General features: G+C 47.1%; 2 protein-coding genes across 12 annotated transcripts; both read right to left on the bottom strand.

Annotated features, from left to right (window-relative positions):
- Positions 1-42,150: 42,150 nt before the first annotated feature.
- tmem198ab (transmembrane protein 198ab) lies at positions 42,151-175,154 on the bottom strand. Of its 11 annotated transcripts, none has more exons than XM_072261022.1 (9): positions 174,806-174,988; positions 137,980-138,121; positions 136,784-136,829; positions 129,115-129,218; positions 86,232-86,469; positions 83,246-83,482; positions 65,248-65,823; positions 59,269-59,426; positions 42,151-47,806 (listed from the first exon to the last, which is right to left on the bottom strand). In XM_072261022.1, the coding sequence occupies exons 6-9, from the start codon at positions 83,406-83,408 to the stop codon at positions 47,672-47,674; spliced, it is 1,032 nt and encodes a 343-aa protein (XP_072117123.1). In that variant the 5' UTR covers positions 83,409-83,482; positions 86,232-86,469; positions 129,115-129,218; positions 136,784-136,829; positions 137,980-138,121; positions 174,806-174,988; the 3' UTR covers positions 42,151-47,671. The 11 variants fall into 11 exon arrangements, with proteins under 11 accessions (XP_072117123.1, XP_072117122.1, XP_072117119.1 ...); XM_072261021.1 differs by having other exon boundaries at positions 86,255-86,469; XM_072261018.1 differs by lacking the exon at positions 86,232-86,469.
- An 18,961-nt stretch (positions 175,155-194,115) lies between these two features.
- Positions 194,116-225,662, bottom strand: desmb (desmin b). The gene is made up of 9 exons (XM_072261012.1): positions 225,010-225,662; positions 210,574-210,634; positions 207,255-207,350; positions 206,752-206,913; positions 202,546-202,671; positions 201,235-201,455; positions 200,343-200,386; positions 200,164-200,249; positions 194,116-199,343 (listed from the first exon to the last, which is right to left on the bottom strand). Exons 1-9 carry the CDS (start codon positions 225,534-225,536, stop codon positions 199,302-199,304), a joined length of 1,365 nt encoding a protein of 454 aa, XP_072117113.1. The 5' UTR covers positions 225,537-225,662; the 3' UTR covers positions 194,116-199,301.
- Positions 225,663-276,318: the final 50,656 nt, after the last annotated feature.

The raw sequence follows: 276,318 nt of genomic DNA, 5'->3' as shown, positions 1-276,318 counted from the left end.
AGTCTAAGGGGAGGAAAAAAAATAATACTGATGAAGAATTTTAACGGGTGATTCATGAGGAAGTAATAAATAAGGATAAAATCCAACTCCCACTCTAGTATACGTAGAACAACTAAAGAGGTTATATATTTTGGTTGGAAAAATTAGACCTGGATAAAATCATTTTCACAAATCTGAGCAACACACACAAAAAATGCTGGTGAACGCAGCAGGCCAGGCAGCATCTATAGGAAGAGGTACAGCTGACGTTTCGGGCCGAGACCCTTCATCAGGACTAACTTAAAGAAGAGACAGTAAGCTGACGAAGGGTCTCGGCCCAAAACGTCAACTTTACCTCTTCCTATTGATGCTGCCTGGCCTGCTGTGTTCACCAGCATTTTTTGTGAGAACCGCACAGATCTGTATAAAGACGAGACAAAACAAACACTTTGCAAACAGATAGCCCAGTATAGGAGGGCTAACACCTCAAGTCAAGACCCGGCTGTATAGCTACACCTAAAGGACAAGGGACACTCCTTTGACAATAACAATGTCCACATTTTGGATGGGTGGTTTGAAAGAGGAGTTAAAGAAGCCATCTTTGTCAAACTGGAAAGCCCATCCCTGTATGAAGAGAGTGGAATATGACACCACCTATCAGCTACTTTCAATACAGTCCTTCCATCACTACCCTGGTATCTCCACAACAGTTCACACCTTCATTCATGCAAAGATAAGACTAATGACTCTCTCATTACCTCTACAACTCTCATGTGATTGCTATACCTTTAAACAACTCACAGAGTTTATAAACTGGAAAACTACCCATCAGGAATTAGAATTGAAGAAGTGTCTCAGATGAGTAATGGAGTGTCCGTGTTTCAGATAACACAGCAAGTCCAGCTGCCTTGATTTACTACTGCTTGACGTACAATGAAAAACTTGCTTACAGCAGATTCACAGACACATACAGTAGGTACAGAAAACACAGATTATAAATATTACACAAGAGGGAAAAAAAAGTAAAGGACTCTGCCAAACTGAACATTAGTGTAAAGAGGGACAGTATGGTTGCATAGCAGTTAGTGTAATGCTTTACGGTGCCAGTGATCAGGGTTCAATTCCTGCCACTGTCTGTAAGGAGTCTGTACGTTCTCCCTGTGATTGCATATGTTTCCTCCCGGTGCTCGGTTTCCTCCCACTTTCCAAAGACGCTACGTTAGGGCTAGTGAGTTGTGGGAATGTTATGTTGCACTGGAACTACGGCAACACTTGTGGGCTTGGACTCTGTTGGCCATTGACGTGAAGGACACATTTCACTGAATATTTCAATGTTCATGTGACAAGTAAAGCTAATCATTTTTAAAATCTTTAGAAAAGAGATAATCAGTGACATCTAGGCCTAATTACAGTTAAGGGCAGACCAGATGGGCCAAATGGCCTGTCTGTGCTGCAGTTTTCTATGGCTAGTGATCCGCAGCTGAGGTACGATTAGGGTTAAGCAGATCAGATGGTTGAAGGGAAGTCGCTGATCCAGAACCTGGTGGTGTGGGACTTGGGCTTCTGCAGCTCCTGTACAATAGTGGCAATAAGAAGATGATTGGGACCTGTGATGATAGAGGTCGCCTCATATAGATGCTGTGATGGTGGGAGGGTTGTGCCCATGATGGACTGGGCTAGAGTGACGAGTAATTGTAACCAGTATATTCTCGTTAAGGGAAGTTTGAAGGAGTGAAGTGTATTGACACGAGCAGTTCATTTGTTTCACTGCCGTTGTGTTGCTACTGGATAACCAAAGTTTACCAGCAAGTGGAGACTGGGGAAGAAGGAAAAATAAAATGCTGCGCTGTGCACTTCGCATGCATTTTCAATTATATTTTGTTAACTTATTTGTGGTAGTGTTTTGTTTCATGTGCTGTCTGTGATATATGTATTGTGGGTACACTGTGGTCCGGAGGAACATTGTTTCATTTGGTTGTAGATATTTACAATCAAATGACAATAAACTTGAACTTGAACTGAAGTTGCCTGTGCCTGGATTAACACAGTCCATGGTATGGGCTCCCTCTCCCTGTCCAACTAAATTATTACAATCTTCACTTCCTCAAGGTCATAGCAGAACAAGGACACAAAGCTGATTATCAATACACCTGTGATTGGAGAAAATACACCTACATCAAAATTCAAGGTAAATTTAATATCGAAGTATATATACCATATAGAATTGATTTTAAAGTTCTTATACTTGTTTTTAAAACCCCCAATGGTCTGGGACTGGAATCGCTTTTGTTTTATAATTCTGCTCAAGCTGTCAGGTGTTCTCCACCAGTCTTTTAAGTATAAACAATCTTTCTGAAAAGACAATTGGTAGGTCAGCATTTTTGAACTACGCTCCTAAACTGTGGAATTCCATCCATAAAACTATAAGGGATGCAGACTCAGTTGATGTTTTTAAATGCCATCTGAAAACCGATTTATTTAACCTTGCTCTTAACTGATATCTATTTGTCTTTTACTTTGATGTTTGCACTTTATCCCATTGTAAAGCACTTTGAACTATATCATCTGTATGAAAAGTCCTCTATAAAAAAGTTACTATTGTTGTTATTATATAAACCTTGAGATTCATTTTCTTGCAGGCACCCACAGGAAAATAAAGGAATGCAATAGAATCCATGAGAAACCAGACATAACCAGCCCAGATCCCCTGGAAGTGAGTCTCCAGGCTGTGGAGTTAGTTCAGCACTGAGGTGAGTGAAGTTATCCACACCAGTCCAGACACCCGATGGTTGTAGGGTAACAATTGTTCAATGACTGGTTGCTTGGGACCCAAGACTCCTGCACTTCCCACCCAATGGAAGTAGCAAGAAGTGAGGGAGGCAGGTCAAACACAGGCAGACAGGACCTGCTCAGGTGGGGGATCTTGGCCAGCATGGAATAGTGGGGCTGAACCTCGGATCTTGAAGCTTTAATGCGGTTGAATTCCGACTCGGTGCTTTCTCTCCTGGCAATGGCCGACCTTCATCTACTTTGATGTGCCATTGAGAGTCAAGTTCGCTGAATCCTCAGAAGATTGAAAAATCCCTGTTTTGTACAGATGGTTCAAAAGTACGTTTCTTAAATGGAAATTACAGGCTGCGGATTGTAGCGATCGTAGTTCAGAAGTATACCTCGTAGAATATTTAGTAGTTTTTGTGAGCTGTCTGCAAATCATCACTGTATATCTCCAGCACCGTCTTGAAACATACCATATCAGAACATACCAGAAATTGGTAAAATTCCATCTTCCCCATAACGTACAGGTGCAATTCTACTCTGTACAGCAATATACAAAAACTACAGCGAACTGTCAGGTCATCAAAAAAGGTTATTGGCTGCAGTCTACCATCACTATAGGACTTGAGCATGTCCAGGACAAAGAAGTGGGGGAAGGAAAAATCATTGCAGACACTACCCATCTGTGAATTGCCTTTTCCAAAAGTTCTCTTCTGGAAAGTACTATGGAGTTATTAAAATAAAAACTTCAATCCATCTTAAAGGTTGCTTCACCCAGGCAATTAATCTCATAAACCATTCCAGTTAGCCCCCTCCCCTATCCATTACCACCATCACTGCACTGCTCTGTAAACACTTTAAACCACTTTTTATAATGTTGTTTACATTGTAAATACATGCTGGTATTTATGCATTTATGTACATTTTATTCCATATCCATTCTTTAACCTCTAACTTTATTTTTATATAATTATTTATTGTTGAATGTTGTTGTTCTTTGTTGTATGTCGCTCTCTGACCTACAGACCTCAGTAAATTCCTAATACATGTAAATGTATATGGTGACTAACGTTGATCCTTGATCTTGAAATGCTTGTTCAAGTTTGTTCAGTGTTGGCATGTGCATACCTCCACTTGGTATGTACAGAAATCTGAAAGCACCAGTCTCAAGGACAGCTTCTGGCCCTGTCCTACTGTTATAAAGCTATTCAATGGTTCGCTTGTAAAATAAGATACACTTGTTGGACTAGGCTGTAGAATTGTTCATTTTCTTGTATTTTTTGTAGTTCAACTTTCTTATAATTTGTATATAATCACCTATATACATGTTATTGTGCCATAAATTTTCTGGCAGTGAGGCTGACTCTATATTCTCTGGAAGCTTGTCAGTTTTACTTCAGCAGTATCACACCACTTGAATCTGGCTATTTCATAAATTACATCTTATCAATGGAATGTGCTTTTTATCTCTAGTCTGAGTATGAGATAACAACAATTATTTTCCTTTCTCTTTCCTTTGTTTGTTCTTGTAACTCTTAATAAACTGGCCATAACCATTAAGTTTTATGCCTTATTCTTGGCTTCTGAAGAACCTTTGGAATAATATCACCAAACCTCGCACTCTCTTAAGCTCACAGTCTATGCCATCGTGGCCCTGACACCTTATAGTCCACCAAAACTGCACTTTCTCTGAAACTGTAACACTTTATTCAGCATTCTATTATTGTTTTCCCTTGTACTACCTCAATGCAGTGATGTGACAAAATGATCTATATGGATGGTGTTATGTATTTAATATTTCAGCAATATTGTAACTACATTGTTGACTTTGTTTAAAAAAATCATTATGGGTCATATGTAAAGTACATGAATGGCATAGGTCATTATATCACGATGTGTCTCGCTAAAGTAAAAATGAAGTCTACACACATCACTTGGGGCTCCCATGTTTTTCTTTCAATTAGTTTTATGTTTTGGGGTTACAAATCGTAACAGTGGCGATGAGGAAGTTTTAAACGAGCACGAGATGACTACCTACCTGTTGAAGTACAGCAAGGCATTTGAGTTAAAGAGAAGTGCAACAAAAGCTTCTTTAGGAAGGAACAAGTTAAAAAAAGACAGAAAATGGACAAAATGCATGGGTTCAGACAAAGTGAGTACCGGTTGATAATAATCATAGATTTTTAAAAAAGCAGAAATGGCTGACTACATCAGAAAGATTGACACATCCAATTGCACAAGAGGTAACTGGATGATGTATGCTGAGTGAATGGGCCAGTATTTTGAAGCAAATGAAATAGCCAAGGAAAAGCTAGTGCCAGTTTTCCTGAGTGCATTGCATGGAAAGGCATACAGTTTGCCTAAGAGTTTGACTCCTCCAACCGGACCAACCAAACCAACCAAAATGAGCTTTGCTGATATCGTGAAAGTAATGCAGGAACATTTAGAACTGAAACCATTACTAATTGCAGGTGCCTTAGGTTTCATAAGTGGTGTCAAGAGGAAGGGGAGTCTATTTCAGCATACATGGCTAGACGGAAGAAGTTGTCTAAACATTGTCAGTTCAGTATTGGGCTTAATGATGCACTGAGAGCTCATTTAGTTTGTGGGATCATACAATAAAGCATTTAAAAACAGCTCCTAACTGAAGCATAACTCACATTTAAAGCAGCAGTTAAAATCACTGTATCAAGTCAAGTCACATTTTATTGTCATTTCAACCATAACTGCTGGTACAGAACATAGTAAAAATGAGACGACGTTTTCCAGGACCATGGTGCTACATGAAACAATACAAAAACTACACTGAACTACGTAAGAAAAAACACAAAAACTACACTAGACTACATTCCTATCCAGGACTTCATAAAGTGCACAAAACAGTGCAGACATTACAATAAATAATAAATGGGACAGTAGGCACAGTAGATGGTATAGTAGGTTGGTGTCAAGCCAGGCTCTGGGTATTGAGGAGTCTGATGACTTGGGGAAAGAAATTGTTACATAGTCTGGTCGTGACAGCCGGAATGCTTCAGTGCCTTTTTCCAGATGGCAGGAGGGAGAAGAGTTTGTATGAGGGGTGCGTGGGGTCCTTCATAATGCTGTTTGCTTTGCGGATGCAGCGTGTGGTATAGATGTCTGTGATGGTGGGAAGAGAGACCCTGATGATCTTCTCAGCTGACCTCACTAACTGCTGCAGGGTCTTGCGATCCAAGATATATATATATATTAATGACTTAGACGAGGGAATTAAATGCAGCATCTCCAAGTTTGCGGATGACACGAAGCTGGGCGGCAGTGTTAGCTGTGAGGAGGATGCTAAGAGGATGCAGGGTGACTTGGATAGGTTAGGTGAGTGGGAAGATTCATGGCAGATGCAATTTAATGTGGATAAATGTGAGGTTATCCACTTTGGTGGCAAGAACAGGAAAACAGATTATTATCTGAATGGTGGCCGATTAGGAAAAGGGGAGGTGCAACGAGACCTGGGTGTCATTGAAAGTGGGCATGCAGGTACAGCAGGCGGTGAAAAAGGCGGATGGTATGCTGGCATTCATAGCGAGAGGATTCGAGTACAGGAGCAGGGAGGTTCTACTGCAGTTGTACAAGGCCTTGGTGAGACCACACTTGGAGTATTGTGTGCAGTTTTGGTCCCCTAATCTGAGGAAAGACATTCTTGCCATAGAGGGAGTACAAAGAAGGTTCACCAGATTGATTCCTGGGATGGCAGGACTTTCATATGAAGAAAGACTGGATCGACTAGGCTTATACTCGCTGGAATTTAGAAGATTGAGGGGGGATCTTATTGAAACGTATAAAATTCTAAAGAGGTTGGACAGGCTAGATGCAGGAAGATTGTTCCCGATGTTGGGGAAGTCCAAAACGAGGGGTCACAGTTTGAGGATAAAGGGGAAGCCTTTTAGGACCAAGATGAGGAAAAACTTCTTCACACAGAGAGTGGTGAATCTGTGGAATTCTGTGCCACAGGAAACAGTTGAGGCCGTTCATTGGCTATATTTAAGAGGGAGTTAGATATGGCCCTTGTGGCTACGGGGATCGGGGGTATGGAGAGAAGGCAGGTACAGGGTACTGAGTTGGATGATCAGCCATGATCATATTGAATGGCGGTGCAGGCTCGAAGGGCTGAATGGCCTACTCCTGCACCTATTTTCTATGTTTCTATGTTTCTATGAGATGGAAACAGCAGAGACGCAACTGAGTTGCAGTCAGGAATAAGATTCAGCATAACAAAATTGCAATATCTGAACAAGAACCTGCCTGGCCGAACAAATTTGTGTCACTCTTGCAGCAGGTGCTCACATGCACCAGACTAATGCAGGTTTAAAGGAGAAACCTGCAGAAAGTACAACAAAGTAGGGCACGCACATAGTGTATGTCAAGCAGACAAAAATACATGGATTGCACAGATTGCAACTTCAAAAGTCAAGCTGAAGTTTCAAAAAGAGCACTAGTCTGTGTGCTATTGATGAAAAATATGATAATGATAAGAGTGATACAGGATTAGGTAGCCTTGGGATTTACAATGTGAAAATTAACAATAAAGCAACGTGGCTTACAGCAGAAGTGAACGGCAAATTAATTAAAATGTAATTGGATGATGACTTGACTGTTTCAGTCATTCTATAAAATGATTTAGAACGGCATTTCAAAGATACTGAACTGAAGTCTGCAGATATCCAACTAAGAACTTATGCCGGTGAAAAGATAATTCCTGTGGAAATGATGTTTGTAGCAGTGAGATACAACAACCAACGAGCCACATTAGGCTTGTACGTAGTAAAAACAGGAGGGCCAGAATTGTGGGGTCATGAGTGGCTGAGACAACTACAGCTTGATTGGAGATCCATCCACCATTTGCATGTCACACCCCCTGTAACAGAGTCAACTGAAAGTGCATTAAAAAAGGTACTGGATGATGCCACAGTAGTGTTCAAGGATGGCATTAGAAAACTCAAACATACCAAGGGTAAAATAGTGTTAAGTGAAATTCTCACACCCAAGTTTTACAAAACCTGTGCTGTTCCTTATACCATCTGTGATAAAATAGCCAGTGAGCTAGATCACTTGGAGGCCGACGGAATTCTTTCCAAGGTTGAGTTACCTGGGGCCTACCTCCAGTTGGAGTTTATAGATAAGGAGGGAGGAGTGTTGTGTAATTAATATTTCATTAATATTCATGTGATATTGTAAGTATACTATTTGATTAAGCATTCTTTGTTTGCTTAAATAATTTGTGTTATATGTAAAGTACATGAGTGGCATATGTCATTATGTCACCATGTCAGAAGTGCACACGTTGCTACAGTGAAAACAAAGTCTACACTTATATCCTGGGGCTCCCGTGTTTTTCTTTCAATTAGTTTTGTGTTTTGGAGGTACAAAACGTAACAGAAGGCATGCAAAACAAATATTTTCACTCAGGATCAGAGGGACCTTGGGGTCAGAGTCCATAGAACACTCAAAGCTGCTACGCAGGTTGACTCTGTGGTTAAGAAGGCGTACAGTGCGTTGGCCTTCATCAATTGTGGGATTGAGTTTAGGAGCCGAGAGGTAATGTTACAGCTCTATAGGACCCTGGTCAGACCCCACTTGGAGTACTGTGCTCAGTTCTGGTCGCCTTACTACAGGAAGGATGTGGAAACCATAGAAAGGGTGCAGAGGAGATTTACAAGGATGTTGCCTGGATTGAGGAGCATGCCTTATGAGAATAGGTTGAGTGAACTCGGCCTTTTTTCCTTGAAGCGATGGAGGATGAGAGGTGACCTGACAGATGTGTACAAGATAATGAGAGACATTGATCGTGTGGATAGTCATAGGCTTTTTCCCAGGGCTGAAATGGCTAGCATGAGAGAGCATAGTATTAAGGTGCCTGGAAGTAGGTACAGAGGAGATGTCAGGGGTAAGTTTTTTACACAGAGAGTGGTGAGTGCGTGGAATGGACTGCCGGCAGCGGTGGTGGAGATGGAAATGATAGGGTGTTTTAAGAGACTCCTGGATGGATACATGGAGCTTAGAAAATAGAGGGCTATGTGTAAGCGTAAGGTAGTTCTAAGGTAAGGACATGTTCGGCACAGCTTTGTGGGCCGAAGGGTCTGTATTATGCTGTAGGTTTTCTATGTTTTTATGTTCTATGTTCTACCTTAGTAGAAATTAATCTGAGTTATACATAACTCGCTTGTGTACAAAAAAATCAATAAATCAATAAAAACATTGGTGCAAGATTGAAATAGAAAAAAACAGTCTGGTATAGTGTTAAGGTTTTTCAAGTCAGTCCAAGAACCTGATGGCAGTGGGGAAGGAGCTGCTGTTGAACCTTGAGGTATGGGTATTTAGGCTCCTGTACCTCCTGCCAAATGGCAACATTGAGACGAGGGCATGGTCCAGATTGGTGAGGGTCCCTGATGATGGACGTTGTCTTCCTGAGACATTGTGTCTTGTAGATGTTCTTGATGGTGGGGGCAGGAAGGGCATGGAATGGTCATAAAGATACATGAATGAAATGAGAGGAGAGAGACAGAGAGAGGGCAAGAGAGAGAGAGAAAAAGAAGAGAGAATGTGCAGAGAGAGAAAGAGAAAGTAGTGGGGAGAAGGGGAGAGGCAGAGAGGAATATAGATAGAGAGGGAAAGAGATAGGGTGTAGGGGTGAACCCCAATGCCTTTGAGTGAAAAATCCTGCAAAAGGTACTGGATTTGGCCCAGTACATCACTGGTAAAAGCCCTCCCAATCATTGAGCACATCCACATGAAATATTGCCATAGAAAAACAGCATCCTCACCACCCAGGTACAGTAATGCTCTTTTCTTGCTGCTGCCATCGGGCAGAAGGTACAGGTGTCTCAGGACTCACACCACCAGGTTCAGGAATAGTTACTACCCCTCAACCATCAGGCTCTTGAACAACAGGGGATGACTGCACTCACTTAACAGCTCTGTTATATTAATATTTCATGCTGGTTATTTATTGCTACTTATTTATACAGTTTGTTTACGGTTTACAGTTACTGTGCTATAGATTTGCTAAGTATGCCCGCAGGAAAAGTATCTCGAGGTTGTATGTGGTGACATGCTTGTACTCCGATAATAGATTTTATTTTGAACTTTGAATTCCACAATTAATTCCTTGGTCTTGCTGATGTTAAATGCAAGATTGTTGTTGTTACACCTCTCAGGTTAAACTAATCGGGTTTAATATCACTGATATATGTTGTCAAGTTTATTGTTTTGTGGCAACAGTACAGTGCAATATATAAACATTATTGTAAGCTACAAAAATAAATAAATAATGCAAAAAGACAAATAATAAGATAGTGTTCACTGACAATTCAGAAATATGATACAGAAAGGGAAGAAACAGTTTCTGAATTATTGAGTGTGTGTCTTTAGGCTCCTGTACCACCTTCTTGATTGAAGTAATAAGAAGAAGGCATCCTCTAGATGGTGAGGCTCCTTAATGACAGGTACCGCCTGCTGGAGGCATCACCTCGTAGCTAGGGAGGAGAGTTGTGAAAATGAGGTTGATGGACCTGTCAGAGAGAGTAAGTTAGAGGGAAACAAGATGAGAATGAAAGAGACTAATTTTATCGCATTGCTAGGAGATAGCATACATCTGATGGGCCAAATGGCTTTTTTGGTGCTGTGAATATTAAGTCATATCATATCGTGAATAAATAACAAAGAGTATAAAAACTGTGGTGTCACATTGAAGTTGTACAAGATGTTGGTGGGGCCACATTTGGAATATAGTGTTCAATTTTGGTACAACAAATAGGCATCCGTTAGTCTCGTGAGACCATGGATTTGCGCCTTGGAAGGTTTCCAGGGCGCAGGCCTGGGCAAGGTTGTATGGAAGACCGGCAGTTACCCATGCTGCAAGTCTCCCCTCTCCACGCCATCGATGTTGTCCAAAGGAAGGGCACTAGGGCCGATACAGCTTGGCACCAGTGTCGTCGCAGAGCAATGTGTGGTTAAGTGCCTTGCTCAAGAACACAACATGCTGCCTCAGCTGAGGCTCGAATTAGCGACCTTCAGATCACTAGACCGATGCCTTAACCACTTGGCCACGCGCCAACACTAACAACAAAGATGCCATTGAAATTGAAAGATTACAGTGGTGATTTATAAGGATGTTGTCAGTAATTGAGGTCTGAATTATGAAGAAAGGTTGCACAGGTTAGGTGTTTATTTATTGGATAAAATCATGAGGGGTGTAGTTAAGGTCCAGAGACACCTTCCTTTTCCCAGGGTCAGGGAATCAAGAACCAGGAATCAAAAAGACAGAGATTTAAGGTGAGAGGGAAGAGTTTTAATAGGTACCTGAGGGTGGTGAGTATATGGAATGAGCTGTTGGAGGAAGTGGCTGAGGCAGGTATATTAACTACATTTAAAAGAGTTAGACACATAAAATGCTGGAGGAACTTAGCAGATCAGACAGCATGTATGGAGAGGAATAAATAGTCAATGTTTCGGACCGATGAAATGTCATCAAGGTCTGATGAGTAGTCTGGGTCCAAAGCGTCAACAGCTTCATCTTGGCAGTTTATTCCCCTGCACGGATGCTGCCCAATTTGCTGTGTTCTTCCAGTGTTTTGTGTGTTTTGTTCTGAATTTCCAGCATCTGCAGCATCCCTTGTGTTTAATATTTTAAAGATATGTGGACAGGTATATGGATAGGAAATGCAATAGGAGTCAAATACAGATAAAAGGGATTAGTTCCATTGGGAATCCTGATCAGCATGGACCAGATAAGCCGAAGGGCCTGCTTCCGTACAGTATGAATCGAAGAAAGGTCAGTTGTCCACCAAAATGGATGCTCCTGTTCATTACCAGCTGTCCCACGACGAGCTTTTGATTTCTGTGATGAATTATGCAAACTTGCTGTTGGCACACCCAAGGTGTAAAGTTTAAAGTTCAAAGTAAATTCATTATCAAAGTACGTATACGTTGCCATATACAATCCTGTGATTCATTTTCTTGCAGGCATTCACAGTAGAACAAAGAAGTTTAGATTAGATTATGAGAACACTCAGTCCTCTTTTTATTGTCATTTAGAAATGCATACATGCATTAAGAAATGATACAATGTTTCTCCAGAGTGATATCACAGAAAACAGGACAAACCAAAGACTAGCAACACACATAAAAGTTGCTGGTAAACGCAGCAGGCCAGGCAGCATCTCTAGGAAGAGGTGCAGTCGACGTTTCAGGCCGAGACCCTTCGTCAGGACTAACTGAAGGAAGAGTGAGTAAGGGATGTGAAACCAAAGACTAACCCTGACAGAACCACATAATTATAACATATAGTTACAGCAGTGCAAAGCAATACCATAATTTTTTTTATTATTAATTTTTTATTGCAACACCAACAAATTACATTCAATACCACCTTTTGCCAATTACATTTTGACTGTTTAACCCAGCCACCCCCCAACCTTCATCACCATCACCCCCATCCCTCTCTCCCTCCCATTCCTCTCCCCTCCACCAATCAACTGAATAGTAGTACATACACAGACAAAGCATTCCTATTTTAACAAAAGATCTTTTAAGTTAGATATCAAATTTGTCCACATTAAGATTGTGTTTGGTCGTGCATCATTTACTCTTGCTGATGAAAGTTCCAGGTAAGAAATGTCCACAAAGCTCCGAAGCCAGTGAGTATTTGAAATATCATGGGGAGGTTTCCAACACTGGACTACAATCTTCATAGCTGGAGTCAGGTCTGCTAGCCAGATTTTGCGTGTTTTTTTCCGTAAGGGAAAGGTGGGAGTCATCATTTAGAAGATGTACACTGGAGCCCGTTGGTAATTGTACCCCCGTTAGTTCTGTAAGAGTACTGATAACCTAACCCTACAAACCAAAAACCCCTGGACATTCCCATACAACATGTATAAAAGAGCCAATGGCTCCATGGGGGCAAAATGAGCAATATGGGTCAGGAACCAGTCCCATTTGATGTCTAATTCTCGGTGTTAAATATGCTCTATGACAAAATTTCAAGTGTATGTACCGATGATTTGGGTTTTTCGAAGCACTGGCAGTGTTATCCCAAATCGCATCCCAGTCTAAGTCTTGTCCCAATTCAGATATGTCCCTATCCCAAGCTTTCATTCCCGATGTGGGCATATAATTCTGGGAGTTTAATTTATCATAGATATATGACACTATGTGTTCTGGAGCACTCTGTATCCAAATTAAAATGGGATGGTCCTTTAAATTTGACCCCCAGGGAATGCCGTAGGCTTTACAAGCTGATCTTACTCAAAAGTAGAAGAAAAGAGAATGTTTATCAATATTATATCGAGATATCAGCTCTTGAAAGCCAAGGATAGTACTTGCCCCATTAATATCTTGAAGAGTAGTAATACCAAGTTCTGTTAGTGAATGGTTTCCCCCCCAGACAGAAAACGATTATTGTTCCATAATGGAGATGATTTGCACCATACGCTTTTAAATTTTAGGAATTTTCCTGCTGCTCTAAACACTTGTAGCATATGGGTTAAAATTGGACCGTAATACAAATCACATTTTATGGTAGACATACCTATAAGGAGAAAGTCCTTCAACCTTATTGGTGCTATTAGCTCTTGTTCTATATTTTTCCATGATGAAACTTTACCCTCCTCCATCCAATAGCTAAGACCTTTTGATACAAACACCCAGTGATACAATTTAAGATTTGGACATGCCAATCCATCTGATTTTTTGAATTGTAGAGCTGACCATTTTATATTGGGTCGTTTACCATTCCAAACATAGCATCGTAGTAAGGAGTCCAGTTTTTGCCAATATCCTGCTGGAGGTGCAAGTGGGATCATTGAGCTGATAAAATCAATGCGGGGTAAGATGTTCATTTTAATGACCGAAATACGGGCCGGGACTGATGCTGGCAGGTGTCTCCATCTATTAATATCCTCTTCTATTTTTTTTAGAATTAAAGAGTAATTTGTTTTAGCCACAGATGATAGGGAAGTATTCTTTAATACCCAAGTAGAGGACTTCATTTGTAACTTTAATCTGGGGAGGGAGGAACACCTTACTTTTATCCGTATTAATCAGCATCAGCGCTGTTTTTGACAAATTAACTTTGTATCCTGAAAGAAATCCAAATTGCTCCAGTGTTTTTAAAACATAGGGGAGAGTTTGTTGAACATTTGCCATATAAACTAGCGTGTCGTCCGGGTAAAGTGATATTGAATGCGATGTTGTACCTATTGTAATAGGGAAGATCTGAGGAGAGTTTCTAATTTAATGTGCAAGCGGTTCAATAGATATAGTAAAAATTAAAGGAGACAAAGGGTCCCCTTGTCGTGTGCCCCGTCCTATGTCAAATAACACTGCGAAACCTCCTCCCACACATACCCAGGCTGAAGGATTAGCATACAGTGTTTGAATCATATTGACAAATTTATCGCCAAACTTAAATTCTTTTAGAACTCTCCAAAGGTATGGCCATTCAAGGCGATCGAACACTTTTTCAGCATCTAGACATAGCAGGCCACAGGCAGGCGGGATTTTATGTGTTGCACTCAGTACGTGTAAGAGCCGGCGAATATTATCAAATGCGAGACGCCCCTTGATAAAGCCCGTTTGATCTGGGCTAATTATTTTCCCAACTACTGTCTCAAGTCTACTGGCTAAGACTTTGGAAAATATCTTGAGGTCGGCATTTATCAAGGAGATTGGACGGTAATTGGCACACTCCAAGGGGTCCTTACTGGACTTAGGCATAACTGTGATCAGGGCTGTGTTTAGATCTCTATGGAAAGCACCATTTCCAAAAGCATAGTTTAATGTTTCTAACCATACTAGTCCAAGAATATCCCAAAGTGCTAGGTAAAGTTCCACAGGTATGCCATCTATGCCTGGCGTACAGCCCTTATTTGTAGCTTTGACTGCTTTGAGTAGCTCATCCGGTGTAATAGGAGAGTCTAGAGTTTTGGTGTCCTCTAATGACAATGTAGGGAGGTCTAATCCACTAAAAAAATCTGTGAAGTCATTCTCAGAAGGAACTGAGCCACTTGTATACAATTCTTTAAAGTAATTCTTGAATGTCTCGTTTATTTCCTCTGTTGAAGATACTACTCCACTTTTAGCACATGTAATTGCTTGTATAGACCTTTTAGTTTCCTGTTGTTTGAGCGTTAGAGCTAAAAGATGGCTCGGTCTGCTGCCTTCTGTGTAATACTTATGTTCGATTATATGGATCATATATTCTGCCCTGCTTCTTAATAAATTATTTAATTCTGCTTGTTTTGTTTTGAGCTCATTTTCTTTTGTTATGCTGTATATCCTTTTGAGATCATTTTCCAAAACCTTACATTCTTCTTCTAAGGTGGAGCAAAACCATAATTTGATGAAGAACAAACCATGGACACGGTAAATAAAGTCTCAAAAGTCCCTGAGTCGATCGACTCCTAAGTCCCCAATAGCAGGCTGCAAAAGGGAGAAACTCCCTACCGTAAACCTCCAGGCACCGTCAACTTGCCGATGCCTTGGAAGCAGCCAACCACAGCCGACGCTGAGTCCATCCGTCCGAAAACTTCGAGCTTCTGACCAGCTTCTCCGATATAGCCTCCCGAGCACCATCCTCTGCCGAGCGCCTTCGACTTCGCCCCGGCCGCTGAAACACGCAAAGCCGAGGATTTCGGGGCCTTCTGCTCCGGAGATTCCGGTTACCAAACAGTAGCAGCGGCAGCGAGGCAGGCATTTCAGAAGTTTTCCTGATGTTCCTCCGTACTCTCATGTCTGTCTCCATCAAATCAGAATTGTGCATGGTCCCCTACTCGACAGATAACAGACATCACCACCGGTGGCCGCACGTGCTGCCGTAGCACCGCCATCTTCTCCTCCCTCAAAAGTACAAAAGAATCTATGGAAAAACTACACACAGATTGACAAACAACTAAGGTGCAAAATAAGACAAACTGCAAATGCAAAACAAGCAAATAAATAAATAATACTGACAAAATGAGTTGTGGAGTCCTTGAACTTGAGCCTATAGGTTGTAGAATCAGTTCAGTGTTGAGGTGAGTGAAGTTATCCACACCAGCTCAGGAGCCTGATGATTATGGGGTAATAACAGTTACTGAACTTGATGGTGTGGGACCTGCGGCTTCTATGCCTCCTTCTCAATAGCAGCGGCAAGAAGGGATCATTACCTGTGCGGTTTCTGGGTTGTTCAAAAGAATAGAACCGCTGTACCCTGCCATGCATGTCGTAAAAGGCGACTAAGGAGTGTTGGACGTAGGGTTAGCAGCCCTATCCTGTAAAAATAATTATTGCTATAGAGACATCAGCAGTGGGTTCCAGTGATGTCATCGTTCAGAATGGCAGCTTGAAACAATAGCTCCTCTGGAAAAACGCATATTTTGCCCCGTTAATCCATCAAGTATAAGATCTTTCGAAAGTATCTGAATTGATAAGGGGGGGCAAGAATGGGAAAAAAATGGAGATAAAAAAAGCACCACTGCGGAGCCTATGGAAGAGAGAGGTACAACGCGCTGCTCTCCTACGCGTGCACGTGGCAGCGAAGCTGGTGCTGGGCCTCGTGCAAGCGAAGCAGCAAATACGATAAGGATTTTGGAAGAGATAAGGGAAGTCCAAAAAGATATAAAACAGCAACTCAATTATATAAAGTCAGAGCTCGCCAACGTCAATCAGGAAATAGCGGTGGCAGACACTCCAATTGAGAAGGTGGAAGATGGCATGCAAAATGTAGAACAGATACTAAGTAAGAGGATGAAAATATTAAATCAACAGGAAAGTAAATTACTTGACCAGGAGGGAAGATCACGATGGAAAAATATCAGGATTTATAATGTTGCCGAAGGAGCGGAGGAATTGTCGATGATAGACTTTGTAGAAAAGTTACTGCGGGACGTGCTGGAGATTCCCCCGGCTATGGAGATTGAAATTGAGAGGGCGCATCGTTCGCTCGTCCCGCGGCCTCCCGGAGACAGAGAAAGTAAGCTGCGCTCAACAGTACTTAAATTCCTTCGGTTAAGCTCACCCTCCGCCACCTCCAGTTTCAATTCCACGCGGAATATTTTGGAGGATCAAGAACCAAGAACCAAGAGCAAGGCGCAGATTCTACGAAGGGCCTGGGATAAGAAGAGGGTTTTTTGGAACGGGAAGTTAATATACTTCGATCATGATTACCTCCCGGCGGTCCTACAGAAACGGAAGGAGTATTCAGAAGCAAAATGAATATTAAAGCAAGAAAAGATTAAATTCCAAACCCCGTACCCTGCTAAACTGAGGGTATTTTACCAAGAAGGGATGCGACTGTACCAGACAGTGGAAGAGGCAACTACAGACATGAACAGCAGAGGACTGTCCATTAGCGTGGTCAAACCAAGGGAAAGTGTGGCTGAGCGGTTATCCCAATCTGCTTGGGAAATAGTAAGAGAACTGAGAGAGCGGGACGAGAGAAGGATATTAGGAAGAGACTATGAGTTCTCCGAGGACAGCCCTCACCTCCTCCAGAAGAGCCATAAGGTTTCGCTAACTTTAAAAGTGCTGCTAAACTAAATGGAAGCAAAAATAGATGGTGATATACCTATCTCGAGAAATACGTATTATAATGTGGATTTTATAGTACACAATTTTTAAAAAATGATTCATTCATTCCTTTTTCCCCACCTAAATGAAAATATATACATGGGAGGAATACACAGGAAAATCATTTCTGTGTAATGGACATAGATTTTTTTACTTACTTTTATAGGTACTGCAGCAGGGACCCTCAACTCACAGGTAGGGGGGCTATCCCCCACGGCTAGACGTTTCTTCCAGCTCAGCCCAGGGTCATCTAGAGACCCCACCCTTGCAACCACACCTTCATTACCTTTTTTTTTATTATTCACGTTTCTTGGCACTTATTTTTTCAGGGAATAGATCAAGTAAGTTATATTCTGCAAATTTCAATGATATACTAACAGATAAATACACATAGCTAAGGACAAAGTAAAATTCATTTCTTTTAATATCAATGGGCTGGAGTCCAGCCAAGCGTAGTAAAATTCTATCAAAAATGAAAAAAGAACAAGCCCATGTAGTATATTTACAGGAAGCTCACTTAAGTGATAATGAGCATGGAAAATTAAAGAGAATGGGCTTCTCTGATTTGTTTTTCTCCTCGTATAAATCAGGATATAGAAGAGGAATTGCTATTCAAATCTCAAGCAAGCTAAATTTTGAAAAAGTATTTGAAATGGGAGATAAGGAGGGCAGATATATTCTGGTAAGGGGGAATTTTGATGGAAATCCAGTTACTTTATTGAATATATACGCACCCCCAAGAAGTGATATTAGTTTCTTCCAGAAAATTACTAATATTATGGTAACAGAAACAGGAGGTCTCTTGATATGTGGGGGAGACTTAAATTTACAATTACAACCAAAGTTAGACTCTTTTTGAGGATGTTGGTCTAATTGATTTTTGGAGGGACCTTTTCCCCAACAGAAGGGATTACATTCATTACTCCTCCCCCCCATTCCGTATATACAAGAATATTTGCTATTTCATAACATTTGGAAAAGATAGAGACAAAATTTGCTATTTCATAACATTTGGAAAAGATAGAGACAAAATAATCACCAGTGGAATTGGGACATAGATGTAAGTGACCATGCACTATACATATATATATAAAAACACTCCAGCCAGACATGGTCCTGTGGTCCACAACAGCCAAGCTGGCATATGTTGTGGAATTGACAGTACCATGGGAAGATGGTGTTGAAGAAGCTTATGAGAGGAAAAAGACCAAGTACCCTGGCAACTGAAGCTGCCCAGAATGGCTGGAAGACCAAGATTTTCCTTGTAGAAGTGGGATGCACGGGATTCGTTGCTACATCTATGACCAGTCTATTGAAGAAGGTGGGGATGAGGAGTCACTCCCTGCAACAAGCAATCAAGTCCTTGTCAAATGCAGCAGAAGAAAGCAACAACTGGATTTGGATTAAAAGGAAAGACAACAACTGGGCTGCAAGATGAAGACAGGAGTGTATGGAACTGAGGGGGGTGTATCTGGGACACCAGGTAGCACCACTGAGCCCTCTGGAGATGTTGTGGGCTCATCAACAAAACGTCAAAGAAGGAGGGTGCCCACCTGATGACCCCGATGACGTACCTACCCTCCCTCCTTATCACCACTCCAAGCCCACTGCCAACATCGAGAGTGCCAACTTACCATAAGGATTGAAACAGCAAGTTCTAGTAGCTCTACTATCTGTTGATTTTGACCTACAACCAAAGAATACTATTTGGAAACTAAATTCAAGTCTACTCAATGATCCCTATTTTAAGGAACAAATTAAAAAAGAAATTGGTCTTTACTTAGAATTCAATGATAATGGAGAGGTTTCGCCTCCCATTCTATGGGATACTCTGAAGGCTGTCTTAAGAGGGAAAATTATAGTGATATCTTCATATAAGAAAAAAAATAAGGAATAGAACATTAGAGGAATTACAAAATAAACTGAAGGAACTAGAAAAAAAACACAAATTGAGTTTGGCACAGGATACACTAGAGGAAATTTTAAAAATTAGGAATGAAATTAATAGTCTGGCTACACAAGAAATTAGAAAAAATTTAATGTTTCTGAAACAGAGACACTATGAAAGTGGATCTAAATATATGAAAATACTGGTGTGGAAAAGAGAGCAGAAAATACAATTCATAGAAAAAGGGATCCAAGAACAAAAGTGATAAAAAAATAAGCTAAGTGAAATTCAAGAAGGTTTTGAAATGTTTTACAAAACTCTATATTCCAAAGTTCCAGGGGGAAGCATAACCCAAATTGACACCTTACTGAATTCTATAGAGTTACCGACTTTAAGCAAAGAACAAAATAGAACGATGACTGCTGACATAACTGAAGCCGAACTAAAAACTGCAATTAGTAGGCTTAAATTAAGCAAGTCACCAGGTTCAGATGGATATACGGCAGAGTGGTATAGAGGTGAGTTAATTCCTGTTTTACTCCCCACACTGAACTGGGCTCTAAGAAAGACACAAATGCCACCCAGCTGGAAGGAGGCGATAATCTCAGCTATACCGAAAGAAGGCAAGGATAAAATGGAATGTGGGTCATTCAGACCAATATCTGTTCTTAATGTGGATTATAGATTAATTACCTCCATCATGGCCAAATGATTAGAACAGTTTCTACCCACACTGATACATAATGATCAGACAGGTTTTATACAACGACGCCAAACACAAGACAATATACGAAGGACGCTTCACATTATGGATCATATCAAAAAAAAGAAATTGAAGCAATAGTGATAAGCGTGGACACTGAAAAGGCATTTGATTCGGTTAATTGAAATTTTCTTTACAGAGTTCTACACAGATTCGGTCTACAAACGTACATGACACAATTATTAAAACTATACAGGCACTATACGACAATCCTACTGCCAGGATTAAAATCAATGGATATTTTTCTAATAGTTTTACCCTAGAAAGGGGCACGAGACAGGTTTGTGCATGGTCACCGCTACTCTTCGCATTATATCTGGAATCATTAGCTCAATACATCAGACAAAATGAAGATATCAGGGGAATTACTATTAAAGGGACAGAGCATAAATTGGCCTGTTACGCAGACGATATTTTGATCTATCTAGGGCAACCAACATACTCTTTATCTAAATTGATGCAATCCTTTGAACTATATGGCCAATTATCAGGATACAAGATCAACATAGATAAAACCCAACTACTTTCATTTAACTATAGCCCACCAAGAGAAATTGAAAGTAGATATCCTTGGGCATGGCAAACAGAGTCCATCAAATATTTGGGCATCATTATGCCAAAAGATTTGGCAAAATTATCAGAATGCAATTATCAGCCTATATATAAAAAAATTAAGGAAGATATAACACGATGGAACCTAATTCCTTTTCTTGGTCTCAGTTCAAGGATTGAATCTATTAAAATGAATATACTGCCCAGACTACTATATCTCTTTCAGACCCTACCAATAGAGATTAACCAAAATCAATTCAATGAATGGAACAAGATGCTATCAATATATATATGGCAAGGTAAAAGGCCTAGGGTTCATCTCAAAACTTGGCAATTAGCCAAGGAAAGGGGGGGGATGGGGCCTACCTTCTCTTAGAGGTTATTATTTTGCAGCACAGTTGAGAGCGGTGATATGCTGGTGCAACCCATCATATGATGCTCAATGAAAAAACATTGAGGAGAGGATACTTTCCATCCCCATACAGGCAATTTTGGCTGATAACAACCTACAAAGTTACATAAATAATATTGACAACCTGTGGGTGAAATGGACTCTTAAAGTATGGAAAACTATTATAAAAGAATACGAACTAGAGAGAGACATTGCAATTCTTAAATGGTGTGCATATGACTCGGATTTTACGCCAAATAAACTGGATGCTAGATTTAAGGACTGGACAGCTAAAGGAATAACAGCTATTGGCAATATAATGAAAGAAGGAACACTGTTCAGTTTTGAAATGCTCAAAGAGAAGCACTTAGTAGAAAAACAAGACTTTTACCAGTATTTACAGATGCGACAGTATGTTAATAGGACGGTTAAAAATGTAACCAAGGCAAGTACATGTCTGATAGGGCTATTTAGAAAAATATATAATTCAGACAACGGTAGTAGAATAATTTCAAGCATGTATAAGGGTTTGTCAAATCTTAAGACACATTTGACCATACATTAGTTCAAAATGGGAGGAGGAAGGAGGGATAATAATATCTGAGGAAGAACAGACAATGATATGGAGGTATCAATGGAAGTGTACCAGCTCACAGAAATGGAGGGAGTTCGGGTGGAAAAACTTGATAAGATATTTTATTACACCCTCTCAGAAATCCCATTATGATAGTAACCTCCCTGTTTGCTGGAGAAATTGTGGAAATCAAAATGCAAACCATTATCATATTTTCTGGGAATGCCCCGTTATCAAAGACTATTGGAGTGGGATACATAATGCCCTACAAGACATCTTTAAATGTGAAATACTCTTAAAGAGTAAGACCATATATTTTGGGTATATACCTCAAGAATGGTTGAAAAGAGATAAATATTTAATGAATGTACTGCTGGTGGCTGGTAAAAAGACCCTTACCAGGAAATGGAGAGCCCAACTTTAAATGTATGGATGAAAATTACAATGGACATTTACAAAATGGAGAAGATTACAGCATCTGTTAATCATAAGTTGGAACAATTTTATCCATACTGGAAAAATTGGTTTAACTATATAACACCTCATAGGCCTGATTTTATTCTCACAAGTCAATGAATATGTTGTAAAAAAAAATCACTCCTTACTCTGTATATAGTTTTCTTCTTTCGATTGTTCTTTCTTTCCTCTCTTTTCTATAAGTGTATACCTCAGATAAATATTATGTGGAGATTTGTGACAAATATGATTATATGATATATAGGTACAGTATCTGAAATGCATCTTATGGAAATGTTCGTTTGATGATGAAATTCAATAAAAAAAAATAAATTACAAAACAAAAGAAACATCAGCAGCAAATTGTTGATGGCCGATGCTCACTAGTGAGTCAAAAGGCAGAAGAAGAAGAAGAGATCATGGCTTGGATGTTGGTGATCTTTGATGATGGATGTTGCTTTCTTGTGACAGCACTCCGTGCTCAGGGGTAGGAGGGTGCTGCCTGTGATGGAATGGGCCATATCCACTATTTTTTTTGCAGGCTTTTCCATTCTTTGGCATTGGTTTTTCCACAAAGATACAATGTGGGACAAACATTACACAGCTTTTGAAAGAGAAAGTAAACCACACTACTTTCTTAGAAAGGAAATATGCTTCGATAATGTGATAACATCATAAAGCTCCAGCTTAATAAAAGGTACCATTCTAAATTGGTGTTCTGTCAACAGTTTTGGGCTGTGTTTAAGGAAGCTGGGCCTGGAGAGGGGCTAGAGGAGGTTCACAAGAACGATCCGAGGAATAAAAGGCTTAATGTATGAGGAACACTTGATGTTTCTCAGCCTGTACTCAGTGGATATCAGAAGGATGGGGGGTGGGGGTCTCATTGAAACCTCCTGGATACTGAAAGGTCTGGACAAAGTGGACGTGGAGTAAGTGCTTCCATTATTTCTTGATGTATTTGTTGAGACACAGAGTGGAACAGGCCCTTACGGTCCTTCAAGCTGTGCCACAGATTTAACCCTTGCCTGACTACAGGACAATTTACAATGGCCAATTAACCACTAATTGGTACACCCTGTCAGAGAAAACAAAAGACATATAAAAAATAAACAAGTAGTCCAAAAAGAGAGCAAAATAGTAAAGTTCATGGTAATACTAGCGGGCTGCCATTCTACCGCGAGTGTCGTTGGCACAGATGGCGCATTTCACCATATGTTTTGATGTACTGAATTGAATTGACTTTATTTCTTACATCCTTCACATACATGAGGAGTAAAAATCTTTACATTACATCTCCGTGTAAATGTGCAATATGCAATCATAGTAATTTATAATTTATACTAAATAGAACAGTCAATGTAATATAGAGTACACTCAAATCAGCGTGAGTTCATCATTCTGATGACCTGGTGGCTTTTATGCTGCGGTACCGCTTCCCGGATGGTAGTAGCTGGAAAAGATTGTGGTTGGGATGGCTTGGGTCCTCAATGATCCTACGGGCCCTTTTTACACACCTGTCCTTGTAGATGTCCTGAGTCATGGGAAGTTCACAACTACAGATGTGCTGGACTGTCTGCACCATTCTCTGCAGAATCCTGCGATTAAGGGGGGTACAGTTCCCATACCAGGCAGTGGTGCAGCCAGTCAGGATGCTCTCAATTGTGCCCCTGGTTTCGGTTTCATACCAAACTTCCTCAACCATTTGAGGTGAAAGAGGCGCTGTTGTGCCTTTTTCACCACACAGCTGGTGTGTACAGACCACGTGAGGTCCTCAGTGATGCGAATGCTGAGGAATTTAAAGCTGTTTACCCTCTCAACCCCAGATCCATTGATGTCAATAGTGGTTAGACTGTCTCCACTCCTCCTGTAATCCACAACCAGCTCCTTTGTTTTTGCAACATTGAGGAAGAGGTTGTTTACTTGACACCACTTTGTCAGAGAGATGACTTCTTCCCTGTAGGCCATCTCGTTATTGTTTGAGATTAAGCCAATCAATGTAGTGTTGTCAGCAAACTTAATTAGCAGATGGGAGCTGTGGGTGGCGATACAGTCACGGGTGTACGGAGAGTAAAGGAGGGGACTCAGTACACAGCCCTGAGGGGCTCCTGTATTGAGAGTCAGAGGGTTGGAGGAGAGGGAGCCCACTCTTACAACCTGCTGGCGATCTGACAGGAAATCCAGGATCCAGCTGCACAAGGCAGGTTCAAGGCCGAGGTCTCTGAGCTTCTTGTCGAGCCTGGATGGAACTGTGGTGTTGAATGTGACAAATACGCCTAATCTTTATCTTTTTAAACCTCTCCTCTCATCTTAATCCTACACCCTCTCGTACATGATTCCCTACCCTCTGGGAAAGGTCGTGTGCATTCACCCTACCTACACTCCTCATGATTTGATAAACCTCTATAAGATCACCTCGCAGTCTCCTACACTCCAAGGAATAAAGTCCTAGACTATTCAACCTCTCCCTATAAATCAGACACTTCATTTCCAGCTCCATCGAGGTCTCATCACTAGGACAGTTAGCTGTTTACTGTTTACCTGTGCTGTGCACTGCATGCATTTTGAATTATATTTTATTAACTTATTTGTGGTAATACTTTGTTTGATGTGCCGTGTGTGATACATGTTTTGTGGGTGTTCCATGGTCCAGAGGAGTGTTGTTTTGTGTGGTTGTATATATGTACAGTCAATAAACTTGAACTTCAGCTAATTCTTCTTTGCACTCCTTCCTGTTTGAGGGTGAGGGACAGAGGGAAATGAGGAGATTGTGGTTCTGTTGGAGTGGTCTGGACAAGGAGGTGAGGGGAGTGAGGAGGTTGTGGTCTGGGTGAGGAGGCGAGGGGAGTGAGGAGGTTGTGGTCTGGGTGAGGAGGCGAGGGGAGTGAGGAGGTTGTGGTCTGGGTGAGGAGGCGAGGGGAGTGAGGAGGTTGTGGTCTGGGTGAGGAGGCGAGGGGAGTGAGGAGGTTGTGGTCTGGGTGAGGAGGCGAGGGGAGTGAGGAGGTTGTGGTCTGGACGAGGAGGCGAGGGGATTGAGGAGGTTGTGGTCTGGACGAGGAGGCGAGGGGAGTGAGGAGGTTGTGGTCTGGGTGAGGAGGTGAGGGGAATGAGGAGGTTGTGGTCTGGGTGAGGAGGCGAGGGGAGTGAGGAGGTTGTGGTCTGGGTGAGGAGGCGAGGGGAGTGAGGAGGTTGTGGTCTGGGTGAGGAGGCGAGGGGAGTGAGGAGGTTGTGGTCTGGGTGAGGAGGCGAGGGGATTGAGGAGGTTGTGGTCTGGGTGAGGAGGCGAGGGGAATGGGGGGATGAGGAGGTTGTGGTTCTGTTGGAGTGGTCTGGGCGAGGAGGCGAGGGGAGTGAGGAGCTGGCGGTTCTGTGCGCCAGTGGTACTTCACGACAGCTCGGGGCGTCTGAGTTTGGGGTTCAATCCGGGTGCCGTCTGTAAGCACGTTTGTATGTTCCTTCCTGCTTACGCACTGGGGGTGCTCCAGTTTCCTCCACAGTCCAAACACACACCATGTTAATTGGTCATTGTGAATTGCCCCGTGTCTTGGCTGGGGTTCAGTCAATGGGTTGGTGGGCAACGTGGCTGGAAGGGTCCATTGCGCGCTGGATCTAAACAACTGACTAAATAAGCCTCAAATTCTATCTTTTTATGACTTTGCACCTTATGGTCTGCCTGCACTGCACATTCTTTGTAACACTTTATTCTGCATCCTATTATCCTTTTGCGCTCCCTCGATGAACTGATGTAGGATCTGTCGGCATGGCATGGAAACAAAAGCTTGTCTCCGTGTCTCAGTACGGGTGACAAGAACAAGACAATTAGCATTGAGGACAGAGTAACAGGCATGAATGGGATGGGTGAGGAAGTTGTCTCTGGGAAAGTTCCCTTTGATAATGAATGTTGGATCTGGCTCAAAGAACCAAATGTTTTCCTGGTGTCGTTTAAGTTCCCCAATACCAGGGTTTCTCTACCGGGGTTCTGTGAGAGGTCGCTAGGGGTTCCATGGGAAATTGTAATCAACAAAAATAAACATCGATTTTGGAACTTGGAGTAAAGCGCGTTGCTGACGCTCGCGGTGACCGAGCAGCCCCGTTTGCAATCTCGGCCCAATGTGGCCGTGCCCAGTAGGACCCTGTTTATTTTCAGTTTTTAACATGGGATTGGCGAGCGCTGTATTACACAGAGGGAGGACGGTAGGCTGATAATTGGTGAGTGTTGTATTTCACGGAGGGGAGGACAGTAGGCTGATAATTGGTGAGTGTTGTATTACACAGAGGGAGGACAGTAGGCTGATAATTGGAGAGCTCTGTATTGCCCAGAGGGGAGGACTATAGGCTGATAATTGGCGAGCGCTGTATTACACGGAGGGGAGGATGGTAGGCTGATAATTGGTGAGTGTTGTATTTCACGGAGGGGAGGATGGTAGGCTGATAATTGGAGAGCGCTGTATTACACGGAGGGAGGACGATAGGCTGATAATTGGAGAGCGCTGTATTTCACAGAGGTAGGACGATAGGCTGATAATTGGTGAGTGTTGCATTTTATGGAGGGGAGGACAGGAGACTGATAATTGGAGAGCGCTGTATTGCCCAGAGGGGAGGACGGTAGGCTGATAATTGGTGAGCGCTGTATTTCACGGAGGGAGGACGGTAGACTGGTGAGGGGCGTGAAGCGTGTTTTCCGAGCATTGAATTGACTCACCCAACTTGGGCTGTGAAGTCAGCCTCTCCCTCTCAAATTATCTCTCCAAACTTCCCCTTAAGTGCCGCTGACTGGCTTACGGGAGCGAACAAACTCTACCAGTGTAGTAGTAAATTAGCGGGAAATTTTCATTCTAAGGACAGTCCAGCGCGGCAGCTTTTGAAGAGGAGGTGTGAGTTGGAAGAGGAGGACTCTAGGGCTAGGCTATGGGCAAATTTGATAAGGTTAATGATGAAGAATTACAATCTTCTGAGTCATTTCACTGCACTAGTGCAACAATGGACATGAAAATATCCTTTTTTTTACAAAACTATAAAAGCTTATCTACACAACAAATACACAAAGTACAAACATTAAGTATTTACAAGACTGAACACATTCAAATAAAATATGATTATTACCAGATATCCCACCTCTCCTGAAAGTTCCGGGAGTCTCCCGCATATGAATAGTGGCTCCCTGATGCCTGCAAATTATATACAATGTCACGGAAATCAATTTTTTTGAGAGCAAGCGAGCCAGAGAAAGCAAGAGAGAGCTCGAGAGCAACCACGAGAGAGAGCGCGCGTGCGCGCGCGAGCGAGAGGGAGATCTAAGAGAGAAAGCAAGCAAGGGCGCTTGAGAGCGTGCGAGCGACCACGAGAGAGCGAGAGCGCGCCATGGCAGAGTGTTCCAAAAAAAAACGTACGTCACCCCAGACTACACTAAAGTGTACCCCTGCTTTATAGGGGTCAAAATAATGACAGTGTTGCTCCCTGCACTGTTTGCAACAACGACTTTTCTGTTGCCCATGGTGGCTTAAGACTGTAAAAGACATATTGAGGTGAGTTTAACAGGTGTCATTCATTCATTAGCATATGTATTTAAACTAGCTGGCTGGCTGCTAAGGAGCTACTCTATTGCAGACATCCCACCTCTCCCGGAAGTTCCGGGAGTCTCCCGTAAATTGATGGTGCTACCTCCCTGAAATGAGTTTTTGCAGGATGGGATGCCTGATTATTACTGTCTATAAAACAGTCAATTCCGGGGGTGATGGGTTCCGCACCACACTTGGAAATCCCTCTCTGTATCCATTAGGACCGCCGGGCACGGACGTATTCTCGGAATGGAGGCAGGCAGTAGACTTTCCGCCGCCTGTACCCGCGAGTGGGCATAACGGCCAGGCCCAGGAACCCACCCCTGCTGTACTTGGTGCTAGTTTATAAGGAGCGCGGCCCTGAAGTGCAGCCAGAAGCTGAGCCTCAGCCCCATTCAAATACTCGAGCGGGCTGCAACCTCTCACACTCCTTATAAGCGAGGTGCAGTGCCTCCTCCCGGACACAGAAAGGACAGGTGGGCGGGCGGAATGTCAGTACCTGTTGCACGGTACTGCCCTATGCAACACTTTCCACCCCAGGTCCCCAGTGTACAGGGGAAAGACCTCCGCATGAAGAGATTTCCACCGGGGACCTCCTCCGCCGCCGGACGGTAACACGGACAGTCAAGGCGAGTCCGGTCGGCAGACGAAGGCGAGGAAGTGAAAGAAGTGCAGGAGTAGCCTGGACAAGAAACGCTCTGGAGGGTCACGGGAGGGCAGGTTGGGTATCCCTGCGAGACGGCTCCCGTTATTCGGGACCCGCTCCCGTGTCGTAGCCCGAGGTCCGAGTCCGACAAGCAATTCCAGCCCATCAGGTGGCGGTGCAGCCGGAACCCCTCCGCTTCCCCAAGCCCCCTCGACACCCACCGTGATAGGATGGGGATCGGTCCCTCTCGCAGCTATAACACCGTCCCCCACCGGCTCAAGAGCACCCTGTCTGGGTGAGACTAGACCCCATGTTCTCATCAGCTCTCGGTAAAAGCGAGGCAGTCCCCTCAAGGCGGTGCGGCTGATGCTGTTTGCCGGAAGCGCTGTGTCCTTCTGCGGGCAGTGTCCCCGGCGGAGAAGGTGTGTCGCCAGCCCATGCCATCTCGGACATACCTATACAGGTATCTCTGCAGAGTCCCGAGGCGCAGAGCCGCCATGCTCACACACCAATGACTGACTGTCCTCTGCAATCGGAAGACCCGGGACCGCAGCTGAGACCCAATGCCCCCTGTTGCCCCAGAAGTCCACCAGCCTCTTGTGGGTCCTGGAGACAAAAGCAGTGGGTGGGACTAATGTAATCAGCCGGTACCCTATCTTTATAATGAAAGCTTCTCATCGATGGGTGATCCAAGATATCACATTCCATTGTGCCTACTCTGTGGCAAACAACTTACAACTGTAGCAATGGCTCCAGCAAAATTGAAAAGAAACTACAAATCACAGCCAAAAGACACGTAAAAGTGCTGATTATTTTAAAGGACTATTGGAATCTTAAAACAGATTAAAGCTTTTGAAAATAAAGTCACCATCAGTAAAGAAACACCAGGAAGCAAATTATTTAGTAGCTTTAAGACCAGTTCACTCGAGAATGTTTAAAAAAGTGTGTGAAAACCTGGAAAAAGAGCACACCAATCTCCTGCTACATACAGAAATCTGGTGGCTTGGCAGAGGAAGAGTTCTCAACCGGGTGTTTCAGCTGAAAGGTGAATTGCAGGAGTATGTTTAAGAAAATAGTAGGCCAGATTTTGCTGAGTGCTTTGAAGATGAAGAATGGCTGCAGAAATTAGCCTACTTAGCAGACATTTTTCATGATATTTTCAGTTGAACAAGTCTCTGCAAGGCCCTGGAGAAAATATTTTGACTTCAAGTGACAAGATTCTTGGATTTAAAAGGAAAATGAATCTTTGGAAAAATAATGTTGCTAAAGGAAGTCTTGAAATTTTCCACTGGGCTTGAGAGTGAGGAAGGACATCAGAAAGTCTGGAGTCTTACTAAAAACCACCTTGAAGAACTTCGGAACAAAATTGAACAATATTTTTCCTCCCTTTCAACAGAAGTGTATGACTGGGTGAGGGACTCCTTTTCTGAATCTTCTGCTCAGCCTGAGAGAAGAGGGAGACCTTTGTGAGCTGCACTTTAATCATGCACTCAAGATGAGATTTACAGAGCTGCCCCTAGACAAGATCTGAAATTCTGTGAAAGGAGAGTTTTTTTTATCTTCTTACATGTGTGAGCAAGCTTTTTCTTGTTTAACAATCATAATGAGCAAGAATAGAAATTGTCTCATTTCAGTTGATGGTGAAATCCATGTGTGCTTATCTCAAGTTCAACCCAGAATTGATAAATTTATTATGTTTGCTTTTTTAAATTTTATGAATGAGAAAAAGAGTAATTTCAAGAAAGGTTAGCTAAGCTTAACTATCTGTTTTTTTTCCCAAGAAAGATTGGCTAAAAATTCATTCTCTACTCAAAAGAATATTGACAATTAATTTTCAGATTATTATATCTACAATTTACTGATCACAGCGAGTACTGTGAGCTCTAATTATAATAATTTTTATGTAGGGGTTCCCTGAGACCTGAAAGTTATTTCAAGAGTTCCTGCAGGGCAAAAAGGTTGAGAAAGGCTGCTCTGTACTATAGAGTCTATAACATTGGTTACCCCAGACATTTCCTCTTCTTCCCTCTACCTTCGGGTAGAAGATATAAAATCCTGAAAGCATGTAGTTTCGGGCTCAAGGACAGCTCCTATCCCACTGTTACAAGACTATTGAATTGTTTATAGTATGATAAAATAGACTCTCAATCTCACAATCTAACACAGTATGATACTGTACCTCACTGTCTGCACCGCAATTTCTTGGTAGCTGTTACACGTTACGTCGCATTCTGCTATTGTTTTCCCTAGTTCTGTCTCAATGCACTGTGTACTGATCTGATCTGTATGAACAGTAAGCAAGACAAATTTTTCACTGTAAGTCGGTAAAATTGACAGTAAGAAATCCAATTTTCCCTCAATGCACTGCTGTAATAAGATCATAAAACATAAAGCAGAATTAGAGTATTCGGCCCATCAAGTCTGCCCCAGCATTCCATCAGGGCTGATTTATTATCCTTCTCAACCCCATTTTCTTGCCTTCACTTTTTTAAACATTCTTGAGTGAACTGGTCTTAAAGCTGCTAAATAATTTGCTTCCTGGGTTAATAACTCATCTCCTTCTACCTTAGGCCACGAACTTATCAATCACCCATCGTATGTGATAATAAATGATTGGTTGTCGGGCATACCCGACAATGATAGATTTGTGCAGTTCACCAAGAGACTCGTGGGGGAGAGTTTTTAAAGTGGAAAAGTGGTTACACTGGGGCATTTCCAGTACCTTGACCACACAAGTCTGGGTCCAGTGTTGCAAGTAGTTGTCACAACTAGGGTCTTCCTTGGTTGCCATGGGTGACCATGACTTCCTGTGCCTTGTCATGTCCTTCGTTCTCCACAAAGCTTGGTAGAACCGTCTTCCTGGCCATCGGATCCCAAGATTGATCTCATCCAATCAATCTGCCAGAGCTGACTTCATATGCTAGGTCGAGCATGTCTCTGTAACACCTGGGCATGAGGTCCGCCAGTTACCGTTTCCTCACCTAGCCCGCCTGTCGAAGAGGTGTACACGGGTGTGCCCACTGTCACATGTAAACAGCAACTTGGAGCCACAGGTGAGAGCTGACTATCCAGTGGGGACTAAAGGTGAGTGAGCTGCCCCAGAATGGACACGCTAAGCCACGTCACCAGAGGTGCTACCCCTCCCTGGACATCCCATACACGTGACAATCCAAGTTCTGTTTGCAAGGGCAGACCCATCTGGATATGCATGCAGTTCTTTGTGCCTGCACCAGATGGCAGTGCTGACCCTAAACTCAGAGTTGACCAAGCCAATGGCTTTGAACATCGGAAGCAGAAATGTGACTGACGCTCGGCAGGTCAGGCAGCATCAATGGAGAGCAATAAACAATTGACATTTCAGGCCAAGACCCTTCAACAGGACTAGAAATGAAGCAGACAGAAGCCACAGTAAGAAGGTGGGGTGGGGGAGATGTACAAGCCTCCAGGTGACAGGTGAGGGGAAAGGTGGATAGGTGACTGGGGGTGAAGAAAGAAGTTGGGAGGTGATAGGTGGAACAAGTAAAGTGGTGAAGGAGGAGGAATCTGATAGGAAAGCAGAGTGGAACTTGGGAGAGAGGGAAGCTGGAGGGGAACCAGAGGGGGGTGGTGGGCAGGTAAGGAGAAGGGAAAGAGTGAGAGGGAAACCAGAATAGGGAATGGTAAAAGAGAAGGGGGGGGTGAAAAATTACCAGAAGGTGATGATTGTTCCACTGGGTTGGAGGCTACCCAGACAAAATAAATACAAGGTGTTGCTCCTGCAATCTCAGCTGGTCAGGCCACATTGATCTGGTGCTCTGCAATGTATTTTTTAACTTCCAAGTCAAAGCAGCAAGAAGATATTCAGCCCTTCATTACTGTACGGTCATTCATGAAGATCATGGCTAAGCTTTCACCTCAGCCCCCTTCCCTGAGCCAACCCTATATATGCAGAAAGATGCCGGAAAAGAGCCAGTACAATCATGAAGGATCCCATACTCTCTGCTCATGGACTGTTTGTCCCAATCCCATCAGGAAGAAGGCTATGTAGCTTCCACATTGCCTGGACTACCAGACTCAGAAACACTTGCTTTCCCCAAGGGGTAAAAGTGATCAATACCTCCACCCACTAACCCACCCCAACTTTATCATTTCCTATCAATCATCTTTTGTACAGACACTCCTGAGCCTATTGTCATTTTGTGTACATTAGCCCTCCCATGTGGTTATATTTATTCTATTCTTTTATTATTGAGTTCTTTATCTTGTATTTTCTTTCATGTTGTATCAGAATCAAAGTAACAACTGTTTCATTCTGTTTTACATTTGTGTACTGGAAATGGCATTCAACAATCTTGAAACACTTTTAGCATTTAAAGTCTATTCCTCAATGCCCTTAGGGCAGCTAGCTCGGCGTTCCGGGTTCACCTCTGAAGTTGCCAGTAAGGAGTTTGTACATCCTCCCTGTGAGCGTGGGAGTTTCCTCTGGGTGCTCCAGTCTCCTCACAAAGATGTACTGGCCAGTGGGTTAATTGGGTCCTTGTAAATTTTCATGTAGTTAGACTAGTGTTAAACTCAGTGGGTTGTTGGGTGGCGTGGCTCATAGGGCCAGGAGGGCCAGTTCTAAGTAATTAGATCGATTAAGTTCCCTTCAGGCCCTCCACAGGCCCCTTGGGGCTGAGAATTCCAAACTTTCCCCATCCACTGACTGAAGGAATTACTGGTAACACACACCAGAACATGAGGAAATCAGCTGGCCGGGAGGGAGATAAACAGTTAACGTTCTGGGACTAAAATTTCTTATCTTAGTCCTGCATAGCCTCTTAACTTGGATGGTGGCCACCCCCCCCCACCTCCCAGACACACTAGCCAGAGAAAATGTCATTCTCACCTCTAAAGACCAAACTCTGAAAATCAAAAGCCTGAAAGCACATGCCACCAGGCTCAAGGACAGCTTCCACCCCACTTTTGTCAGATAGACACTTAGCCTCACAATCTACCTCATTATGATTTTGCACATTATCATTTACCGGCACTGCACTCTTTTTTTTGGGCAGCTTTTACACTTTATTCTGCATTATTATTGTTTTACCTTATTCTGGCTCAATGCAGTGATTTGATCTGTATAAACAGTATACTGTACAAGACAAGCTTTTCACTGTATCTTGGTACATGTGACCAGAATGACCCAAAAGCAATACAGTTAAGAGATCCTTAGATCGACACGCGAATGAAGGGAAGGTGGAGGGTTCTGGGCTGTGTGGGAAGGAAGGAAGGGTTAGATTTATCATGGACTAAGTTAAAAGGTTGGCACAGAGGGCCTGTGCTGTAATGTTCTGTGTTCTAACGTTGGTCAGATCTCAGCTGGAGTTCTGGTAACAACACAGCATAATGTGACTACACTGGAGAAGGTGCAAAGAAATCACCAGGATGTTAGCAAGTCAGGAGGGGAATAAACAGTTGACATTTCAGACCAAGACCCTTCATCAGAACTGATGAATGAATGAATAAATGACAGAACAGTCCTGATGAAGGGTCTTGGCCCAAAACATCCAACTATTTGTTCCTCTCCATAGATGCTGCCTGACCTGCTGAATTCCTCCAGTATATTTTGTGTGTGTGTGTGTGTGTGTGTGTGTGTGTGTGCGTGTGTGTTGCTGCTCTAGATTTCCAGCATCTGCAGAAGTTACCATTGGCACCGGAGGCGGGGCAACACTTGCGGGCTGCCCCCAGCATATCCTCGGACTGTGTTGGTCGTGACCACGAATGACGCATTCCACTGTATGTTTTGATGTACATGTGACAAATGAAGCTTATCTTGAGTTTATCACCAGGATGTTGCCTGGGATGGGGTGTTTCAGTTATGAAGAGAATGGATAGACCAGGATTGTTTACCCCAGAGTTAAAAGCACTGTTCCCTCTAAGCTGTGTGGGTGTGCAATAACTAAAATATTCCTGCACTCATAGCCTTTGTTGTCAGGCAGCTGGAATTTTCTTTTACATAAATGCTATTAATATGTTGAAATGATGCCAATATAATTTTGAAATCTAAGTTAATAGAATTGTGAAACATCCAGTAATTGTGTTAATGAATATAATCCATATTTTTTTTTAAATAGTAAATGTACCACAACCTTTACTTTGAAACATCTTAGAGCTTCAATGTATTTATATTGTGTTTCACGTTCCAACACTGTTACAAATTGTAACAATAAACACAGAATGGAAGTCAGTAGCTCATTGTTAGTAAACCACCGGCCCACTGAACCCCAGCGCCATCTAGTCAGAACATTTTACTTTTGCCAATGCAGTTGTTTCAACTGCCTGACATACTTGTGCCTGGCATACTTGAGTTGTGGTTTGTGTTTGTTTGATGTGAAAAAGTTTATATTCTGACTTTGTTGTTAAATAATCTTTCAAAAAAATCATAATCTAATAAGAATTTTTAAATTAAAAATTGTTAGAACAAGGTAAAATTCATTTGTATAAAATTGTTTGCATAATTACATTTATAAAATTTTTGACATACCTTCTTAAATTTATCTAATGATTATTTTTAGTATTCTCAAATAATAATAATTACTATATTTAGTATCCCAAGTATGTCAAAACAAAAAGCAGAAGAGTAAAATGTTTTGAAGAACAAAGCTTGTACAAAATTTAAGGTAGAATGGCTTTTCCAACTCATGCTGAACCATCGTCTTCGCATCAAAAAGAAAAATTAAAAATTGACGGTATTTTTACATATCAAGATACTGGCGACGTTGTATACACCATTTGTGTGGAAGTGGAAGTTGGGGGCGAGTTCAGTAGTGAGGAGAGAAATGGAAGTTAGATTACTTAAAATGACATCTTAACCAGAGAATTCATATAGATGCAGTGACCAAATTAGGCAACCAGAAGAAGTGTAGATTTTGTGCATGTTAACTGAAACTCCAAAAGAATGTGAAGCAAGATGAAACAAGAAGTGTGAAAGAAGTTCAACTCTGATATAGTCAATGTGGTAATTGATAACATTATCTTAGCAATTAAAATTAATGCTTCTATGCAGGAAATTCACATACACGTGGCCGGAGAGTTGCCACAGCAAGAACTTGAATTTGTTGATTGCACCAGGTTTGTGCTTCAGAAACAGATAATGGAAGAATTGTGGAAATCTGCTTTCCAAACACTAATTTCTGTACAGAAAATGTTAGCTTTGTATTTTAAGTTCCAAGTGGAAAATGAAGCTTCCTTTCAGACTGTGTTTGTGGATATTTTGAAGCTAACTGCATATGACAGTATCAATATTGTTGAAGCAATGAAAAAGTTCTATATCAACAACAATCTTGATATTCAAAAGACAGTGATGTTTACATCTGACAGGGGAAATGTTGTGCTCGGGAAGAATAATGGTGTGGCAGCAATTCCTCGATGAGAAAGAAAGCATCTGTCTGAGCAACAATGCGTTGCACACAGAGGAGATCTGGGATTGGACGATGAATGGAAAGAAGTATCAATTATTCAAGATATAGAAACACTGCTACGGACAATGTATACACCATTCAGCAGGTCGTTGGTTAAAAAAAGGAAAGCTAGAATAGTTAGCTAATGTCACAGAATATAATTTTGTGTCATTTAGACCATAAAACATAGGAGTAGAATTAGGATTTTCAGCCTCTTAAGTCTGCTCCATCCTTTCTTCATGGCTGAACTACTTTCCTTCTCAGCCCTATTCTCCTGCTTTCTCCCTGTAACCTGTAAGAACTTTGACCACTAAATTAAGTAAAATGGCTGTCAAGACATTTTACCATTACTGCTTTACTAAGGAATTATGATGTTTTGATCCAGTATTGCAAAGAGCAAGTTTGATGAATGTAACGATCCAATCAGCAATATGGCCTGAAGAGTTTGACCAGTCTACAATATTGATGAGCATTAACTGTCCTTAATGATATTTTAGAAGATCTGGCATCCCCTTTGCAAGTTCCTTCAAAAAAGCTGTTATTTCTTCTGCAGTTCAATCGGGGCACGACTGCACGAGCACATGGACATCAGCCGGTGAGAACAGCGAGAAGAGTTTAAATGGAGACAGATTTATAGAGCAGGTGATAGAGTAGGAAGGCTTTGGCAATACAGGTTCAAGGCGAGGTAAGTTGCCTGTGTAAAATACAGACAGGAAGAATGTGCGAGAGGCTGGTTGTTCTGTGCTTGGTGTCAGATATGGGAAGTCCAGGAGACGCCCAGGCTCCTGGACAGGACATCGAGCTGCAGCTCCTTAGGGACCATGTCAGGGAACTGGAGATGAAGCTCGATGACCTTCCTCTGGTCAGGGAGAGTGAGGAGGTGATAGAGATGAGCTATATGCAAGTAGTCACACCGGGGCCTCAGGAGACAGATAAGTGAGTAACAGTCAGGAGAGGGAAGGGCAAGAGGCAGATACTAGAGAGTACCCAGTGGCTGTCCCCCTTAACAATAAGTACTCCTGTTTGAGTACTGTTGAGGGAGACGGCCTACCTGGGGGAAGCAACAGTGGTTGTGCCTCTGGCACAGAGTCTGGCCCTGAGGCTCAGAAGGGTAGGGAAAGGAAGAGGATGGCAGCAGTAATAGGGGACTCCATAGTCATGGGGTCAGACAGGTAAATCTGTGGATGCAGGAAAGAAACACGGATGGTAGTTTGCCTCCCAGGTGCCAGGGTCCAGGATGTTTCTGATCGTGTCCACGATATCTTGAAGTGGGAAGGAGAACAGCCAGAGGTCGTGGTACATGTTGGTACCAACGACATAGGGAGGAAAAGGGAGGAGGTCCTGAAAACAGACTACAGGGAGTTCGGAAGGAAATTGAGAAGCAGGACATCAAAGGTAGTAATCTCAGGATGACTGGCTGTGCCACGTGACGGTGAATATAGGAATAGAATGAGGTGGATGACAAATGTGTGGCTGGGGGATTGGAGCAGGGGCAGAGATTCAGCTTTCTGGATCATTGGGACCTCTTTTGGAGCAGGTGTGACCTCTATAAAAAGGATGGGATGCACTTGAATTGCAAGGGGACCAATATCCTGGCGGGGAGGTTTGCTAACGCTATTGGGGAGAATTTAAACTAGAATTGTTGGGGGGTGGGAACCGAACTGAAGAGATGGAGGAAGAGGCGGTTGGATCACAAATAGAGAAAGCTTGGAGACAGTGCGAGAGGGAGGATAGGCAGGTGATAGAGAAGGGGCGTGTTCAGACCGATGGTTTGAGATGTGTCTATTTTAATGCAAGCAGTATTATGAACAAAGTGGATGAGCTTAGAGCGTGGATCAGTACTTGGAGCTATGATGTCGTGGCCATTACAGAGACTTGGATGGCTCAGGGGCAGGAATGGCTACTTCAAGTGCCAGGCTTTAGATTTTTCAGAAAGGACAGGGAGGGAGGCAAAAGAGGTGGGGGCGTGGCACTGTTGATCAGAGATAGTGTCATGGCTGCAGAAAAGGAGGAAGACATGGAGGGATTGTCTACGGAGTCTCTGTGGGTGGAAGTTAGGAACAGGAAGGGGTCAACAACTCTACTGGGTGTTTTTTATAGACCACCCAATTGTAACAGGGACATCGAGGAGCAGATAGGGAGACAGATTCTGGAAAGATGTAATAATAACAGGGTTGTCAAGGTGGGAGATTTTAATTTCCCAGATATCGATTGGCATGTCCCTAGAGCAAGGGGTTTAGATGGGGTGGAGTTAGTTAGGTGTGTTCAAGAAGGTTTCTTGACACAATATGTAGATAAGTCTACAAGAGGAGAGGTTGTACTTGATCTGGTATTGGGAAATGAACCTGGTCAGGTGCCAGATCTCTTAGTGGGAGAGCATTTTGGAGATAGTGATCACAATTCTATCTTCATTATCATAGCATTGGAGAGGGACAGGAACAGACAAGTTAAGATAATGTTTAATTGGAGTAGGGGGAAATATGAGACTATCAGGCAGGAATTTGGAAGCGTAAATTGGGAATAGGTGTTCTCAGGGAAATGTACAGAAGAAATGTGGCAAATGTTCAGGGGATATTTGCATGGAGTTCTGCATAGGTACGTTCCAATGAGACAGGGAAAGGATGGTAGGGTACAGGAATTGTGTACAAAGGCTATTGTAAATCAGGTCAAGAAGAAAAGAAGAACTTATGAAAGGTTCAAAAAACTAGGTAATGATGGAGATCTAGAAGATTATAAGGCTAGCAGGAAGGAGCTTAAGAAAGAAATTAGGGGAGCGAGAAGGGCCATGAGAAGAGCAAGAAGAAAAGACATGGGAGAATAGGACCAATCGAGTGTGACAGTGGAAAAGTGTGTATGGAACCGGAGGAAATACCAGAGGTAATTAATGAGTACTTTGTTTCAGTATTCACTACAGAAAAGGATCTTGGTGATTGTAGGGATGACTTACAGTGGACTGAAAAGCTTGAGCATGTAGACATTAAGAAAGATGATGCACAGGAGTTTTGGGAAAGCATCAAGTTGGATAAGTCATCGGGACCAGACGATCTGTACCCCAGGCTACCGTGGGAGGTGAGGGAAGATATTACTGAGCCTCTGGTGATGATCTTTGCATCATCAATGAGGACGGGAGAGGTTCCGGAGGACTGGAGGGTTGCGGAGGTTGTTCCCTTATTCAAGAAAGGGAGTAGAGATAGCCCAATAAATTATAGACCAATGAGTCTTATTTCAGTGGTTGGTAAGTTGATGGAGAAGATCCTGATAGGCAGAATTTATGAACATTTGGAGAGGCATAATATGATTAGTAATATTCAGCATGGCTGTGTCAAAGGCAGGTCATGCCTTATGAGCCTAATTGAATTTTTTGAGGATGTGACTAAACACATTGATGCAGGTAGAGCAGTAGATGTAGCGTATATGGATTTCAGCAAGGCATTTGATAAGGTACCCCATGCAAGGAATATTGAGAAAGTAAGGAGGCATAGGATTCTAGAGGACATTGCTTTGTGGATCCAGAGCTGGCTTGCCCACAAAAGGCAGAGAGTGGTTGTAGATGGGTCATGTTCTGCATGGAGGTTGGTCACCAGTGGTGTGCCTCAGGGATCTGTTCTGGGACCCCTACTCTTCGTGATTTTTATAAATGACCTGGATGAAGAAGTTGAAGGATGGGTTAGTAAATTTGCTGAAGACAGAAAAGTTGGAGATGTTGTGGATAGTGTGAAGGGCAGTCAGAGGTTACAGGGGGACATTGATAAGATGCAAAACTGGGCTGAGAAGTGGCAGATGAAGTTCAATCCAGTTAAGTGTGAGGTGGTTCATTTTGGTAGGTCAAATATGGTGACAGAATATAGCATTAATGATAAGATTCTTGGCAGTGTGGAGGACCAGAGGGATCTTGGGGCCCAGAGTCCATTGGACACTCAAAGCTGCTGCACAGGTTGACGCTGTGGTTAAGAAAGCATACGGTGCATTGGACTTCATCAATAATGGGTTTGAGTTTTGGAGCCGAGAGGTAATGTGGCAGCTATATAGGACACTGGTCAGACCGCTCTTGGAGTACTGTGCTCAGCTCTGGTAGTCTCACTATAAGAAGGATGTGGAAACCATAGAAAGGGTGCAGAGGAGATTTACAAGGATGTTGCTGGATTGGGGACCATGCCTTATGAGAGTAGGTTGAGTGAACTCGGCCTTTTTTCCTTGGAGCGACAGAGGTGACCTGATAGGGGTGTACAAGATAATGGGAGGCATTGATCGTGTGGATAGTCAGAGGCTTTTTCCCAGGGCTGGAATGGCTAGCACGAGAGGGCACAGTTTTAAGGTGCTTGGAAGTAGGTAAAGAGGAGATGTCGGGGTAAGTTTTTTACGCAGAGTGGTGAGTGCGTGGAATGGGCTGCCGGTGACGGTGGTGGAGGCAGATATGATAGGGTCTTTTAAGAGACTCCTGGACAGGTACATGGAGCTCAGAAAAATAGAGTGCTATGTGTAACCCTAAGTAATTTAGAAACATAGAAAACCTACAGCACAATACAGGCCCTTCGACCCACAAAGTTGTGCCAAACATGTCTCTACCTTGGAAATTACTAGGGTAATTTCTAACATAAGGAAATGTTCGGCACAGTTTTGTGGGCCGAAGGGCCTGTATTGTGCTGTAGGTTTTCTGTGTTCCATGTTCTATGAATATAATTGAAGTACCGCAGTAAGCAAAATCAAAAATTAACCAGTTACGGTCACAGTATCTTGGCAATACCGCTTATTGGAGTGACAAAGTAAAAGATCTGCTTGCATTTTTAAGTTCTGACGTCAATACTGTGCTATTATTTGATTCAGTTCAACATGTGTGTAACCTCTTGGATAATAGATTTCTTCATGTTGACCCTGTTACTATTGAAAATGTAACCAATTTTGAATTTGGAAAAGAGAATGTTGTACAACTGACAAAAAAATATTCAGCTATTACAAACTACCATGTCAGAATTGCCTCAAAAATGTCGCATCAATACTGTGATTTCAAATTTGTTATTTCTGAGAAAGTTAAGACTGGCTTAATTAAGATGTTCACTGATATGGTGAACTATCTGCTTAGAAATGAGGTATTTGAAGAACTGTCCCTTCTTGTTGACATTATTAGAACATTTCAAGCTTCATGTGATGACTGTGAACAAACACATATTCAATTTTATGAATGCAATCAAGTGTAAATCCAGAAAAACTAGAAGTGGAACATTTGGACGGTCTAATGAGGATCAAGACAGATACGTTAGGGATGTTCAAGAGACTCTTAGGTAAGTCCATGGATGATAGAAAAATGGAGGGCTATGTGGGAGGGAAGAGTTAGATTGACCTTAGAGTAGCTTAAAAGGTTGGCAGAACATCATGGGCTGAAGGGCCTGTACTGTGCTGTAATGGTTTTGTTCTTCCTCCAGATAATGGCTCCCTGAAAGTGACAACACAAGTGGATAGGATGGTTAAGGTGGCATGTGGCTTGCTTGCCTTCACATCAAGGGGCGTTGAGTATAAAAGCCAGACAGTCAGGTTCCAGCTGCAGAAGACTTGGAGTATTACATTCATTTCTGGTTGCCCCATTACAGGAAGGATGCAGGGGCTTTGAAAAGCTGTGGCACAGTGGTAAACATTATCCTGTTACAGCGCTAACAACCCATCTTCAATTCTGTAAGGAGTTTGTCCGTTCTCCCCGTGATTGTGTGGGTTTCCTCCGGGTGCTCCAATTTCCTCCCACATTCTAAAGACGGGCAGGTTAGGAAGTTAATTGGTCACGTGGGTGTAATTGGGTGCGGCAGGCTCATTGGTTTGGAAGGGCCTGTTATTGTGGTGCACCTCGAAATAAATCAATAATGAAGTTTACCACAATGCTACCTGGCTTAAGAGATGTCTGAGCTATAACGAGAGGCTAGACAAACTCCGGTTGTTTTCTTTGCAGAGGCGGAGGCTGAGGGGAGACCTGTTCAAATTTCATAAGGTTATGAGAGGCACACAGTCTTTTTCCCCAGGTAGAAATGGCAAATTGTCAGGAATGTGAATTTAAGGTGAGAGGGGGGAGTTTAAAGGAGATTTATCAGCAAAATTTTTCTTTCTTTTACACAGAGAGTGGTGAATGTCTGGGAACGCACTGCCGGGGTGGTGTTGGAGGTAGATACATTAGTGATGTGTAAGAGGCATTTGGACAACGCGTAGATGTGCAGGGGATTGAGGGATATGGATTGTGCACAGGCAGCAGAGATTTTGTTGAATTCAGTTTTGTTACATGGTGGGCTGAAAGGTTTTGTTCCTGTCCTGTGTTCTATTATATGGAAACAGTATAGATAGGATGGCGAGATGATGGGCTGAAGAGCCTTATGAGCCTCAATTCCCTGCTTATAGTCTCTCATCAACCTTGTCTGCAGGGATGGCTTATTTATTGAAACATATTCCCTCTGGGAGACTCTGGAAAATGGTGAGGAGATGGAGGAGTTAAGCCTCCACCTCAGGGGGTTAGGGTGGGGGGGCCGTCTCACCATTCGTGATGTCACCCCTCACCCTAAACCCCCCCCAACCATGGTCCCCACACCCTCCCCAAATTACCACCACGAACTTCAGACTTGAGACAAGGAGGCAACAGAGTTCAAATAAATATTTAGTATTTCTCAAACGAACACGCAGCTAACGTTTTGCACCAGTTCCAATGTTTTGGCACATCGAAAAAGAGAAAGGATTCGAACACGGTTGACGGGAAAATGAGAGCGTGCAAAAACCAGAACGGCACGGCACGCCCTCAACATGGAACATGCTGCTCTCGCTATCGAAGTACCAGAGAGGTGGCAACTGGACAGCTGGTCTCTGCACTGAGTGGGGGGAGAGAGTGGAGAGGCAGCGGGTCTATTGTCAGTGGAAGGGGTGCACAGAACCACAGGGGCTCCCTCTCTCTCACACAGACACACACAACCTCATAATCTACCTTGTCATGATCTTGCAGCTTTTTGTCTACCTGCACCGCACTTTCTCTGGAGCTGTTACACTTTATTCTGCATTGTTATTGTTCTACCTCAGTGCAATGTTCTGATCTGCATGAACCGTTTTTACTGTGTGTCAGAACCTGAGAGAATAATAAACCAATTCCAATACACATACAGAATGAGGGAGAGACACAGGGGTGTGGACAGGGTGGCAGTGGAGGGAGGGGGTTGGAGGAAAGTCAATACACATAGAGTCCAAAGGGAGACCCACACAGACGTAGACACTCACAAGTATACACATAGATGCACACACATATACAGACACCCATACGTGCACGCGCGCGCGCGCACACACACACACACACACACACACACACACACGTCCAACGGCCATGTGACTAGCAGAGACACAGGAGGCTGCAGATGCTGAATCTGGAGCAGAAAACTAATTGCTGGAGGAATTCAGTGTCTCTGGAGCCGGAGGGGTGGTGGTGGTCGACGTTTGAGGTTGCGACCTCGCTCCAGCGCTGAGCACGTGGGGGGGGGGGGTGAAAAGAGGTGGATGGGCGGGGTGAAGACAGGGGCTGGCAGATGATCGGTGGAACCAGGTGAGGAGGGAGATGATGGGCAGATGGAGGCAGGTAGGTGGAAAGGAAGGATGAGGGGAATAGTTCAGAGATAGGAGCCTGGTGGGAAACAGGTGGACACAGACAAGGGGAGAAAAGGTGCTTAGACCAACAGAGCCAGTTGTACACACACACTCTGGTTAAGAAATAAAAGGTTGAGCAGAGCAAGTAGGAACAAATAAAGGGCTTATGGAGAACAAGAATGCAAGAGAACACTTAAAGCAATCAGGAGGGCTAAAAGAAGGTGAAGGAGAATCCTAAGGGATTCTACAGATATTTAAAGAGCAAGAGACAATGTTGGTTTTCTGGAAATCCACGTGTAGAGCCAAAAGAGATGGGGGAGATCTGAAATAAACTTTTGCATCTCTATTTACTCGGGAAACAGACAGAATCTACAGAAGTGAGGCAAAATGGCATCAACTTCACGGACACTATACAGATTAGAGGAGGAGGTGTTTGCTACCCTGAGGCAAATCACGGTGGATAAATCCCCAGGGCCTGACAAGGTTTTCCCTTGGACCCTACTGGAGGTAATTGCAGAATTTGCCAGGGCCATAGCAGATATTTAAAACATCCTGAGGGAAGGTACCGAGGATTGGAGGATAGCCAATGTTGTTTCACTGTTGAAAAAAGGCTCTAAACAGAAACCAGGAAATTATAGGGCCAGTGAGTCTGACATCAGTTTTGGGAAAGTTACTGGAAGGTATTCTAAGGGACTGGAGATATAAGTATTTGAATAGACAAGGACTGATTAAGGATAGTCAGCAGGGCATCATGTGTGGGAGGTTATGTCTAACCAATTTTATAGAGTTTTCTGAGGAAGTTACGAGGAAAGTGAATGAAGGCAAGGCAGTGGATGTTGTCTACATGGACCTTAGCAAGGCATTTGACAAGGTCCCATATGGGAGGTAGTAAATTGGATTAGACATTGGCTTTGTGGGAGAAGGCAAAGAGTGGTAGTAGATCTCTGACTGGAGGCCTGTGACTAGTGGAGTGCCACAGGGATTTGTGCTGGGTTTGTTGTTGTTTGTCATCTATATCAATGACCTGGATGATGGCATGGTTAACTGGATCTGCAAATTTGCAGATAACACCCTAATTGGGAGTGTAGTGGACAGCAAGGAAGACTATCATGGCTTGCAGAGGGATCTGGATCAGCTGGAAAAGAGGGCTGGAAAATGGCAGATGGAATTTAATGCAGACAAGTGTGAGGTGTTGCGCTTTGGTAGGACCAACCAGGGTAGGTCTTACACTGTGAGTGGTATTGCACTGAGGAGTGTGGTAGAACAAAGGGACCTGGGAACACAGGTCTGTAATTCGCTGTAAGTGGTGTTACAGGTAGCTAGGGTCATAAAGAAAGCTTATGGCACATTCTCTCGTAAATCATTGTATTGAGTACAGGAGATGGGGTGTTATGTTGAAGTTGTACAGGACATTGGTGAGGCCTAATTTGGAATCTTGTGTGCAGTTTTGGTCACCTACCCAAAGGAAAGATGTAAGTAAGGTTGAAAGAGTGCAGAGAAAATTCACAAGGTTGTTGCCAGGTCTGGAGGACCTGAGTTATAAGGAAATGATTAAATAGGTTAGGACTTTATTCCTCAGAATGTAGAAGATTGAGGGGAAATTTGAAAGAAGTATACACATTTATGAGGGGTATAGATAGGGAAAATGCAAGCAGCCTTTTTCCACTGGGGTTGGATGGGACTACAACTTGAGGTCATTGTTAAGGATGAAAGGTGAGAAGTTTAAGGGGAAAGTTAGGGGAAACTTCTTCACTCAGAGGATGGTGAGAGTGTGGAACGAGCTGCCAGCACAACTGGTGCATGTGAGCTCGATTTCAACGTCTAAGAGAAGTCAGGATAGGTACATGGATAGTAGGGCATGAAAGGCTATAGTCCTGGTGCAGGTCGATGGGAGTAGGCTGTTTAAATGGTTTTGGCATGGACTAGATGGGCCAAAGCACCTGTTTCTGTGCCTCTATGACTGTGATCTCACACATTAGCAATGTGGGTGTACAATATACAGACAATAAGCACACAGGCATGTACAGAATACATACCATGGCACGTCTATGCATGGAATACATTCAGCACAAGTACGTGTGTAATATCCACACTACAATCATGTGCATGAGCTTACACACAGAATTATATGCACTGTCTCTCTCTCTCTCTCTCTCTCACACACACACACACACACACACACACACACAGCCACGTGTTTGTTCATACAGCAGTCACACGCAACAACAATAATGTACCATGTGCACACAGCAGGGATGTGTGTGCAGTATAACAGAACGGACTAATGCATCCCACACACACAAAATGCTGGAGGAACTCAGCAGGTCAGGCAGCGTCCATGGAGGGGAACAAACAGTCGACATTTCATCAAACTGTCAACGGAGGAGGAGGAGGAAAACAAAATAAGAAGGTGGAGGGAGGGCAGGCAAGGAATACAAGCTGGCAGGTGATAGGTGAAACCAGGTGAGGGGGAAGGTGGGTGGGTGAGGGAGGGAGGGATGATGAAATAAAAAGCTAGAAGGTAATAAGTGAAGGAGGTAAAAGGCAGAAGAGAAAGGAATCCGATAGGAGAGAAGAGTGGACCATGGGAGAAAGGAACTGAGCAGAGGGACCAGAAGGAGGTGATAGGCAGATGAAGAGAAGAGAAGGGATGAGGGAGGTACCAGAATGGGGAATGGAAAGAGAGAGAATGAGGGGGCGGTGGGTGGCAATGGCGGAGAAATGATCAGAAGTTAGAGATATTGATACTCATACCATCACGTTGGAGGCTACCCAGAGTGACTATGAGGTGTTGCTCCTCAACCTGAGCTTTGCCTCATCGTGGCAGAAGAGGTGCAGTGAAATTTGCCTCCCCCCTCATTATGCACTTCACAGTTGGGCTAGTCAAGTTTAAGGATATTCATCCCGTCATCTCATATCAACCCACTCAATGCCAGTGGTCACTAAGCAGTCCCCCACCCAACAGGAAACACAACAGAGTATCTCTCTCTGGCTTGTTGCCGACCTCTCCATCAGACAACTCTACACTGTGATCAACCTTCAACTTCTTTCCAACTATTGACTGAAGTTCTCCAGGTCAAATGAAGAGTAAACCTGCTTCCCCCATTATGATAAATCTTCCCATTAAGTTTCTTCAAAAGCAAGAGAGGACAGCAGTCTCCAATTCTGAACAAAAACTGAGGTCTATCCAACCCTCAACCAAGGACATCTCTCCACTTCAGTCACAAGGTTAACATACACACTCAACCTGTGGACAGTGACTGACACATTAGGGTTAGGACTCTGGGGTTCTGATCAGTGTTCTAGTGTTAGAGTCAGGGTTATGGTTAGGGTTCTGTGGTTCTTGGTAGGATTAGGGTTCTGATTCAGATTTAGGGTTAGGATTGTAGGGTTGTGTGTAGGTTAGCATTCCCGTTAGGATTATGACCTCGGGTTCTGGTAAGGGCTTGGTTTGTAGGGATAGGGTTAGGGTTATGGTTCGGCTAAAGTTCTTGGGTGTGAATTGGGGTTAGGGGTCTGGTTAGGGTCATTGTTGTAGGGTTGTGCATAGGTTTAGGATTGGAGGGTTGTGTGTAAGGTTAGGATTCCTGTTAGGAGTATGATTTTGGATTCTGGTTAGAGTTAGGAGTGTAGGATTAGGCTTAGGGTTCTGGTTCGGGTAAGGTTCTTGGGTTCTCAGGTTAAGTTCAGGAGTAGGAGTGACAGGTGAAGGTTGCGTCCTCTCCCTGTGCGAGACCAGCATCATGGCTAAAGAGGAATACATTCAGCAGTTTCTATGTAACGGTACGCGCTGCTCTTTGCACGCACACACACACAGCTCAGAAACATGCACAATATCGGCCAAAGGAAGGTTCACATTTCCTTCGAGACACCACGGTGGGCAGCTGGTGTCTCTGGCTCGGTGAAGCAATGGTTCTAAGAGGAAGGTGGCATTGTCCCAAGGAAAGCTCTCTCCTGGTGTAGAGCAGATGGCGACTGCAACATCTCCGGGGAGGTGTGAAGCATTTGAGAGGATTATGTATGGAGGAAAGTGGATGTCTTAGGCGCCATTTCCCCTCCCTCATCCAGCGCTCCCTCCCCTCCCTCCCTCTATGAGTTTTTAACCCATTCTTGCTCGAGTTAGGGTTAAAGTGGCCTTCATCCGCACTGAGTCCTAGGTCAGTTCCTGTGTAGATGTAGTCGCTGAGAGTCCTGATCTCCTTCCCCAATCACAGGATACAAGAGACAGTGGAATGAAATGTCCCCTGGAAATCCATGTCTCCAATCTGGGAGCCTCGATTTGAAGGTTGGAAAAGGGCGTGGTTGCAACAGGGCCAGACCCAGTTCAGGCATAAATATATTAAATATCTTCCGTAAATACAAGTCCCACATCGACGGCAGGCCCTTCCCTGGGACACTGGGCTTAGGGAGACTCCCCTTCCCGCAGGTCTCCTCTTCCTCTGCTGCCCAGCACACTGAGAGCCTCCACTTTGCTCCAAAGGCCTCTGTGGTTGCCTCACACTCGGACGGCCGGGGTGGAGGAGGTGAGGGGCACTGTGGAGCTGCAGTCATAGTCCACGTCAATCATGGTCTGTGCGTTGGCGCCTGGCGACGTTCCAGCTTGGCGCTCCCGGAAGTTCTGGATGTAGCTCTGTGAGAGAAAGGAGAGCAGAGGAAGTTGACACAGGGGAGTTATTCCATTCCTGGACTTCTCCCACCAGTCCTGGGATCTCCTGTAAACACCAACACACTCCCCCGAATCCCTTGTAAACACCAGCACCTTCCCCTGGATCCTCATTAAATACTGATACACGCCTGGGGAACTCCGTAATTACAAACACTCACTGAGATCCCCTTTAAGTAAAAGCACATTCCCCGAGACCCTTTGTAAATACCAACATCTTCCCCGGGATCCCTTGTAAATATCAACCTAATACCTGGCACCCCCGCCCCCCGCCCCCAGTAAATACCGACACACTCCCGGGACCCCCCGTAAATACCGACACACTCCCCAGGACCCCCATAAATACCGACACACTCCCCGGGACCCCCGTAAACACCGACACACTCCCCGGGACCCCCCATAAACACCGACACACTCCCCGGGACCCCCGTAAACACCGACACACTCCCCGGGACCCCCCGTAAATACCAACACACTCCCCGGGACCCCCGTAAATACCGACACACTCCCCGGGACCCCCATAAACACCGACACACTCCCCGGGACCCCACGTAAACACCGACACACTCCCCGGGACCCCCATAAACACCGACACACTCCCGGGACCCCCCGTAAATATTGACACACTCGTGAGACCCCCCGTAAATACCGACACACTCCCGGGACCCCCGTAAATACCGACACACTCCCCAGGACCCCCGTAAACACCGACACACTCCCCGGGACCCCCATAAACACCGACACACTCCCCGGGACCCCCATAAATACCGACACACTCCCCGGGACCCCCCGTAAACACCGACACACTCCCCGGGACCCCCATAAATACCGACACACTCCCCGGGACCCCCATTAACACCGACACACTCTCCGGGACCCCCATAAACACCGACACACTCCCCGGGACCCCCCATAAATACCGACACACTCCCTGGGACCCCCATAAATACCGACACACTCCCCAGGACCCCCATAAACACCGACACACTCCCCGGGACCCCACGTAAACACCGACACACTCCCCGGGACCCCCATAAACACCGACACACTCCCGGGACCCCCCGTAAATATTGACACACTCGTGAGACCCCCCGTAAATACCGACACACTCCCGGGACCCCCGTAAATACCGACACACTCCCCAGGACCCCCGTAAACACCGACACACTCCCCGGGACCCCCATAAACACCGACACACTCCCCGGGACCCCCATAAATACCGACACACTCCCCGGGACCCCCCGTAAACACCGACACACTCCCCGGGACCCCCATAAATACCGACACACTCCCCGGGACCCCCATAAACACCGACACACTCTCCGGGACCCCCATAAACACCGACACACTCCCCGGGACCCCCCATAAATACCGACACACTCCCTGGGACCCCCATAAATACCGACACACTCCCCGGGACCCCCATAAACACTGACACACTCTCCGGGACCCCCATAAACACCGACACACTCCCCGGGACCCCCCATAAATACCGACACACTCCCCGGGACCCCCATAAACACCGACACACTCCCCGGGACCCCCATAAATACCGACACACTCCCCGGGACCCCCGTAAACACCGACACACTCCCCGGGACCCCCCGTAAATACCGACGCACTCCCCGGAACCCCCCGTAAATACCGACACACTCCCCAGGACCCCCGTAAACACCGACACACTCCCCGGGACCCCCATAAATACCGACAGACTCCCCGGAACCCCCGTAAATACCGACACACTCCCCGGGACCCCCATAAACACCGACACACTCCCCGGGACCCCCATAAATACCGACATACTCCCTGGGACCCCCCTTAAACACCGACACACTCGTGAGACCCCCCGTAAATACCGACACACTCCCGGGACCCCCGTAAACACCGACACACTCCCCGGGACCCCCCTTAAACACCGACACACTCGTGAGACCCCCGTAAACACTGACACACTCCCCGGGACCCCCCGTAAATACCGACACACTCGTGAGACCCCCCGTAAACACCGACACACTCCCCGGGACCCCCGTAAATACCGACACACTCCCCGGGACCCCCCGTAAATATCGACATACTCGTGAGACCCCCCGTAAACACCGACACACTCCCTGGGACCCTCATAAACACCGACACACTCCCCGGGACCCCCCCGTAAACACCGACACACTCCCCGGGACCCCCCGTAAATACCGACACACTCCCCAGGACCCCCGTAAACACCGACACACTCCCGGGACCCCCCGTAAATACCGACACACTCCCCGGGACCCCCGTAAACACCGACACACTCCCCGGGACCCCCGTAAACACCGACACACTCCCCGGGACCCCCCGTAAACACCGACACACTCGTGAGACCCCCCCCCGTAAACACTGGCACACTCCCCGAGACCCCCGTAAACACCGACACACTCCCCGGGACCCCCATAAACACCGACACACTCCCCGGGACCCCCATAAATACCGACACACTCCCCGGGACCCCCATAAACACTGACACACTCTCCGGGACCCCCACAAACACCGACACACTCCCCGGGACCCCCCATAAATACCGACACACTCCCCGGGACCCCCATAAACACCGACACACTCCCCGGGACCCCCATAAATACCGACACACTCCCCGGGACCCCCGTAAACACTGACACACTCCCCGGGACCCCCCGTAAATACCGACGCACTCCCCGGGGCCCCCCGTAAATACCGACACACTCCCCAGGACCCCCGTAAACACCGACACACTCCCCGGGACCCCCATAAATACCGACATACTCCCCGGAACCCCCGTAAATACCGACACACTCCCCGGGACCCCCATAAACACCGACACACTCCCCGGGACCCCCATAAATACCGACATACTCCCTGGGACCCCCCTTAAACACCGACACACTCGTGAGACCCCCCGTAAATACCGACACACTCCCGGGACCCCCGTAAACACCGACACACTCCCCGGGACCCCCCTTAAACACCGACACACTCGTGAGACCCCCGTAAACACTGACACACTCCCCGGGACCCCCCGTAAATACCGACACACTCGTGAGACCCCCCGTAAACACCGACACACTCCCCGGGACCCCCGTAAATACCGACACACTCCCCGGGACCCCCCGTAAATATCGACATACTCGTGAGACCCCCCGTAAACACCGACACACTCCCTGGGACCCTCATAAACACCGACACACTCCCCGGGACCCCCGTAAATACCGACACACTCCCCGGGACCCCCCCGTAAACACCGACACACTCCCCGGGACCCCCCGTAAATACCGACACACTCCCCAGGACCCCCGTAAACACCGACACACTCCCGGGACCCCCCGTAAATACCGACACACTCCCCGGGACCCCCCGTAAACACCGACACACTCGTGAGACCCCCCCGTAAACACTGGCACACTCCCCGAGACCCCCGTAAACACCGACACACTCCCCGGGACCCCCATAAACACCAACACACTCCCTGGGACCCCCCGTAAATACCGACACACTCCCCGGGACCCCCGTAAATACCGACACACTCCCCGGGACCACCCGTAAACACCGACACACTCCCTGGGACCCCCCCGTAAACACCGACACACTCCCCGGGACCCCCATAAATACCGACACACTCCCCGGGACCCCCGTAAACACCGACACACTCCCCGGGACCCCCATAAACACCGACACACTCCCTGGGACCCCTGTACATACTGACACACTATCTGGGACACCCTTTAAATATCAATACGTAGCTTGGGAACCCCACCCCCCATAAATAATGACAGTCCCTTGGACCCCTGTATTTTCTGACACACTCTATGAGACCACTGTATACACCAACACACTCCCTGGGACGCCCTGTAAATACTGACACACTCCCCAATTTCTACAGGAAAACACTGTAGATCTCTACAAATCTACTCGTGTAGATACCGATAGTATTATCTTGTTTCTTACATCAGGTAACTTCGCAGTTAATGTTTACAGGGAAGTATAAGTCTGACTCCTGGAGCACGTGATGGGACAGTGTAGAGGGAGCTTCACTCTGTCTGACCCTGGGAGTATGTGATGGGATGGTGTACAGGAAGCTTCACTCTTTGTCTGACCCCAGGAGTGTGTGATGGGACGGTGTTGAGAGAGCTTTCTCTGTGTCTGACCCCAGGAGTGTGTGATGGGACGGTGTAGAGGGAGCTTCATTCTGTGTCTGACCCTGGGAGTGTGTGATGGGATGGTGTGGAGGGAGCTTCACTCTGTGCCTGACCTTGGGAGTGTGTGATGGGACAGTGTAGAGGGAGCTTCACTCTGCGTCTGACCCTTTTTTTTTTACAAAATTCTTTATTACAACTGTCGGTGCTATACAATATTTACAAAACCAGTGACTAACATATTTACTACACTACAAACAGACGATACATGTTAAACCAATATATTGCCATCCTCATCAATGATGGCATTTACACCCCGCGGAGCCCAACGGTCCCAGAACACCTCTACGGTCACCGTGGACTGTGCGTATTCCTTTTCAATGTTCACCCGGGCACGAACATACCCCCTAAACATAGCCAGGCAGTCTGCCCGGGGAGAACCTCCTGCCACCCTTTTCCAGGAGCCACGAATGGCAATTTTCGCCAGCCCCAGGAGCAAGTTGACAAGGACATCCTCATCCCTCTGTGCCCCCCTCCTTACTGGATGACCATATATGAATAGGGTGGGACTGAAATGCAACCAGAAGGCGAGAAGCAGCCCACGCAAAAACGCGAAAAGGGGCTGCAGCCTCACACGCTCCACGTACATATGGTACACGGTCTCCTCCAGCCCGCAGAAGTGACACGCGGCTGGGAGATCCGTGTACAAACTAAAGAACTTATTGCAGGGCACCGCTTTGTGCAGCACCCTCCAGCCGAGATCCCCAAGGTGCATGGGAAGGACTCCCTTGTAAAGGGACTTCCACTGGGGACCCCCCTCACCTCCAGGTGGGAAGACCGACCGCCATGGCGTGTCGGGACGGTGGACAAGGGCTAGGAAGTGGAGGGTGTGGAGCAACAGCCCATAAAGGTACCTCCTGCCTGCATCCCTGAATGGGATTGTGGGTGTTGATGAAAGACGGCTCAAGTTGTGTGGATTCGTCTCTCGGGTAAGGCTGCGGGGCCTGGGCCCGACGAGCAGCTCAGCCCGAGTCGTTCCACACACCTGAGCTGCACTGACATCCGTTGAGACAGGGCAAGGGTCGGTCAGGACCCCGCCCTCTGCCAGAGGAGGGGATTCCCGGCCTGAGGCAACCATGTTCCAGACTCTCAGTAGGTCCTGATAGAAGCCGGGCAGCCTCTGCAAAGCAGCACGGCTGACGCCCGCCGGTGGTAGCTGAATATCTTCGGCAAGACAGCAGCCCCTCCGGAGGAAGAAAGTCGCCAACACGTGCCACCTGGGAGGGTGCTCGGCGTACACGAATCTCTGCAGAGTCCTGAGGTGGAGAGCCGCCAGTCGTGTGCATACACACACCAGCGACTGTCCGCCCTCTCCTACTGGGAGACTCAGAACCGCTGCAGAGACCCAGTGTTTCCTATTACCCCAGAAGAAGTCCACTAGCTTCCTCTGCAATCTCGCGACAAAAGGGACAGGGGGGGGGCCGAGGTGACCATCCGGTACCACAACATGGAGGCCACCAGCTGGTTTATGACCACCACCCTGCCTCGATAGGAAAGCACCCTGAGAAGGCCTGACCAGCGCCCTAGCCGGGCCATGACCTTTGTCTCCAGGTCCTGCCAGTTCGCCAGCCAGGTCTCCCCAGAAGGACTCAGGTAGACTCCCAGATAGAGAAGACGTCTGGTGCTCCATTCAAAAGCTCTCATCTCCTCCGGCAGGGAGTCAAACCTGCCACTGGCCTACTAAGAGTCCGGAACATTTCGCCCAGTTGATCCTGGCGGAGGATGCCGCCGAGAAAACATTTTGGCACTCGCGCATCCTCCGCAGGTCACAGGGGTCTGTCATCATGAGGAGTACGTCATCGGCGTAGGCCGAGAGGACGACCCCCATGTCCGGTTCGCGCAGAACCAGACCTGTCAGCCCTTCGCCGAAGAAGGCCGAGGAATGGCTCGACACAGATCGCACACAGTTGACCGGACATGGGGCAGCCTTGACGCACTCCTCTTCAGAAGTGGATAGGTCCTGTCAATGATCCGTTAATCTTAACTAGGCACTCTGCGGCAGAGTACAGGAGCCGAACTCGGGCCACAAAGTGTGGTCCGAGCCCAAAAGCCTGCAGGGTGCCCACCAGGAAACTGTGGTCCACCCGGTCAAAAGCCTTCTCCTGGTCAAGAGAAAGAAACGCTGCCGGGGTCCCAGTCTCCTGGAGTAGGTGGATCAGGTCCCATACTAGGTGGACATTGTCCTGGATGGAGCGGCCCGGGACTGTGTAAGATTGGTCAGGATGGACCACCTGTCCAATTACCGAACCCAGACGGTTGGCCATTGCCCGGGCGAAGATCTTGTAGTCCACGCACAAGAGGGAGACCGGCCGCCAGTTCTTTAGCAGGCGGAGGTCTCCCTTCTTGGGCAGTAGGACCACAACAGCTCTTCGCCATGAGAGGGGCATTTCTCCGGTGGCTAGGCTCTCCCCTAGGACAAGGCTGTAATCATCCCCCAGGACATCCCAAAAAGCCTGATAAAACTCAACACTCAGTCCATCCAAACCAGGGGACTTGCCCCTTCGGAGTTGCCGAAGGGCAGTGGACAGCTCCTCCCGAGTCAGGGGGGCATCCAGACACACTGCGTCCTCTGGGCTGACCTTAGGCAAATCCTTCCAGACCTCATTACATGCCTCCGCATTTGACGGATCAGGCGAGAATAAGGACCGATAGAATGAACGGACCTCGTTGTTAATTCCATCAGGGTCCGTGATGGAGGAGCCATCGGCAGCCAGCAGCTCCACTAGCTGCTTTTGAACTCCCCGCCACCTTTCCAACAAGTAGAAGAAGGGTGAGCCACGGTCCAAATCCTGCAGCATTTGGATCCGTGACCTCACGTACGCACCTCGGGACTGCTGGAGCTGCAGGTTCCTTAGTGCGTCCTTCTTCTCCTGGTATCCTGCCACAGCTGCTGATCTCCAGCAGTCGGACCGAGGCGGGACTCCAGGTCAAGCAACGCTCTCTCAAGCCGCTCAACCTCAGAGCTCCGCCTCTTTGTCGACCCCCTAGTGTACTCCCGACATAAAAACCGGATGTGGGCTTTGCCCACATCCCACCATAGCCGTAGGGAGCAGAACTCTCTCCACCTCTCCTTCCAGGAGACCCAGAAAGCTCGGAACGAATCCCGGAATCGGCTGTCCTCCAGCAGCTGGTTGTTAAAATGCCAATACCCGGATCCCACCCGAGGGTGTAGTGGAATAAATTCCATCCACACAAGGTGATGATCCGAGCACGACACCGGCCGCATGGAGGACGCCGACACGCGGGAGACGTAGGCCCGAGAGATGTAAATGCGGTCTATCCTGGAACCTCCTTCTCTAGACCTTCTCGAGAAGGCGCTAGAGTTGGGGTGAAGATTCCGCCAGATGTCCACCAAGTCAAAGGAGCCGACTAGCTCCTTTAACTTTTTTGCCGATGCTGGGTCGCGTTGGAGGCCCGAACGGTCCTCCGCCTCGAGGGTACAATTGAAATCTCCCCCGAGGATGACGCAATCCCCAGGATCGATGGAGCTCAGCAGGGTGGACAGCTGGCAGAATAGGCGCATCTGCATCACACCGCGCCTGGGAGCATACACATTGATAAAATGCAATGGTACGCCATCCAGGGGCACAACCAGGTGGAGCAGACGGCCGGGCACAACGTCCTGGACTCTTTCAATTACTGGCTGGAAGGTCGGGGCCAACAGGATCGCCACCCCGCTAGAAATGGAGCTGAGGTGGCTCATGTAGACCCCGCCCCGCCACTCCAGGAGCCAAGCAGACTCGTCCCCAGGGATGGTATGGGTTTCCTGCAGGAAACTCACCGTGTACCGCCCATCCCTGAGGGCTGAGAGATTGTTATGCCTGCGAAGAGGACCCCTGCTGCCGTTTACATTGAGACTAGCTATGGTAAGCTTCATGGCGGGAGCACACTAGGGCTCAGCAGCTGTGCCCATTCCGGTGAGAGCGGAGGCGCCCTCCACCACACTGTCCGGAAAGAAAGCAAGGATACTTTTTGCCTTCCGGGCTCGAGCGGTACCAGCGACACCCTGTGACCCACCATCCCCCGTAGGAGCGAGGCTGCTTCTCCCTCTGATGTCCCTTACTAGGTCATCTAGGAAAGACTTTAGTTGCCGTCTGTCGTTCCCCGCCACCGCATTCCTCTTTCCCTTTCCCTTTCGTCCGAGGATGACTCGCAGGGACCTCACCAGCCTCGGCATGCTGGGCCAGCGAAGCGAGGCTAGTTGAGGCCGGTGCTTGGCACCCTCAGAGGTGAGAATAAAATGCTTAATTTCCTCTACAGGTATCAGTGGGGATTTCTCAGGAGGGGTGAGGATGTCCATTGTTTCACTATCGAAAGAGTCCCCCTCCAACCCGTCACTGCAGACAGAATCCCCATCGGCCTCCCCGCATGTTCCAAAAGATGGCTGCGCTTGTGACCCATACCGCGCAGCGGGCACCTCGCTCTTACCTGCCCGCTCCACCGTCGCATCAGCCTCATCCACATTTGCGACAGTGGAGGGACAATCCCCAGGGACTCCCTGCAAGTCATTAATTGCTGGGGTCGACGTGCACAGAATATCGCCCTCCCCAGGGGGCAGGCATAGAGGGGAACCCGGCACCTTTGGTCCAAGGGACTCACAAGCAGCCTGGTGCTGAGAATGAGAGAGCTTTGTCTCGTCTCCTCTTACATTATTCGGTACACTGGCCTCCAGAGAGGCGCTGACTTGTAGGTCCTGGGTGGAGGCCTCCAGGGCTGCCTCATTTGTGCAAACAGGGCTATCACAAGCTTTTTGCACAACCACACCATCTACCCCAGGACTGGTGGCTACATCTGGGGACTCAGGTTTAGAACCAACCCCTACCCGGATTCCCACCCCTTCCTGGGACTCCCCCGCATCTACATCCTCTGCCCTCTTGCGGGAACGTTCCCTTCTCCTCTTCACGCCGGAGGAGCACACAGGTGCAGGCTTCACCGATGGGGCGGCGCTTTCTGTTTCCATCGCCCCGTCTGCTTGCGCACCTCCCCGAGCCCCACGCTCCACTTCAGGCGAAATGGGCGTGAGCTCTGCAGCCTCAAAGGCCCGCTTCTTACTGTGTTTGGATTTCCCCTTTGCCTTCTTACTCCGCACAGACTCCACCCCGTCCCCCACCTGAACCACAGGGAGAGGAGCAGGGACCGACCCAACCGTAGGAGTAGGGACAGGGGTAGGGGTAGGGGTAGGGGCAGGGTGAGGCGCTGGGGCAGGGTCAGATGCAGGCGCAGACGCACGCGCAGGAGTAGGATAGGGGCAGAGGTAGCTGGGGCACTGGTGCCCGAAATGGGCTCCCTCAGGTTCCGGGCGGCAGGACAGTCCCTCCGAAAGTGCCCCACCTCCCTGCACGCATGGCACCGCGGTCGCTCGGAGCTCCAGTACACCTGAGAATCTACTCCCTCGTGCCGGACAGTAAACCGGCCCTCAACATCGTCCTCCCTTTCCAGCTGCATGAATACCTGACGCCGGAAAGAGATTACGGTGCGGAGGGTGCGTCTCTTAAATTTGTGTCGGATGGCAGTGATCTCCGACCTTACTTGCCCTAAACGGGCCAGTGGGGGAAGCAAGTCCTCATTTGGAATGAAAGGCTTAACATGCCCAAGCACGATACGTTGCGTGGGGGCCATCACCAGCTCCATAGGTAAAAAGATGTTGTCTACCGTGACTCCCCTGCTTAGGGCCCGGTGCACTAGCTCTTCATTCGCCAGATAAAACACCGCCTTTCCGAACTCCTTCTCGGTGGCCAGAATACCACCTTTCCCAACAAGGTCCTCCATTGCTTCCGCACACTTTTCTAGTGTCATTCCAGGGCGCAAAATACATTGCACCCCACGTTCCACCTTCACCGACCGAAACAGGGCGTTGTCCGAGGCCGGGGAGGCAGCCGCTCTTGCGTAACTCCCCGAAGGCCCGCGACTCCCTGGAGACCGGTCCGGCATGCTGGCGCTCTCTCCAGTCCGAGAATCCTACAGCAGTGCCGGTTAGAAGTCCTGGAACGAGTCGAATAACTGGCCGGGAAAGTTTGCAGTCGACAGTTCCTCGCTGGCTCGACGCCAGGAAAGGCTCCGTCGGACTTGCAGAGACCCAGCCCAGGAGAGGCCGAAACGTCCTTCCAGATGCTCCGGCACCAACACCGGACGAAAATCAGGAAAACAATGGAGGAGGAACATTGCCCCGATGTCAATGGGAGGGAACGACGGCGTTTGCCTCTGGTTTTGGAGCGAACCGGCTTCCTGGCGAGTTGCCAGCGGCCGCAGCTGGGAGCTACGCAGTTAGCAGCTGCCAGCAAACCCAGCCCAAACCGGCAGTAAAACTCCACACCGAGTTTCCACACCAGCGCCGTCACTCACTCAGTTGTCCAAGAGACTTTTAGCGCCACCTCCAAAGTATTCCACGAACTTTATCCAGTAGTTTTGCCTCGATTTCTCCCAGCTCAGTCAGCACAGCTCCTCTCTGTGTCTGACCCTGGGAGTGTGTGATGGGACAGTGTAGAGGGATCTTCACTCTGTGTCTGACTCTGGGAGTGTGTGATGGGACAGTGTAGAGGAAGCTTCACTCTGTGCCTGACCCTGGGAGTGTGTGATGGGACAGTATAGAGGGAGCTTCACTCTGTGTCTGACCGTGGGAGTGTGTGATGGGACAGTGTAGAGGGAGATTCACTCTGTGTCTGACCCCGGGAGTGTGTGATGGGACAGCGTAGAAGGAGCTTCACTCTGTGTCTGACCCCGAGTGGATGATGGGACAGTGTAGAGAAAACTTCACTCTGTGTCTGACCCCGAGTGTGTGATGGGACAGTATAGAGGGAGCTTCACTCTGTGTCTGACCGTGGGAGTGTGTGATGGGACAGCGTAGAAGGAGCTTCACTCTGTGTCTGACCCCGAGTGTGTGATGGGACAGTGTAGAGGAAGCTTCACTCTGCGTTTAACTTGTCCTGTTCCTGCCCTGTGAGCGTTGGCTTGTATGATCTAACCCTTATGAACATATGCAGTCTCTGCAGAAGGTGGGATGGGAGAGGTGAACATTGAAAGATAAATCAGCATAGACAGGAGATTATGTATAAGTCAGAGTCATACAGGCCCTTCAGCCTAACTCATCCTTGCTGGCTAAGATGCCCATTTAAATTGGTCCAATTAGCCAGCATTTAATCCACATCCCTCTCAACCTTTTCTGTCCATGTACCCGCCCTTTGTTCCTTCGACGTGGTGAACGAGTGAAGCCTGGAGAGGCTGACTCACCGGGGAAAGCACGTCTCCATCGTAGCGGCGGACAGGGTTGGGTTTCCTGCGATACGCCTGCTCCTGGTATGTCCTCCGCTGTCTCCTCTGCTTTCTCTTGGCCTCCCTCTGTCGTATTCTCATCAGCTGTACCCGCCTCTGTCTCCTGTTAATAATGACTGGTGTGTCGTGGGGTGGGACAGGAAAAGAAAGGTGTGGTGAGTTAGTGTCTGGTGCATTGCACCCATCATAGAAGTCAGTATTTAACTAGGGTCACACCCTCAGGGAGATAAATCCCACCAAAAATATGACCACGTGTTAAAGTGGGATCCCACATATTTAGAACATAGAACATTACAGCACAGGAAATGGCCTTCTAACCCTTAATGTTGTACTGAGCTTATGCGAGGAAAAAGGCCAAATACTTTGAACTGGCAACTGAAGCTGCCCAGAGCGGCTGGAAGACCAAGATTTTCCCCGTAGAAGTGGGACGCAGGGGATTCGTTGCTACATCTACGACCAGTCTACTGAAGAAGATGGGGGTGGGGGTCACTCCCTGCAACAAGTCCTTGTCAAACGCAGCAGAAGAAAGCAGCAATTGGATTTGGATTAAAAAGAAAGACAATAACTGGGCTGCAAGATGAAGACAGGAGGGTATGGAACTGGGGGGGGCGGGGGTGTATCTGGGACACCAGGTAGCACCGTTGAGGCCTCTGGAGACGTTGTGGGCTCATCAACAAAACGTCAAAGAAGGAGGGTGCCCACCTGATGACCCCGATGACGTACCTACCCTCCCTCCTTATCACCACTCCAAGCCCACTGCCAACATCGAGAGTGCCAACTTACCATAGGGATTGAAAGATCAAGTCCTGGTAGCTCTAATGATCTACTGAACTAACTAAACCAGTTATTAAGCACCTAACTAAACTGATCCCTTCTGTCTACACATCTAAATCCCTCCATAAAGATGGATCATAAACGCAAGAAATTCCGCAGATGTGGGAAATCTAAAGCAAAGCATACCAAATGCTGGAGGAATCAGCAAGTTGGGCAGCACCCATAGAAGTGGACAAACAGTTCTGGACCGAGACCCTTCTTCACGACTGGGAAGGGAGGAGGAGAAAGGAGGCAGAATAAAAAGGTGGGGGGAGGGGACAAGGATAGTGAGAAGGTGATGGGTGAAGTCAGGTGACTGGGAAAGGTAAAGGCCTAGAGAGGAGAGTGGACCAGAGGAGGAGGGGCCCCAGGGGGAAGTGATAGGCAGGTGAGAAGAGGTAAGAGGCCAGAGTGGGAAATAGAAGACAGAAAGGGAAGGGAATTTGTTTTTAAACCAGAAGGAGAAATTGATATTCATGCCATCAGGTTGGAGGCTAACAGACAGAATACAAGGTGTTGCTCCTCCACCCTGAGGGTGGCCTCATCGTGGACCGACATGACAGAATGGAAATTGGAATTGGAATTAATACGTTTGACCACTGGGAAGTTCCACTTTTGGCAGATAGAGTGGAGGTGCTCAACAAAGCAGTCCCCCAATTGAAGGCTGAATTGGGAGCGCCTGATACAACAGATGACCCAAGTAAATTCACAAGTGAAGTGTTGCCTCACCTGGAAAGACTCTTTGGTTCCTAAATGGAGGTGAGGGAGGAGGTGTATGGGCAGGTGTAGCACTTTGGCCGCTGGCAGGGATAAGTGCCGGGAGGGAGATTAGTAGGGAGGGGTGAATGGACAAGGAAATCACGGAAGGAGCAATCCCTGCAGAACGCAATGAGTGGGGGAGGGGCAAGGCAGAGAGGTAAAGTGTGTTTGGTGGTAGGATCCCTTTGAAAATGGCAGCGGCTGTGGAAAATGATATGTTGGATGTGGAGGCACATGGGGTGGTAGGTAAGGACAAGAGGAACTCTATCACTGTTAAGGCGGTGGGAAGATGGTGTGAGGGCGGATATCTTGGAAATGGAGATGCAGTTGAGGGCAGCACCGATGGAGGAGGAAGGGAAACCTCGTTCTTTGAAGGAGGAGAACATCACTGGCGTCCTGGACAGGAGAGTCCCATCCTGGGAACAAATGCAGCAAAGACGAAGGAACTGAGAAATGAGAATGGCATTTTTACAGGAGACAGGGTAGGAAGAGGTACAGTCGAGGTATACAGGGGACAGGGTAGGAAGAGGTATAGTCGAGGTATACAGGGGACAGGGTAGGAAAAGGTATAGTCGAGGTATACAGGGGACAGGGTAGGAAGAGGTATAGTCGAGGTATACAGGAGACAGGGTGGGAAGGGGTATAGTCGAGGTATACAGGGGACAAGGTAGGAAGAGGTATAGTCGAGGTATACCTGAGACAGGGTAGGAAGAGGTATAGTCGAGGTATACAGGGGACAGGGTAGGAAGAGGTATAGTCGAGGTATACAGGGGACAGGATGGGAAGAGGTATAGTCGAGGTATACAGGGGACAGAGTGGGAAGAGGTATAGTCGAGGTATACAGGGGACAGGGTAAGAAGAGGTATAGTCGATTTATACAGGGGACAGGGTAGGAAGAGGTATAGTCGAGGTATACAGGGGACAGGGTAGGAAGAGGTATAGTCGAGGTATACAGGGGACAGGGTGGGAAGAGCTATAGTCGAGGTATACAGGGGACAGGGTGGGAAGAGGTATAGTCGAGGTATACCTGAGACAGGGTGGGAAGAGGTATAGTCGAGGTATACAGGGGACAGAGTGGGAAGAGGTATAGTCGATTTATACAGGGGACAGGGTAGGAAGAGGTATAGTCGATTTATACAGGGGACAGGGTAAGAAGAGGTATAATCGAGGTATACAGGGGACAGGGTGGGAAGAGGTATAGTCGAGGTATACAGGGGACAGAGTGGGAAGGGGTATAGTCGAGGTATACCTGAGACAGGGTGGGAAGAGGTATAGTCGAGGTATACCTGAGACAGGGTAGGAAGAGGTATAGTCGAGGTATACAGGGGACAGGGTAGGAAGAGGTATAGTCGAGGTATACAGGGGACAGGGTAGGAAGAGGTATAGTCGAGGTATACAGGGGACAGGGTAGGAAGAGGTATAGTCGAGGTATACAGGGGACAGGGTGGATCAAAGGTATAGTCGAGGTATACAGGGGACAGGGTGGGAAGAGGTATAGTCGAGGTATACAGGGGACAGGGTGGGAAGAGGTATAGTCGAGGTATACAGGGGACAGGGTGGGAAGAGGTATAGTCGAGGTATACAGGGGACAGGGTGGATCAGAGGTATAGTCGAGGTATGCAGGGGACAGGGTAGGAAGAGGTATAGTCGAGGTATACAGGGGACAGGGTGGGAAGAGGTATAGTCGAGATATACAGGGGACAGGGTGGGAAGAGGTATACCGGGGACAGGGTGGGAAGAGGTATAGTCGAGGTATACAGGGGACAGGGTAGGAAGAGGTATAGTCGAGGTATACAGGGGACAGGGTGGGAAGAGGAGATCATTTGCTCGAGTGGTGTTGCAGCAAAAGTCTTGCACTGAACGTCACTAAAAACCAAGAAATAGATTGTGACTTCAGGAAAGGGAAGTCAAGGGAACACGTACCAATCTTCTTTGAGGGATCGGAAATGGAAAGGGAAAGGGTGAGCAGTTTCAAGTTCCTGGGTGTCAAGATCTCTGAGAACCTATCCTGAGCACAATATTCTGGTGCAATTACAACGAAGGCACAATGGTAGCTATATTTCATTAGGAGCTTGAGGAGAATTGGTATGTTTACCAAGGACACTTGCAAATTCCTTTAGATGTATTGTGGAGAGCATTCTAACTGATAGCATCAGTGTCTGGTATGGAGGGGCAACTGCACAGGGTTAGGAAAGGTTGCAGAAAGTTGTAAGCTGAGCCAGCTCCATCATAAGCACTACCCTCCCAAGCATCTAGGACACCTTCAAGAGCTGATGCCTTAAAAAGGTGGCGCCCATCATTAAGGAATCCCATCACCCAGAACACGCCCTCTTCTCATTGCTACCATCAAGAAGGTGGGACAGGAGCCTGAAGACACACACTTCATCATTTTAGGTACAGCTTCTTCCTCTCCACCATCAAATTTCTGATTGGACGATGAGCACTCCCTCAATATTATTTTTTGCACTACTTATTTATTTTATTTTAATATACTATATATGCTTCTTATTGTAATGTATAATTGTCATTACTGTGTATTGCAATGTACTGCTGCCGCAAAACAACAAATTTCACGATGTATGCCACTGATATTAAACATAATTCTGATTATAGTGATTTTTTTAATGTCCTGTACTGTAATGCTGCCACCAAACAATGAATTTGTACATTGTTTGTACAAGGCAGCAGTACAGTGCAAGAAGTAGAGGAGCTTCAAGTTCTGGGGTGCTGCGTGGCCTTGGTTGTGGCATGGACCAGGCCTCATGCATGCCTCGGGGTTGCCTATTGTGGCCTCCAAGGACTGAGAGGCCAGAGCTGGCTGTGTGCCGCTGGATTCCGTGCTGGATCGGAGGCTGGCCCTTTCCATCGGTGCAGTCCTCCAGTGTTCACTCAGTGGGAGACAAGCTGGACTGCGTGCACCTGTGGCTATACTGCGTGCATGCTGCAGGCTGTCCCTGCAGAAACGTGTCACCAGGACAACATCCCATGCACCATCAAACCACAAGCCATAACGCTCAGAGACTTGGGTTATATATTTTTTTTGTCACTATGTTTTTATGCTATTGTAATTACACATGCTGTATATGCTGTGTGTGACTGTTGGTTCTGTGTTCTGCACTCTAGCCCCAGTTGAATGCTATTTCATTTGGCTGTATTCATGGGTATGGTTGAATGACAGTGAATAAACACAAGAGAACGTGCAAATACTGGAAATCTAGAGCAAACCACACAAAATGCTGGAGGAACTCAGCAGGTCAGGCAGCATCTATGGAAATGAATAAACAGTTGATGTTTTGGGCCAAGACCTTTCATCAGGGCTGGGAAGGAAGGGGGAAGATGCAAGAATGAAAAAGTGGGGGACAGGAAGGAGGATTAGCTAGAAGGTGCAGGTGAGGGCAGCTGGGTGGGAAAGCTGAGACCCTACGTAAATTGGGGGACCACTTTGTCAGGCACCTCCATTCCAATCCGTCCACCAAAAGCAGAACTTCCCAGTGACCAACCATTTTCATTTCTAGCTCCATTCCTGTTCCAATTTGTTAGTCCTTGCCCCCCTCTTTTGCCTCAATGAGGTCACACTCAGCGCAGAGGAGCAACACTTCATATTCCATCTGGGTAGCCTTCTAGGCCACTACTCTGTGAGCACACAAAACTGCAGAGATTTGTGGACATGGCTCAGCACATCACAAGAATCAGCCCCCCACCCCCCCACTCCATGGACTCCATCTACCCTTCTCGCTGCCTCAGTAAAGCAGCCAACACAAACAAACCCACCCACCTGTCCGGGAAGGATGTGCTGGGCCTGGAGAGGGTCCACAGGAGGTTCACAAGAATAACAGTTGCCTGTAGGAAAGTCCACCTTGACAATGAAGGTTAGATCCGACTCAAAGAACCAAATGTTGTCCTGCTGTCGTTAAGTTCCCCTATACTATAGAGTGAAAGCCGTGATTACCCCAGACACTTTCTCTTCTCCCCTCTCCCATGAGGCAGAAGATACAAAAGCCTGAAAGTACATACTAACAGGCTCAAGGGCAGATTCTATCCCATTCGCGAGCAACAAGGTGGACTCTTGGCTTCACAATCTACTCTGTTATGATTTTGCACTTTATCGTTTCCCTGCATTGCATTTTTTAGGAAGCTTTTACACTTTATTCTGCATTCTGTTATCATTTTACTTTATCCCATCAGTACACGGTGTCATGATTTTATCTACACGAAGAGTTTTTCACTTTATTTGATATATGTGCCAATAATTAACCAATACCAAAACAATTTCATGACATACTGTATGCCAGTGATAATAAATCTAATTCTGATGCCTGGCTTAGTTGGTTTGTGTAGGTCAGTAACTCGGGTTACAGGGCCTACCTTCTGTGTGTGAGTAGCCCTCTGCCGTGACCTTGAACTGCACCAGGACGCCAAGCGCTGTCAAGACGGGCCACGTGCCCAGGATCACCCAGCTATACCAGCACATGGGCTGCAGGGGGGCCACCTTGATCCTCTCATAGATGTACTGGACCAGGAGGAAGATCTCGATGAAGTAGTCCACAGTCACGGTAATGACGGCGGAACCAAACACAGACGTGGAGAGGACTGTGAAGAACCGCTGCCACTGGAGGGTCAGCACGGCGAAGAACATCCCGGCCCCCAGCAACAGTCCGATGGGCACCCAGACTGTGCGGGGGTGGTAGAACTGCTCCAGTACCACAAGGGTTGCCACGGCGACCAGCAGGCCCAGCAGCAGTCCCACCATGAACAGGCCGACGCTCCGCACCAGCATGGTGACCAGGCCGCATAGCACGCCGATGCCCAAGCCAATTCCAACGCTGGCCTCCATACTAAGCTGGGTGTCCAGGACCCTCTCCTTGTAACACAGCATAAAGATGATGATAGAGCCGAACATCAATCCGGTGAGGAACATGATGGCCTTGAAACACCGATAGCCTTGGACAAAGAAGAGAGATGGCAACAGAGTTAGAGTGGTACAAAAGAGAAACAGGTCCACCACCACAATTGCTCCTTGCCAACCAAAACGTCCAACCCATCTGGTCCCACCTGCCAACATTTAGCCCACGTTCCTCTGTGTGCAGAGAAAAATATAAAAATGTTGCCAGCACTTAAGGACCTGAGTTATAGGGAAAGGTTGAGTAGAGTAGTACATTTTCACTTGGAATGTAGGAGAATGAGGGGAGATTTGATAGCGGTATGCAAAATTATGAGGGGTATGGACAGGGATGAAGCAAGTAGGCTTTTTCCACTGAGGTTAGGTGAGACTAGAACTAGAGGTCAGAGGTTAAGGGTGAAATATTCAAGGGGAACCTGAGGGCGAACTTCTTCACTCAGAGGGGGTGAGAGTGTGAAACGAGTTGCCAGCAGAAGTGCTGGATTCAGGTGTGATTGCAACACTTAAGATAAGTCTGGATAATTACATGGATGGGAGAGGTATGGGGAGCCATGGTCCAGGTCCGGGTTGATGGGACATGACAGAATAACAGTTTGGCATGGACTAGATGAGCCAAAGGACCTGTTTCTGTGCTGTACTGCCCTTTCACCCCAAACCTCCCTGTCAATGCATCCTTTAAATGTTGCCATTCTACCCACCTCAACCACTTCCTCTGGCAGCTCATTTCATATGCCAACCACCCTCTGGGCAAAGTCATTGCCCCCTGGGTCCCTCTTAAATCTCTCCCCTCTCCTCTTAAATCTTAGTTTTTGATCCCCTTTCCATGAGAAAAGACTGCAGTTGCCCAATCTGCCTCTCATGAGTTCATACACTCTAACATCTCCCAAAAACTCAGTCTCTCCAGTCCTGGCAGCAGTCTCGTAAATCCTCTTTGTATTCTTTCCAGCTTAACAAAGTCTTTACAACACGGTGACCAAAACTACCCATAATACTCCAGATGCAGCCTCACCAACATCTTGTACAACTGCAACGTAACACCTCAACTTCTATACTCTGTGCCTTGACTAATGAAGACCAACATGCCAAATATTTCTCCAACTACCCTATATACTTTCAGGAAACCATGGTACTTGCTCAATCCTGGTTTAGTTATGCATGTAATGTGGGAAAATGTGAAATAGTCCACTTTTGGAAGAAAAAAAAGAGAACTACATTGTCTATCTGGTGAGAGACTGCAGAGCACCAAGATACATAGAACATAGAACACAGATACAGCAGAGCACAGGCCCTTCGGCCCACAATGCTGTGCTGACCTTCTAACCTGCTCTAAGATCAATAAAACCCTTTTCTCCCACATAGGCCACAATTTCTCTTTCTTCCATGTGCCTAAGAGTCTATTAAATGCCCACAATTTATCTTCCTCTACCACACACCCACCACTCCGTGTAAAAAAAATCTACCTCTGACATCCCCCCTATACTTTACTCCAATCACCTTAAAGTTATGCTCTCATGAATTAGTCATTTCCACCCCGGGAAAGTGTCTGCCTGTTCACTCTGTCTGTGCCTCTTAACATGTTATACACCTCTATCAAGTCACCTCTCATCCTCCTCCACTGCAAGGAGAAAAGCTCTAGCTCGTTCAACCTATAAAACATGCTCTCTAATCTAGGCATCCACTCTGCACCCTCTCTAAAACTTTCACATCCTTCCTATAATGAGGTGACCAGAACTGAACACAATACTCCAAGTGTGGTCTAACCAGGGCTTTAAAGAGCTGCAATATTACTTGCGGCTCTTGAATTTAATCTCCTGACAAGCGTGTATAGTCCTTGATCCCTGGTGCCACGACACAGAGGCTCAGAGTGTTAGTCTACCCTTTAAATGGACCCACGTGTTAAAGCTGACCACAATGTTTGTTCTGCTGTTTGCTCACTCTGCTTGTGTTTACACTCTCAGTTGACATTACCACAGCTCTGCGCTGGGGCAAGAGGGGCAACCTGCTCTCAGCTCAGCTACAACCGGTGTTTCCCACCGGGAATTCGGGACCGCATTGCCGGGGTGGTTCCAATTAACAGCCGCAGCACTGACATCTGGTGTCAGTGACACCTTCTCAACCATGCACCTGCCAGGAAATGATAGCAGACACACGACAACATCCTCACTGACAAATTCCCAATCTTTGACATGAAGGATTGGATATCAGAGAAAATAATCCAGGTTTACAGCATAGAAAAAAGGCTCTTCAGCCCATTTAGTCTATCCCTACCTGAGCTTCTGCCTAGTCCCATCTCCATCCATACCCATTCCATCTATGTATCTATCCAAACTTCACTTAAAACTTAGAAACTAACCTACATCTACCACTTCCACTGGGCAGCTTGTTCCACACTTGCACCTCCCTCTGAGTGAAGAGGTTTGTCCAGCCTGCTCTCTGATCCACACAACATCCCAGTGAACCCTTTGTGCACCTTCTCCAAAGCAGTCACATCTTTCACGCACAAGGAAACGCAAATGCAGCTGAACCACACAGTTTTATGCAGCCGCACATTACACAGACAAAGAAGCTTAACTGTCTACTCAGTTCACCCTGTAGTAATCGCTCCCCAAGTTCAACCCATTTCCCTTTCCAAACTTCAAATCATGATGTTGAACCAACCTATATAAACATAGTACACAATCAAACTAACCCTTCCCTTCTTCAGAGTCCATGACCTTCGTTTTCATCATTTATCCATGTGCCTACCCAAGAGATTTTTTAAATGCCGCTAATGTACCTGTCCCTACCACCACACCTAGTGGCATGTTCCACACAGCCACCACTCTCTGTATTAAAAAACCTACCTCTGGCATCCACCCTCATACTTTCCAACACTCACCTTAAGATCACCTCCTTTTATACTCTATCTATCTATGCCTCTCGTAATCTTGTATACCTCTACTAAGTTGCCTCCCTATCCTCTGCCACTCCAAAGATAAAAGCCTTTCTCTGTCACTTCGTCCAGCTTGCTTTCTCCCTCTCCCAGTTCTGAGAGAGGGTCTTTTCCTGAAACATGAACTGTTTCTCTTTTCACAGATACTGCCCGACTTGCAAAGGAAGCACAAATTTGAATAGTGTCTCTGTCCTACAACTGTATGGTGGAATATTGCAGAGCGAACTTTACAGCATCTAACTTGACCCCGGGAGTGTTCGATGGGATGGCATGGAGGGAGCATCACTCTGTGTCTGACCACGGGAATGTGTAGAGGGAGCTTCACAGTGCCTGACTGTGGGAGTATGATGGGATGATGTTGAGGGAGCTTCACTCTGCGTCTGACCCCAGGAGTGTGTGATGGAACGGTGTAGAGGGAGCTTCACTCTGTGACTGACCCCAGGAGTGTGTGATTGGACAGTGTAGAGGGAGCATCACTCTGTGTCTGACCCCTATTTTCCTTTTGAAAATTTTTTTTTTTACAAAATTCTTTATTACAAATGTCGGTGCTATACAATATTTACAAACCCAGTGACTAACACATTTACTACACTACAAACAGACAATACATGTTAAACCAATATATTGCCATCCTCATCAATGATGGCATTTACACCCCGCGGAGCCCAACGGTCCCGGAACACCTCTACGGTCGCCGTGGACTGCGCGTATTCCTTTTCAATGTTCACCCGGGCTCGAACATACCCCCTAAACATAGCCAGGCAGTCCGCCCGGGGAGAACCTCCTGCCACCCTTTTCCAGGAGCCACGGATGGCAATTTTCGCCAGCCCCAGGAGCAAGTTGACAAGGACATCCTCATCCCTCTGTGCCCCCCTCCTTACTGGATGACCATATATGAATAGGGTGGGACTGAAATGCAACCAGAAGGCGAGAAGCAGCCCACGCAAATACGCGAAAAGGGGCTGCAGCCTCACACACTCCACGTACATATGGTACACGGTCTCCTCCAGCCCGCAGAAGTGACACGCGGCTGGGAGATCCGTGTACAAACTAAAGAACTTATTGCAGGGCACCGCTTTATGCAGCACCCTCCAGCCGAGATCCCCAAGGTGCATGGGAAGGACTCCCTTGTAGAGGGACTTCCACTGGGGACCCCCCTCACCTCCAGGTGGAAAGACCGACCGCCATGGCGTGTCGGGACGGTGGACAAATGCTAGGAAGTGGAGGGTGTGGAGCAGCAGCCCATAAAGGTACCTCCTGCCTGCATCCCTAAATGGGATTGTGGGTGTTGATGAAAGACGGCTCAAGTTGTGTGGATTCGTCTCTCGGGCAAGGCTGCGGGGCCTGGGCCCGACGAGCAGCTCAGCCCGAGTCGTTCCACACACCTGAGCCGCACTGACATCCGTTGAGACAGGGCAAGGGTCGGCCAGGACCCCGCCCTCTGCCAGAGGAGGGGATTCCCGGCCTGAGGCAACCATGTTCCAGACTCTCAGTAGGTCCTGATAGAAGCCGGGCAGCCTCTGCAAAGCAGCACGGCTGACGCCCGCCGGTGGTAGCTGCATATCTTCGGCAAGACAGCAGCCCCTCCGGAGGAAGAAAGTCGCCAACACGTGCCACCTGGGAGGGTGCTCGGCGTACAGGAATCTCTGCAGCGTCCTGAGGCGGAGAGCCGCCAGTCGTGTGCGTACACACACCAGCGACTGTCCGCCCTCTCCTTCTGGGAGACTCAGAACCGCTGCAGAGACCCAGTGTTTCCTGTTTCCCCAGAAGAAGTCCACTAGCTTCCTCTGCATTCTCGCAACAAAAGGGGCAGGGGGGGCCAAGGTGACCATCCGGTACCACAACATGGAGGCCACCAGCTGGTTTATGACCACCACCCTGCCTCGATAGGAAAGCACCCTGAGAAGGCCTGACCAGCGCCCTAGCCGGGCCATGACCTTTGTCTCCAGGTCCTGCCAGTTCGCCAGCCAGGTCTCCCCAGAAGGACTCAGGTAGACTCCCAGATAGAGAAGACGTCTGGTGCTCCACTCAAAAGCTCTCATCTCCTCCGGCAGGGAGTCCACCTGCCACTGGCCTACTAAGAGTCCGGAACATTTCGCCCAGTTGATCCTGGCGGAGGATGCCGCCGAGAAAACATCTTGGCACTCGCGCATCCTCCGCAGGTCACAGGGGTCTGTCATCATGAGGAGTACGTCATCGGCGTAGGCCGAGAGGACGACCCCCATGTCCGGTTCGCGCAGAACCAGACCTGTCAGCCTTCGCCGAAGAAGGCCGAGGAATGGCTCGACACAGATCGCATACAGTTGACCGGACATGGGGCACCCTTGACGCACTCCTCTTCGGAAGTGGATAGGTCCTGTCAATGATCCATTAATTTTAACTAGGCACTCTGCGGCAGAGTACCGGAGCCGAACTCGGGCCACAAAGTGTGGTCCGAGCCCAAAAGCCTGCAGGGTGCCCACCAGGAAACTGTGGTCCACCCGGTCAAAAGCCTTCTCCTGGTCAAGAGAAAGAAACGCTGCCGGGGTCCCAGTCTCCTGGAGTAGGTGGATCAGCTCCCGTACTAGGTGGACATTGTCCTGGATGGAGCGGCCCGGGACTGTATAAGATTGGTCAGGATGGACCACCTGTCCAATTACCGAACCCAGACGGTTGGCCATTGCCCGGGCGAAGATCTTGTAGTCCACGCACAAGAGGGAGACCGGCCGCCAGTTCTTTAGCAGGCGGAGGTCTCCCTTCTTGGGCAGTAGGACCACAACAGCTCTCTGCCATGAGAGGGGCATTTCTCCGGTGGCTAGACTCTCCCCTAGGACAAGGCTGTAATCATCCCCCAGGACATCCCAAAAAGCCTGATAAAACTCAACACTCAGTCCATCCAAACCAGGGGACTTGCCCCTCCGGAGTTGCCGAAGGGCAGTGGACAGCTCCTCCCGAGTCAGGGGGGCATCCAGACGCACTGCGTCCTCTGGGCTGACCTTCGGCAAATCCTCCCAGACCTCATTACACGCCTCCGCATTTGACGGATCAGGCGAGAATAAGGACCGACAGAATGAACGGACCTCGTTGTTAATTCCATCAGGGTCCGTGATGGAGGAACCATCGGCAGCCAGCAGCTCCACTAGCTGCTTTTGAACTCCCCGCCACCTTTCCAACGAGTAGAAGAAGGGTGAGCCACGGTCCAAATCCTGCAGCATTTGGATCCGTGACCTCACGTACGCACCTCGGGACTGCTGGAGCTGCAGGTTCCTTAGTGCGTCCTTCTTCTCCTGGTATTCCTGCCACAGCTGTTGGTCTCCAGCGGTCGGACCGAGGCAGGACTCCAGGTCAAGCAACGCTCTCTCAAGCCGCTCAACGTCAGAGCTCCGCCTCTTTGTCGACCCCCTAGTGTACTCCCGACATAAAAACCGGATGTGGGCTTTGCCCACATCCCACCATAGCCGTAGGGAGCAGAACTCTCTCTGCCTCTCCTTCCAGGAGACCCAGAAAGCTCGGAACGAATCCCGGAATCGGCTGTCCTCCAGCAGCCGGTTGTTAAAATGCCAATACCCGGATCCCACCCGAGGGTGTAGTGGAATAAATTCCATCCACACAAGGTGATGATCCGAGCACGACACCGGCCGCATGGAGGACGCCGACACGCGGGAGACGTAGACCCGAGAGATGTAAATGCGGTCTATCCTGGAACCTCCTTCTCTAGACCTTCTCAAGAAGGCGCTAGAGTTGGGGTGAAGATTCCGCCAGTTGTCCACCAAGTCAAAGGAGCCGACCAGCTCCTTTAACTTTTTTGCCGATGCTGGGTCGCGTTGGAGGCCCGAACGGTCCTCCGCCTCGAGGGTACAATTGAAATCTTCCCCGAGGATGACGCAATCCCCAGGATCGATGGAGCTCAGCAGGGTGGACAGCTGGCAGAATAGGCGCGTCTGCATCACACCGCGCCTGGGAGCATACACATTGATAAAATGCAATGGTACGCCATCCAGGCGCACAACCAGGTGGAGCAGACGGCCGGGCACAACGTCCTGGACTCTTTCAATTACTGGCTGAAAGGTCGGCGCCAACAGGATCTCCACCCCGCTAGAAATGGAGCTGAGGTGGCTCATGTAGACCCCGCCCCGCCACTCCAGGAGCCAAGCAGACTCGTCCCCAGGAATGGTATGGGTTTCCTGCAGGAAACTCACCGTATACCGCCCATCCCTGAGGGCTGAGAGATTGTTATGCCTGCGAAGAGGACCCCTGCTGCCGTTTACATTGAGACTAGCTACGGTAAGCTTCATGGCGGGAGCACACTAGGTCTCAGCAGCTGTGCCCATTTCGGTGAGAGCGGAGGCGCCCTCCACCACACTGTCCGGAAAGCAAGCAAGGATACTTTTTGCCTTCCGGGCTCGAGCGGTACCAGCGACACCCTGTGACCCACCATCCCCCGTAGGAGCGAGGCTGCTTCTCCCTCTAATGTCCCTTACTAGGTCATCTAGGAAAGATATTAGTTGCCGTCTGTCGTTCCCCGCCACCGCATTCCTCTTTCCCTTTCCCTTTCGTCCGAGGATGACTCGCAGGGACCTCACCAGCCTCGGCATGCTGGGCCAGCGTAGCGAGGCTAGTTGAGACCGGTGCTTGGCACCCTCAGAGGTGAGAATAAAATGCTTAATTTCCTCTACAGGTATCAATGGGGACTTCTCAGGAGGGGTGAGGATGTCCATTATTTCACTATCGAAAGAGTCCCCCTCCAACCCGTCACTGCAGACAGAAACCCCATCGGCCTCCCCGCATGTTCCAAAAGATGGCTGCGCTTGTGACCCATACCGCGCAGCGGGCACCTCGCTCTTACCTGCCCGCTCCACCGTCGCATCAGCCTCATCCACATTTGCGACAGTGGAGGGACAATCCCCAGGGACTCCCTGCAAGTCATTAATTGCTGGGGTCAACGTGCACAGAAAAACGCCCTCCCCAGGGGGCAGGCATAGAGGGGAACCCGGCACCTTTGGTCCAAGGGATTCACAAGCAGCCTGGTGCTGAGAATGAGAGAGCTCTGTCTCGTCTCCTCTTACATTATTCGGTACACTGGCCTCCAGAGAGGCGCTGACTTGTAGGTCCTGGGTGGAGGCCTCCAGGGCTGCCTCATTTGTGCAAACAGGGCTATCACAAGCTTTTTGCACAACCACACCATCTTCCCCAGGACTGGTGGCTACATCTGGGGACTCAGGTTTAGAACCAACCCCTACCCGGATTCCCACCCCTTCCTGGGACTCCCCCGCATCTACATCCCCTGCCCTCTTGCGGGAACGTTCCCTTCTCCTCTTCACGCCGGAGGAGCACACAGGTGCAGGCTTCACCGATGGGGCGGCGCTTTCTGTTTCCATCGCCCCGTCTGCTTGCGCACCTCCCCGAGCCCCACGCTCCACTTCAGGCGAAATGGGCGTGAGCTCTGCAGCCTCAAAGGCCCGCTTCTTACTGTGTTTGGATTTCCCCTTTGTCTTCTTACTCCGCACAGACTCCATCCCGTCCCCCACCTGAACCACAGGGAGAGGAGCAGGGACCGACCCAACCGTAGGAGTAGGGGTAGGGGTAGGGGCAGGGGCAGGGTGAGGGGCTGGGGCAGGATCACGGGCGGGGGCAGGGTCAGATGCAGGCGCAGACGCACGCGCAGGAGTAGGATCAGGGGCAGAGGTAGCTGGGGCACTGGTGCCCGAAATGGGCTCCCTCGGGTTCCGGGCGGCAGGACAGTCCCTCCGAAAGTGCCCCACCCCCCTGCACGCATGGCACCGCGGGCGCTCGGAGCTCCAGTACACCTGAGAATCTACTCCCTCGTGCCGGACAGTAAACCGGCCCTCAACATCGTCCTCCCTTTCCAGCTGCATGAATACCTGACGCCAGAAAGAGATTACGGTGCGGAGGGTGCGTCTCTTAAATTTGTGTCGGATGGCAGTGATCTCCGACCTTACTTGCCCTAAACGGGCCAGTGGGGGTAGCAAGTCCTCATTTGGAATGAAAGGCTTAACATGCCCAAGCACGATACGTTGCGTGGGGGCCGTCACCAGCTCCATAGGTAAAAAGATGTTGTCTACCGTGACTCCCCTGCTTAGGGCCCGGTGCACTAGCTCTTCATTCGCCAGATAAAACACCGCCTTTCCGAACTCCTTCTCGGTGGCCAGAATACCACCTTTCCCAACAAGGTCCTCCATTGCCTCCGTACACTTTTCTAGTGTCATTCCAGGGCGCAAAATACATTGCACCCCACGTTCCACCTTCACCGACCGAAACAGGGCGTTGTCCGAGGCCGGGGAGGCAGCCGCCCTTGCGTAACTCCCCGAAGGCCCGCGACTCCCTGGAGACCGGTCCGGCATGCTGGCGCTCTTTCCAGTCCGAGAATCCTACAGCGGTGCCGGTTAGAAGTCCTGGAACGAGTCGAATAACTGGCCGGGAAAGATTGCAGTCGACAGTTCCTCGCTGGCTCGACGCCAGGAAAGGCTCCGTCGGACTTGCAGAGACCCAGGCCGGGAGAGGCCGAAACGTCCTTCCAGATGCTTCGGCACCAACACCGGACGAAAATCAGGAAAAACAATGGAGGAGGAACGTTACCCCGCTGTCAATTTTTTTTTTTTTTTTTTTTTTTTTTAAACAAAATTCTTTATTACAAATGTCGGTGCCATACAATATTTACAAACCCAGTGAATAACACATTTACTACACTACAAACAGACAATACATGTTAAACCAATATATTGCCATCCTCGTCAATGATGGCATTTACACCCCGCGGAGCCCAACGGTCCCGGAACATCTCGACGGTCGCCGTGGACTGTGCGTATTCCTTTTCAATGTTCACCCGGGCTCGAACATACCCCCTAAACATAGCCAGGCAGTCCGCCCGGGGAGAACCTCCTGCCACCCTTTTCCAGGAGCCACGGATGGCAATTTTCGCCAGCCCCAGGAGCAAGTTGACAAGGACATCCTCATCCCTCTGTGCCCCCCTCCTTACTGGATGACCATATATGAATAGGGTGGGACTGAAATGCAACCAGAAGGCGAGAAGCAGCCCACGCAAATACGCGAAAAGGGGCTGCAGCCTCACACACTCCACGTACATATGGTACACGGTCTCCTCCAGCCCGCAGAAGTGACACGCGGCTGGGAGATCCGTGTACAAACTAAAGAACTTATTGCAGGGCACCGCTTTATGCAGCACCCTCCAGCCGAGATCCCCAAGGTGCATGGGAAGGACTCCCTTGTAGAGGGACTTCCACTGGGGACCCCCCTCACCTCCAGGTGGAAAGACCGACCGCCATGGCGTGTCGGGACGGTGGACAAATGCTAGGAAGTGGAGGGTGTGGAGCAGCAGCCCATAAAGGTACCTCCTGCCTGCATCCCTAAATGGGATTGTGGGTGTTGATGAAAGACGGCTCAAGTTGTGTGGATTCGTCTCTCGGGCAAGGCTGCGGGGCCTGGGCCCGACGAGCAGCTCAGCCCGAGTCGTTCCACACACCTGAGCCGCACTGACATCCGTTGAGACAGGGCAAGGGTCGGCCAGGACCCCGCCCTCTGCCAGAGGAGGGGATTCCCGGCCTGAGGCAACCATGTTCCAGACTCTCAGTAGGTCCTGATAGAAGCCGGGCAGCCTCTGCAAAGCAGCACGGCTGACGCCCGCCAGTGGTAGCTGCATATCTTCGGCAAGACAGCAGCCCCTCCGGAGGAAGAAAGTCGCCAACACGTGCCACCTGGGAGGGTGCTCGGCGTACAGGAATCTCTGCAGCGTCCTGAGGCGGAGAGCCGCCAGTCGTGTGCGTACACACACCAGCGACTGTCCGCCCTCTCCTTCTGGGAGACTCAGAACCGCTGCAGAGACCCAGTGCTTCCTGTTTCCCCAGAAGAAGTCCACTAGCTTCCTCTGCATTCTTGCGACAAAAGGGGCAGGGGGGGCCAAGGTGACCATCCGGTACCACAACATGGAGGCCACCAGCTGGTTTATGACCACCACCCTGCCTCGATAGGAAAGCACCCTGAGAAGGCCTGACCAGCGCCCTAGCCGGGCCATGACCTTTGTCTCCAGGTCCTGCCAGTTCGCCAGCCAGGTCTCCCCAGAAGGACTCAGGTAGACTCCCAGATAGAGAAGACGTCTGGTGCTCCACTCAAAAGCTCTCATCTCCTCCGGCAGAGAGTCCACCTGCCACTGGCCTACTAAGAGTCCGGAACATTTCGCCCAGTTGATCCTGGCGGAGGATGCCGCCGAGAAAACATCTTGGCACTCGCGCATCCTCCGCAGGTCACAGGGGTCTGTCATCATGAGGAGTACGTCATCGGCGTAGGCCGAGAGGACGACCCCCATGTCCGGTTCGCGCAGAACCAGACCTGTCAGCCTTCGCCGAAGAAGGCCGAGGAATGGCTCGACACAGATCGCATACAGTTGACCGGACATGGGGCACCCTTGACGCACTCCTCTTCGGAAGTGGATAGGTCCTGTCAATGATCCATTAATTTTAACTAGGCATTCTGCGGCAGAGTACAGGAGCCGAACTCGGGCCACAAAGTGTGGTCCGAGCCCAAAAGCCTGCAGGGTGCCCACCAGGAAACTGTGGTCCACCCGGTCAAAAGCCTTCTCCTGGTCAAGAGAAAGAAACGCTGCCGGGGTCCCAGTCTCCTGGAGTAGGTGGATCAGGTCCCGTACTAGGTGGACATTGTCCTGGATGGAGCGGCCCGGGACTGTATAAGATTGGTCAGGATGGACCACCTGTCCAATTACCGAACCCAGACGGTTGGCCATTGCCCGGGCGAAGATCTTGTAGTCCACGCACAAGAGGGAGACCGGCCGCCAGTTCTTTAGCAGGCGGAGGTCTCCCTTCTTGGGCAGTAGGACCACAACAGCTCTCCGCCATGAGAGGGGCATTTCTCCAGTGGCTAGGCTCTCCCCTAGGACAAGGCTGTAATCATCCCCCAGGACATCCCAAAAAGCCTGATAAAACTCAACACTCAGTCCATCCAAACCAGGGGACTTGCCCCTCCGGAGTTGCCGAAGGGCAGTGGACAGCTCCTCCCGAGTCAGGGGGGCATCCAGACGCACTGCGTCCTCTGGGCTGACCTTCGGCAAATCCTCCCAGACCTCATTACACGCCTCCGCATTTGACGGATCAGGCGAGAATAAGGACCGATAGAAAGAACGGACCTCGTTGTTAATTCCATCAGGGTCCGTGATGGAGGAGCCATCGGCAGCCAGCAGCTCCACTAGCTGCTTTTGAACTCCCCGCCACCTTTCCAACGAGTAGAAGAAGGGTGAGCCACGGTCCAAATCCTGCAGCATTTGGATCCGTGACCTCACGTACGCACCTCGGGACTGCTGAAGCTGCAGGTTCCTTAGTGCGTCCTTCTTCTCCTGGTATTCCTGCCACAGCTGTTGGTCTCCAGCGGTTGGACCGAGGCGGGACTCCAGGTCAAGCAACGCTCTCTCAAGCCGCTCAACCTCAGAGCTCCGCCTCTTTGTCGACCCCCTAGTGTACTCCCGACATAAAAACCGGATGTGGGCTTTGCCCACATCCCACCATAGCCGTAGGGAGCAGAAATCTCTTCGCCTCTCCTTCCAGGAGACCCAGAAAGCTCGGAACGAATCCCGGAATCGGCTGTCCTCCAGCAGCCGGTTGTTAAAATGCCAGTACCCGGATCCCACCCGAGGGTGTAGTGGAATAAATTCCATCCACACAAGGTGATGATCCGAGCACGACACCGGCTGCATGGAGGACGCCGACACGCGGGAGACGTAGGCCCGAGAGATGTAAATGCGGTCTATCCTGGAACCTCCTTCTCTAGACCTTCTCGAGAAGGCGCTAGAGTTGGGGTGAAGATTCCGCCAGCTGTCCACCAAGTCAAAGGAGCCGACTAGCTCCTTTAACTTTTTTGCCGATGCTGGGTCGCGTTGGAGGCCCGAACGGTCCTCCGCCTCGAGGGTACAATTGAAATCTCCCCCGAGGATGACGCAATCCCCAGGATCGATGGAGCTCAGCAGGGTGGACAGCTGGCAGAATAGGCGCGTCTGCATCACACCGCGCCTGGGAGCATACACATTGATAAAATGCAATGGTACGCCATCCAGGCGCACAACCAGGTGGAGCAGACGGCCGGGCACAACGTCCTGGACTCTTTCAATTACTGGCTGGAAGGTCGGGGCCAACAGGATCGCCACCCCGCTAGAAATGGAGCTGAGGTGACTCATGTAGACCCCGCCCCGCCACTCCAGGAGCCAAGCAGACTCGTCCCCAGGGATGGTATGGGTTTCCTGCAGGAAACTCACCGTATACCGCCCATCCCTGAGGGCTGAGAGATTGTTATGCCTGCGAAGAGGACCCCTGCTGCCGTTTACGTTGAGACTAGCTATGGTAAGCTTCATGGCGGGAGCACACTAGGTCTCAGCAGCTGTGCCCATTTCGGTGAGAGCGGAGGCGCCCTCCACCACACTGTCCGGAAAGAAAGCAAGGTTACTTTTTGCCTTCCGGGCTCGAGCGGTACCAGCGACACCCTGTGACCCACCATCCCCCGTAGGAGCGAGGCTGCTTCTCCCTCTAATGTCCCTTACTAGGTCATCTAGGAAGGATTTTAGTTGCCGTCTGTCGTTCCCCGCCACCGCATTCCTCTTTCCCTTTCCCTTTCGTCCGAGGATGACTCGCAGGGACCTCACCAGCCTCGGCATGCTGGGCCAGCGTAGCGAGGCTAGTTGAGGCCGGTGCTTGGCACCCTCAGAGGTAAGAATAAAATGCTTAATTTCCTCTACAGGTATCAATGGGGACTTCTCAGGAGGGGTGAGGATGTCCATTATTTCACTATCGAAAGAGTCCCCCTCCAACCCGTCACTGCAGACAGAATCCCCATCGGCCTCCCCGCATGTTCCAAAAGATGGCTGCGCTTGTGACCCATACCGCGCAGCGGGCACCTCGCTCTTACCTGCCCGCTCCACCGTCGCATCAGCCTCATCCACATTTGCGACAGTGGAGGGACAATCCCCAGGGACTCCCTGCAAGTCATTAATTGCTGGGGTCGACGTGCACAGAAAAACGCCCTCCCCAGGGGGCAGGCATAGAGGGGAACCCGGCACCTTTGGTCCAAGGGATTCACAAGCAGCCTGGTGCTGAGAATGAGAGCGCTTTGTCTCGTCTCCTCTTACATTATTCGGTACACTGGCCTCCAGAGAGGCGCTGACTTGTAGGTCCTGGGTGGAGGCCTCCAGGGCTGCCTCATTGGTGCAAACAGGGCTATCACAAGCTATTTGCACAACCACACCATCTTCCCCAGGACTGGTGGCTACATCTGGGGACTCAGGTTTAGAACCAACCCCTACCCGGATTCCCACCCCTTCCTGGGACTCCTCCGCATCTACATCCCCTGCCCTCTTGCGGGAACGTTCCCTTCTCCTCTTCACACCGGAGGAGCACACAGGTGCAGGCTTCACCGATGGGGCGGCGCTCTCTGTTTCCATCGCCCCGTCTGCTAGCGCACCTCCCCGAGCCCCACGCTCCACTTCAGGCGAAATGGGCGTGAGCTCTGCAGCCTCAAAGGCCCGCTTCTTACTGTGTTTGGATTTCCCCTTTGCCTTCTTACTCCGCACAGACTCCACCCCGTCCCCCACCCGAACCACAGGGAGAGGAGCAGGGACCGACCCAACCGTAGGAGTAGAGGTAGGGGTAGGGGCAGGGGCAGGGTGAGGAGCTGGGGCAGGATTACGGGCGGGGGCAGGGTCAGATGCAGGCGCAGATGCACGTGCAGGAGTAGGATCAGGGGCAGAGGTAGCTGGGGCACTGGTGCCCGAAATGGGCTCCCTCGGGTTCCGGCCGGCAGGACAGTCCCTCCGAAAGTGCCCCACCCCCCTGCACGCATGGCACCGCGGGCGCTCGGAGCTCCAGTACACCTGATAATCCACTCCCTCATGCCGGACAGTAAACCGGCCCTCAACATCGTCCTCCCTTTCCAGCTGCATGAATACCTGACGCCGGAAAGAGATTACGGTGCGGAGGGTGCGTCTCTTAAATTTGTGTCGGATGGCAGTGATCTCCGACCTTACTTGCCCTAAACGGGCCAGTGGGGGAAGCAAGTCCTCATTTGGAATGAAAGGCTTAACATGCCCAAGCACGATACGTTGCGTGGGGGCCGTCACCAGCTCCATAGGTAAAAAGATGTTGTCTACCGTGACTCCCCTGCTTAGGGCCCGGTGCACTAGCTCTTCATTCACCAGATAAAACACCGCCTTTCCAAACTCCTTCTCGGTGGCCAGAATACCACCTTTCCCAACAAGGTCCTCCATTGCCTCCGTACACTTTTCTAGTGTCATTCCAGGGCGCAAAATACATTGCACCCCACGTTCCACCTTCACCGACCGAAAAAGGGCGTTGTCCGAGGCCGGGGAGGCAGCCGCCCTTGCGTAACTCCCCGAAGGCCCGCGACTCCCTGGAGACCGGTCCGGCATGCTGGCGCTCTTTCCAGTCCGAGAATCCTACAGCGGTGCCGGTTAGAAGTCCTGGAACGAGTCGAATAACTGGCCGGGAAAGTTTGCAGTCGACAGTTCCTCGCTGGCTCGACGCCAGGAAAGGCTCCGTCGGACTTGCAGAGACCCAGGCCGGGAGAGGCCGAAACGTCCTTCCAGATGCTTCGGCACCAACACCGGACGAAAATCAGGAAAAACAATGGAGGAGGAACGTTACCCCGCTGTCAATGGGGGGAACGACGGCGTTTGCCTCCGGTTTTGGAGCGAACCGGCTTCCTGGCGAGTTGCCAGCGGCCGCAGCTGGGAGCTATGCAGTTAGCAGCCGCCAACAAACCCAGCCCAAACCGGCAGTAAAACTGCACACCGAGTTTCTTCACCAGCGCCGTCACTCACTCGATTGTTCAAGAGACTTTTAGAGCCACCTCCAAAGTATTCCACGAACTTTATCCAGTAGTTTTGCCTCGATTTCTCCCAGCTCAGTCAGCACAGCTCCTCTCTGTGTCTGACCCCGGGAGTGTGTGATGGGACAGTGTAGAGGGAGCTTCACTCTGTGTCTGACCCTGGGAGTGTGTGATGGGACAGTGTAGAGGGAGCTTCACTCTGTGTCTGACCCTGGGAGTGTGTGATGGGACAGTGTCTGTGTCTGACCCTGGGAGTATGTGATGGGACAGTCTCTGGACAGTCTCTGGAGTATGTGATGGGACAGTGTGGAGGGAGCTTCACTCTGTGTCTGACCCTGGGAGTGTGTGATGGGACAGTGTGGAGGGAGCTTCACTCTGTGTCTGACCCTGGGAGTGTGTGATGGGACGGTGTAGAGGGAGATTCACTCTGTGTCTGCAATCATCAATGGGACTGCAGTCGAGAGGGTGAGTAGTTTCAAATTCCTCGATATACACATCACCAAAGATCTCACCTGGACAGTACACACCGGCAGTGTGGCAAAAAAAAAAGCAAAACAGCATCTCTTCCACCTCAGGTGACTGAAGTAGTTCGGCATGGGCCCCCAAATCTTCCAGACCTTGTACAGGGCACCATTGAGAGCATCCTGACTGACTGTATCACCGCCTGGTGTGGGAACTGCACCAACCTTGACCGCTGGGAACTGCAGAGAGTGGTACAGACAGCCCAGTGGATCTGTGGACATGAACTTCCCTCCATTGAGGACATTTACAGCAGCAGGTGCAGAAAGAGGCCTGGAAGATCATCAGGGCCACTCGTCACCCCGACCATAAACTGTTTCAGCTGCTTCCGTCTGGCAAACTGCAACATTAAAACCAGGACCAACAGGCTACGGGACAACTTCTTTCTTCAAGCCATCAGAGTTAAAATTGACATATCTGTACATTGTGACAGAGTCATAACACAAAGACTTTTATTTCTCCACATTGTGGGATGGATGTAAGATTTAAATAAATTCAAATAAATTCAAATTCAACCACAGGATTGTGTAATGGGGTGGTGTGGAGTGAGCTTCACTCTGTGTCTGACCCCGGGGGTGTGGTCCGACCGGGGCTGGGGTTGGGGGTGGGAGGTTTTATGTGATGGGACAGTGTAGAGGGAGCTTCACTCTGTGTCTGACCCCGGGGGTGTGGTCCAACCGGGGCTGGGGTTGGGGGTGGGAGGTTTTATGTGATGGGACAGTGTAGAGGGAGCTTCACTCTGTGTCTGACCCCAGGGGTGTGGTCCGACCGGGGCTGGGGTTGGGGGTGGGAGGTTTTATGTGATGGGACAGTGTAGAGGGAGCTTCACTCTGTGTCTGACCCCGGGGGTGTGGTCCGACCGGGGCTGGGGTTGGGGGTGGGAGGTTTTATGTGATGGGACAGTGTAGAGGGAGCTTCACTCTGTGTCTGACCCCGGGGGTGTGGTCCGACCGGGGTTGGGGTTGGGGGTGGGAGGTTTTATGTGATGGGACAGTATAGAGGGAGCCCATAGTGATGCTTCAGGAGGAGAAAACAAGAAAAGTAAAAGTTCTAAGCCTCAGGTCCTTGCAGAGTCATCAAGAAATACAACACAGAACCCGGCCCTTTGGGCCAATTCTTCCATGCTGACCCAGGTAGACCTAACTCAGCCCACTTACCAAAGAAGCAGTAGATGACTCCGAAGAGGCAACACATGGAGCAGAGTACAGAGGGCACGATATCATACTTCCGGTCGATCTCCTGGTCACACGTACGGAGTGCGCTCTGTCCTGCATCGTGCGTCAGGAGCTGGAAGGGCAGGGTCTGCAGTGTGGACGTCATGGTTCCAAGTTGCCCGTAACAGCGTCCGTCAGAAGAGAGGTCACAGGACAGTTTCCATACAGAGCCAGGAGGAGCTGAAAAAGCAAAGCAAACTGTGATCAGAGTACAGAAACAGGCCCTTCGGCTCATCTGGCTCACTCGAATCAGTGTAGATAGTAGATTAAAGAAGTCGTCACATTGCACTGAAACTTTGAAACATACAGTCAAACGTGTCATTTCCGTTAACGACCAACACAGTTCAAGAATGTGCCGCGGAGCAGCCCACGAGTGCAGATAACATGTTAACACACTGATTATTGTAAAATTAGGGACATTTAAGAAACTCTTAGATAGAAACATGAATTTTAAAAAATGATGCAGAAGGGAAGGGTTAGATTGATGTTAGAGTCATTAAAAATTTGGCACAACATCATGGGCCGAAGGGCTCTAGTGTTCTATGTCCGAGCTAACACTTTATGGCGTTGCTGTCTGTAAGAAGTTCTCCCTGTGCCGCATGGGTTTCCTCCAGGTGCTCCAGTTTCCTCCCACATTCCAAAGTTGTACTGTTTGGGTTATGAGTAGTGGGCATGCTGGATTGGCACCGGAAGCATGGCAAAGCTTGCAGGCTGCCCCCAGCTCATCCTCGGACTGTATGGTTTGCGCAAATGATGCATTTCACTGCATGTTTGATTTGCATGTGACAGATAAAACTAACATCTTTAATTTCCCATCTTCACTGGTCCCAGTGGCTTGGACACAGAGGGAGACCATAAAACCATAAGACAAAGAGACAAAGGAACAGAATTAGGCCAATTGGCCCATCGGGTCTGCTCTGCCATTCAATCAGGGCTGATTTATTATCCCTCTCAACCTTTATTTTCCTGCTTTCTCTCTCCTCCTCGATAAGCCTAAAGGAGCATACACTCACACAGTACAGAAACAGACCTTTCGGCCCATTGGGTCCATACTGACTCACGGGTCCGGCAAGAACAATGGATTCCAGATTTTGGATCCTTTGGTGGAGGGGTGGGGGTGGTTTAAGGTATGGCCATTAATGGTGTAGAATGAAGATCAAAGGTTCAGTTCCTGCCACTGCCTGTGAGGGAATCGTATGTTCTCCCCGTGACCGTCTGTGTTTCTTGTGGGTGCTCCAGCTTCCTCCCACACGCCAAAGACACGAGAGTTAGTAGGTGAATTGGTCACTTGGGTGTAAATGGGTGGCGTGGGCTCGTTGGGCTGCAAGGGTCTGTACCTCCAAGTAAAATAAGATGTGTTGGGGACATCCAGGTACTGGGCCTTCTGGTCTATGTCTTTATGCTCTCGTCTGATGCTGACCAGCTTTCCCTCCATTTCTCTTCCAGACAAGGAACACTACAGCACAGAAGCAGGCCCTTTGGCCCATCTAGTCCATGCCGAACTATTATTCTGCCTTGCCCCATCAACCTGAACTTGGACCATAGCCCTCCACACCCCTCCCATCCATGTTCTGATCCAAACTTCTCTTAAATGCTGTAATCAAACCTGAATCCAGCACTTCCACTGGCAGCTCATTCACCCTCTGAGTGAAGAGGTTGTCCCTCAGGTTCCCCTGAAATATTTCACCTTTCACACTTAACCTGTGACCTCTACTTCTAGTCTCAACCAACCTCAGTGGAAAAAGTTTGGTTGCATCTATCTATATCCCTCATGATTTTGTATACACTTGGCCCTCCTTATCCGCGAGGGATTGGTTCTGGGACCTCTCGCAGATACCAAAAAACGCGGATGCTCAAGTTCCTTATTCAACCTGTCTAAATACGGTGGATCTTAGGACCCAGCAGAACCCCAGACCTTATTTAACCTGTCTCAGTGTGGTGGGCATTAGGACCCAGCGGCGGAGCTCTGAATCCGCAGTGTTTCTGTTCACGAAAATAATCACGATCATGATTGAAAATAAAGTGGAAATAATAAAGCGATCAGAAAGAGGTGAAACGCCATCGGTCATTGGAAAAACGTTATGCTACAGTCGGTCAACGATTGGAACAATTTTAAAGGATAAAGTGAGAAAGGCCTTGCCCCAATGAAAGCTACAATTATTACTAAGCAACGCAGTGGTTTAATTATTGGGTTTTGGGGTTTTGATCCTCCACATCAACCCAACATGGATGGAGAGCACGCTCAGGAGCGGTCTGTCACTGGATCAAATTCGGGAATTTCCGTTCCCAAGCCCGGCGCTGAAACATATGTTTCTTAAGTGTTTTATTTGCATAGTAAGGTAAAATATATACTATATACTAAGACAAACGTTTGACTAACTGACGCTAAATAATACCAGATGTACCTGTTCCGACTTACTTAGTAAGAGAACTTCCATTTTTTTTCCGATCCCGATCCACGATAACCTACGCACATCCTCTCGTATACTTTAAATCATCTCTAGGTTACTTATAATACCTAATACAATGTAAATGCTGTGTAAAATAGTTGTTATACTGCATTGTTTAGGGAATAATGGCAAGAAAAAAAAGTCTGTACATGTTCGAACAACAAGTGCTGGAAGAGCACTTCCGGGTTTCCTCGATTCGCGGTTGGTTGAATTCGCGCATGCGGAACTCGCAGATAAGGAGGGCTGACTGTACCTCTGAAGTCTCTCCTTATTCTATGACCTTAACCTTTGACCTCTAGTTCCGAGGGTCTGAATATCTAGAACAGTAAACTCTCCGAGAGGAGAAGTGGGTCAAAGAGTTGGCAGTGCGGAGACGGAATGAACAGCCTTCTGTACGATGCCACTGCTACATCTCGAGAACGAGTCTGACAGGAAACATCAGCCGGGACAAGTGAGCGGCCAAGACAGAAAAGAGTTACCAGCAGTGTCCACGTGCACGCACTTGTTCCGTGTCTCCACCGGTCTGCAGCTGGTCCTGTCCTAGCCAGATGGCACTGCCCACTCTCACTAGACCACTGGCACAGGTCAATAGGCCAGATCCATGTCTGCCCCCTCCGTGGCCTGGGATGTCACATCAAGTGACTGGGGGGGAGGGGGGGGGGGTCAAAGGTCCTACCAGCTGACAGATGTAATGGAAGATCTCAGCTCAGTCCGTCCCTGGAAAACAGATTCAACAATTAGCCAGTCAATCTAACATAAGATATAACAGCACAGGCTCTTCAGCCCATGACTTGCCAACCTTTAAAACTACCCCAAGATCAGTCTAGCCCTTCCCTCCTACACAGCCCTCCATTTTTCTGTTATCCATGTGCTCTTAAATGTCCCCAATGTACCCGCCTCTACCACCACCCCTGGCAGCGCGCACCCTCCAATCTGTGTAAAAAACCCACATTTGACAGCCCTCTATACTTCACTCCAATCACTTGAAAATTATGCACCCTCGTATTAGCCATTTGCGCCATGGGAAAAAGTCCCTGGATATTCACTCGATCTATGCCTTATATCATCTTGTAGAGCTCTATCAAGTTACCTCTCATCCTCCTTCACTCCAAAGAGAAAAGCCCTAGGTCACTCAAACTGTCCTCAAAAGACATGCTCTCTAGTCTAGGTAGCACTATGGTAAATCCCCTGGGCAGCCTCTCTAAAGCTTCCTCATCCTTCCTCCTGTGGCAACCAGAACCGAACACAACGTTCCAAGTGTGGTCTTGTCGGGTATTGTAATTGGGACAAATGTACATAATTCACAACTATGGACATTGAGTTGTGGTTTCACTTTAAGAGGCTGGTCTGAAATGATGATATAATTATGTACCGCGCTTTGTCTTCAGTTTTTTTGGAGTTCAATAAATCAGTTGTTATGGTTTTTCTTAAACATAAAATGCCCCACATCTTGTTATCTGCGAAAACCTACATTGGTGACACCAATGCTCTAGGATGGTTGCAGGGTTATTGAACATGTCGGCCAACGCAGTCGCCTTGAAGCTGCTGGAGTTTTTGGGGCAAAATGCTGCTACTTGGACCGTACAGGCCAAGGCCTAATTTGCGCTGCGAGAAATCTCCGCTGATGACACCAAGTTTTACTACGTAGTAGCATCACTCAGCACTCCACGTTACAGGAATCCAGTAAAGGCCAGTCATCCTAACTCCAAGGTCACCTTTGACCTGCAAAAGCTGTGATTTGAGCTTCCTTGTAGGTTTGTGGATGTGGAGCAGCAAATGTTGGCCAGACAGGATGCACGGTGGAAACCTGCATCAAGGAGAACAAGAAGTGTATCCGCTTGGGTTACCTGGAGAAATCGTCAGTAGCAGAATATTGTATTCACAATGGCCTTAAGATTGACTTCGATGCCACAAAACTACTGTGCCTCACCAATAGCTTTTGAGGCAGCCTGGTGAAGGAAGCCATTGAAATAAAACTAGAGGAAAGAATTTTAACAAAGATGAAGGTTTCGCTGTAAGTAAGAACTTGAATTCAATTGTAAGTAAGTGGGACAGCGGAAACCCAATTGGACGAGGACTAACCAATCAGGAGAGACGGACGGTTGGGGTATAAATAGTACCGGACTAGACGTGCCCGGGCATCATCCCTGATTAAGATGGCAGAGTTTGTCATCGTAACATCGGTTAAAATCGGTAACCGTACCCGGCTGGAAGCCCTAGACGAGTTTATTCATCTGTTGGAATTCTTTGAGGAGAAACAGCAGAATAGCCAAAGGAGGATCAATAGACGTTCTTTCCTTGTACCTTCAAGGCTTTTGACAAGGTGCCACACATGAGGCTGCTAAACAAGGTAAGAGCCCATGGGATTACAGGAAAGACATTAGCATAGACAGAAGCTTGGCTGACTGACAGGAGACAAAAAGAATCTAAGGACAATCCTTTAGAAGAGAGATGAGGAGGAATTTCTTTAGCCAGAAGGTGATGAATCTGTGGAATTCATTGCCATGGATGGCTGTAGGGACCAAATCATTGGGTATATTTAAAGAGCGAGTTGAAGATCAAAGATTACAGGAAGAAGACAAGAGAATAGGGTTGAGATAAATCAGCCATGGTTGAATGGAGCAGACCCATTGGGCTGAATGCCTTAATTCTGCTCCTATGCCTCATGGTCTAACAAAGTTGAAAAACTGCTCAATGCATTGAGCAGGGTTTTTACAACAGTGTTAAATGGATCAGCAGCTAATTTTAGAAGGATGTACTGCTACTCGATGCCTGAATATCCAATTATCATGGACAGCACAGGAGAGAGGGAAATTTACTTACTATTTTCTTTCCAAAATGAGAGGTTTATTTATAAACACAAATTGCAGGAGGAACTCAACAGGCCAGAGAGCATCTGTGCAGGGGAACAAACAGTCAACATCTTGGGTTGATATATTTGCAATCTGTACATTCCCTCAGATTCAAACTTAATATCCAGCCACCCTTGTCAAGGATACACTCTACCCTTCAGTCTCTCTCCAAGGATATCCTTCTTATAAACACTGCATAATTTATGTTCTTCTTGTGAATGCTGTCTGTATAATGCGGTGTCTGTGACACTGCTGCAAGGAAGGTTTTCATTTGCACTTGTGCACGTCACAATAAATAACACAGACTTTGAGACATTGATCCAGGTATAAAGATTTCTTCGGAAAAAGCAGCTGTCACCTTAGGTAGAGCCCTCGACGGCCCATTTTCTAGCTCTGTCAATGGTTGTCCCAATTCTTCCTCCCCAAAAATAAGTTTATTACATGATAAAATGATCACATTTTTATAGCACTGTACTGTCCTAAATCCAGAGTCTGCAAGCAATCTATCTAGAAATTAAAACAAAGCCATTCTCATCCAGGATTCATTCAGGACCCTCTGCAGAGGCTGGACGGAATCAATTGTGATAAGGAGTTTGCTCATTCTCTCTGTTCTGTGTTACTGTGTGGGTTTCCTCCCATACTCAAGTCAGAGTGATTGAACTGTGGGCACGCTATGTTAGTGCCAGAATCATGGCAATACTTGCGGGCTGCCCCCTGCACGTTCTCAGCCTGTGCTGGTCATTGATGCAAATGATGCATTTCACTGTAAGCTTCAATGTCGTGATGTCCACATGACAAATAAAGCTAATGTCATCTAATCTAATCTGGCATCTACAGTCTCAGAAGGTGCCAAAGGGATACCTGGATACAGAAGTATCTCAGGAAGAGGGGGCAGGGAGACAGTTTGAGCGGATCCCTCAGTGTGACTGCTGTCTCCACATGTGAATGACCATTCCTTGCTCTGGAAGTGTGTGATGGGACAGTGTAGAGTGAAGGTAACTCTCTATCTAACTGGTCCTGTTCCTGTCCTGGGAGTACAGTACAGTGTGTGTATGTGTATATGTATATATAATCTCTATATCGCTCTCTCTCAAACCAGTCCTCACTGCACCTTGAGGAGTACCCAATTACCTCAACGGCCACATCTTGGGTGGCATTCTTCAGGTGCTCCCATTTCTTTCCCGCGTCGGAGTCTGCACTTGGGGTGCCTTTACTGTCCAGTTTCTTCCTTAGCTTGATCTGGACGTTGAAATCTGGAACCTGCTCCAGAAGAAACGACCTCCCATCAGTTGGTGCTGTCTAGACCCGATGACCATGGGGCCGAGGCTGAATGCAGAGCTGCACGCAGCAGCCTCCAAGCCAAACTGAAACAGACGCAAAACTACTGGTGGACTGCCCTAGCAGAATGAACGCAGGACTACACAGACACCGGGGCAACGCTCGAGCCTTCTACAACTTGCTGCACATAGTGTAGGGTCCCACTTGTCAGATTCAAGCCCTTCTATCCCCATCCCTTCTCCATGGATTGTCACCTTGTCGTGGTGGAGAAGCTTGTGTGGTCCTGTGATCCCGAGAGCAATGCTGTCTGGAGCTATGCTCCTGGTAGGGTCACCCATGGCAGTAAGGTCAAGGGTAAGGTCCCTGACAAAGAACAATCCAACCAAGACCTCAACGGTGGAACAGGTGGACGAAGTTACTTCGAACTCAGCAGCTGTGAAGGCGGATGAAGGCTGCAACAAATCCATCAGCTCCAATCGTAGTGGTTTCCATGCCATTGGAATCAGTTGGTTGATTTGTGAAGTATCGTGTGCTTCTTGGAGTGCGACATCAAGTACACGTTAAACAAATACACGCACAGGCGTCTTCACTCTGTGGGCCACTTCTTCAGAGTGAAGACCATCATCCTCGACCTCGAGGGATAGGCACGATGATGTTCATCCAATGGCTCCAGCCTGCTGACAGACAAGGAAGCCATCATGAGGTGACGGACAGAGCACCACGAGGGCTTTTTCAAGGATAATCGTCAAGTAGGAAGCTTCCATTGAAATGATACCCCAGCACGAGGTCAGGATTACGTTTGACGACCCGCCAACTCTGGACGTGGTCAAAGCCGCTGTTTCCAAGTTTAAATGCCAGAAAGCTCCAGGCGTTAATGGGATCCCAGCAGAGATGTACAAAATGGGATTAGAGATATTTTCCTGAGCAGACTCACAAACCTGTTCACACTCTGTTGGGAGAAAAGTTCAGTCCCAAATGACCTTCGCAGCACTGTAGTTTTCTCCCTGTACAAGACCAAAGGGAGAAATCTGATTGCTCAAACTACAGAGGCATTACCCTGCTGTCCACCGTTGGGAAGATCCTCTTCAGAATTCTCATGGACAGAATCATTGCCGATGGCAACCTCACAGAGAGTCAGCATGGATTCAAAGCGAACAGAGGCACACCTGATGTGATCTTCATCCTGCACCAGATACAGGAGTGTTGAGAACAGAACATGTACGTGGCGTTCACTGACCTGACCAAGGCCTTTGATACAGTCAGCTGCCATGGTCTCTGGAAGATTCTGTCAAAGCTTGGCTGTCCCCCAAAATTCCTCACAATCCTGCAGCAGCTCCATGAAGGCCAAAGTGGTCAGGTTAAACACAACGGCGACCTATCTGACCCTTTCCCCATCAGTACCAGCATGAAGCAAGGCTGTATTTTGGCACCAGTGCTCTTTGCCATTTTTTCAGCATGATGTTATGGGAAGCGAAAGAGACCACCTCAGAGAGCATCTGCTTTTGGTTCTGCACTGACGGAAATATCTTCAACCTCCGCCGCCTTCTCACCCAAACATAAATCATTCTCGAGCCAGTATTTGTGGCTGACTGTGCTACTCTCACGCACACAGAAGGTGCTCTACAGGCTACAGTCACTCAGTTCGCCAAGGCTGCAAGGGCTTTCGGGTTCATGGTCAGTCTGAAGAAAGCAATGATCCTCCATCAGAAGCCCCCTCGTGGCATTTACAACCCACCTCGGATCACCATTGACGGCCACCCTCTCACCACCGTTAAGTAGTCAACCTACCTGGGCAGTGTCATCTCCAATGTCACTACAGGAGTAAGGGACGTTGACAATCGACTCGCCAGAGCCAGCAGTGCCTTCGGGCGCCTCCAGAAACACGTGTGGAAGAACCACAGCTGTGTCTGTCCACAAAAATCCAAGTGTATGGGGCTGCCGATGTCACAACACCGCTCTACGGCTCCGAAGCCTGGGTCTTGTACCGCCAGCGAATCCGGTTGCTCGAGCATTTCCATCCGCACTGCCTCCACTCCATCATAGGTATCAGATGGCAGGATCATGTCCCCAACAATGGGGTCAACTTCCAAGCGTTGAAACCACTTTGCTGCTCAGGCAGCTCCGCTGGCCAGGCCACGTGCCTCACATGGACAACTCCGGGTTACCGAAAGCAGTTCTCCACGGAGAACTTTCTCAGGGCAAGAGAGCTCGTGGTGCCCCACGCAAGAGGTGCAAAGGCCAATTTAAATGGCAGCTCCCTCAGGCAAATAGAGCTCAATGAGTGGCAGCAGCCCACTTGTGACAGAGACTGCTGGAGAACACTGATCCATAGAGCAGCCGAGAATGCTGAGGAATCCAGAAGAGCGGCTGCTGAAGAGAAGAACAGATGCAGGAAGGATCTGACCACCCAAGTGTCCGCATCCCAGCTGTTCCTGTGTCCCTACTCCCAGAGTCTGCAGATCCACAATTGGCCTCTACAGTCACCAACCATCGTGCCGTCGCTGAGAGCAAAGGATGTTGGGAATGTCGAGGGTAGAGAGCCGCGAGAAGGGTGTGGGACAGGTGGAAGGAGTGCCAGGGTGGAGAGCTGGCGCATATGCAGACACACCCAGCCTGAGGCACCAGGTAAGGTCAATTGATTCCAAACAATTAGTTTATTGATCATTACAGAATGTCTCTCCAGTGCTTCCTGCTCTCTCTCTCCCCTCTCCCTCCCCCTTTTCTCAACTTCTCCCTGCCTCCTTCCCACTCTCAGTCTACAATAGAGACTGATATCAGAATCAGGGTTATCACCACATCATGAAATTTGTTTCTTTTGTGGCACGGTATAGTGGAAGACATAAAATTATTACCGTACTGTGCAAAAGTCTCAGGGACCCGACCTATATATATGTGCCTAAGACTTTTGCTTACCACTGTATGTGATGGAATGTTGTAGAGGGGAGCTTCACTCTGTCTCTGACCCCAGGAGTGTGTGATGCGACAGTGTAGAGGGAGTTTCACTCTGTGTCTGACCCAGGAGTGTGTGATGGGACAGTGCAGAGGGAGCTTCACTCTGTGTCTGACCCTTTTTTTTTCTTAACAAAATTTTTTATTACCAATATCGGTGCTATACAATATTTACAAAACCAGTGACTAACACATTTACTACACTACAAACAGACCCAATACATGTTACACCAATATATTGCCATCCTCATCAATGATGGCATTTACACCCCACGGAGCCCAACGGTCCCGGAACACCTCTACGGTCGCCGTGGACTGTGCGTATTCCTTTTCAATGTTCACCTGGGCATGAACATACCCCCTAAACATAGCCAGGCAGTCCGCCCGGGGAGAACCTCCTGCCACCCTTTTCCAGGAGCCACGGATGGCAATTTTCGCCAGCCCCAGGAGCAAGTTGACAAGGACATCCTCATCCCTCTGTGCCCCCCTCCTTACTGGATGACCATATATGAATAGGGTGGGACTGAAATGCAACCAGAAGGCGAGAAGCAGCCCACGCAAATACGCGAAAAGGGGCTGCAGCCTCACACGCTCCACGTACATATGGTACACGGTCTCCTCCAGCCCGCAGAAGTGACACGTGGCTGGGAGATCCGTGTACAAACTAAAGAACTTATTGCAGGGCACCGCTTTATGCAGCACCCTCCAGCCGAGATCCCCAAGGTGCATGGGAAGGACTCCCTTGTAAAGGGACTTCCACTGGGGACCCCCCCTCACCTCCAGGTGGGAAGACCGACTGCCATGGTGTGTCAGGATGGTGGACAAGGGCTAGGAAGTGGAGGGTGTGGAGCAACAGCCCATAAAGGTACCTCCTGCCTGCATCCCTGAATGGGATTGTGGGTGTCAATGGAAGACGGCTCAAGTTGTGTGGATTCGTCTCTCGGGTAAGGCTGCGGGACCTGGGCCCGACGAGCAGCTCAGCTTGAGTCGTTCCACACACCTGAGCCGCACCGACATCCGTTGAGACGGGGCAAGGGTCGGCCAGGACCCCGCCCTCTGCCAGAGGAGGGGATTCCTGGCCTTGAGGCAACCATGTTCCAGACTCTCAGTAGGTCCTGATAGAAGCCGGGCAGCCTCTGCAAAGCAGCACGGCTAACGCCCGCCGGCGGTAGCTGCATATCTTCGGCAAGACAGCAGCCCCTCCGGAGGAAGAAAGTCGCCAACACGTGCCACCTGGGAGGGTGCTAAGCGTACAGGAATCTCTGCAGAGTCCTGAGGCAGAGAGCCGCCAGTCGTGTGCGTACACACACCAGCGACTGTCCGTCCTCTCCCACTGGGAGACTCAGAACCACTGCAGAGACCCAGTGCTTCCTGTTTCCCCAGAAGAAGTCCACTAGCTTCCTCTGCATTCTTGCGACAAAAGGGGCAGGGGGGGCCAAGGTGACCATCCGGTACCACAACATGGAGACCACCAGCTGGTTTATGACCACCACCCTGCCTCGATAGGAAAGCACCCTGAGAAGGCCTGACCAGCGCCCTAGCCGGGCCATGACCTTTGTCTCCAGGTCCTGCCAGTTCGCCAGCCAGGTCTCCCCAGAAGGACTCAGGTAAACTCCCAGATAGAGAAGGCGTCTGGTGCTCCACTCAAAAGCTCTCATCTCCTCTGGCAGGGACTCCACCTGCCACTGGCCTACTAAGAGTCCGGAACATTTCGCCCAGTTGATCCTCGCGGAGGATGCCGCCGAGAAAACATCTTGGCACTCGCGCATCCTCCGCAGGTCACAGGGGTCTGTCATCATGAGGAGTACGTCATCGGCGTAGGCCGAGAGGACAACCCCCATGTCCGGTTCGCGCAGAACCAGACCTGTCAGCCTTCGCCGAAGAAGGCTGAGGAATGGCTCGACACAGATCGCATACAGTTGACCAGACTTGGGGCACCCCTGACGCACTCCTCTTCGGAAGGGAATAGGTCCTGTCAATGATCCATTAATCTTAACTAGGCACTCTGCAGCAGAGTACAGGAGCCGAACTCGGGCCACAAAGTGTGGTCCGAGCCCAAAAGCCTGCAGGGTGCCCACCAGGAAACTGTGGTCCACCCGGTCAAACGCCTTCTCCTGGTCAAGAGAAAGAAACGCTGCCGGGGTCCCAGTCTCCTGGAGTAGGTGGATCAGGTCCCGTACTAAGTGGACATTGTCCTGGATGGAGCGCCCCGGGACTGTGTAAGATTGGTCAGGATGGACCACCTGTCCAATTACCAAACCCAGACGGTTGGCCATTGCCCGGGCGAAGATCTTGTAGTCCGCGCACAAGAGGGAGACCGGCCGCCAGTTCTTTAGCAGGCGGAGGTCTCCCTTCTTGGGCAGTAGGACCACAACAGCTCTCCGCCATGAGAGGGGCGTTTCTCCGGTGGCTAGGCTCTCCCCTAGGACAAGGCTGTAATCATCCCCCAGGACATCCCAAAAAGCCTGATAAAACTCAACACTCAGTCCATCCAAGCCAGGGGACTTGCCCCTCCGGAGTTGCCGAAGGGCAGTGGACAGCTCCTCCCGAGTCAGGGGGGCGTCCAGACGCACTGCGTCCTCTGGACTGACCTTAGGCAAATCCTTCCAGACCTCACTACACGCCTCCGCATTTGACGGATCAGGCGAGAATAAGGACCGATAGAATGAACGGACTTCGTTGTTAATTCCATCAGGGTTCGTGATGGAAGAGCCATCGGCAGCCAGCAGCTCCACTAGCTGCTTTTGAACTCCCCGCCACCTCTCCAACAGTTAGAAGAAGGGTGAGCCACGGTCCAAATCCTGCAGCATTTGGATCCGTGACCTCACGTATGCACCTCGGGACTGCTGAAGCTGCAGGTTCCTTAGTGCATCCTTCTTCTCCTGGTATTCCTGCCACAGCTGTTGGTCTCCAGCGGTCGGACCGAGGTGGGACTCCAGGTCAAGCAACGCTCTCTCAAGCCGCTCAACCTCAGAGCTCCGCCTCTTTGTCGACCCCCTAGTGTACTCCCGACATAAAAACCGGATGTGGGCTTTGCCCACATCCCACCATAGCCGTAGGGAGCAGAACTCTCTCCGCCTCTCCTTCCAGGAGACCCAGAACGCTCGGAACGAATCCCAGAATCGGCTGTCCTCCAGCAGCCGGTTGTTAAAATGCCAATACCCGGATCCCACCCGAGGGTGTAGTGGAATAAATTCCATCCACACAAGGTGATGATCCGAGCACGACACTGGCCGCATGGAGGACGCCGACACGCGGGAGATGTAGACCCGAGAGATGTACATGCGGTCTATCCTGGAACCTCCTTCTCTAGACCTTCTCGAGAAGGTGCTAGAGTTGGGGTGAAGATTCCGCCAGATGTCCACCAAGTCAAAGGAGCCGACTAGCTCCTTTAACTTTTTTGCTGATGCTGGGTCGCGTTGGAGGCCCGAGCGGTCCTCCGCCTCGAGGGTACAATTGAAATCTCCCCCGAGGATGACGCAATCCCCAGGATCGATGGAGCTCAGCAGGGTGGACAGCTGGCAGAATAGGCGCATCTGCATCACACCGCGCCTGGGAGCATACACATTGATAAAATGCAATGGTACGCCATTCAGGAGCACAACCAGGTGGAGCAGACGGCTGGGCACAACGTCCTGGACTCTTTCAATTACTGGCTGGAAGGTCGGGGCCAACAGGATCGCCACCCAGCTAGAAATGGAGCTGAGGTGGCTCATGCAGACCCTGCCCTGCCACTCCAGGAGCCAAGCAGACTCGTCCCCAGGGATGGTATGGGTTTCCTGCAGGAAACTCACCGTATACCGCCCATCCCTGAGGGCTGAGAGATTGTTATGCCTGCGAAGAGGACCCCTGCTGCCGTTTACATTGAGACTAGCTATGGTAAGCTTCATGTCGGGAGTACACTAGGCCTCAGCAGCTGTGTCCATTCCGGTGAGAGCGGAGGCGCCCTCCACCACACTGTCCCGAAAGAAAGCAAGGATACTTTTTGCCTTCTGGGCTTCAGTGGTACCAGCGACACCCTGTGACCCGCCATCCCCCGTTGGAGCGAGGCTGCTTCTCCCTCTGATGTCCCTTACTAGGTCATCTAGGAAAGATTTTAGTTGCCGTCTGTCGTTCCCCGACACCGCATTCCCCTTTCCCTTTCCCTTCCGTCTGAGGATGACTCTCAGGGACTTCACCAGCCTCGGCATGCTGGGCCAGCGAAGCGAGGCCAGTTGAGGCCGGTGCTTGGCACCCTCACAGGTGAGAATGAAATGCTTAATTTCCTCTACAGGTATCAATGGGGACTTCTCAGGAGGGGTGAGGATGTCCATTGTTTCACTATCGAAAGAGTCCCCCTCCAACCCGTCACTGCAGACAGAATCCCCATCGGCCTCCCCGCATGTTCCAAAAGATGGCTGCGCTTGTGACCCATACCGCGCAGCGGGCACCTCGCTCTTACCTGCCCGCTCCACCGTCGCATCAGCCTCATCCACATTTGCGACAGTGGAGGGACAATCCCCAGGGACTCCCTGCAAGTCATTAATTGCTGGGGTCGACGTGCATAGAATATCATCCTCCCCAGGGGGCAGGCATAGAGGGGAACCCGGCACCTTTGGTCCAAGGGACTCACAAGCAGCCTGGTGCTGAGAATGAGAGAGCTCTGTCTCGTCTCCTCTTACATTATTCGGTTCGCTTGCCTCCAGGGAGGCACTGACTAGTAAGTCCTGGGTGGAGGCCTCCAGAGCTGCCTCATTTGTGCAAACAGGGCTGTCACAAGCTTTTTGCACAACCACAGCAGCTACCCCAGGACTGGTGGCTACATCTGGGGACTCAGGTTTCGAACTAACATCCGCCCGGTCTCCCACCTCTTCCTGGGACTCCCCCGCATCTACATCCCCTGCCCTCTTGCGGGAACATTCCCTTCTCCTCTTCACACCGGAGGAGCACACAGGTGCAGGCTTCACCGATGGGGCGGTGCTTTCTGTTTCCATCACCCCATCTACTTGCGCACCTCCCCGAGCCCCACGCTCCACTTCAGGGCAAATGGGCGTGAGCTCTGCGGCCTCAGAGGCCGACTTCTTAGGGTATTTGGATTTCTTCTTTGCCTTCTTACTCAGCACAGACTCCACCCCATCCCCCATCTGAACCACAGGGAGAGGAGCAGGGACCGACACAACCGTAGGAGTAGGGACAGGGGTAGGGGCAGGGTGAGGGGCCGGGGCAGGATCAGGGGCGGGGGCAGGGTCAGATGCAGGCGCAGACGCACGCGCAGGAGTAGGATCAGGGGCAGAGGTAGCTGGGGCACTGGTGCCCGATGTGGGCTCCCTCGGGTTCCGGGTGGTAGGACAGTCCCTCCGAAAGTGCCCCACCTCCCTGCATGCATGGCACCGTGGGCACTCGGAGCTCCAGTACACCTGATAATCTACTCCCTCGTGCCAGACAGTAAACCAGCCCTCAACATCGTCCTCCCTTTCCAGCTGCATGAATACCTGACGCCGGAAAGAGAGTACGGTGCGGAGGGTGCGTCTCTTAAATTTGTGTCGGATGGCAGTGGTCTCCGACCTTACTTGCCCTAAACGGGCCAGTGGGGGAAGCAGGTCCTCATTTGGAATGAAAGGCTTAACATGCCCAAGCACGATACGTTGCGTGGGGGCCATCACCAGCTCCATCGGTAAAAAGATGTTGTCTACCATGACTCCCCTGCTTGGTGCACTAGCTCTTCATTCGCCAGATAAAACACCGCCTTTCCGAACTCCTTTTCGGTGGCCAGAATACCACCTTTCCCCACAAGGTCCTCCATTGCCTCCGCACACTTTTCTAGTGTCATTCCAGGGTGCAAAATACATTGCACCCCACGTTCCACCTTCACCGACCGGAACAGGGCGTTATCCGAGTCCGGGGAGGCAGCCGCTCTTGCGTAACTCCCCGCAGGTGTGCGACTCCCTGGAGACCGGTCCGGCATGCTGGCACTGTTTCCAGTCCGCGAATTTTACAGCGGTGCCGGTTAGAAGTCCTGGAGCGAACAAATAACTGGACGGGAAAGTTTGCAGTCGACAGTTCCTCGCTGGCTTGGCGCCAGGAAAGGCTCCGTCGGACTTGCAGAAACCCAGGCCGGGAGAGGCCGAAACGTCTTTTCAGATGCTCCGGCTCCGACACCGGATGAAAATCAGGAAGATAAAGGAGGAGGAACGTTGCCCCAATGTCAATGGGGGGAACGACGGCGTTTGCCTCTGGTTTTGGAGCAAACCAGCTTCCTGGCGAGTTGCCAGCGGCCGCAGCTGGGAGCTACGCAGTTAGCAGCCGCTGACAAACCCAGTCCAAACCGGCAGTAAAACTCCACACCGAGCTTCCACACCAGCGCCGTCACTCACTCAGTTGTCCAAGAGGGTTTTGGAGTCACCTCCAAAGTATTCCACGAACCTTATCCAGTAGTTTTGCCTCAATTTCTCCCAGCTCAGTCAGCACAGCTCCTCTCTGTGTCTGACCCCGGGAGTGTGTAATGGGACAGTGTAGAGGGAGATTCATTCTGTGTCTGACCCACGAGTGTGTGATGGGACAGTGTGGAGGGAGCTTCACTCTGTGTCTGACCCTGGGAGTTTGTGATGGAACGGTGTAGAGAGAGATTCACTCTGTGTCTGACCCTGGGAGTGTGTGATGGGATGGTGTAGAGGGAGATTCACTCTGTGTCTGACCCAGGAGTGTGTTGTGGGACAGTGTGGATGGAGATTCACTCTGTGTCTGACCCAGGAGTGTGTGATGGGGCAGTGTGGAGGGAGCTTCACTCTGTCTGACCCCGGAGAGTGTGATCAGTCAGCGTTGAGGGAGCTTCACTCGGTGGTTGAACCTAGGAGAAAGTGATAGGAGTGTAGAGGGAGCTTCACTCTGTGTCTGACCCTACCTTTTTTCCCCGCTCCCCGACCTGGCCCCATCTGCCCTTCATCCCCCCTCCACACCTGGCTCCACTTATCACCTGCCAGCCCTGGCCTCACCCTCTCTTCCACCACCTGTTACGCCTCTACGCTCTCAACCAGAAACGTCGATCATCCCTCTGCCTCCATAGAGACTGCCTGACCTTGAGTTTCTTCAGCAGTTTGTGGATTACATAGAGGATTTTTCATACAACTTTGGGTGTGCCTCCACATTAAAGCTTCTATATAAATGCAAGTTGTGGCTATAGTGGTCAATACATTCCCGTATCTAGACCAGCTGGGCTCAGGACCATTATAAGGAAATTCAGCCAAGGTTGGAGATCACCGGTGTGGGAGTGCTGACCACAGAAATTCTCAGTTTCTCACTAATGATAAACCTGAGTTCCCCACCACCAGAGACATCTTCAAAAGGTGATGCCTCAAGGCGGCATCCATCGTAAGAACCCTCACATTCCGGGACATGCCCTCTTCCCGTTACCCCTATCACGGAGGAAGTACAGGAGCCTGAAGACCCATATTCAATGTTTTAGGAATAGATTCTTCCCCTCTGCTGTCAGATTTTGGAATGGTCTGTGAGCCCCATGGATACAACCTCACTGCTCTTCTTTCACACTACTTATTTAATTTTTTTTAATTGTAACTAGTAGTAGTTTATTATACTTGTATTGTACTCCTGCCACAAAACAACAAGTTTCATGACTGATGTCAGTGACAATAGACTGATTCTGCCTCCCCACCATTATCTCCATAAAATTGGGCACATTGTTGCACCTTATGGATTAGATTTCCCTCTCACCTTGCCATAGGGTCATAAAGCTTGCAAATAGGCCCTTTGACCCAACTCACCCATGCCAACCAACCAATAAACTTACCTGAGCTGCTCCAAATTGTCCATGTCTGGCCCATATCCTTCTAAACTAGGGGTTCCAACCTTTTGTATGCCATGGACCTATGTCATTAAGCAAAGGGTCCACAGACACCCATTTGGGAGCCTGTACTCTAAACCTTCCTATCCATGTACCTATCCAAATACCCCGTCAATGTAACTGCCTCAACCACTTTCTCTGGCAGCTCATTCAATATACTGACCATTCACTGGATGAAGTTTTTTTTAACAAAGAGAACTTGGCATTTTTTGTCACAGGTACATTGAAAATGGAAGTATGCAGTGAAATCAGTTGTTTGTGTCAATGACCAACGCAGTCCGAGTGGCAGCCCTCGTAGGCATTGCCATAGCATGCCCACGTGGTTGTCACTCAGGTTCCTGTTAAACCTCTCCCCTGTCACCTTAAACCTATGCCTTCTACTTCTTTATTCCCCAACTCTGAGAAAAAAACGACTGTGTGCAGTGCAAGGAATTCAGGTCACAGTGTGCACAATGCAACCTCTGGGAAGATAAGTAATTCATAAAGATTTGCATAAATCTGCACAGGTTAATTAGGTACCATAATTATCCAGTCAGAGTGTTTCCTGTGAAACTGCAATAGAGATTAGCTTCCATCCACTTAATCCACACTCTTTTCCAAGAGTAATCTTCTTGAACTCTATTTTCCTAATTCCTTGTCAGTACTTTGCTTCAGTGCTCGGGGTTCAGTTCCTGCTGCTGTCTGTGGGGGATCTTGTAGGTTCTCCCTGTGACCCAATGGGTTTCTCCCATTCTCCAAAAATGTACGGGTTAGAGATTCATTGGTCACAAGGGTGCAATTGGGCAGTGTGAGCCCGTTGGGCTGGAAGGGCTGGAATCATGCTGTATCTCTGAATGTAAAACAAAATAATTTCTGAAGAAGATTGGGGTTGCATCTCCGGTCAAAACTCATGCAAATTAGGAGCACGACTAGGCCATTCGGCCTCTCGAGCCTGTTCCACCATACGATACAATCATGGTAAAACCTCAGCATTACATTCCCGTCCACACCCTGTAAACTTTCAAAAGTTCCATCTAACTTTGCCTTGGAGATCTGCCTCCCTACCACCCTTTTTGAAAAGCCAGCACTGAGGGAAAACCTTCATATCTGTCTTTAAAGGGGTCATCCTTTATCTTTATAAACAGTGGCCCTTAGTCCCAGATTTTTTCACAAAACTTCAAAATTCAAAGAAAATTTCTTATTAAAATACACCTATGTTACCATATACTACCTGGAGATTTATTTCTTATAGGCATTCACTATAGAACAGAGAAATGAAACACTACACACAAAGACTGAAGCAACCACTGTGCAAAAAATTAAATAAACTTAAACAGATAAACAAATAATTCTGAGAACATGAGTTGTAGAGTCCTTGAAAGTGAGTCTATAGGTCTTGGAGGCAGTTCAGAGTTAAGATGAGTGAAGTTATCCATGCTGGCTCATAAGCCTGATAGTTGAAGGGTAATAACTGTTCCCGAGCCTGGTGGTGTGGGACCCAAGGCTCCTGTACCTCCTTCCTGATGGCTGCAGTGAGAAGAGAGCATGGCCTGGATGGTGGAGGTCCTTGATGATGGATGTTGCATTTTTGTGGCAATGTTTCTTGTTGATGTGCTCAATGGTGGAAGAGAAAACATCCCCTTCACATCTGCCCCTTCCACATCCCTTAGGACCTTATGTTTCAAGTCTCAAATAAGAATGAGTCAGAGTACGAGGAGCAGATAGAGGGCCTACTGACATGGTGTCAAGAAAACAACCTGTCCCTCATTGTTAACAAAACAAAAGAGCAGATCATTGACTTCAGAAAGGGGGGAGTTCTACAACAATGGTGTTGAGGTTGGAGCTTCAAGTCCCTAGAAATGTACATCACCAAGTCTGTTCTGGTCCAACCATGTTGATGTCGCCTCCAAGCAAGCTCACCAACACCTCTACTTCCTCAGGAAGCTGAAGGAATTTGGCATGTCCCCATTTACTCTTACCAATTTTTATCAAGAAACCACAGGAAGCAATCCATTTGGACACACGAAGGTTTGTATGGCAACTGTTCTGCTCGTGAGTGACGTGGCCACAAAAAGCTGCAGAGCTGAGAACACAGCTCAGCAAATCTCGAAAATTCCAAAATCAGTGGCGCAAAAGGGCTTGAAAATCCTCATGCCAGATTCCCTGAAGGTTCATTCGCAGGGCAAGTCGGCAGTAAGGAAGGCAAATGTAATGTTAGCATTCATTTCAAGAGGACTAGAATATAAAAGCAAGGATGCAATGCTGAAGCTTTATAAGCCATTGGTCAGATCGCACTTGGAGTATTGTGAGCAATTTGGGGCCCCTTATCTAAGAAAAGATGCTCTGGCATTGGAGAGGGTCCAGAGGAGGTTCACAAAAATGATTCTGGGAATGAAAGGGTTAATGTATGGGGACCATTTGATAGTTCTGGGCCTGTACACTCTGGAGTTTAGAAGAAAGAGGGAATTGAATTGAAACCTATTGAATACTAAAAGGCCTAGATAGAGTGGACTTGGAGAGGATGTTTCCTATAGTGGGAGACTCTAGGCCCAGAGGCACATCCTCAGAATAGAGGGACGTTCATTTGGAACAGAGATGAGGAGAAATTGCTTTTGCCAGAGGGTGGTGAATCTGTGGATTTCATTGGCACAGACAGCTGTGGAGGCAAATTCATTGGGTATATGTAAAGCAGAGGCCAATAGTTTCTTGAACAGTAAGGGTATCAAATGCTACTGAGAGAAGACAGAAGAACCTGGTTGAGAGGCATAATAAATCAGCCATGATGGAATGGCCGAGCAGACTCGATGGACTGAATGACTTAAATTTGCTCCTAACTGTATGTTTCATTGAAACTAGCCTTCCCTCCATGAACTCTGTCTACACTTTTCACTGCCTCAGTAAAAGAGCCAGCATAATCGAAGACCCACCCCGGACATTCTCTCTTCTCCCATCGGGCAGAAGATTCAACAGCCTGAAAGCACGTACTGTACCTCCAGGCTCAAGAACAGCTTCTGTCCTGCTGTTATGCGACTCTTGAATGGGCCTCGTATGATAAGATTGACTCTTGGCCTCACATATTGGCCTAAACTTGGCCTACTTCATTATGATGTTGCACTTTATCATTCACCTGCATTGCACTTTCTCTGCAGCTGTTACACTTTATTCTGCAGTGTTATTGCTCTACCTTGTTCTAGCTCAAAGCACTCTGTAATGATCTGATCTGTATGAATACTATGCAGGACATATTTTTCCACTGCATCTCAGTACATGTGACAATAATAAGCCAATTCCGACACTCAGTTTACAGATCACATTGTGCGATTGGTTTCTTGTCCAGTCTAGGTAAGGCTGGCCAAAAAGCTATTTTCATTGGCACAGACAGGAATGTCCTTCATTGACTACGTCTACACCATCCTCTATACCAGGATGCTGCCTGGATTAGAGAACATGTCTTATGAGGATAGGGCTTTTCTTTTTGGAGCACAGGGGGATGAGAGGTGGCTTGACAAAAGTGTACCATGATGAGGCATAGATTGAGTTGATAGTTGGAGGTGTTTTCCCAGGGCAGAAATGGTTGGTATGGGGCGGGGGGCACAATTTTAAGGTGATTGATGGAAAGTAATGAGGAGAACGTCAGAGGTAAGTTTTATTTTTACACAGAGAGTGGTGGGTGCGTGCAACATGCTGTCAGGGATGGTATTTCAGGCAGATATATTAGGAACACATAAGATACTCTTAGATAAACACATGAATGACAGAAAAATAGAGGGTTACGTAGGAAGGAATAGTTAGATTGATCTTAGAGTGGGCTAAAAGATCGGCACTACATCGTGGGCTGAAGGGGTTGTAATGTGCTATAGTATTCTAAGTTCTATGGTCTATGTAATGTTTTGATCTGCATGAATAGTACACAAGACAAGATTTTCACTGTATCAAAGCAATGGCAAACCAGTTCTAATACAGTACTCAGTTTACAGAGCATGGTGTGAGATTGGCTGTTTGTCTAGACCAGACAAGACAGGCCTAATAGCCTTTCTCTTGGCGATAATATCTCAACTGACTGTGGCACCTGCCCGAAGTTGATTTTAGTGTGCCACTGACCTTGGACAGGCAGGTCCAACAAGTTCAGGCAGCTCCCCATTGCCAGATCGAACCCGGGAGCCCCAGGCATTGTTAAATTATTGGAATACTGCAATTTGCTAAAGGCCATTTAGACTTTGTTTTATTCCCATCAATTCAAACAAGCCACTTTGTAAATTGCTGCTGTGGAACATTAATCAGACTCTTCCGGTCTGACACATGATAGATCAATAAGATATATTCCTTTTTAAACAAGATGTACTTTGAAAGGTCTTGTCATCTATGCCTCATTTATCTCCACCTCCTGTGTTCACGAACGTACATTTGAACAATGTCTCGATTTTTAAAATTTGTTTTCTTGGATTTACCTCCTCCTACCCCGACGACATCCTCCATGCCCACAACTCAACGGAAAGAGGAAGCTGCAAAGTCTTTACTTTCTTCAGAGGTTACGTAGGTCTGGCTCATCACCAAATACTTAAAGAAACTTTTGCAGATGTACTGTTGAAAGTATCCTGGCTGTGGTTGTATCACAACTGGTATGGCAATTTGAATGCACAGAAGTATACAGCAAGAAGCTGCAGAGAGCAGTGGACTCAGCCCAATACATTATGGGCACATCCCACCCCATGAGTGGTCATATCTACGGGAGGAGCTGCTTCAAGAATGCAAAATCCATTATCAAATAACTCCATCCTCTCACAGTTACCATCAGTGAATACAGTACAGAAATTTAAAGTCCCACACCACCAGTTTCAAAAACAACTACTTCCCTTCAACCATTCAGTTTTTGAACTAACCAGCACAACCCTAATCACTACCTCAGTTTAGCAACACTTTGATCACTTTCTAATAAAATGAATCAGAATTAGGTTTTATAAAATTTGTTGTTTTGAAGCAGCAGTACAGGCCTGTGACAATGCTACACGTTTTTCAGTACACCTGTGCACACACGTACTTGTGCATTTGACAATAAACTTGAATTTGACACTTCACGACTCCACCAACCTTCACGTCAGCTGCCAGCTTACTAACTCACACTTCCACTTTCTCGTCTAAGTTATTTATAAAAATTACAGAGAGCAGAGGTTGCAGAACAGATTCCTGCGGTCACTAACCTCCAGACAGAAAATGCTCCATCAACAATGACTCTCTGCCTTCTGTGGGCAAGCTAATTCTGGATCCACACAGCAAGGTTTCCCTGGACCGGTGCCTCCTTTGTGAATGAGCCTACCATTGGGAACCGTATCAAACTCCTTTCTAGAATCCAGATATACCACGTCCATTACTCTACCTTTGTCACTCCTTCAAAGATTCAATCAGGCCTGTGAGACATGACGGGTCCCTCACAAAGCCATGCTGACTGTCCCTAATCAGACTGTGCTTCTCCAAATGCTCCTGAGTCCTGTCTTTAAGAATCTTCTCCAATAATTTGCCCACCACTGAAGACTCACTGGTCTATAATTCCCAGGGTTATCCCTATTTTCTTTGTTGTTGCTGTTGTTACTTGTATTGTTCTGCTGAGCACCATGGACACGTTATGTTGGCGCTGGAATGTGTGGCGACACGTGGCTGCTCCCAGCACATCCTTGGTTGTTAATGTAAATGATGCATTTCACTGTATGGCCAGAAGATGATTCAGGAGCAGAATTAGGACATTCGGCCCATCGAGTCTGCTCTGCCATATCATGGCTGATCCAATTTTCCTTTCAGCTCCAATCTCCTGCCTTCTCCCTGTATCCCTTCACGCCCTGACCAATCAAAAATCTATCAACCTCTGGCTTAAAGATACATAAAGACTTGGCCTCCACAGCTGCCTGTGGCAAAGAATTCCACAGATTCACCATTCTCTGACTGAAGATATTTCTCCACATCTCCGTTCTAAAAGAACGTTGGTAGTGGGTAAGTTATTGGAGGGAGTACTAAGAGACAGAATCTACAAGCATTTGGATAGACAGGGACTTACTAGGGAGAGTCAACATGGCTTTGTGCGTGGTAGGTCATGTTTGACCAATCTATTGGAGTTTTTCGAGGAGGTTACCAGGAAAGTGGATGAAGGGAAGGCAGTGGATGTTGTCTACATGGACTTCAGTAAGGCCTTTGACAAGGTCCCGCATGGGAGGTTAGTTAGGAAAATTCAGTTGCTCGGTATACATGGAGAGGTGAAAATTGGATTAGACATTGGCTCAATGGAAGAAGCCAAAGAGTGGTAGCAGAGGATTGCTTCTCAGAGTTGAGGCCTGTGACTAGTGGTGTGCCACAGGGATCAGTGCTGGGTCCATTGTTATTTGTCATCTATATCAATGATCTGGATGATAATGTGGTAAATTGGATCAGCAAATTTGCTGATGATACAAAGATTGGAGGTGTAGTGGACAGTGAGGAAGGATTTCAAAGCTTGCAGAGGGATTTGGACCAGCTGGAAAAATGGGCTGAAAAATGGCAGATGGAGTTTAATACAGACAAGTGTGAGGTATTGCATGTTGGAAGGACAAACCAAGGTAGAACATACAGGGTAAATGGTAAGGCACTGAGGAGTGCAGTAGAACAGAGGCATCTGGGAATACAGATACAAAATTCCCTAAAAGTGGCGTCACAGGTAGATAGGGTCATAAAGAGAGCTTTTGGTACATTGGCCTTTATTAATCAAAGTATTGAGTATAAGAGCTGGAATGTTATGATGAGGTTGTATAAGGCATTTGTGAGGCTGAATCTGGAGTATTGTGTTCAGTTTTGGTCACCAAATTACAGGAAGGATATTAATAAGGTTGAAAGAGTGCAGAGAAGGTTTACAAGGATGTTGCCAGGACTTGAGAAACTCAGTTACAGAGAAAGGTTGAATAGGTTAGGACTTTATTCCCTGGAGCGTAGAAAAATGAGGGGAGATTTGATAGAGGTATATAAAATTATGATAGGTATAGATAGAGTGAATGCAAACAGGCTTTTTCCACTGAGGCAAGGGGAGAAAAAAAACCAGAGGACATGGGTTAAGGGTGAGGGGGGAAGAGTTTAAAGGGAACACGGGGGGGGGGGTTTCTTCAAACAGAGAGTGGTGGGAGTGTGGAATGAGCTGCCAGACGAGGTGGTAAATGTGGGTTCTTTTTTAACATTTAAGAATAAATTGGACAGATACATGGATGGGAGGTGTATGGAGGGATATGGTCCGTGTGCAGGTCAGTGGGACTAGGCAGAAAATGGCTCGGCACAGCCAAGAAGGGCCAAAAGGCCTGTTTCTATGCTGTAGTTTTTCTATGGTTTCTATGGTTTTCTAATACCCGTCTATTCTGAAGCTGTGTCCCCGGTCTTAAACTATCCCACCATAGGAAACATTCTCTCCACGTCCACTCTGTCAAGGCCTTTCACCATTCGATAGGGTTCAATGAAGTCACCACTCATTTTTCTGAATTCTGGTGAATACAGGCCCAGAGCCATCAAACACTCTTCATATGACAAGCCATTCAATCCTGGAATCATTTTCGTATGTTTCAAGTTCATATGATAAATAATCTGAATAAGAAACATTGACTGTCCATTTCCCACAGACATTACCTGACCTGACGATTCCTCGGTTCAAAGTAAGTTCATTACCAAACTACATATGTCACCATATGTGAGATTTATTTTCTTGCAGGCATTCACAGTAGAAGAAAGAAATACAATAGAATGAAAAACTACACACAAAGTCTGACAAACAACCAATGTGCAAAAGACAAACTACAAATACAAAATAATAATAATAATAAATAAATAAATGATTAAGTAATATTCAGACCTTGAGTTGTAGGGCCCTTGAAAGTGAGTCCGTAGGTTGTGGACTAAGTTCAGAGTTGTGCTGAGTGAAATTATCTCAGCCAGTTCAGGAGCCTGATGGTTGAAGAGTAACAACTGGTCCCACGCCTGGTGGTGTGGGACCCAAGGCTCCTGCAACTCCTTTCCAAAGGAAGCACTGAGAAGAGAGCACTGCCTGGATCATGGGCACTGCTTTCCTGTAGATGGCAATCCAGTCCCTCCAAGTTCCCCATTCCACTAACCCACCTCTGCACTCTCCCCACTATATAATCTTCATTTCTTTTTATCAAGTCTCCAATTAAAAAAAATTGGCAAATGATGCAGAAAAGGCTTGGAAAATGTCAGAGTCTGATGGTTGTCATAGAAACTGGCATCTTTTGCCTTTCCTGAATAACTATATTTTTCCACAGAATTAGTCACGACCAATCCAGTGACTCACGTACCCTTTCTCTGACCTATACTCTCTCACAGACAACTCAAACCCAAATCGTTGGCCCCAAGATTGGGAAGTTCATAAATCCCTGTTCTTCTCCTCTCTTTTTCAATATTTTTATTGATTTCTTACATAAAAGAATACAGAGTACAGTAGGATATATAACATATATTGATTACAATATATCAGAATCACAAATATAGTCTCAGTACCCCATGCCCATATACATTAAATTTAAACATAATATTGAAGAAAGATAATTTTATCATACAAAAAAAATCTAAACCCACTACCAGAAAAAAACAGCTGCTTGGTTGAAAAAAAGAAAAGGAAAAAATTATTATCATATAATAAAACATATTGTTAGCCAACATCTGTGCTCTTCTCCTCTCAAAATGAATATTCATACTGTTTAAAATCCAGTAACTTCTGCAGGACAGCAAAGCTCTCTCAACATGCAATGATGGAGCACCACACTGTGGGATGGGCTGTACTGAGACAGCATCACACTGTGGGAGGGGGTACTGTGTTGTGCTGACCTTTTAACCTACTCTAAGATCAATCTAACACTTCCTCCCACGTAGCGCTCCATGCTTCTTTCATCCGTGTCTCCTAAATGTCCCTAATTTATCCTCCTCTACTAGCGCGTAGTGAGTTGGGGGCATGCTATGTTGGCATGGAAACATGCTGACTCTTGTGGGCTGGCCACAGCACAGTCAGACTGTGTTGCTATTGATGCAAAGTGACGCGTTTTCTTGTATGTTTCAATGTACATGTGACAAACAAAGCTAATAAGACCATAAGACTGATATATCAACCCCCTCAACCCCATTGTCCTGCTTTCTCCCCATAACCTTTGACACCCTTATTAATCAAGATCCTATCAACATCCACCTTAAATATACCCAAAGACTTGGCCTTTGCACTGTCCATGACAATGAATCCACAGATTCACCACCCTCTGGCTTAAGAAATTCCTCCTCATCTCTGTTCTATTCCGAGGCTGTGCCCTTGGGTTCTAAACTTTAATCTTCATCTTTAAACAGTGAAAAGCTCGTCTTGCATAGAGTTCATACAGATCAGTTCAATGAGGTAGAATAAAGGGAAAACAATACCAGAATCTAGAATCACATGGATCACATGTCAGCCAGACCAGGTAAGAATGGTGATATCACAAACATGAGGAAATCTGCAGTTGCTGGAAATTCAAGCAGCACACACAAAATGCTGGTGAATGCAGTGGACTAGGCAGCATCTATAGGAAGAGGTACAGTCGATGTTTCGGGCCGAGACCCTTCAGCAGTCCTGACGAAGGGTCTCGGACTGAAACGTCGACTGTACTTCTTCCCAAGAATGGTGACATACTCCCTGAAGGGTGTTGGTGAACTGGACAGATGTTTACAACACACAGGTAGTCATCATTCCTAATGACTAGTTTATTTTTTTTTTAAGTATCCAAATTCCTAATCTTGTAAGCCCTGGTTTAAGATGGCACTACTGAAGGTAAGCAACAGCTTGAAAGGTTTGAAAGGCAAAAAATTATTAATAACACCTTTTCCGAAGTAAATTGTGGTAAACCATCACAGCAAACAATGAAGAGGCAAGCAAATGCAAAGCTGATTGGAGGGAAGAGCCGTGCTGGTACACTGCAAAACCTAAGCATAACGTGTTCGATACGGGGTTGCAGGTAGGAGCTGGAGTGAGTGACTGGGAGAGGACGAGTCAAAGCTGAGGTACACGGTTGTATTGCTCTCAGTGCTGAGCTGATTTGGAGGGATCGAGGTGGCTTCCGGCTGGGCAGCAAGGCCTGGGCCCAGAGTATATTCCTGGTCAGCAAGGCCTAGGACCAGAGCATGTCACTGTGCCCTAACGTGAGGCATGATCCACCCTTTGGACAATTTAAATGCCCGTCCATGTGGACTGTTAAGCCAGAGTGTCAGGACTGGAGGTGAGGGTCAGGCCGAGGCTGAGAGACTGCTTCGTGGCGATTTACCCCAGTAATACGATGAACTGAGACCGAGGCTTTGGGCCTACTTTAGGGATTTGGATCCAATCTGGTTCAGAATGCTGTTGCTTGCTTCTATTATTTGCGTGATTTGTGCTTTTTTTCCTCTTTCTCTATGCATTGGGTGCCAGTCTTTATTTATTTTTAATTGGGTTCTTTCTGGTTTCTTGCTTTGTGGCTGCCCGTAAACAGACAAATCTCAAGGTTGTATAGTTTATACATTCTTTGACAATAAACGTACTTTGAATCTTTGATTGCTCACTGAATTATTAATTGAATTTAAATTCTGTATCTGCCATGGGAGAATTATTTTATTTTTTATTTAGGGATACACACAGTAACAGGCCCTTCCGGCCCAATGAGCCCTCACCACCCAATTACACCCATGTGACCAATTACCAACCCATACACGTTTGGAATGTGGGAGGAAACCGGAACACCCAGAGACAGTGAGGTCGCGTCCACGTGTTCATCGTCCGTTCAGAAATCTGATGGCGGAGGGGAAGGCACTGTTCCTGAAACGCTGACTGTGCGTTTTCAGGCTTCTGTACCTGCTCATTAATGATGGTATCCAGAGTGACTGGTGATTGCTTTTGCAAATAAGGAATCTGAACATTCATAAGGTTAATAACTGGTTAGTATCTGTATCCAACTAGTCAACGTCTGTATAAATATTACATTTCTTTTTCCCAGCTTCAGATCAGTATGGTGACAGGCCAGGCTTGTGCACAAAGTAAAGTGTGATTGAGGAATGAATGTGTGTGTGTGTGTTTTCTCAGAGTCCAGGTAATACTTGACAACAATCAATGAGAAGACTTTGTTTGCATGCCATCCAGAGATCATCTCATATGCACTCCCATGGAGGCAATACAATACAGTACAGAATACAGTGAGCCACAAGAGACTGCAGATGGTGGAGTCTGGAGCATCAAACAATCTCCTCGAGGAACTCAGCAGGTCGAGCAGCATCTGTGGGGATTATACTGATGCAGGGTTTTGACCTGAAACACCTACAATCCCAGGGTGCCATGGTACCGGAGTGGTTAGCACGACCCTATTACAGCTCGGGGTGGGAGATTCGGGAGTTCGATCCTGGCACCCTCCGTAAGAAAGCTTGCATGTTCTCCCTGTGACCTTGTGGGTTTCTTCTGGGTGCTCTAGTGTCCTCACACAGTCCAAAGATGTACCAGTTAGTAAGTAAACTGTCCTATGATTAGGCTGGTGTAAATTGGTGGATTGCTGGGTGGCAAGGCTCAGTGGGCCTGTTCTGCAGTATACCTCTATATAGATAGATGCTGCTCGATCTGTGGAGTCCCTCCAACAGACTATCTGTTGTTGCAGAATAAAGTGTCACAGTTACAGAGGAGATGCAGTCCAGTGCAATGCTACATTTAAAGCAGAGGTCAATACCTACCAAATATTGAAAGACCTAGATAGTGTGGACATGGAGAGGATGTTTCCTATAGTGGGAGAGTCGAAGACCAGAGGGCACAGCCTCAGAATACAAGGACAGACTTTGAGAACAGGGATGAGGGAGAGTTTCTTTAGCCAGAGAGTAGTGGATTTGTGGAATTTATTGCTGCAGACAGATGTGGAGGCCAAGTCATTGGGTATGTTTACATAGAACATAGAACATAGAATAGTACAGCACAGTACAGGCCCTTCGGCCCACAATGTTGTGCCGACCCTCAAACCCTGCCTCCCATATAAGCCCCCACCTTAAATTCCTCTATATACCTGTCTAGTAGTCTCTTAAACTTCACTAGTGTATCTGCCTCCACCACTAACTCACGCAGTAAATTCCACGAACCAACCACTCTCTGAGTAAAAACCTTCCTCTAATATCCCCCTTGAACTTCCCACCCCTTACCTTAAAGCCATGTCCTCTTGTATTGAGCAGTGGTGCCCTGGGGAAGAGGTGCTGTCTATCCACTCTATCTATTCCTCTTATTATCCTGTACACCTGTATCAAGTCTCCTCTCATCCTCCTTCTCTCCAAAGAGTAAAGCCCTAGCTCCCTTAATCTCTGATCATAATGCATACTTTCTAAACCAGGCAGCATCCTGGTAAATCTCTTCTGTACCCTTTCCAATGCTTCCACATCCTTCCTATAGTGAGGTGACCAGAACTGGACACAGTACTCCAAGTGTGGCTTAACCAGAGTTTTATAGAGCTGCATCATTACATCGCGACTCTTAAACTCTATCCCTCGACTTATGAAAGCTAACACCCCATAAGCTTTCTTAACTACCCTATCCACCTGTGAGGCAACTTTCAGGGATCTGTGGACATGTACCCCGAGATCCCTCTGCTCCTCCACACTACCAAGTATCCTGCCATTTACTTTGTACTCTGCCTTGGAGTTTGTCCTTCCAAAGTGTACCACCTCACACTTCTCTGGGTTGAACTCCATCTGCCACTTCTCAGCCCACTTCTGCATCCTATCAATGTCCCTCTGCAATCTTTGACAATCCTCTACACTATCTACAACACCACCAACCTTTGTGTCGTCTGCAAACTTGCCAACCCACCCTCCTACCCCCACATCCAGGTCGTTAATAAAAATCACGAAAAGTAGAGGTCCCAGAACAGATCCTTGTGGGACACCACTAGTCACAATCCTCTAATCTGAATGTACTCCCTCCACCACCACCCTCTGCCTTCTGCAGGCAAGCCAATTCTGAATCCACCTGGCCAAACTTCCCTGGATCCCATGCCTTCTAACTTTCTGAATAAGCCTACCGTGTGGAACCTTGTCAAATGCCTTACTAAAATCCATATAGATCACATCCACTGCACTACCCTCATCTACATGCCTGGTCACCTCCTCAAAGGACTCTTATCAGGTTTGTTAGACACGATCTGCCCTTCACAAAGCCGTGCTGACTGTCTCTGATCAGACCATGATTCTCTAAATGCCTATAGATCCTATCTCTAAGAATCTTTTCCAACAGCTTTCCCACCACAGACGTAAGACTCACTGGTCTATAATTACCCAGACTATCCCTACTACCTTTTTTGAACAAGGGAACAACATTCGCCTCCCTCCAATCCTCTGGTACCATTCCCGTGGACAACAAGGACATAAAGACCCTAGCCAGAGGCTCAGCAATCTCTTCTCTCGCCTTGTGGAGCAGCCTGGGGAATATTCCGTCAGGCCATGGGGACTTACCTGTCCTAATGTATTTTAACAACTCCAACACCTCCTCTCCCTTAATATCAACATGCTCCAGAACATCAACCTCACTCATATTGTCCTCACCATCATCAAGTTCCCTCTCATTGGTGAATACCGAAGAGAAGTATTCATTGAGGACCTCGCTCACTTCCACAGCCTCCAGGCACATTTATCCTTTATCTCTAATCGGTCCTACCTTCACTCCTGTCATCCTTTTTTCTTCACATAATTGAAGAATGCCTTGGGGTTTTCCTTTACCCTACTTGCCAAGGTCTTCTCATGCCCCCTTCTTGCTCTTTTCAGCCCCTTCTTAAGCTCCTTTCTTGCTTCCCTGTATTCCTCAATAGACCCATCTGATCCTTGCTTCCTAAACCTCATGTATGCTGCCTTCTTCCACCTGACTAGATTTTCCACCTCACTTGTCACCCATGGTTCCTTCACCCTACCATTCTTTATCTTCCTCACTGGGACAAATTTATCCCTAACATCCCGCAAGAGATCTCTAAACATTGACCACATGTCCATGGTACATTTCCCTGCAAAAACATCATCCCAATTCACACCCACAAGTTCTAGCCTTATAGCCTCATAATTTGCCTTTCCCCAATTAAAAATTTTCCTGTCCTCTCTGATTCTATCCTTTTCCATGATAATGCTAAAGGCCAGGGAGCAGTGGTCACTGTCCCCCAGATGCTCACCCACTGAGAGATCTGTGACCTGACCCAGTTCATTACCTAGTACTAGATCTAGTATGGCATTCCCCCTGCTCGGCCTGTCCACATACTGTGACAGGAATCCGTCCTGGACACACTTAACAAACTCTGCCCCATCTAAACCCTTGGAACTAATCAGGTGCCAAACAATATTAGGGAAGTTAAAGTCACCCATGATAACAACCCTGTTATTTTTGCACCTTTCCAAAATCTGCCTCCCCATCTGCTCCTCTGTATCTCTTCTGCTACCAGGGGGCCTATAGAATACCCCTAATAAAGTAACTGCTCCCTTCTTGTTCCTGACTCCCCATCTGCTCCTCTGTATCTCTTCTGCTACCAGGGGGCCTATAGAATACCCCTAATAAAGTAACTGCTCCCTTCTTGTTCCTGACTTCCACCCATATTGACTCAAAAGAGGATCCTGCTATATTACCCACCCTTTCTGTAGCTGTAATAGTATCCCTGACCAGTAATGCCACCCCTCCTCCCCTTTTTCCACCCTCCCTATCCCTTTTAAAGCACTGAAATCCAGGAATATTGAGAATCCATTCCTGCCCTGGTGCCAGCCAAGTCCCTGTAATGGCCACTACATCATAATTCCATGTATGTATCCAAGCTCTCAGTTCATCACCTTTGTTCCTGATGCTTCTTGCATTGAGGTACACACATTTCAGCCCTTCTACCTTACTGTCTTTACACCGTTTATTCTGCTTCTCTTTCCTCAAAGCCTCTCTGTATGTTAGATCTGTCTTTACTCCATGCACTTCTTCCACTGCTCTATCGCTCTGGGTCCTATCCCCCTTGCAAATTAGTTTAAACCTAAAGTGGATGTTGACAGGTTCTTGATTAAGTATTAAAGTTTAGCTTTATTTATCACATGTATGTCCAAACATAGAAACATAGAAAACCTACAGCGCAATACAGGCCCTTCGGCCCACAATGCTGTGCTGAACATGTACTTACTTTAGAAATTACCTAGAGTTACCCATAGTCCTCTATTTTTCTAAGCTCCATGTATCTATCCAGGAGTCTCTTAAAAGACCCTATCATATCTGCCTCCACCACTGTCGCTGGCAGCCCATTCAACACACTCACCACTCTGAGTAAAAAAAAAACTTACCCCTGACATTTCCTCTGTATGTTCTTCCAAGCACCTTAAAACTGTGCCCTCTCATGTTAGCCATTTCAGCCCTGGGAGAAAGCCTATGACTATCCACACGATCAATGCCTCTCATTACCTTTTACACCTCTATCAGGTCACCTCTCATTCTCCGTCGCTCCAAGGAGAAAAGGCCGAGTTCACTCAACTCATTCTCATGAAGCATGCTCCCCTATCCAGGCAACATCCTTGTAAATCTCCTCTGTACCCTTTATATAGTTTCCACATTGAAAGATACAGTGAAATGTATCTTTTGTGTCAAATCAAATCAGTAAGGATTGTGCAAGTGAAGTGTTGGTGCACTTCTGGCTCTAACAGAGCATGCCCACAACTCACCTACCCTAACCCATTAACCCATTCATCTTTGGAACGCAGAGGGAACCACAGCATCCAGAGCCATGGGGAGAACATCAGCAAATGGCATCAAAGATGGCAGAGAATGGGGGTTGAGAGGGAAAATAAATCAGCCATGATGGGTCACATGGCCTAATTCTGTTCCTAGAGTAGGTCTCATGGCTATGACGAGGTACACAGAGATCAGAAGTTCAGTTTTAGCATGTCCGAGTCCATTCAAGAGTCTTGTAACAGTGGCACAGGAGCTGTCCTTGAGTGAGGTAGTGCGTGCCTCACTGTTCACCTCAGAACCAGAGAGGAACCATTTCATACTCAATGGACCATTGAAGGAACAGAAGAATTGCCCTTTACTCAGACTGGTTCGCGTAGTACATGTACGTGTACATACACACACACACTTACACTTCCCCTTGTTGCAATCTAGATACTTTCCTCTCTAATTTGAAATGAGCCAGCTCCCAATTAGCACATCAATGCTTTCTGTGTGATTAATTCTTTTTATAGAGATTGCAGGAGCTTCTTGACACTCACATAAACATCGAGAAATCATGTCCTGATTAATTGTTCAACAGCTCCACAGGACACCGAGTGCAACACTGGAGCACAGCAAGGTCTTAACCAAACACTGCACAATGGTAAAGAGGGTGGCACGGTGCCATAGCAGTCAATGTAACACTATTACATCAGGGTTCGATTTCTACTTCTCTCTCTGTAAAGAGTTCATACGTTTTTCCCCATGACCATGTGGGTTTCCTCCGGGTACTCTGGTTTCCGCCTACATTGCAAAGATGTACAGGTTAGGGTTCGTAAGTTGTGGGCATGCTATGTTGGCACCAGAAGCGTGGCAACACTTATCAGCTGCCAAGCACAACCTTTGATAACTTGGTTTGATGTAAATGACACATTTCACTGTCTTTACCTGCCCCTTTCATTAGGTACATAGAACATGCCTGCCTTTTTGTTAGCTACGTAGAACAGTCCATGTTCGAAGCCTTTCCTAGTAATGCTCTCCAACTTTCCCTCCGCTACATTCACAACTCCATTGGTGCTGCTTCCTGCACCCACGCCAGGCTTGTCAATTTCATCAACTTTGCCTCCAACCTCTGCCCTGCCCTTTAATTCACTTGGTCCATTTCTCAGACCTCTCTCCCATTCCTCGTTCCCTCTGTCTCCATTGCTGGAGACAAACTATTGACCGAGATCTTTTATGAACCTACCGATCCCCACAGCTAACTTGACTATACCTCTTCCCACCCTGTCTCCTGTAAAAATGCTATTCCCTTTTCACAGCTCCTTTGTCTCTGCCACATCTGTTCCATTATGCAGTTTTCCATTCAAGAACATCTGAGATGTCCTCCTTCAAAGAATGGGTCTTCCCTTCCTCCGCCGGTGATGCTGCCCTCATCCGCATCTCCTCCATTCCCAAACATCCGCACCCACCTCACCTTCCCGCCACCTGTTCCTCAACATTACCTACCACCCCACGAGCTTCCACATCCAATACATCATTCTCCACAACCTCCACCACCTCCAGAAGGATCCTACCACCAAACATATTATTAGCTCCCCCACCCTGCCCGCTTTCCACAGGAATCACTCCCTCCATGATTCCCTTCTACAGTCGTTCCTCCTGGCACTTACCCCTGCATGTGGCCAAAGTGCTACACCCACCCATTTACCTCCTCCCTCACCTCTATTCTGAGCCCCAAACAGTCCTTCCAGGTGAGGCAACACTTCACCTGTAAATCAGCTGGGGCCATCTATTGTGTCCAGTGCTCCCGATGTAGCCTCCTCTACACTGGTGAGACCTGTTGTAAATTGAGGGGCCGCTTTGTCAAGCACCTCTGCTCCATCTGCCAAAAATGGAACTTCCTGCTGGCCAAATATTTTAATTCCAGTTCCCATTCTGACATGTCGATCCATGGCCTCCCGTTGTGCCATGATGAGGTCACCCTCATGTGGAAGAGAAACACCTTGTATTCTGTCCGGGTAGCCGACATGTTGATGGCATGAATATCGATTTCTCTTTCCCCTACCTCCTTCTATTCCCCATTGTGTCCTATTACCTTTTCTCACCTGCCCATCACCTCCCCCTGGGTCCCCTTCTCCTGTGGCCCATTCTCCTCTACTATCAGAGTTTTCCCTTTCCAGCCCTTTATTTTTCCTGTCCACCTGGCTTTACCCATCACCTTCCAGATATCCTCCTTCCTCCTCCCCCCACCATTTTATTCCACCATCTTGCCCCTTTCCAGAAGGTTTCGGACCAAATCCTCAACTCTTTGTTCCTCTCCATAGATGCTACCTGACCTGTTGAGTTCCTCCAGAACTTTGTGTCCCTTACTTCACATCTCATTGCATGTTTTGATGTACATGTCACAGATAACGCTAAATTTTATAAGGCATTTGTCAGTCCACATTTGGAGTATTGTACTTTCTCTAGAAACAGTAACCCAAACATTGTATTAGGCACAGGAATGCAGCAGTCAGTAAGTGTGCACATGCAGTGTTGGTGACATTTGCATGCTTTACCCAGCACGATTCTTGCTGATTTGTTTTGACATAAATAACACATTTCACTGCACGTTTTAATGTAAACGTGACAAATAAAGCTAATCTCTGAAACAAAATTCCAAAGATAGACCACTAAACTTACTTTGACAAGTATGGCCTTAAAAAGGTGACTTCCATCATTAAGGATGCCATCACGCAGGACATACTCTCATTCTCAAGGAGGTGGTACAGGAGCCGGAAGACACACACTCAGCTTCTTCCCCACCATAATCAGAAGTCTGAATGGACAATGAGCCCATGTACTCTACCTCAGTCTTTTTGCGCTAGTTACTGAATTTAATTCAACTCTTATTGTAATTTATAGTTTTTATCATCCATTGCACTGTGCTAATTGCCACAAAACAACTAATTTCATGACATAGATCAATGATACTAAACATGATTCTGTTTCAGCTCCAGGAATAGAGATACAGTCACCAAAAACTGCCCCAGTTCACGCCCAAACCTCCACTGCTTTTTGTTCCCGTTGTAGGGAATCCTAATGAAGCAGCTACTTTGCAGTCAATCACTCTTTTCCTGCTTAATAACCATATCCCAAATATCTCATAAATAACTGAGTTATCTCATAACCCTCAAATCACCCATAAACGACATCTGAAAGTGTTCATAATTCTCATCCCAAATCACCCATAGAAAATATCACACAGTAATCTGCACCTCGGAATAGATATGCAGCTGCTTATTAGACCATAAGAGACAGGAGCAGAATTGGGCCATTCGGCCCATCGTGGCTGATTTATTATCCCTCTCAACCCCAATCTTATGCCTTCTCCCCGTAACCTTTGCCACCTTTAGTAATCAAGAACCTATCAACCTCCACCTTAAAAATACCCCATGACCTGGCCTCCACAGACATCTGTGGCAATAAATTACACAGACTCACCACCCTCTGGCAAAAGAAATTCCTCCTCATCCCTGTTCCAAAGGGACATCCTTGTAATTTGAGTCTTGTGCCCTCTGGTCCTAGACTCCCCCACTATTAGAAACATCCTTTACATAGTCACTCTATCTAGCTCTTTCATATTTGGCAGGCATCAACCTCTGCTTTAAATATACCCTTGCACCTGGACTCTGTAACTGTAACACTTTATTCTGCAGCAACAGTCTGTTGGAGGAACTCAGCAGCCTTGATATGTTTCAATGAGATCCCTCTTCTTTCATTCCAAATTTAGTGAGTACACACCTAGAGCCATCAAACACTCTTTATGTGTTAACCCTTTCTTTCCCAGGATCATCCTCAGGAACTGCCTCTGAACCCTCTCCACTACTAGCACATCATTTCGTAGATAAGAGACCCAAAACCGGTCACAATGCTGCAAGTGTGATGTAACTAATGCCTTTTTAAGCCTCAGCATTACATACTTGCTTTTACATTCCAGTTTATAAATGGTATCTGTTGTTCTCCCTACCAGCCAGTGTATCAGAGACAGTATTATACAGCACAATTGTGAATTGATTTGCTGGGGGCTGAATGCTTTCAGATGTGACCTCAAGCCATTGTTAAATATCTGATTAAATGACTCTCGGAATCCTTCAAACCAAGGGAGTTTCTTGTTATCAGAATCTCTTTTAAATGTCGTTCCAGGACATTTAAGCCGCAGAGGAATCTAAACTCAGCCAGTTCCATCAAGGGCACAATCCTCCCCAGCATCGAGAACATCTTCAAAAGGTGACAACTGAAAGAAGGCAGCTTTCATCATTAAAGATTCCCACCAGAAGAACATGGCCTCTTCTCATTACTACAGTCAGGGAGGTGGTACAGGAGCCTGAAGGCTCACACTCAATTTAGGAACAGCTTCTTGCTTGGCACCATCAGATTTCTGAATGGACATGCTGTCTCTCTTTCTGCACCATGTATTTATTGCTGCAATTTGTAGCCATTCAATGTCTTTACGGTGTACTGCTGCCACAAAAGCCTCACATTTTCCACGTCACTGATAATAAACCTGTTTCTCAGGCAGTAAAACAACTTGAGGTGTTTTATGTTCAAGAAAAAAAATAACGACTCATTTATTGAGCTCTGCGGGAACAGAACTTCACTTAATTATGTTGTCATGTCAGACCCGGCCTCTTAAAGTGAACCCCAACTCAACGTCAGTGATTGGGAGTTATGTATGCTTCCACCAATTACATTGCCTTACACAGGCCCCACCCCCCCACTAAAATCAGCATTGTGAGCCTGTCCGGAGCTCGGGTGAGCCCTACGTTCCTGTATAGGATCAGGTCATATGTCCCATAGGTGGAGGAACAGGAAGTGCCTCTGGCTTGTCCAGAGATGTGTGGACACGCCCAGGTCATGTCGTGGTAGCAGAATCCTCCAAGTCTTGGTGGGCTGGTTTAAGGCAACCTACGGAAACACATTCAGGTTTACCCCACTTGTATATGATAAACGTCTTTTCTCTCTGTTCCAAAATGCATAAGGGGACCTAAAGCGATGTTTGGCATACATCATGGCGGCCAAACCAAGCAACCTAGGTGCTGATGAATGCCCAAGCCGTGTCCGCGGCCGTCGTCGATGCTAAAGGAACCAACTCTGGCCACCTGGTGGTACGATCCACCATGGTAAGGAGGTGCATGAAACCACGGGAGGGGGGAGAAGGACCAACAGGTCAAACTGTCACTTAGGGACCTGAAAAGGTGCCAATGGGGCCGGACATGATGGTTAGTTTTTCTTCGCGGGCACTCCCCACAGGCTGCACTCCAATCACACGCGTCCTTTTCTGAGACCGCGCCACTTAAACTTTAGCACAACCGGTTTCTGTAAGGCCTTCTGGCCCGGATGCGAGAGGCCATGTGTGGAGTCAGAAACAGTCCATTTCCAGTTTGTGGGCACTTTTGGGGGGCGGGCAACTGTTTGAGACGTCGCACAGGAGAGAAACCCCAGCTTTCCCAAACTTAATGTCAGCCAACCACAGGCCCGTGACTGCTGTTCAGTCAGCCTGGACCTCTGGGTCAGTAGTTTGGTCGGCTGCCATGCCAGCAGACTCAACCTCTTTGTGTATGGCCCTAACGGCTGGCTGTGAGAGGCAATCAGCCATGGCATTATTATCCCCTTGATGTGTTGTATATCAGTTGTGAACTCTGATAGCTGGGGTGGCTGCCATGCAGTCAACAGGTCTGATATTTCGGCCATCGCATGCTTCAGGGGTTTGTGGTCAATGAATGCTGTGAAATGGTGACCCTCTAGAAGAAAACAGAAATGGCGGACACCCAGATAGCGACCAAGAAGCTCACGATCAAACATGCTGTACTTCCATTCAAGGACACAGAGCAGCTGAAGAAAACAAGCGGCTGCCACACACCTCCGAACAACTGTTTGTGCCCAGCACCCACAGCATAGTCTGAGGCATCAGCAGTAATGGCTGTGGGTGCCTTGGGGAGCGGGTGTGCCAGTAGAGTCATTTGATATCATCAACCGCTCTGGTCATGTCTGCTGACCAGTGAAGCACGTGATTAGGGGTTTTGCCTTTAAGCGCACTATACAGGGGGAGCAGAACTTCAGCAGCTCGCCGAATGAAGCGGTGAGACAAATTCACCATGCCTGAAAACTCCTGAAGTTTTTTTGTGTAGTGGGGGGGCCGTGGGAAATCCATAATAGTGGCTACATTTGATGGGAGGGGTTTCGCACCTTCTGTGGAGATGCGATTGCTGAGAAGGTTGTGGGGAACTGACTGGGGGAGCTGAGTAATGATCCAAAGTCCTTGACATCCACAAGCCGGCAGTTCTTAAGATTGACTAACAGTCCTTGGGCTCACAGGAAACCTGCATGAAGCAGAGGGCTAGCCACTTTAGCCAGGACGAAGTCCCATGTGTAACGTTGCCAACTGAAGCAGAGTGTCACCCATCGTGTCCTCCAGTGAGGTTTCATCACTCTCTGCCTTCTCATCAACAGGTGAATCTGGCAGCACACTCACTTGAGCACCCGCGTCACACAGGAAATGTCGCCCTGCAAGGGTGTCCATAATGAACTGTAGACAACCTGGGCAGCTAAAACCCATGGTGTTCACAGACCTCTGATGTCCCGATGCACTGGCACTGTCAAAGCTGCAAGGCGGTCGGCAAAGTGAGCGCAGTAAAAACACAGGCCCGGCATAGACTGTTTTGCAGCATCAGTTAGCAAGTTCCCTACAGTCCTTCAAGGGTACGTTAGCAAGGGCTATGCGAACTTGATCAGGCATTTGCTGCATGAAGAGATCTTTTAAAAACAAAACAGGGATGGTGATTTCCCAGAAGGTACAGCATGTAGTCCATTAGTCTGACGGCTTAGCATTGCCGAGACCGGGCAAGGTGAGCAACTGTTTGGCACGCCCAGACTCCAATAGTCCAAAGGTCTGTACAAGGTGAGTTTTCAGCGATTGGTATTTATCGTGTCCGGGCGGGTGTTCTAATAGACTCACCACTCTCACAGCCGTGGAGTTGCTGAGCGACAGTACCACATTAAAAAATTTGGTGTCCTTGGCAGAGACTTCTCACAGAGTTAACTCTGGAATCACCCTGGAGTATTGAGGTTACCAATGTAGGCCAATGTTCAAGGAAAACCATAACAACTCATTTAATGAACTCCAAATACTGAACACGAAGCATAGGAACAGAACTTCATGTAATTATGTCATCACATCAGACCAGCCTCTTGCAGTGAACCACAACTCATTGTCGGTGGTTGTGAATTCTGCACATTTCCACCAATTACGTTACCCTACAGACCTGGGTGGATCCCTCGATGGTCAGACTCAGATCTGGGAACAGCTCTCCTTGGCCAGGTGTGAGAGCAGACAGACAAGGAGGATTCCCTGACTCACTCATAGCACAGTACACGCCTATGGCCCGCGATGTTGTGCCAAACTTTTAACCTACTCTTAATCAATCAAACCCTTGCTTCTCACATTGCCCTCCATTTTCCAATCATCCATGATTGACATCTAAGAGTCTCTTAAATGGCCCTAAAGTATCTGTATCAGCCACCACCCCTGGCAGCTCATTCCATGCACCCACCTCTCTCTGTGTACAGTGGGAACTTGTTCCACGCTGCACAGACCTGAGCTCACAACAGCAGGATGTCTGCAACCAGAAGATGGGGTGTACTTAGAGAGAAGAGAGCTGATGCAAAATGTCACTACTTAAGCTGGAAGTGGCCGTAGGGAAATGGATTCTGGTCTGATACAGGAGACACCCCTCACCCACCACAACCTTGGACCGTTTCATCAAGAGCCTCTGCTCCACCTGCTGTGTCAGCCCGGATCTCCCAGTGGCCAGCAGGAAGCATCATCGCTGAAATAAGTGGGGGAGGCTCCATGCGTGGGAAGGGGGGGGAGAGCGGGCTTTGGGGTTCTAACATTTTTTGTCATTCATTCTTTGGGGTTCTCCGTCTGAGAAAAGTAAGAATTTCAGGTTGCATACTGTATACATTCTCTGATATTAAACGGAACCACTGAACTGCCCGTGGATGGCCTTTACTACAGCCAGGCCGAGGCCGAGGCCAAGTGGAAAGTAGAGCAACAACACCTCGTATTCCACATGAGCAGTCTCCACACTGATGACATGATCACTGCACTCCCCACTCTCCCTTTGTCCCTTTATCCAACTGGTCCCCATCACATCCATCTCTTTTTCCACACCCACACTCTCCTCCCTGTAACCCCCCCACTTCCCTCCTCCCATTCCATGCTCTTCCGTCCTACCATATTCCATCGTTCGTAGCCCTTTGTCGCTTGCCAGCTCTTGCTCTAATCCTTCACCGCCCACTCCAGCCACTTTATACTGGCTGTCTCCCCTCTTTCTGCCAGTCCTGATGAAGGGTCTTGCCTTGAAACATCAACTCATCATCTGTCTCTACAGATGCAATGAGGCTCTAAGCAGAATTAGGCCATTCAGCCCATCAAGTCTGCTCAGTCATTCGATCACAGCTGATTTATTATCCCTTTCAACCTCATGCTCCTCCCTTCTCCCTATAACCTTTGATGCCCTTACTTTGTATCTGCTCCTATGTCTTATGGTCTTATCTTGTCCCTGTGCCTTCTAGTTTTGGACTCCCCAGTACTGGGGATATATGAAGGTATTCCAGAATCAGATATAGGGAGAGGTTACCCAGACCAGGACTTCATTCCTTACAGCACAGGAGACTGATGTGATCTTTTAAAGGTGTATAAAATCATGACGGGCACATATTTTCCCAGGGTTGGGGAATCCAGAAGTAGGGGGCATAGGTTTAAGGTGAGGGGAAAGTTTTCAAAGGAGCTTGAGAGGCATCTTCTTTTTTTAAACATAGAGGGTGGTATGCATGTGGACCGAGCTGCCGGAGGAAGTGGCTGAGGCAGGTACAAAAACTTTTAAGACAGTTGAACAGTCGATGTTGTCGTTTAAAGTTAAATTGGACAGCTATATGGACAGGAAAGGAATGGAGGGTTATGGGCTGAGTGCGGTTCAGTGCGGCTAGGTGAGAGTAAGAGTTCGGCACGGACTAGAAGGGCCGAGATGGCCTGCTTCCGTGCTGTAATTGTTATATGGTTATATAGGGATAGAAAGGCTATGGGTCAAATGCTGGCGAATCGGACTAGCTTGGATGGGCATCTTGACTGGCATGGACCAGTTGGGCCGAAGGGCCTGTTTCTGTGTGGTCTGATTCTATGACACGAACATGAGAATGATAAATGAAAGCTGGCCCAAAGAGCAATGAAACATAGACTATTACAGCAAAGAAATGGGCCTTTCAGCCCACAGTGTGAACTAGTCCCCACAGGGAGGAGGTACATGAGCCTGAAGGTACACACTCAACACTTTAGGTACCACTTCTTCCCCTCTGCCATCAGATCCTTAAATATATTTATGTATTTATTTATTTATTTATTTTTGTACAATTTATTTTTGTGTATTGCATTGTACTGCTGCCGCAAAACAACAAATTTTACTGGCGATGTCAGTGATGTTAAACCTGATTCTGATTCAACGTTGTGTCAAGCTAATTAAACTAATCACTTCTGCCTTTTTGTGGTTCACATCTCTCCATTCTCTGCACACTCATGTGCCCTGCCACCCGAGAGTCTCTGAAACACCTCTGTTATCTGCCTTTACCACCACTCTGGCAGCCTGTTCCAAACACCCACCCCTCTCTCCGTAAAGGTAGCTTGCCTCACTCATCTTCTTTCAACTTTGTCGTGCGAGGCCCCTTGGGTAAGAGTGACCACAATATGGGGGAATTCTTCATTAAGATGGAGAGTGACATAGTTAATTCAGTAACAAAGGTTCTGAACTTAAAGAGGGGTAACTTTGAAGGTATGAGACGTGAATTAGTTAAGATAGACTGGCAAATGACACTTAAAGGATTGACGGTGGATATGTAATGGCAAGCATTTAAAAATCACATGGATGAACTGCAACAATTGTTCATCCCATTTTGGCAAAAGAATAAACCAGGGAAGATAGTGCACGCGTGGCTGACAGGGGAAATTAGGGATAGTATCAATTCCAAAGAAGAAACATACAAATTAGCCAGAAAAAGTGGCACACCTGAGGACTGGGAGAAATTCAGAGTCCAGCAGAGGAGGACAAAGGGCTTAATTAGGAAAGGGAAAGAAGATTATGAGAGAAAGCTGGCAGGGAACATAAAAACTGACTGCAAAAGCTTTTATAGATATGTGAAAAGAAAAAGATTGGTTAAGACAAATGTAGGTCCCTTACAGTCAGAAACAGGTGAATTGATCATGGGGAACAAGGACATGGCAGACCAACTGAATAACTACTTTGGTTCTGTCTTCACTAAGGAGGACATAAATAATCTTCCGGAAATAGTCGGGGACCGAGGGTCCAGTGAGATGGAGGAACTGAGGGAAATACATGTTAGTAGGGAAGTGGTGTTAGGTAAATTGAAGGGATTAAAGGCAGATAAATCCCCAGGGCCAGATGGTCTGCATCCCAGAGTGCTTAAGGAAGTAGCCCAAGAAATAGTGGATGCGTTAGTGATAATTTTTCAAAACTCTTTAGATTCTGGATTAGTTCCTGAGGATTGGAGGGTGGCTAATGTAACCCTGCTTTTCAAAAAAGGAGTGAGAGAGAAACCGGGGAATTATAGACCGGTTAAGCCTGACATCGGTGATGGGGAAAATGCTAGAGTCAGTTATCAAAGATGTGATAACAGCACACTGGGAAAGTGGTGAAATCATCAGACAAAGTCAGCATGGATTTGTGAAAGGAAAATCATGTCTGACGAATCTCATAGAATTTTTTGAGGATGTAACTAGTAGAGTGGATAGGGGAGAACCAGTGGATGTGGTATATTTGGATTTTCAAAAGGCTTTTGACAAGGTCCCACACAGGAGATTAGTGTGCAAACTTAAAGCACACGGTATTGGGGGTATGGTATTGATGTGGATAGAGAATTGGTTGGCATACAGGAAGCAAAGAGTGGGAATAAACAGGACCTTTTCAGAATGGCGGCCAGGGACTAGTGGGGTACCGCAAGGCTCAGTGCTGGGACCCCAGATGTTTACAATATATATTAATGACTTAGACGGGGTAATTAAATGCAGCATCTCCAAGTTTGCGGATGACACAAAGCTGGGTGGCAGTGTTAGCTGTGAGGAGGATGCTAAGAGGATGCAGGGTCACTTGGACAGATTAGGTGAGTGGGCAAATTCATGGCAGATGCAATTTAATGTGGATAAATGTGAGGTTATCCACTTTGGTGGCAAGAACAGGAAAACAGATTATTATCTGAATGGTGGTCGATTAGGAAAAGGGGAGGTGCAACGAGACCTGGGTGTCATTGTACACCAGTCATTGAAAGTGGGCATGCAGGTACAGCAGGTGGTGAAAAAGGCGAATGGTATGCTGGCATTCATAGCAAGAGGATTCGAGTACAGGAGCAGGGAGGTTCTACTGCAGTTGTACAAGGCCTTGGTGAGACCACACCTAGAGTATTGTGTGCAGTTTTGGTCCCCTAATCTGAGAAAAGACAATCTTGCCATAGAGGGAGTACAAAGAAGGTTCACCAGATTGATTCCTGGGATGGCAGGACTTTCATATGATGAAGGATTGGATCAACTAGGCTTATACTCCCTGGAATTTAGAAGATTGAGGGGGGATCTTATTGAAACGTATAAAATTTTAAAGGGATTGGACAGGCTAGATGCAGGAAGATTGTTCCCAATGTTGGGGAAGTCCAGAACAAGGAGTTACAGTTTAAGGATAAAGGGGAAGCCTTTTAGGAACGAGATGAGGAAAAACTTCTTCACACAGAGAGTGGTGAATCTGTGGAATTCTCTACCACAGGAAACAGTTGAGGCCAGTTCATTGGCTATATTTAAGAGGGAGTTAGATATGGCCTTTGTGGCTAAAGGGATCGGGGGTATGGAGAGAAGGCAGGTACAGGGTTCTGAGTTGGATGATGGTGCAGGCTCGAAGGGCCGAATGGCCTACTCTTGCACTTATTTTCTATGTTTTCTATGTTTCTATCTTTCCTCCCCTCACTTTAAATGCACGCCCTCTGGTATTAGAAATTTTGATCCTGGGGAAGAGACAGTGGCTGTCTACTCTATCTGGCTGGGAGAATGGGTGACTACAGTGCTCCCTTTGATACAGGAAGGTTGCAAATTCAGCCAGCTCCATCATGGGCCCAACTCAACCCAACCCAACCCACCCCATCATCGAGGACATCTTCAAAAGGCAATGCCACAGGGAGGTAGCATCCATCATGGAGGACCTTCTCCATCCACAACATGCTCATTCCTACCATCAGGGGCCTGAAGACACAAATGACACATTTCACCGTGTGCTTCGATGTACCGTGCATGTGACAAACAAATCTGAATGAGTACAACAATCAATATCTGTTGAGAGAAAGGACAGATTTTGCTTACAACTAGTTAGCTAAAATTAACTAGTTAGTTTTAAGGAGCCATGCTACCCAGAACATGCCCTCTTCTCATTTCCATCAGGAAGGAGGTACATGAGCCTGAAGACACACACTCAACACTTTCGGAACCATTTCTTCCCCGCTGTCATCAGATTTCTGAATGGATAATGAACCCATGAACACTACCTCATTAATTTTGGCTCTCTTTTTGCACTACTTATTTAAATTTTGTTCACATATTTCTTATTATAATTTGTAGAGTATTTTATGTATTGCACCATACTGCTGATGCTAAACAACAAGTTTCGTGACATAATAAACCTGATTCTGATACTCACCTCCCATCAAAGGGTTAACACCGCCGATTCAGCTCAGAACTTCCCATGACCCTGTGTCGGACAGCATCCAAGCCAATTTCCTTTGAATTACAATGGACGGAGGCCTGTTGAGAAAAAAAGAACTAAGCCCAATTGTTTCTGAGGTTGGAGCCAAGATCAAACCACCCACTCTCCTATTTCTGCACCGTACCTTGGTCATCTCCTACCCCCGATGTTTGTAGATACTCCCCAACAACATCAGCCTTTCTCCTCAGCAGTTCACAGCTCATGTCAATGATAAATATTCACTGTGACCTCCACCTCCCACTGTCACACTCAGCTCCAGCGACCACTCTTTCAACTCAGCCCCAACTGACAAACCACAAAGAGCTTATTGACAAACTTCTCGTGATCAAGCTTGGGTCATGAGAGAGGCTCTGGGACAGACAAAACCATCCTCTATCTGGGCCTACGCTCTGAAAAAAAAAATCCCCCACAGTGTCAACTTTTGCTTAACTGTGTCATTCAGATTCCTCCGGATCAGTTTATCTACATCGGGATGTCTCTCTCATTTTTTTTGTTTTCTTCTCTCTCTCTCCCTCCCTCCTCCATTTCATTCTTTGTCCACCACCCCACACAGTATATTTTCAGCCAAGTACAACAGATCAGGAATTACACAAAGAGACTGCCAGTCAAATTATCAACAACATTCAGAAGTCACTTGGACAAGTATATGGATGGAACATAGAACAGTAGAGCCCTTCGGCTCACGATGTTGTGCCAGCCTTTTAACCTACAAGATCAATCTAACTCTTCCCTCCCACATAGTCCTCCATTTCTGTTTCATCCACTTGCCTCTCTGATAATCTTGTAAATGTCCCTAATGTATCTGCCTCTACCACCACCTCTGGCAGCAAATACCATGCGCCCTCACTCTCTGTTAAATAAAACCTACCTCTGATATTCCCCTATACTTTCCTCCAACCACCTTAAAATTATATCCTCTTGTATTAGTCGTTCCTCCCCACCCCACCAGGAAAAAAAATCTCTAACTGCCCAGAGGTCTATGCCTTCTATCATCTTGTACACTTCTATTAAGTAGTCTCTCATCCTCTTTCGCTCCAGAGAGAAAACCCCTAGCTCATTCAACCTATCCTCATTAAACATGCTGTCAAATCCAGGCAAATCTCCTCTGCACCTTCTCTAAAGCTTCCACGTCCTTCCTATAATAAGCTAACCAGAACTGAGCACAATACTCCACATGTGGTCTAACCAGGGTTTTACAGAACAGCAACATTACATCTTTAACTCAATCCTCTAATAAAGGCCAACACACCATACTCTTTCTTAACTAGACTAAATTTTACATGAAAGAATATTCCTTTATTTGCTTCAGTGCAGTCAAATATGAATACAATCTTCCTGCTAGCCACAGCTGTTCTGGTGGTTGTGTTGGCTGGGGGCGGGGAGGGGTGAGTTTACGGTACAGGTAACATCTCTGATTTACCCAACAGCAGTTGACTACTTACAAACAGTTCACAGGTTCATTGGAACACAAGGCAGCGGACAACCTACTTAGGTGTACTACATGGTACAGGGACAGATCCTTCGGCCACGATGGCTCAGCAGGGTAGCATCCTGTAGTATCTTGTGCAAGCTTTTCACTGCCAGCTCTTAAGATCAGGGTTCGATGCCCACCGCTGCCTGTAATTTGCTTGTATGTTCTCCCAGTGACTGCAAGGGCTTCCTCAGGGTGCTCCAGTTTCCTCCAGCATTCCACAACACCAAGATTTTTACTCCCCCACGTTGTGGGATGGATGCAAGATTTCAACAAATTCTAACTCAGAGATGCACAGGTTAGGGTGAGTGAGTTGTGGGCATGCTACATTGGGGCCGGAAGCGTAGTGATACTTGCGGGCTGCACAGCATAATCCTTGCTAATTTGATTTGACACATTTTGATGTACGGTACATGTGATAAATAAAAACTAATCTTTATGTTGTGCTGAACAAATTAAGCTGATGACACCCAACCCCTCTGCTTCCACAATGTCCAGGTCCCTCCATTCTCTGCATATTCATGTGTCTTTCAAAGAACCTCTCTTAACTGCCCCCATCATACCTGCCTGCACCACCACCCCTGGCACTGCACTCCAGGCACCCACATACTCATATTAGAAAGTTCACCCACTTTCGAACCTCCCCCTCCCCTCCAATATTGGACACTTTGATCCTGAGCAAAAGATATTGGCCATCTACTCTAATTAGGCCTCGTGTAAACTTGCATCAGATCTCCTGTCCCCCTCCGCTGCTCCAAAGAAAACAACCCTAGTTTGTCCAACTTTCCCTTTTCACACATGGCCTCTAATCTAAACAGCATGTATTGCAAGAAAAAACTATTCATGCAACACAGAGCAGCCACTAGTCTACTTAAACTAGCATAATGTCTAACAGACTATGGAGTTTAGTTAAATAATGCACTATACTCAACCATATACAGAGTATTTATGCTGTGCATGTTATCTAAAAGACTACAGAATTTTAGTTAAACAGTGCACTGTAGCCAACAATCTACCGAGTGTATGTAAATGAGCATAATATCTAACAGGCTAGAGTTTGGTTAAATGGGGCACTATAGCAAACAGTCTACAGAGTCTGTTTGGTCAAAGAATCACACAGCATAGAACAGACCCCTTTGCCCTACAAATCCACATCACCTATCAAAAATTGATTTGCACCTATTGCACACTAATCTCATTTTAGCCTCTCCACGCGCCCTTCAACTCCTTCCAGCCTGTCATGGTACACAGTCAGTAGTTGTCGCGCCGTCAGGTAAGATGGTTTCCTAAGGGATTGTCTATTGGCGGGTCCTTAGGTGGCTGTAGAGGCCAATCCGGATCCAGCAGGAGGAGTCTGTGGGTGATGAGCAAAATGGAGCAGGAAAGAAACAGAGTCACAAACACAAGAGATTGTGTGGATGCAGTATATCCTGAGCAAAACAGACACACACAAGATTCTGGAGGAATTCAGCAAGTCAGTCAGCATAAACAGAGAGGAGTACATAGTCAATGTTTCCAGCTCAGACGCTTCAGATAAAGGAAGAACTCGGAAAACCAGGAGGCAAAGGGGCAGGGGGAGTAGGTTCCTTGAAGTTGAAGAATTCAACGTTCATGCCATCGGGTTGCAGACTATCCAAGCTGAATACAAAGTGTTGTCCCTCTAGTTTTCATTTGGCCTCACCCTGGCAGTGGGGATGGTTGAGGACAGACAGGTTGGCGTGGGAATGTGGTGGGGAATTAAAATGGCTATATCAAACGGTCTACAGAGTCTAGTTAAAAAGTAGATTACAGAAATGGTGTCTACTTAAGTAACGTGCCCAGTCTATCTAAAACACTGCAAACAGAACCAAAGAACATAAGAAAAGCAGGGTGAGCAGCTTCAATGGCTATCAACCGATAGTACTCACACATACCACAATGAAGTGCTTCGCGGGTTTGGTCATGGCTAGAATTAACTCCTGCCTGAGTAAGGACCTGGTCTACAGCAGATGCACTATCTCACTGGATCTATCCTGGGCCCAACACACCAAGGGGATCATGAAGGTATACTTTGCAATACTTTGTGAAGGGTTTGAGGAGATTTGGTATGTCACCAAATACAGTTGCAAATTTCTATACAGAAACTTTAGTGAGGGTGCAGAGGAGATTTACCAGGATGTTGTTTGGATTAAAGAGCATGTCTTATGAGGATAATTTGATTGCGCTCAGGCTTTACACTTTGGAACAAAAGTGACTTGATAGAAGTGTACAAGACAGGAGAAATGATAGAATAGACAGACAATTTTCTGAGGGAGAAAATGACTAATATGAGAGGGCATAATTTTAAGGTGATTAAGAGGAAATTATAGGGAGAATGTCAGAGGCAAGTTTCTTATTTTTCCTTCACAGAGAGTGGTGGGTAGGTAGAGCATGCTGCCAAGGGTGATGGTAGGACAGATACATTGGGGACATTGCAAAGACTCTTAGATTAGTCAGTCGTCCCTGTCCTGCCTGCATCCGGTCCAGAACGCCACAGCCAGGCTCCTGACAGGTGCCCGGAAGAAGGACCATATTATTTCTATCCTGGCCTCTCTCCACTGGCTACCAGTACGGTTTAGAATTGATTTTAAGGTTCTCCTTTTTGTTTATAAAGCCCCAAATGGGCTGCCCCCCCCTCCTATATCGCAGACATTCTAACCCCTTATTCTACTTCCAGGTCCCTCAGGTCAGATGACTTGGGGCTCCTGGCTGTCCCGCGATCTAAATTTAAGTTCAGGGGTGACCGCGCCTTTGCTGTTGTAGCCCCTAGACTGTGGAACAGCATTCCCCTCCCTATCAGATCTGCCCCCTCCGTTGACTCTTTTAAGTCCAGGCTCAAAACTTACCTTTATTCACTAGCATTTGAATTTTCCTGATGTGGCTGATTTTTGGCGTGTACCTAGGCTCATGTGTTGTTTATTTTGTGTCTATAAGCTGTGTGCCTTGTTGTTTATATCTGTGTTTCTTGTATTTGTGATTTTAGCTACCTGTTATGGTTTGTACAGCACTTTGGTCAACATGGGTTGTTTTTAAAATGTGCTTTATAAATAAATTTGACTTGACTTGACATGGAAAGATAAATTGAGGGCTATGTGGGAGGGAAGAGTTAGGTTGATCTTAAAGTAGATTAAAAGGCTGGCACATCATTGTGGTCTGAAGGCCCACGTTCTGTGTACAGTGGAGAGCATTGTGACTGGTCGCATCAGCACCTGCTGTGGTGGTTCCAGTGCACAGGATCACAAGAGTCTGCGGAGTCGTACACCCAGCCAGCCATGACCCTTCCTGCCATCGAGGCATCTTCAAGAGGCAGTGCCTCAAGGTGGTAGCATCTGACTTCTGGCCCCTCACCGTTCAGGATGTGCCCTTTGTCATTACTATAATCGAGTGGAGGTACAGGATCCTGAAGACCCACACTCAACAATTCAGAAACAGCTTCTACCCCTCCACCATCGTACTTCTGAACATCCATGAACACTACCTTGTTACTCCTTTTTATTTAATTTTATTTAATTTAATTTAATAAATCAAATTCTGATTGTGAAGAAAACTCCTGTAAATTCTTCCAATAAAAGTTGCATCATTTCTTCTGTGATATAAAGTGAGCAGAAGATAGATAATGAAACATTTTTCTGGCCAATCCCATTTACTGAAGGGTTTCAAGTAAAACGGCCTCAGTGTCGGAGTTATGGCTGCACGTCACTGTCTGGTACAGAGGGGCCACTGCACAGATTTGGAAAAAGCTGCTGAAGGTTGCAGACTAAGCCGGGTCCATCATGGGCACTAGGTTCCCCAGCACTGAGGACATCTTCAAAAGGCAATGCCTCAAAAAGGCTGCATCCAATACTAAGGACCCCAATCACCCAGGGCCTGCCCTCTTCTCATTGCTACCATCAAGGTGGTGCGCTGGAGCCCAAAGTCACACACTCAAATGTTTTAGAAGCAGCTTCTTCCCTCCACCTCTGAATGGACAATGAAATGTACACTACCTCACTAGTTTTGCACTACTTATTTAATTTTTAAAATATATTTCTTATTGTAATTTATAGTTCTTCTATCATGCACTGTACTGCGCTGTACTGCAGACACAAAACAACAACTTTCACGGCATATGGCAGTGATAATAAACTTGATTTTTGATCCAGAAATCAAAGACTGGCTCTGTGCGGACAGCTTGCAAAGGGAAACAGAAATTCTCTATTTCTTTTCCCTTCCTGGAGATCGGATCAGTTTTAAACATAATTATGCTGCCAAACGTGGGCAAGGTGCTGAGGAGGAATCCACTCGTGAGATTCAAGTGTCAGTAGAATCTGATTTACTGGACAGATGGAGGGAAGGGTTGGGGGGCCGGGGGGAGGGGGGGCTGACAGTCTATACACACATGCTGACAACATAAGGCTTGCAAGTTTTCATGGGCCAGAGGATAAAACGTCATGAAGAAAGGGCTTGTTTTCAACACACTTTTGGATTGTGTCCGAGCTGTTTCCACTAGGAGAGAGTAGGGGTGAGAGGGGGTTGGGGGTGGGGGGAGGGAAAGGAAGGAAGGAGCCGGGTGTGGCGAGAGGGACGGGGAGTGGAGGGGGCGAGAGGGAGAGGCTGGAGGGAAAGGGGAGATAGAGGGCATGGAGAGAGGGGAGAGAAAGGGGAAGGAGAGCAAGAGAGAGTGAGAGAAATAGAGAGAGAAAGAGAGCATGAGAAATAGAGAAAAAGAGAGGGGGAGCGAGAAAGAGAGAGGTAAAAGAGGGAGGGAGAGAGGGAGAGAGGGCGAGAGGGAGAGAGGGAGAGAGGGAGAGAGGGAGAGAGGGAGAGAGGGAGAGAGGGAGAGAGGGAGGGGGAGAGAGAGAGGGAGGGGGAGAGAGAGAGGGAGGGAGAGAGAGAGAGGGAGGGGGAGAGAGAGAGGGAGGGGGGAGAGAGAGAGAGAGAGAGAGAAAGTGATATGAAAAATTATTTCTTTCTATCAGAATCAGATTATCTCAGATGTGAAATTTGCTGTTGTGTTGCAGGTAAATCCAGAAGGTGAATCTAGCAGACAGGGAGGTTGCACCATGTGGGAGCATTAGTCGCTGTTTAGAAAGTCTTCTTCACTCTGTGGGTGTTATAATTCTGGAACTCTCCATAGAAAAGGGTGTTAAACAGAAAATTCTCAGAAATTAAAAGTTGTCGGCATTTGGCTCTGACTCTGTTCCATTATTCACCAATTCAATACTTATATTTTGATGTAAACATTTCCATCCAGGCCAGCATTTAGAGTCCATCTCTACCCCTGGGGAGGGAGTGACGACCAGATTTCCATCTGACAGAAGAAAACCATTCAGCCCACTGAATCTGTGTCAGCTCAAAGAGCAATCCCTTCCCTGGCAATTTTCCCTCTAACCCATCCACTCCAACTGCCCAGCAATCCTTCCCAGATTCTATCCCTCAGCTACACAACAGGGGGACAATTTACTGAGGCCAGAATAATGGCTAAAACATGAAACAGAGAAACATAGAAAATAGGTGCAGAAGTAGGCCATTCAGCCCTTCGAGCCTGCACTGCCATTCAGTACGATCATGGCTGATCATCCAACTCAGAACCCTGTACCTGCCTTCTCTCCATACCTCTTGATCCCTTTAGCCACAAGGGCCATATGAAGGACTGCAATGAGAAGAAATGTCTTCACACACAGAACATTGGAATTCCCTGCCCTGGAGACTTGTGCATTGAATTTATTCAAAACAGGGGTGGATAGACATCTGTACATTAAGGAATTCAAGGGTTAGCGTGGTCTAACCAGGGTTATAAAACTCTGGTTGAACCACACTTGCAAAATTGTGTTCAATTATGTTTGACTCATGACAGGAAGAATGTGGAAGATTTGGACAGGGTGCAGAGGAGATCCAGCAGGATGATGCCTGGACTGGAATGTGGGAAGAAACCTCAGCACCAGAGGAAAACCTATGTGGTCACATGGAGAACATGCAAACTCCACACAGACAGTGCCTGAGGTCTCTGGCACTGAACTGTGCCACTATGCTGTTCTATTGCTTACTTTACCTCATTCTCCTCTCATTTCTTACTCTCCTTTTCATAAACAAACCCTCCAAAATTCAAAGTATAGTTATTATCAAAGTACTTACTTGTCACCATATACTATCCTGAGATTAATTTTCTTGCGGGCATTCACTTTAAATACAAAGAAATACAATAGAGTGAATGAAACAAAACTACAAAGATGGACAAACACCCAATGAGCAAAAGATAACAAATTGTGTAAATACAAAAAAGAGAACAAAATAACAATAATGGATAAATAATACTGAGAACAAGAGTTGTAGAGTACGTGAAAATGAGTCCATAGATTGTGGAATCTGCTCCATAATTCTGAATGCCCCAGTTAAGAGTTGGTCACTTGGTCTCTCAAGCCTGTCCCACTGCTCAATGTGATCATGGTTAATCTACCCCAAGTCACAGCTCCTTCTCTCTGCCAGATTCCCAAATCCCTCAATTCCCTGATCTTTCAATTATTTATCTAGCTCCACTTTAAACATTCCAATGACTGAACCTCTACATCTCTGGGACTTCACTAGAAATTCAGCCTTCTCTTGTTTAGGGGTGGCCCTCACTACTAGTTTCAGGAATTGCTACCTTCCGACAACCATCAGGTTCTTAAACCAGCCTGCATAACCTCAACAACAGATGAGCTTAATTTGTCACACGTACATCAAAACGTACAATAAAATGTGTCAAATCAACTCAGCAAGGATTGTGTTGGGTTGCCTGCAAGAGCTGCCAACATAGCATGATCACAACTCTTTACCCTAACCCATGCGTTTTTAAAATATGGGAAAAAAACTGGGGCACCCAAAGGAAACCCACGTGGTCATGGGGAGAACATAAAAACTCCGTAACAGCAGTGGCAGGAATTGAACCATCTTCGGTGATCGTTGGCACTATTAAGTGATTGTGCCAACCGCTGCTGCGCTGTGCCCACCCAATAGAACACTGTGGAGCACCTCTTGCACTACCCTGGACTTTGATTGTGTCTTTGATTTTTTTTAAACACTAAGATCTTGCTTTTGCAGTCTATCTTTGCACTCCAAGGTATAATTTTTATGCACAGTTTATGCTCCGTGTGACACATGAACCTATGTGCCTGTGATACTGCTATAGGCCAGTTTTTCATTATACCTCTACAAACAACAATTAACTCAATGGACTGCACTTGACACTACCTGCCCCAGCCTCAAGTCCAATATTCATGCTCCCAGACTTGTCAACAAATCTCCCCAAAATCAGTATATTTCCTTTGAATATTCAAACATTTAATTCTTACCAAGTGCCTCCATTAACCAATGTCAATGATCTTCTTGGTCTCCTCCTTTAGACAGATAATGTCACACGGCTTGTCAGTGGCTTGGGCCAATCACATTTCAGTATACAATGCATGATGGGCAATAATTTTATTCATTTAAAATCTGCAAAACAAAAAATAATAAATTGATTACTACATTTATAAAAATGTGCATTCTTAGAACATAGAGCAGCCTAGCACACCTACAGGTCCTTCAGCTCACAATGTGGTACTAACTAAATAAATTAGTAGTCAAACAGCCAACTAAAATAATCCTTTCTGCCTATATGTCCATGGCCATGGACATATTTCCTCTTACAAAAGCCTGAAAGCACATACCACCAGACACAAGGACACTTCCTATCGCACTGGTATCAGACTTCTAAACAGACCTCTTGTATGATTAACTGGATTCTCAACCTCACAATCTACCTCGTTATGATTTTGCACTTTATCATTTGCCTGCACTGCACTTTTTCATTAGTTTTTACACTTTATTCTGCATTCTGGTATTATTTTAATTTATTTTAGATCTCCTTCCTGGCACTTATTCCCGCAAGCAGAAGAGATGCCACACCTGCCCATTCACCTCTTCGTCGATGAAGGGTCTCGGCCTGAAATGTCCACTGTTTATTTATTTTTATAGATGCTGCCTGACCTGCTGAGTTCCTTGCTCACCGGTATGTCTTTGGAATATGGGAGGAAACCCATGCGGACACAGGGAGAATGTGCAAACGCCTTACAGACAGCAACGGGAATTGAATCCTGATCGGTGATCAGTGGCCCTGTAATGCAATGCACTAACCACAATGCTACCATGCCTCCCCAGCTGTGTATCATAATGAGTTTCAGTGCATGTGACAATAAAAAAAAATACTCATACCATTTCATAACCTTCACCCTGTTATGAACCCCGTTTCACCCTGACCTTCAGCTCTAACTTCTCCCATTGCCCCCACCCCTCTGTGACCTCTGCCAGTTCCACAGTGCTGTGTTCTTCTAATTCCGACACTATTCCCCCATCATCCCCACCCCTCCCCATCACTGTAACCTCTTCCAGTTCTACAGTACTGTGTTCCTCTAACTGACACTGTTCCCCCATTGTCCTCACCCCTTCCCATCTCTGTATCCTCTGTTAGTTCCACAGTACTGTGTTCCTCTAATTCTGACACTATTCCCCCATCATACCCTCCCTCCCGCCCTATCTCTGTAACCTCCCCCAGTTCCACAGAACTGTGTTCCTCTAATTCTGACACTATTCCCCCATCATACCCTCCCTCCCGCCCTATCTCTGTAACCTCCTCCAGTTCCACAGTACTGTGTTCCTCTAATTCTGACACTGATCCCCCATCGTTGTCACCCCTCCCCATCTCTGTAACCTCCTCCAGTTCCATAACCCTGTTTGTGAGCCTCAGTGGTCCCTGATTTTACTCCAGAGTTCGGTTGGGGTTTGAGGAGCAGTTGGGGAAACGTGAGGATGGTGGGGAGAGCAACTTAGCTCAGGCATTCAGCAGAATACTCTTCTGGACAGATCAAATCATTACTCAGTGCATTGAGGCAGGACACAGGAAAACAATAAAGTGTTCCAGCTAGAGAGAAAGTGCTGTGCAGGCAACAATAAGATGCAAGATCATAACGAGGTAGGTTATGAGGTCAAGAATCTAATTTATCATACTAGGGAACTGTGGTCTTACACAGTTTAGTGGGGTAGAAGCTATCCTCAAGTCTGGTAGTGCGTGCTTTCAGGCTTTTGGATCTTCTGCCTGCTTGGGGGCAGGGGAGAGAAGAGAGAATATTTGTGGTGGGTGTGATGTTTGATTGTGCTGGCTGCTTTACTGAGGCAGCGAGAAGTACAGACAGAGTCCACGGAGGGGAGGCCTGTTTCCATGATGTTCTGGGCTGTGCCCACAACTCGGCAGTTTCTTGCAGTCAACTGCAGAGCAATTGCCATTCCAAGCCATTATGCATCTGGATAGAATGCTTTCTATACTGCCTTGATAAGGGTCGACGGGGACAGGGCAGATTTTTTTTAGCTTTTGAATTAAAGGCATTCTTGGCCGTGACATCTACAGTATGTGATTGGAGCAGGACAGACTGTTGGTGATGTTCACTCCCAGGAACTTGAAGCTCTCAACCTCAACTCTGTCACCGTTGATGTAATAGGAGCCTATGTACCGAAACTCCCCCCCACCCCCCCTTCCACACGCACAAGATGGTTTACAGGCTGCCTGGAACCTATTATTTAAACCTCCCTGCCGCTTGCTCTGTGGGATTAATCTGCTTGCAGGCAGGGATTAGCAGGTCACATCTGTGTTAATTTTGTGTCGGGGGAGCAGAGACCAGAAACTGGTTCACACACATCAAATGGTTTGACCATTACATTATGTCATTTGTATCAGGGCCAAACCAGGAGGAGGCAATTTAAAAAAATATATATTTTAGAGACACAGCACAGAACAGGCCCTTCTGGCTCAGTGAGCCACATCACCCAGCACCCCACCTACTCATCACCAGCCTAATCACAGGACAATTTACCACCACCGATCAACCTGCTAACCGGTCTGTCTTTGGACTGCGGGAGGAAACAGGAACATATGCAAAATATCCAACATAGCCACGGGGAGATGGTACAAGCTGAAAAGGGATCCCGTGCTTTCCCGGCATATGTGAGGAATAAACTCTTCTCAGGGTTCCAGCCAGGACAAGGATGTCACTGTACAAACTCCTGCAGATAGCACCAGAATTGAACTCTGAACTGCAGAACGCCTCGAGCTATAATAATGATGCACAAACCGCAGGCTACCGTTGCGCCCCAAAATCAAATCAGTGAGGATTATGCTCAGCAGCCCGCGAGTGTCACCATACATAGCATGCCCATCACTCACCTACCCTAATCCCATCGTTTATGAAATGTGGGAGGAAACAGAACACCCAGAGGAAACCCTTATGGTCACGGGGAGAGCCCACAAACTCCTCACAGACAGCAAAAGGGATTGTTCCAGTAAACTGATTACATGAACTGCTACACTACTGTGCCACCCGGGTGAATTGTAGAGTCCATTATCTTCTGTACGCAGTTGTAAATTGCAAGCTCATAGTTTTCATAGGTAGGACTTTACAGCGAACTGTTGTGCCCCAGGGGGTGTTGTGTAAAAGAGGGACTTTGGAGTTCAGGTAATAACAGTTCCCTGAAAGTGGTTTCATAGGTAGACAGGCTGAAGGAGGAATTAGTCATACTGGTCTTCATCAGTCAGGGCACTGAGCATAAAAATAGTGCAGTTGGACAAGGGTCTCGGCCTGAAATGCCGACTGTACCTCTTCCTAGAGATGCTGCCTGGTCTGCTGCGTTCACCAGCAACTTTGATGTGTGTTGCAGTTGGACAAGGCAGACTTGGAGTATTGTGGTCAACTTTGGTTGCCCCGCTATTGAACAGAACAGAATGGCACAGTACGGACCTTCGTTCCACAAAGACCTTTTAACTGCACCCAAAACTCCAAAACAGGCCTCAACAATGTCTTATTCAACTTCAGTGTAACATCCCAAATTCTGTACTCAATTCTTTGATTTATGAAGTCCAATGTGCTTTCTTTACAACTATCTGCCTGTGACGCTACTTTCATGGAATTATGGGTCTGTATTCCCAGATCCCTCTGTTTGTTGCCTATATTTCTGGAATATGCAGTCTACTGTGTCGCACTCCAGTTTTTGAATCCCTTTCCCAGAGGAAAAACACAGTGTATTCACCCTATCCATGCCTCTCATGATTTTAAACACTTCTATAAGATCACCCCTTAGTCCCCTTTGCAGCACACGCACTCGAGGCCCGGTAACATTCTCCTAAATCTTCTTTGCACTTTTAAAAGTCTCAGGTTAGAACATTGGGGAGTCATGTCTAAGGTCAGATCGGCATCAGTTCTGGTTAAAGATTAGTTTTATTTGTCACATGTACATCAAAACATAGTGAAATGCATTGTTTGCATCAATCAACACAGTCTGAGGATGTACTAGGGGAGGCCCACAAGTATCGCCATGCCTCCAGCGTCACCATAGCAAGCCTATTATTCACCGACCCTAACCGGTACAGCTTTGGAATGTGGGAGGAAACCCACATGATTACAAGTAGAACGTACAAACTCCTTACAGACAGCGGTGAAATTGAATTCTGTAAAGTGGCTTGTAACCAGTATGCTAGCATGCTGCCCAGCCTGAAGGCCATTGACCTGAAACTCCAGTTGTTACTTCTAGGGCATCAGAGACTGAGTGGAGACCAAATAGGGGTTTTTAAACTATGAGATGGATAAAATTATAGAGATGGTAAACAGTCAGAATCTTTTCCCCAGGGTAGAAATGTCAAATACCAGAGAATATATGTTTTTAAGGATAGAGGAGGGAAGCTTAAAGGCGATGGGGGTACCGGTGAAGCAAGTAGTTTAGAGGAGTTCAAGAGGCTTTCAGACAGACACATGGAAATGGAGGGATATGGGTGATAGGACTGAGGAGGACAATAAAACTGGGCATAAGATTGGTGTCAGTTCTGGTCATCTCATTACAGGGAGGATGTGGAAGCTTTGGAGTTGGTGCGGAGGAGATTTACCAGGGTGCCACCAGAGAGCATGTCTTTTGAGGATAGACTGAATGAGATAGAGTTTTCCTCTTTGGAATGGAGGATGTGAGGGATACAAGATAAAGGCTGATTTATATTTCTGCGTCAATTTGACGCCATAGGTACAGTGTAGCCGCGAACCCTATGCAGAGCCGACACGGATCCCTACGCCATAGCCTGATGCACACCTCTCCCAAAATGTAACTATACGTCGTGGCAACGCAGACCGAACAACTGCGAACAACAGACCTCCGAAATTATGGAGGACACATTTCACTTTTACGAAAAAAAATGCTCGCTTTAAACTGGTTTACCCCGAGAAAGACTACAATGACCATGATGCCTTGCGCGGGCAGGTGAGTACGCATGTGCGACGTGCCCGAGTTGCAGAGCGACATAGACACACCAATGCACAAGTATAAATGTTCACAACGCACGTCGGTCACTTGCGTAGGTCACAGCATCGAGTTGACGCAGAAGTATAAATCAGCCTTAAGATCATAGACAGCCAGAGACTTTATCCCAGGGCAGAAATGTCAACTTAAGAGGGGGCATAATTTTAAGGTGATTGGAGAAAAATCAAAAGTGTTTTTTTTTTAAAAAAAACGAAGAGTGGTGGGTGTGTGGAAGGCAGTATCAGGGCTGGTGGTTACATTAGGGACGTTTAAGAGACTCTGATAAGTACATGGATGAAAGAAAAAAAAATGGAAAGTTATGTAGGAGGGAAGCACTAGATTGATCTGAGAGTAGGTTAAAGGATCAGCACAGCACCATGAGCTGAAGGGTCTGCAATGTACTGTTCTACATGAACACACAAACCAGGAGCAGGAGTAGATCACTTGGTCCCACTATCCCTGATTCACCGTTCAACAAGAGGGAAGGGTTAAATTGATCTTAGGGTACTGGTGGAGTTTAAGAGGCTGTTAGGTAGACACATGGCTATGAAGGGAATGGAAGGACATGGATAATAGACAGACAGAGGACATTTAGCAGAAATAGGGATCCATTTGGGCCAAATGGCCTGTATTGTTCTGCTAATTCCTGTTACTCTCGTCGCAGACGCTGCCTGACGTGCTGAGTAATTCCAGCATTAACTAATTCTTTTCCATTACCAGATGTTATTGCCAATCTTCCTTGGAGATCCTGTGGGATGTTCTACAGCAATAAAGTGCCCCCTATAAATGCAAGCTGTTAGTTTTCTGATGTACCATTAGGGAAAAGAAAACAACGTGCATTTAATCCATGACACTGTTGACCTCTGGCTGCTCCAGAGCACTTTGCAGCTGATGAAATAAAGCCTGAAGTGCAGTTATACTGAAGTAAAGAGCTACCAATTTAGCCAGCAGGCACCAATATGCAGAACTGAGATAATGACTAGATTTCTCCATTCCTCTTCAGTGAAGAACAGTTACGTTGGTCGTTATCTCACTAGTGTCTATCTGCACTTGCTGAGAACAAATTGGCTGCTGTGTTTCATAAGCCAACAAGATTCAAGATCCAGATTCAAGTTTATTTATATATATAAGCTATCTAATGTATTTATAGACAACCCCTTAGGAGAACATCATACTCAACTCGAGTGAAAGGAGACACAGGCAGAAAGGTTCTGGAAAAATGCCAGCAACATCATGAAGGATCCCACCCTGATCATGGACTGTTTGTCCCACTCCCATCAGAGAAGAGGCTATGTGGTATCCACATCAGGACCTCCAGAGGTAAAAACCGTTACTTTCCCCAAGCAGTAAGACTAATCAACACCTCCACCCATTAACCCACCCTCCACAACCCCAACCACCACCACTTTATCATTTCCTGTCAATCACCTTAAGTACAGACACTCCCATGCCTAGAGTCACCTTATGAACGTACAATTAATGTATGCAGATAATCTCATGTATTCATATTTATTGTGTTTTTTTAGATTATTGTGTTCTTTATCTTACTGTGGATTTTTTGTGCGGCATTGGATCCAGAGTAACAATTATTTTGTTCTCCTTTACAACTATGTTCTAGATATAACATTGAACAATCTTGAATTTCAACCTGGTTCGTCACGTCTACACCAAACCATACAGTGAAATGCGCTGTCTGCATTAGCGACCAGCACAACCCAAGGATGTGCTGGGAGCATCCTGAAAATGTCACACACAGTCTGGCACCAGCATAGCGTGCCCGGCACCATGCTCGGCAGAGCAACTCAGAACACAACAAGCAACAAAACAATCCCTGTTCCTCCCTCCCATGCATATACACAGTCCTCTGACCCCAGGCCAATCCGTAGTCTTTGGTCTCCAGTGAACCTGGATTCGGATTTGGACACATAGACATTAGGTCTTCGACTAGCAACACAGAAACAGGCCCTTCACCCGGTATGCCCGTGCTGTCTATAAATTAGAGCACAACAACACGCAGAAAATGTAGCTGGAACTCGGGTCAGGAGGTATCTATGGAGGGGAAGAAACCATCAACATTTTGAGCCAAAACTCTTCACCAGTTCCCACTGCTACCCTGGTAATCCATTCCAGGCACTTGCTCCCCTCCCCATGTCACCTATAGTCCACCCTTCTGTCACCTCAAAATATATCCTTTGGTTTTTGACGCTCAAGGGAGAACAACCCAAGTGTCAGTTTGATAGCCTTCCTTCCACCAGAACTGATATTCTACATCTACAGTACAGATGCTACCAGACCTGCTGGGTTCCTCCAGCATTTTGTGTGTGTTCCAGCATCTGCAGAACCTCGTGTTTACCTAGTGCCAACCAGTAGCTGCAGCTCATTAGGAGCTTGAGGAGATTCAGTATGTGACCAAAGGACATGCAAGTTTGTATAGAAGTTTGGTGGAGAGCATTCTGACTGGTTGCATCACAACCTGGTACGGAGGCTCCAATGCATAGGATTGCAAAAGGCGGCAGAAGATTATAGACTCGGGCAGATCCATCACTAGCACAACCCACCTCACCACAGAGGACATCTTCAAGGGGTGGTGCTTCAAGGAGGCAGCATCCATCGCTAAAGACTCTCACCATTCAGAACTTTCCCTCTACTCATTACTACCATCAGGGAAGAAGTACAGGAGTCTGAAGACCCAGACTCAATGATTCAGGAACAACTTCTTCCCCTCCACCATCAGATTTGTGAATGGTTCATGAACCCATGAACACCATTTTTTGTATCATTTATTTATTTTGTAATTTATAGTAATTTTAGGTCTTTTCACCGTACTGCTGACACAAAACAATAAATTTTACAATATACAACTCTGTGACTTATAAATTGTGTATCCTGACAAACCTGACTCGTTCTGAATTATCCATCTGTACTAATCCCAGTAACCATAAAACCATAAAACAAAGGAACTGAATGAGGCCATTCAGCCCATTGAGTCTGCTCTGCTATTCTATCATGGTTGATTTATTACTCCCTCAACCTCATTCTGTTATCAGCACTTTATCCCTAGCTTTCTATTCCCTGGTGATTCAAGAGTTCATCCAGGTGCTATCTAGGTTGGACAGGTCACTCGTCTGAGTGCTGCAGGTACCATTTAACCCAGTACTACCTGTCGCATGGTCGGGTGGTCAGCAACTAAACCGGTTTGCCTGGTGAGGAGGGTGGCTAGACACCTGCAGGACAAAAAACAAGACCCGTCAAAGGGCAGATGAACTCTCTCGTAGGGTCAACAGTCATCTAGCAAACACACATGCCATGAAGCGCGGAAAGTGCATTCCTTGCATCGAAGCTTGGTCTGGCCATTCACTGCAACAGAACCTCCCCCAGACGTCTTGGACCCCACTATGCCGCTGGATCCGGGAGGGGATGTCGAGAGGGTGGGTCTAGACCTGTGCAACCCCCTACTCACCTAAAATCAACTCACGCACACGCTGTTCCTTTCTGAGGAGTGGGGTCAACTCCACTAACTGACTGAAAGGAACCATCATCCTATGGAATGGATAGCCAGAGAGAGAGAGAGAGAGAGAGGTTGGACAGATGTGGGTTGTTTACTCTGGAGTGTCAAGACTGAGGGGAGACCTGAGAGGCATTTCTACAGATATGGTAGATGGTCAGAATCACTTTCCCAGAGTGGAAGTGTCATATACTAAGGAAAATGGATTGAAGGTGAAAGGGAGTAGGTTTAACAGAGAGGAGTGGGTCAAGTTTATGTTTCCACAGAAAGTGATGGGTGCCTGGAATGCACTGTCAGGAGTGGTGGTGGAAGCAGAGGTATTTAAGAGACTATTAGATAGGCATATGGATGAAAGCAAAATGGAGGGCTATGAGGGGGAAGAGTTAGCGCGATTGTGGGGAGAGGGTTAAAATGTTGGTAGAACATCATGGGCCGAAGGGACTGCACGGATCGATGTCCTTTCAGTGGTGGCTGATTGGGAAACATTGATTGGAATTAGTATTGGTTTATTATCGTCACATGCAGAGATGCAGTCAAAAATTTCTCTTCCATACTGTTCCTATAGATCAAAGTTCATTACACAGTGCATTAAGGCAGTAAAAGGTAAAACAATAACAGGATGCAGAATAGACTAAGACATAAGAACAGAACTGGACCTTCAGCCCATTGAGTCTGCTCTGACATTCCACCATTGCTGATTTATTATCCCCCTTAACCTTTTCTCCTGCCTTCTCCCCATAATCTTTGAAACCCTTACTAATCAAGAACCTATCAAACCCCGCTTTAAATATACCTGATGACTTGACCTCCACAGCTGTCTGTGGTAATGAATGCACAGATTCACCACCCCTGCAAGGGTTGACCAAAACTGTCCAACACATCACTGGCACCAGCCTATCCACCATCAAGGACATACTGTATATACAGAAGGATGCCAGGAAAGGCCAGTAATATCGTGAAGGATTCCACCCACCCTGTTCATAGATTGTTTGTCCCACTCCCATCAGGGAGGCAGCTTCAGAGCATCCACACCAGAACCACCCGACTCAAAAACAGCCATCCTCCCCAAGCAGTAAGGCTGATCAACACTTCCAACCACTGACCCACCCCTCCACGACTCCCACCACCGTTTCCTGTCAGAGTCACCCTATTGACCCACCCCTCCGCAACTCCCACCACCTGTTTCCTGTAGGAGACACCCTATGTACAGACACTCCTGTGCCGAGTGTCAATTTATGGACATACAATCAATGTATACAGGCTATTTTATGTATTTATATTTATTGTGTTCTATCTTATTTTGTGTTTTTTTTTTAACATTGAATCCGGAGTTATAATAATTTTGTTCCTTGTTACACTCATGTACTGGAAATGCTATTAAACAATCTTGAAACTTAAATCTCTGGATGACGAAATTCCTCCTCCTCCTGTGTTCTAAAGGGACATCCTTGCATTCTGAGGCTATGCTAAAGAGACAGTGAGGAGCAAGGCCAAAATGAGGCCTCACTGTCTGAAGCCAAGAGTCCATCTTCTGATACTAGGGAGCAATTTAATAGCAATAGCAGTCCTTGAGCCTGGTGGTCCATACTTTCAGGATTGGATCTTCTGCCCAACGCGGAAAGCGGAAAAGAAGAGAGAATGTCCTGAGGGTGGGGGGGCTGGTTGGAGAATGGGGAGATGTGGATAAGGTAGACAGCCAGAATCCTTTTACCCATGGTAAAAGTGTCAAATAATAGAGTACATAATTTTAAGGTGGGGGGAGCTTAAAGGAGATGCGCAGGACATTTCTTTTGAATTATTTTTTTTTAAGCTCACAAAGTGTTAGGTGCCAAGAGTTGGAATTGGAAACGGGCTGCCAGGGGTGGTGATGGAAACAGATACAATAGTGCCATTTAGATAGACACACGGACATGCAGGGAATGAAGGGCATGTTTCACGTGCAGGCAGAAGGGATTGACTTTAATTGGATATTATGCTCGGCATAGGCCTTGTGGACTGAAGTGCCTGTTCCTGTGTTGTACTGCTCTGTTTTCAATGTTCTAAATACATCCAAGATTCATAGAACACTGCAGTACAAAAACAGGCTCTTCAGCCCATCTAGTCCATGCTCAACTATTACTCCGTCTAGTCCCATCGACCTGCACCAATACCCCTCTCATTCATATACCTATCCTATTTTTTTTAATGTTGAAATGTTAATAGGTCATTGAAACCTATTGAATATTGAAAGACCTAGATTGAGTGAGTGTGGAGAAGATGTTTCCTATAGTGGGGAGTCTAGGACCAAAGGACACAGCCTCAAAATACAAGCATGACCCTTTAGAACAGAGATGGGGAGGAATTTCCTTAGCTGGAGGGTGGTGAATCTGTTGAATTCATTGCCACAGACGGCTGTGGAGGCCAAATCACTGAGTGTATTTAAAACAGAGATTGATAAGTTTGTGATTAGTAAGGACATCAAAGACTACAGGGAGAAGGCAGGAGAATGGGATTAAAAGGGATAATAAATCAGGCATTCAAAGGATGAAGCAGACTCAGTGGGCCAAATGGCCCAATTCTGCACCTTTGACATGGTTTTATAGGAAGTATCCTTCCCTAGTTGCATCACAGTCTGGTATGGTAATTCAAATGTGTGAGAGCTGCAGAGAGCAGTGGAATCAGCCCAGGACATCCCTCCCACCAATGGAGTACCTGTAGGGGGCACTGCCTCAAGAAGGTAACATGCATCAAAGATCTTCACCCACCATCTGGGCTATGCCATCGCCTCAGGGCCATCATTGGGCAGGAGGTACAGAAGCCTTGCGCCTCACACCACCAGGTTCAGTAACAGCTACTTCCCTTCAGCCATTCAGTTCTTGAGCCAACTGGATCAACACTCATCAGGAGTACAGCATGATAACACTGACCCCCTTGTTGTCCTGATGGAGGGTCTCAGCCTGAAACATCGATTGTTTATTCCTCTCCACAGATACTGCTGTCTCCTGCCGAATTCCTCCAGCACTTTGTGTGTTTCTCTATGACCACTGTGCTCAACTTGCACTGAAATAAACATTTCTTTTGTTTTAATTGGGTTCTTTCTTGTAAAAAGTGTGTATAATTTATGCCTAATTTGTTTTCCTTGTGAATGCTGATTGTCTGATGCTACGTGCCTGTGATGCCACTGCTGTAAGTGTGTTTTTCCATTAACGCAAGAGACTGTGCAGATGGTGGGAATTCAGAACTACACAAATGCTGTTGGGGCCCAGCAGGTCAGGCAGCATCAACGGAGAGGAATAAACAGTTGTTGTTTGGGGCTGAGGCCCTTCAGCAGGACAATCAAGATTTATCATTGCACCTGTGCCTACATGTACTGGTTCGAATGACAACAAACTTGACTTTGACCGTTAAAAGGAACACGAAGAGCTGGAGGGCCTGCACCTACACTCCATGATTCTGTGAATCTGGGGACAGTTGTTAAGCCAAGCACAGTGCCAGAGCAAGCTTTTGATGGCTATCAAATGGGAATGGAGAGAGACGTTATGCATTGGTTAGCATGAAGCAAGCACCCCTACCCCCTCATTAGGGGTAAACTCCAGTCTGCTGCAACACAGTCTCTCATGGAAGCCTCCAGGGCTTGAAGAGGAAGTGTTTGTGGATTTCAGGGAGGGGCAGTCAGGGGTACACACAGCAGTCCTCATCGAGAGATCAGCAGTGGAAAGGGTGAGCAGCTTTAAATTCCTGATGCCAACATCTCTGATGACCTATCCTGGGCCCAATGTAAAGAAGGCATGTCAGGTGCTATATTTCATGAGGAGGTTGCGGAGATGTGGTATGTCACCAGAGATGCTTGCAAATTTCTACAGATGTACCATGGAGAGCATTCTGACTAGTAGCATCAGTGTCTGGTATGGAGAAGCCACTGCACAGGATCAAAAGGAGCTGCAGATGGTTGAAAACTCAGCCAGCTCTATCATGGTGACCGGCCTCCCCAGCACAAAGGACATCTTCAAAGGCAACGCCTCAAAAAGGCAGCAACCAATCATTAAGGAACCCCTTCATCTAGCACATGCCCTCTTCTCATTCCTACTATCACAGTGGAAATAAAGGAGCCTGAAGACACAAACTTATCATTTCAGGAACAGTTTCTTCCCCTCCACTATCAGATTTCTGAATGGGAAATGAACCCATGAACTCTACCCCACTACTTTATTTGCTCTTTTTACACCACTAATTTACGAGACAACTCTTAAAGAACAATAACAAAATGGTTAAAGTAGCTGGGATTCCCTTTGTTTATTCGGGGTACTCTGCTGCTTAATTGGGGCAGGAGACTGTTGCTGAACAGTTTGGAGCTAGCATCAGTCACATGCACTTGCGTAGTCATCAGGCTCTACACTGTGCTTGGAGCGATCAGTTTTTAAGTAGCTTCAGTTGCATCTGCTTGTGTTCAAAATGCAGTGATTTTTGTCGCTGATAGTTGGCAAGAAATAAGCAGTAAGATGATTTGGAGCTGTTTTGCTCATCGCAGTTTCAAGCATTCAGGCTTGGAAATGCCAGAGACAGAAACGATTTCACTACTTCAACAAGTTAGGAACTATGAAGAATTTGAAGCTATTGGCAATAACCTAGAATGTTACAATGAAAATGAAGATTTGGAGGATGCAATTGTGTCAAGCATTCTATGAAGGCAGCCCATTATCTGCAGTTAAGTGACAGTGCTGATTTTGTTCATTTACAGTCAATCAAAATAACACAGACAAATTCGATAACTATTAGGACCTAATACAGTTTTATAGTACCGTAGAGGTATTGGTAGTCTTATTATTATTCTGCATTTCACTTAAATATATTAATTGTTACTCAGTTAAACAGTAGTTTGTCTTTTTTTTATACTTTTTAACTTTTCCCATGAAACTGGCTAAATTCAAGCAGCCGCCTAAATGTACTAATCCCAATGTGTCCGCAGTAACTGGAATCCACTGTATTGTTTATTGTAATTTATAGATTTTTTTATATTGCACTGCACTGCTGCTGCAAAACAACAAACGTCAGTGATAGTAAACTGATTTTGATTCTGGTTAGCACGAAGCAAGCTCCTGTTGTCAGAGGTAAACTCCAGTCCAATACAGCTGGAACAGACTGAAGAGCATCCTGATGAAAGGTCTCGGTCCAAGGCTCAAAGAGGATTGAATGAATGGATCCATTTGAGTGATGTGAAATGCAGGGAGAATATTGCCCCAGGCAGCAATGACAGAAAGCAGAGAAAGAGCACACTCAACAGACTACACATCACAAGAGCGAGGATCAATAATAAACAGAGAGTTAGCTCAGCAAATACATCTCCAATTACTTTACGCAACACACACAAAATGCAGGAGGAACTCAGCAGTCCTGGCAGCATCTATGGAAAAAGAGTAAACAGTCAACATTTTGGGCTGAGACCCTTCATCAGGACTAGAAGAAAAAAAGGAGGTCAGGGAGCTGGGGAGGAAGTACAAGGTGGTAGGTGAAACCAGGAGAGGGGGAGGAGAGTGAAGTAAAGAGCTGGGAAGTTGATTGGTGAAATAGATGAAGGACTGGAGAAGGGGGAATCTCATAGGAGAGGGTAGAAGACCAGGGAAGTTGGGGGAGCACCAGAGGGAGGTGATGGGCAGGTAAGGGGATAAGGTGAGAGAGGGAAACAGCAATGAGGAATAGGGAGAGAGGACAATTACCGGAAATTTGAGAAATTGATGTTTATGCCATCAGGTTGGAGGCTACCCAAACAAAATATTGCTAGAGAAGGCTGTGGACTGACATGTCAGAATGGGAATGGGAAGTAGAATTGGATTGGATGGCCACTGGGAGATCCCGCTTTTTCTGGTAGGTACTCGGCAAGGTGGTCTCGCAGTCTATGTTGGTCTCACCAGTATATAGAAGGTCATTTTGGGAGCACCAGATATGGCAGGTGACCCCAGCAGACTCAGAGGTGAAGTGACACCTCACCTGGAAGGACTTTATGAGGTTATGAATGGTAGTGAGGGAGGTGGTGTAGGGGCAGGTATGGCACTTGTTCTGCTTGCAATACCAGGTGAGTGGGGAGAGACAAATGGACAAGGGAGTCATGCAGGGAGTGACCCCTGCAGAAAGTGTAAAGCGGGGGGTGGTGGAGAGAGGGAAATGAGCTTGGTGGAGGGATGCTATTGGAGATGGCAGAAGTTACAAGAAATTATGTGCTGGACACGGAACCTCATAGGGTGGTAGGTGAGGACTAGGAGCCCTACCCCTGATGGTGTGGTGTGGGGGTGGAGCAAGGGCAGATGTGCATGAAATGGAAGAGCTGCAGGTGAGGGCAGAGTTAACAGTGGAGGAAGGGAAGTCCTTTTTGTGAAGGAGGACAACACTTTTAGTTCTGGAATGAAAAATCTCATTCTGAAGCAGATGGGGCAGGGTGGAAGGCGAACTCAGCATGGGTGCAGGAAGCAGCACCAATGCAGTCATCGATGTAGCATAGGAAAAGTTGGGGAGTGATACTGGTGTAGGCTTGGAAAATCAAAACGGAAGACGTAACTGGGACCCATGTGAGTGATCATTAGAAAGTCTTGTTCAGACTGTTTGAATTACTTCATGTGCAGCTATCACATCGAGGGACCACTAATGTTCTATAGCCAACATTTCCCACCCAGAAACACAAAAGATTCTACTGATGCTGGAAATCCAGAGCAACTAACACACAATGCTGGAAGATCTCAGCCCCTCAGGCAGCACCTATGGAGAGAAATAATCAGTTGGTGCTTTGGCTGAGATCTTTCATTATGACACTCTTCTAATGCTGGCCTTCTAGATAAGACCATAAACTATAAGACATAGGAGCAGAATTCGATAATTCTTGTTCATCAGGACTTGAAATGTCGACTGTTTATTCCTCTCCATAGATGCTGCCTGACCTGCCTAGTTCCTCCAGCATTATGTGTGCATTACTTCCTACCCTTACCAGAATCTATGTATGAAAAGAACTGAAATTGGTTTATTATCACATGTACAAGATAGTGAAAATCTTGTCTTACATACCATTCATGTAGATCAAATCTTTAGAGATCAACTTTAATTGTCTCATGTCCATCAAAACACGTGTCACTTGTGCCGACAATCAATATAGTTCGAGGATGTGCTGGGGGCAGCTTACAAGTGTCACCATGCTTTCTGTGCCAACATAACATGCCCACAACTTACTAACCCCAACCCGTTCTTTGAAATGTGGGAGGAAACTGGAGCACCCTTACCTACAGCAGCAGGAATTGAACCCGGATCAATTGATGGGAGTGTGGGAAGATTAGGTTACAGGGAAAATTACAGGGGGGAGAAAAGTGATTGCTTTATGAGCTATCATGAATTCACTGAGCTGAATGGCTTTCTTCTGTGTCAAATGGAAATATTTTGACAACATTCTGAGGGTTAATTAGGAATGTGCACTAAATGCAGGGTTGGATGTAGGGAGTTACATCACAAGACTGGATAATGAAACTAAATCATTGAACTTTTGAATAATAGAATAGATTCGAGGGCCAAATGCCGACAGCATTTATTTCTGAGAATTTATTTTATTTAACACCCTTTTCCATGGTGAGTTCCAGAATTATAACACTCAGTGTGAAGACGACTTTCTGAACAGTGAGTAATGCTCCCATATTGTGCACACTTCCTGCCTGCTAGCTTTACCTTTCAAAAAAGGAACATTTCTGTCACTCCCCCCCCTTCACTCTCTCTCCTCTTCTCTCTGTTGTCCTCTTTCCTTTCTCCCTTACTACCTCTATTTCTCTCCCTCTTTCTCCATCCTTTCTCTCGTTATTTCTTACCCGCTCTTCCTCTTTTCTTTCTAATTCTTACACCCACACCGTCTCTCCCTCTCCTCTCTCTCACCATCTTTACATCATCTTTAGCCACTGCCAGGAAACTACGTACACACTACAAGACTTCTCTGCTCTACAACGATGTTCAGTACCCTGACACATACTGTGCCAGTCTGCCCTGGTTCCACTTAGCAAAATGCATCAATTCACACCTGTTTGAAATAAATTCCAACTGCCTTCCCTTAGCCCATGTTCCCAATTGAACGGTGCTGTTGCAACCTTAGCCAATCTTCATCACTGATTTTAGTGCCATATGCAAACTCAATACTCTCATGCAGATCAGTATTACCAATTTTTATGGATGTGTTTCAACTGGATGCACAGTGGTTTGCTATGGAAATTGCTCTGTCTGTGAGCACAGGAAACAGCAGAGAGTTGAGGACACAGCTCAGCACATCAGAGGAACCAGCCTCCCCTCTATAGACTCTGTCTATGTTTCTCACTGCCTCAGTAAAGCAGCCGGCATAATTAACTCACCCCAAACATTGTTTTTCTCCCCTCTCCCATTGGGCAGGTGATTACAAAAAGCTTCTGTACATACACATCATCAGACAACAGGACAACTTCTATCCTCTGTTATAAGACAGCTGAACAATAAGGTGGACTCCTGACCTCACAGTCTACCTTGTTATGATCATGAACATTATTGTTTACTTGCATTGTACTATCTCTGTAGCTGCTCCATTCTATTCTACATTCTGTTGTCACTTGCCATATTGTATATCAACGCACTGTTGTAATGAATTGATCCAAATGACAGTACGAACGATGAGGTTTTCACTGTAACCCACACAAAATACTGGTGGAACTCAGCAGGTTAGGCCATTCGTCAGGACCCAGCCCAAAATGTCGACTGTTTCTTCCCCTCCATAGATGCTACCTGACCTGCTGAGTTGGTCCAGCATTGTGTGTGTGTGTTGCTCTGGATTTCCAGCACCTGCAGAGTCTCAAGTTCAAGCTTTTCACTGTATTTTGGTAAATGTGACTATAATAAACATACCACTAACCACATGGGACCAAGCCCCATTCCCTGCAGCACACCGTTCGTCAGGAACCACCAGACTGACAGAACAACACTCCACCACAACTCCCAACTCATTCCATTAGCTCACACTGGATCCTGTTTGATCTAACCTTATGGCCCAGTCTATGGGCCTTACTTAGTCCATGTAGACAGCATCTATTGCCCTGCCTCAATGCTCTTGGTCACCTCCTCCAAAAAATCTATTAGATGTGAAAGACAGGATTATCCACACAGTTATGCTGATTATCCCTGAACAGTCCAATGAAGACCTGTTTGGTTTGATTTGTTACTGTCACAGAGACGTGGAGCACCTCAGCACAGAAACAGGCATTTCGACCCATCTGGTCCTTGCCAAACTATTATTCTGCCATGTCCCATCGACCTGCACCTGGACCACCGACCTCCAGATCCCTCCCATGCACGTACTCATTCAAACTTCTCTCAAGTGTTGGAATCCAACCTGTATTCTCCACTTCCACTGGCTTCTTGTTCCAAACTCGCACCACTTTGAGTGAAGCAATTCCCCCTGGTGTTTCCCTGAAGTATTTCACCTTTCACCTTCAAAACCATGAGCTTTAGTTCTCGTCTCACCCAACCTCAGTGGAAAACATCTGTTTGCAGTTACCCAAATTATACCCCTCATAATTTTCTGGTTTTTTGTGTGTGCCATACTCTGCCAGAGCCTCGGCGACCACTTTTCAAGTGGTTGCCTTGGAGGAAAGATTGTGTGAGTGGTCCCCCACGTCCTTCTTATAGCGCAGTTTTTTTTTACAGGGCCGAGTTGCGAGCTCGACACTCAACCTGGCACAGATGGAAAGTGGCCCGACTGGATTCGAACTCGGGAACCTTCGCTCCGGAGTCCGGCGCTGATGTCATTGCGCCACCGGCCAGCCATAATTTTGTGTACTTCTGTCAAATCTCCCCTCATTCTCCTATACCCCAGAAAAATGAAGTTCTAACCTATTCAACCTTTTTCTATAACTCAGGTCCTTAAGTCGTGACAACATCCTTGTAAATTTTCTCTCTACTCTTACAATCTTATTGATATCTTTCCCATACGTAGGTGACCAAAACTGCACACAATCCTCCAAAATAGGCCTCACAAACATCTTAAACAATTTCAACATAACATCCTGTATTTAGTACTCTGATTTATGTGCCAAAAGTTCTCTGTCTGACCCCATCTACCTGTGACGACACTTTCAAGTAATTATGGATCTGTATTCCAGACCCTTCTGTTCTACTGCACTTTTCAGTGCCCTACCGCTAACTGTGCAGGAACAACTCTGGTTTATCTCCCAAAGGGTAATACAGACATCCCACCTCTCCCGGAAGTCTCCCGCAAATTGATGGTGCTACCTCCCTGAAATGAGTTTTTGCAGGGTGGGATGTCTGGTAATACCTCACACTTGTCAGCATTAAATTCCATCTAACATTTTTCAGACCTTTTTTCTAGCTGGTCCAGATCCCACTGCAAGCTTTGATAGGCTTCCTTGCTGTCCACTGCATTCACCAAGACTGTGAAAATGCTCGTCTTGCATACAGATCAAATCGTTATGTACTATACATCTCTAATTTTCTAATTACACAGTGCACAGAGCTAGAGTAATAGGGAAAAAAACAGTAACAATGCAGAATAAAGTATCAGTGATGAAATTTTTCCTCATCTCAGTGTGAAACATCATATCCTCACTAGGGGAAAACAACAGCTGTATTTAGCACCTTCACTCCATCCGCAAAAAGCAGGATTTCCTGGTGGCCAACTATTTCAATTCCTATACGTGTTTAATATTTGTATAATTTATGCTTCTCTTAGTTTTTCTCTTAGCTATGAGTTTGTGTATCTGTTGCTATGTGCTAGTGAAATTGCTACAAGTTTTATACGTGTGCACAGATGGACTTGAGCATATGACAATAAACTCAACTTTGACAGTCAAATTTTTATTACAGTGAAGCACTATTGAATGATGATTTCTTCCAGATTTATTTAATTAACGGAATACAAACTCCCAGCTGGCGTGGAAGGAATTGAACTTGTATCTCCAAACCCATAAAAGGAGCCCTTGACATACTTGGCCTGTGACACAACCGCCTCTCCCCCATCCGAGAGTCTCACTCCCTAATGCAGCTGTGGTATTTCTAATTAGGAAATCATTCCTCTTTCCCTTATGGGATTCTGGGGAATACTGAGTACTTTCTGGAAATTCTTGTGCAACATTCACACAAAAAAAAAATGCTGGAGGAACTCAGCAAATCAGGCAGCATCTGTGGAGAGGAATAAACAGCCAAGACCTTTACCATTCTGATGAAAGGTCTCAGCCTGAAACATTGACTGTTTATTTCCCTCCACAGGCTTATTGACTGATTTATTGAGTACCCTCAGTATTTTGTGTGTGTTGCTCCGGCTCAGAGGGAAATTTGATGAGATCAGAAAGTCCCAATGCATGTCACCCAGTGATGGAGCACTGCAAAAAAAATGTGCTTTATGTAGAAAGTGCTGCAGCCAATTTCAGATTCATTTATTGATCTGATATACATCAAAACCACCAATGAAGTGCATCATTTGTGTTCACCCAAGGGTTCAAGATACAGGTTTATTTATCACATGTACATCGAAGCATGCAGTGAAATGCATCATTTGTGTTATCAATCAGCACATCCACAGGGTGCTGGGGGCAGCCCACAAGTGTTGCATTCTGGCAGAATCAGGTTTAATATCATCGGCATACATCGTGAAACTTTGTTGTTTTGCAGCAGCAGTACATTGCAATATACAGTAATAAAAACTACACACACACACACAGTCTGATGGCGGAGGGGAAGAAGCTGTTCCTGAAATGATGAGTGTGTGGTGTTTCTTCAGGCTCTTGTATCTCCTCCCCGATGGCACTAATAAGAAGGCAGTGTGGGGGGAGGGGGTCCTCAATGATGGAAGCCTCCTTTCTTGAGGCATCACCTTTTGAAGATGGGGAGACCATGATGGAGCTGGCTGAGTTTACAACTTTCTGTAACTTTTTTCCCAATCCTGTGTAGTGGCCTCTCCATACTAGAAGGCGATGCAACCAGTTGGAGTGGTCTCCACGGTACCTACCAATTCAACTCAGACTCCTAATGAAATATTGCCACTGTCATCCCTTCTTTGTAACTGCACCAGTATGTTGGGCCCAGGATAGATCTTCAGAGATGTTGACACCCAGGAGCTTGAAACTGCTCACCCTTTCTACTTGATTCCTTGTTGAGAAATAGTGTTCCCTCAACTTCCCCTTCCTGAAGTCCACAGTCAATTCCTTTGACTTACTGACATTGCTGTTGTGATACCACTCAACCAGCTGATCAATCTCGCTCCTGTACACCTCCTTATCACCACCTGAAATCCTGCCAACAATAGTTGTGTCATTGGCAAATTTGTAGATGGCCTTTGAGCTGTGCCCATCCACACAGTCGTGAGTGTGGAGAGAGTAGAGCAGTGGGCCAAGCACACATCCCTGAGGTGCACCAGTGTTGATTGTCAGCAAGGAAGAGGTGTTATTTCCAACCTGCAGACCACGGGCCTCCAGGTGAGGGAGTCAAGGATCCAGTTGCAAAAAGATGAACACAGGCTCAGGTTTTGGCGCTTTTTGATTAGAATTGAAGCTATGATTGTGTTGGCCACTGAGCTATACTCAATAAACAACAGCCTGATGCAAGTATTCGGTGATTCAAGGCCAGTGAGACTGCACGTGTGTAAACCTATTGTGGCACCAACATAGCATGCCCACAATGCTTGGCAGAACATAAAACACAAACAGCAAAGCAAGCCTCTTTCCATATACACACACTCACTGTCCTCCAATCCCAGGACAGGCTGTCTCCTAGCCTCCAGCAGACTCTGACTTCTCTAGTGGACTCTCAGACTTGTAGACCCAGGACTTTGGCAATCAGGCTTCGACTTGCGCACCTCAAGATCCCATCCAGGGGAGGGAAATGCGTAGTGGTATGGCCCTGAAGCTGGTAGACCTGCCTCAACAGTGTGTATTCAATCCTGATCCATGATGTTGTCTGGGTGGAGTTTACACCTCTTCACCCCCGCCACTCCCCTCCATCCCACCAGTGCTCCAGTCTCTGCCCTCATACCAAAGCCATGCAGCTCAGTGGGGTAATAGTGCACTGGAAATTGCCCCTGGAGTCTGGGTAAGGGGTAGAACCTGGGGGCAGTTGATGGGAATGGGGGGAATGAAATGGGACTGTTGTATATGGGAGACTAGAGGACAGCACGTGGGTTATGTATATTGGTAATCTGCTTCATTATTGTTCAAGTTTTGTGTATACACATTTATACAGTAAAGCAAACCAGGGTCATACAGTCAGACACAGCACAATCCAGCACATTACAGGCACAAAATAATATTAACACAAGTCCCTGAAGATTAACAGGTTTATTTATTTAAGACAGTATAATGTTACTGGCACTATTATCATAAAACAAGCAGTGATATGAATATGTAAATCAGCAGCAATAAAAGATGGAAAGTGACTAATGCAGAATGAGTGTCTGTGAGTTGGTGAGTGAGGAGGAGGATGGCAGAGCATTTAGACAGGGTGTATGTGTGTGCTGCGTGGGAGCAGGGTGTTACAAAAGTCAAGGGGAAAAGAAGCATTACTCAGCCTTATAGTAACACACAGACACAGACACACACACACAGTCACAATGCTGGAAAAACTCAGCAGTCCAGGCAGTGTCTATGGAAAAGAGTGCTATTGACATGTCGGTCTGAGACCCTTCAGCAAGACTGGAGACACAAGGATGAGGAGACAGAGCAGAAGAACATTGACAGTTCTGGCTCTTATGCTGCAGTACCTTCTGTCTGTTGGCAGGAGGTTAAAGAGTTTGTGGGAAGGATAGAAGGGGTAACATGTACTTAAGGTACAGCCTGTCATATAGATCAGATCATTTACACAGTGAACTGAGGTAGAACAAGGGAAAGCAATGACAATGTACTGTAGATTAAAGTGCAACAGTTACAGAGAAAGTGCAGCACAGGCCGCAATGAGATTTCATCTTTATCTTTTAAGAGGTCCATTCAAGAGTCTCATAAGATCATTTCATTACGCAGAGCAGAGAGGCAGTACAAGGGAAAACAATTAACAGAATGCAGAATAAAGTTCAAAAGCTAAAGAGAAAGTGCGGTGCAGGCAGACGAAAAGGTGCAAGGCCACAATGAGGTAGATTGTGAGGGCAAGAGTCCATCTCTTTGTACCAGGGAACCATTCAACAGTCTTTTAGCAGAGGGGCAGAAGCTGTCCTCGAGCCTGGGCATATGTGCTTTCAGGCTTTTGTATCTTCTGCTCAAAGAGAGAGAAAGTCAGGAATGGGTGCGGTTTTAGAGTACACTGGCTGCTTGACTGGGACATCAAGTAGTATATACACAGAGAATACGGCAGACAATAAGATGCAAGACTGTGGATTGAGAGGTCAAGACTCCGTCTCATCATACTAGGGGACCATTTAATAGTCGTATAACAGTAGGACAGAACCTAGACATCCCACCCTGCAAAAACTCATTTCAGGGAGGTAGCACCATCAATTTGCGGGGGACTTCCGGGAGAGGTGGGAAGTCTGCAATAGAGTAGCTCCTTAGCAGCTGGCCGGCTAGTTTAATAACGTTAGCTATGTTAATGAATGAACGACACCTGTTAAACTCACCTTAACACGTCTTTTACAGTCTTAACCCACCATGGGCAACAGAAAAGTCACTGTTGCAAACAGTGCAGTGAGCAACACTGTCATTATTTTGACCCCTATTAGGCAGGGGTACATCTTAGTGTAGTCTGGGGTGACGAACGTTTTATTTTTTTTTGGAACACTCTGCCATGGCGTGCTCTCGCTCTCTTGCTTGCTTTCTCTCTTGCTCGCTCTCTCTCCCACTCTCTCGTGCCCTCGCTCACTCTCTCTCTCGCTCGTGCTCTCGCTTGCTTGCCTTCACTCTCGCTCGCGCGCTCTAGCTTGCTTTCTCTCTCACTCTCTCTCTCTCTCGTGGTCGCTCTTGCCCTCTCTCTTGCTTTTCTCTTGCTCGCTCTCAAAAAAATTGATTTCCGTGATATTGTATATAATTTGCGGGCATCAGGGAGCCACTATTAATATGCGGGAGACTCCTGGAGGTTCCGGGAGAGGTGGGATGTCTGAGAACCTATCCTTAAGCCTTGTGGTACATGCTTTCAGGTTCTTGGTCTTGATAGTGTGGATGCACATAGTCTTCTCCCCAGAGCTGGGGAATCAAGAACTACAGGGCACAAGTTTAAGGTGAGAGGGGAAGAGATTTAATAGGAACTTGAGGGGTAACACAAGAGTGGTCAGTACATGGAGGTGGTTAAGTCAGGTACATTAATAACATTTAAAAAACACTTGAAAAGGTACAAGTGAATGTGAACAGTGAGAGAGACTTGCTCAAGTTTTGCTCATACGGGATGAGCTTAGATAGGAATCTTTGTCTTTGTGGCCTTTGCACTTTATTTGCCTGTACTACACTTTCTCTGTAACTAATACTATATTCTTTTCACCCAACTGCCCTTAAAGTATACACTCAGTGAACACTTTATTAGGTACACCTGCTTGTAAATGCAAATATCTAATCAGCCAATCATGTGGCAGCAACTCAATGTAGAAAAGCATGCAGACATGGTCAAGAGGTTCAGTTGTTCAGACCAAACATCAGAATGGGGAAGAAATGTGATGAGTGCCTTTGACTGTGGAATGATTGTTGGTGCCACAATGGCTTGAGTATCTCCGGAACCGCGGATCTCCTGGGATTTTCACGCACAACAGTCTCTGGAGTTTATAGTGAATGGTGTGAAAAGCAAAAAAAAAGAACACATTTAGTCCTGTAGGCGAAAACACCTTGTTAGTGAGAGAGGTCAGAGCAGAAAGGCCAGCCTTCTTCAAGGTGACAGGAAGAGAACAGTAACACCCATGACGACAGCCTTGTGCAGAAGGGCTTCTCCGAATGCACATGTCGAACCTTGACGTAGCTGGTCTGTAGCAGAAGGCCATGAACATCCACTCAGTGGCCACTGGGTATATATTCTGCACCCTGTTTTCCTTGAAAGACACTTGGAGTGATTCAGGTACATCGCAAAGATGAAGTATTCCAAAGGGAGGATGAGATAACTATGGCTAATAAGGGAAGCGTCGTAGAGGTAGGGATTCTGCAGGAGGACTGAGACAGATTGGAAGAATGAGCAAAGACATGGCAGATAGAATATAGTGTAGGGAAGCGTATGGTCATGCACTTTTGTAGAAGGAATAAAGGCATAGGCTATTTTCTAAATGGGGAGAAAATTCAAAAATCAGAGGTGCAAAGGGACTTGGGAGTCTTTGTGCAGAATTCCTTAAAGGTTAACTTGCAAGCTGAGTCGCTGGTGCAGAAAGTAAATGCATTGTTAACATTCATTTTGAGAGGACTAGAATACAAGAGCTAGAATGTTTTGCTGAGGCTTTACAAGGCATTAGTTCGACTACACGTGGGGTAATGTGAGCAATTTTGCACCCCTTATCTAAGAAAAGATGTGCTGCCATTGGAGAGGATCTAGAGGAGGTTCACAAGAATGATTCCAGGAATGAAAGGGTTAATGTGTGAGGAGTACTTGATAGCACTAGGCTTGTACTCACTGGAGTTTAGAGGAATGAGGCCGGGGAGAGGAGGGGAATGGGATCTCATTGAAATCCATCGACTATTAAAAGGTCTAGAGAGGGTGGATAAAGAGGATGTTTCCTATAGTGGGTGAGGCTAGGACCAGGGTGCACAGCATCAGAATAGAGGCTCTCCATTTAGAAGAGAAATGAGGAGGAATTTCTTTAGCCAAAGGGTGGTAAATCTATGGAATTCATTGCCACAGATGGCAATGGAGGCCAAGTCACTGAGTATATTTAAAGTGGAGGTCGATATGTTCTTGAGTAGTCAGGGTGTCAAAGGTTATGGGAAGAAGGCAGGAGAATGGGGTTGAGAGGGATAATAAGTCAGCCATGATGGAATGGTGGGGCAGATTTGAATAGCTGAATGGCCTAATTCTGCTCCTACGTCTTATGGTCTTACAGGAATGGGAAAGATTGAGGGGGATATGAGCAAAATGAGGGCAAATGGGACTAGCTTCAACAGGAATCTTGGTTAACATGGACCAGTTGGGCCAAGGGGCCTAGTTTTATTTTGTATTACTCTATATCCTGGTTGGTTTTCAGCCAATGATATTTGCTGAGTGATGGCCAGTGTAAAGTGGAGAAGTCCCCGGCTTTACTGGGAACTTCCTTTACCGTGGATTGTGCTCCAGTTTCACATCTCACCCCACAGACACCTTCTGCAGCTCATGATAGTTAGAGAGCACAGAAAGAGGCCCTTCAGCCCAATCCATCCATGCCAGCCCTTTTACCCATCCATAGTAACCCAATTTGCCTACATTATGACCCCCTTCTTTATTTGCGTATTTAATGTCTGCCTAAACGTCTTTTAAACATGGTAATTATTTCTTATTTTTACCCTCCATTGACTCCGTCTACACTTCCTGCTGCCTTGGGAAAGCAGCCAGCATACTCAAGGACCCCTCCCACTCTGTTCATTGTCTCTTCATCCCCCCTCCCATCAGGCACAAGATAAAAAAAAGCCTGAAAGCATGTACCACCAGGCTTAAGGACAGCTTCTACCCTGCTGTTATAAAACTACTGAATGGTCCCCTGGTACGATAGGACCTCACAATCTACTTAGCTATGACCCTGCACCTTACTGTCTGCCTACACTGCACTTCCTCTTTATTCCACATTCTGCTTTCCTCTTGTACTGCCTTGATGTACTTGTGCAAGGAATAATCCGTAATTAGGCACAAAAACAAAAGCTTTTCACAGTACTTCAGCACATGTGATGGTAATGAACCAATCCTACCACCTCCTCTGACAGTACCTTCCAGATTTCAAACACTCTGTAAAAATCAAACCCCTGAAATTCCCTTTACACTTCCGTCTGCTCGGCTTAAACCTCTGCCCTTCTATGTTTGACAGCCATACTTTGGGAAAGAAATTCCAACTATTTCCCCTCTCTCAATCTTAACTACTTCAGTTAAATATCCACCCAACCCTCACAAAAAGTGCCTGTGGAAGAAAGAGTCATTTAGCATAAGCCACACATAAGACCACAAGACAGAGGAGCAGGACTAGGTTCTTCCTTGGATCTGCTATGTCTTTCAATCATGGCTGATTTCCTTCCCCCCTCATCCTATTCTCCTGCCTTCTCCCCATAGCTTTTGACACTTACTCATCAGGAATCTATCAGCCTTCACTTTAAATATATCCAACCACCTGGCCTCTATTGTCTGTGGCAATGAACTGCACAGATTCACCACCTTCTGGCTGAAGAAATTCCTCATCTCTGTTCTAAAGGGACATCCTTGTATTCTGAGGCCACGTCTTCTGGTCTTCAACTCTCCCAATATAGGAAACATCCTTTCCAAGTCCGACAATACTTCTACTCCCAGTGAGTAGTCAGGGACTAAAGACTGCAGCACCAGTAGAGAGTACCAAGGTGGTATTGTTCCTGGGTATCAACATCTCTGAGGATCTATCCTGGGCCCAACATATTGATGCAGTTACCAAGAAAGCATGACAGTGCTGATATTAAGCGGAATTTGGGGGGATTTGTTACGTCACCAAGACACCAGCAAATTTCCACAAATGTACACCCAAGGGCATTCTAATTGGTTGCGTCACCGTCTGCCATGGAGGGGTCACTGCACAGTACTGGAAAAAGTTGCAGAACGTTGTAGCTCCATCATGGGCTCTAGCCTCCCCAGCATCAAGGACACGAAAAGAAATGCCTCAAAAATAAAAAAGGCAGCGTCCGTAAGGACCCCATTCATCCAGGACATAGAAAACCTACAGCACAATACAGGCCCTTTGGCCCACAAAGCTGTGCCAAACATGTCCTTACCTTAGAAATTACCTAGGCTTACACATAGCCCTCTATTTTTCTAAGCTCCATTTACCTATCCAGGAGTCTCTTAAAAGACCCTATCGTATCCGCCTCCACCACCGTCGCTGGCAGCCCATTCCATGCACTCACCACTCTCTGAGTAAAAAACTTACCCCTGACATCTCCTCTGTACCTACTTCCAAGCACCTTAAAACTATACCCTCTTGCGCTAGCCATTTCAGCCCTGGGAAAAAAAGCCTCTGACTATCCACACGACCAATGCCTCTCATCATCTTGTACACCTCTATCAGGTCACCTCTCATCCTCCGTCGCTCCAAGGAGAAAAGGCCGAGTTCACTCAACCTATTCTCATAAGGCATGCTCCCCAATCCAGGCAACATCCTTGTAAATTTCCTCTGCACCCTTTCTATGATTTCCACATCCTTCCTGTAGTGAGGCGACCAGAACTGAGCACAGTACTCCAAGTGGGGTCTGACTTGGGTCCTATATAGCTGCAACATTACCTCTCAGCTATTAAACTCAATCCCACGATTGATGGAGGCCAATGCACCATATGCTTTCTTAACCACAGAGTCAAACTGCGCAGCAGCTTTGAGTATCCTATGGACTTGGACCCCAAGATTCCCCTGATCCTCCACACTGCCAAGAGTCTTACCATTAATACTATTTTCTGTCATTATATTTGACCTACTAAAATGAACCACCTCACACTTATCTGGGTTGAACTCCATCTGCCACTTCTCAGCCCAGTTTTTCATTCTATCAATGTCCCTCTGTAACCTCTGACAGCCCTCCACACTATCCACAACACCCCCAACCTTTGTGTCATCAGCAAATTTACTAACCCATCCCTCCACTTCCTCATCCAGGTCATTTATAAAAATCATGAAGAGTAGGGTCCCAGAACAGTCACTGACTTCCATGCAGAACATGACCCATCTACAGCCACTCTTTGCCTTCTGCGGGCAAGCCAGTTCTGGATCCACAAAGCAATGTCCCTTTGGATCCCATGCCTCCTTACTTTCTCAATACGCCTTGCATGGGGTACCTTATCAAATGCCTTGCTGAAATCCATATACACTACATCTACCTTCATACTTTATACTCTACCTTCATCAATGTGTTTAGTCACATCCTCAAAAAATTCGATCAGGCTCATAAGGCACGACCTACCCTTGACAAAGCCATGCTGACTATTCCTAATCATATTATGCCTCTCCACATGTTCATAAGTCCTGCCTCTCAGGATCTTCTCCATCAACTTACCAACCACTGAAGTGAGACTCACTGGTCTATAATTTCCTGAGCTATCTGTACTCCCTTTCTTGAATAATGGAACAACATCCACAACCCTCCAATCGTCCAGAACCTCTCCTGTTCTCATTGATGATGCAAAGATCATTACCAGAGGCTCAGTAATCTCCTCTCTGGCTTCCCACGGCAGCCTGGGGTACATCTCGTCCAGTCCCAGTGACTTATCCAACTTAATGCTTTACCAAAGCTCCAGCACATCCTCTTTCTTAATGTCTATATGCTCAAGCTTTTCAGTCTGCTGTAGGTCATCCCTATAATTGTCAAGATCCTTTTCCGCAGTGAATACTGAAGCAAAGTATTCATGAATTACCTCTGCTATGTCCTCCGGTTCCATACACATTTTTCTACTGTCACACTTGATTGGTCCTATTCTCTCACGTCTTATCCTCTTGCTCTTCACATACTTAGATTATGAGGACACGCAGTCCTCTTTTATTGTCATTTAGTAATGCATTCATTGAGGAATGATACAATATTCCTCCAGTGTGATATCACAAAAACACAGGACAGACCAAGAGTGAAAAACTAACAAAACCACATAATTATAACATATAGTTACAACAGTGCAACAATACCATAACTTGATGAAGAACAGTCCATGGCACAGTAAAAAAGTTCAAAGTTTCTCGAATGCCTTGAGGTTTTCCTTAATCCTGTCCGCCAAGGCCTTCTCATGGCCCCTTCTGGCTCTCCTAATCTCATTCTTCAGCTCCTTCCTGCTAGCCTTATGACCTTCTAGATCTCTATCATTACCTAGCTTCTTGAACCTTTCGTAAGCTCTTCTTTTCTTCTTCACTAGATTTACAACAGCCTCTGTACACCACGAATCTTGTACCCTACCATCCTTTCCCTGTCTCACTGGAACCTACGCAGAACTCCACACAAATATCCCCTGAACATTTGCCACATTTCTTCCGTACGTTTCCCTGAGAACATCTGTTTCCAATTTATGCTTCCAAGTTCCTGCCCGATAACTTCATATTTCCCCTTACTCCAATTAAACATTTCCCAAACTTGTCTGTTCCTATCCCTCTCCAATGCTATGGTAAAGGAGATAGAATTGTGATCACTATCTCCAAAAAGCTCTCCCACTGAGAAATCTGACACCTGACCAGTTTCATTTCGTAATACCAGATCAAGTACAGCCTCTCCTCTTGTAGGCTTATCTGCATATTGTGTAAAGAAACCTTCCCAAACACAGCTAACAAACTCCACCCCATCTAAATCCCTCACTCTAGGGAGATGCCAATCAATATTCGGGAAACTGAATCTCCCACAACAACAACCCTGTTATTATTACACCTTTTCAGAATCTGTCTCCCTATCTGCTCCTCGATGTCCCTGTTACTATTGGGTGGTCTATAAAAAACACCCAGTAGAGTTGTTGACCCCTTCCTGTTCCTAACTTCCACCCACAGAGACTCCGTAGACAATCCCTCCATGACTTCCTCCTTTTCTGCAGCCGTGACACTATCTCTGATCAACAGTGCCACACACCACCTCTTTTGCCTCCCTCCCTGTTCTTTCTGAAACATCTAAAGACTGGCACTCAAAGTAGCCATTCCTGCCCTTGCACCATCCAAGTTTCTGTAATGGCCACAACATCACAGCTCCAAGTGCTGATCAATGCTCTAAGTTCATCCACTTTGTTTGTAATACCCCTTGCATTAAAATAGACACATTTCAAACCATCGGTCTGAGCGCGTCCCTTCTCTATCACCTGCCTATCCTTCCTCTCGCACTATCTCCAAGCTTTCTCTATTTGTGAGCCAACCACCTCTTCCTCCATCACTTCAGTTCAGTTCCTATGCCCCAGCCATTCTAGTTTAAACTCTCCCCAATAGCCTTTGCAAACCTCCCTGCCAAGTGTAACCCATCCTTTTTGTCCCACCTGCCCCAAAAGAGGTCCCAATGATCCAGAAATCTGAATCCCTGCTCCCTGCTCCAATCTCTGAGCCATGTATTTATCCTCCACCTCACTCTATTCCTATACTCACTGTCACGTGGTACAACCGGCAGTAATCCTTAGATTACTACCTTTGAGGTCCTGCTTCTCAGTTCCTTCCTAACTCCCTGTAGTCTGTTTTCAGGACCTCCTCCCTTTTCCTACCCATGTCATTGGTACCAATATGTACCACGGCCTCTGGCTGTTTTCTTTTCCACTTCAGGATATCGTGGATGCGATCAGAAACATCCCGGAACCTGGCACCTGGGAGGCAAACTACCTTCTGCATTTCTGTGGACGCAGGAAAGAATCGCCTGTCTGACCCCTGGACTATAGAGTCCCCTATCACTGCAGCCGTGCTCTTCCCTTCCCTGCCTTCTGAGCCACAGGGCCAGACTCTGTGCCAGAGGCACGACCACTGTTTCTTCCCCCAGGTAGGCTGTCTTCCCCCCAACAGTACTCAAACGGGAGTACTTACTGTTAAGGGGAACAGCCACTGGGTACTCTCTGGCATCTGCTTCTTGCTCCTCCCTCTCCTGACTGTTACCCACTCACCTGTCTCCTGAGGCCCCGGAGTGACTACCTGCCTAATCACCTACTCAGTCTCCCTGACCAGATGAAGATCTTCTCATTGTTCCCATCAAGGTGGTGGTACTGGAACCTGAAGACACACATTCAACGTTTCAGGAACTGCTTCTTCCATCCACCATCAGATTTCTGAATGGACAATGAAACCATGACTAATACCTCAATAATTCTCCCCTCTCTGTGATTATATAATAGTCTTATGTATTACAATGTACTGCTGCCACAAAATAACTAATTTCATGACATATGCTGATGATACTAAACCTGATTCTGACGTCCACTCTATCTATGTCTTTCAATATTTGTTATGTTTTAACAAAATCCTCCTCATTACTTTAAACGCCAGTAGGTACAGGCCCAGAACTGGCAAACATCAACTCTTTCATTCCCGGAATCATTCTTGTGAACCTCCTCTGGACCCTCTCCAATGTCAGCATATTGAGCTCAGAATTGCTCACAATATTACAAGTGTGGTCTGGGCCAATGCCTCAGCTTTACATCTTTGCCTGTACCAGCTGGTCCTCTAGAAATGAATGCAAACATTACATTTGCCTTCCTTCCTACTGATATCCATGGCTGGTCAAGAGCTTTGTACTGAGCTGTGCATCATCAAGAAGACGACAGAAATATCGAACTAGAAACTCCTGCAGTAGTAGAAACAGTTATATTCACGAGGGAATAGCAGACTGAGAAACAAAAAGCCAAAATAAATATGAAACAGTTGCCAGAAGTCTAAAACCAAAGCAGAAAATGTTGGAAACACTCAGCAGGTCTGACAAATGTGGTTTTGCAAAATTTGACCCAAGACCTTAACTGTTTCCCTCTCTCCCTACAGACACTGCCCGACCTGTTCAGCGTTTCCAGTGATTATTGTGCAAACCTTGCCACAGTGACATAATCTGAAAGCAGTATGGTTCACATCAAGCCCAGTAGGTCAAGCTACATGTTAATGTGACCACAGCACGGGGCTTGCTATCGAAGTCAAAGTGGAGTTTATTGTCAGATGCACAAGTCCATGTATCCATAGGTGCAATGAACAAAGATAATTTGCAGCAGCATCACAGGTACATAGGATCAGATCAGCAGCATTCACATATATTAAACATAAATTTTACACAACCTTTACAAGAAAAAACAGAATTAGAAAAAGAGAGTAAAGCCTGTGTTAGTGCAATGTTGCTGAACTGTAGTGACCAGGATGGTGCTGGTTGGTTCAGGAACTGAACGGCTGAAGAGAAACAGCTCAACCCTTCAGCCAGCTTCAGGAAAATAACCAACAAAATTAAAGATCCCTCCCACTCCGGACATTCTCTTTCCTCCTCAATCAAGCAGGAGTTACAAAAGCCTGGGAGCAGGTGACAATAAGGCCAAGGACGCCTTCTACCTCACTGTTAACAGACTCGAATGCACCTCTTATTGAATAAAGATGAACTCTTGATCTGCCAATCTACCCATTTCTGGGCCTTGCATTTTATTTGTCTATCTGCACCACATTTTCTCTGCAAGAACAATATTATATTCTGTATTTGTTCTCATTCTTACTACCTCGAATTTCTCATGTATGGAATGATCTATCTGGATGGCACAAAAGCTTTTCGCCATATCGTGGCAAAGGCAGCACGACAACACTGCAGCACCAGTTCTAAGATCGGGGTTTAATTCGAGACGTTGTCTGTGAGGAGTTTGTACGTTCTTCCCGTGACTGCGTGGGTTTCCTCCAACATTCCAAAGACGTACAGGCCATGGTTAGTAAATTGTGGGAATGCAAGGAGCATGCTGACACTCGCGGGCTTCCCCCAGCACAATCCTCGCTGATCCGATTTGACACAAGCAACGCATTTCCTTGTAGGTTTCGATTCAGTGTGAAATAGTATCAGGGCAGAGAGGTTGAAATCGAGAGCAGAGATCAGGGCTTGGTCAGCTGAAGGTGAAGGCATGGTGGTGTAGCAGTTAGCCTAACCCTTCACAGCACCAACTGCAAGATTGAGTTCAATTCCCGCCACTATCTGCAAGGAGTTTGTAGATTCTCCCCTCTCCTCCGGGTGATCCAGTTTCCTCCCACATTCCAAAGATGTCCAGGTTAGGGTTAATAAGTTGTAGATATACTACACTGGTATCAAAAGTGTAGCGACACTAGCGGGCTGCCCCCAGCACATCCTTGCACAATGTTAGTGATTAACACAAACAATGCATTTCACTGTGTTTCAATGTACTTGTGACAAATAAAGCTAACCTTTAAAAATCCCTTTAAAATCTAGTGGGTAGAGACAGAACAGAGTACGCCAAACTCCATTCGACACTTAGCCCTCCAAAAATCAGACTTGAACAAGTAACCTTCTGACTCACAGCCCAGAGTGCAACCCCCACAGCCACGGCTAACAGAAACAACCAGCACCTTTGGGTGTTGGTTCTGTGGCCTTTTCTCTCCATACTCTATGCTGTACCTCACAACAACACAGAAGCCCACACTCTGCCACACTTCGAACAAAAAAAAAGTTCAATCATACTGACAAAGGCAGCATGCCGGCAGCTCTGCTCTAGTAGGTGTTTGAGAAGATTTGCTACGTCACCAAAGACCAGTTACAAATTTCCACAGAAGTACAATAAAGAGCATTCTAACTGATTATATGCACCTGGTATGGAGTCTCCAATGCACAGGAATGCAAGAAGATTTCAAGGTGGCAGCATTCATCATTAAGAATCCTCACCATCCAGGACATGCCCTCTTCTCATTGCTACTATTAGGGAGGAGGAACAGATCTCACCTTGTCAAGCAGCCTCAAGTGTGGCACCTGGTCAAAGGTCTTCTGAAAATCCAAGTAAATCAGCATCCACTGACTCTCCTTTGTTATTTCCTCAAAGAAATCCAATACATTTATCAGGCAAGATTTTCCGACAAGGAAACCATGCCGACTTCATGCCATTTTATAACGTACCGCCAAGTACCCCAAAACTTCATCCTTAATGATGGATTCTTGCCAACCACTGAAGTCAGGCTTACTGTCTTCACTTTCTTTCTTTTGTCTCCTTCCCTTCTTAAAGAGTGAGTGCACTGCATTTTCCGTGCCCTGTTCCTGATTGTTCTTGTACTACCTCAATGTACTCTGTAATGAATTGACCTAGAGCCATTTTATTAGTACACCTGTTAGATAATGTGAAAATCTAATCAGCCAATCATGTGCAACAACTCAATGCGTAAAAACATGCAGACATGAAGTTCAGTTGTTGTTCAGACCAAACAGCAGAATTGGGAAGAAATGTGATCCAAGTGACTTTGACCATGAAATGATTGTTGGTGCCAGTTGAGGTGATTTGAGTATCCCAGAAACTGTTGATTTCCTGGGATTTTCACACACAACAATCTCTACAGAGAATGGTGAGAAAAACAAAAACAAATCCAGTGAGTGGCAGTTCTGTGGGTGAACACGCCTTGTTCACAAGGGATATCAGAGGAGAATGGCCAGACTGGTTCAAGCTGGCAAGAATGCGACAATAACTCAAATAGCTACGTGTTAGAACAGTGGTGTGCAGAAGAGCATCTCTGAATGCACAACACATTGAACCTTGAAGAGGATTGGGCTACAGCAGAAGACCAGGAACATACACTCAGTGCCCACTTGATTAGGTACAGGAGGTATTTATGTGTATTTATTTTTTGACATACAGCATGGGTAGGCCGTCTGACCCTTCAAGCCACACTGCTTAACAATCCCCCAATTCAATCTGAGCCTAATCATGGGACAAATTACAATGAGCAACTAACCAACCAACTAGTAGATCTTTGGAGTGTGGGAGGAAACCGGAGCACCCAGAGGAAACCCACGCAGTCACGGGGAGAATGTACAAACTCCTGCCAGGCAGCGGTGGGACAGTATGCATGACAAGTTTCTCTATGTGCCTTTTGACGTGACAATAATAAGCCAAGGACGACAGGCTGAACTAGTTACTCTGGCTTTCCATTCAGAATGTCCTAGTCTCTCAGTCCAACACCATCTCCCAACCTTCCTGGAGTCAAGGAACCAGACCAAAACCAGGAAAATCAGTTTTTCCTCAGCCCCTTATCTTTCCCACCTATTACCTCCGAGATTCTTTCGTCATTCCCCCACCCACCCACCTGACTTCACCCATCACCTTCCAGCTTGTACTCCTTCTGCTCTCTCCACCTTCTTATTCTGGCTTCTTCCCCCTGCCTTTCCAGTCCTGATGAAGAGTTTCAACCTGGAACATCAGCTGTTTTTTCCCCATTTTCATAGATGCTGCTGAGCTCCTCCAGCATTTTGTGTGTTTTGCTGTGGGAACATCAGCGATGCCCTCCCAACAGTCCAGTGACAGTAAGTCTCTCACAGAGGGAGAAAGAACCAGCAGACAGATACCGCTGGGTGAGTGGGAGCACGCGGTTCACAGGAGGTCGTGGGATGGAGCTTGTTCGAACCCAGCCTCAGCCACGTAACTCAGGGAATAACACATCCAAGTAACAGACAGCTCGGCACCAAGGAATGACAGGGTATTCCACAACAGGGTATTCCCCCCTCTCTCTCTCCTCCCAATCCCCATTTCAGATACCCCTATTGTCGTAAACCCTTTTCTCACACACATTCTTTACAGTACCTTTCCTGTTGTTTTAATCTCTTTCCCACACTTTCAGCTTCTTGATTATTTTAATCTCCCTTCATTCTCTTCCCCTCTCAATATCGCTCTGCCTCTCTCCCCTCTCCCCAGCTTCATCCATTCCTCTTATACCCCTCCCTTTTCTTTCCTCCCTTCTCTCCTTTCTTCTTTCCCTCCTTCCACAATACACCATCTCTTCTTCACTTCCTTTCCTTTCTCGCCATCCGACTCCCTCTTCTCACCCTCTCCAACATCCCCCTCTCATTCCTGTCTCTCACCCAACTTCCTCCTTCCCCTCCTCCTCTCTTCCCTCCCTTTCAATCCTTTACTTTCTCATTCTCTCTTCCTTACCCTCCTCTCCTATACCTCTCCCTCCCTGAATCCCCCGTCTCTCTCTCTCTCCTTCTCCTATACCCTTTTCTCCCTCTCCTACACCGCTTGCTCCTCACTATCCCCACCTCCCAGTTCTGTCCTCCTATACCTCCTCTCCCCCACCAACCCTTCTCTTACACCTCTCCCCCGCTCCCTCTCCTACACACTTTCTCTGAGCAGGGTGGCGTTGCTCAATACACATCCCAGCAGAGCTGACAGCCGTGGTGTGCTCGGCCCCTGGGGTTAGGGGGGAATCTGTCCTCTTTGTCTGTATTTCCCGTCTCCTCCCTAATCCCCACCTTCCACCCACCCCACTGCAGACTTCACTGGAGAACTCCCCCATCCCCGGCCACCCTCCCCTCCTCCCCCCCCCCTCCTTTCACAACACCGGCCGTAGACAAAGGACATCGAACCGCCACCGGGACCGTCCCGAATCGCAACCGGACCCGCATTCCACCCCTCGCCAGCACCTCGGGACCCGGGCAAGCGTGGGAGGGAGTCACAGTTCGACCAGCAGCACCCACCCAGCCCCAGAACAGAAACAGACAGTCGAGCCCCGAGCCTTCCATTCAGAGAAAGACATCGCACCCCCGCCCCCCGTGCATTGCTTTGAAGGCAGAAGGAAGGGTACCCACCTCGGGTTGAGAGAGAGGCCCGTTCCCGTCGCCTCTGAGTCTTTAACCGTCTCTATTGTTTTGCTTGCATCCAGGGGGCAAGTTGTTCCGAGCCTCCCGACGCGGAGAGAGTTCCTGTATCCCTAGCCCACCAGACCCTGGTCTCTCTCCCTCTCTCTCTCACACACAGACTGGAGCAGTCCCCCCCCCCCCAGCGGCAGCTGGGTACAAGCCCTCCCGACTGTTCCTCCCACCCTACCTCTCCTCCCTTCAGGGCTCACCTCCACCTCAGCTCAGAACCTCCATGGCAGCAACCACAATAAACACCCCGCCTCCCGGCTCCCGGCTCCCGGCTCCACTAAGTGTTGGGACATTACCTCACTGACAGAGCCTACCAACCAGCCGGCAGGCGGAGAGGTGGAGAGGGACAGCCCCGTCCTAATCTTAACCCCTCACGTACCCTCTGCTTCTCCCCCCCACCCCCCCCACACGCTCTGGGAAAGGGGCTTCCAGGGAGGAAGGTGGGGTGGAAAGGACCGGGAACCAGGGAACCCTTCACTTGTAGAGAAAACACGACCTATTATTTCACAGTTTACCGCCCTGTGCATTATACAATCCTCTGAACCTTGCTTTCTTTCTTTCTCTCTCTCTCTCTCTCTCTCTCTGTTTAAATGGATCACTCCACAACAGACACGCTGGGAGACACAAGTCATTAACCATTTCCGTGCCGCTCTGTTTACACGCCAGATCCCCATCTACAGAACCAATCAACATGCACCGATGTATAGAAGCTATATTATGTATTTATATTTATTGTGTTTTTTTTACTTTCTCGTGTTCTTTATCTCAGTGTCTTTTTTCAATCCTGCACCGGATTCGGATTAACAATTCAGATACAAGGAAATCTGCAGATGCTGGAAATTCAAGCAACACAGGTAAAAAATGCTGGTGAACACAGCAGGCCAGGCAGCATCTCTAGGAAGAGGTACAGTCGACGTTTCGGGCCGAGACCCTTCGTCAGGACTAACTGAAAGAAGAGATAGATCCCTCCCACTTTCAAATCTCTTACTATCTCTTCTTTCAGTTAGTCCTGATGAAGGGTCTGGGCCTGAAATGTCGACTGTGCTGCTTCCTATCGATGCTGCCTGGCCTGCTGTGTTCACCAGCAGTTTTTGTGTGTGTTGCTGGGATCAACAATTGTTTCGTTCTCCTTTACACTGCACACTGGAAATGACATTAAACAATTTAGAATTTTCAATCTTTGGCCCACAGAGCCCAAACTGTCCTGCAGTCATGCAGAACTGAAACAGATTCACTTCCAGGTTCATTTAAGGACCCCCACCACCCAGGACATGCCCTCTTCCCATTGCTACCATCAGGAAGGAGGTACAGGAGCCTGAAGACAGACACTCAGTGATTCAGGAACAGCTTCTTCCGCTCTGCCATCTGATTTCTGAACAGTCCGTCAACACGACCGCACTGTTATTTACTCTCCTTTTGCACTACCTATTTAATTTATATATATTTTATAGTACGTGTAGCAGTGTACTGCTGCCGCAAAACAACAAATTTCATGATGCGTGTCGGTGATATGAAACCTGCTTCTGATTCTGCTTTATTTATTGATCACGTCTACTTTGAAGCATGCAGTGAAATCGCCCCAACAACCAACACAACCTTAGGATGTGAGGGAGGCAGCCCGCAAATGTCGCCACACTTTCCAGCGCCAACATAACACGTCCGCCACGTTCAGCAGAACAACGACAACGACACGACAAACCTTTACAATGCCATGATCAGGGCTCAATCCCCAATGCTGTCTGCTGTCTGTAAGGAGTTTGTATGTCCTCCCCGTTGACTGCATAGGTTTCCTCCGGGAGCTCAGGTCTGCTCCTACATTCCAAAGAAGCGTAGGTTAGGGTTAGTAAGTCATGGGCATATTATGTTGATGCCTGAAACATGACAACACTTGCAGCACCCCCCCCCCCCCGGTACATCCTCCGAATGCGTTGGCCGTTGACGCAAACAATGCATTTCACCATACGTTTCAATGTACATGTGACAAGTTCAAAGTAAATGCATTGTCAATGTGCGTTGCTGTCACCAGATACTCCTTTGAGATTCATTTTCTTACGGGCATTCTCAATAGAACAGAAAATACAACAGAATCCACGAAAAACTACACACGGCACAGACCGACAAGCAAACGAAGTGCAAATAAAAAAAAAGTAATTAAATAATTCTGAGAACATAAGTTGTAGAGTCCTTGAAAGTGAGTCTGTAGGTTGTGGAATCAGTTCAGTGTTGTGGTGAGTGAAGTTACCCACACTGGTTCTGAAGCCTGCTGGCTGAAGGACTGAACTATTCATGAACCTGGTAGTGTAGGACCTGAGGCTCCTGTACCTCCTTCTAGGTGGCAGCAGTACCAGAGAGCATGGTCTGAAAGGCAGGGTCTTTGATGGATGCTGCTTTGTAGATGTGCTCAATGGTGGGGAGGGCTTTGCCTGTGATGGCGTTCCCCACCATTGGGTATATCTACAAGGAGCTCAGACACAAGACTGTAGTATCCAACATCAAGAACCCCCATCACCCAAGCCATATTCTCTTCTCGCTACAGCCACCAGAAAGGAGGTACAGGAGTCTTTGGTCCCACAGATAAATCTACTCCTTATCTTTTACTTGTAGTGCAATCGGAAATAAAGTGCTAGAAAACACTGAAGTGACAATTACAGAAGATGCAGAATTAAGGATTGGAGAAGGTGGAACAATCATCGTGAAGGGGATGTGAACGAGGTGACTGGTTCAGAAGTTTGATAGCAGTGGGGGAGAATCTGTTCTTGAGTCTGGTCATCCAGGCAATCGGCCACTCTCATTTCTTGGATGAGTGTAGGTGACTCCTCCAATGAAGCCCTAGACTGATTCACTGAAGCTCCTCTCCACTTGAGAAGGTAAGGAACAGAAGCCAGAGCAGGCCACTCATCCCATTGTGCCTGCTGCCCCAATTCATAAAGTTCATTCAAGATTCACAATACAAGGTTGCTTATCATGATTCTCCATACCCAAGTGTAAAGGGGATCAAAATGATTGTTACTCTGAATATGATGCAGCATAAAAAAGACAATAACCACAAAGAACACAATGAAAGCAAAAAAAAACCCCACTATAAACATAAAATCCTTTAAAATACAATGTACAAGTAACTATTCTAGACAAAGACTGATTGTACCAGCATAAAGTGGTGTTAGGTGATGTGTCGGTAGTGGTGGTGGGGGGTGGTGAGATGGGTTAATGGTTAACGGATGGAGATGCTGATCAGCCTGATGGCTTGCGGGAAGACCATGGACGGTCTTTTACCTCGACGCCCCTGGACTGAAACCACACTGGTTACCAGTCTGGGAGATGTGGGTTCAAAAATACCAACGGGCAGATGGGGAATTTAAAACCAAGCCATGGATTAATTGTGGAATAAATTTATATTCTAGTCATGAAAATATTGATTGTTGTAAAATAAATTTGATTTATTAATCTCTCCCTTGGGACAGAGGGAGGAGGAAGGGACAATTTAGTTCCTTCGGAGTGTGGCGGATGGAGGATTAAGAGATCTCATGTCCAACAGGGGCACCAGCCCTCTCCGCCACATCGACAGGAACTGCTGACTCAAGAAGGCAGCATCTATCATCCAGGATCCCTGCCTTCCTGCAGCTCCCATCGGGCAGGAGGGACACAAGCCTGAAGCCCCACACCCCCAGGTTCAAGTAGTGCTATTTCCCTTCAACCATTCAGTTCTCCAACTGACACCTCAAGAAGGCGGCAACCATCGTTAAAGACCCTCACCATCTGTGACTTGCTCTCCTTTCATTCCTACCCTTGGGGAGGATTCACACGTAAGGATTTAGGAATAGCTTCTTCCCCTCTACCGTCAGATTTTTGAACAGTCCGTGTTCAATGACACGACTTCATTATTTGTTTTTTTCGCACTACACATTCATTTTGTAATTGATAGTAATTTTACGTTTGTATTACACTGTACTGCTGCTGTAAAATAACAAATTACATGCCATATACATCGGTGATAATACATCCAATTCCGAACTCTGAAGTAGCTGAGCGGTTTTGACACACAATGTTGACTGTCTATTTCCCTCCGCAGATGCTGCCTGGCCTGCTGAGTTCCTCCAGCACTTTCTTTGTTTTTTTCTCTGGATTCCAGCATCTGCAGTATCTTGTGGCTCCACTCAACCTTGTCTGCTCTGAGGCATCCAGTTACTTTGTCCATAGCGTTTATTGTCATGGCCTCCTCCTCAGCTGCAATTGCTCTGTGAATGCATGTATGTGGACAGGAAAGGTTTAGGGGGAAATGGGACACTAGCTCAGAAAGGCAACTTGGTTGGCATGGATGAGTTGGTCTGAAGGCCATGTTTCTGGTCTATTGAGTGTTTAGGTCTCTGAACATTGTCAACCCTCTGAATTGGCCCGTTTAGGGCTGGCATAGTCAGTAACCCACATCCTGTGGATAAATAAACACACATGTAGACAGTAGAGTCGGACTGGAGACAGTTGATCAGTAGACACAGTGGAATGAAATATGATCATAAAATACTGCAGAGAGTTGTGGACACGGCTCAGCACAGCACGGAAACCAGCCTCCCCTCCATGGACTCCATCTACGCTTCTCACTGGCTGATCAGCATCATCGAACATCCACCCACCCCAGACATTCTCTCTTCTTCCCTTTCTGATTGGACAGGAGATAAAAAAGCCTGAAAGCATGTACCACCAGGCTCAAGGACCACTTCTACCCCGTGGTTATCAGACTCGTGAATGGACCTCCTGCACGATAAGATGGGCTGTTGACCTCACGATCTACTTTGTTATGATCTTGCACCTTATTGTTCACCTCCACTGCACTTTCTCTGTAGCTGTTACACTTTTTTCTGAAATGTTACTGTTTTACCTTGTTCTGCCTCAATACACTGTGTAATGATTGGATCTGTATGAACAATATGCATGACAGGCTTCTCACTGTATCTCACCACATGTGACAATAATAAGGCAATTCCAATTCCTTAAAAAGGCTCATAAACAAGCCAGGATTTTATGTAGCCAAAAGCCATGTCATCTCAGGGTTAGTGAGCCATGGGGAGTTTCATAGCTGGACACAAGGCTGGTTTAGGATGTGTAAAACACATTGCCGACATCATTGACATTGCTAATATAGCTTTTAGTGAAATCCCTTGGATTTTAAACTAAATAAGGACCAAAGTCTGCACACTGACCATCTCTGGGGAGTATCACAAATATTGAATTTGTTTGTTTCTAAGCATATGCATGCACGGACCAGGATCAGCGTTAGATATCTCAGTCCCTGGAGCCCTGACTCACTACTCCACAAGCCCGTGGCTGTAACTGTCTACCCCCAGTAACCAATTCACCCCCAGACATATCTAGAACCTATCTCCATCTGTCTTAGAACAAACAACAGAAAATGTGCAGATGCTAGCAATCCAAGCAACACTCTCAGAATGCTGGAGGAACTCAGCAGGCCAGGCAGCATTGATGGAAAAGAGTACAATCAATGTTTCGGGCTGAGACCCTTCAGCAGGACTGGAGAGAAAAAGATGAGGAGTAGGAGTTAGAAGGTGGGAGGAGGGGACGGAGAAACATAACATGATAGGTGAAACTGGGAAGGGGAGGGGTGAAGTAAGGAGTTGGAAAGTTGATTGATGAAAGAGGCTGGGGAAGGGGGGATCTAACGGGAGAGGACAGAAGACCATGGAAGAAAGAAAAGGGGGAGAAGCACCAGAGGGAAGTGATGGGCAGGCAAGGAGACAAGGTGAGGGAGGGAAAAGGGGGTGGGGAACAGTGAAGGAGAGGGATCTATTATCGAAAGTTCAAGAAATCGGTATTCCTGCCATCAGGTAGGAGGCTACCCAGCTGGAACATAAGGCCTAAGTGTTCCTCCAGCCTAAGTGTGGCCTCATCACAATAGTAGAGGAGGCCATGGGGTTGACTTATTGGAATGGGAGTGGGAAGTGGAATTAAATTGGGTGGCCACTGGGAGATCCGCTTTTACTGGCAGACAGAGCATAGGTGCTCGATGAAGCATCTAATAATCTACATCAGGTCTCACCGATATACAGGAGGCCACACCGGGAGCACTGGACAGAGTCGATGACCCTAACAGACTCACAGGTGAAGTGTCACTTCACCTGGAAGGACTGTCTGGGGCCCTGAATGGTAGACAGGGAGGAGGTATAGGGGCAGGTGTTGCACTTGTTCTGCTTGCAAGGATAAGTGCCAGGAGGGAGATCAGTGGGGAAGGACGAACGGACAAGAGCAATCCGTGTGGAAAGCAGAAAGTGGGTGGGGGCGAGGGAAAGATGTGCTTGGTGGTGGGATCCCATTGAAGATGGCAGAAGTTCTGGAGAATTATGTGCTGGACGTGGAGGCTGGCAGGGTGGTAGTTGAGGACCCGAGGAACCCTATCCCTGGTAGGGTGGCAGGAGGATGGGATAAGAGCAGGCATGCATGAAATGGAAGAGATGTAGTTGAGGGCAGAGTTGATGGTGGAGGAAGGGAAGCCCCTTTCTTAGAAGAAGGAGGACATCTCCTTTGTTCTGAAATGAAAAGCCTCATCCTGAGAGCAGACTCGGTGGGGATGGAGGAATTGAGAGAAGGGGATGGTGTTTTTGCAGGTAACAGGATGGGAAGAGGTATAGTCCAGATAGCTGTGAGAGTCCATGGGTTTATAATACACATCTGTAGATAAGCTGTCTCCAGAGAAAGAGACCGAGAGATCGAGAAAGGGAAGGGAGGTGTCGGAAATGGACCAGGTAAACTTGAGGGCAGGGTGGAAGTCGGAGGCAAAGTGGTGAAGTCAATAAGTTCAACATAGGTGCAGGAAGCAGCACCAGTGCAGTCATCGATGCAGCATCAGAAAATTGGGGGGGGGGGGGTTCAGCCACCAGTCATCAATGTAGCATAGGAAAATTGGGGGGGGGGCGGTTCAGCCACCAGTCATCAATGTAGCATAGGAAAATTGGGGGGGGGCGGTTCAGCCACCAGTCATCAATGTAGCATAGGAAAATTGGGGAGGTGGGGTCAGCCACCAGTCATCAATGTAGCATAGGAAAATTGGAGGGGCGGGGTCAGCCACCAGTCATCAATGTAGCATAGGAAAATTGGGGGGGGGTCAGCCACCAGTGTACCATTTTTCTGAAGAATATTTAAAGGCACTTCTTCCGTCACTCTCAAAGGAAAAGAGTTCCAAAGATAGACTTCAGAAGGTTGAACTTGAGGGCACAATATAGGGTTAAAGACTAGCAGTGTGGAGCTCCATGTCTATGGGTCGCTCAAAGTTGCCATACTGCTTGCTGGTGAAGTTAAGAAGGCGTATTGTTTGTGGGTCTTCATTAGTCAGGGGATTGAGTTCAAGAGCCACGTGGTAATGTTGCAGCTCTATAAAGTCCTGGTTAGACCACACTTACTGTGTTCAGTTCTGGTTGCCTCATTATAGGAAGGATATGGAAGCTTTAGAATGGGTGCAAAGGAGATTTACCAGGATGCTGCCTTGATTGGAAAGCGAGTCTAATGGGGTAGATTGAATGAGTTAGGGGTTTTCTCTCTGGTGTGAAAGAGGATGAGAGGTGACTTGATAGAGGTGTACAATATGATAAGAGGCATAGATTGTGGATAACCAGAGACTTTTTCCCAGGACAGAAATGGCTTATAGGGGAGGACACAATTTTAAGGTGATTGGAGAAAAGTAAAGGGAGGAGGTCAGAGGTAGGTTTTATACAGAGAATGATGAGTGTGTGGAATGATTTGCCAGTGGTGGTGATAGAAGCCGATAGCGTACCTGCGGGGCATTTAAGAAACTCTTAGATAGGCACATAGCTGAAAGAGAAACGTGGAGCATGTGGGAGAGAAGGTTTAGATTGATCTTAGAGTAGATTAAAACATTGGCACAATACTGTAGGTCGAAGGGCCCGTACTGTGCTGTAATGTTTTATGTATTATATGCACACACATACTGTATGTCTGATCCCTCAAGCCCTGATTCCCCATTCCATCAGGCTCAAGCACAGTTATAAGACTATTGAATTGTCCCCTAGTGCAATAAGATGGACTCTTGGCCTCACCATCTACCTCGTAAAAGCCTTGCACCTTATTGCCTGCCTGCCCTGCACGTTCTCTGCGTGCTTCACTTTATTCTACATTCTGTTATTGTTTTCCCTTCTACTCCCTCAGTGCAACGATGTGAAGAGCCTTGGCTCAAGACACTGGCTGCTTATTCTTCTTCACACACGCTGCCTGACCTGCTGAGTTCCTCCATTATTTTGTGTGTGCTACTCTGGATTTCCAGTATCTGCAGAACCTCTTGTGTTTATGATATAGTAAAATAGTCCGTATGAACAGTAATGCAAGGTAAGTTTACTCTGTCCCTCGATGCATAACACAGTAAAAAAACAATTTACCAATTTTATCTGTCATTCTTTTGGGCAGAAGAACGCAGATCATAGCACTTCACTGTACAGAACCAGATCTCCTCCAATACTCCCACCTCTGGTTCTTTCACCAATTACTTTCTATTACCATAAATTTTATTTTATTTCCAGATATAGTGCAGTAACTGGTCCTCCCGACCCAACAAGTCCAGACTATGCAGTTACACACATAACCTACTGGTCTGTATGTGTTTGGAATGTGGGAGGAAATCTATGCGTTCATGGGAGACCATACAAACTCCTTACAGGACGTGACGGGAATTGAACCTAGGTTACTGGTGCTGTAACAGTGTTACACTATCTGCTATGCTACCGTGCCGCTCCCACTTTTTTAAAGAGCAAGAACACATTTGGTGCTTTGAAGTTGAAAGATTGGGGAAATGGCTCACCATTGTGATGAAACTCATCTCTCCCTCCAACTAAAGAAATTGTAGTTTATAATACAATTTGTGATATATTTGTGTTTATAATACAGTTTGTGATATATAAGCCAAATGGCATGCATCTGTTCATTGGTCAGGAGGTCACAAGGCAGCTGTATACCCAGACATGACAGAAAGGATGTGGAGGTTTCAGCGAGGGTGCAGAAGAATTTCAGCAGGACTGGAGATCATGAGCTGTAATGAGAGGTTGAAGAAACTTGTGTTATTTTCTCTGGAGAGTCGGAGGCTGAGTGGAGACATGACAGAAGCTTATAAAATTATGAGAGATATAAATAGGGTAGAATCCTTTCAAAGGTAGAAGCTACAGAAAGTTGTAGAATTAGTCAGCTCCATCATGGGTACTAGCCTCCGTAGTATCGAAGACATCTTCAAGGAGTGTTGCCTCAGAAAGGCAGCATCCATTATTAAGGACCTCCATCACCCAGGACATACCCTCTTCTCATGGTTACTGTCAGGAAGGAGGTACAGAAGCCTGAAGGCACACACTCAGAGATTCAGGAACAGCTTCTTACCCTCTGCCATCTGATTCCCAAATGGAGATTGAACCCAAGAACAATACTCACTTTTTTTTTATTTGCACTATTTGCACTATTTGCACTATTTGCACTAAAGCTGGGTGGCAGTGTGAAATGTGAGGAGGATGTTATGAGAATGCAGGGTGACTTGGACAGGCTGGGTGATTGGGCAGATGCATGGCAGGTGCAGTTTAATGTGGATAAATGTGAGGTTATCCACTTTGGTGGTAAGAACAGGAAGGCAGATTATTATCTAAATGGAGTCAAGTTAGGAAAAGGGGAAGTACAACGAGATCTAGGTGTTCTTGTACATCAGTCACTGAAAGCAAGCATGCAGGTACAGCAGGCAGTGAAGAAAGCTAATGGCATGCTGGCATTCATAACATGGTGAATTGAGTCCAGGAGCAAAGAGGTCCTTCTGCAGCTGTACAGGGCCCTGGTGAGACCACACCTGGAATATTGTGTGCAGTTTTGGTCTCCAAATTTGAGGAAGGACATTCTTGCTATTGAGGGAGTGCAGCGTAGGTTCACAAGGTTAATTCCCGGGATGGCAGGACTGTCATATGTTGAAAGATTGGAGTGACTGGGCTTGTATACTCTGGAATTTAGAAGGATGAGAGGGGATCTGATTGAAACATATAAGATTATTAAGGGATTGGACATGCTGGAGGCAGGAAGCATGTTCCCACTGATGGGTGAATCCAGAACCAGAGGCCACAGTTTAAGAATAAGGGGTAGGCCATTTAGAACGGAGTTGAGGAAAAACTTTTTCACTCAGAGAGTGGTGGATATATGGAATGCTCTGCCCCAGAAGGCAGTGGAGGCCAAGTCTCTGGATGCTTTCAAGAAAGAGATAGATAGAGCTCTTAAAGATAGCAGAATCAAAGGTTATGGGGATAAAGCAGGAACTGGATACTGATTGTGGATGATCAGCCATGATCACAGTGAATGGCGGTGCTGGCTCGAAGGGCCAAATGGCCTACTCCTGCACCTATTGTCTATTGTCTATTTTTAATTAAACTAATTAATATTATATATATACATACACTGTATACACCATTTATTTTTTTCTAAATGTATTGTGTATTACAATGTACTGTTGCCACTACGTTATCAAATTTCACAACATGCAAGAAAATACTTAAGAAAGAAATCAGGGGGGTTAAAAGAAGACATGAGGTTGCCTTGGCAGTCAAAGTGAAGGATAATCCAAAGAGCTTTTACAAGTATATTAAGAGCCAAAGGATTGTAAGGGATAAAATTGGTCCTCTTGAAGATCAGAGTGGTCGGCTTTGTGCGGAACCAAAGGAAATGGGGGAGATCTTAAATAGGTTTTTTGCGTCTGTATTTACTCAGGAAGCTGGCATGAAATCTATGGAATTGAGGGAATCAAGTAGTGAGACCATGGAAACTGTACAGATTGAAAAGGAGGAGGTGCTTGCTGTCTTGAGGAAAATTAAAGTGGATAAATCCCCGGGACCTGACAGAGTGTTCCCTCGGACCTTGAAGGAGACTAGTGTTGAAATTGCGGGGGCCCTGGCAGGAATATTTAAAATGTCGCTGTCTATGGGTGAAGTGCCGGAGGATTGGAGAGTGGCTCATGTTGTTCCGTTGTTTAAAAAAGGATCGAAAAGTAATCCGGGAAATTATAGGCCGGTGAGTTTAACGTCAGTAGTAGGTAAATTATTGGAGGGAGTACTAAGAGACAGAATCTACAAGCATTTGGATAGACTGGGACTTGTTAGGGAGAGTCAACATGGCTTTGTGCATGGTAGGCCATGTTTGACCGATCTGTTGGAGTTTTTCGAGGAGGTTACCAGGAAAGTGGATGAAGGGAAGGCAGTGGATATTGTCTACATGGACTTCAGTAAGGCCTTTGACAAGGTCCCGCATGGGAGGTTAGTTAGGAAAATTCAGTCGCTAGGTATACATGGAGAGGTGGTAAATTGGATTAGACATTGGCTCGATGGAAGAAGCCAGAGAGTGGTGGTAGAGAATTGCTTCTCTGAGTGGAGGCCTGTGACTAGTGGTGTGCCACAGGGATCAGTGCTGGGTCCATTGTTATTTGTCATCTATATCAATGATCTGGATGATAATGTGGCAAATTGGATCAGCAAGTTTGCTGATGATACAAAGATTGGAGGTGTAGTAGACAGTGAGGAAGGTTTTCAGAGCCTGCAGAGGGACTTGGACCAGCTGGAAAAATGGGCTGAAAAATGGCAGATGGAGTTTAATACTGACAAGTGTGAGGTATTGCACGTTGGAAGGACAAACCAACGTAGAACATACAGGGTTAATGGTAAGGCACTGAGGAGTGCAGTGGAACAGAGGGATCTGGGAATACAGATACAAAATTCCCTAAAAGTGTCGTCACAGGTAGATAGGGTCGTAAAGAGAGCTTTTGGTACATTGGCCTTTATTAATCGAAGTATTGAGTATAAGAGCTGAAATGTTATGATGAGGTTGTATAAGGCATTGGTGAGACTGAATCTGGAGTATTGTGTTCAGTTTTGGTCACCAAATTACGGGAAGGATATAAATAAGGTTGAAAGAGTGCAGAGAAGGTTTACAAGGATGTTGCCGGGACTTGAGAAACTCAGTTACAGAGAAAGGTTGAATAGGTTAGGACTTTATTCCCTGGAGCGTAGAAGAATGAGGGGAGATTTGATAGAGGTATATAAAATTATGATGGGTATAGATAGAGTGAATGCAAGCAGGCTTTTTCCACTGAGGCAAGAGGAGAAAAAAACCAGAGGACATGGGTTAAGGGTGAGGGGGGAAAAGTTTAAAGGGAACATTAGTGGGGGCTTCTTCACACAGAGAGTGGTGGGAGTATGGAATGAGCTGCCAGACGAGGTGGTAAATGCGGGTTCTTTTTTAACATTTAAGAATAAATTGGACAGATACATGGATGGGAGGTGTATGGAGGGATATGGTCCGTGTGCAGGTCAGTGGGACGAGGCAGAAAATAGTTCCGCACAGCCAAGAAGGGCCAAAAGGCCTGTTTCTGTGCTGTAGTTTCTATGGTTTCTATGGTTTCTATATGCCGGTGATAATAAACCTGATTCTGAAATGTCAAATACTAGCGGATATGCATTTAGGGTGAGAGGGGAAAGTGATGAGAGAAAAGGAGCTGAGGGAAAGGTGAAGAATGATTGCAATGTTAGCATTCATTTGGAGAGGACTAGAATATAAAAGCAAGGATGTGATGCTGAGGCTTTATAAGGCTGTGGTCAGACCACACAGAATATTGTGAGCAGTTTTGGGCCCCTTATCTAGGAAAGATGTCAGGGTCAAGAGGAGGTTCACAAGAATGATGCCAGAAATGAAAGGGTTAATGCATGAGGAGTGTTTGATGGCACTGGACCTGTACTCGCTGGAGTTTAGAAGAATGAGAGGGGACCTCATTGACACCCATCCAATATTGAAAAGCTTGGATAGAGTGATTGTGCAGAGGGTGTTTCCAATAGTTGGAGAGTCTAGGACCAGAGGGCACAGCCTCAATGAACTCCTTCAGACTAGAGATGAGGAGGAATTTCTTAAGCCAGAGGGTGGTGAGTCTGTGGAATTGATTGCCACGGATGGCTGTGGAGGCCAAGTCATTGGGTATATTTAAAGTGGAGGTTGATAGGTTCTTGATTAGTAAAGGTGTTAAAGATTACAGGGAGAAGACAGAGAATGAGGTTGAGAGGGATAATAATTTGGCCATGATGAAATGGCAGAGCATACTTGATTGGCCAAATGGCCTTATTCTATTCCCATGTCTAATGGTTGAATAGTCTTAAAGGAGATGTGCAGGTGGGTTTTACACAAACAGTGGCAGGTGCCCAAAATGCGCCGGCAGGGGTGATGTTGGGAGCTGGCACAACAAACACAAGAGATTCCGCAGATGCTGCAGAGCTTGAGTAACACACAGAACTCAGCAGGTCATTCAGCATCTATGGAGAGAAATAAACAGCGAACGCTTTGAAACCAAGACCTTTCGTCAGAACTCAATAAGTGGTTTTAAAAAGTCATTAGACAGACATAGGAATATGCAAGGAATGGGGGATTATGATTGTGTACAAACAGAAGAGATTTAGATAATCTGGCATCATGGTGAGCACTGACTTTGTAGGCCAAGTGGCCTGTTCCTCATCTGTAATGTTCTACAGTGCATTCTATTTCTGTTTTGCATTAGTTATACACTTCGGACTAGTTGCCAGGTACTTAGCAGTAGATCTAATCAGGAACTGGCCAGAAGGGTAATAAATTGCAAAGGACTTGGCTCAATATTGACTGCTTGCGAGCAAGAATTACTCAGTTATTGAGCCACTCAGGAAATAATCATAGCTCAGTCTTCGGTGAATGAAAGGCATAATGTCTTTTCCTATTGAAAGGCTTTATCCATTGGCACCGAGCCAATCAGGTGGCATACGGGAGGGGAGAGAGTAAATAAGATCCGGTATTTATAACAGAACCTGCAAGCTGTCAATAAGATTGAAAGAGTGCAGAGAAAATTTACAATTATGTTGCCAGGACTTGAGGAGCTGAGTTATAGGAAAAGGCTGAATAGGGTTGGACTTCATTCCCTGGAGCGTAGGAGAATGAGGGGAGATTTGATCGGTATACAAATTTATGAGGGGTATAGATAGGGTGAAAGCAGACCTTTCCTACTGAGGTTGGGTGAGACTAGAACTAAAGGTCATGGGTTAAGGGTGAAAGGTGAAATGTTTAAGAGAAATCTGTTAACTTAGTGCGAGTGTGGAATGAATTGCTGGAAGTGGTGGATGAGGGTTCATTTTCAACATTTAAGAGAAGTTTGGATAAGTACATGGATGGGAGGAGTATGGAGGGTAATGGTCCAGATGCAGGTGAATGGGACTAGGCAGTTTGGCAAGGACTAGATGGGCCAAAGGGCCTATTTTTGTGCTGTAGTGTCTATAACTCTCTCCAACTTTGTGGTAATGCTTGTTGCATTTTTGGTTTCCAGAATTTAATCAGTGGATAATTAAGCTGTCAACTATTGCACAGAAATGCCTCGCATCTCTGTCCAAGACCATGTTTGATTTTTATTTAAGGGACACATATTGTTCCAAATTAAATGGGATAAAAGTCTTCTTCCCAGGGTGGAAATGGCTAATAGGAGGGGGCATAATTTTAAGGTGATTGGAGGAAAGTATAGGGGGATGTCAGAGGTGGGTTTTTTACACAGAGTGGTGGGTGTGTGGAACTCCCTGCCAGGGGCGGTGGGAGAGACAGACACGTTAGGGACATTTATAAAACTGTTAGATAGGCATATGGATGATAGAAAAATGGAGGGCTATGTAGGAGGGAAGAGTTAGATTGATCTTAGAGTAGGTTAAAGGGTTGGCACAACATTGTGGGCTGAAATTATTGTGCTGTAATGTTCTGTGTTCTAAATTTTGTTATTGTAGTGTTGTACAATGGCTTCCAGTGAGAATGGGATGGTTTGAGGAGATGTCTGAAGTGATCCCCTCGGGATTGCTGGTTAGACCGGGAGGCACAGACCAAATGTGTGACAGCTGTCTGCCTGGGAATGTCCTGCTGAAGGATCTCTCCCTCCAGAGACACACTGTGTTCCTCCAGCATTTTGTGTGTGTTGTTCTGGATTTCCAGTTTCTGCAGAGATTTATATATAAATTAAATGAGTGGTGCAGAGAGAAGAACAAAATGGTGCGGTAGTGTTCATGGGTTGGTTCTTTGTCCGTTCTGGAATCTAATGGTGGAGGGGAAGAAATTGTTCCTGAAACGCTGAGGAACAATTCTGCCTCTTGATCCGCATTCCAGCATCTTTTGCACCTCTTTCCCATCCATTTGCTTAACTTTAATGATGTGCACAAAGCGGACTGGATGGGTGCTCGGGACTGGGATAAGGCAGTGTGGGGTTTAGGAGATGAGCTCTAATATGCTACTGGAGGAGGTTGGACTACCACGGCCAAAGCTAGGCTGGTGTGGTAGCGTAGCACATAACACTTTACACCCCCAGCGATCTGGGTTCGACTCCTGTAAGGAGCTTGTATGTTCTCACCGTGACCGCATGGGTTTCCTCTGGGTGCTCGGGTTTCCTCCCACATTCCAAAGACAGGGTGAGTGAATTGTAGGCGTGCCATGTTGGGATTGGAAGTTTGGTGATACTTGCGGGCTGCCCTCAACACGTCTCCAGGCTGTGTTGCTCATTGACATAAAATAACATATTTCACTGTATATTTTTGATGTGTTGATGTACTTTGGCAGATCAAGTTTATCTTTAAATCATTGGTGGGTTCACTGTTCATACTGCTGGGCGCCACCTCCCTCTAGTGGCAAAGATGAGAACTGTACCACAATTCACCCATGACACCCATCCAGCAAAGCAACACCCAAAATGCTGGAGGGACGGCAGATCAGGCAGCATTTAAGGAGGAGAGTAAACACTCAACATTATGAACTGAGACTCTTCATCAGAACCACCCCAACCACTGAGGATGTGGAAATTCAGTCCACTGGGTCTCTGCCTGTACAATGTTTACAAATCAGCTTTATTATCGCTGACAGATGGTGAAATTAGTTTGGCAACAGCAGTGCAGTGCAAGACATAAAGATATTACTCTGTTACAATTAGAAAAATAAGAGATGAATATATAGTGACAAAATGGTGAGGGAGTGTTCATGGACCGTTCAGAAATCAGGTGGCGGGGGGAAGAAGCTGTTCCTAAAACATTGAGTGTCTCTCTTCAGGTTTCTGTAACCACCCCCCACCCCCCCCCCCGCAGCAAGTTTCCTGCTGCCCCTCACCACCATCTTGTTTTAGTTGTTCTGGCCTCTACAGGCACCATTCATTTTGTGTGAACATTACTTCCTGTGTACAAGTTGGTTTTCATATCGTTTCCTGGATGGATTAATTTTGATTTGGTTTGAAGCACATGGTAGAAAGGCACACATCTCCATACTCTATTTGCTCTTGAAACAGCAGTATCTGAGAGTTTTAAGTTTTGGTTAATATTGGTAAAGAGTTAGCCAATAGATTTTGAAGGAAGTGTTATGTTTATTGTTTATTTTTACCAAGATATTGTTGCCCCACTCTCGGTTACATGGCATACTTATAGAGTGTTGTGTATATGTGTTAGCTTGGTTAACACCAGTTGTGACAATAATCAACAGCATTAGTATATTCAGGTGCACAACGATTCTGTATTGAAATTAATACATATTTCACTTTCTGTAGGTTCAAAAGTAATAGACCTCATTAAAACACTGAAGAAAGCTTCCATCTCAGGTGAATTTTGAGAACTCGTTACATAGTTGTGTACATATGCATGGAGAGGACAGTAAACGACTTCATTCCAGTACAGAAAAACACAAAGGAATGCAAGAGGCTGCAGAGAGTAGTGGACACAGCTTGGTCCATCACAAGCACAGCCCACCCGCCCCATCAATGACAGCATCTACAGGAGGTACTGCATCACAGACCCTCACCACCCGGGCTATGCCATCTCCTTGCAGCGACCATTGGGCAAGACGTCCCACACCACCAGGTCCAAGAACATCTACTTCCCCTTATCTGTTCAGCTCTTGAACCAACTGCTCAACCCTAACCACTACAGTTCAGCCACGCTACGACCACTTTGACCAGTTTGCATTGAAGTAGACTTCCTTCTTGTTCTTGCTTGTAAATATTATGTTTCTGTTTTTCTTGTGAATCCTTTTTGTCTGGTGCCATGTGCCTGTGACACTGCAGCAAGCAGTTATTTCATTGTACCTGTGCACATATCAATTCTGAACTGATTTTACTCTACCATGACTTATGCTTTTCCCCTGTCAAACCTATTCTCCTACCTTCTTCCCATAACCTTTAATGCTTCTAATAAATTCTATTATATTTCTTTATTTTCCTGTAAATGCCTGCCAGTAAATGAATCTCAGGGAAGTATATGGTGACATTTACCGTACACACTTTGAAGATAAATGTACTTTGACTTTGAAAAGTACGGGGATGAGATAAGTTCAGTGGGATGTGGGCCAAATGCAGGTTGGTACCTCAGTCAGCATGTACGAGTTGGGCTGAAGGGCCTGTTTGTGTGCTGTATGACTCAATTTATCAGTAAATGTCAGACATGGAGCAGCTACATTGTGAACAGCAACACAGGGTTTTGTGATCATGTTGACCTGTGATCCAATCCTGTTTGTTCAATTTCTTAGCATTTAGAAGGTACAGAAGTCTCAGGAACAGTTACTTTCCTACAACCATCAAGTTCTCGAACGGACCTGCACAACCCTAGCAATGAAACTGCAGACCACCTCCACAGACTACATCTTTAAAATCAGAATCAGGTTTATTATCACTGACAAACCTTGTCAAATTTGTTGTTTTGTGGCAGCAATACAGTGCAATGCATAAAATATGCTATCAACTAAATTAAGAAATCCATGTAAGAAAGTAGTGCAAAAAGTGAGCAAAAATAGTGAACATAAACACACAAGATTCTGCAGATGCTGGAAATCCAGAGCAACACACACAAAAATGCTGGAGGAGCTCAGCTGGTTGGGCAGCGTCTATGGAGAGGAACCAACAGCTGACATTTCGGGCTGAGACCCTTCATTAGGAAAATAGTTCGTGGACTGTTCAGAAGTCCAAAGAAGCTGTTCCTAAAATGATGAGCGTGTGTCTTTAGGCTCCTAAACCTCCTCCCTCATGGTAGCAATGAGAGGAGTGCATGACCTGGGTGATGGGGGTCCTTAATGATGGATGCTGCCTTTCTGAAGATGTCGTCGATACTGGGGAAGCTAGTGCCCGTGATGGAGCTGGTGGAGTTTACAACCGGCTTTTTCCGAGCCTGCGCATTGGAGCTCCATACGAGACGGTGAAGCAACCCAGTCAAAATGCTCTCCATGTTACACCTGTAGAAATTTGCCAGAATCTTGCTCTGCGCAGCCTGCTTCTCCTTTTTTTTAAACTGAATGATGTAATTTGTATTTTGTACCTACCTGCTTGTGACGCTGCTGCCGGTTGTTCATTTAACCCATACCTCACCGTACTTGTGCACTTGAAAATAAACCCGACCTGAGTAGACTCTACCCACCCTGGACGTTTTCCCTTCTACCCCCACTCACCGGGAAGATGAAAAGATGTCCCACCAGGCTCAAGGGCAGCTTCTACCCAACGTTATAAGACTCTTAACCTCACAGTCTACCTTGTTAAGACCTTACACTTGTTCAATAACTTTTATACTTTATTCTGCATTGTTGTTATTTTGCTTTATTCTGGCTCAATGCACCGTGTAATGATTTGATCTGTATGAACATGAATACAAGACAAGTTATTGACCGCTACCTGGGTACGTACTCTGTGACAATAATAAACGAGTTTACCGATTCCATTCTACACCATCATGACCTTGTAGCTTATCGTCTGCCTGCACTGCACTGCACTTTCTCTGCAACTGCGACACTTTATTCAGCATTCTGTCATTGTTTCTACCACCGGTCAGCCCAAGGCTTTACAGCGCCAGCTGCAAGAGCAGGGGTTCAACTCTCACCCCGGCCTGTAAGGAGTTTGTACATTTTCCTTGTGACTGAGTTGGTTTCCTCAGGGTGCTCCTGTTTCCTCCCACATTCCAAAGACGTAGGGGTTAGGGTTAGGCGTGTGGGCATGCCATGTTGGTGCCTGAAGCAAGGCCACAGTGGTGGGCTGCTCCCTGCACATCATTGTTGCTTTTTACTGTATGCTTATGAGAAAAGCTAATCATATCAGTATAATGAACCATATGGATGACTTACAAAGTCAGGTTTATCACTATTGTGCAGTACGTATGCAATAGTAAACCTATACCCTTATGCTCTACCACTGTGCACACAGACATACAGGAAAAAGCAGAGGCAGCAGGTGGAAGTGGAGGTTTAATACAAGTGTTCACATCTACAAAAGAGAAATGGTTATCAGAGACAGGAAGATCACCAGGGCAGAGAGGCTGCCACAGAACCAGGTGAGTGATGGGAACCCGATTTTACCCACTGCGGCGTCGCAGCCTGGAAGGATATAATAGCATAGAAGAAGTAAGAAAAGAAGGCCATTTTGTCTCTTGCAAGGGACTATCATTCAGTAAAATGACTGCCCTTTCACCTCTGTGTCTCTTTCCACATCTCCTGATTCCCACAACGTCCAAACATTTTTTTTTGACATCTGTGATTGAGGCTCCACAATTCTTCTGCACTAAGTATTCCAAAGACTCACTGTCCTCCACATGAAGGAACACCATTCATTTCTGTCTGAATTTTGAGTCAGTGGCTCGTTGCTATTGACGACCAGGTCATTAGCTCCACCTCTAACCCCTCAGGCCCTGTCAGAATTCACTTCAATGAGATCACAATATGTTCATCTAAAGTCAGAGTATAGACCCCATCTCTCTTCCTGGAACAGACAGGGGGGTCACTCAGACAGAGGGGCCACCGAATTAAAATATGGCGCACCAGAAACCCATCCAGTGAAACTTTACTGTACTCCTATTTCAAGGAGCCAAATTGGGACGGCACAGAGATTAGCGTAACATTATTACAGCGTCAGTGACCCAGGTTCAGTTCCTGCCACTGTCTGCAAAGAATTTGTACATTCTCCCCGTGACCTTGCAGGTTTCCTCCGACATCCCAGAGATGTACAGGTTAGTAGATCAATGGGCCACGTGTGTAATTGGGTGGCATGTTTGGATAGAAGGGCCTGTTAATGTGCTGTGTCTCTAAATGAAATAAAGATTCAAGAGGAACTTCAATAGGACCTTGTTAAGAGACCAAACTTTCATAGATGAGAAGAAAGATCTTAGCAGATGGAGGGCATCTCTTTCAAGTAACTTGATGGGCTGAATAGACTTCTGTATTAAATGCTCACCTTTTCTACTAAATTAACTATAGGAAGCTCTTATACACCTGCTCTACCCCGAAACCATTGCTATAAATGGTAAGAAAATATAATTTTCCATGAAATTTTATTCAGATACTTTTAACTCCCTGAATTCTGGTACAGTGACGTAGTTGGCCGGTGTACCATCACACCCTGTATGGAGGTAGTACAGAAGAGATTTACCAGGTTGCTGCCTAGATCAGAGAGCATGTCTTATGAGGTTAAGTTGAGTGAGCTCAGGCTTTTCCCTTTGGAGTGAAGGAGGATGAGAGGTGGCTTGACAAAGGTGCACAAGATAATAAGAGGCATGGATAGAGTGGACAGCCAGTGACTTTTACCCAGGGCAGAAACAACAAATAGGAGGGGGCTTAATTTTAATGTGGTTGGAGAAAAGCATAGGAGGGGTGACGTTAGAAGTAGGAGTTTTTACACAGAGAGTGGTGGGTATGTCGAACATACTGCCAGGGATGGTGGTCGGTTCATGGCTGGTGCTTGGTTTGTGGGGGAGCGGGGTTCCTTGATCAAGGTGATTTGATTAGTTGGCTTGCCTATCAGCAGGTTGGTGTTGCTGGTTCTGCAGGATTAGACCCTGGGGGAGAGGGAAATAGACTACCACCACCTCCCACAAACCCCCAGTGTCCAAGCCCACATTAAGTCCTATTTTCCCACCACTCCTACTCCTGACCCACACCAATCCTTGGTCTTGTCCTCCTTTGCTGTCTATGCCCCTCCCTTCCTCTGTAACCTCCTCTTGCCCCTACAACCCTACTCTCCTCCAATCCAGGGCAGCACGGGAGCCTAGCGGTTAGCATAATGCTTTACAGTGTCAGAGTTCGGGGTTCAACTCTGTTCATCTTTAAGGAGTTTGTACGTTTTCCCCATATCTGCGCGAGCTTCCTCTGAGTGCTCTGGTTTCCTCTCACATTCCGCTGATGTACGAGTTAGTGTTAGTGAGCTTGGGCATGCTGTGTTAGCGCTGGAAGCTTGGCGACACTAGAACATCTTCAGACTATGTTGGCCATTGATGCAAAACACTGCATTTTACTGTAGGTTTCAATGTACGTGTGACAAATAAAGTTAATCATTACCTCTACCCTGGACACAGACCAATCTCTGTTCTGTCCTCACAACTCTTCCACTATCTTTGCCCCTCCTTTTGTCTGTCACCTCCCGAGCCCTACAACCCTTCGCGATCTTTACTCCCATCTAGTCCTGGCCTTCGGCTCTTCCCCAAGTTTGGTCACTGTGCCTTTGGTGGCCGCATCTCTGGCTACCAGAGCCTCGAGCCCCGGCATCCCCTTTGCATCTCCTTGTTTAGCCACCCCTTTAAAGCCCACCCTGCTTTAGTTATTCCTCTGACATGGGCCGATGACTGAAAGAGTTGAAGGGAACCCGAGCAGGAATCTTCTTCACTCAGAAGGTAGTGTGAGAGTGGAACAAGCTGCCAGCTAGAATGCCAGACGCAGGTTCCACTGCAGCATTTAAGAGAAGTTTGGATAAGTACATGGATGGTGGGTGGGTGGGAGGGAGGGATAGGACCCAGGCTCATTTTTTTAATATAGAGAGAGGGGTGGCTGGATGGAACATGCTGCCAGGGGTGGTGGTAGAAGTAGACACATTAGGGGCATTTAAGGGACTCTTAGATAGGAACATGGCTGTTAGAAAAATGGAAAGACGTGTGTGAGGAAAGAGTTAGATTGATCTTAGAGTAGGTTAAAATGTCAGCACAACATTGGGGGTTACAGCCTGTGCTGTACTGTGTTGTACTGTTCTATGTTCTACGGGGTGTCCTTCACCCCTAACCTGGTGTGGGTGGGACTGAGGTGGAACCACCAGTCTCTTGAAGTGACCTCAGAGTGCTGGGAGTGAGTACAGAGTGCCTGACCACTGCATCACTTTGGCACTGAAGAAAAATGAAATTCCCCTTCCCACCTCACAGCCCCCTCCATCTCCAGATCGAATCATACAGCACCAAAACAGGCCCAACGGCTTCATGCCACCCAAAAAGCACATCCAAGTTCGTTCCATTTGCCCACATTCCATTTACTGCCATAGCGTTACGCTAACTGCTCTTCTTCCATGTTGCCCGCTCAGAGAAACTGGGTAAATGAGTGGCTGTTGGTTGGCGTAGACTCGATGGGCTGAAGTAACATGATTGGATGCTGTATCTTCCCACAACTCTGAGCCAGAGGAGGGAGGGAGGATTGATAGAGGGTGTTGGCAGTAGGAACACCACGCAGAGGGAGCAAATGGCCATTCTGAGGCTGTAAATTCAGTATGGAAGGATATCACAATGCACTAAGAATTAACCAGACCAGCTCAAATGTCTACATCAAAGCCATGAGCACAATGGATCGTCCAAGAACAAAGCCTAGAGATGACTATGTCTCCATCACCCTCCTACAGAAAGATTTAGTTTGAGGAGGGTGATGGCAGAGGGGGATGCCACAGTTAGGAATCCCGGTGGTCCCCAGCAAATCTCTGTTGAATGTGGCCAATTGATCCACCTGGAGAAAGGACCTTGCACCTTATTGATTACCTGCACTGCATTTCCTCTGTAACACTTCACTCTGTTATTGTTTTGCCTTGTACTACCTCAATACCCTGTGTAATGGAATAATAAACAAGAGATTCTGCAGATGCTGGAAATCTTGAGCAACGCACACAAAATGCTGGAGGAGCTCAACAGGTCAGGCAGCGTCTATGGAGGGGAGAAAAAACAGTTGATGTTTCAGGCCGAGACCTTTCATCAGGACTGGAAAGAATATGGCTGAAGGCAGAATAAGAACACAAGATATTCTGCAGGCGCTAGAAATCTTGAGGCAGAATAAGGTAGTAGGAGTTAGGGGGGAGGATTACAAGCTGGCAGGTGATAGGTGACACCAAGTGAGGGAGGAAGATGGGTAGGTGGGGAGGGGTGATAAAGTGAGAAGCTAGGAGGGGATAGGTGATAGAGGTGAAGAGCTGAAGAAGGAGGAATCTGATACTGTGGATCATGGAGTAAAGAGAAGGAGGAGATGTGATGGGCAGGTAAAAAGTGAGGGGTGAGAAGGGGACCAGAATGTGGGATGGAAAAGAGAGAAGGAGGGAAGGGGAGAGATTACCAGAAGTTGGAGAAATCAATATTCAGGTTGGAGGCTAGCTAGATAGAATATGAAGTGATGTGTATGAACAATATTCCAGACTAGCTTTTAACTCTACCTCAGTAATGTAATAATAAACCAATTCTAATTCTAATGCCGATAGGAGTGGAACAGGAATCAATAATGGCTTCTTTTGGCAAAGGGTGGTGAGTCTAATTGTCACAGACTGCCGTGGAAGCCAAGTCAATAGGTATATTTAAAGCAGGGGTTGACAGACTCTTGTAGTAAGGGTGTCAAAGGTTACAGGGAGAAGGCAGGCGAATGGGGTTGAGAGGGATAGTAAGTGACCCATGATGGAATGTCAGAGCAGACTGGATGGGCTGATTGGCCTAATTTGGCTTCTATATTTTATGGTCTTATGGCAGGATGATCAGAGTCTTCCTCTGGCCCATCCCTATTTCCCCCTGAGAAATCCAGGAATGGCTTCTGTGCTGAGGAGGGAATGGGGGCCCATCAGATGCGGTTGGTGTTTCCCCACTAATCCTCACAGTCCCACATCCCTGCACACTCTGGTCCAATTCTTGATAGATTATAAACATGGGAGGGGCATAAACTCTGTTGCTTGACTGGTTGTGGAGCCTCCATCACTGAGGGTTCTCAAGGCCGACAGGTGGATATTTGGAAAAATCCAGAACCCCAGGATCAGGCAGGGGAGTGGAAATGAGACATGGGGGCAGACATGGCCTTCCTGAAAGGGTCTCATTGCTGAGATGGTCAAGTTCTCGATATCTCTGTTCTTAGACGGGCGTTGTCCATGTTACGAAATCGGACTGTCTCTTTCCCGTGGTCTTTGAAGCCACACAACATGTGACTCTCCACTAACGTTGGCCGACAGCTCCCTTTGGCTGGCTTCTGAGGCACGTTGTCATTGTCCCGTCCTGTGTGTGCGTGTGTGTATGTCTGTGTGTGCGCGTGTTGTTGCTGTTAACCTGGTAGATAGCTGGTGGTGGGTGAGGTGGGGGAGGTGGGGTGAGGGAAGGTGTGGCATGGAGTCCAGGGTCAGGTGATACGTCTGGTACATCTCTCGCTCTGGGGTTTAAGACAGCTCCTGTTGCTGCTGTGACGACTCACTGATCAGCTGGTAGGGTGAGAAAGGGAGAGAACAACACATTAGTGATTGGGACAGGGTGGAGTGGAGGGGGGGGGAATGAGGGGCAGAGAGAATTGTACATGTGACAAATAAAACTAATTTAATATAGTCTAGTCTCTTCTGCCAGCACATGGTCCATATCCCTTCATTCTCTACATATTCATGCACCTATCCAAGAACATTAAACTGTTGGATTTGCCTCAACAGCAGATTTCAGGCACACCCACTGTGTTTGAACAACCTTTCCCTACATATCTCCTTTGAACCTGCTCCCTCCCTTACTTTAAATGCACGCCCCCTAATATTTGACATTTTCACCCTGGGATAATAGGTGTCAGCTCACTAGTCTATCTATGCCTCTCATGATTGTATAATCTTCTATCAGGTCTCCCCATTGCTTCATAGAAGGCAACCAAATTTTATCCACGTGGTCCAAAACATTTAGGACTTCCTGTGGTAACAAGAGGGTCATACAATTTCAAGCTCGTTTTTAAAAAAGTCTTTTCTTTGACTCTCGTCTTCCTCTCTCTGCTTCTTTCTTCTGCCTCTTTCAGTTTCACTCCTTTCCCTGCCCCCCACACTTTAAATCTTTCTCTCCCCAACTCCCTTTCTCTCTCACTTGCTTACTCTTTCCTTATAATTGCTTACTTTCTCTGTTCCCTCTCTCAATATCCCCCTCACTTTCTCTCCCTCGCTTGCTCTCCCTCACTCTCTCTCTTCTCCCTCCATCCCTCTTTAATTTTCTCTCTTTTCTTCCCATTCCTGCTCTTCCTTCCTTCTCTCCCTCCAAACACACCATGATGCTCACCTCTCCGTCTCTGGTCTCATAAGTCTTGATGGTCACGGTCTTCTTGGTGTGGAGCTCCGCATGGCGAGGCTGCTCAGGACTGGTCTCTGGAATGTAATGCATCACAGGTTTACTCCCGCATTGACAGCAACAGCCATAGGAATGAAGCTGATGCCATTAGGAGCAGGATATTAACCTACCTCTGAAACTCAGACTTGAAAATGACTGGACAGGCAGCACAATCCTAAAATAAAAGCAAGTAACGAGAGATTACAAATACTACCAGGCAAGAGAATTGACACACTATCAGAGGAACTGTACTGAGGGAGGGTCACACTGTGGGAGTGTTGGCTCAGAGATAGTCACACTGAGGGAGGGACTGTACTTGTGTATTTAATATTTCAGTAATATTTGAGTAGTATTGTAAACATATTGTTTGATCAAGCATTCTTTGTTTACATAACTCATTAAAGGTTATACGTAAAAGTATGTGAATGGCATACGTCATTACGTCACCAAGTCATAAGTGTGCACCTCACTAAAGTAAAAACTGAGTGTACACAAGTTATCCCCAGCTTCATGTTTTTCTTTCAATTAGTTTTATGTTTTGGAGTAACAAAACAACAGTACTGGAGGGGCAGGAGTTGGGGGGGGAGGGGGAGGTCACACTATGGGAGGGGCAGTACTGAGGGAGCATCACACTGTGCAAAGGGTGGTACTGAATGTCCTGGTAGGCTTGCTCCTGGGCCTGGTCAAGATGGCCATTCATGGCTCTAGATAGCAGGCTGTTGAGGGCTTTGCCCAAGCCAACTGCTGCCCCTCTTCAGGGGCTACAATTGTGCCAGGGTATCCTTGGAGAGGGAGCATGTGAGGATGGGTAATTTCCTTGAACGGTGGGCCTCCCAGAGAAATGAGTTCATTATAGATGGCAATAACTTGATTTTAATTTAAATCCCTTAACTGTATTGTAACCTATAATCTTTGTGTGATTTGTATTTGAATAAGGTTTTGTATATTTGTAAACAGAAAGGGACAGTACTGAGGGAGGGTCACACCGTGGGAGGGACAGGAATGCCAACACCATGGACCCACCTGCTCTCTTCTCCCTCCAGCAGCTTCCTGTAGGTAGCAATCTCCACATCCAGCGCCATCTTGACATTGAGGAGGTCCTGGTACTCTCGAAGATGCCTGGCCATCTCGTCCTTCAGATGACGGATCTCATCCTCCAGCCGCGCGATCGTGTCTGTGTAGCCCGCTGCCTCATTGGCAAACCTGTCCTCCATCTCCCTCAGCTGGCGCATCAGTGATTCGTTCTGCAGGAAAGAGGTCAGAATCAGGGACAGAATGAGCAGGAGGATCAAAATCAGAATCAGAGACACAGATCAGAGATTCTGCAGATGCTGGAAATCCAGACCAACACACACACACACACACACAATGCTGGAGGAACTCAACAGGTCAGGCGGCATCTACGGAGAGGAACAAACAATTGGTAGGTACATGGATGGGAGGGGTATAGAGGGTTATGTAGGTGGGACAATGTGGAGTAACAGTTTAGCATGGACTAGATGGGCAGAAGGGCCTGTTTCTGTGCTGTATGTTGGACCAGTGTAAATGGGTGGCAATGGTCAGTAACGAGGTTGTAGGCCAAAGGCTCACTTCCATGCTATATCTCTCCATGACTCAAGATGCTCGAGTGACACTTGCCCTGGAACTGTGAATGAATTAAAAATAACTCATCTATTTGCAGAAAGTTTGCCAAGTAATGATAAACACAAGAGGTTCTACAGATGCCGGAAATCCAGAGTACCCACACAAGATGCTGGAGGAAGCCAGCAGGTCAGACAGCATCTACAGAGAGCAATAAAGAGGCAATGTTTTAGGCCGAGACCCTTCCTCAGGACCAGTTGCCAGGGTAATTACTTCCCAGAAACTGAGTGGAGCCACAGGTGGTGGAGACTGTCTCAGATTTCCAGCACAGACTGCTTCAACCTTCATCCTGTGGTCTTAGAATTGAGATAGAGGGAAAAAGGGCAGAACAATGACAACCCAGAGGTATAGAAACACCAACAGAAGCTCCAAAGACCTCATCCCTAGGAGAGGAAGGATCTAGGAGAAAGGGCTGCACCTGGGGATGACCTGTAAGTCTGGCCCAGGACAGAGGGCTCTGGTGAGTTGCTGTTGGCGGTCTATGCCCCCGTAGGGGTTAAGTAAGCAAGCAAGTGTGGAATGTCCCTATGTGCCTACAGATTGCCACTGTTCTCCCTGAAATGCCGGCATTACTCAGTGTCGCAGCTCGGATTTCTCACCAGCTGGTGACATGTGGTGCGGAGGTGCATGGGTTTGTGGTAGAGCACTTGGTGACAGGTTGGGTGGGGAAGGGGAAAATCAGCAGATACTCACGGATCCCTTAAGGGCATCAATCTCGCAGGTGTAGGTCTGGATCTGGTGACGGAACTCCATCGCCTCCTGCTTCGCCTGGCGCAAGGCATCATTGTTCTTGACTGCACTCTGATTCAGATCTGCTACCTGTGACCAAAGATGAGGGAAGGCAAGCAGTAAACCATGGTGGTCCTCCTCAAACTCTGACCCTCTTCTCCCATCAGACAGCAGCCCCTCCTTATGGAGATAACACCCTCCCATCACCACCCACACTCTGACACAGTATTGAATCCAGCCACGATTGAAAGCTTATTTTGATGTGCATACACCGATGGACCCCCATCACCTAGGCCAGGCTGCCATCTGGAAGAAGGCGGGGAAGCCCCAGGACTCTCACCACCAGGTTCAGGGACAGTTATTCCCCTCAACCATCAGGCTCTTGAACCAATTGGGATAACTTCACTCAGCTTCACCTGCCCCATCACAGCACTGTTCCTGCATTCTATGGACTCACTTTCAGCGACTCTTCATCTCATGTTCTCGATATTTATCTTTTTTTTTTCCTTTTGTGTTAGCACACTTCATTGTCTTTTGCAAATTGGTTGTATGTCCATCCTTTTGGGCATGTGCTTTCATTGATTCTATGGATTTACTTGGTATGAGTACAAGAAAATGAATGGCAGGGTTGTATATGGTCATATATTTGTACTTTGACTATGTGACAAATACATTAATTTTTTAAACCTTTATTTGTCTACCTGCATTGGATGTTCCCTAACTGTAGCACTATATTCTGCATTCTATGTTTCTTGTTACTCTTGGTGGACATAGATGGAATGATTTATCTGGACGACAGACAGACAAAAGCATTTAAACCACAAGACCGAGGAGGAGAATTGGGCCATTCAGCCCATCATGTCCACTCCATCTTCCCACCATGGCTTATCATCCCTCTCAGCCCCATTCACCTGCCTCCTCTTCGTAACATCCGACACCCTTACTAATCAAGAATCGATTAACCTCGGCTTTAAATGTACCCAATAACTTCAGCCTCAGACTAGATAAATTCCACCTCATACAGCATCTGTTCTAAAGAGCTGTCTTTCTTTCCTAAGGCTATGCCCTGTGGTCCTAGGCTCTCCCACTATAGGAAACATCCTACCCACATCCACTATCTAGGCCTTCCAAAACTGCTCACAATAATCAAAGTGCAGCCTGACCATACTTTATAAAGCCACACATCACATCCTTGCTTTTATATTCGAGTCCTCTTGAAATGCATGTTAACATTACATTTCTTCCTCAGCCTGCAGCTTACCCTTTAGGGAATCCTGCATAACAGCTCCCAAGTCCCTTTTCACCTCTGATTTCTGAATGTGCTCTCCATTTAGAATAATCCTTTTATCAAAATGTATGCATCTCAGCTATCCGTGACAATTCTAAACTAATTATCATTTCCTAGCAATTGGAAGTGAAGTTCAGGATATATGGGGTGGATATACTTTCACGATCAAGGGTCAAGTTTATTTCAAAGTACATTTATTGTCTAAGGACGCATACATTATACAACCTTCATATTTATCTCCTTATAGGCAACTACAAAGCAAGAAACCCAAAAGAACTCATTTAAAAAAAAGACTAAAACCCAATGTGGAGACAGACAGAGACAGAGAGAGAGAGAGACAGAGAGAGACAGAGAGAGACAGAACATGCAAACAAAGCAGCTGGAGCAGGCCCAGAGCCTCAGCCTCAGTTCATCACATAGTGTCCCTGAACCTAGAGACACGAAGCCCCCCCTGGAGCAGCCAGAGCCTCAGCCTCAGTGCGGCAAAGAGCAGAGTAAACATCACGAAGCAGTGAGCAGAACCAGCCCGGTCCCAACACCCTGCCTTTTCAATCCATCCAGGCCCGGTGTTTAAATCGTCCACTCTTTCTAGGACCCAGGCCCTTTCACTTCGACGTGTTTTGGGCCCGGACGCCGTCACCAGGTTTCGGTGCAGACTGACCTTTCCAAATCAATCAAACCTTGCTTTCGGTTTAGGTGGACAGGTTCCTCCAGTCTGCTCGCTCCAACTCAGACTCCATCTTGATCAACCTCACTCCCACATGCACGTTTTGATCCTCAACTAGCCTTTGCTCACCTCTTCATTGTTTGCGATGATCATTGACCGTAATTATTTACATAAAAAGTTTATTAATAAAGTACCTTGTAGTACTTCTTGCTTTGAAAACCACCAGTAAGTTGTCACTCGTCCTCAGTAGTGCCATCTTAAACCTGAACTATATTTGCCATATTCAGATCCTCTATTCACAGTTTCATGATCTCGCAAATTTCTGCAGTTGTACCAGAGAAAGCATTCTAATCGGATCTTTTTTTGGCCCTCTTTTTGCACTACTTGTTTAATTTAATTATATACATATATTTCTTATTGTAGTTTATAATTTTTTTTATTATTATGTATTGCAATGTAATGGTTGTCCGTCGAATCCAACAATGACAGGAAACCAGTGCAGAGAGTTTTTAAAGTGGAAAAGCTGTTTTACTGGGGCAGTTCCACTCTCCTGACCTTGGAAGTCTGCATCCAGAAATATAAGTAGTTATCACAGACTGGGGAGTCCCTTGGTGACGAGGATGACCATCACACCTTCTCTGCCTCGTCATGCCCCTCGCTCCCCAGGAAGTGTTGCAGAACTGCCTTCCTGGTTGTTGGATCTCACAGTTGATCTCATTAGCCCAGTCCACCGTAGCTGACTTCATATGCTAGGACAGGCATATCTCCATCTCACTGGGGTACGAGGCCTGCTGGCTGCGCTCGCCTGGTTTAACCCGCCTGTTGAAGCAGTGTACTGGGGTGTGGCCGCTGTCGCATGCAAACAGCTGCTCAGGCGAGAGCTGAGAGCCGAATTGGTATGGACCAAAGGTGAGAGCTGCCCCAGAATGGACACAAGCCCCTTCACCAGAGATGCTACCCCTCCCTGCTCACCTCAGGCACCCGCAAAACAACCGGCTTCACAACATATTGTATACCAGTGATATTAAACCCGATTCTCATTCAGTTGAAGGAAGGTCAGTGAAACCTTGGTGGGCAAAGGAAATGTTTGAAAGATAACATCAAAAATCAGCCTGATGAAATCCAACATTACTTCTAAAAACGGGGAAGACATTGCACTCAGTAGATACACCCGGGGGAAATCTGTTTGGGGGTAGCTGTGCTACTTGAGAACAATCTTCGCTGTATTGCAGAGAACAAGTGGTAGCTGTGAAAGGAGAGATTGAACAACCAAAAGACCCGACTACTAACCACAGCCACCACTTACTGTTGTTCACTCTGCACCAGAATATGTGGATCTCAGATCGGCCTCTACAGCCCCCTGAGCAACCGCCAATAGACAACCTCATCACACTCACCTCCACTGATTGCCTATCATTAGGAATTTGCTGTGCTGTTTTGGAATGACATGCAACAAAACAGCATTCAACAGTTATAAAGATTAAAGAATTGTATAAAGAACAAAGAAATGGATTATATACAAATAAAAAAAGCTAAAAAAATGTTATATATTAAAGGACTGATATTGAGTAAAATTTGCATGAGTACATAAATATCGGAAAGTATTTACAATGAATACAGCATTATAAAAAGTGGTTTAGAGTGTTTACAGTGCAGTACAGTGACTGAGGTACTAGATAGAGGCGGGTGGGGAGGCCAACTAGAATGGTTAATCAGATTAAGAGCCCGGGGGAAAAAACTTTTAAGATGGTGTTAAGGTTTTGTTTTAAGAGATCTATAGCGCTTTTCAGAAGGGAGTTTTTGGGAGAGTCACTTTACAGTACGCGTAGTGACCGCAATAATTTTCCTGCCTGCTTCGGGATACACGCAAGTCCTGCAGTGATGGTAGACTGTAGCCAATGACCTTTGCTGCTGACATGACAGTTCACTGTAGCTTTCATGTTTTCTGAGAGGATGATGCACCAAACCAGACGGTAATGGCTGTCAATAATTGAGTCAGACAGAAGGAAACCATTCAGCCCATCAGTTGGGAACAACAATCCACCAACACAACAGGTGGAGAGTTCCAACCTTGACCCCGCTCCCCCTCACCGGCAAACTGACCACCCCTCTCCCACCCACTCCATCATTGGAGCTCCTTCCCCACCCCATGTGTACACACAGTGAGCCCATCCCAACCCCTCCTCCTCACCCCACTACCTTCTGCCACACCAACCTTTGACTTGTACCACTCCTCGGCCTCCTGGACATTCTTGGCCGAGATGGACTCGTACTGCGCACGGATATCACGCAGGGCAGCGGTGAGGTCTGGCTTGGCCATGTCGATGTCCACTTGGATCTGCTGCTCCTGGAGCTGAGCCTGCAGTTCCTGCAGTTCCTGCAGGAGGGGAAAGGGATGGTTACACAGCAAATCCCCAACCCATTTCTTGGAGCTCCCTCACACTCAACTCAAGGTTGAGTCGAGAACTGTAGGTCACAGGTGAAGGGTGAAAGGTGAAATATTTAAGGGGAACATCTTCACTCAGAGGCTGGTGCAAGTATGGAATGAGCTGCCAGTAGAGTTGGAGGATGTGGGTTCATTTATTTATAATACATACTTCAAAACATACACTGGAAGATATCAATAGGGTTGAAAGAGCACAGAGAAAATTTACAAGGGTGTTGTCAGGAGGGGAGAGAGCGACAAATAGCAAAGCCCTGGAGAAGCTTCAGACTCACCTCCTCATGCACCTTTTTGAGGAATGCGATTTCCTCGTTGAGGGACTCGATCTTCCGCTCAAGTTCCAAGCGGGCCAGTGTGGCTGCATCCACATCCTGTGAGAAAGAGAGGCAGCTGCCTTGATTAACTCTGCTCAATTCTGTTGCTCAGTGAGTTGACGCCAGCTGCCAGCTGTCTGAAGCACATTCAAAAGTAAAGTAGCGAGCATTCAGATACTGACCCTGGGAAAAAGAGGCCACCCTGGGACACATTTCAGAGCCATTAGACCACAAGATTCAGGAGCAGAATTAGGCCATTTGTCCCATTAAGTCTGCTCTGCCATTCCATAATAGTTGATTTATTATCTCTCTCAACCCCATTCTCTTGCCTCTCCCCATAACCTGTGACTCCTTTACTAATCAAGAACCTAACGACTTCTGCTTTAAATATACCCAATGATATGGCCACCACAGGTGTCTGTGGCAAGGAATTCCACAGATTCACCATCGTCTGGCTAAAGAAATTCCTCCTCACCTCTGTTCTGGAGGGAAGTCCTTTGCTCTGAGGGCGTGCCCCCGGTACTAGACTCCACCACTATTGGAAACATCCTCTCCACATCCTCTCTACCCTTTCAATATTCGATAGGTTTCAATCAGATCTGCAGCCCCCCATCATTTTTCCAAACTCCAGTGAGTACAGGTCCAGAGCCATCAAACGCTCCTCATACATTAACCCTTTCATTTCTGGGAACATCTCCCGAACCTCCCCTGGACCCTCTCCATCACCAGACATCTTTTCTTAAATAAAGGGCCCAGAACTGTACACGATACTCCAAGTGCAGTCCGACCAATGCTTCAGCCATTGGCAGGACAAGCCTCATTCCCTGTTGACCCATCTCACACCAGCATCTCTGGAGCAGTGAAGGCCTTTATTTTAATGAAATTGATTAAATTACACACAAGAAATAATTTTATGGTGATTGGAGGAACGTATAAGGGAGATGGCAGAGCAGTAGGTGCGTGAAACACGCTGCCAGGGGTAGTGGTAGAGTCAGGTACGTTAGGAACATTTAAGAGGACAACATCGAACAGTACAGCCCACGAACAGGCCCTTCAGCCCACAATGCTGTGTGGCGCTAAATAAGTTAATGGATCTTAATTAAACTTCCACCACCAACCCCCCCCCCCCCAGCTGTTATAAGACTTTTGAACAGACCTCTTGTATGATAAAGCTGACCTCAAACTACCTGGCCATGGCCTTTGCACCCTATTATTTATCATTGGACTTTCTCTGTAACTGTAAAACTACACTCAGTGGCCATTTTGTTAGGTACACCAGTACACCTGCTCATTAATGCAAATACTGAATCAGCCAATCATGTGGCAGCAACCCAAAGCATAAAGGCATGTAGATAAGGTCAAGAGGTTCAGTTGTTCCGACTAAACATCTGAATGGGGAAGAAATGTGATCTGAGTGACTTTGACCATTGGTGCCAGATGGGGTGGTTTGAGTATCTCAGAGACTGCTGATCACCTGGGATTTTCACACACAACAGTCCCAAGAGTTTATTGAGAATGGTGCAAAAAACAAAAAAAATCCAGTGAGCATAAGTTCTTTGCACAAAAATGCCTTGTTAGTGAGAGAGGTCAGAGGGGAATGGCCAGACTGGTTCAAGCTGACAGGAAGGTGAATGCAATTCAGATAACCACTTGTTACAACAGTGGTGCGTAGGTAGGAATCTATGAATGCATAGCACATTGAACCTTGAAGTAGATGGGCTGCAGGAGCAAAAGACCACGAGCATACACTCAGTGGCTACTTCATTAGGTACAGGAGTAGTTAATAAAGTGGCTAGTGAATATATATTCTGCATTCTGTTATTGCTTTTCCCTTTGTGCCACCTCAATGTACATGCTGAGGTATGGCATGCAAAATAAAGGTTCTCGGTGTTATATTAGTAGATGTGATAATAATAAATCAATAATAATAATACTATATCAATACTAACGTCCTTCCCCATAAAGCTTAGCATTGGCTGCAGCACCATTCAGCATATACTCCTGCAGCCTGGAGCATACCAGCTGGCAGCACGCCCTTCTGGACATCTCACTGTGCTGGGAGACCAACAAGATTCATCCACAAACTTGGCTTTGTGACCAGGTTTGTGGACGATACAAAGATCAGTGAGGGGCAGGTGACACTGAGGAAACAGGGAGTCTGCAGAAGAACTTAAACAGATTAGGAGAATGGGCAATGAAGTGGCAGATGCAGTCAAGTCGTAGGGAGGTATATGGTCATGTACTTTGGTAGGTGAAGTAAAGACCAAAATTTTCTAAACAGGGAGCAAATTTAGAAATCAGAAGTGCAGAGGGACCAGAAAGTCCTCCTGCAGGATTCCCTAAAGGTTCATTTGCTGGTTGAGTCAGTGGTAAGGAAGGCAAATGCAATGTTAGCATTCATTTCCAGAGGACTAGAACATGAAAGCAAGGATGTAATGCTGTGGCTTCATAAAGCATTGGTCAACCGCACTTGTAGTACTGTGAGCAGCTCTGAGAGCCTTATCTAAGAAAAGATATGCTGGCATTGGAGAGGGTCCAGAGGAGGTTCATGAGAGTGACCCAGGAATGAAAAGGTTAACATATGAGGAGCGTTTGATGGCTCTAGGCCTGTACTCACTGGAGGTTAGAAGAATTGAGATGGGGGTGGTGGAAATCTCATTGAAACCTATCAAATATTGAAAGGCCTCGATAGGTTGGACATGGAGAAGATGTTTCCTATAGTGGGAAGTCTAGGACCGGAGGGCACAGTCTTCTATGACTTATGGTCTAAGTTTCAGGCAACGTGAAATGTACCTGGGAATCAGTAAGAGGTGGCAGTGTGGACACTTTTCAAGGCACAGGTTTTGGGAGAGGAAGCCAGCAGAGTGAAGGAGCATCTGGCTAGGAGCTTCCTCACACCTGACCACTACTGGCTCATGGTGAGAGGTGGAGGGCAAAAAATCTCCAACAGGCTACCCAAACCCAACCACTGAACACCGAACATCCACGAGCTGGTGTCTGGTGTATTTCATTGCATCGCTCTTCCAAGATGCCCATTCATCCCATACCCTTCCTTCAACCAATCAGAGCAATTGCTAGAAGAGCGTAATAGGTCATTTGGCCCAATGAGCCTGCTCTGCCATTCAGTCATGACTTGTCTCAGGAAGTGAATAATTATCGTAGGATTACCAGCTTCTGTCCTGCTCTGGCACCCAACAACCAGCTTCCTCTCCATTTCCACAACGGCACCTATAACGGAAAAACTATGGGGTTCAGGGACATGATCAGATGCAGGACTTACATGTCGGAAAGCAGCCAGGTTATGCTCTGCCTCCTCCTTGAGTTGAATCTCCTCTTGTAATCTGCAAGAGATGAGAAAGTCCAGGTGATCACCACCCGAGCCTCTGTCTGTCCCTCTCTAGCCTGACAAAAGTTTATAAAATTACGCAGGGCACTGACAGAGCAGACAGAAACTCTTTCTCGAGGTAGAAATGTCAGGTACTGTACAGAAGACACGGTATTTCAGGTGAGGGGGAAATTTTAAAGGAAGTGTGTGAGCAAAGTTTATTTTACATAGAGAATGTTGGGTCTCTGGGAAGTGCTGTCGGGGTGGTGGTGATGGAAGGAGCAGCTATGACTGTGGTGTCAGATAGACACACGAATACACTGGGAATGAGGGATTTTGATCTTGAGTAGCAAAAGAGAATTAGTTTAATTCAGCATCATATCAAGTGCAAACATTGTGGACTGAAGGGGCCACTGTCTGTTTTGTACCAATTTTAAAACATTATTTTTATTTAGAAATACAGGAAGGTAGCACCCCCCCTCTGGCCCACGGTGCACGGTGCTCAGTTACACCCATGCGAACAATCAACTTCAGAGATAGGAGCAAAGTTAGCCCATTCAGCCTACCGAGTCTGCTCCAGCATTCTGGATGGCTTTGGGATGTGGGAGGACCCTGGAACACTTGGAGGAAACCCACGTGGTCACAGAGAGAACGTACGCACTGCTTTCAGACAGCGGCGGAATGGAATGGGAGTGGCTGGCATTTTGGTAGCATTAACGCTTATTGCCACACTCTCATGCCACCCTGTATTGTTTATCTTCTAATCCTCATTACGCTAAGCTGAAAGGCTCACTGGGTTATTTCAGACAGCACTTAGGATACAGTGCATCTGGAGCTATAGAAGCAGGTTATTTGGTAGTCAGCCTGGAGTCATCCCGACTACCCAATACCAGTGTACACTGGGTTACAAACACCCAAGTCATGGACAGCAACAAGCTCCTGTAAGGTTATTAATTTTAAGGTCAAACATATGAACATATATACACCTGTCCACTCCTCTCTCTCCCCTCCCCGCTTCTCCCTTTCCATCTTTCTTTCCCTTCCTTTCCATTATGTGCTTTTGGTGCTGTTTATTATGATACCGAAGAGACACTAGAAACTACAGACGTTGGAATCTGGAGCCACAAACAAACTGCTGAAGGAAGTCAACAAGTTAAGCAGCATCTGTGGGGAGGGATGAAGGTGTTGTTGATGTTTTTGGGTTGAAACCCTGCATCAGGACTTAATTCCAAAATGTGTACAATTCCTTCCCCCCACCCCCTTCAGAACCTGAGTAAAAGGGAAAAGTAGTTTTGATTAGGACTTCATTTCCTGGAGCAAAGGAGAATGGAGGAGAGATCTTATTGGCATGTACAAAATTACGAGGGGTATAGATTGGATAAATGATTGCAGGATTTTTCCTCTCGGGTTGGGTCAGACTAGAACCAGAGGGCATAGGGTAAGGTTGAAAGGTGAAATATTTAAGGGAACCCTGAGGGGGAACTTCTTGATTCAAAGGGTGGTGACAGTGTGGAACATGTTGCCAGAGGAAGTAGTGGATGCAGGTTCAATTAGACCATAAGACCTTGAGGTAATTGGAGCAGGACTAGGTCATCCAGAACCTTCGCTGCCCTGACTAATCAAGAACCTATCAACCATTGCTTTAAATATACCCAATGACTTGGCCTCCACGGCCATCTGTGATAATGAATTCCACAGATTCACCACTCTTTGGTTAAAGAAATTCCTCCTCATCTCTGTTCTAAAGGGGCGCCCCTCTATTCCTAGGCTGTAACCTCTAGATTCCCCCACTATAGGATACATCTCTATCTAGGCCTTTCAATACTCGATAGGTTTCAATGGGATCCCCTCCTTATTTTTCCAAGCTCCAGCAGGTACAATCGCAGGCCCGTCAAATGCTCCTCATACATTAAACCTTTTCATTTCCATAACATATAAGTGACGTTACATGGAAAAGTACATGGATGAGAGGGATACAGATAGATAGATACTTTATTGATCCCAGAGGGAATTACAGTGTCACAGTAGCATTACAAGTGCACAGATATACAAATATTAGAAGTAAGAAAGAATAAAAATAAGTTACCTTAAAAATAAGATGTACAAGATTTACAAGTCAAAGATTACAAGGTAATTTCCTCAGCTACAGGTTGACTCATTATAAAGCCTGATGGATGAGGGCAAGAATGACCTCATAGAGCACTCTTTGGAGCAGCACAGTTGTCCTAGTCCATCACTGAAAGTGCTCCTCTGTTCAGCCAAGGTGGCATGCAGGAGGTGAGAAACATTGTCCAGAATTGTCAGGATTTTCCTGGATATGAAGGGCTATGGCCAGGGTGCAGTTAGGTGGAACTAGGTGGAATGTCGGGCTGGCATGGACTAGATAGGCCCAAGGGCTAGTTTCTGTGCTGCTCTATGATTCTACGTCTCTACAAACTCCAAAAACACATTAAAAGTACAAGGTCCTGTCCTGGAATTCTACCTTCTCTCTTCTTTTAAGATCTCAATAACTCTGGATTCCAGGCCTCTCAACAGATGGGCATGTCCAGTTATTTTTGATCACCACTTGCTAATTCATGCAGCTGCAACATTCCCCCGGCATTCCTGATGGAATTAGTTCGTGAGCCCTTGCTGGCTCCCCTGGAAACTGGCCCTATTTTTGCCCTTGCTCCCACCAGTTCTTGTCTCAGCTGTCCACAGCCTCGGCTCCTCACTATCTTATCTTCTCTGTCAGTCACCCTTTGTGCAACTGTCTCTGTTTATGTCCTTCTTGATGCACCACAGTGGCCAGTAATCAGGTCTTCAGCTCCCTGTCTGTGTGGATTCAGGTGCCCAGTGCATGGGCTGGTGTTTTATTTCTTTATTTAGAGAGACCAGGCAGACCAGGCCCTTCTGGCCCAACCAGCTGCACCATTCAGCAACCCACTGACCTTAGCCTAATCACAGAACAACTTACCAGCATGTTTTTGGACTCTGGGAGGAAACCAGAGCATCTGGAGGAAACCCCCTGGGTTCACAGGGAGAACATGCAAACTTGCTTATAGAAGACGCCTGAATTGAACTCCGTACTCCGGCGCCCTGAGCTGTACCAGTGCGCTAACCACCACGCTACCACATTGTACACAGGATGCAGATGGATTTCAACCCAAAAGTGTGAAGTGATTCACTTTGGAAGATTGAATTAGAAGAGAATGAGGTTGAGAGGGAAATTAAATCAGCCATGACCAAACAGCAGAGGAGACACTTAACTGAATGGCCTAATTCTTCTCCTTTGTCTTATGGTTGTAATGGCAGGATTCTTAGCGGGTGGAGGAACAAATAAATCTTGGGGTCCACGCCCATAGATTCCTCAAAGTTGTCATGCAAGTTGATATGTTAGTTAAAAAGGCTTATGGTGTGTTGGCCTTCATTAGTCAGGGGATTGAGGTCAAAAGCCATGAGGTAATGTTCAAAGTAAATTTATTATCGAAGTACATATACATCACCATATACAACCCTGAGATTCACTTTCTCGAGGCATACTCAATAAATCCATAAGAAAATAATAACAGTAATAGAATCAATGAAAGACCACACAAATTTGGGGTTTCAACCAGAGTGCAAAAGACAACAGATTGTGAATGTACAAAAAGAAAGAAAGAAATATTGAGAACATGATAAGAAGAGCCCCTGAAAGATTATGGAAACATTTCAATGAGGGGGCAAGTGAAGTTGAGTGAGGTTATCCCCTTTGGTTCAAGAGCCTGATAGCTGAGTGTTAACTGTTCCTGAATCTCGTGGTGTGAGTCGTGAGCCTCCTGTGCCTTCTTCCTGATGACAGCAGTGAGAAGAGAGCATGACCTAGCCGCTGGGGGTCTGTGATGTTGGATATTGTTTTCCTGTGACAACGTTTTTATAGGTATGGCCGATGGTGGGGAGAGCTTGACTTGTGATGGACTAGGCTGATCTACTGCTTTTTGTAGGATTTTCCGTTCAAGTGCATTGGTAGTTTCCATACCAGGCCGTGATGCGGCCAGTCAATGTACACCCCACCACATATCAAGATTGTCAAAGTTTTAGTTGCCATGCTGAATCTTTGCAAACTCCAGTGGAAGTCAAGGTGCTGCCATGCTTTCTTCATTGCCGCTCTCTGAAACTCTCATTAGACCACAGGTAAAGTATTATGTTCAGTTCTGTTCCCCTCAGTATAGGATGGATGTGAAAGCTTTAAAGAATGCAGAGGAGATTTACCAGGAAGCTGCCTGGATTGGAGAGCAGGTTTTCTTTGAGGAAAGGTTGAGCAAGCAAGGGGCTTTTCCCTTTGGAGCAAAGGAGAATGAGAGACGAGATAGAAGTGTACAAGATGATAGCAGGCATTGACGGAGTGGACAGCCAGAGATTTTTTTTCCCCAGGGTGGAAATGGCTAATACGAGGGGGCGTAATTTTAAGGTGATTGGCAGAAAGGACAGGGGAGGATGTCAGACAGTATTTTTACAGAGAACGATGGGTGCGTGGAATGCACTGCCAGGGGTGGAGGTAGAAGCAGATAGATTAGGGACATTTAAGAAACTCTAAGGGAAAAGCCCTAGCTTTCTCAATCTTTCCTCAAAAGACATGCTCTCTAATCCAGGCACATGAATGACAGAAAAAATGGAGGGTTATGTAGGAAGGAAGGGTTAGATTGATCTTAGAGAAGGATCAAAGGCCAGCACAACATCATGTGTGGTACAGTTCTATCTTCGATGTTCTAAAGGGGTGCTACACCTCGGAGAGTCTGCTTTTAGATGATACTAACTTGGGCCCCTTCGCTTGCCTCACCCAGATTAATATCAAAGGTCCTGTTGTATTTTCCGGGAAGAGAAATGTTTTTCATTTGTTATCCAACCCTGCAATTATTTGGCCATGAACTCCCAACCTTGACCTCCCCGTTTCTGTGCTATTTCAAGGGAGGTGACTGGTAGTATGCCACAGGGGTGGTGTTAGAACCCTTGTTATTCATTATTTATAGAAATGACTTGGATGCAAATACACATGGCTTGATCAGCAAGTTTGCAGTTGACACAAAATTAGCAGGGATTGTTGATAGTGAGAAATGTTATCGTGGATTTGCAGGGAGATCTTGATCAGTTAGGGAAGTGGGTTGAAGAGTGGAAAATAGATTTCAATACAGGTACATGTAAGGTGATGGATTTTGGAAAGTCAATCCACCGTAGGATTTATACTGTGAATGGAAGGGCACCAGGGAGTGTAATGGAACAGAGGGACCAAGAAGTACAAGTGCATAGTTCTTTGAAAGCAGGTGAAAAGGGTATTTAGCATGCTGGCCCTCAGTCAGGCCATTGAATAAATGAGTTTGGGACATTATGCTGCAATTGTACAAGTCATTACGGGGTTATGGGGAGAAGGCAGGACATTGGGGTGGAGTGAAAAATGGATCAGCCATGATGAAATGGCAGAACAGTCTCATTGGACCAAATGGCCTAATTTTGCTCCTATATCTTCTGGCCTTACAGCCATTGGTGAGGCCACATTTGGAGTATCGTGTACCATACGGTCACCCTGTTAGTGGCTAAACAGGAGAGATTTCAGAGAAGATCTATGAGGATATTGCCAGGTCTAGAGGGCTTGAGTTACAGGGAGAGGATGGCCAGGCCAGGTCTTTTATTCCTTGAAATGTTGGAGAATGAGGGGTTGCCTTACAGAGACTCTTAAAATTATGAGAGGCATCAAGAAGGAGGATGGTAAGATGCCTTCCCCAGGGTAGGGGAGTCCAAAACTAAGGGACGTATATTTAGGGAGAGAGGGGAAGGTTTAAAAAAAAAAGGGACCTGAGGGATAACTTTTCATCCAGAGAGTGGTGTGAATATGGACCGAACTGCCAGAGAAAGTGGTCGTGGCAGGTACACGAGTATCTTCTGTGGCAGAGGTGGGGCTTAGAGGCATATGGCCCGAATGCATGAAATTGGGGTTAGCTGGGTGGATAATGTGCTCAGTACGGACTGACTGTGCCAAAAGGCCTGTACATAGAACACTACATTGCAGTATAGGCTCTCCACCCCTTGATGTTGTTCTAACCTGTTAATTCACTCAAAGATCAATCTAGCCCTTCCTTCTGCATAGCCCTCCATTTTTCTTTCATCCATGTGGCTATCAAAGAGTCCCTTAAATATTCCTAATGTATCTGCCTCTACCACCACCCCAGCGGGGATTCCACAAACCCCCACTCTCTGCGCAGGAAGTCTACCACTGACTCCCCACCCCCTATACTTTCCTCCAATCAGCTTGAAATGATGCTTCCGTGTGTTAGCCATTTCCACCATGGGAAAAGGTCTCCAGCTGTCCACTCCTTCTATGCCCCTTATCATCCTGTGCACCTCTGTCCGGTCACCTCTCATCCTCCTTCACTCCAAGGAGAAAAGCCCTAGCTCACTTAACCTGTTCTCATAGGACATGCTTTCCAATCCAGGCATCATCTTTGTTAAGCTCCTCTGCACCCTCTCTTAAACTTCCACATCTCTCCTATAATGAGGTGACCAGAACTGGACACAATACTCCAAACGTGGTCCAACCAGGGCTTTAAAGAGCTATAACATTACTTGGCGGCTCTTGAACTGAATCCCCTGACTAATGCGTTGCAGGTCACACCAACACTCCACCAATCTCTGAGCAAAGAACTTACCTCTGACATCTCCCCTGTACATTTCCCCAATCACCTTAACATTTCAGGCTGAGACCCGTCAAGACTGCATGAAATTTTGTGTACGATTAAATAAGTTAGCTTTATTGGTCACATGTAGCAATGAGACATACAGTGAAATATGTCATTTGAGTCAAATCAGCGAGGACGTGCTGGGGGCAGCCCGCAAGTGTCACCATGCTTCTGGTGCCAACGTGGCACATCCACGACTCACGAACCCTGACCTGTACTTCTTTGGAATGTGGGAGGAGACCGGAACACCCGGAGAAACCCCGCGTGGTCACAGCCACGAGAGGGCATCGGAAATGTTTTATTGTTAAGCAGGGGCTGATGGAGCAGGATAAAATTGGACAAGTTTTCAAATAAGCCAGAGTCACAGTGCACAGACTGATACAGTGCAGACTATCAGACAGGCTCATGTAACTTTATCGCAGACACTATTGTAAGCAGACAGGCAGGAGGCAAGAGGAGAATAACAGACTGTTGTTCCAGCTATCCCTGCAGCACTTGTCCTAGAGAGGAAATGTCAGGTTATTTCTGACGAGCCATATAAAGCCCTTCAGTCAGTAGGGTTTACCATATATAGGGAACTGGCTGGAGGAGGAGAGAGAGGAAGGAGAGAAGAGAGATTCCATCGGGTAACAGAGGCTCAGAAAATAAAACCACTCAAAGGAGTCAGAGTCAAAAGTTGTATCGCAACCAGAGATATGAAACTTAGAACAAAGAACAGTACAGTACAGAACCAGGTCCTGCAGAAAACACCACTGATGACTAATCCCATTTTGGGATTAAAATCTCTGATCTTAAAATAAGGGAATTTAATCCCAAAAGCTAATAATAATCCCTAAACAAGGTACAAGGGATAAATTTTATCAGAGTATGTTAACAGGCATCAATCAAGTGGACAGCCAGATACCTAGGGCAGAAGTGGCTAATTCTAGGGGCATAATTTTAAGGAGATTGCAGGAAAGTGAAAGGGATGTTAGAGCCTTTTTTTAAAAAAAAATATAAACAGAGAGTGGTGAGTGCACAGAACACCACAGCAGGAGTGATGGTAGAGTCAGAGACATTGGGGACATTTAAGAAATTCTATGCACATGGATGATAGAAAAATGGAGGGCTATGTGGGAGGGAAGGATTAGATTGATCCTAGAGTAGATTAAATGGTTGGCACAACATCATGGGCCGAAGGACCTGTACTGTGATGTACTGTTCCAGCTTCTAGCTTGGGTTTGAGGATCTGCCAATTTATAATTCATAGATGCGAGCGGCTCCAAAAGCTGGAATCTGGAGCAAAGAAACAATCTGCTGCAGGAAATCAGCAAGTCAAGCAACATCTGTGGGAAGAGTGATGGTCAATGTTCAAGTGGAAATATGTATAGGAACCATCACGCAGCCTCCACAGATGCTGCCTCAGCCAGAGTCCCTGCAGCAGATCGTTTTTATTTCCAGAATTTACAGGGGTCTGGTGTGAGATACATCTGCTGCCTCTTCCTGCTTACATTCGTTTACAGCAGGCCACGAGATTTCCCCTTCACACCACCCAAACAGATCCTCGGGATTAGAATCAGAGTTACACAGCACAGGAGCAGGTCCTCCAGCCCACCTGTCCATGCCAACCAAGCTGTCCTCTCGAGCTGGTCCTATTTCCCCAAATTTGGCACATATCCCCCCATATCCTTCTAAACCTTTCCTATCTATGTACCTGTCCAAGTGTCTTTTAAACATTGTAATTGTACCTGCCTCAACCACTTCCTCTGGCAGCTCTTTCTGTATCCCAATACCCTCCGTATGAAAATGTCTCTTATCAAAGATTAAAGCTTAGTTTTATTTATCAGGTGTACATCAAAACATACAGTTAAATGTGTCGTTTGCATCAACGACCATCATTATCCTAGGATGTGCTAGGATACACTTCCAGCGCCAACATAGCAAGCTCACAACTTACTAACCCCGACCCGTACGTGTTTGGAAAGTGGGAGGACACCCACACAGTCATGGGGAGAATGTACAGACAGCGGCAGAAAATGTACCCTGATCGTTGACCGTTGGTGCTATAAAGCATGATGCTAACCACTATGTTACCATACCACCCACATCCCATACGACCATAAGACATAGGAGCAGAATTAGGCCTTTCGGTCCATCGAGAGGGAGGAGAAGATGGCAGCGCGATGCAGCTCACAGCGGCCACTCCGGTGGTGATGTCTGTTATCTGCCAAGTAGGGTGCCATGCACAATCCTGATTTGATAGGGACAGATGTGAGAGCGCGGAGGAACATCTGGTGAAACTTCTGAAATGCCTGTTTCGCTGCCACGGCTACTGTGTGATCCAGAATCTCCGGAGGGGAAGGCCCCGAGTCCTCGGCTTTGCTTGTTGCTCAGCGGCCAGGGTGGGGTCAAAGCGCTCGGCAGAGATGGTATTTGGTGCTCAGTGTCGGAAGGCTGGTTGGAGGCTCAAAGTTTTCGGACGGACTCAGAGTCCGTTGCAGTCGGGTGCTTCCAATGCATTGGCAAGTTTGCGGCGCTGGAAGCTCATGGCAGGGAGAGTTTCTCCCTTCTACCGTCTGCGTGAGATGATGGGGCTATCCGGACTTTGAGACTTTTTTCTTACCATGCCTATGGTCTGCTCTTTATCAAATTACGGTATTGCTTTGCACTGTTGTAACTAATGTTATAATTATGTGGTTTTGTCAGTTTTAGTCTTGGTTTGTCCTGTGATTCTGTGATATCTTTCTGGAGGAACATTGTATCATTTTTTAAACGCATGCGCTTCTAAATGACAATAAACGAGGACTGAGTGTCCTCGTAATCTAAGTGTGCTCTCCTATTCCATCATGGCTGATTTATTATCCATTTCAACCCCATTCTCCTGCCTTCTCCCTGTCACTATTGACACCCTTACTAATCAAGAACCTATCAACTTCCACTATAAATATACCCAATGACTTGGCCTCCACAGACACCTGTAATAATGAATTCTACAGATTCACTAACCTCTGGATAAAGAAATTCTTCCTCATCTCTGTTCTAAAGTGATGTCCTTGTATTGAGCCCTCTGGTCTCATTCTCACCCACTATTGGAAACATCCTCTCCAATCCACTAACTGGGCCTTTCAACATTTGATAGGCTTCAGTGAGATCCCCCTCATTCTTCTAAACGTCAGAGCCATCAACACTCCTCATACATTAATTCTTTCATTTCTGGGATCACTCTCGTGAACCTCCACTGCACCCTCTCCAATGCCAACACATCCTTTCTTAGATAAGGGCCCAAAACTGCTCACAATACTCCAAATGTCATCAACTGCCACTTCTTTACCCATTCCCCAATCTGTCCAAGTGCTTCTGCAGACTCTCTGCTTCCTCAACACTACCCACCCCTCCATCTGTCTGTGTACCATCTGCGATTTTGGCCACAAAGCCATCAATTCCATCATTCAAGTTATTGACATAGAACATGAAAGCAAGTGGTCCCAAGTCCAACCCCTACATACAGGGTCTCACTGGAGGAAAGCTGCTTCAAAGGTCAGCATGCCTTGAAGATGTCTTACAGTGGAGATGTACGACAGAGACAAAGGAGACCACAGATGTTGGAATCTGGAGTAAGAGACAATCTACTGAAGGGATTCAGTGGGTTGAGCCACATCTGTGGACAGGGGAGGGTATGGATAATCAACATTTTGGGTTGAAACAGTCCAGATGAAGGTCTTGTCCGTTTCCCTCTATGGATTCTGCTGGACCCATTGAACTGGTCCAGCATCTTGTTTGTTGCTCCAGATTCCAGCGTCTGCAGTCTCTTGGGAATGAGCAGCAGATTGCCTTCAATTACTGTACGGTAGTTATCCAGGTGGGTTCATACAACCATCTAGTACAGGGATTTCCAACCTGGGGTCCACAGATCCCTCAGTTAATAGTAGGGGTTCATGACATAAAACCCTGATCGAGTACTTTCACGATCTAATTCCTGATTTATTCAATGCCAGGGAGCCCGGATCAGTATACTGAATCTGTCTGTTGGTACAGTAACATAACCAACCAGCTACCACTTCCTGGGGCAATGAATGAACAGAATGAAGAGAGACCACAGAAGGTCTGTCCTCGGGAGAAAAGGTTAACTATAATATTTACTGATGGATAGACAACCTTCAGGCCTGGACTCAACACTAACCCTCATCTACAGACTCCCTTAACAGAGTGAAAATGTACCACAGCACAGTAGTGTAGCCATTAGCATAACACCGCACAGAAACAGCATCTGCAACTGGGGTTCAATTTCCCCTGCTGTCTGTAAGGAGCTTGTACATTCTCTCCATTGACACTGGCCGAACATCAGCGAAGTACGGTGGAGATTCGTTCTCTGGGAGGTCTAACCTGGCCGTGAAGGTGATGTTCCATCGGTATACTACTAGACTAGATCTGGTAGTAGGATCGTGGCTGGCTGAGTCAAGGAGGTCAGCATGCCTTTGCTACTTTGTAGGTTATGCCTCTTCAGGCAAAGGCTGTGCCCAGTGAGGATGATGGCAGCAGGGCGTCTGATGGTGTCTGTGGCAGATGAATCCAAAAGGGTTAATGGTTCAGCCACCTTGGTGGCCTGTGGAGGAACCAGAGTGCTGGTCAACGGATGGCATCACTAGACTAGTTAGTTGTCACTGTGGGGCAGCTTCCTTATCCACGAAGTCTGTTACACTCCTGTGTACCACTTAGCATAGATTTGGAAGCCCAGAGAGACTGTATGGTGGGGGCACGACACCGTCTGTCTGATTACCGTGCAGGGCGTCAGTCAACATGGAAATCGATGGACAGCCAAAGACATTCTCCCCATGACCATATGGGTTTCCCCCAGTTGCTCTGGTTTCCTCCCACATTCCACAGACCTACAAATTAGGGTCAGTATGTTGGCGCTGGAAGAAGGGTGACACTTGCAGGCTGCCCCCAGTACACCCGCAGACTGTGTACATCATTGACACAAATGGCGCACTTCACTGTATGTCTCGATATACATGGGACAGATTAATCTAATCTTTATAGGCCTGTATGTCTTGGCTGAACCAGCAACTACAGAGCACTGTTACTGCCAATGTTCACTCTAGAAAACAGTTGTGCCAACCACCCACTGCTCTGAGCAAGAATTATTTATTTAAAATTGCATGGCATTTTAATCTTTTTGTAATATTTAGAAAGAAAATTGAAAATCACATACTTTTGATTTGATTTATTAATTGAATGGCAAAATGAAATACAGTTCAAAGAAACTTTCACACTTCATAAACTTTTACTTGCCTGTCTTTTTAACAAATCCATTGTCTACAAACACTGTCTTAGATTAATTTTGCAGCCTGATGAAAGATACATTTTAATCCTCATTAGAACATCCAAATGTTCCACTTCTAGTTTGTTTCTGGATTTACAGCTGGTGGAATTCATAATACTAAATCCACATTTGCAGTCAGCACTAGAATGATGTCAACAAGAATTGACAATTTCTTTGTTTCTGAGTAGGTAGTTCAACATATCATTGAATGTCTTAATTGAACCAGTCTCAACTTATTCAGAAATGACAAATTTGAAATCACAGTATTGCTGCAATTTTCTTAAAATTATATTAACATTATAAAAAGAAAATTCCAACTGTGTGGCAACAAAGGCTATGTGCTCAGGAGTGTTTTGGTTACTGCGTATGCAACTTAGAGGGAACAGTGGCTGTTGCAAGGTCTCAACCTGAAATGCTGACCATTCCTCTGCCTCCACAGATGCTGCCTGACCCACTGAGTTCCTCAAAAATTTATAGAGTAAAGTCACTGAGGACTACAGCACAGAAACAGGCTCTTCAATCCACCTGATCGAAGCTGATCTGACCTTTTGCCTAGTCACACCTACCTGCACCACACTACAGTCATGGAATCAGAGCAGGTCATTTGGCCCATCTAGTTTATGCTGAACTGTTATTCTGACCAGTCTCACTGACTCGCTGGGCTGAAGGGGCTGCTCCTGTGCTGTAGTGTCTATGACTTCATCTGCATGCAAGGCAGAGCTGAGGACAAGATGAAACAGCTTTGATGGAATTGGACCTTTGTTGTACGTGTGAGAGAGTCGGGCACCTATTGTATCAAAATAATCGTACCATGTGTAAAAAGGCTTGCAATGAGATGTGCCCATTCCAGATATACAACACACTACCTTCCAAGAATGAGACCAGCTCACTATAGATACCTGGGGACCCTTTGATGGCGGCACGGTCTCAAAAGGGTTTCTGTTCTTCCAACATTATTTGTGATTTGATCAGAGAGGCCAGGGGTGGTGGGCGAGGCAGAGGGGCCAGGGCCATTTAAGAGACTTTTAGATAGGCACATACAGGCAAATGAAAGAAAATTGAGGGAGAGAAGGATCCGATTGATTTGGAGTAGGTTCAAGGGTCAGCACAACTGAGTGAGCTGAAGCGCATGTACTGTGCTGCACTGTACCATGTTCTATGAATAGTCACAGTGACTTTGAGAGGGATTCCCAGAGCTAAGTTCCTGCATTACCAGTCTCAGGGTTGGCACAGTGGTACAGTGGGTAGAGCCACTACCTCCGTTCTGGAGACCTGGGTGTGATCCTGACCTCGGCCACTGTCTGAGTGGAGTTTGCCTGCTCTCCCAGTGCCTGTGTAGGTTTTCCCAGAATGCTCCGGTTTCCTCCCATATTCCAGAGGCTTGCTGATGGACAGGTCAATTGCCTTCTGTAAATTGCCCCCGAGTGTGCAGGTGAGGGATAGGATCTCGGGGAGGGGGCAGTTGAGGGAATGTGGATAGAATAAAATGGGATCAGTGCAGGATCATTTTTTTGTCCATTGTTGAATGGGCGGGTCCCTCAGCCCTACTCTGTTGCTGATTTACAGATTAGTTTTTTTCACGTGTACACTGAAATGTGCCCCTTTGCATCATTTACCAACACAATCCAAGGACGTGCTGGGGGCAGCCCGCAAGTCCTATCATGCTTCTGGTCCCAACGTAGCATGTCCACGACTCACCTGTACATCTCTGGAATGTGGGAGGGAACCCCGCAGTAAAGGGGAGAATGTACAGACTCCTCACACACAGCGGCGGGAACTGGAGCCCGATCACAGGCACCGTAAAGCCTGACACTAGCTGTTATGCTCCCTCGCCATGCTGGCGGAGAGACAGGTGTCGTCTCGCCGTTTGTAACGTCTTGTGGGCGCTATGTTCTATTGCTATGCCATATCGCTATATATGGGCTATGGTCCATGCGCGGTGCTCTACCTTCAATAATAACTTATTTATAGCGCACTTTTCGTACACACGATGTAGTTCAAAGTGCAAAATTCAAATGCAAACATGAAAATAAACGACGTATTAGTTAAAAGCAAGGTAAAGTAAACAGCTTTTGAACTGGAGTTGGAAAGTGTCAATGGAGTCTGCGTCCCGTGTAGTTTTAAGTATTAAGTTCCAAAGTTTAGTATTGTAGTTTAAAAAATGGATCTGCCAAATATCTTTTGAGGGAGATTATTTAAATTTAAGAGACTGGCGGGAGAAGACCCGCGAGCTGAGGCAGGATTATAAAACGAAAACAATTTGTGGTGCTTTCTGGTCCCAGACTATTAACAGCGGATGACCATGACTAGAACTGAGTGTCCAGTGGGGACCAAAGGTGAGTGAGCCGCCGCATACAAGGCAGAGGTGTGAATTAGCGTCAATGCCCCATGTTCCCTTACCTCTGCTTGAGTTTCTCCAAGTCGTCCGCCAGGTTGTCCCGTTCCACCTCCACGCGCAGCTTCTCGTTGGTCAGAGCGTCGATCTGGCGGCGGAGCTCCCTCATCTCCTGCTCGAAGAGCTCATTGACCCGGCCGGGCTCCTGTCCTCTCAGCCGGTTCAGCTCGACGGTCAGCACCTTGTTCTGCTGCTCGAGGAAGCGCACCTTCTCGATGTAGCTGGCGAAGCGGTCGTTTAGATGCTGCATCTCCGCCTTCTCGTTGGTGCGCGTCTGGATGAACTCCTGGTTCAGGGCATCCGCCAGGTTGAAGTCTACCACCTCATAGCCGCGGCTCGGCGCCTTGACCCTGTAGCTGCCGCCGAAGGAGGGCGAGGAGCTGGTCTTAGAGATGAGAACCCTGGAGCTCAGGTTCCCCCCGCCGAAGCGCCCGCTGGAGTAGGAAGCCCGGTTTAGCTGCGGGGACCCCAGGACATTCCCACCGAATGCCCTCCTGTAGGAGCTTGTAGAGGTGGTGGTCGCGAAAGCCATGGTGCCTAGCTTCGATCCCCTGCACTCTCTCCCCTCTCCCTTCCGCTCCTTCAACAGTAGCTCCAAGGATCTGACCGGGCTCCCCAGCGAGCCTCCACTTTTAATAGGCGGCTCAGAGGAACGGCGCAGGCAACTCCTGGGTCCTAGTGCTCCTCAGCTCGATTTTAAATGTCCCCCCCACCCCCCAATCTGTCCAACAGCAACATCGCTATAAACAAACGGTTCGGTCATTGTCACACGGCTGTGGGAGGGAGTGGTGCGGAGAGGAGAGGAGAGGGGGAGGGGAGGGATTGGCTGCTGTATTTCCAGAAAACCACAATACATAGGAGCAGAATTAGGCCATTCGTTCATGGAGTCCGCTCCAACATCCCGTCATGGATAATTTTTTTATCCCTCTCAACTCTAGTCTCCTGCCTTCCACCTATAACCTTTGACACCCTTACTAATCAAGAACTTCTCAACCTCCGTTTTAAATATACCCAAAGACTTATCCTCCACAGCCATCGGTGGCAATGAATTCCACAGATTCTCCACCTAAATAAATTCCTCATCTCTGCCCTTGTATTCCGAGGCTGTGCCCTCTGGTCCTAGACTCTCCCACCATAGGAAACATTCTCTCTACATCCACTCTACCTTGGCCTTTCAATGTTGGATAGGTTTCAATGAGATTCACCCCACCCCCGCCCGCCTTATTCTTTTAAACTCCAGCAAGTAGCTACTGCACTGTTAGGTAACACTTCATTATTCTGGCTCCTTCCCCCTTCATTTCCAGTCCCATACTTGAACCAAATGGCCAAACCCCAATCACTACAAATTAGGCCTGTCCAAGATCTTATACAACTTCAACATAACATTCCAACTCCTCTACTCAGTAGATTGATTTACGAAGGCAAATGTGCCAAGAGTTCTCTTTACAAACCATCCACTGTACCTGTGATGCCACTTTTATGGAATTATGGATCTGTATTTCCAGATCCCTTTGTTCCGCTGCACTCTTCAGTGCCCTAATGCTCCTCATGTAAGTTCTACCTTGGTTTGTCCTCACAAAGTCACACTTGTCAACATTAAATTCCATCTTCCATTTTTCAGCCCATTTTCCCAGCTGGTCCAGATCTTGCTGCAAGCTTTGATAGTCTTCCTCGCTGTCCACTACACATGCAGTCTTGTCATCTGAAAATTTGGTGATCCATTTTAACACATTATCACCCAAATCATTGATATAGATGACAAACAACAACCGACCCAGCACTGATCCCTGTGTCACACCACTAATTACAGGCAGTCAGCAAGACAACTACTCTTCGGCTTCTCCTGTGAAGCCAATGTCTCATCCAATTTACTACCTCATCCTGAATGTCAAGCAATTTATTATATATTATCCTACGTATAAAACTCCAAATGCCTTTACTTGAGCTATTTCTGTTTACATTTTAGAGTCATTCTGTCTCATGTAGTTTGTCACCAGAATAAATTAATTTCTAATCCACTGACTAGTGGAACTAAATATTTTTGCAGAATCTTGCTAGCACCCTGGCACAGTGGGTAGATCACTGCCTCACAGCTGTAGAGACACAGGTTTGATCCCAACCTCCAGTGCTGTGAGTGCGTGGAGTTTGCACGTTCCCCCTGAGACCACATGGGTTACCCCTGAGTGCTCTTGTTTCCTCCCACATCCAACAGACAAGAGGTTGGAGGTTAATTGGCCGTAGTAAATTCACCCTCAGTGAGTGTGTGAGGGGTAGGATCTGAGGGAAGTGGATGAGAATGGAGGGAGAATAAAATGGGTTTAGTGTAAGTGGATGATTGATGGTCAGCACAGATTCAATGAGCTGAAGGGCCTGTATCTGTGCTAATTCTTAGAGATTCTCTTCGTTCTCATCCACGGATTGCTGGCCTCTGGTTGATGTGAGGAGGTGTTCCGGAACACGGAGCTGGCTTTCACAGGTGGTACTGCAGTGTAGCGATTACTGTAAAGCTTTACAGCTCCAGCGACCGGGGTTCAATAAGGAGTTTGTACCCTCTCCCTGTGACTGCATGGGTTTCCTCCAGGTGCTCTGCTTTCTTCCTGCACTTCAAAGTACCGGTTAGTAGGTCAGTTGCTTATATGCGTGTAATTGGACAGCATGGGCTCAAAGAGCCAGAAGGGCCTGATACCATGCTGGATCTCTAAATAAATTTTATTTTTAAATTAGCTTCAGGCTGAGATAGGGAAAGTTTAAAGGAGATGTGCGGGACAAGCTTTTACACTGGAGTGGTGGGTGCCTTGTAACGGGCTGCCACGAGAGGTAATGGACACAGATGTGACAGTAGTGCTTAAGAGGCATTCAGACAGGCACATGAATATGCAGGGGTGGAGAGGTCGGGATGTGCAGGGGATGGAGAGGTCGGGATATACAGGGATAGAGAGGTCGGGATGTGCAGAGGTGGAGAGGTCGGGATATGCAGGGATAGAGAGGTCGGGATATGCAGGGATAGAGAGGTCGGGATACGCAGGGGTAGAGAGGTCGGGATGTGCAGGGATGGAGAGGTCGGGATATGCAGGGATAGAGAGGTCGGGATATGCAGGGATAGAGAGGTCAGGATACGCAGGGGTAGAGAGGTCGGGATGTGCAGGGATGGAGAGGTCGGGATGTGCAGGGGTGGAGAGGTCGGGATGTGCAGGGGTGGAGAGGTCGGGATGTGCAGGGGTGGAGGGGTCGGGATGTGCAGGGATGGAGAGGTCGGGATGTGCAGGGGTGGAGAGGTCGGGATGTGCAGGGGTGGAGAGGTCGGGTTGTGCAGGGATGGAGAGGTCGGGATGTGCAGGGGTGGAGGGGTCGGGATGTGCAGGGGTAGAGAGGTCGGGATGTGCAGGGGTGGAGAGGTCGGGATGTGCAGGGGTGGAGAGGTCAGGATACGCAGGGATGGAGAGGTCGGGATATGCAGGGGTGGAGAGGTCGGGATATGCAGGGATGGAGAGGTCGGGATATGCAGGGATAGAGAGGTCAGGATATGCAGGGATGGAGAGGTCGGGATGTGCAGGGGTGGAGAGGTCGGGATATGCAGGGGTAGAGAGGTCAGGGTACGCAGGGATGGAGAGGTCGGGATATGCAGGGATAGAGAGGTCGGGATATGCAGGGGTAGAGAGGTCGAGATATGCAGGGATGGAGAGGTCGGGATATGCAGGGATGGAGAGGTCGGGATATGCAGGGATAGAGAGGTCAGGATATGCAGGGATGGAGAGGTCAGGATGTGCAGAGGTAAAGAGGTCGGGATATGCAGGGATAGAGAGGTCAGGATATGCAGGGATAGAGAGGTCGGGATATGCAGAGGTGGAGAGGTCGGGATGTGCAGGGATGGAGAGGTCGGGATATGCAGGGGTAGAGAGGTCAGGATATGCAGGGATAGAGGGGTTGGGATATGCAGGGATAGAGGGGTTGGGATATGCAGGGATAGAGAGGTCAGGATATGCAGGGGTGGAGAAGTCGGGATATGCAGGGGTAGAGAGGTCGGGATATGCAAGGATAGAGGGATCGGGATATGCAGGGATAGAGGGGTCGGGATATGCAGGGATAGAGAGGTCGGGATATGCAGGGATATGCAGGGGTGGAGAGGTCGGGATATGCAGGGGTAGAGAGGTCGGGATGTGCAGGGATAGAGAGGTCGGGATATGCAGGGGTAGAGAGGTCGGGATATGCAGGGATAGAGAGGTCGGGATGTGCAGGGGTAGAGAGGTCGGGATGTGCAGGGGTAGAGAGGTCGGGATATGCAGAGGTAGAGAGGTCGGGATATGCAGGGATAGAGGGGTCGGGATATACAGGGATAGAGAGGTCGGGATATGCAGGGGTGGAGAGGTCGGGATATGCAGGGGTAGAGAGGTCGGAATATGCAGGGGTAGAGTGGTCGGGATATGCAGGGGTGGAGAGGTCGGGATATGCAGGGATAGAGAGGTCGGGATATGCAGGGATAGAGAGGTCAGGATATGCAGGGATAGAAGGGTCGGGATAGACAGGGATAGCGAGGTTGGGATGTGCAGGGATAGAAGGGTTGGGATCTTGTGCAGGGATAGAGAGGTCGGGATATGCAGGGATAGAAGGGTCAGGATATGCAGGGATAGAAGGGTCGGGATAGACAGGGATAGCGAGGTTGGGATGTGCAGGGATATAAGGGTTGGGATCTTGTGCAGGGATAGAGAGGTCGGGATATGCAGGGATAGAAGGGTCAGGATATGCAGGGTAGAGAGGTCGGGATATGCAGGGATAGCGTGGTCGGGTTATGCAGGGGTAGGGAGGTCGGGATATGCAGGGATAGAGAGGTCAGGATACGCAGGGATGGAGAGGGCAGGATATGCCAGGGTAGAGTGGTCGGGATATGCAGGGATAGAGAGGTCAGGATATGCAGGGATAGAAGGGTCGGGATATGCAGGGATAGAGAGGTCAGGATATGCAGGGATAGAGAGGTCAGGATACGCAGGGATGGAGAGGTCGGGATATGTCGGGGTAGAGTGGTCGGGATATGCAGGGATAGAGAGGTCAAGATATGCAGGGATAGAAGGGTCGGGATATGCAGGGATAGAGAGGTCAGGATATGCAGGGATAGAGAGGTCGGGATATGCTGGGGTAGAGAGGTTGGGATCTTGTGCAGGGATAGAGAGGTCAGGATATGCAGGGATAGAGAGGTCGGGATCTTGTGCAGGCAGAAGGCATTTTGTTTCGTTTGGCATTGTGTTCAGCACAGATATTGTGGGCCAGAAGACATGTTTTGTGCTGTTTTGTCCCACTCAGTGGGCACTTTATTACGTACCTCCTTTACCTAATACATTGCCATTTACATTTCAGAGTCATTCTGTCTCATGTAGTTTGTTACCTGAATATAAATTAATTTATAATCCTCTGATTGTAGAACTAAATATTTATGTAGAATCTTGGCTGGTATAGTGGCACAATGAGTAACGCACCACTGTTGTAACACAGGGTTATTTGAATTACTGTCGCCTTCCTGTCAGCTTGAATTAGTCTGGCCATTCTCCTCTGACCTCTCTCATTAACAAAGCATTTTGCATCAACAGATCTGCCGTTCACTAGGTGCTTTTTGTTTCTCGCACCATGATCTGTAAATTCCAGAGACTGTTGTGCACAAAAGTCCCAGGAGAGTAGCAGTTTCTGAGATACTCGAATCACCGCATCTGGCACCAGCAATCATTCCATGGTCAAAGTCACTTAGATCATATTTCTTCCCCATTCTGATGTTTGGTCTGTCTGAGCAACAGCTGAGCCTCTTGACCATGTCTGCATGCTTTTATGCATTGAGTTGCTGCCACATGATTGGCTGATTAGATATTTGCATTAATGAGCAGGTGTACAGGTGTACCTAATAAAGTGACTACTAAGTGCATGTTCTTGTGCCCAGCATGTCGGGTAGTGTGTTCCAGATACTCAACACTCTCTGGGTAAAAAAAAACTCTCTTCCTGATCCCTCTCTGAATCTCTTTCTCTTTGTCCTCAATCTATGTCTTCTCCCTTTATCTCCATCTGGCAGGGTGAAAAGATTCCTGCTATCTGCCCTATCGATACGTTTCATTGTTTTATGTCCCTCCATCATGTTCCCTCTTAGCATCTTCCACTCCCTGGAAAAGAAACCTAGCCTGTCCTGGCTGGTGGCACGATAGCTCACAAGAGATGCTACAGATGCTGGAATCCTTGAGCAACACACACCAAATGCTGGGAGAACTCTGCTGATCAGCAAGCATCTATGGGGTGTATGGGGTGTCAGGGAGGGGTAGCACCTCTGGTGGGGGAACATGTCGTGTCCTTTTCAGGGCAGTTAGTCCACCTTTGGTCCCTACCTGGCACTCAGCTCTCACCTGTGGCTCCGTGAGATAGGGAGTTGTCTATCCCAGCATGTGAAGACAGACTCCGGCGGATTGAGCAGACGAGACCTATGGAAGGTCCAACGGTCAAGAAGGCGGTCTCTGCAAGCGTTGTGGAATGTGTAGAGCAGGACAGAACACAGAAGACGTCCTGGTCATCCACTGCGCCTAGTCCCATCTCCAGCCGTCTAGACTCTGTCTTGCCACTGGATCCAGATGGGAATTGGGAAGAGAGAGTGAGGCTGACGCTGCGCAACTCTCCCTCACTTAAATCCAAATCACATGCTAGTCTCGACACCATCATAATGGTGTCAAGGTCCTCATCGACGTCAACGATGGACGAACAACCATGGAGGGGAGTAAACATTCCACGTTTCAGGTCGAGACAAAACATCAACTGCTTACTCCCCTTTATTGATGCTGTCTGACACCCCAAGTTCCTTGTGCCATCTTACACCCTCCACAGTCCCCCAGTCACCTCTGGCTCCTATTTCACCACTCTTTTGACTGGCCATTTCTCCTCTCCACTCTCAGTCCTGATGCAGGGTTTCCACACTGATTGTTGACAATTCCTTTTCTCCATAGATGCTGCTCGATCCGCCAAGTTCCTCCTGCAGATGGTTCATTGCTCCAGACCTTCCGGCAGCTGCAGTTGCTTGTATTTCCAGCGGTCCTATTGGGCCTGAACTGTCATGAATCCAGTAGCCCTGTGCACCTGTATTTCGTAATTGTCGTCTTATCTAGAGTCGTTAAGCCCTTGAGCTTTCTGTTTAATATTTTCATGTTTATTTTGACAGTCATGGGTTTTCTGCATACTGTGATCATTTAAAGCGGACTCCCCATTAGTGCTTATTGCAGGGTCCTTGTGTTTCCTGATTAATCTCGTGCTTTTGCCCGGTCAAGCTGATGTTCTGGTGTCCACATTTCCCAGCATCTCACCTGGTCCCTGAACTCCAACATCCTGATCATAAAGGTGCAACAGTGCCTTTATTTCCTGTGGAGCATGAAGAAAGCTCACCTCTGTCCCAGGATACTGACGGACTTTTACCGCTGTACCATTGAGAGCATAGTCTCCAGCTGCATCTCAGTGTGGTATGGCAATTGTCCCGTATCGGACCGCAAAACCATCGTGCGGTGAAAACTGCCCAGCGGATTATCGGCACCCAATTGCCCATCATTGAGAACATCTACCATAAACGCTGCCTGGGCATGGCGAAAAGCATTATCAAGGATGCATCTCACCCTAACCATGGACTTTTTACTCTCCTCCTATCCGGTAGGTGCTACAGGAGCCTCCGCTCCCGCACCAGCAGCCACAGGAAGAGCTTCTTCCCTGAGGCTGTGACACTGCTGAACCTCTCATCACAGCGCTAAGCAGTATTGCATCTGTATTGTACTGTCTCAGTACTTTTATATTTGTGTGCTGTAGCACTTTTTTTATTTGCAGTTATTTTGTAAATAACACTATTTGCATTCCTGGTCAGATGCTAAATGCATTTCATTGGCTTTGTATCTGTACTCGGCACAATGACAATAAAGTTGAATCTAATCTAATTTAATTCCTATGAATAAACTCCTGTTTCTGTCTCTAAACATGGAAGTCTGTCGTTCCTCTGCAGCTGGGTTCAGTTGTCTGTCAGTGCACACTGTGACAGTAGGACCCCATCATAAGTGGACCCAGCAGAGGTTCAACAGTGGTTTGGACATCGGTCAGCTAAAGGTGAGGGTGCCTTCTATTCTCAGTTCTTTTCCTGAGGCTATGTTCTGAATTTCCTGAGGCTACGTTCTGAGTTTCTGGAGTCTATGTTCCAAGCCAATGCTCCGATCTTCTCTAATCTACGTTCAAGGTCATTAAGGTTTCCTGGATCTCCCATAGCCCTTCAGGTTTCCAAAGACTGTTCCAGGTTTTCAAGGACTATTCCATGTTCTCGTGTTTGATTCCATGTTTCTGAGTTATATGCAATGTTACTGAGTTTACCAGTCCTGACTCAGGAGCATCAGGTCTGTCTCGGGTTTACTAGCCCTGTCTCGAATTCCCCAGGGCCCCCTGGGCTATCAGGTACTGGTTTTAGGGAGTGAGGAACTGTTATGAACCCCGCATCCTTGTGCTCCTGTATTTGTTAATTGTTATTGGTGAATCTGTGGAATGCTGTGCCACAGACTGCAGTGGAGGCCATGGGTATATTTAAGGTGGAAGCTGATAGTTTCTGGATTGGTCAGGGCATCAAGGAATATGGTGAGAAGGCAGGTGTATAGGGTTGAGTGGGATCCAGGATCAGCCATGATGGAATGGTGTAGACTCGATGGGCTGAATGGCCTAATTCTGCTCCTATGTTCCTATGTTTTATAGTCTTATGGTTGTCTTATCTGGAATCGTTAAGCCCTTGTGCTTTCTGCTTAATCTTGACAAGTTTATGTTGACTGGCACGAGTTTTCTGCATACTGTGATTATTTAAAGCAGATTCCCTATTCGTGCTCATTGTGGGGTCCTTGTGTTTCAAGAACGGTTCATCTCGTGGTGTCACTCGGTCAAGCACCGATGTACTGGCGGAATTTCTAAGAATAAGCTCTTGTTGCTGTCTCTACATGGGAGTCTGTCGTTCCTCCGCACCTGGATTCAGTCGTCTGTCAGCGCACACCGTGACACTGAACTGTATCAGAATCAGAATCCGATTTATTATCACTGACAAATGTCATGCAGTACATTAAAAACGATGACCATAGGTTACAATACGAAATATAAAAATCAATAAATATTATGGAAGGAGAGCAAACTGGTGAGGTAGTGTTCATGGGTTTATGGACTGCTCATAAAGAGAGTCATAAAGCATTACAGCACAAATAGGCCCTTCCTCCAACCTGGCCCATGCTGAACTGCCATTCTGCCCAGTCCCATTGACCCGCACCTGGACCACAGCTCTCCATATGTAATTATCAAGTTTCTCTTAAATATTGCAATCAAACCCGCAGCCACCACTCCATCTTCTTCCACACTCGCACCTTCCTCTGAGTGAAGAACTTCTCCCTCAAAGTTCAAGATTCAATATAAATTTATTATGAAAATTCATACATTCCTCTATAAACGACCCTGAGATTCATTTTCTTGTGGGCATTCACAGTAAATTGAAAGGAGCACAACAGAATCAATGAAAAACTCACACGACAGAGATGGACAAATAACAAATGTGCAAAAGACAACAGACTGCAAATACAAAAAGGAAATAAAATATAAAAATTAATAATAAATAATAAATAAATATCAAGAACACAAATTGTAGGGTCCTTTAATGGAGTCCTTTGGCAGTGGAATCAGTTGAGTGTTGGTGAGTGCAGTTGTCCCTCAGATTCCTCTTAAATATTTCACCGTTCACTCTTATCCCATGATCTCTGGTTCTAATCTCACCCAATCTCAATGGAAAAGGTCCACTTACATTTACCCTGTCTATACCCTTTGTAATTTTGTATACCTCCATCAAATCTCCCCTCATTCTACTATGCTCTGGGGAATGAAGTCCTAATTTGTTCAGCCATTCTCCATAACTCAGGTCTTCAAGTCCTGTCAACATCCTTTTAAATTTTCTCTGTATTCTTTCAATCTTATTGACATGGAGCTAGGTGACCAGAACTTCACACAGGACTCCAAATGCGGCCTCACCAAAGGTCTTATACAACTTCAACGTAACATCTCAACTCTTGTACTCAATACATTGATTTATGAAAGCCAATGTGTCAAACGCTCTCTTTACAACCCTACCTACTTGTGATGCCACTTTCAAGGAATTATGGACCTGTATTCCCAGATCCCTCAGTTCTACCTCACTCCTCAGTGCCCGACCATTCACTGTGTAATTCCTACCCTTGTTTGTCCTTTCTCCAATTTAGAATCACAACCCAAGGACCAGACCTATTCTTCTCCATAATTGTCTTGAAATATATGGCATTATGATTACTAGATGCAAAGGGCTCCCCTACACAAATTTCTGTCGCCTGTCCTATCTGATCCACTAATAGGAGATCTAGTATCACACTCCCACTTGTTGAGAACTCTATGTATTGATTAAGCAAACTTTTCTGAACACATCTGACAAACTTCTATCCCGTCCAACTTTATCACTGTATGGGAGTTCCAGTCAATATGTAAAAGATTAAAATCACATACTATCTCAACCTTATGTTTCTTGCAATAGTCTGCAATCTCTCTACAAATTTGCTCCTCTAAATCCTGTGGAGAGTTTGTGGTCTATGATATAACCCCATTAATGTGTTCTTATTCGTCTGTTCCACTCATAAAGCCTCATTAGATGAGCTCTCCAGTCTGTCCTGACTGAGCACTTGTGACATTTTCCCTGACTAGTAATGCCACCCCTCCCTCTTTAATCCCTCCCATTCTCTTACGTCCAAAGGAGGAGGAGAAGATGGCGCAACACAGCTTGCGCGGCCACTCCAGTGAATGATATCTGTTATCTGTTAAGTAGGGTGCCGTGCACAATCCTGATTTGATGGAGACAGACATGAGAGAACGGAGGAACATCTGGAGAAACTTCTGAAATGCTTTTTTCGCTGCCATTGTTACTGTGTGATCCAGAATCTCCGGAGGGGAAGACCCCGAGTCCTCAGCTTTGCTTGTTGCTCGGCGGCCGGCATGGCGTCGAAGCGCTCGGCAGAGATGGTGCTCGGTGCTCAGTGTCGAAGGGCTGGTCGGAGGCTCGAAGTTTTCGGACGGACTCAGTGTCGGCTGTGGTCGGGTGCTTCCAATGCATCGACAGTTGTCGGTGCCTAGAGGTTTATGGAAGAGAGAGTTTCTCACTTCTGCTGCCTGCTATCGGGACTATCGGGAGTCAATCAGAATTTTGAGACTTTTTTTTACCATCCCTGTGGTCTGCTCTTTATCAAATTATGGTATTGCTTTGCACTGTTGTAACTATATGTTATAATTATGTGGTCTTGTCAGTTTTAGTCTTTGGTTTGTCCTGTTTTTTTTATGATATCACTCCAGAGGAACATTGTATCATTTCTTAATGCATGCATGCATTTCTAAATGACAATAAACGAGGACTGAGTGTCCTCATAATCTAATCTAATCAATGGAACCCTGGAACATTAATCTGCCAGTCCTGCCCCTCCTGCAACCGAAGGTTACTAATGGCTACAATGTCATAATTCCATGTGTTGATCTATGCCCTAAACTCAGTAACCTTTCCTACAATACTCCTAGGGTTAAGTAAAATTTAACTGTTATAACTTTGTAAAACTCTTGTTAGGCCACATCTGGAGTATTGTGTACAGTTCTGTTTGTTCTACTGTAGGAAGGATGTTAAGGGTTTGGAATGGTTGTAGAAGAGGTTTACCAGTGTGCTGCCTGGTTTAGAGAGCACGTGCTATCACAAGAGGCTGGATAAACTTGGGTTGTTTTCTCTGGAGCGCTGGAAGCTGAGGGGACATCTGACAGAGGTTTACAAGATTATGAGAGGCATAGATAGAGTAAACAGAGAACATATTTCCCAGCGTTGAAATGCCTAATACCAGAGGACATGCATTGAAGGTGAGAGGGGTAAGTTCAAGGGGGTGAAATATTTTACTCAGTGAGTGGTGGATGCCTGGAATGCACTGCCTGGTGTGGTGATAGAGACAAATACAACAGAGGCTTTTAAGAGACGTTTGGATAGGCACATGGATGTGAGGAAGATGGTGTAGGTAGGAGGGATTAGTGTTTGGGTGTTTTTGATTTGCTTTTCAGCTGGTTTAGACAATAGACAATAGGTGAAGGAGTAGGCCAATTGGCCCTTTGAGCCAGCACCACCGTTCACTGTGATTATGGCTGATCATCCACAATCAGTACCCTGTTCCTGCCTTCTCCCCATATCCCTTGACTCCGCTGTCTTTAAGAGCTCTATCTAAATCTTTCTTGGAAGAATCCAGAAAATTGGCCTCCACTGCCTTCTTAGACAGAGCATTCCACAGATCCACAACTCTCTGGGTGAAAAAGTTTTTCCTCAACTCCATTCTAAATGGTCTACCCCTTATTCTTAAACTGTGGCCTCTGGTTCTAGACTCCCCCAACATCGGGAACATGTTTCCTGCCTCGAGCGTGTCCAATCCCTTAACAATCTTATATGTTTCAATCAGATCCCCTCTCATCCTTCTAAATTCCAGTGTATACAAGCCCAGTCACTCCAATCTTTCAACATATGACAGACCCACCACCCTGGGAATTAACCCAGTGAACCTACGCTGCACTTCCTCCATAGCGAGAATGTCCTTCCTCAAATTTGGAGACCAAAACTGTACACAATACTCCAGTTGGGGTCTCACTAGGGCCCTGTACAACTGCAGAAGGACCTCTTTGCTCCTATACTCAACTCCCCTTGTTATGAAGGCCAACGTGCCATTAGCTTTCTTCACTGCCTGCTGTACCTGCATGCTTACTTTCAGTGACTGATGAACAAGGACACCCAGATCTTGTTGTACTTTTTACTTTGCACAACGTTGTGAGTCAAGTGGCCTGTTCCTGTGCTGAACCATTCTATGTTCTATGTTCTATGTACAATATTTGTTGAAGGACAGTTCTGATCTCAAAGACACCTACAGAGTCAACATAATACATTGCACAGGGAACTCTGGTGTCAGAGTGAATGGAATCCGTTTGAAAAATTAATGGGATTGATTCAGAAAGTGTCTTGGATAAAATGCCAGCCCTTGTAAAAGCCTCTGAAATCTATTGCCGTCTCTACACAGACATTTAAACTAGGAACAGCGATGGTCCACTTATTCTCCCATGTCTGATTTTACTGTAACCGCAGTTCTGCATTCCTGTCTGCCCAAGTAACCTTTCAACTCATTGTTTATCAATAATTGAACCCTCTCTGCCTTAAAAATATTCGAAGTCTCTGCTTCCACTGTCCTTTGAGGAAGAAAATTCCAAAAACTCACAACTCTCTGAGAGAGATAAAAATATCATTTCGTCTCTGCCTTAAATAGGCAATCCCATAGTTTAAATGGTGACTCCTAGCTCTGAAGCAACACTCAGTCTGCTGGAGGAAACAGAAGATCAAACAGCATTGGAATGTTCGATGAGATTTACCAGACCACAAGGCATGCCTTATGAGGACAGGTTGAGTAAGATAAGGGCTTTTCTTTTTGGAGCGAAGGAGAATGAGAGGTGACTTGATAGAGGTGTACAAGATGATAAGAGGCACAGGTGGAGAGGACGACCAGAGATGTTTTCCCCCAGGACGGAAATGGCTAATATGAGAGAACATGATTTTAAGGTGGCTGGAGGAAAGTATAGGGGAGATGTCAGAGGTAGGTTCTCTTACAGAGTGGGTGCATGGAATGCGCTGTTAGGGATAGCGGTAGAAGCAGTACATTGGGGGTATTTTAGAGGCTCTTAGGCATATACAGTAGGTGAAAGAATACTATGTGGGAGGGAAGGATTAGGTTCATCATAAGGTTGGCAGAACATTGCGGGCCAAAGGGCCTGTATTGTGCAGTACTTTCCATGTTCTTTATTTTATTTACTTATTTATTTTGCTGAGAGATACAGTGTAGACAGGCCCTTCCAGCCTAACGAGCCCCACCACCCAGCAAACCAATGCTCATCTAATCACAGGACAATTCACAGTGGGCAACTAACCTACAAACTGGTGCGTCTTTGGACTGTAGGGGGAAACCGGAGCACCCAGAGGAAACCCACGCAGTTCATGGGGAGGACGTACAAACTCCTTACAGGCGGTGCCAGAATTGAACTCTGAGCTCCAACGCCCCGAGCTGTAATAGTGTTGCGCTAAGTACTACACCACCGCGGTGCCCAGCACATGAACATATGGACACTCTAGCAGAGAGCAAACAACCAAACGACCCGACTGCTAACCACAGTCCCCACTTACTCTTGCCCACACTGCATCAGAATGTGTGGATCCCGGATCGGTCTCTACAGTGACCTGAGGACCCACCAGTAGACAACCTGTAATGGGAGCATCATACTCAGTTTCAGTGATCACACTGGTACCGCTATGTTCTATAAACTGAGATGTTCACTATCCTTTCCTCTCCACAGATGCTGCTCAACCTGCTGAGTTACACCAGCAGATTTTTTGTTATCCCAGACTCCAGTAGCAGTCTCTGATGTCTCCTCACTCTGGTTCTTCTTAAGCCCCTCACCCCTACTGAGATGTAGGTTACCAACCGCAACTGGCCAGAGTCCTCTGTCTAGGCCCAATAAAAGGTTGATCAGTCTTGTACCTCCTGCTGTCACCATATGACTTCATACGCCTTCTAAGCAAAGGTCCTTTCTCTCCCAGGAATGAGGTCTTTGGAGCTTGTGTTGATGTTTCTGTCTCTCTGGGCTTTTACAGGATCGGGTTGCGAGCCCCATGCCCAACTCTCCTCCTTTCACAGTCAGGCTTGGGGCTGTCCATGGAGAAGATCACTCTGGTTCTCCTACAGGAGAAAACACCTGCTCCACATCCACCACTCAGGATCTTGTGTCTCAATCTAGACATGTCTCAACCTTTCAAACTCCAGCAGTTACAAGCCTCGTCTGAGCAACATGCACAAAATACCAAAGGAAGTCAGCAGGTCAGTCAGGCAAAATCAGTGAAGGGAATAAACAGTCGACGATTCAGGCCGAGACCCTTTGTCGGGACTGGAAAGGAAGGGGGAAGAAGCCAGAATAAGAAGTTGGGTGGAGGAAGAAGGAGTACAAGCTGGCAAGTGATAGGTGAGACCAGGTGAGGGGAAAGGCGTGTGGGTGGGCAAGGGAGGATGAAGTAAGAAGTTGGGTGGTGATAAGTGGAAGAGGCAAAGAGCTGAAGAAGAAGGAACCTGATATGAGAGACCAGTGGACCATCAGACAGTGACCATTGTCCAGGGGATAGCCAACCTATGGACAACTGATTTACAGTATATAACAGAATTTCAGGACACAAGAGGTTCTGCAGATGCTGGAAATCCAGAGCAACACACACAAAATGCTGGAGGAACACAGCAGGCTCAGCAGCACCTATGGAGCGGAATAAAGAGCTGACGTTTCAGGCTGAGACCCTGCATGGAATCATAGAATACTACAGTACAGTACAGAAACAGGCCAAACTTATTCTGCCTACTCTCATCAACCTGCACCTGGACCATAGGCCTCCATATCCCTCCCATCCATGTACTTATCCAAATGAAGCTCACATCCCCCACTTCCGCTAGCAACTCATTCCATAATCTCACCACCCACTGAATGAAGAAGGTCCTCCTCAGCTTGCAGATAAAATTTCACCTTTCACCTTTAACCTATGACCTCTAGTTCTCATCAGGATGCAAGCCTTATCTGTTCAACATTTTCCCATAGGACATCTCATCCATTCAAGGTGTCAATTTAGGAAACTGTCTTTGAAATGCTTCCAAAGCTTTAGCATCATTTCAGATCCAGATTTATTTATCACACTTTCATCAAAACATGCAGTGAAATGTGTCAATTACATTAACAACCCGATGATGTGCTGGCAGTAGCCCGCAAGTGTTGCCACACATTTAGGCACCAATATTGCATGCACACAGTGATTGGCAGAGCAACACAGAACACAACAAGCAACAAAAGAATGACAGCAAAACAAACCCCATTCCATCTTCCTCCACCCCCCTTCGCACACACATGGACAGTCCTCCACTTCAGAACAGGCCTCCTGTCTCCAGTCCCCAATCCCCAATTTCCATTTCCCAGTCTCCAGTACCTAGTCTCCAGTCCCCAGTTCCTAGTCTCCGGTTTCCAGTCTACAGTCTCCAGTTTCCAGTCTCCAGTCTCCAGTTACCAGTCTCCAGTCTCCAGCCCTAATTTTCTAGTCCCCATCTCCGATTTCCAGTAAGCAGTCTCCAGCTCTCCATCTCTGGTCCCCAGTCTCCAGTCACCAGTCCCCAGTCTCCAGTCTCTAGTCCCCAGTCCCCAATCCCCAGTCTCCAGTCTCCAATCTCTGGTCATCGGTCTCCAGTCTCCAGTCCCATCTCCAGTCTACAGTCCTCAGACTCCAGTCCCCAGACTCAATTCCCCAGTCTCCAATTCACAGTCTCTAATCTCCAATCCACAGTCTCCAGTCCCCAGTTTCTGTCTCAAGTCTCTATTCCCCAGTGTCCAATACCCAGTCTAGAGTTCCCAGTCTCCAGTCCCAAGTCCCCAATCTCCAGTCTCCAGTCCGCAGTCTCCAGTCTCCAGTTTCTGTCTTCAGTCTCCAGATTCCAGTTTCAGTCTGCAGTCTCCATTCCCCACTCTCCAATCCCCAGTCTCCAGTCCCGAGTCTCCAGTCTCCAGATTCCAGTTTCAGTCTCCAGTCTCCAGATTCCAGTTTCAGTCTCCAGTCTCTAGTCCCCAGTCCCCAGTCCCCAATCTCCAGTCTCCAATCTCCGGTCACTGGTCTCCAGTCTCCAGTCCCGTCTCTAGTATCCGGTGTCCAGTCTACAGTCTTCAAACTCCAGCCCCCAGACTCCATTCCCCAGTCTCCAATCCACAGTCTCCAGTCTTCAGTCTCCAGTCCCCAGTTTCTGTCTCCAGTCTCCAGTCTCTATTTCCCAGTGTCCAATACCCAGTCTAGAGTTCCCAGTCTCCACTCCCAAGTCCCCAATCTCCATCCTTCAATCTCCATTTCCCAGTTTCCAGTCCTGAGTCCCATTCCCCAGTCTCCAATCCCCAGTATCCAATCCCCCAGTCTTCAATCCCCAGTCTTCATTCCCCAGTCTCCGGTCTCTGATGTCCAGTCTCCAGTCTCCAGTCTCCAATCGCCGATCACTGGTCTCCAATCTTCAGTCCCGTCTCCAGTCTCCAGTTCCCAGTCTCCAGACCCCAGCCTCCGGTCCCCAGTCCCCAGTCTCCAGTGTCGAGTCTCCAATCTCCGGTCTCCAGTCCTCAGTCTCTATTCCCCTGAGTCCAATCTCCAATCTCCAGTCTCCAGGCTCAGTCTCCAGGCCCCAGCCCCTCTCTCTCCTCCTGGGCCACCCCTCTCTCTCTCCCATCCACCGCCCCCCCTCTCTCTCTCTCTCTCCCATCCATGCCTCTCTCTCTCTCACTCCCAGCCACCCTCTCTCGCTCTCTCTTTCCCAGCCACCCCTCTCTCACTCTCTCTTTCCCTACCACCCCTCTCTCTCCCAGCCACCACTCTCTTTTCCAGCTACCACTTTCTCTATTCTGACACCCCACACTCTCTTCCCATTCTCTCTCCCTGACACACCCTCTCTCTCTCCGACATCCCCCTCTCTCTCCCTGACATCCCCTCTCTCTCCCCAATATCCCCCTCTCTCTCCCTGACACCTCCCTCTCTCTCCCCAATGTCCCCCTTTCTCTCTCCCTGACATCCCCCTCTCTCTCTCTGACATACCCCTCTCTCTCTCCCAGCCACCCCTCTCCCCCTCTCCCAGCCACCCCCTCTCCCTCTCCTCAGCCACCCCTTTCTCCCTCTCCCCAGCCACCCCTCTCTCTCTCCCCCAGCTCCCACCCCCATTCCCCAGTTCACAGACCCCAGTTTCTGGTCTTCAGTCTCCAGTATCCAGTTTCCAGACTCTGGTTTCCGGTTTCCAGACTCTGGTCTCCGGTCTCCAGTTCCCTATCCCCAGTTTCCAGTCCACAGTCCCCAACCCCCAGCCTCCAATCTCCAGTCCCCAGTCCCCAGTCTCAAGTCTCTGGTCTCCAGTCTCCCATCTCCGGTTCCTTGGCTCCTATCCAGTCTCCAGTCTCCCATCTCTAGTCCCCAGTGTCCAGTCTTCAGGCTCCAGTCTCTGGTCCCCAGTCTCCAGACTCTGGTCTCCATACTCTAGTCTGTCTCCAGTTTCCAGTTTCCAGTTTCCAGTGTGAGTCTCCAATCTCTAGTCTTCAGTTTCGAGATACAGTCTCCAGTTTCCAATCCCCAGTCCCCAGTCTCCAATTCACAGACTCCAGTCTCTAATCCACAGTCTCCAATCCTCAGTCTCCAGTCCCCAGTCTCCAATAACCAGTCTCCAATCCATAGTCTCCAGTCCTCAGTCTCCAGTCCCCAGTTTCTGTCTCCAGTCTCTATCTCCCAGTGTCCAATACCCAGTCTAGAGTTCCCAGTCTCCAGTCCCAAGTCCCCAATCTCCAGCCTTCAGTCTCCATTTCCCAGTTTCCAGTCCTGAGTCTCCATTCCCCAGTCTCCAATCCCCAGTATCCAATCCCCAGTCTCCATTCCCCAGTCTCCGGTCTCTGGTATCCAGTCTCCAGTCTCCAGTCTCCAATCACCGATCACTGGTCTCCAGTCTTCAGTCCCGTCTCCAATCTCCAGTTCCCAGTCCCCAGTCCCCAGTCTCTGGTCCCCAGTCCCCCAGTCTTCAGTGTCGAGTCTCCAATCTCCAGTCTCCAGTCCTCAGTCTCTATTCCCCTGAGTCCAATCCCCAATCTCCAGTCTCCAGGCCCAGTCTCCAGTTCCCAGCCCCTCTCTCTCCCAGCCACCCCTCTCTCTCCCAGCCACCTCTCTCTCTATCCCCCCCCTGGGTCACCCCTCTCTCTCTCCCATCCACCCCCCTCGCTCCCTCCTCCCAGCCACTCTCTCTCGCTCTCTCTTTCCCAGCCACCACTCTCTCTATTCTGACACCCCACATCCTCTCCCTATTCTCTCTCCCTAACACCCCCTCTCTCTCCCCGACATCATCCTCTCTCTCTCTCCGACATCCCCCTCTGACATCCCTCTCCAACATCCACCTCTCTCTCTCCCCGACATCCCCCTCTCTCTCTCCCAGCCACCGCTCTCTCTCTCCTCAGCCCCCTCTCTCTCTCCCCCGGTCACCCTTCTCTCTCTCCCCCGGTCACCCTTCTCTCTCTCCCAGTCACCATCTCTCTCGATCCCAGCCCTCCCTCTTCCACCCACCCCTTTCTCTCTATCCCAGCAACCCTCCTCTCTCTCTGTCAGCCACACTCTCCCCCAGCCCCCACTGTCACCCAACCTCTGTCTCTCCCCCAGCCATTTGCCTGTCCCAGTTCACACTCTGCCCTCTCTCCCTCTCCCAGCCACCCCTCTCTCCCTCTCCCCAGCCACCCCTCTCTCTCTCCCCCAGCCCCCACCCCCATTCCCCAGTTCACAGACCCCAGTTTCTGGCCTCTGGTCTCCAGTATCCAGTTTCCAGACTCTGGTTTCCGGTTTCTAGACTCTGGTCTCCGGTCTCCAGTTCCCTATCCCCAGTTTCCAGTCCACAGTCCCCAGCCCCCAGCCTCCAATCTCCAGTCCCCAGTCCCCAGTCTCAAGTCTCTGGTCTCCAGTCTCCCATCTCCGGTTCCTTGTCTCCTACCCAGTCTCCAGTCTCCTGTCTTTAGTCCCCAGTCCCCAGTCCCTAGTCTTCAGGCTCCAGTCTCTGGTCTCCAGTCTCCAGACTCTGGTCGCCATACTCTAGTCTGTCTCCAGTTTCCAGTTTCCAGTTTCCAGTGTGAGTCTCCAATCTCTAGTCTTCAGTTTCGAGATACAGTCTCCAGTTTCCAATCTCCGGTCCCCATTCCCCAGTTTCCAGTCTCCAGTCTCCAGTTTCCAGTCCCCAGTCTCCAGTTTCCAGTCCCCAGTCTCCAGTCCTAAATCTCCTGTCCCCAATGTCCTGTTACCAATACCCAATATCCAGTTCCCAATCTCCAGTCTCCAGTCTCCATTCCATAGTCTCCAATCCCCAGTCTCCAGTCCCAAGTCTCCAGTCCCCAGTCCCCACTCTACAGTTTCCAGTGTCCAGTTTCCAGTCCCCAGTCTCCAGTCTCCGGTTTCCAATCACCAGTCTCCAGTCCCGAGTCTCCAGTCTCCAGTCCCCAGTCCCCATTCTACAGTTTCCAGTCTCTAGTCTCCAGTTCCCTGTCTCTAGTCCCCAGACTCCATTCCCCAGTCTCCAATTCACAGACTCCAGTCTCTAATCCACAGTCTCTAGACCCCAGTTTCTGTCTCCAGTCTCTATTCCCCAGTATCTAACACCCAGTCTAGAGTTCCCAGTCTTCAGTCCCAAGTCCCCACTCTCCAGGCTCCAGTCCTCAGTCTCCAGTCTCCGGTTTCCGTCTTCAGTCTCCAGATTCCAGTTTCAGACTGCAGTCTCCAACCCCCAGTTCCCTGTCTCTAGTCTCCAGTCTCCAGATTACGGTTTCAGTCTCCAGTCCCCAGTCTTCAGTCTCCAGTCTCCAGCCTACAGATTCCAGTTTCAGTGTCCAGTCTTCAGTCTCCAGTCTCCAGTCTCCAGTCTCCAGTCTCCAGTTTCCGGTCTCAAGTTTCCAGTTTCAATCTCCAGTTTCAGTCTCCAGTCCCTCAGGTTCCATTGCCCAGTCTCCATCTCAAATCTCTGGTCACAGGTCTCCGATTTCCAGTCTCCAGTCTCACCTCTAGTCTACAGACCTTAGTCTCTCTTCCCCAGAGTCCAATCCCCAGTTCACAGTCCCCATTCTCCAGTCTCCATTCCCTAGTCTGCAGTCCCCACTCCACAGTTTCCAGTCTCCAGTCTCCAGTTCCCCGTCTCCAGTCCCCAGTCTCCAGTCTCCAGTCTCCAGTCTCTAGATTCTAGTTTCAGCCTCCAGTCTCCATTCCCCAGTCTCCAGTCTCTGGTGTCCAGTCTCCAGTCTCCAGTCTCCAGTCTCCAATCACCGATCACTGGTCTCCAGTCTTCAGTCCCGTCTCCAGTCTCCAGTTCCCAGTCTGCAGTCCCCAGTCTCCAGTGTCGAGTCTCCAATCCCCAGTCTCCAGTCCAGAGTCTCTATTCACCTGAGTCCAATCGTCAGTTTCTAGTCCCCAATCTCCAATCTCCAGGCCCAGTCTCCAGTCCCCAGCTCCCACCCCCACCCCCCAGTCCCCAGACCCTCTGGTCTCCAGTATCCAGTTTCCAGTCTCTGGTCTCTGGTCTCCAGTTCCCAATCTCCATCCCTGTCCCCAGTTTCCAGTCCACAGTCCCCAGCCCCCAGCCTCCAATCTCCAGTCCCCAGTCCCCAGTATCAAGTCTCTGGTCTCCAGTCTCCCATCTCCGGTTCCTCCAGTCTCCCGTCTTTAGTCCCCAGTCCCCAGTCCCCAGTCTTCAGGTTCCAGTCTCTGGTCCCCAGTCTCCAGACTCTGGTCTCCATACTCTATTCTGTCTCCAGTTTCCAGTTTCCAGTATCGGACTCAAATCTCTAGACTCCAGTTTTGAGATACAGTCTCCAGTTTGCAATCCCCAGTCCCCAGTCTCCGGTTTCCAGTCTCCAGTCTCCAGTCCCAAGTCTCCAGTTTCCAGCCCCAAGTGTCCTGTTACCAGTACCCAGTATCCAGTTCCCCATTTCCAGTTTCCAGTCTCAATTCCATAGTCTGCAGTCCCCACTCTACAGTTTCCAGTCTCCAGTCTCCAGTCTCCAGTCCCCAGTCTCCAGTCTCCAGTTTCTGTATCAAGTCTCCAGTCCCCAGTCTCCAGTCTCCAGTTTCTGTATCAAGTCTTCAGTCTCCAGTCTTCAGATTCCAGTGTCAGTCTCCAGTCACCAGTCTCTGGTCTCCAGTCTCCAGTCTCCAGTTTCCAGTCTCAAGTTTCCAGTTTCAGTCTCCAGTCTCCAGTCCCCAAGCTCCAGTCACTGGTCTCCGGTTTCCAGCCTCCAGTCCCAGCTCCAGTCTACAGACCTCAGTCTCTATTCCCTAGAGTCTATTCCCCAGTTTACAGTCCCCATTCTCCAGTCTCCATTCCTCAGTCTCCAATCCATAGTCTCCAGTCCCCAGTCTCCAGTCTCCAGTCTCCAGTCTCTATTCCCCAGAGTCCAATACCCAGTCTAGATTTCACAGTCTCCATTCCCTAGTCTCTGGTCTCCAGTCCCCAGTCCCCAGTCTCCAGTTTCCAGTCTCCAGTCTCAAGTTTCCAGTCTCCAGTTTCCAGTCTCCAATTCCCCGTCTCCAGTTCCCAGTCTCCAGTCTCCAGTCCCTAGTCTCCCTCTCCAGTCTCCAGTCACTGTACTCCAGTCTCCAGTCCCAACTCCAGTCTCCGTTCTCCAGTCTCCAGTCCCACTTCCAGTCTACAGACTTCAGTCTCTATTCCCCTGAATCCAAATCCCAGTTTACAGTCACCATTCTCCAATCTCCATTCCCCAGGCTCCAATCCACAGTCTCCAGTTCCCAGTCTCCATTTTCAATCTCCAGTCTCTAGTCTCTATTCCCCAGTGTCCAATGCTCAGTCTAGATTTCCCAGTCTCCAGTCCCTAGTCTCCAGTCCCCAGTCTCCAGTCTCCAGTCTGCATTCCCCAGTCTCCAATCCCCAGTATCCTGTCCCGAGTCTCCAGTCCCCAGTCTCCAGTCTCCAGATTCCATCTCCTGTCTCCAAACTCGACTCTCCAGTCTCCAGATTCCTGTTTCAGACTCCAGTCTGCAGTGCCCGGTCTCCAGTCCTCAGTCTCAATTCCCCAGTCTCCAGTCTCCAGTCCCCAGTCTCCAGTCTCCAGTCTCCATTCCCCAGTCTCCAATGCCCAGTATCCAGTCCTGAGTGTCCGGTCCCCAGTCTCTAGTCTCCAGCCTCGAGCTTCCAGTCTCCAGATTCCTATTTCAGACTCCAGTCTGCAGTCCCCAGTCTCCAGTCCTCAGTCTCAATTCACCAGTCTCCAATTTTCAGTCTCCAGTTTCCAGTCTCCAGTCCCCAGTCTCTGGTTTCCAATCCCCAATCTCCAGTCCCCAGTCCCCAGTCTACAATTTCCATTCACCAGTCTCCAGTTTTCAGTCTCCAATCTCCAATTTCCATCTCAAGTCTCCAGTCTCCAGTCTTCAGATTCCAGTTTTGGTCTCCAGTCTCCAGTCTCCAGTTTCCAGGTTCCAATCTCAAGTTTCCAGTTTCGGTCTCCAGTATCCAGTCCCCAGACTCCATCTCCAATCTCTGGTCACTGGTCTCCGATCTCCAGTCCCATCTCTGGTCTCCAGTCTCCAGTCCCACCTCCAGTCTCCAGTCCTCAGTCTCAATTCCCCAGTCTCCAGTCTCTATTCCCCAGAGTCCAATACCAAGTCTCCAGTCCCTAGTGTCCATTCTCCAGTCCTCAGTCTCAATTCCCCAGTCTCCAGTCTCCAGTCTCTATTCCCCAGAGTCCAATACCAAGTCTCCAGTCCCTAGTGTCCATTCTCCAGTCCTCTGTCTCCAGTTTCCAGTCTCCATTCCCCAGTCTCCAGTTTCCAGTCTCGAGTGTCCAGTCTCCAGATTTCTCTTTCAGACTCCAGTCTACAGTCGCCAGTCTCCAGACCTCAGCCTCAGTTCTCCAGTCTCTAATCCCCAGTCTCTGGTCTCCAGTTTCCGGTCTCCATTCTCAAGTCTCCAATCTCTGATCACTGGTCTCCACTCTTCAGTCCCGTCTCCAGTCTCCAGTCTCAAGTCACCAGTCCCATCCCCAGTCTCCAGTTCCAAGTTTCCAGTCTCCATTCTCCGGTCAATGGCCTCCAGTCCCCAGTCCCATATCCAGTCTCCAGTCTCCAGTCCCACCTCCAGTCTACAGACCTCAGTCTCTATTCCCCAGTGTCCAATCCCCAGGTTACAGTCCCCTTTATCCAGTTTCCATTCCCCAGTCTCCAATCCATAGTCTCCAGTGCCCAGTCTCCAGTTTCTGTTTCCAGTCTCCAGTCTCTATCCCCAGAGTCCAATACCCAGTCTGAATTTCCCAGTCTCCAGAACCTAGTCTCCCATCTTCAGTCCCTAGCCTTCAGTCTCCAGTCCCCAGTCTCAAATCCCCAGTAACCAGTCCCAAGTGTCCAGTCCCCAGTCCCCAGTCTACAGTTTTCAGTCTCCAGTCTCCAGTTTCCATTCTCCAGTCCCCAGTCTCCAGTCCCCAGTCCACAGTCTACAGTTTCCAATCTCCAGTCTCCAATTCCCTGTTTCCAGCCCCCAGTCTCCATCTCCAGTCTCCAGTCACTGGTCTCCGGTCTCCAGTCCCATCTCCAGTTCTCCGTTCTCCAGTCTCCAGTCCCACCTCCAGTCTACAGACCTCAGTCTCTATTCCCCAGAGTCCAATCCCCAGTTTACAGTCCGCATTATCCAGTTTCCATTCCCCAGTCTCCAATCCACAGTCTCCAGTGCCCAGTATCCAGTTACTGTTTCCAGTCTCCAGTCTCTATTCCCCAGAGTCCAGTGCCCAGTCTCCAGTTTCCACCTCCAGTCTCCAGTCTCGATTCCCCAGAGTCCAATACCCAGTCTAGATTTCCCAGTCTCCAGTTGCCAGTTTCCAGTCTCCAGTCTCCAATCCCCAGTCTCTATTCCTCAATATCCAGTCCCCAGTCCCAGGTCTACAGTTTACAGTCTCCAGTCTCCAGCTTCCAGTCTCCAGTCCCTAGTCTCAGGTTTCCAATCCCCAGTCTCCAGCCACATGTCTCCAGTCTCCAGTCCCCAGTCTCCAGTCCGCAGTCCACAGTCTGCAGTTTCTAGTCTCCAGTCTCCAATTTCCCACCTCTAGTCCCCAGTCTCCAGTCTCAAGTTTCCAGTTTCATTCTCCAGTCTCCAGTCTCCAGTCTCCAGTCTCCAGTCCCCAATCTCCGGTCTCCAATCTCCAGTCTCTGGTTTCTAATCACCAGTCCCCTCTCCAGTCTCCGGTCTCCAGTCTCCAGTCTCACCTCCAGTCTACAGTCTCTATTCTCCAGAGTCCATCCCCAGTTTACAGTCCCCATTCTCCAGTCTTCATTGCCCAATCTCCAATCTCCATTCCCCAGTCTACAACCCACAGTCTCCAGTCCTCAGTTTCCAGTTTCCGTCTCCAGTGTCCAGTCTCTATTCCCCAGAGTCCAATACCCAGTCTAGATTTCCCAGTCTCCAGTCCCTAATCTCCAGTCTTCAGTCCCCAGTCTCCAGACTCCATTCCCCAGTCTCCACTCCCCAGTATCCAGTCCCGAGTCTGCAGTCCCCAGTTTCCAGCCTCAAAGTCTCGAGTCTCCAGTCTCCAGATTCCTGTTTCAGACTCCGGTCTGCGGTCCCCAGTCTCCAGTTCTCATTCTCAATTCCCCAGCCTCCAATCCGCAGTCTCTGGTCTCTGCTTTCCGGTCTTCAGTTTCGAGTTGCCAATCTCTGATTATTGGTCTCCAGTCTTCAGTCCTGTCTCCAGTCTCCGGTCTCAAGTCTCCAATCCGATCCCCAGTCTCCACGTCTCCAATCTCTGGTATCTGGTCTCTAGTCTCCAGTACCATCTCCAGTCTCCAGTCCCATCGCCAGTCTATAGTCTTCAGTCTCTATTCCCCAGAGTCCAATTCACAGTTTCCAGTCCCCATTCTCCAGACTCCAGGCCCAGTCTCCAGTTCCCAGTCTCCAATCTGCAGTTTCCAGACCCCAGTCTCCAGTCCCCAGTCTCTATTCTCCAGTTTCTGTCTCCAATCTCCAGTCTCTATTCCCCAGAGTTCAATCCCCAGCCTCTATTCCCCAGAGTTCAATCCCCAGTCTCCAGTCCCCAGTCTCCAGTCCCCAGTCCCCGGTCTTCAGTCCCCAGTCTCCAGTCTCCAATCTCTGGTCACTGGTCTCCGGTCTGCAATCCTATTTCCAGTCAACAGTCCTCAGTCTCAATTCCCCCGATTCCAACCCACAGTTTCCAGTCCCCATTCTCCAGTTTCCATCTCCAGTCTCCAGTCCCCAGTCTCTGGATTACTGTACCCAATCTCAATTTCCCTGTCTCCAATTTCCATTCTCCATTCCCCAGTCTCCAATCCCCAGTCTCCAGTCACAAGTCTCCAGTCCCCAGTCACCATCCCCAGTTCCCAATCTCCACTTTCCAGTTTCCAGTCTCCAGTCTCCATATTCCGGCTTCAGTCTGCAGTTTCCAGTTCCCAGTCCCCAGTCTCCAGTTTCCAGATTCCAGTCTCCATTTTCCAGTTTCACCCTCAGTCTCCAGTCACCAGTCCCCAGTCTCCACTCTCCAGTTTCAGTCCCCAGTCCCCAGTCTCCAATTTCCAGTCTCCGATCTCCATTCCCCAGTCTCCAGTCTCCAGACTCGAGTTTCCATCTCCGGTCTCTAATCCCCACTCACCAGTCCCCATCTCCAGTCTCCAGTCTCCCATCTCCAATCTTCAGTCATTGGTCTCCAGTCTTCAATCCCCAGTCCCCAGTCTCTATTCCCCAGTCTCTGGTCCTAGGTTTCCAGACTCCAGTCTCCATTCTTTAGTCCCCAGTCTCCAGTCCACAGTCTCCAGTCTACAGTCTCCAATCACTGGTCTCCAGTATCTATTCCCGTCTCCAGTTTCCAATCCCCAGTCTACAGTCTCCAGTCCCCAGTCTCCAGTCCCCAATCTCCTGTCTCCAGTTTCTGTCTACAGTCTGCAGTCTCTATTCCCCGGAGTCCAAACCCCAGTCTCCAGTCTCCACCTCCAGTCTCCGGTCTCCAGTCTCCAGTCTTCACTCTTCCGTCTCCATCCAGTCTCTGGTCTCCAGCCCCCTGTCTCCAGTCTCCAGTCTCCAGTACCATCTCCAGTCTCTGGTCTCTGGTCTTGAGTCTCCAGTTTCCAGTCCCCAGTCTTCGGTTTCCACTTTCAGTCTCCGGTCTTCAGTCTCCAGTCTGTGGTCCCCAGGCCCTAGTCCTCAGTCTCCATCTCCAATCTCTGGACACTGGTCTCCAGTCTCCAGTCCCATCTCCAATCTCCGGTCTGCATTCTTGAGTCCCATCTCCAATCTACAGTCCTCAGTCTCTATTCCCCAGAGTCCAATCCTCATTTTCTAGTCTTCAGTCTCCAGTCCGCAGTCTCCATTGCCCAGTCTCCATTGCCCAGTCTCCAATCCCCAGTCTCCTCTCCCCAGTCTCCAGTTCCCAGTCTCAATTCTCCAGTTTCCATTTCAAGTTTCCAGACTCTATTTCCCAGAGTCCAATACCCAATCTCCATTCCCCAGTCTCCTGTCCCCAGTCTCCAGTCTCCAATTTCCACCTCTAGTCTCTAGATTCTGGTTTCAGTCTCCAGTCTCCATTCCCCAGTCTCCAATCTCCATTCCCTAGTCTCCAGTCCCCACTCTCCAGGCTGCATTCTCCAGACTCCAGGCCCAGTCTCCAGTCCCCAGTCTCCAGTCTCCAGTTTCCATCTCTAGTCTCCAGTCTCCAATTCCCAATCTCCAGTCCCCAGTCCCCAGTCTCCAGTACCCAGTCTCCGGTTTCCAGTTGCGGTCTCCAGTCTTCAGTTCCCAGTGTCTAGTCTCCAGTCTCTTGGCTCCAGTATCCAGTCTCCAGTTTCCATTCTCCAGATTCCAGTTTCAGAGTCCAGTATCTAGTTCCCAGGCTGCAGTCCCCAGTCTCCATCTCCAATCTCCGCTCACTGGTCTCCAGTCTCCAGTACCATCTCCAGTCTCCAGTCTCTGTTCTCCAGACCCATATCCAGTCTACAGTCCTCAGTCTCTATTCCCAGAGTCCAATCCCCAATTTCCAGTCCCCATTCTCCAGTCTCCATTCCCCAGTCTCCAGTTTCCATCTCAAGTCTCCAGTCCTCAGTCCCCTGTCCCTATTCTCCATTCTCCAGTCTCCAGTCCACCAGTCTTCAATCACCAGTCTCCAGTCTCCAGTTTCCGTCTCCAGTCTCCAGTCTCTACTCCCCAAAGTATAATACCTAGTCTCCAATTCCCAGTCTCCAGTACCTAGTCTCTGTTTCTGCCTCCAGTCTTCAGTCCCCAGTCTCCAGATTCCAGTTTCAGTCTCCAGTCTGTAGTCCCCAGGCCCCAGTCCCCAGTCTCTAATCTTCGGTCACTGGTCTCCATTCTCCAGTACCATCTCCAGTCTACAGTCCCGCAGTCTCTAATCCCTAGAGTCCAATCCCCAATTTCCAGTTCCCATTCTCCAGTCTCCAGTGGGTAGTCTCCATTCCTCAGTCTCCAATCCCCAGTCCCCAGTCTCCACTCCTCAGTCTCTAGTCTCCAGTTTCCGTCTCCAGTCTCCAGTCTCCACTCCCTTCTCCATTCTCCGGTCCTCAATCTCTATTCTCCGGAGTCCAATCCCCAATTTCCAGTCCCCAGTCTCCAGTCTCCAGTTTCTGTCTCCAGTCTCCAGATTCCAGTTTCAATTTCCAGTCTCCGGTCCCCAGTCTCCATTCCACAGTCTCCAATCCCCAATATCCACTCCCCAGTCTCCAGTCTCCAGTTTCTGTCTCCAGTGTCCAGTCTTCAGATTCAAGTTTCATCCTCCGGTCTCCACTCCCCAGTCCCTGAGTCTGCAGTTCCCAGTCTCCATTCCCAATCTCCAGTCCCCAGTATCCAGTCTCCAGTTTCTATCTCCAGTCTCCAGTCTCTATTCCCCAGAGTCCAATACCCAGTCCACAGTCCCCAGTCTCCAGTCTCCAATCTCTCATCTCTGGCACTGGTCTGCACTCTTCAGTCCCATCTCAGGTCTCCGTTCACCAGTCTCCAGTCTATAGTCCTCAGTCTCTATTCCCGAGTGCCCAATCCACAGTTTGCTGTCCCCATTCTCCAGTCTCGTGTCCCCAGTCTCCATTCCCCAGTCTCCAATCCCCAGTCTCCAGTCTCCAGTTTCCTTTTCCAGTATCCCAGAGTCTCTGTTCCCCAGAGTCCAATACACAGTTTCCATTCCCCAGACTCCTGTCCCCAGTCTCCACGCTCCAGTTTCCGCCTCTAGTGTCCAGATTCCAGCTTCAGTCTCCAGCCTCCATTCTCCTGTCTCCAGTTTCCATCTCAAGTCTCCAGTCCTCAGTCCCCTGTCTCCAGTCTCCAGTCTCCGGTCTCCATTCTCCATTGTCCAGTATCCAGGCCCAGTCTCCAGTCCCCTCTCTCCAATCCCCAGTCTCCAGTCCCCAGTTTCCGTCTCCAGTCTCCAGTCCCCAGTCTCCGGTTTCCAGTTTCAGTCTCCAGTCTTCAGATTCCAATTTCAGTCTCCAGTCTTCAATCTTCAGGTTACAGATACAGTCCCCAGTCTCCAGTCTTCAGTCCAAAGTCTCCAGTCTCCAGTTCCCAGTCTCCAGATTCCAGTTTCAGTCTCCAGTCTCCAGTTCCCAGTCTCCAGCTTCCAGTTTCAGTGTCCAGTCTCCAGATTCCAGCTTCAGTCTCCAGTTCCCAGTCTCCAGATTCCAGTTTCAATTTCCAGTCTCCAATCCCCAGTCTCCATTCCCCAGTCTTCAATCAACAGTATCCAAACCCCAGTCTCCAGTCTCCAGTTTCTGTCTCCAGTGTCCAGTCTCTAATCCCCATTCTTTGGTTTCCGGTTTCCAGTCTCCAGATTCGAGTCTCCAGTATCCAGTCTCCAGTGCCATCTCCAGTCTCCAGTCTCCATTCTCCAATCTCCAATCACTGGTCTCCAGTATCTATTCCTGTCTCCAGTTTCCAATCCCCAGTCTCCAGTCTCCAGTCTCCAGTCTCCAGTCCCCAATCTCCAGTCTCCAGTTTCTGTCTACAGTCTCCAGTCTCTATTCTCCAGAGTCCAAACCCCAGTCTCCAGTCTCCACCTCTGATCTCCGGTCTCCAGTCTCCAGTCTCCACTCTTCCGCTTTCAGTCCTGTCTCCAGTCCCCAGTCTCCAGTACCTTCTCCAGTCTCTGGTCTATGGTCTTGAATCTCCAGTCCCATGTCCCCATTCTCCAATCCCCAGTCTCCAGTCTCCACTCCCCAGTCTTCAGTTTCCACTTTCAGTCTCCGGTCTTCAGTCTCCAGATTCCCACTCTCCCACCTCCCATCTCCAGTTCCCTGTCTGCAGTCCCCAGTCTCCAGTTTCTGTCTGCAGTTTCCAGTCCTCAGGCCTCAGACCCCACTCCTCTGTCTCCAGTCTCCAGCCTCCATTCCCCAGTATCCATTCTCCAGGCTCTAATCCCCAGTCTCCAGTTTCCAGTTTCCGCCTCCAGTCTCCAGTCCCCAGTCTCTGGTTTCCAGTTTCAGTCTCCAGTCTCCAACTTCCATATTCCAGTTTCAGTCTCCAGTCTTCAGGCTCCAGATTCAAGTTTCAGTCTCCAGTCTCCAATCCCCATTCTTCGGTTTCCGGTTTCCAGTCTCCAGATTCGAGTCTCCGGTCTCCAGTCTCCAATCTCCAGTCATTTGTCTCCAGTATCCAGTCTCCAGTGCTATCTCCAGTTTCCAGCCTCCATTCTCCAATCTCTAATCACTGGTCTCCAGTATCTATTCCTGTCTCCAGTTTCCAATCCCCAGCCTCCAGTCTCCAGTCTCCAGTCCCCAATCGCCAGTCTCCAGTTTCTGTCTACAGTCTCCAGTCTCTATTCCCCAGAGTCCAAACCCCAGTCTCCAGTCTCCACCTCTGGTCTCCGGTCTCCAGTCTCCAGTCTCCACTCTTCCATCTCCAGTCCTGTCTCCAGTCTCCATTCTCCAGTCTCCATCCAGTCTCTGGTCTCCAGCCTCCTGTCTCCAGTCTCCAGTCTCCAGTATTGTTTCCAGTCTCTGGTCTATGGTCTTGAGTCTTCAGTCCCCAGTCCCCAGTCTCCAATCCCCAGTCTCCAATCTCCAGTCCCCAGTCTTCAGTTTCCACTTTCAGTCTCCGGTCTTCAGTCTCCAGATTCCCACTCTCCTGTCTGCCATCTCCAGTTCCCTGTCTGCAGTCCCCAGTCTCCAGTTTCCAGTCCTCAGGCCTCAGTCCCCACTTCCCTGTCTCCAGTCTCCAGTCTCCATTCCCCAATATCCAGTTTCCAGTTTCTACCTCCAGTCTCCAGTCTCCAATCCTCAGTCACCAGTCTCCAGTCTCCAGCCTCCAGTCTCCATGCTCCAGTCTCCTGGCCCAGTATTCATTCCCCAGGCTCCACTCCCCAGCCTCCAGTCTCCAATTTCCACCTCCAGTCTCCACTTCCCAGTCTCTGGTTTCCAGTTTCAGTCTCCAGTCTCCAACCTCCATATTCCAGTTTCAGTCTCCAGTCTCCAACCTCCATATTCCAGTTTCAGTCTCCAGTCTCCAGTCTCCAGTCTTCAGTCCCCAGTCTCCAGTCTCCAATTTCCACCTCCAGTCTCCACTCCCCAGTCTCTGGTCTCCAGTCTCTATTCTCCAGTCTCCAGTCTCCAGTTTCCAGATTCCAGATTCCAGTTTCAGTCTCCAATTTCTAGTTCCCAGTCTCCATCACCAATCTCCAGTCACTGGTCTCCGGTCTCCAGTCCCATCTCCAGTCTACAGCCCTCAATCTCTGTTCCCCAGAGTCCAATCCACAGTTTGCAGTGCCCATTCTCCACTCTCTTGTCCCCAGTCTCCATTCCCCAATCTGCAATCCCCAATCTCCAGTCTCCAGTCTCTATTCCATAGAGTCCAATACTCAGTCTCCATTCCCCAGTCTCCTGTGCCCAGTCTCCAGATTCCAGTTACCAGTCTCCAGTCCCAGTCTCCAGTCTCCAATCTCCAAACTCCAATCACTGGTCTCCAGTCTCCTGTCCACATTCCCCAGTCTCCAATCCCCAGTCTCCAGTCTCCAGTCACCAGTCTCCAGTCCCAAGTCCCCAGTCTTCGGTTTCCACTTTCAGTCTCCGGTCTTCAGTCTCCAGATTCCAGTTTCAGTCTCCAGTCTGCAGTTCCCAGACCCCAGTCTCCATTCTCCCATCTCTGGTCTCCAGTTTCCAGTCTCCAGTCTCCAGTTTCCAGTCTCCAGATTCCAGCTTCAGTCTCCAGTCTCTGGTCCCCAGGCCCTAGTTCTCAGTCTCCATCTCCAATCTCCGGTCTACATTGTTGAGTCCCATCTCCAATCTGCAGTCCTCAGTCTCTATTCCCCAGAGTCCAGTCCCCATTTTCCAGTCCCCATTCTCCAGTCTCTAATCCCCAGTCTCCATTGCCCAGTCTCCAATCCCCAGTCTCCTCTCCCCAGTCTCCAGTCCCCAGCATCCAGTCTCCAGTTTCCATCTCCAGTCTCCAGTCTCCAGTCTCTATTCCCTAGAGTCCAATACCCAGTCTCCGTTACCTAGTCTCCAATCCCCATTCTCCAGTCCCCAGTCCCCAGTCGCGAGTCTCCAGTCTCCAGTCTCCAGTCTCCAATCTCTGGCACTGGTCTCCAGTCTCCAGTCACATCTCAGATCTCCAGTCACAAATCTCCAGTCCCATCTTAGTCTACAGTGCTCAGTCTCTATACCCTAGAGACCAGTCCACAGTTTGCAGTCCCCATTCCCAAGTCTTGTGTCCCCAGTCTCCATTCCGCAGTCTCCAATCCCCAATCCCCAGTCTCCAGTCTCCATTCCCCAGTCTCCAATCCCCAGTCTCCAGTCCCCAGTCTTCATTCCCCAGTCTCCAGTCTCCAGTTACTGTCTCTATTCTCCAGCCTCCAGTCTCCAGTCCCCAGTCTACAGTCTCCAATCCCCAGTCCCCAGTCTCTAGTCTCCAGTCTCTGGTCTTGGGTCTCCAGTCTCCATTTCTGTCTCTAGTCTCTAGTCTCCAGTCTCTGATCTCCTGTTTCCAGTCTTCAGTCTCCAGTCTCCAGTCTCCAGTCTTCAGTCTCGAGTTTCCAGTCTCCAGTCTCCAGTCGCCAGTCCCATCTTCAGTTTCTTGTCTCCAGTCTCTAGTCTCCAGTCCTATCTCCAGTCTCCAGTCTCTATTCCCCAGAGTCTAATCCCTAATCTCCAGTTCTCAGTCTCCAGTCTACAGTTTCCAGATACAGTCTCTGGTTTCCAGTCTCTAGTATCTAGTTTCCAGTAACCTGTCTCCAGTCTCCGGTTTCCAACTCCAGTCTCCAGTTTCCAGTCCCCAGTCTTCGGTTTCCAGTACCCAGTCTCCAGTTCCCTGTGTCCAGTCTCCAGTTTCCATCTCAAGTCTCCAGTTTCCATCTCACATCTCCAGTCTCCAGATTCCAGTTTCAGTCTCCAGTCTCAAGATTCCAGTTTCAGGCTCCAGTCTCCAGATTCTAATTTCAGTCTCCAGTCTCCAGTCTCTAGATTCCACTTTGTCTCCAGTCTCCAGTCTCTAGATTCCACTTTCAGTCTCCAGTCTCTAGTCCCCAGTCTCCAGTCTCCAGTCTCCAGTCTCCAGTTTCTATTCCCCAGAGTCTAATTCCCAATCTTCAGTTCCCAGTCTGCAGCCCCCAGTCTCCAGTGTCTAGTTCCCGGGCTCCAGTCCCCAGTCCCCAATCTCCAGTTTCCAGTCCCTAGTCTCCAGCTTCTGTCTCCAGTCTTCAGCCTCTATTCCCCAGAGTCCACTCGCCAGTCTCCAGTTCCCTGTCTCCATTCCCCAGTCTCCAATCTCCTGTTACCATCTCCGTTCTCCAGTCTCCAGTCTCCAATGTCCTCAATAATTGTCTATACTTTCACCTGCAGTTCAATTCTCAATCAACAATGATTTGGTAATTTCCTAATTGTTTGGTGTACCAGCATACCATCTTCTGCATATTCTGGATTATAAATCTCAGATTACTCTTCCTTTCAAAGCTTCTCCTGTAAAAATTAGGCCAGGACATCCTTGTAGAGATCTATAAACTGTTAGGGTGAATGCATACAGTTTTGTTCAAGATTTAAGATGAGAGGGTATAAGTTTAAAACCATAAGACCATAAGGCCTAGGAGCAGAATTAGGTCATTCAGCCCATCAACTCTGCTCTGCAATTCCATTATGATTGGTTCAATGTCCCTCTTAATCCTATTCCCCTACCAAGAACCTATCAACCTTCACTTTAACTATACCCAATGACTTGGCCAACACAGCTGTCTGTAGCAATAAGTTCCACAGGTTCACCATCCCCTGGCTAAAGAAATTCCTCCTCATCTCTGCTCTGAAGGGACTTCCCTCTATTCTGAGAAGGTGCCTCTGGACCTAAACTCCTCCATTACAAGAAACATTCTTTCCACATTCACTCTATCTAGATCTTTTAATTTTTGATGTGTTTCAATGAGATCCCCTTTCATTCTTCTAAACTGCAGTGAGTACAGGCGCAGAGCCATCAAACACTCCTCATACATAAATCCTTCCATTCCTGGAATCATCCTCGTGAATCTGCTCTGGATCCAGTCCAATGTCAGCACATCCTTTCTTAAATAAGGGGCTCAGAGCTCTCAGAATACTCCAAGTGTGGTTTGACCAATGCCTTATAAAGCCTCAGCATTACATCCCTGCTATTATATTAAATTCCTATTTAATAGCAATCTGAGAAACAACTTTTTCAGCCAGAGTGTGGTCTGTTTATGGAACGAGCAGCCAGAGGAAGTGGTTGAGGCAGGTACAAAAACAACATATAAAAGATACTTGGACAGGTACATGGATGAAAAAAGGTTTAGAGGAATATAGGCCAAACACGGCAAATGGGAGCAGCTTAGATGGGCAACTTGGCTGGCATGGACAAGTTGGGCTGAATTGGAATTGGAATTGGTTTATTTTTGTCATAGGTACTGAGGTAATGTCTTGCCTATCGTTCATACCGATCAAATCATTACACAGTGCATTGGGGTGGAACAATGCTGAACAAAGGGCAACAGCAGAGGAAAAGTACAGTGCAGGTACACAATAGAATCTGAATCAAGTTTATTATCACTGATATTTGTCATGTAATGCGTTGCTTTGCAGCAGCAGGATATTACAATGCATAAAAATACTGTAAGATACAATGAGAAAAATAAAGAATAAATTAGTGCAAAAAGAGCAAAATTAGTGAGGTAATGTTCATGGATTCGTGGATCTTTCCAAAATCTGATTGCAAAGAAGCTGTTCCTAAAATGTTCAGTATGTGTCTTCAGGCTGAGCTCCCCCAGCATTTTGTTTCTCTGGATTTCTAGCATCTGCAGACTCTGCTACTTATGAAGAGCATAGGAAACCCCCAGCTAGCTCTTGGGCCAGTATTTATCACTCATTAACACCAGAGTCATGTTGTTCTGCATATCTCCGTGTAAATTCATTGCTGTGTTGTAGCAAGAACCACACTAGATTATCACAATTTTTAAATAGTTTGGAACATTGCGCAAGCTCCTCTAGGATTGCAGAATCTATTGGGCTCTATTTTTGATGATCTTTGGATACAATGTCAGACCAGTGTCATAGCTATCCACTCAGTGGTCAGTTTATTAGGTACCTCCTATGCCTAATAAAGAAGTCACGAAGTGAATGTTGGTGGTTTTCTGCTGCTGTAGCCCATCCACTTCAAGGTTTGATGTGTTTTGTATTCAGAGATGCTCTTCCACACTCCGTGGTTGTAACACATAGTTATCTGAATTATTGTTGACTTCTTGTCTGCTTGAACCAGTTTGGTCATTCTCCTCTGACTTCTCTCATTAACAAGGTGTTTTCACCCATGAAACTGCCACTCACTGGATGTTTTTTGATTTTCACATCATTCCCTGTGAACTCAAGACACTGTTCTTGAAAATCCCAGGAGATCAGCTGTTTCTCAGATACTCAAACCACCCCATCTGGCACCAACAATCATTCCATGGTCAAAGTCACATAGATCACATTTCTTCTGAATTCTGATATTTGTTCTGAACAACAACTGAACCACGTTGGCAGGCTTTTATGATTTGAGTTACTGCCACATGACTGGTTGATTAGATATTTGCATTAATGAGCAAGTGTACAGGTGTACCTAACAAAATGGTCATTGTGTGTAGTCACACAACACAGAAAAAACATTCGACCCACTAACTATACCAGCCATCATGCCTCCATGTGCAGTAATCTGATTTTATTCTCCCCTCATCCCCATGAACTCCGCCCAGACTCTATCACTCACCAACACTCCAGTGGGAATATAAGACCAATGATTAATGTACCAACCTGCGTATCTTTGGGGTGTGGTGGGAAACCAGAGCACCCAGGGGAAAGCTACAAGCCCCAAGGAGGGCATGTGAACTCCAGACAGACAGCGCTGGAGGTGGTGATTGAACCTGGGTTGTTGGAACTGTGAGGCAGCACGACAGTCATTGGCCCATCAATTCAGACCTTCATGATTTATCTACAGATGAGAAACTTGTCCTCCGTCTGTTTCTCCTGCTCTCTTTGGCCTCTTTAAAATTCCTCCAGTCTTTAATGTTGCCAGTTACAGTAGTTTGCGGGGAAGACATCATGTGAGACTTTCTGGAACTCAGTTCTGATGCAGAAGCACTGCCCTGGAATGTGCAAAAGCACACGAGCATATTTTTTACATATACACTCAGTGACTACTTTATCAGGTACATCCATACACATGATTGTTAATGCAAACTTCTAATCAGCCACAGATACCACACAATGTTTTCGGAATCAGAATCAGATTCAGGTTTATTATCACTGACATACAGTATGTTGTGACATTTATTGTTTTGCGGCAACAGTACGATACATAGTGACACAGAGTTATAGAACACCACAGCTCAGAAATGGGCCCTTCAGCCCATCTAGTCTGTGCCTAACTGTTAGTCAGCCTAGTCCCACCAACGTGCACCTGGACCACACCTCTTCACACTCCTTCCATCCATGTACTCATCCAAACTGCTCTGAAATGTTGGAATTGAATAAAAATACTATAAGTTGCAATAAGAAATATAAATATAAATAAAAAGTTGCAATTCACAACAAAATTCTATAAGTTACAATGCAAATACATAGGTAAATAGATAGATAGATAAATCCTGATCCAGTTGCCTTTTGGAAGCCCACAACCCTAGTTTGGCCAGCCTCCCCTCATAGCTCACGGCCTCTAATCTAGGCAGCACCAAGGTGATCCTCTACTGCACCTCTCCAAAGCCTCCACATCCTTCCCATAATGGGGTGACCAGAAATAAAGGAAGTGCACCAAGTGAGACAGCAGCATGACTTCCTGACTCATACACTCAATGTCCTGACCAGTGAAGCCAGGCACATCGATACTGACCAGGATGCAAATCCTGACCCCTCTGAACATTTCCCATCTGTGCACTTGTCCAAATGTCTTTTCAATGTTCTAGTTGTACCCACCTCCTCTGGCAGAGCGTTCCACCCTCGGATCTCTTTTCAATATTTCTTCCATAAAAGATTGGGAGCCAGAAGGTAATGTTGTGGCTCTATAAAACCCTGCTTAGACCTGTGGTCAGTTCTGGCCCTTCGATAATCTGATAACAGCGACTGACCCACTGAAGCAAACTGGTGCATAAATCAGGGTGGCGCGGAAACGTAGCGGTTAGCCTAACACTTCACAGCGCCAACAACTGGGGCTCAGTTCCCACCACTGCCTGTAAGCAGATTGTACATCCCACCCACGACTGCATGGGTTTCCTTTCTATGCTCTGCTTTCCTTCCAAAGCTTCGGGTTAGTAAGTTGTGGGCATATTACTTTGGAGGCAGAGGTGTGGCGAACCTTGTGGGCTTCCTCCAGCACATTCTCGGATTGCCCTGGTCATTGGAGGAAATGATGCACTTCACAGTATGTTTCAATGTGTCGTTGTACATATGGCAAATAAAACTAATCTTTCCAAGTGCCCACTGGTAATCAGAAGGGCATTAGGACCCTGAGTGTCACTACAGATCCTCTTCCCTCCCTTCCCCCAGCACACCTGACCTGATATTTAATGACCAGTCAGGACATTCCAGCCCCTCGAGCCAAAATAAAGCTTTCTAACTTAACCTCAGAGGCCAGACTGGGCTCTGGAATCTTCGTGTCAGGCTGTTATTTTGGGGCCATCGACTTCAGTAGATCCAGATATATCCAGTTGTCCCTCCCACACACACTACCGGGAAACAACCCCCCCGTGGGCTGTAATAGAGACCCCTGCCAGCCGCTCCGTCCTTACTCAGTGCAGCCACACCCTGGAGTCGAGTTCCATTGAGTCATTAGGAGAGTATTACCAGCTAGGGACGTGATCAGATACTGTGATAGACATGACTAAGATACAGGAGCAGAATGAAACCATTCAACCCATCCAGTCTGCTCCACTATTCCATCATGGCTGATTTATTTTACCTCTCAACCCCACTCTCCTGCCTTCTCCCTATTATCTTTGACGCCCTTATTGACCAAGAATCTGTCAACCTCTGCCTTAAACGTACCCAATGACCTGGCCTCCATAGCCAACTGAAGCAATAAATTTCACAGATTCACCACCTTTGGTTAAGGAAATTCCTCCTCATCTCTATTCACAGCCCCTTTATTCTGACACTGTGCCCTCCGGTCCTAGACTCCCCGACTATAGGAAACATCCTCTTTATGTCCATTCAGTGTAACCCTTTCAGAACTCCTCTACAGGGACTGAGAATCAGAATCATAATCAGGTTATTTATCACTGACGTATGAACTGCAGTCTGTTGGTCAGTGGCATAACTACAGTGCAAAGACCTAAAAATTACCATAAATTGCTAACTAAATATTTCAACAAAAAAAGAGGAATACTGAAGTAGTGTCTGTGCTTTATGGACCGTTCAGAAATGTGAGGGTGGAGGGGAAGAAGATGTTTCTGAATGGTTGAGTGTGGTTTCAAGCTCCCGTAGCTCCTCTCTGATGGGAGCAATGAGAAGTGGGCATGTCCCAGATGGTGAGGGTCCCTAATGATGGATGCCATCTTTGTGAGGCACCACTGCTGATAGTGGTGGGGAGGGTTGTGTCCATAATGAAGCTAGCTGAATCCACAACCCTCTGCAGCTTTTTCCCGATCCTGTGCACTGGAGCCTCCATCCTAGACAGTGATGCAACCAGTCAGGATGCTCTCCGTGGTACATCTGTATAATTTCCTGAGTCTTCAGTGACATACCAAGTCTCGACAAACTCTAATGAAGAAGAGCCACTGGCATGCCTTCTTCATGAATGCCTCAACGCGTTGGGCCCAGGATAGTTGATGCCCAGGAACGTGAAGCTGCTCACCCTTTCCACCGCTGACCTCTCGATGAAGTCGGGTGTGTGTTCTCCCAACTTCCCCTTCCTGAAGTCCATTATCAATTCCTTAGTCTTAATGGCATTGAGCGTGAGGTTGTTGTTGCGACACCATTCAACCAACCTCCTTGTCACCATCTAAAATTCTACAGATAACAATGATAGAATTTATGGTTGGCATTTGAACTTGCTGCATAACAGTCGACTAGTTGTATCTCATAGAGTCATGCAGTTACTCAACACAAATACAGTCCTTCAGCCCAATGTTTCTGCACCAACCAAGGTGCCTTCCGGAGCCTGTCCCATTTCCCCACAGTTGTTCCACATCCCTCCAAGCCTTCTCTATACATGTACCTGTCTAAGTGTCTTCGAAACATTGTCATTCTACCCAGCTTCCTCCAGGATCAAGGATCAACTTTATTCACCATATACATTTACACGTATTAGGAATTTGCTGTGGTGTGTTGGTCAGAGAGTGACATGCAACAAGAAACAACAATTATAAAGAATAAAGAATTATATAAAAATAATCACACATAAAAAAGAGCTAATAAACTTAAATATGCTAATATAGAATGAAATGTGCATAAATACATAAATATCAGCATTTTCAAAATGTAAGCAGCATTATAAAAACTGGTTTAAAGTGCTTACAGCGTGGTGCAGTGCAGGGGTAATAGATAGAGGGGGGTGGAGAGGGGTTAACTGAAATAGTCCATTAGATTAACTGACTGAGGGAAGAAACTTTTAAGATGGTGTGGTTTTTGTTTCAATAGCCCTATAGCACTTTCCAGAGGGAGTTTTTGGAAAAGACGGTTTGCAGGGCGGCTAGTATCCATATGGATTTTTCCTGCCTGTTTCCTTGTCCTGGACACATACAAGTCCTGCAGTGATGGTATGATGAGCATGCAGAATGAACACTGGCAGCTTGTTCCACCTACCCTTCACATACCCTTCAATCTTTGTGTGGAATGCTTGCCCCCCTCGGGTCCTTTTTTTGTCTTTCCCCTCTCACCTTAAACTTTGACTCCCCATCCCCGGGGAATAGACTGTGACCACTCATTTCATTGACAACTCCCATCACTTTATCAACCTCTGTAAAATCATCCCTCAGCTTCCTTCACCCCAGGGAAAACAGTCCCAGCCTGTCCAGTCACCACAGATTCAGGTATCAACATACCATGCCCACAATGCTTGGCAAAACAACACTGAACACAATGAAACAGAACATGCCAAGCAAAGCAAAGCAAAACAAGCACAGTTCCTCCCTCCCAATCCTACTCCAGATCCAGAAAGTCCTCCAGCTCCAGGACTGCAGTCCCCAGGCTTTGGTCATTGGGCTTTGACTTCCGGACTTCTCACTGGCCATTGGGCTTTGATCTTCGGTATCGACTCCCAGACTCCAAGCACACCAACTGACTAGCCTTCGTGGCTTCTCGATCTTATCCCAGGATCCACTGCCCTGGGTTAAAGGGTTAGCACAATATTGCGGGCCAAAGGGCCTCTACTATGCTTTACTGTTCTATGTTTTAAACCCTCTAAACCCAGTAACATTCTCCAGGACACTGCAGTCCTTCAGGAGAAGAAATCTGATGTTCTTTACCAAGTTCGACTACAAGTGACTCCAGTCCCACCCAGTAATGTTGACATTTAACTGTCTCCTCAGTTCCGCAGGGGTGAGGAGGGGTCACTAACAAATGCAGACAATCATGCTCTAATGCCACAGACAAACAAAGAGAGTTCTGACTTAGGAGTACAGGTGCATAGTGGCATCACAGGTTCAAAGTTCAAAGTTCAAATTGATTATCAAAGTTGAGGCCTTCGTCTGACAGGGTCGACCATGGATGTTGTGTCCTAGCTGTCTAGATACGCAAGCCTGGGCAGCATGATATGGAAAGCAAACTGTTGCCCATGGAGCAATCTCCCTCCCTCCTTACGCCCCTGATGAACCCAAAGAAACGGCAGAGACCGACACAGTTTGGCACCAGCAGTGTCACAGGAGTTGCCAGTCAGTGTTGAACGCAATGTAGGACTGTCTTAGGGACTCTAGCTCTGGATCTTTCCCTTGGGGTTTACTCCCGGGGCCATCCCCATGAGTGGGCATAGCTGTAAGGCAGCAGAAGTTTGAGATCAGAGTTTTCCTTCTTCTAGTTGAGCTGCCAACCACAGCTGATGAGCCCTATCTGCCCAAAGTGACTGGCCTTAAGACACCAGTAACCCACCTTTGCCCCTTCTCCTGTCAGTAGAAATGGTTTTGCTGGGCTTAATAACTACACCACACATGAAGACCAGGAAGTGGACTTGGTTGTCAGAAGCTATTTGAGGCACATGCCATTGGGAGCTTGTCCTCATTACTACCCCTGGCTATAACAACCTTAAGGACCAAGGTATGAATATGTTACCATACCCTGAGATTCATTTTCTTGCTAGCATGCACATAGATACAAAGAAATACAATGGAATCAATGAAAAACTGCAGACAAAGACCGACAAACAACCAATGTGCAGAAGAAGACAAACTGGCTAATACAAATTAATTAATTAATAATAAATAATATTGAGAACATGAGTTGTAGAGTCCTTGAAAGTGAGTCCATAGGTTGTGGGATCAGTTCAGTGTTGAGGTGAGTGAAGTTATCCATGCTTGCTCAGGGGCCTGATGGTTGACAGGTAATAACTAGTCCTGAACCTGGCAGTGTGGGATCTAGTACCTCCTTCCTGATGTTGGCAGCCAGAAGAGAGCATGGCCTAAAATAATGGGAGTCCTTGATGATAGACGCTGCTTTCTTGTGGCAGCCTTCCATGTAAATGTGCTGAATGGTGGGGAGGGCTTTTCCTGTGATGGTCTGTACTACCTTTTGTAGGCTTTTCCTACAGGAGGACAGGGTGATGAAAAAGGGCATTTAACACACAGGCCTTCATCATTCAGGGCTCTGCGTACAGGAGAGTTGGGACATCATGTTCTGTTGCATCAGTTATTGGTGGGCCACACTTAGAGTACTGTGTACAGTTTTGGTCTACACCATAACTCACTGTTCTGCACTCTAAACCCCCATTGCAATACCGAATAAGGTAAATATTGTTGAATCAACTCTATATAATGATGTCAGTTAATTCCTAAGCCAGCTACCAGTACAAGAAATCATTCCTAATAAGCTGATAATTTGCAAAGGAGAATGAGTTATCTACTAAATTTTGTGTCTCCTGTAATGTATACAGATTTAGAAGCACAGGAGTCATGGAATGACACAGCAGAGAGGGAAACATTTCAGCTCACTGAGCAAGGACTGGCTCTTTGATAAATGTGCCAGTTAGTTCACCTCCTGCACTGTCCACACTGTCAGATTCAGATTCATTTATCAAATGTACATTGAAACATACAGTGAAATGTGGCACTTGCCCCAAGGATGTGCTGGGGGCCGCCAGCACGTGCCACCACACATTCCGGCACCAACAGAACAACCCAGAAAACAATAAAACGGAACACACAAAGCAACAATACGACAGCAATGAAACAAGCCTCGTTCTTCCCTCCCTCCCACCCACACACGTACTGTATACTCAGCTCTCTAACACCAGGTAGGCCAACTTCAGCCCCCAGCAGACTCATGGATTTTCAGACACTAGGCTTTGACTTCCCCAGCAGACTCGCAGAGATTCAGAGACCGAGGGGCTCTGGCTACTGGGCCCTGAATGGGCTTCCGATGTATCTTCGGGATTCGATCTGGACCTCCGCTCGGCCGTTGGGCTTTGATTCAGATCTTCAGTCAATCTGCAGACTGATCTTTGGTATTAACCATAACCATATAACAATTACAGCATGGAAACAGGCCATCTTGGCCCTTCTAGCCTGTGCTGAACTCTTACTCTCCCTAATACTCTCATATTGTTCTGTGCCTTTACCAAACCTCTCCTCATTCTCCTGAACTACAGGGAAGAAAGCATTAATCCATTCAATCTTTCACTATAATTCAGGACCTCAAGTTCTGAAAACATGCCTGTAAGTTTTCTCTGTACTCTTTCAATATGATTGATAGCTTCTCTGTAGGTACGTGAACAGAACTTCATACAATACTCCAAATTTAGTCTCACCAATGTCTTATAAATTTCAACATAACATCCCAAGCCTTGTACTCAATACTTTGATTTGTGAAGGCCAATGGGCCAAAAGCTTTCTTTACAACCCATCTATCTGTGATGTCAGTTTCAGGGAATTATGGATGTGTGGTCTCTGATCCGTGTTCTACTGCACTCCTCAATGCCTTACTGTGTAAATCGTACTCTAGTTTGTCCTCCCAAAGTGCAACATCTCACACTTGTCTGCATTAAATTCCATCTGCTATTTTTCAGCCCATTTTTCCAGCCGGTCCAGACCCCACTGCAAGCTTTGATAAAGGTAGGACCATAAGACATAGGAGTGGAAACTATGCCCCCCCCCGACCCATCAAGTCTGCTCCACCATTCCATCATGACCGATCCAACATCTCTCCCAACCCCATTCCCCTCCCTTCTCCCTGCAACATTCCACATGCTTACCAATCAAGAATCTATCAATCTCCACTCCAAATACGCCTGATGACGTGGCCTCCACAATGAATTCCCTAGACTCACCACCCCCTTGCCAAAGAAGTTCCTCCCTCATCTCTGTTCTAAAGTGACATCTTGTAATCTGAGGCTGTGCACCTTATTCTTTTAAACACTTCCATAAGCCGCCTTCTCTTTCTTCTGCATTCCAAAGGATAAAGACTTAGCCTGGCCAACCTCTCCTGGTAACTCCCTTGCACATCTTCACAAATCTTTGCTACACTTTTATCAGTTTACACATCCCTCTGTTTGTTCTTCCCCACTCTAACTGCCTTTGTTAACCAGACAGTGTAGAGCATGTAGATCACAGCCACCATGGACGTTGCCTTTTCTCCATCAGGCTGGATATACAGATGCCTGAAAGCGTGTACCACCAGACTCAATGACAGCTTATGTCCTGCTATTATGAGGCTATTGAATTGACCCAGGATTTGCAGTTGATGACAAACGAGTGCCCTGGATAGGGGCCCAAACCCCAGGCCTTGAAGGCTGGATTTGCCAGTGATGGGACCCTGAAAACTACATCTCAAACTCCAGTTAGCACACACTGCTGGCCTTCAAATACAGAATGGAGGCTTAGGTTTAGACCTAGATTGCAGCCTGTCCTTTGATTCCCCCATGTGTCTCTCCCTAAACCCTACCTGACCCCTAACTCCACCCTCTCTCCCCAAACCCATCCCTACGAAGCGAAAAAAATGTTCTGCAATCCTGTAAGTTTCCTCCAGGCCTTAACTAATTCTCTTTCAGAAGTCCTTGTGGAATTAATTCCCAGTCACAGCAACTCGCTGTGTAGGAGGACACTCTGATCTGTGGGGGGTTGGGGTGGGGGCAAGAAACTGTTGTGATTTTGAAATGAGTTGAAATTCAGCATCAGGACTCAAAGCACTGGCACTTCCACAATCACTGGAACCCATCCAGGGACATTTTCTGGTACATTTTTCTTGTGATCGTAGGACCTTGTTGGACGTTGGTAATGTAGAATACAGCAAGCGTGGTTCACTGATTTATTGGCAAGATGACAGCAGGGAGCTGCATGGTCTTGGTTGGAGTGCGGACTCGGCCTCATGCAGCCGCCCGGGAGACACGGTGCTGGAGGTGGTGTGGTGCGGGGTCCATGCGGGATTGAGGTCTGGCCCCTCCTGTCAGTGCTGCCCTCCAGTGTGTGCTCAGTGGAAGACAAACTGGATTACGCTCGTCCGCAGACTTCTGCCGTCTTGTTCTTGCCGGCGACGTCCATGGGCTTAGGGACTTGGGCTATATTTTTTGTGTGACTCTATACTTACTGCCATCTCCTATGTGCTATATGTGCCCTGTGCCGTGTACGACTGTGGGTACTGTGCTTTGCACTTTGCCCCCAGAGTAAGGCTGCTTCATTTGGCGGTATTCATGGATTTTCATATCTGCTTGAATGACAATTAAACTTGAACTTGAAAATCAGGCTGGTGCTGGATCCCAAGAGAGAGAATTTGTAGAATGCCTATGTGATGGCTTTTTAGAGCAGCTTGTGGTCGAGCCCACTAAGGAAAAGGCAATTCTGGATTGGGTGTTGTGTAATGAACGAGATTCCATTAGGGATCTTAAGGTAAAGGAGCCCTTATTTCATTAGAAAGGGCGAATAAAAATAAGGCAGGTGCTTACAGAGTGGCCTTTGTTGTGAGGGGGCCAATGTTAGAGTGGTTTTGGCTCACCAGGCTTCAGCGAGATGAGACTTGGGTGAGTTAGGTACCCGGTAAGTTTCTTCTTCCTCTTTAGCTTTTCATTCCTTGTCTGTTAGGGCAGTGTTTTGTTCTGTGTGTGAGATGTGGGAATTCTGGGAGACCTCCAGCCTCAGGGATAACCACATCTGCACCAGACGCACTGAGCAACAGCTCCTCAGAGAACGTGCTAAGGAACTGGAGCTGCAGCTCAGTGACCTTCGGCTCAAACAGGAGACTGAGGAAATGATCCATAGGAGATACAGAGAGGTAGTCACACCTAGGCTGCAGGAGGCGTGTAACTGGGTGACTGTCAGGAGAAGGAAGGTTAATATGCAGAATACCCTTGTGGCCATTCCTCTCAATAATAAGTATGCCACTTTGAATGTTGTTGAGGGGGACAACCTACAGGGGAGGAGCTACAGTGATCAGGTCTCTGGCACTGAGTCTGGTGTTGTGGCTCAGAAGAGAACATAATCGAAGAGGATTGCAGTGGTGATAGGCAATTCTGTAGTCAGAGGAACAGAGACGAGACTCTGTGGGTGCGATAGAGACATCCGGATGGCATGTTGCCCCCCTGGTGCCAGGGATGTCTTGGATCGGGTCCATGACATTCTAAAGGGGAAGGTTGAGCAGCCAGAAGTCTTGGTGCATATTGGCACCAATGACATAGGTAGAAAAGGTGAGGAGGTCCTGAAGAGAGATTTTAGGGCATTATGAAGAAGTCTGAAAAGCAGGAGCTCTAGGGTAGTAATCTCTGCATTGCTACCAGTAACACGTGCCATTAAGGACAAGAATAGGATGAGTTGGCAGATGAATGTGTGGCAGAGGGATGGGTTTCAGATTCATGGATCATTGGGATCTCTTCTGGGGAACCCGAGAGGGACCAACATCCTTGCGGGAAGGTTTGCTAGAGCTGTTTAGGAGGGTTTAAACTAATTTGGCAGGAAGGTGGAAACTGGAGCGTTAGGGCTGAGGGTGGGGTAATTGGTTTACAAACAGAGGCAGTGTGTAGTGAAACTGCAGGCAAGGAGAGGGTGATGATAGGTCAAAATTGCAGTCAATCAGATGAGTTGCAATGCAAAAGGAAGACAAAGTCGAAAAGGATGAATACAGGTGTTATATTTGAATGCACACAGAATGTAGAATAAGGTAGATGAACTTGTTTACAAATTACAATGGGAGACAGAAAATCCATGTCAAAAGGGCAATGTTACGATAGTCATGAGGGATTTGAATATGCAGGTAGAGTGGGAAAATCAGGTTGGTGCTGAATCCCAAGTGGGGGAATTTCTAGAGTGCCTAAGAGATGGCTTTTTAGAGCAGCTCAAGGTTGAGCGCACTAGGGGATCAGTTATTCTGGATTGGGTGTTGTGTGATGAATCAGAATAGATTAGAGAACCCTTAGGGGCCAGTGATCATAATATGAAATAAATTACCCTGCAATTTGAAAAGGAAAAGCTAAGATCAGATGTATCAGTATTACAGTGGAGTAAAGGGAATTACAGAGGCATGAGAGAGGAACTGGCCAACATTGATTGGAAGGGAACTCTAGCAGGGATGATGGCAGAGCAGCAATGGCTAGAATTTCTGGGAGCAATTCAAAAGGCACAGGTTATATACAACCCAAAGAAGAAGTTTTCTAAAGGCAGGATGACAAAATGGTGGGTGGCAAGAAAAGTCAAGCCAACATAGAAACCAAAGAGAGGGCCTATAATAAAGCAAAAAATAGTGGGAAGTTAGAGGATTTAGAAGTTTTTAAACACCAACAGAAGGCAACTAAAAAAGTCAAAAAAGGAAAAGATGGAATATGAAGGTAAGTTAGTGAATATTATTAAAGAGGATACCAAAAATTTCTTCAAGTATATAAAATGTAAAAGAGAGTCCAGAGTAGATATCAGACTGCTGGAAAACCATGCTGGAGAGGTTGTAACGAGGGACAAAGTGGTAGTAATGGCAAATGAACTGAATAAGTATTTCGCATCAGTCTCCATTGTGGAAGACACTAGCAGGATGCCAGAAGTTTGTGAGTGTCAGGGACAGAGGTGTGTGAAGTTGTCTTTATTAGGGAGAAGGTTCCTGTGTAACTGAGGCAACACTCACAACACGCTGGAGGAAATCAGCAGGTCGGGCAGCATCCGTGGAAATGATCAGTCAACGTTTCGGGCCGGAACCCTTCGTCAGGACTGCAGGAGGAAGGGGCAGAGGCCCTATAAAGAAGGTGGGGGGAGGGTGGGAAGGAGAAGGCTGGTAGGTTCCAGGTGAAAAACCAGTAAGGGGAAAGATAAAGGGGTGGAGGAAGGGAGGCAGGGAGGTGATAGGCAGGAAAGGTGAAGAAAGAATAGGGGAAAACACAATGGGTAGTAGAAGGAGGTGGAACCATGAGGGAGGTGGTAGGCAGCCGGGGGAGGGGACAGAGTGACATAGGGATAGGGGAAGGGAGGGGAGGGAATTACCGGAAGTTGGAGAATTCTATGTTCATACCAAGGGTCTGGAGACTACCTAGACGGTATATGAGGTTTTGCTCCTCCAACCTGAATTTGGCCTCATCATGGCAGTAGAGGAGGCCATGTATGGACATATCTGAATGGGAGTGGGTAGCAGAGTTGAAGTGGGTGGCTACTGGGAGATCCTGTCTGTTTTGGCTACTGGGAGATCCTGTCTGTTTTGGTTCCTATCCCTATGTCACTCTGCCCCCTCCCCCAGCTGCCTACCACCTCCCTCATGGTTCCGCCTCCTTCTACTACCCATTGTGTTTTCCCCTATTCTTTCTTCACCTTTCCTGCCTATCACCTCCCTACCTCCCTTCCCTCACCCCTTTATCTTTCCCTTTACTGGTTTTTCACCTGGAACCTCCCAGCCTTCTCCTTCCCACCCTCCCCCCACCTTCTTTATAGGGCCTTTGCCCCTTCTCCCAACAGTCCTGACGAAGGGTTCCGGCCCGAAACGTCGACTGATCGTTTCCACGGATGCTGCCCAACCTGCTGAGTTCCTCCAGCGTGTTGTGAGTGTTGCTTTGACCTCAGCATCTGCAGATTATTTTGTGTCCTGTGAAATTGAAATGTCTGAAGGTAGAGAAGTCACCTGGACCAGATGGTCTACACTCCAGGGTTCTTAAAGAGGTGGCTGAGGAGACTGTGGAGCCATTAGTAATGACCTTTCAAGAATCAATTGATTCTGCATGGTTTCAGAGGACTGAAGAATTGCAAACTCCACTCTTCAAGAATAGAGGCAGAAGAAAGGAAATCATAGCTCAGTTAGTCTGACCTCAGTAGTTGGGAAGATGTTGGAGTCGATTAATAAGGATCTCGTTTTGGTGTACTTGGCGGCACATGATAAAATAGGCTGTAGTCAGCATTGCTTCCTTAAGGGAAAATCTTGCCTGACAAATCTGTTGGAATTCTTTGAAGAAGTAACAAACAAGATAGACAAAGGAGAATTGGTGGATGTTGTGTACTTGGATTTTCAGAAGGTCTTTGATAGGGTGCTATACATGAAGCTGCTTAACAAATTAAGAGCCCATGGTCTTACAGGAAAGATGCTAGCATGGATAGAGCATTCTCTGATTAGCAGGAGGCAAAGAGTGGGAATAAAGGGAGTCTTCTCTCGTTGGCTGCCAGTGACCTGTAGTGTTCCACAGGGGTCTGTGTTGAGACCGCTTCTTTTTGTGTTATATGTCAGTGATTTGAATGACTGAATTGATGGCATTGTTGCAAAGTTTGTGGATGGTACAAAGATAGGTGGAGGGGCAGGTAGTTCTGAGGAAGTAGAGAGGCTACAGAAGGACTTACGACTTAGAGGTAAAGAAGGCAAATGCAATGTTAGCACTAATTTCAAGAGGACTAGAATATAGAAGCAAGGATGTAATCTTGAGGCTTTATAAAGCACTGGTGAGGCCTCACTTGGAGTATTGTGAGCAGTTCTGGGCCCCATAATCTAAGAATGATGTGCTGACATTGGAGAGAGTTCAAAGGAGGTTCACAAAAATGATTTCGGGATTGAAAAGCTTGTCATACGGGGGATGCTTTATGGCTCTGTGCCTGTACTAACTGGAATTCAGAAAAATGAGGGGGAACCTCATTGAAACCTATCGAGTGGATAATAGAGTGGATGTGGAGGGGATGTTTCCTGTGGCGGGGGAGTCAAAGACCAGACGGCACAGCCTCAAGATAGAGAGATGTCCTTTTAGAATGGAGATGAAGAGGAATTTCTTTAGCCAAAGAGTGGTGTCTGTGGAATTCATTGCCACAGGCAGCTGTATATGCCAAGTTTTGGGGTATTTTTAAGGCAGAGGTCGATAAATTCTTGATTAGTCAGGGATTTTTGATAAAAGGGATAAGGGGAGAAGGCAGAGATTGGTGCTGAAAGGGAAAACAGATCAGCCATGTTGAAATGGCAGAGCAGACTCAATGGGCTAAATGGACCAATTCTGCTCCCATATCTTATGGTCTTAAAGAACACGGACTTGAGATGGCAAAACTTAAAGAGATGTGAGGAGGAGCACCAAATTTACCAAATTCTTGAGCAACATTCCTCGTACGCTTGGGTATGCTGTACATGCGGACTGCCAAATTTTGAATTGTCATATTTTAGATCTTTGAACAAGTTTAGTGACTCAAATATTTATAATTTGCTCTCAAATATTGATATCCTGCCATTGGACATGAACTTCAGCAAACCAGCGTTGGCATCTAGCCCTAACAAGAACGCTACTGAGTCTAATGGCAATAAAACGTGTCAAATTAAGTCTTACAAAACTAAACGAAAGGATTGCTCTCTCAAGATAATAAATGTTAATTGTCAGAGCGTGGGTGCAAAGCTCTCGGGTTTCCAGCACCTCCTCCAGGAAGAAAATCCTGATGTAGTTGTAGGCACAGAGTCTTGGTTGCACACCAATATTACCACTGGGGAGACTTTTCCATCAAATTTCCAAATATTTTGCAAGGATCGTAGAGAAGAAGGGAATGCACATGGTGGTGTCTTTATAGCTGTTAAAGACAATTTAATTGCACAGGATGAAAATGATTTTGATCAGCCTGACTGTGAAATGAAATGGATCAGTATTTATGTGAGGGGTATCGCACCCGTTTATATTGGCATCTTCTACCGCTTTCAGAAAACTAGAATTGACTATATGCATCAACTTGAAAGTTCAGTTGAAAAAAAATCCCTAAGCATGCCTCCATCTGATTATTAGGGAATTTCAATATGCCAGATGTTAATTGGAATTCCAATAGCTTGTTGTCTTGTGGAAGATACCCTGGTCCAAGTAAGATGATGATTGAAATAGCACTTGATCATAATCTTCATCAAGCCCAGAGTGTACTTGATCCATGTTTCACAAACAACCCAGCTTTTGTTAGTAAAATAGAGGTCAAACCATGGATTAGTGACCATGATGTTGTTATCGTGGATGCCTCAATCAAACCAAAAATAGTTAAAAAAACCAAAGTGTAAAATGTTCACTTATGCCAAAGCCAACTACTAAAATATATCTGAGGATCTCAGCACCCTCAACAGTCAGCTTACTGATGACGTCATTGTGAACTCTGATATTGACAACTTATGGACTAAGTTTATTAGCACAATACAGAAATCTATGGATGCCAACATTCCTCACAAAGTGAGCTCTTCCAAACCAAGCTTACCATGGGTTAATGCTTCGCTTAAGAACAGTATTAGGAAGAAACGTAAGCTATATAATCGTGCCAGAAAGACAGGTGATTTTTCTACTTGGGATGAGTTTAAACTCCTTGGGAAAAAGGTTGACAGGCAGATGAGAAAACTTCACTGTGATTATGTGTATGATATTGGTATGAGTCTCCAGAGTGAAAGTATCAAACCTTTCTGGAACTACGTGAAAGCTATATGTCGGGAAGTATTCGGTGTCTCCCCATTATCATCTATGGAAAGGATTGTTTCTGGTGCAAAGGAGAAAGTGGAAGTACTCAACCAACAGTTCTGCTCTGCTTTCACAAGGGAAGGCATCTCATCAGTACCGGACTTAGGACATAGCAGTGTTCCAAGTATGCCGAATATCAACATTACCACCACAGGAGTTGAAAAATTATTG

This window comes from Mobula birostris, chromosome 6 (assembly GCF_030028105.1).
Source record: "Mobula birostris isolate sMobBir1 chromosome 6, sMobBir1.hap1, whole genome shotgun sequence".
NCBI classification, from domain to species: Eukaryota; Metazoa; Chordata; class Chondrichthyes; order Myliobatiformes; family Myliobatidae; genus Mobula; species Mobula birostris.
Note: the sequence above shows the minus strand (reverse complement) of the source record. Positions and strands in the feature narration are given on the sequence as shown.

Bases quoted from the DNA above. Each gene is read 5' to 3' on its own strand.
- tmem198ab (XM_072261013.1), bottom strand. The intron at 65,824-83,245 runs GTAAGTGGGCTG...TCTTTGTCCAAG, and splicing joins AGTCATCTACTGCTTCTTTG to GCTATCGGTGTTTCAAGGCC. The intron at 47,807-59,268 runs GTGAGTCAGCCT...TTTCTCTCACAG, and splicing joins ATGGAGACGTGCTTTCCCCG to AGCTACATCCAGAACTTCCG.
- desmb (XM_072261012.1), bottom strand. From the start codon at position 225,536: ATGGCTTTCGCGACCACCACCTCTACAAGCTCCTACAGGAGGGCATTC. The intron at 210,635-225,009 runs GTAAGGGAACAT...CATCTCTTGCAG, and splicing joins TTGGAGAAACTCAAGCAGAG to ATTACAAGAGGAGATTCAAC. The intron at 199,344-200,163 runs GTGAGCATCATG...TCACCCTACCAG, and splicing joins ATGAGACCAGAGACGGAGAG to CTGATCAGTGAGTCGTCACA.